This window comes from Periplaneta americana, chromosome 13 (assembly GCF_040183065.1).
Source record: "Periplaneta americana isolate PAMFEO1 chromosome 13, P.americana_PAMFEO1_priV1, whole genome shotgun sequence".
Classification (NCBI taxonomy): Eukaryota; Metazoa; Arthropoda; class Insecta; order Blattodea; family Blattidae; genus Periplaneta; species Periplaneta americana.
This window is the reverse complement of record NC_091129.1, coordinates 13,411,638-13,699,995: the sequence shown is the minus strand read 5'-3', so window position 1 is coordinate 13,699,995 and position 288,358 is coordinate 13,411,638. Positions and strand designations below refer to the sequence as shown.

The 288,358-nt window shown below is 35.2% G+C and overlaps 2 long non-coding RNA genes across 2 annotated transcripts; one reads left to right on the top strand and one right to left on the bottom strand.

The window, feature by feature from the left end:
- Positions 1-136,267: 136,267 nt before the first annotated feature.
- Positions 136,268-279,340, bottom strand: LOC138711758 (uncharacterized). Its single transcript, XR_011335445.1, has 5 exons — positions 279,197-279,340; positions 277,541-277,735; positions 276,294-276,488; positions 275,950-276,150; positions 136,268-138,202 (listed from the first exon to the last, which is right to left on the bottom strand). It is a non-coding gene; the product is annotated as an uncharacterized lncRNA (long non-coding RNA).
- A 2,967-nt stretch (positions 279,341-282,307) lies between these two features.
- On the top strand, positions 282,308-288,002 carry LOC138711757 (uncharacterized). Its single transcript, XR_011335443.1, has 3 exons — positions 282,308-282,681; positions 282,892-283,057; positions 285,571-288,002. It is a non-coding gene; the product is annotated as an uncharacterized lncRNA (long non-coding RNA).
- Positions 288,003-288,358: the final 356 nt, after the last annotated feature.

The window sequence follows — 288,358 nt, the reverse complement described above, 5'->3', positions numbered from 1 at the left end:
ATAGAATAGAATAGATAGAATAGAATAGATAGAATGAAATAGATAGGATAGTTAGCATATAACAGACAGACTACACAGAATTGATAGAATAGAGTAGATACAATAGAATAAAATAGACAGAATAGAATAGATAGAATAGAATACGTAGAAGAGAACATAATAGAAACAAATATGTGGAATAGAATAGAATGGATAGAATGGAATAGAAAGATTAGATAGATTAGATAGATAGATTACAATAGAATAGAATAGATAGAATAAAATAGATAGAATAGACAGAACAGGATAGAAATAAGAGATAGAATAGAATAGACAGAATAGATAGAATAGAAAGAATAAACAGAATAGAATAGAACATATAGAATAGAAAAGATAGAATAGAATAGATAGTATAGATAGAATAGAATAGAACGGAAAAGATAGAATAGATAGAAGAGACTAGTATAGATAGAGCAGAATATAATAGATAGCGTAGAATAGGATAGATCGATTAGGATAGAATAGAACAGAGTAGGATAGAATAGAATAGAGTAGGACAGAATAGAATTCATAGATAGATATAGATAAATAGATAGAATAGACAGAATAATTTAGAATAGATGGAATAGTTAGGATAGAATAGACTATATAGACTAGAGTAGAATAGATAGTATACATAGAACAGAATAAATATAATTGATTGATAGAATGGAATAGACAGAAAAGATAGATTAGAATAGAGTTAATAAAATTGGATAGTATAGATAGAACTTAATAGGTAGAAGAGAAAAAGTAGAGTAGATTAGGTAGAATAGAATAGATAGAATAGAATATAATTAGAATAGAATAGATAGAATAGGATAGTATAGATATAATGGGATAGAATAGATAGAATAGGATAGAATGGATAGAAGAGAATAGAATAGAATATATGCAAAAGAATAGATGAAATAGAATAGATAGAATAGAATAGAATAGAATTAGAATAGAACAGAGAGAATAGAATAGTTAGAATAGGATAGTTTAGATAGAATAGGATAAATTAGATAGATTAGGATAGATTAAATAAATTAGGTAGATAGATTAGCTAGATTGATTAGATAGATAGATAGATAGATAGATAGATAGATAGATAGATAGATAGATAGATAGATAGATAGATAGATAGATAGATAGATAGATACAATGATAGATAGATACATAGATAGATAGATAGATAGATAGATAGATAGATAGATAGATAGATAGATAGATAGATAGATAGATAGATAGATAGATAGATAGATAGTTAGATAGATAGATAGATAGATAGATAGATAGAAAAATAGATTGATAGGAGAGGATTGAATATATAAAATAGGATAGAATAGATAGAATAGGATATAATAGATAGAATAGGAAAGAATAGGACAGAAAAGATTGAATAGTTAGAATAGAAGAAACATAATAGATAGAATAGAATAGACAGAATAGATAGAATATAATAGACAGAATAGAGAGACTAGAATAGACAGAATAGAATAGAATATAACAGATAGAATAGAATAGAACAGAAAGAATAAAAGAGAAAAAATAGATTACAATAGAATACGGAGAATAGAATAGATAGACACAATAGAATAGATAGAAAGCAATAGAATAGATAGAATAGAAAAGATACCATAGAATAGGACAGAATAGATAGATAGGATAGAATAGGTAGATTAGAATAGTTTAGATAGACTAGGTAGATGGATTAGATAGATAGTTTAGATAAATAGATGGATGAATAGATAGATAAATATATAGATAGTCAGACAGTCAGATAGACAGATCGATGGATGGATGGATAGATGGATAAAATAGTAAAGAATAGATAGAATAGAATAGATGGAATAGAATTGTTAGAATAGAATAGATAAATTAGTATAGTATCTATAGAATAGATTAGAATAGACTAGACAGGATAGAATAAATAGAATAGAACAGAATAGATAGAATAGGATCGAAAAAATAGAATAGTATAGAATAAATTGAATAGGATCGAACTTCTAGAATAGAATAGAAAGGTTAGATAGATAGATGGAAAACAATAGAATAGAAAGATAGAATAGAATAGAAAGAATAGAATAGAAAGAATAAAATGGATAGAACAGAACGGATAGAATAGCATAGAATATTTAGAAAAGAATAGATAGAATAGAGTAGATAGAATAGATAGATTAGAAAACAATATATAGAATAGATCAGAATAGACAGAATAGAATAGAGAGAATATAATACATAGAAAAGAATAGAATTGACACAATAGAATAGATAGAAAAAGATAAAGTTTAGATAGATAAATAAAATAGAATAGATTGAATTCAAGAGAATAGATAGAATAGAAATATTACATAGATTAGATAGACAGAGAGATAGATATTTAGGTAGAAAAATAGAATGATAGGATAGGATTGAATATATAAAATAGGATAGAATAGATAGAATAGGGTGGAATAGATAGAATAGAAATATAGAATAGGATTGAATAGAGAGAATAGAATAGGTAGAATAGGAAAGAATAGGACAGAAAAAATTGAATAGGTAGAATAGAATAAACAGAAGAGATAGAATAGAATAGACAGAGTAGATAGAATAGAATAGACAGAATAGATAGAATAAACAGAATAGAATAGAACAGATAGAATAAAAGACAAAAGATAGAATAGAATAGAACAGAGAGAATAGGATAGACAGACAGAATATAATAGATAGCAAGGAATATAATAGATAGAATAGAAAAGATACCATAGAATAAGATAGAATAGATAGAATATAATAGGTAGACAGGATAGAATAGGTAGATTAGAATAGATTAGATAGATTAGATAGACAGGTGGATGGATAGATAGATAAATATATAGATAGACAGACAGACAGATAGACAGATCGATGGATGGATGGATGGATAGATAGATAAAATACTATAGAATGGATAGAATCGAATAGATGGAATAGAATTGTTAGAATAGAATAGATAGAATAGAATAGATAAATAAGAATAGAATATATAGAATAGATTAGAATAGACTAGACAGAATAGAATACATAGAATAGAACAGAATAGATAGAATAGGATCGAATAGATGGAATAGCATGGAATAAATTGAATAGGATCGATCATATAGAATATAATAGAAAGATTAGATAGATAGATGGAATACAATAGAATTGAATAGATAGAATAGAATAGAATGGAAAGAAAAAAGGGATAGAACAGAATGGATATAATATATAGAATAGTATAGAATAGATAGAATAGAATAGATAGATTAGAAAAGAATATATAGAATAGATTAGAATAGACAGAATAGAATAGATAGAATATTATACATAGAAAAGGATGAAATAGAATAGATAGAATAAGATAAAATAGCATAGAAAGTTTAGATAGATAAATAGAATAGATAGAATAGATTAGAATAGATAGAATAGAACAGAATAGATAGAGTAAAAGAGAATAGATGAAGTAGAATATAATAGAAATGGTAGTATAGAATAGATAGATAGATTAGGATACAATAAGATAGAATAGATAGATTAAATAGATTACATAGATAGACAAATAGAGGAGATTACAATAGATAGAAGAGAGTAGAAAAGAATGGATGGAGTAGAATAGAATAGATAGTCTAGAGTGTAATAGAATAGAATAGAGTAGCGCAGCATAGATAGAGTAGGATAGAATAGAATAGAATAGGATAGAATAGATAGAAGAGGTTAAATAGAATAGATAGAATAGAGTAGAATAGATAGAATAGAAATATAGGATAGATAGAACATAACAGACATACTACACAGAATGGAAATGATAGAATAGAATAGATAGAATAGAATAGATAGAATGAAATAGATAGGTTAGAATATAACAGACTACACAGAATAGATAGAATAGAGTAGATAGAATGGAATAGAATAGACAGAGTAGAATAGATAGAATGGAATACGTAGAAGAGAACAGAATAGAATAAAGTAGGTGGAATAGAATAGAATGGATAGAATAGAATAGAAAGATTAGATAGATTAGATAGATAGATTAAAATAGAATAGAATAGATAGAATAAAATAGATAGAATAAATAGAACAGAATAGAAATAAGAGATACAATAGAATAGACGTAATAGATAGAACAGAAAGAATAAACAGAATAGAATAGAACATATAGAATAGAAAAGATAGAATAGAATAGATAGTATAGATAGAATACAATAGATAGAATAGAATAGAACGGAAAAGATAGAATAGATAGAAGAGAATAGAATAGATGGAGCAGAATATAATAGATAGCGTAGAATAGAATAGATAGATTAGGATAGAATAGAACAGAGTAGGTTAGAATAGAATAGAGTAGGACAGAATAGAATTCATAGATATATAGATAGATAGATATAGATAAATAGATAGAATAGGATAGAATAGACAGAATAATTTAGAATAGATGGAATAGTTAGGATAGAATAGAATATATAGACTAGAGTAGAATATAGAGTAGAATAGATAGAATTGATTGATAGAATGGAATAGACAGAAAAGATAGATTAGAATAGAGTTAATAGAATTGGATAGTATAGATAGAATTTAATAGGTAGAAGAGAATAAAATAGAATAGATTAGATAGAATAGAATAGATAGAATAGGATAGAATAGATAGAATGGGATAGAATAGATAGAATAGGATAGAATAGATAGAAGAGAATAGAATAGAATACATGCAATGGAATAGATGAAATAGAATAGATATAATTAGAATAGAAGAGAGAGAATATAATAGTTAGAATAGGATAGTTTAGATAGAATAGGATAAATTAGAAAGATTAGGATAGATTAAATAAATTAGGTAGATAGATTAGCTAGATTGATTAGATAGATAGATAGAATATATAGATTAGAGAGAATAGAGTAGAATAGGTAGGATAGAATAGAATAGAATAAATAGAACAGATATTTAGATGGAATAGAATAGATAGAATGGAATAGACTAAAGAGAACAGAATAGAATAGATGGAATAGAATAGATAGAATAGAATGTATGGAATAGAAGTAATAGAATAGAATAAGTAGAATAGAATAGATAGATTAGAATAGAATTTATAGAATAGATCAGAATAGGCAGAATAGAAAATAGAGAATAGAATACATAGAATAAAATAGAATTGATAGAGTAGAATCAATAGAATAGATAGAATAGAATAAAGTAGATATAATAGGGTAGGGTAGATAGTATAGAATAGATTAGGTAGAATAGGATGGAATAGATAGAATAGAAAGATTACATAGATTAGATAGTTAGATAGAGAGATAGATAGATAGATAGATAGATAGATAGATAGATAGATAGATAGATAGATAGATAGATAGATAGATAGATAGATAGATAGATAGATAGATAGATAGATAGATAGCTAGATAGATAGATAGATAGATAGATAGATAGGTAGATAGATAGGTAGGTAGATAGATAGATAGATAGATAGATAGATAGATAGATAGATAGATAGATAGATAGATAGATAGATAGATAGATAGATAGATAGATAGATAGATAGATAGATAAATAGATAGATATAAAAATAGATCGATAGGATAGAATAGAAATATAGATTATGATTGAATAGATAGAATTGGAAAGAATAGGACAGAAAAGTTTGAATAGATAGAATAGAATAAAGAGAATAGATAGAATAGACAGAATAGATAGAATAGAATAGACAGAATAGATAGACTAGAATAGACAGAAGAGATAGAATAAACAGAATAGAATAGAATATAACAGATAAAATAGAATAGAACAGAAAGAATAAAAGAGACAATATAGATTAGAATAGAACAGAGAATAGAATAGATAGACAGAATAGAATAGATAGAAAGGAATAGAATAGATAGAATAGAAAAGATATCATACAATAGGACAGAATATATAGAATAGAATATATAGATAGGATAGAATAGGTAGATTAGTATAGATTAGATAGATTAGGTAGATCGATTAGATAGATGAATGAATAGATAGGTATATATATATATAGACAGATAGATCGATGAATAGATAGGTAAATATACAGATAGACAGACAGATAGATCGATGGATGGATAGTTTGGATAAAATAGTAAAGAATAGAAAGAATAGAATAGATGGAATAGAATTGTTAGAATAGAATAGCTAGAATTGAATAGATAAATTAGAATAGAATCTATAGAATAGATTAGAAAAGTCTAGACAAAATAGAATAAATAGAATAGAACAGAATAGATAGAATAGAATCGAAAAAATAGAATAGTATAGAATAAATAGAATAGGATCGAACTTATAGAATAGAATAGAAAGGCTAGATAGATAGATGGAAAACAATAGAATAGAATAGGATAGAATAGAATAGAAAGAATAGAATAGAAATATTAAAATGGATAAAACAGAACGGATAGAATAGCATAGAATATGTAGAAAAGAATAGATAGAATAGAGTAGATAGAATAGTTAGATTAGAAAAGAATATATAGAATAGAATAGAGAGAATATAATACATAGAAAAGAATAGAATTGATACAATAGAATAGATAGAAGAAGATAAAATAGAATAAAGTTTAGATAGATAAATAAAATAGAATAGATAGAATTGAAGAGAATAGATAGAATAGAAAGATTACATAGATTAGATAGACAGAGAGATAGATATTCAGGTAGAAAAACAGAATGATAGGATAGGATTGAATATATAAAATAGGATAGAATAGATAGAATAGGATGGAATAGATAGAATAGAAATATAGAATAGGATTGAATAGAATAGGTAGAATAGGAAAGAATAGGACAGAAAAGATTGAATAGGTAGAATAGAATAAACAGAAGAGATAGAATAGAATAGACAGAGTAGATAGAATAGAATAGACAGAATAGATAGACTAGAACAGACAGAAGAGATAAAATAAACAGAATAGAATACAACAGATAGAATAGAACAGATAGAATAAAAGACAAAAGATAGAAATATATAGACAGAATAGAATAGATAGAAAGGAATAAAATAGATAGAATAGAAAAGATACCATAGAATAGGATAGAATAGATAGAATAGAATAAATAGATAGGATAGAATAGATAGATTAGAATAGATTAGATAGATTAGGTAGATGGATTAGATAGATAGATTGATGGATAGATAGATAAATATATAGATATACAGACAGACAGATAGACTGATCGATGGATGGATGGATAGATAGATAAAATACTATAGAATAGATAGAATAGGTGGAATAGAATTGTTAGAATGTAATAGATAGAATAGAATATATAAAATAGAATAGAATCTATAGAATAGATTAGAATAGACTAGACAGAATAGAATACATAGAATAGAACAGAATAGATAGAATAGGATCTAATAGATAGAATAGTATGGATTAAATTGAATAGGATCGATCATATAGAATATAATAGAAAGATTAGATAGATAGATGGAATACAATAGAATAGAATAGATACAATAGAATAGAATAGAAAGAATAAAATGGATAGAACAGAATGGAGAGAATATATAGAGTAGTATAGAATAGATAGAATAGAATAGATAGAATAGAGTAGATAGAATAGATAGAATAGAGTAGATAGAATAGATAGATTAGAAAAGAATATATAGAATAGATTAGAATAGACAGAATAGAATAGATGGAATATAATACATAGAAAAGGATAGAATAGAATAGATGGAATAAGATAAAATAGAATAGAAAGTTAAGATAGATAAATAGAATAGATAGAATAGAACAGAATAGATGGATTAAAAGAGAATAGATGGAGTGGAATATAATAGATATGGTAGTATAGAATAGATAGATAGAATAGGATACAATAAGATAGAATAGATAGATTAAATAGATTAGATAGATAGACAAATAGAGGAGATTAGAATAGATAGAAGAGAGTAGAAAAGAATGGATGGAGTAGAATAGAATAGATAGTCTAGAGTGGGATAGAATAGAATAGAGTAGCACAGCATTGATAGAGTAGGATAGAATAGAATAGATAGAAGAGGATAAAATAGAATAGATAGAATAGAGTAGAATAGATAGAATAGAAATATAGAGTAGATAGAACAGAACAGACAGACTACACAGAATGGAAATGATAGAATAGAATAGATAGAATAGAATAGATAGAATGAAATAGATAGGATAGTTAGCATATAACAGACAGACTACACAGAATAGATAGAATAGAGTAGATAGAATAGAATAAAATAGACAGAATAGAATAGATAGAATAGAATACGTAGAAGAGAACATAATAGAAACAAATAGGTGGAATAGAATAGAATGGATAGAATGGAATAGAAAGATTAGATAGATTAGATAGATAGATTACAATAGAATAGAATAGATAGAATAAAATAGATAGAATAGACAGAACAGGATAGAAATAAGAGATAGAATAGAATAGACAGAATAGATAGAATAGAAAGAATAAACAGAATAGAATAGAACATATAGAATAGAAAAGATAGAATAGAATAGATAGTATAGATAGAATAGAATAGAACGGAAAAGATAGAATAGATAGAAGAGACTAGTATAGATAGAGCAGAATATAATAGATAGCGTAGAATAGAATAGATCGATTAGAATAGAATAGAACAGAGTAGGATAGAATAGAATAGAGTAGGACAGAATAGAATTCATAGATAGATATAGATAAATAGATAGAATAGACAGAATAATTTAGAATAGATGGAATAGTTAGGATAGAATAGAATATATAGACTAGAGTAGAATAGATAGTATACATAGAACAGTTTGATAGAGTTGATTGATAGAATGGAATAGACAGAAAAGATAGATTAGAATAGAGTTAATAGAATTGGATAGTATAGATAGACCTTAATAGGTAGAAGAGAAAAAGTAGAGTAGATTAGGTAGAATAGAATAGATAGAATAGAATATAATTAGAATAGAATAGATAGAATAGGATAGTATAGATATAATGGGATAGAATAGGATAGAATGGATAGAAGAGAATAGAATAGAATATATGCAAAAGAATAGATGAAATAGAATAGATAAAATAGCATAGAATTAGAATAGAACAGAGAGAATAGAATAGTTAGAATAGGATAGTTTAGATAGAATAGGATAAATTAGATAGATTAGGATAGATTAAATAAATTAGGTAGATAGATTAGCTAGATTGATTAGATAGATAGATAGATAGATAGATAGATAGATAGATAGATAGATAGATAGATAGATAGATAGATAGATAGAATATATAGATTAGAGAGAATAGAGTAGAATAGGTAGGATAAAATAGAAAAGAATAAATAGAACAGATATTTAGATGGAATAGAATAGATAGAAAGGAATAGACCAAAGAGAACAGAATAGAATAGATGGAATAGAATAGATAGATAGAATGAATGGAATAGAAGTGATAGAATAGAATAAGTAGAATATAATAGATAGATTAGAATAGAGTTTATAGAATAGATTAGAATAGGCAGAATAGAAAATAGAGATTAGAATACATAGAATAAAATAGAATTGATAGAGTAGAATAAATAGAATAGAATAGATAGAATAGGATAAAGTAGATAGAATAGGATAAAGTAGATAGAATAGGGTAGGGTAGATAGTATAGAATAGATTAGGTAGAATAGAATGGAATAGCTAGTATAGAAAGATTGAATAGATTAGATAGATAGATAGATAGATAGATAGATAGATAGATAGATAGATAGATAGATAGATAGATAGATAGATAGATAGATAGATAGATAGATAGATAGATAGATAGATAGATAGATAGATAGATAGATAGATAGTTATAGATAGATAGATAGATAGATAGATAGATAGATAGATAGATAGATAGATAGATAGATAGATAGATAGATAGATAGATAGATAGATAGATAGATAGATAGGATAGGATTGAATATATAAAATAGGATAGAATAGATAGAATAGAAAAATAGAATAGGATTGAATAGATAGAATAGGAAAGAATAGGACAGAAAAGATTGAATAGATAGAATAGAATAAACAGAATAGATAGAATAGAATAGACAGAATAGAATAGAGAGAATAGATAGACTAGAATAGACAGAAGAGATAGAATAAATAGAATAGAATATAACAGATAGAATAAAATAGAACAGAATGAATAAAAGAGAAAAAATAGATTAGAATAGAACAGAGAATAGAATAGATAGACAGAATAGAATAGATAGAAAGGAATAGAATAGATAGAATAGAAAAGAAAACGTAGAATAAGGCAGAATAGATAGAATAGGATAGAATATATAGATAGGATAGAATAGGTAGATTAGAATAGATTAGATAGATGAGGTAGATCGATTCGATAGGTAGTTTAGATAGATGGATGAATAATAGATAAATATATAGATAGACAGACAGACAGATAGACAGATCGATGAATGGATGGATAGATTGGATAAAATAGTAAAGAATAGATAGAATAGAATAGATGGAATAGAATTGTTAAAATAGAATAGATAGAATAGATTAGATAAATTAGAATAGAATCTATAGAATAGACTAGACAGAATAGAATAAATAGAATCGAACAGAATAGATGGAATAGGATCGAAAAAATAGAATAGTATTAGAATAAATGGAATAGGATCGAACTTATAGAATAGAATAGAAAGGTTAGATAGATAGTTGGATAACAATAGAATAGAATAGATAGAATAGAATAGAAAGAATAGAATAGAAAGAATAAAATGGATAGAACAGAACGGATAGAATAGCATAGAATATATAGAAAAGAATAGATAGAATAGAGTAGATAGAATAGATAGATTAGAAAATAATATATAGAATAGATTAGAATAGACAGAATAGAATAGAGAGAATATAATACATAGAAAAGAATAGAGCTGATACAATAGAATAGATAGAAGAAGACAAAATAGAATAAAGTTTAGATAGATAAATAAAATAGAATAGATAGAATTGAACAGAATAGATAGGATAAAAAGATTACACAGATTAGATAGACAGAGCGATAGATATTTAGGTAGAAAAATAGAACGGTAGGATAGGATTGAATATGTAAAATAGGATAGAATAGATAGAATAGGATGGAGTAGAAAGAATAGAATAGGTAGAATAGGAAAGAATAGGACAGAAAAGATTGAATACGTAGAATAGAATAAACAGAAGAGATAGAATAGAATAGACAGAGTAGATAGAATTGAATAGATAGACTAGAATAGACAGAAGAGATAGAATAGAACAGATAGAATAAAGACAAAAGATAGAATAGAATAGAACAGAGAGAATAGAATAGGTAGACAGAATAGAATAGATAGCAAGGAATAGAATAGATAGTATAGAAAAGATACCATAGAATAGGATAGAATAGATAGAATAGATAGATAGGATAGAATAGGTACATTAGAATAGATTAGGCAGATCGATTAGATAGATAGTTGGATGGATAGGTAGATAATTATATAGATAGACAGATAGACAGATGGATGGATGGATAAATAGATAAAATATTATAGAATAGATAGAATAGAATAGATGGAATAGAATTGTTAGAATAGAATAGATAGAATAGAATAGATAAATTAGAATAGCATCTATAGAATAGACTAGAATAGACTAGACAGAATAGAATACATAGAATAGAACAGAATAGATAGAATAGGATCGAATTGATAGAATAGTATGGAATAAATTGAATAGGATCGATCATATAGAATAGAATAGAAAGATTAGATAGATAGATGGAATACAATAGAATAGAATAGATACAATAGAATGGAATAGAAAGAATAAAATGGATAGAACAGAATGGATAGAATATATAGAATAGTATAGAATAGATAGAATAGAATAGAATAGATAGAATAGATTAGATAGAATAGATTGATTAGAAAAGAATATCTAGAATAGATTAGAATAGACGGAATAGAATAGATAGAATATAATACATAGAAAAGGATAGAATTGATAGAATAGAATAGATAGAATAAGATAAAATATAATAGAACGTTTAGATAGATATATAGAATAGAATAAATAGAATAGAAGAGAATAGATAGAATAGAACAGAATAGATGGAATAGAATATAATAGATATGGTAGTATAGAATAGATAGATAGTATAGGATACAATAAGATAGAATACATAGATTACATAGATTAGATAGATAGGCAAATAGAGTAGATTAGAATAGATAGAAGAGAGTAGAATAGATGGAGTAGAAAAGAATGGATGGAGTAGAATACAATAGATAGTCTAGAGTGGGATAGAATAGAATAGAGTAGCATAGCATAGATAGAGTAGGATAGAATAGAATAGGATAGGATAGAATAGATAGGAGAGGATAAAATACAATAGATAGAATAGAGTAGATAGAATAGAATAGAATAGACAGAATAGAATAGATAGATTAGAATACGTAGAAGAGAACAGAATAGAATAAAATAGGTGGAATAGAATAGAATGTTTAGAATAGAATAGAAAGATTAGATAGATAGATTACAATAGAATAGAATAGATAGAATGAAAGAGATAGAATAGATAGAACAGAATAGAAATAAGAGATAGAATAGAATAGACAGAATAGATAGAAAAGAAGGAATAAACAGAATAGAATAGAAGATATAGAATAGAAAAGATAGAATAGAATAGATAGTATAGATAGAATAGAATAGATAGAATAGAATAGAACGGAAAAGATAGAAGAGAATAGAATAGATGGAGCAGAATATAATAGATAGCGTAGAATAGAATAGATAGATTAGGATAGAATAGAAGAGAGTAGGATAGAATAGAATAGAGTTGGACAGATTAGAATTCATAGATAGATATATAGATAGATAGATATAAATAGGTAGAATAGGATAGAATAGAGAGAATAATTTAGAATAGATGGAATAGTTAGGATAAAATAGAATATATAGACTAGAGTAGAATAGATGGAGTAGAATAGATAGTATACATAGAACAGAATAGATAGAATTGATTGATAGAATGGAATAGACCGAAAAGATAGATTAGAATAGAGTTAATAGAATTGGATAGTATAGATAGAATTTAATAGGTAGAAGAGAATAAAATAGAATAGATTAGATAGAATACAATAGATAGAATAGAATATCATTAGAATAGTATAGATAGAATAGGATAGAATAGATAGAATGGGATAGAATAGAGAGAATAGAGAGAAGAGAATAGAATAGAATACATGCAATAGAAAAGATGAAATAGAACTTATAGAATATAATAGAATAAAATTAGAATAGAACAGAGAGAATTGAATAGTTAGAATAGGATAGTTTAGATAGATTAGGATAAATTAGATAGATTAGGATAGATCAAATAAATTAGGTAGATAGAATTAGCTAGATTGATTAGATAGATAGGTAGAATATATAGAATAGACAGAATAGAGTAGAATAGGTAGGACAGAATAGAATAGAATAGAATGCATGGAATAGAAGTGATAGAATAAAATAAGTAGAATAGAATAGATAGATTAGAATAGAATTTATAGAATAGATCAGAATAGAAAATATAGAATAGAATACATAGAATAAAATAGAATTGATAGAGTAGAATAAATAGAATAGAATAGATAGAATAGGATAAAATAGATAGAATAGGGTAGGGTAGATAGTATAGAATAGATTAGGTAGAATAGGATCGAATAGATATAATAGAAAGATTAGATAGATAGATAGATAGATAGATAGATAGATAGATAGATAGATAGATAGATAGATAGATAGATAGATAGATAGATAGATAGATAGATAGATAGATAGATAGATAGATAGATAGATAGATAGATAGATAGATAGATAGATAGATAGATAGATAGATAGATAGATAGATAGATAGATAGATAGATACATAGATAAATAGATACATAGATAGATAGATAGATAGATAGATAGATAGATAGATAGATAGATAGATAGATAGATAGATAGATAGATAGAAAAATAGATTGATAGGATAGGATTGATAGGATAGGATTGAATATATAAAATAGGATAGAATAGATAGAATAGGATATAATAGATAGAATAGGAAAGAATAGGACAGAAAAGATTGAATAGGTAGAATAGAAGAAACAAAATAGATAGAATAGAATAGACAGAATAGATAGAATAGAATAGACAGAATAGAGAGATTAGAATAGACAGAAAAGTTAGAATAAACAGAATAGAATAGAATATAACAGATAGAATAGAATAGAACAGAAAGAATAAAAGAGAAAAAATAGATTAGAATAGAACAGAGAATAGCATAGATAGACACAATAGAATAGATAGAAAGCAATAGAATAGATAGAATAGAAAAGATACCATAAAATAGGACAGAATAGATAGAATAGGATAGAATATATAGATAGGATAGAATAGATAGATTAGAATAGATTAGATAGATTAGGTAGATGGATTAGATAGATAGTTTAGATAAATAGATGGATGAATAGATAGATAAATATATAGATAGACAGACAGTCAGATAGACAGATCGATGGATGGATGGATAGATGGATAAAATAGTAAAGAATAGATAGAATAGAATAGATGGAATAGAATTGTTAGAATAGAATAGATAAATTAGTATAGAATCTATAGAATAGATTAGAATAGACTAGACAGGATAGAATAAATAGAATAGTACAGAATAGATAGAATAGGATCGAAAAAATAGAATAGTATAGAATAAATGGAATAGGATCGAACTTATAGAATAGAATAGATAGTATAGAATAGAAAGAATAGAATAGAAAGAATAAAATGGATAGAACAGAACGGATAGAATAGCATGGAATATATAGGAAAGAATAGATAGAGTAGATAGAATAGATAGATTAGAAAAGAATATATAGAATAGATTAGAATAGAGAGAATAGAATAGAGAGAATATAATACATAGAAAGGAATAGAATTGATACAATAGAATAGATAGAAGATAAAACAGAATAAAGTTTAGATAGATATATAAAATAGAATTGATAGAATTGAAGAGAATACATAGAATAGAAAGATTACATAGATTAGATAGACAGAGAGATAGATATTCAGGTAGAAAAATAGAATGATAGAATAGGATTGAATATATAAAATAGGATAGAATAGATAGAATAGGATGGAATAGATAGAATAGAAATATAGAATAGGATTGAATAGATAGAATAGAATGGGTAGAATAGGAAAGAATAGGACAGAAAAGATTGAATAGGTAGAATAGAATAAGCAGAAGAGATAGAATAGAATAGACAGACTAGATAGAATAGAATAGACAGAATAGATAGACTAGAATAGACAGAAGAGATAGAATAAACAGAATAGAATAGAACAGATAGAATAAAAGACAAAAGATAGAATAGAATAGAACAGAGAGAATAGAATAGATAGACAGAAATAGAATAAATAGCAAGGAATAGAATAGATAAAATAGAAAAGATACCATAGAATAGGATAGAATAGATAGAATAGAATAGAATAGAATAGAATAGATAGAAAGGATAGAATAGGTAGATTAAAATAGATTAAATAGATTAGGTAGATCGATTAGATAGATGGATGGATAGATAGATAAATATATAGATAGACAGAGAGACAGATAGATCGATAGATGGATAGATAGATAAAATACTAAAGAATAGATAGAATAGAAGAGATGGAATAGAATTGTTAGAATAGAATAGATAGAATTAAATAGATAAATTAGAATAGAATCTATAGAATAGATTAGAATAGACTAGACAGAATAGAATACATAGAATAGAACAGAATAGATAGAATAGGATCGAATAGATAGAATAGTATGGAATAAATTGAATAGGATCGATCATATAGAATAGAATAGAAAGATTAGATAGATAGATAGAAAGATGGAATACAATAGAATTGAATAGATACAATAGAATAGAACAGAAATAATAAAATGGATAGAACAGAATGGATAGAATATATAGAATAGTATAGAAGAGATAGAATAGAATAGATAGAATAGAGTAGATAGAATAGATAGATTAGAAAAGAATATATAGAATAGATTATAACAGACAGAATGGAATAGATGGAATATAATACATAGAAAAGTATAGAATTGATAGAATAGAATAGATAGAATAAGATAAAATAGAATAGAAAGTTTAGATAGATAAATGGAATAGAATAGATAGAATAGAAGAGAATATATAGAATAGAACAGAATAGATGGAGTAAAAGAGAATAGATGGAGTAGAATATAATAGATATGGTAGTATAGAATAAATAGATAGAATATGATACAATAATATAGAATAGATAGGATAGATAGAATAGATTAGATAGATTAAGACAGAGTAGATAGATAGCTTAGATAGATTAGATAGATAGACAAATAGAGGAGATTAAAATAGATAGAAGAGAGTAGAATAGATGGAGTAGAAAAGAATGGATGGAGTAGAATAGAATAGATAGTCTAGAGTAGAATAGAGTGGGATAGAATACAATAGAGTAGCATAGCATAGATAGAGTAGGATAGAATAGAATAGATAGAATAGGATAAAATAGATAGAAGAGGATAAAATCTAATAGATAGAATAGAGTAGAATAGATGGAATAGAAAAATAGAATAGATAGAATAGAACAGACAGACTACACAGAATGGAAATGATAGAATAGAATAGATAGAATGAAATAGATAGGATAGTTAGAATATAACAGACTACACAGAATAGATAGAGTAGAATAGAGTAGATAGGATAGAATAGAATAGACGGAATAGAATAGATAGAATGGGATAGAATAGATAGAAGAGAATAGAAAAGAATACATGCAATAGAATAGATGAAATAGAATAGATAGAATAGAATAGAATTTGAATAGAACAGTGGAAATAGAATAGTTAGAATAGGATAGTTTAGATAGAATAGGATAAATTAGATAGATTAGGATAGATTAAATAAATTAGATATATAGATTAGCTAAATTGATTAGATAGATAGAATATATAGATTAGACAGTATTGAGTAGAATAGGTAGGATAGAATAGAATAGAATATATAGAACAGATATTTAGATGCAATAGAATAGATAGAATGGAATAGACTAAAGAGAACAGAATAGAATAGATGGAATAGGATAGATAGAAGAGAATGCTTGGAATAGAAGTGATAGAATATAATAAGTAGAATAGATAAGTAGAATAGAATAGTAGAATAGAATTTATAGAATAGATCAGAATAGGCAGAATAGAACATATAGGATAGAATACATAGAATAAAATAGAATTGATAGAGTAATATAAATAGAATAGAATAGATAGAATAGGATAAAGTAGATAGAATAGGGTAGGCTAGATCGTATAAAATAGATTACGTAGAATAGGATGGAATAGGTAGAATAGAAAGATTACATAGATAGCTAGATAGATAGATAGAAAAATAGATTGATAGGATAGGATAGAATATATTAAATAGGATAGAATAGATAGAATAGAAATATAGAATAGGATTGAATAGATAGAATAGGAAAGAATTGGACAGAAAAGATTGAATAGGTAGAATAGAATAAACAGAATAGATAGAATAGAATAGACAGAATAGATATGATAGAATAGACAGAATAGATAGACTAGAATAGACAAATGAGATAGAATAAACAGAATAGAATAGAATAGAACAGAAAGAATAAAAGACAAAAATAGATTAGAATAGAACACAGAATAGAATAGACAGAATAGAATAGATAGAAAGGAATAGAATAGATAGAATAGAAAAGAAACCATAGAATAGGACAGAATAGATAGAATAGGATAGAATAGATAGATTAGAATAGATTAGATAGATTAGGTAGATCGGTTAGATAGATAGTTTAGATAGATAGATGGATGAATAGATAGATAAATATATAGATAGAGAGACAGACAGATAGACATATCGATGGATGGATGAATAGATTGATAAAATAGTAAAGAATAGATAGAATAGAATAGATGGAATAGAATTGTTAGAATAGAATAGATAGAATAGAATAGATAAATTAGAATAGACTCTATAGAATAGATTAGAATAGACTAGACAGAATAGAATAAATAGAATAGAACAGAATAGATAGAATAGGATAGAAAAAATAGAATAGTATAGAAAAATTGGAATATGATCGAACTTATAGAATAGAATAGAAAGGTTAGATGGATGGAAAACAATAGAATAGATAGAATAGAATAGAAAGTATAGAATAGAAAGAATAAAATGGATAGAACAGAACGGATAGAATAGCACAGAATATATAGAAAAGAATAGATAGTATGGAGTAGATAGAATAGATAGATTAGAAAAGAATATATAGAATAGATTAGAATAGACAGAATAGAATAGATAGAATATAATACATAGAAAAGAACAGAATTGATACAATAGAATAGACAGAAGAAGATAAAATAGAATAAAGTTTAGATAGATAAAGAAAATAGAATAGATATAATTGAAGAGAATAGATAGAATAGAAAGATTACATAGATTAGATAGACAGAGAGATAGATATTCAGGTAGAAAAATAGAATGATAGGATAGGATTGAATATATAAAATAGGATAGAATAGATAGAATAGGATAGAATAGATAGAATAGAAAGTTAGAATAGGATTGAATAGATAGAATAGAATAGGTAGAATAGGAAAGAATAGGACAGAAAAGATTGAATAGGTAGAATAGAATAAAAAGAAGAGATAGAAGAGAATAAACAGAATAGATAGAATAGAATAGACAGAATAGATAGACTAGAATAGACAGAAGAGATAGAATAAACAGAATAGAATAGAATATAACAGATAGAATAGAATAGAACAGAAAGAATAAAAGAGAAAAAATAGATTAGCATAGAACAGATAGAAAGGAATAGAATAGATAGAATAGAAAAGATACCGTACAATAGGGCAGAATATATAGAATAGGATAGAATATATAGATAGGATGGAATAGGTAGATTAGAATAGAGTAGATAGATTAGGTAGATCGATTACATAGTTTAGATAGATAGATGGATGAATAGATAGATAAATATATAGATAGACTGACAGACAGATAGACAGATCGATGGATGGATGGATAGATTGGATAAAATATTAAAGAATAAATAGAGTAGAATAGATGGAATAGAATTCTTAGAATAGAATAGATAGAATAGAATAGATAAATTAGAATAGCATATATAGAATAGATTAGAATAGACTAGACAGAATAGAATAAATAGATTAGAACAGAATAGATACAATAGGATCGAAAAAATAGAATATTATAGAATAAATGGAATAGGATCGAACTTATAGAATAGAATAGAAAGGTTAGATAGATAGATGGAAAACAATAGAATAGAATAGAATAGATAGAACAGAATAGAAAGAATGGAATAGAAAGAATAAAATGGATAGAACAGAACGGATAGAATAGCATAGAATATTTAGAATAGAATAGATATAATAGAGATAATAGAGTAGATAGAATAGATAGATTAGAAAAGAATATATAGGATAGATTAGAATAGAAAGAATATAATACATAGAAAAGAATAGAATTGATACAATAGAATAGATAGAACAAGATAAAATAGAATAAAGTTTAGATAGATAAATAAAATAGAATAGATAGAATTGAAGAGAATAGATAGAATAGAAAGATTACATAGATTAGATAGACAGAGAGATAGATATTCAGGTAGAAAAACAGATTGATAGGATAGGATTGAATATATAAAATAGGATAGAATAGATAGAATAGGATGAAATAGATAGAATAGAAATATAGAATAGGATTGAATAGATTGAATAATATAGGTAGAATAGGAAAGAATAGGACAGAAAAGATTGAATAGTTAGAATAGAATAAACAGAAGAGTTAGAATAGAATAGACAAAGTAGATAGAATAGAATAGACAGAATAGATAGACTAGAATAGACAGGAGAGAAAGAATAAACAGAATAGAATAGAACAGATAGAATAGAACAGATAGAATAAAAGACAAAAGACAGAATAGAATAGAACAGATAGAATAGATAGACAGAATAGAATACGTAGCAAGGAATAGAATAGATAGAATAGAAAAGATACCATAGAATAGGATAGAATAGAATAGATAGATAGGATAGAATAGTTAGATTAGAATAGATTAAATAGATTAGGTAGATCGATTAGATAGATGGATGGATAGATTAGATAAATCTAAAGATAGACTGACAGACAGATCGATGGATGGATGGATGGATAGATAAAATACTATAGAATAGATAGAATAGATGGAATAGAATTGTTAGAATAGAATAGATAATTTAGAATAAAATCTATAGAATAGATTAGAATAGACTAGACAGAATAGAATACATAGAATAGAACAGAATAGATAGCATAGAACAGAATAGTATGGAATAAATTGAATAGGATCGATCATATAGAATAGAATAGAAAGATTAGATAGATTGATGGAATACAGTAGAATAGAATAGATACAATAGAATAGAATAGAAAGAATAAAATGGATAGAACAGAATGGAGAGAATATATAGAATAGTATAGAGTAGATAGAATAGAATAGATATATTAGAAAAGAATATATATAATAGATTAGAATAGACAGAATAGAATAGATAGAATATAATACATAGAAAAAGATGGAATAGAATAGATAGAATGAGATAAAATAGAATAGAAAGTTTAGATAGATAAATAGAATAGATATTATAGAATAGAATAGATAGAATAGAACAGAATAGATAGAGTAAAAGAGAATAGATGGAGTAGAATATAATAGATATGGTAGTATAGAATAGATAGAATAGGATACAATAAGATAGAATAGATAGATTAAATAAATTAGAGAGATAGACAAATAGAGGAGATTAGAATAGATAGAAGAGAGTAGAAAAGAATGGATGGAGTAGAATAGAATAGATAGTCTAGAGTGGGATAGAATAGAATAGAGTAGCGCAGCATAGAGTAGGATAGAATAGAATAGAATAGGATAGAATAGATAGAAGAGGATAAAATAGAATAGATAGAATAGATAGAATAGAAATATAGAGTAGATAGAACAGAACAGACAGACTACACAGAATGGAAATGATAGAATAGAATAGATAGAATGAAATAGATAGGATAGTTAGAATATAACAGACAGACTACACAAAATAGAAAGAATAGAGTAGATAGAATAGAATAGACAGAATAGAATAGATAGAATAGAATACGTAGAAGAGAACAGAATAGAATAAAATAGGTGGAATAGAATAGAATGAATAGAATAGAATAGATAGATTAGATAGATAGCTTACAATAGAATAGAATAGATAGAATAAAATAGATAGAATAGACAGAACAGAATAGAAATAAGAGGTAGAATAGAATAGACAGAATAGATAGAACAGAAAGAATAAACAGAATAGAACATATAGAATAGAAAAGATAGAATAGAATAGATAGAAGAGAATAGAATAGATGGAGCACAATATAGTAGATAGCGTAGAATAGAATAGATAGATTAGGATGGAATAGAACAGAGTAGGATAGAATAGAATAGAGTAGGACAGAATAGAATTCATAGATAGATAGATATAGATAAATAGATAGAATAGGATAGAATAGACAGAATAATTTAGAATAGTTAGAATAGTTAGGATAGAATAGAATATATAGACTAGAGTAGAATAGATAGTATACATAGAACAGAATAGATAGAATTGATTGATAGAATGGAATAGACAGAAAAGGTAGATTAGAATAGAGTTAATAGAATTGGATAGTATAGATAGAATTTAATAGGTAGAAGAGAATAAAATAGAATAGATTAGATAGAATAGAATGGATAGAATAGAATATAATTAGAATAGAATAGATAGAATAGAATAGAATAGATAGACTGGGATAGAATAGATAGAATAGGATAGAATAGATAGAAGAGAATAGAATAGAATACATGCAATGGAATAGATGAAATAGAATAGGTAGAATAGAATAGAATTAGAATAGAACACAGAGAATAGAATGGTTAGAATAGGATAGTTTAGATAGAATAGGATAAATTAGACAGATTAGGATAGATTAAATACATTAGGTAGATAGATTAGCTAGATTGATTAGATAGATAGAATATATAGATTAGAGAGAATAGAGTAGAATAGGTAGGATAGAATAGAATAAATAGAACAGATATTTAGATGGAATAGAATAGATAGATTGGAATAGACTAAAGAGAACAGAATAGAATAGATGGAATAGAATAGATAGAATAGAATGCATGGAATAGAAGTGATAGTATAGAATAGATAGATTAGAATAGAATTTATAGAATAGATCAGAATAGGCAGAATAGGAAATAGAGAATAGAATACATAGAATAAAATAGAATTGATAGAGTAGAATAAATAGAATAGAATAGATAGATTAGGATAAAGTAGATAGAATAGGGTAAGGTAGATAATATAGAATAGATTAGGTAGAATAGGATGGAATAGATAGAACAGAAAGATTACATAGATTAGATAGATAGATAGATAGATAGATAGATAGATAGATATAAAAATAGATCGATAGGATAGGATTCAATATAAAAAATAGGATAGAATAGATAGAATAGGATAGAATAGATAGAATAGAAATATAGAATAGGATTGAATAGAAATATAGAATAGGATTGAATAGATAGAATAGGAAAGAATAGGACAGAAAAGTTTGAATAGATAGAATAGAATAAACAGAATAGATAGAATAGAATAGACAGAATAGATAGAATAGAATAGACAGAAGAGATAGAATAGAACAGATAGAATAAAGATAAAAGATAGAATAGAATAGAACAGAGAGAACAGAATAGGTAGACAGAATAGAATAGATAGCAAGGAATAGAATAGAAAGAATAGAAAAGATACCATAGAATAGGATAGAATAGATAGAATAGAATAGATAGATAGGATAGAATAGGTAGATTAGAATAGATTAGATAGATTAGGTAGATCGATTAGATAGATAGATGGATGGATAGATAGATAATTATATAGATAGACAGACAGACAGACAGATAGAGAGATAGATGGATGGATGGATAAATATATAAAATATTATAGAATAGATAGAATAGAATAGATGGAATAGAATTGTTAGAATAGAATAGATAGAATAGAATAGATAAATTAGAATAGAATCTATAGAATAGATTAGAATAGACTAGACAGAATAGAATACATAGAATAGAACAGAATAGATAGAATAGGATCGAATAGATAAAATAGTATGGAATAAATTGAATAGGATCGATCATATAGAATAGAATAGAAAAATTAGATAGATAGATGGAATACAGTATAATAGAATAGATACAATAGAATAGAATAGAAAGAATAAAATGGATAGAACAGAATGGATAGAATATATAGAATAGTATAGAATAGATACAATAGAATAGATAGAATAGATTAGATAGTATAGATAGATTAGAAAAGAATATATAGAATAGATTAGAATAGACGGAATAGAATAGATAGAATATAATACATAGAAAAGGATAGAATTGATAGAATAGAATATATAGAATAAGATAAAATATAATAGAACGTTTAGATAGATATATAGAAAAGAATAGATAGAATAGAAGAGAATAGATAGAATAGAATAGAATAGATGGAATAGAATATAATAGATATGGTAGTGTAGAATAGATAGATAGAATAGGATACAATAAGATAGAATACATAGATTACATAGATTAGATAGATAGACAAATATAGTGGATTAGAATAGATAGAAGATAGTAGAATAGATGGAGTAGATGGAGTGGATGGAGTAGAATACAATAGATAGTCTAGAGTGGGATAGAATAGAATAGAGTAGCATACCATAGATAGAGTAGGATAGAATAGAATAGAATAGGATAAAATAGATAGGAGAGGATAAAATAGAATAGATAGAATAGAGTAGAATAGATGGAATAGAAATATAGAATAGATAGAACTGAACAGACAGACTACTCAGAATGGAAATTATAGAATAGAATAGATAGGATAGTTAGAATATAACAGACAGACTACACAGAATTGATAGAATAGAGTAGATAGAATAGAATAGAATAGACAGAATAGAATTGATAGATTAGAATACGTAGAAGAGAACAGAATAGAATAAAATAGGTGGAATAGAATAGAATGTTTAGAATAGTATAGAAAGGTTAGATAGATAGATTACAATAGAATAGATAGAATGAAATAGATAGAATAGATAGAACAGAATAGAAATAAGAGATAGAATAGAAGGAATAAACAGAATAGAATAGAAGATATAGAATAGAAAAGATAGAATAGAATAGATAGTATAGATAGAATAGAATAGATAGAATAGAATAGAACGGAAAAGATAGAATAGATAGAAGAGAATAGAATAGATGGAGCAGAATATAATAGATAGCGTAGAATAGAATAGATAGATTATGATAGAATAGAAGAGAGTAGGATAGAATAGAATAGAGTAGGACAGATTAGAATTCATAGATAGATATATAGATAGATAGATATATAGTAGATAGATATAGATAAATAGGTAGAATAGGATAGAATAGAGAGAATAATTTAGAATAGATGGAATAGTTAGAATAGAATAGAATATATAGACTAGAGTAGAATAGATGGAGCAGAATAGATAGTATACATAGAACAGAATAGATAGAATTGATTGATAGAATGGAATAGACCGAAAAGATAGATTAGAATAGAGTTAATAGAATTGGATAGTATAGATAGAATTTAATAGGTAGAAGAGAATAAAATAGAATACATTAGATAGAATACAATAGATAGAATAGAATATAATTAGAATAGTATAGATAGAATAGGATAGAATAGATAGAATGGGATAGAATAGAGAGAATAGAGAGAAGAGAATAGAATAGAATACATGCAATAGAAAAGATGAAATAGAATTTATAGAATATAATAGAATAAAATTAGAATAGAACAGAGAGAATTGAATAGTTAGAATAGGATAGTTTAGATAGATTAGGATAAATTAGATAGATTAGGATAGATCAAATAAATTAGGTAGATAGAATTAGCTAGATTGATTAGATAGATAGGTAGAATATATAGAATAGACAGAATAGAGTAGAATAGGTAGGATAGAATAGAATAGAATAGAATGCATGGAATAGAAGTGATAGAATAAAATAAGTAGAATAGAATAGATAGATTAGAATTGAATTTATAGAATAGATCAGAATAGAAAATATAGAATAGAATACATGGAATAAAATAGAATTGATAGAGTAGAATAAATAGAATAGAATAGATAGAATAGGATAAAGTAGATAGAATAGGGTAGGGTAGATAGTATAGAATAGATTAGGTAGATTAGGATCGAATAGATATTATAGAAGGATTACATAGATTAGATAGATAGATAGATAGATAGATAGATAGATAGATAGATAGATAGATAGATAGATAGATAGATAGATAGATAGATAGATAGATAGATAGATAGATAGATAGAAAAATAGATTGATAGGAGAGGATTGAATATATAAAATAGGATAGAATAGATAGAATAGGATATAATAGATAGAGTAGGAAAGAATAGGACAGAAAAGATTGAATAGTTAGAATAGAAGAAACATAATAGATAGAATAGAATAGACAGAATAGATAGAATAGAATAGACAGAATAGAGAGACTAGAATAGACAGAATAGAATAGAATATAACAGATAGAATAGAATAGAACAGAAAGAATAAAAGAGAAAAAATAGATTAGAATAGAATACGGAGAATAGAATAGATAGACACAATAGAATAGATAGAAAGCAATAGAATAGATAGAATAGAAAAGATACCATAGAATAGGACAGAATAGATAGATAGGATAGAATAGGTAGATTAGAATAGATTAGATAGATTAGGTAGATGGATTAGATAGATAGTTTAGGTAAATAGATGGATGAATAGATAGATAAATATATAGATAGACAGACAGTCAGATAGACAGATCGATGGATGGATGGATAGATGGATAAAATAGTAAAGAATAGATAGAATAGAATAGATGGAATAGAATTGTTAGAATAGAATAGATAAATTAGTATAGTATCTATAGAATAGATTAGAATAGACTAGACAGGATAGAATAAATAGAATAGAACAGAATAGATAGAATAGGATCGAAAAAATAGAATAGTATAGAATAAATTGAATAGGATCGAACTTCTAGAATAGAATAGAAAGGTTAGATAGATAGATGGAAAACAATAGAATAGAATAGATAGAATAGAATAGAAAGAATAGAATAGAAAGAATAAAATGGATAGAACAGAACGGATAGAATAGCATAGAATATTTAGAAAAGAATAGATAGAATAGAGTAGATAGAATAGATAGATTAGAAAACAATATATAGAATAGATTAGAATAGACAGAATAGAATAGGGAGAATATAATACATAGAAAAGAATAGAATTGACACAATAGAATAGATAGAAAAAGATAAAGTTTAGATAGATAAATAAAATAGAATAGATTGTATTCAAGAGAATAGATAAATAGAAATATTACATAGATTAGATAGACAGAGAGATAGATATTTAGGTAGAAAAATAGAATGATAGGATAGGATTGAATATATAAAATAGGATAGAATAGATAGAATAGGGTGGAATAGATAGAATAGAAATATAGATTAGGATTGAATAGAGAGAATAGAATAGGTAGAATAGGAAAGAATAGGACAGAAAAAATTGAATAGGTAGAATAGAATAAACAGAAGAGATAGAATAGAATAGACAGAATAGATAGAATAGAATAGACAGAATAGATAGAATAAACAGAATAGAATAGAACAGATAGAATAAAAGACAAAAGATAGAATAGAATAGAACAGAGAGAATAGGATAGACAGACAGAATATAATAGATAGCAAGGAATATAATAGATAGAATAGAAAAGATACCATAGAATAGGATAGAATAGATAGAATATAATAGGTAGATAGGATAGATTGGTAGATTAGAATAGATTAGATAGATTAGATAGATAGGTGGATGGATAGATAGATAAATATATAGATAGACAGACAGACAGATAGACAGATCGATGGATGGATGGATGGATAGATAGATAAAATACTATAGAATGGATAGAATCGAATAGATGGAATAGAATTGTTAGAATAGAATAGATAAAATAGAATAGATAAATTAGAATAGAATATATAGAATAGATTAGAATAGACTAGACAGAATAGAATACATAGAATAGAACAGAATAGATAGAATAGGATCGAATAGATGGAATAGTATGGAATAAATTGAATAGGATCGATCATATAGAATATAATAGAAAGATTAGATAGATAGATGGAATACAATAGAATTGAATAGATAGAATAGAATAGAATGGAAAGAAAAAAGGGATAGAACAGAATGGATATAATATATAGAATAGTATAGAATAGATAGAATAGAATAGATAGATTAGAAAAGAATATATAGAATAGATTAGAATAGACAGAATAGAATAGATAGAATATTATACATAGAAAAGGATGGAATAGAATAGATAGAATAAGATAAAATAGAATAGAAAGTTTAGATAGATAAATAGAATAGATAGAATAGAATAGATAGAATAGAACAGAATAGATGGAGTAAAAGAGAATAGATGAAGTAGAATATAATAGAAATGGTAGTATAGAATAGATAGATAGATTAGGATACAATAAGATAGAATAGATAGATTAAATAGATTACATAGATAGACAAATAGAGTAGATTACAATAGATAGAAGAGAGTAGAAAAGAATGGATGGAGTAGAATAGAATAGATAGTCTAGAGTGTAATAGAATAGAATAGAGTAGCGCAGCATAGATAGAGTAGGATAGAATAGAATAGAATAGGATAGAATAGATAGAAGAGGTTAAATAGAATAGATAGAATAGAGTAGAATAGATAGAATAGAAATATAGGATAGATAGAACATAACAGACATACTACACAGAATGGAAATGATAGAATAGAATAGATAGAATAGAATAGATAGAATGAAATAGATAGGATAGAATATAACAGACTACACAGAATAGATAGAATAGAGTAGATAGAATGGAATAGAATAGACAGAGTAGAATAGATAGAATGGAATACGTAGAAGAGAACAGAATAGAATAAAGTAGGTGGAATAGAATAGAATGGATAGAATAGAATAGAAAGATTAGATAGATTAGATAGATAGATTAAAATAGAATAGAATAGATAGAATAAAATAGATAGAATAAATAGAACAGAATAGAAATAAGAGATAGAATAGAATAGACGTAATAGATAGAACAGAAAGAATAAACAGAATAGAATAGAACATATAGAATAGAAAAGATAGAATAGAATAGATAGTATAGATAGAATACAATAGATAGAATAGAATAGAACGGAAAAGATAGAATAGATAGAAGAGAATAGAATAGATGGAGCAGAATATAATAGATAGCGTAGAATAGAATAGATAGATTAGGATAGAATAGAACAGAGTAGGATAGAATAGAATAGAGTAGGACAGAATAGAATTCATAGATAGACATATAGATAGATATATATATAGATAAATACATAGAATAGCATAGAATAGACAGAATAATTTAGAATAGATGGAATAGTTAGGATAGAATAGTATATATAGACTACAGTAGAATAGATAGTATACATAGAACAGAATAGATAGAATTGATTGATAGAATGGAATAGACATAAAAGATAGATTAGAATAGAGTTAATAGAATTGGATAGTATAGATAGAATTTAATAGGTAGAAGAGAATAAAATAGAATAGATTAGATAGAATAGAATGGATAGAATAGAATATAATTAGAATAGAATAGATAGAATAGGATAGAATAGATAGAATGCGGTAGAATAGGTAGATTAGGATAGATTAGGTAGATCGATTAGATAGACAGTTTAGATAGATGGATGGATAGATAGATAAATATATAGATAGAGAGACAGACAGACAGATCGATGGATGGACGGATAGACAGATAAAATAGTATACAATAGATAGAATGGAATAGATGGAATTGAATTGTTAGAATAGAATAAATAGAATAGATAAATTAGAATATAATCTATAGAATAGATTGGAATATACTAGACAGAATAGAATATATAGAATAGAACAGAATAGATAGAATAGGATCGAATAGTTAGAATAGTATAGAATAAATGGAATAGGATCGAACATATAGAATAGACTAGAAAGATTAGATAGATAGATGGAATAGAATAGGATAGAATAGAAAGAATAGAATAGAAAGAATAAAATGGATAGAACAGAATGGATAGAATGGATAGAATAGCATTGGATAGAATGGAATAGATTAGAATAGACAGAATAGAATAGATAAAATATAATACATAGAAAAGAATAGAATTGACACAATAGTATAGATAGAATAAGATAAAGTAGAATATAAACTTTAGATAGGTAAATAGATTAGAATAGATAGAATAGAACAGAATAGATGGAGTAAAAGAGAGTTGAAGGAGTAGAATATAATAGATAGGGTAGTATAGAATAAATAGATAGAATAGGATGCAATATGATAGAATAGAATAGATAGAAAAGATTAGATAGATTAAGATAGAGTAGATAGATTAGATTGATTAAATAGGTTAGATATATATACAAATAGAGGAGATTAGAATAGATAGAAGAGAGTAGAATAGATTGAGTAGAAAAGAATGGATGGAGTAGAATAGAATAGATGGAGTAGAATAGAATAGATAGACTAGAGTAGAATAGAGTGGGATAGAATAGAATAGAGTAACATAGCATAGATAGAGTAGGATTGAATAGAATAGATAGATAGAATATGATAAAATAGATAGAATAGGATAAAATAGAATAGATAGAATAGAGTAGAATAGATAGAATAGAAAAATAGAATAGATAGAATAGAACAGACAGACTACACAGAATGGAAATGATAGAATAGAATAGATAGAATAGAATAGATAGAATGCAATAGATAGGATAGTCAGAATAGAACAGACAGACTACACAGAATAGATAGAATAGAGTACATAGAATAGAATAGAATAGAATAGACAGAATAGAATAGATAGAATAGAATATATAGAAGAGAACAGAATAGAATAAAATAGGTGGAAAAGAATAGAATGGATAGAATAGAATAGAAAGATTAGATAGAATGATTACAATACAATAGAATAAATAGAAGGAAATGGATAGAATAGAATAGACAGAATAGATAGAAAAGAATAGACATAAGAGATAGAATAGAATAGACAGAATAGATAGAATAGAATAGACAGAGTAGATAGAATAAACAGAATAGAATAGAAAATATAGAATAAAATAGAACGGAAAAAATAGAATAGACAGAAGACAATAGAATAGATGGAGCAGAATATAATACATGCAAATTGAATACAATAGATGGAGTAGAATAGAATCAATACAGTGGAATAGGATAGCGTAGAATATAATAGAAAGCGTGGAATAGAATAGATAAATTAGGATAGAATAGAATAGAGTAGGATAGAATAGAATAGAGTACGACAGAATAGAATTGATAGATATATAAATATATATATAGATAGACATAGATAAATAGATAGAATAGGATAGAATAAACAGAATAATTTGGAATAGAGAGAATAGTTAGGATAGAATAGAAAATATAGAATAGAGTAGAATAGATAGTATACATAGAACAGTAGCTAGAATAGAATAAACAGAATAGATAGAATAGAATAGACAGAATAGATAGAATAGAATAGACAGAATAGATAGACTAGAATAGACAGAAGAGATAGAATAAACAGAATAGAATATAACAGATAGAATAGAATAGAACAGAAAGAATAAAAGAGAAAAATAGAAGAATAGAACAGAGAATAGAATAGATAGAATAGAATAGATAGAAAGGAATAGAATAGATAGAATAGAAAAGATACCGTAGAATAGGACAGAATAGATAGAATCGGTTAGAATATATAGATAGGATAGAATAGGTAGATTAGAATATATTAGATAGATTAGGTAGATCGATTAGATAGATAGTTTAGATAGATAGATGGATGAATAGATAGATAAATATATAGACAGGCAGACAGATAGACAGATCGATGGATGGATGGATAAAATAGTAAAGAATAGATATAATAGAAAGGATGGAATAGAATTGTTAGAAAAGAATAGATAGAATAGAATAGAATCTATAGAATAGATTAGAATAGACTAGACAGAATAGAATAAATAGAATAGAACAGAATAGATAGAATAGGATCGAAAAAATAGAATAGTATAGAATAAATGGAATAGGATCGAACTTATAGAATAGAATAGAAAGGTTAGATAGATAGATGGAAAACAATAGAATAGAATAGATAGAATAGGATAGAAAGAATAGAATAGAAAGAATAAAATGGATAGAACAGAACGGATAGAATAGCATGGAATATATAGGAAAGAATAGATAGAGTAGATAGAATAGATTAGAAAAGAATATATAGAATAGATTGGAATAGACAGAATAGAATAGAGAGAATATAATACATAGAAAGGAATACATTTGATACAATAGAATAGATAGAAGATAAAATAGAATAAAGTTTAGATAGATAAATAAAATAGAATAGATAGAATTGAAGAGAATAGATAGAATAGAAAGATTACATAGATTAGATAGACAGAGAGATAGATATTCAGGTAGAAAAATAGAATGATAGGATAGGATTGAATATATAAAATAGGATAGAATAGATAGAATAGGATAGAATAGATAGAATAGAAATATAGAATAGGATTGAATAGATAGAATAGAATGGGTAGAATAGGACAGAAAAGATTGACTAGGTAGAATAGAATAAACAGAAGAGATAGAATAGAATGGACAGAATAGATAGAATAGAATAGACAGAATAGATAGACTAGAATAGACAGAAGAGATAGAATAAACTGAATAGAATAGAACAGATAGAATAAAAGACAAAAGATAGAATAGAATAGAATAGAATAGAAGAGAGAGAATAGAATAGATAGACAGAAATAGAATAAATAGCAAGGAATAGAATAGATAGAATAGAAAAGATACCATAGAATAGGATAGAAGAGATAGAACAGAATAGAATAGATAGAAAGGATAGAATAGGTAGATTAGAATAAATTAAATAGATTAGGTAGATAGATTAGATAGGTAGATGGATGGATAGATAGATAAATATATAGATAGACAGACAGACAGATAGACAGATCGATGGATGGATAGATAGATAAAATACTATAGAATAGATAGAATAGAATAGATGGAATAGAATTGTCAGAATAGAATAGATAGAATAGAATAGATAAATTAGAATAGAATCTATAGAATAGATTAGAATAGACTAGACAGAATAGAATACATAGATTAGAACAGAATAAATATAATAGGATCGAATAGATAGAATAGTATGGAATAAATTGAATAGGATCGATCATATAGAATAGAATAGAAAGATTAGATAGATAGATAGATAGATAGATAGATAGATAGATAGATAGATAGATAGATAGATAGATAGATAGATAGATAGATAGATGGAATACAATAGAATAGAATAGAAAGAATAAAATGGATAGAAGAGAATGGATAGAATATATAGAATAGTATAGAAGAGATAGAATAGAATAGATAGAATAGAGTAGATAGAATAGATAGATTAGAAAAGAATATATAGAATAGATTATAACAGACAGAATAGAATAGATAGAATATAATACATAGAAAAGGATAGAATTGATAGAATAGAATAGATAGAATAAGATAAAATGGAATAGAAAGTTTAGATAGATAAATAGAATAGAATAGATAGAATAGAAGAGAATAGATAGAATAGAACAGAATAGATGGGGTAAAAGAGAATAGATGGAGTAGAATATAATAGATATGGTAGTGTAGAATAGATAGATAGAATATGATACAATAAGATAGAATAGACAGGATAGATAGAATAGATTAGATAGATTAAGACAGAGTAGATAGTTAGCTTAGATTGATTAGATAGATAGAAAAATAGAGGAGATTAAAATAGATAGAAGAGAGTAGAATAGATGGAGTAGAAAAGTATGGATGGAGTAGAATAGAATAGATAGTCTAGAGTAGAATAGAGTGGGATAGAATACAATAGAGTAGCATAGCATAGATAGAGTAGGATAGAATAGAATAGATAGAATAGGATAAAATAGATAGAAGAGGATAAAATCTAATAGATAGAATAGAGTAGAATAGATGGAATAGAAAAATAGAATAGATAGAATAGAACAGACAGACTACACAGAATGGAAATAATAGAATAGAATAGATAGAATGAAATAGATAGGATAGTTAGAATATAACAGACAGACTACACAGAATAGATAGAATAGAATAGAGTAGATAGGATAGAATAGAATAGACAGAATAGAATAGATAGAATGGGATAGAATAGATAGAAGAGAATAGAAAACAATACATGCAATAGAATAGATGAAATAGAATAGTTAGAATAGGATAGTTTAGATAGAATAGGATAAATTAGATAGATTAGGATAGATTAAATAAATTAGGTAGATAGATTAGCTAGATTGATTAGATAGATAGATAGAATATATAGATTAGACAATATAGAGTAGAATAGGTAGGATAGAATAGAATAGAATAAATAGAACAGATATTTAGATGGAATAGAATAGATAGAATGGAATAGACTAAAGAGAACAGAATAGAATAGATGGAATAGGATAGATAGAATAGAATGCTTGGAATAGAAGTGATAGAATAGAATAAGTAGAATAGAATAGATAGATTAGAATAGAATTTATAGAATAGATCAGAATAGGGAGAATAGAACATATAGAATAGAATACATAGAATAAAATAGAATTGATAGAGTAGAATAAATAGATAGAATAGGATAAATTAGATAGAATAGGGTAGGGTAGATCGTATAGAATAGATTAGGTAGAATAGGATGGAATAGATAGAATAGAAAGATTACATAGATACTTAGATAGATAGATAGATAGATCGATAGATAGAAAAATAGATTGATAGGATAGGATTGAATATATTAAATAGGATAGAATAGATAAAATAGAAATATAGAATAGGATTGAATAGATATAATAGGAAAGAATAGGACAGAAAAGATTGAATAGGTAGAATAGAATAAACAGAATAGATAGAATAGAATAGACAGAATAGATATGATAGAATAGACAGTATAGATAGACTAGAAATGACAGATGCGATAGAATAAACAGAATAGAATAGAATATAACAGATAGAATAGAATAGAACAGAAAGAATAAAAGAGAAAAATAGATTAGAATAGAACGGAGAATAGAATAGACAGAATAGAATAGATAGAAAGGAATAGAATAGATAGAATAGAAAAGAAACCATAGAATAGGACAGAATAGATAGAATAGGATAGAATATATAGATAGGATAGAATAGGTAGATTAGAATAGATTAGATAGATTAGGTAGATCGGTTAGATAGATAGTTTAGATAGATAGATGGATGAATAGATAGATAAATATATAGATAGAGAGACAGACAGATAGACATATCGATGGATGGATGAATAGATGGATAAAATAGTAAAGAATAGATAGAATAGAATAGATGGAATAGAATTGTTAGAATAGAATAGGTAGAATAGAATAGATAAATTAGAATAGAATTTATAGAATAGATTAGAATAGAATAGACAGAATAGAATAAATAGAATAGAACAGAATAGATAGAATAGGATCGAAAAAATAGAATAGTATAGAATAAATGGAATATGATCGAACTTATAGAATAGAATAGAAAGGTTAGATAGATGGATGGAAAAGAATAGAATAGAATAGATAGAATAGAATAGAAAGAATAGAATAGAAAGAATAAAATGGATAGAACAGAACGGATAGAATAGCATAGAATATATAGAAAAGAATAGATAGTATAGAGTAGATAGAATAGATAGATTAGAAAAGAATATATAGAATAGATTAGAATAGACAGAATAGAATAGAGAGAATATAATACATAGAAAGGAATAGAATTGATACAATAGAATAGATAGAAGAAGATAAAATAGAATAAAGTTTAGATAGATAAAGAAAATAGAATAGATATAATTGAAGAGAATAGATAGAATAGAAAGATTACATAGATTAGATAGACAGAGAGATAGATATTTAGGTAGAATAATAGAATGATAGGATTGAATATATAAAATAGGATATAATAGATAGAATAGGATGGAATAGATAGAATAGAAATATAGAATACGATTGAATAGATAGAATAGAATAGGTAGAATAGACAAAGAATAGGACAGAAATGATTGAATAGGTAGAATAGAACAAACAGAAGATGTAGAATATAATAGACAGAGTAGATAGAATAGAATAGACAGAATAGATGGACTAGAATAGACAGAAGAGATATAATAAACAGAATATAATAGAACAGATAGAATAGAACAGATAGAATAAAAGACAAAAGATAGAATAGAACAGAGAGAATAGAATACATAGACAGAATAGAATTGATAGCAAGGAATAGAATAGATAGAATACGAAAGATACCATTGAATGGGAGAGAATAGAATAGAATAGATAGGATAGTTTATGTAGATTAGAATAGATTAGATAGATTAGGTAGATCGATTAGATAGATAGATGGATGGATAGATAGAAAAATATATAGACAGACAGACAGACCGATGGATGGATGGCTAGATAGATAAAATGCTATAGAATAGATAGAATAGAATAGTTGGAATTGGATTGTTAGAATAGTATAGATAGAATAGAATAGAATCTATAGAATAGATTAGAATAGACTAGACAGAATAGAAGACATAGAATAGAACAGAATAGATAGAATAGGTTCGAATAGATAGAATAGTATGGGATAAATTGAATAGTATCGATCATATAGAATAGAATAGAAAGATTAGATAGATAGATGGAATAGAATAGAATAGAATAGAAAGAATAAAATGGATAGAACAGAATGGATAGAATATATAGAATAGTATAGAATAGATAGAGTAGAGTAGATTGAATAGATAGAATAGAAAGGAATATATAGAATAGATTAGGATAGACAGAATAGAATAGGTAGAATATAATACATAGGAAAGGATAGAATTGATAGAATAGAATAGATAGAATAAGATAAAATAGAATAGAAAGTTTAGAGAGATAAATAGAATAGAATAGATAGAATAGAACAAAATAGATGGATTAAAAGAGAATAGATGGAGTAGAATATAATAGATATGGTAGTATAGAATAGATAGATAGAATAGGATACAATAAGATAGAATAGATAGATTAAATAGATTAGGTAGACAAATAGAGGAGATTAGGATAGATAGAAGAGTAGATTAGATGGAGTAGAAAAGAATGGATGGAGTAGAATAGAATATACAGCCTAGAGTAGAATAGAGTGGGATAGAATAGAGTAGCATAGCATAGATAGAGTAGGATAGAATAGAATAGGATAGAATAGATAGAAGAGGATGAAATAGAATAGATAGTATAGAGTAGAATAGAAATATAGAATAGATAGAATAGAACAGACAGACTACACAGAATGGAAATGATAGAATAGAATAGATAGAATGAAATAGATAGGATAGTTAGAATATAACAGACTACACATAATAGATAGAATAGAGTAGTTAGAATAGAATAGAATAGACAGAATAGAATAGATAGAAAAGAATACATAGAAGAGACCAGAATAGAATAAAATAGGTGGAATAGAATAGAATGGATAGTTTAGAATAGATAGATTAGATAGATATATTACAATAGAATAGAATAGATAGAATAAAATAGATAGAATAGATAGAACAGAATAGAAATGAGATAGAATAGAATAGACAGAATAGATAGAATAGAAGGAATAAACAGAATAGAATAGAAGATAGAGAATAGAAAAGATAGAATAGAATAGATAGTATAGATAGAATAGAAGAGATAGAATAGAATAGAACGGAAAAGATAGAAGAGAATAGAATAGATGGAGCAGAATATAATAGATAGCGTAGAATAGAATAGATAGATTAGGATAGAATAGAAGAGAGTAGGATAGAATAGAATAGAGTAGGACAGATTAGAATTCATAGATAGATATATAGATAGATAGATATAGATAAATAGGTAGAATAGGATAGAATAGAGAGAATAATTTAGAATAGATGGAATAGTTAGTATAGAATAGAATATATAGACTAGAGTAGAATAGATGGAGTAGAATAGATAGTATACATAGAACAGAATAGATAGAATTGATTGATAGAACGGAATAGACCGAAAAGATAGATTAGAATAGAGTTAATAGAATTGGATAGTATAGATAGAATTTAATAGGTAGAAGAGAATAAAATAGAATACATTAGATAGAATACAATAGATAGAATAGAATATAATTAGAATAGTATAGATAGAATAGGATAGAATAGATAGAATGGGATAGAATAGAGAGAATAGAGAGAAGAGAATAGAATAGAATACATGCAATAGAAAAGATGAAATAGAATTTATAGAATATAATAGAATAAAATTAGAATAGAACAGAGAGAATTGAATAGTTAGAATAGGATAGTTTAGATAGATTAGGATAAATTAGATAGATTAGGATAGATCAAATAAATTAGGTAGATAGAATTAGCTAGATTGATTACATAGATAGGTAGAATATATAGAATAGACAGAATAGAGTAGAATAGGTAGGATAGAATAGAATAGAATAGAATGCATGGAATAGAAGTGATAGAATAAAATAAGTAGAATAGAATAGATAGATTAGAATAGAATTTATAGAATAGATCAGAATAGAAAATATAGAATAGAATACATAGAATAAAATAGAATTGATAGAGTAGAATAAATAGAATAGAATAGATAGAATAGGATAAAATAGATAGAATAGGGTAGGGTAGATAGTATAGAATAGATTAGGTAGAATAGGATCGAATAGATATAATAGAAAGATTAGATAGATAGATAGATACATAGATAGATACATAGATAAATAGATATATAGATAGATAGATAGATAGATAGATAGATAGATAGATAGATAGATAGATAGATAGATAGATAGATAGATAGAAAAATAGATTGATAGGATAGGATTGAATATATATAATAGGATAGAATAGATAGAATAGGATATAATAGATAGAATAGGACAGAAAAGATTGAATAGGTAGAATATAAGAAACATAATAGATAGAATAGAATAGACAGAATAGATAGAATAGAATAGACAGAATAGAGAGACTAGAATAGACAGAAGAGTTAGAATAAACAGAATAGTATAGAATATAACAGATAGAATAGAATAGAACAGAAAGAATAAAAGAGAAAACATAGATTAGAATAGAACAGAGAATAGAATAGATAGACACAATAGAATAGATAGAAAGCAATAGAAAAGATAGAATAGAAAAGATACCATAAAATAGGACAGAATAGGATAGAATATATAGATAGGATAGAATAGGTAGATTAGAATAGATTAGATAGATTAGGTAGATGGATTAGATAGATAGTTTAGATAAATAGATGGATGAATAGATAGATAAATATATAGATAGACAGACAGTCAGATAGACAGATCGATGGATGGATGGATAGATGGATAAAATAGTAAAGAATAGATAGAATAGAATAGATGGAATAGAATTGTTAGAATAGAATAGATAAATTAGTATAGAATCTATAGAATAGATTAGAATAGACTAGACAGGATAGAATAAATAGAATAGAACAGAGTACATAGAATAGGATCGAAAAAATAGAATAGTATAGAATAAATTGAATAGGATCGAACTTATAGTATAGAATAGAAAGGTTAGATAGATAGATGGAAAACAATAGAATAGAATAGATAGAATAGAATAGAAAGAATAGAATAGAAAGAGTAAAATGGATAGAACAGAACGGATAGAATAGCATAGACTATTTAGAAAAGAATAGATAGAATAGAGTAGATAGATTAGAAAACAATATATAGAATAGATTAGAATAGACAGAATAGAATAGAGAGAATATAATACATAGAAAAGAATAGAATTGATACAATAGAATAGATAGAAAAAGATAAAATAGAATAAAGTTTAGATAGATAAATAAAATAGAATAGATTGATTGAAGAGAATAGATAGAAAAGAAATATTACATAGATTAGATAGACAGAGAGATAGATATTTAGGTAGAAAAATAGAATGATAGGATAGGATTGAATATATAAAATAGGATAGAATAGATAGAATAGGATGGAATAGATAGAATAGAAATATAGAATAGGATTGAATAGAGAGAATAGAATGGGTAGAATAGGAAAGAATAGGACAGAAAAAATTGAATAGGTAGAATAGAATAAGCAGAAGAGATAGAATAGAATAGACAGAGTAGATAGAATAGCATAAACAGAATAGATAGAATAAACAGAATAGAATAGAACAGATAGAATAAAAGACAAAAGATAGAATAGAATAGAACAGAGAGAATAGGATAGACAGACAGAATATAATAGATAGCAAGGAATATAATAGATAGAATAGAAAAGATACCATAGAATAGGATAGAATAGATAGAATATAATAGGTAGATAGGATAGAATAGGTAGATTAGAATAGATTAGATAGATTAGGTAGATCGATTAGATAGATAGATGGATGGATAGATAGATAAATATATAGATAGACAGACAGATAGACAGATCGATGGATGGATGGATGGATAGATAGATAAAATACTATAGAATAGATAGAATAGAATAGATGAAATAGAATTGTTAGAATAGAATAGATAGAATAGAATAGATAAATTAGAATAGAATCTATAGAATAGATTAGAATAGACTAGACAGAGTAGAATAGATAGAATAGAACAGAATAGATAGAATAGGATCGAATAGATGGAATAGTATGGAATAAATTGAATAGGTTCGATCATATAGAATATAATAGAAAGATTAGATAGATAGATGGAATACAATAGAATTGAATAGATAGAATAGAATAGAATGGAAAGAAAAAAAGGGATAGAACAGAATGGATATAATATATGGAATAGTATAGAATAGATAGAATAGAGTAGATAGAATAGATAGATTAGAAAAGAATATATAGAATAGATTAGAATAGACAGAATAGAATAGATAGAATATAATACATAGAAAAGGATGGAATAGAATAGATAGAATAAGATAAAATAGAATAGAAAGTTTAGATAGATAAATAGAATAGATAGAATAGAATAGAATAGATAGAATAGAACAGAATAGATGGAGTAAATGAGAATAGATGGAGTAGAATATAATAGATATGGTAGTATAGAATAGATAGATAGAATAGGATACAATAAGATAGAATAGATAGATTAAATAGCTTAGATAGATAGACAAATAGAGGAGATTAGAATAGATAGAAGAGAGTAGAAAAGAATGGATGGAGTAGAATAGAATAGATATTCTAGAGTGTAATAGAATAGAATAGAGTAGCGCAGCATAGATAGAGTAGGATAGGATAGATAGAAGAGGTTAAATAGAATAGATAGAATAGAGTAGAATAGAAATATAGGATAGATAGAACATAACAGACATACTACACAAAATGGAAATGATAGAATAGAATAGATAGAATAGAATAGATAGAATGAAATAGATAGGATAGTTAGAATATAACAGACAGACTACACAGAATAGATAGAATAGAGTAGATAGAATGGAATAGAATAGACAGAATAGAATAGATAGAATGGAATACGTAGAAGAGAACAGAATAGAATAAAGTAGGTGGAATAGAATAGAATGTATAGAATAGAATAGAAAGATTAGATAGATTAGATAGATAGATTACAATAGAATAGAATAGATAGAATAAAATAGATAGAATAAATAGAACAGAATAGAAATAAGAGATAGAATAGAATAGACGTAGTAGATAGAACAGAAAGAATAAACAGAATAGAATAGAACATATAGAATAGAAAAGATAGAATAGAATAGATAGTATAGATAGAATACAATAGATAGAATAGAATAGAACGGAAAGATAGAATAGATAGAAGAGAATAGAATAGATGGAGCAGAATATTATAGATAGCGTAGAATAGAATAGATAGATTAGGATAGAATAGAACAGAGTAGGATAGAATAGAATAGAGTAGGACAGAATAGAATTCATAGATAGATATAGATAGATAGATATAGATAAATAGATAGAATAGACAGAATAATTTAGAATAGATGGAATAGTTAGGATAGAATAGAATATATAAGCTAGAGTAGAATAGATACTATACATAGAACAGAATAGATAGAATTGATTGATAGAATGGAATAGACAGAAAAGATAGATTAGAATAGAGTTAATAGACTTGGATAGTATAGATAGAACTTAATAGGTAGAAGAGAAAAAGTAGAGTAGATTAGATAGAATAGAATAGATAGAATAGAATATAATTAGAATAGAATAGATAGAATAGGATAGTATAGATATAATGGGATAGAATAGATAGAATAGGATAGAATGGATAGAAGAGAATAGAATAGAATACATGCAAAAGAATAGATGAAATAGAATAGATAGAATAGAATAGAATTAGAATAGAACAGAGTGAATAGAATAGTTAGAATAGGATAGTTTAGATAGAATAGGATAAATTAGATAGATTAGGATAGATTAAATAAATTAGGTAGATAGGTTAGCTAGATTGATTAGATAGATAGATAGATAGAATATATAGATTAGAGAGAATAGAGTAGAATAGGTAGGATAAAATAGAATAGAATAAATAGAACAGATATTTAGATGGAATAGAATAGATAGAATGGAATAGACCAAAGAGAACAGAATAGAATAGATGGAATAGAATAGATAGATAGAATGCATGGAATAGAAGTGATAGAATAGAATAAGTAGAATATAATAGATAGATTAGAATAGAGTTTATAGAATAGATTAGAATAGGCAGAATAGAAAATATAGAATAGAATACATAGAATAAAATAGAATTGATAGAGTAGAATAAATAGAATAGAATAGATAGAATAGGATAAAGTAGATAGAATAAAGTAGGGTAGATAGTATAGAATAGATTAGGTAGAATAGAATGGAATAGCTAGTATAGAAAGATTAAATAGATTAGATAGATAGATAGATAGATAGATAGATAGATAGATAGATAGATAGATAGATAGATAGATAGATAGATAGATAGATAGATAGATAGATAGATAGATAGATAGATAGATAGATAGATAGATAGAAAAACAGATCGATAGGATAGGATTGAATATATAAAATAGGATAGAATAGATAGAATAGAAAAATAGAATAGGATTGAATAGATAGAATAGGAAAGAATAGGACAGAAATGATTGAATAGATAGAATAGAATAGACAGAATAGATAGAATAGAATAGACAGAATAGATAGAGTAGAATAGACAGAAGAGAGAGAATAAACAGAATAGAATAGAATATAACAGATAGAATAGAATAGTACAGAAAGAATAAAAGAGAAAAATAGATTAGAATAGAACAGAGAATAGAATAGATAGAAAGGAATAGAATAGATAGAATAGAAAAGAAAACGTAGAATAAGACAGAATAGATAGAATAGGATAGAATATATAGATAGGATAGAATAGGTAGATTAGAATAGATTGCATAGATTAGGTAGATCGATTCGATAGGTAGTTTAGATAGATGGATGAATAGATAGATAAATATATAGATAGACAGACAGATAGACAGATCGATGGATGGATGGATAGATTGGATAAAATAGTAAAAAATAGATTAGGATAGAATAGATGCAATAGAATAGATAGAATAGGATAGATAAATTAGAGTAGAATCTATAGAATAGACTAGACTGAATAGAATAAATAGAATCGAACAGAATAGATAGAATAGGATCGAAAAAATAGAATAGTATAGAATAAATGGAATAGGATCGAACTTATAGAATAGAATAGAAAGGTTAGATAGATAGATGGAAAACAATAGAATAGAATAGATAGAATAGAATATAAAGAATAGAATAGAAAGAATAAAATGGATAGAACAGAACGGATAGAATAGCATAGAATATATAGAAAAGAATAGATAGAATAGAGTAGATAGAATAGATAGATTAGAAAATAATATATAGAATACATTAGAATAGACAGAATAGAATAGAGAGAATATAATACATAGAAAAGAATAGAATTGACACAATAGAATAGATAGAAGAAAATATAGAATAAAGTTTAGATAGATAAATAAAATAGAATAGATAGAATTGAACAGAATAGATAGGATAGAAAGATTACACAGATTAGATAGACAGAGAGATAAATATTTAGGTAGAAAAATAGAATGGTGGGATAGGATTGAATATATAAAATAGGATAGAATAGATAGAATAGGATGGAATAGATAGAATAGAATAGGTATAATAGGAAAGAATAGGACAGAAAATATTAAATACGTAGAATAGAATAAACAGAAGAGATAGAATAGAATAGACAGAGTAGATAGAATTGAATAGACAGAATAGATAGACTAGAATAGACAGAAGAGATAGAATAGAACAGATAGAATAAAGACAAAAGATAGAATAGAATAGAACAGAGAGAATAGAATATGTAGACAATAGAATAGATAGCAAGGAATAGAATAAATAGAATAGAAAGGATACCATAGAATAGGATAGAATAGATAGAATAGAATAGATAGATAGGATAGAATAGGTAGATTAGAATAGATTAGATAGATTAGGTAGATCGATTAGATAGATAGATGGATGGATAGATAGATAATTATATAGATAGACAGACAGACAGATAGACAGATAGATGGATGGATGGATAAATAGATAAAATACTATAGAATATATAGAATAGAATAGATGGAATAGAATTGTTAGAATAGAATAGATAGAATAGAATAGATAAAGTAGAATAGAATCTATAGAATAGATTAAAATAGACTAGACAGAATAGAATACATAGAATAGAACAGAATAGATAGAATAGGATCGAATAGATAGAATAGTATGGAATAAATTGAATAGGATCGATCATATAGAATATAATAGAAAGATTAGATAGATAGATGGAATACAATTGAATAGAAAAGAATAGATACAATAGAATAGAATAGAAAGAATAAAATGGATAGAACAGAATGGATAGAATATATAGAATAGTATAGAATAGATAGAATAGAATAGATAGAATAGATTAGATAGAATAGATAGATTAGAAAAGAATATATAGAATAGATTAGGATAGACGGAATAGAATAGATAGAATATAATACATAGAAAAGGATAGAATTGATAGAATAGAATAGATAGAATAAGTTAAAATATAATAGGACGTTTAGATAGATATATAGAATAGAATAGATAGAATAGAAGAGAATAGATAGAATAGAACAGAATAGATGGAATAGAATATAATAGATATGGTAGTACAGAATAGATAGATAGAATAGGATACAATAAGATAGAATACATAGATTACATAGATTAGATAGATAGACAAATAGAGTATATTAGAATAGATAGAAGAGAGTAGAATAGATTGAATAGAAAAGAATGGATGGAGTAGAATACAATAGATAGTCTAGAGTGGGATAGAATAGAATAGAGTAGCATAGCATAGATAGAGTAGGATAGGATAGAATAGTATAGAATAGGTTAGAATAGATAGGATAGGATAAAATAGAATAGATAGAATAGAGTAGAATAGATGGAATAGAAATATAGAATAAATAGAACTGAACAGACAGACTACTCAGAATGGAAATGATGGAATAGAATAGAAGGATAGTTAGAATATAACAGACAGACTACACACAATAGATAGAATAGAATAGATAGAATAGAATAGAGTAGACAGAATAGAATAGATAGATTAGAATACGTAGAAGAGAACAGAATAGAATAAAATAGGTGGAATAGAATAGAATGTTTAGAATAGAATAGAAAGATTAGATAGATTACAATAGAATAGATTAGATAGAATAAGATAGATAGAACAGAATAGAAATAAGAGATAGAATAGAATAGACAGAATAGATAGAATAGAAGGAATAAACAGAATAGAATAGAAGATATAGAATATAAAAGATAGAATAGAATAGATTGTATAGATAGAATAGAATAGATAGAATAGAATAGAAGGGAAAAGATAGAATAGATAGAAGAGAATAGAATAGATGGAGCAGAATATAATAGATAGCGTAGAATAGAATAGATAGATTAGGATAGAATAGAATAGAGTAGGACAGATTAGAAATCATAGATAGATATATAGATAGATAGATATAGATAAATAGGTAGAATAGGATAGAATAGAGAGAATAATTTAGAATAGATGGAATAGTTAGGATAGAATAGAATATATAGACTAGAGTAGATTAGATGGAGTAGAATAGATAGTATACATAGAACAGAATAGATAGAATTGATTGATAGAATGGAATAGACCGAAAAGATAGATTAGAATAGAGTTAATAGAATTGGATAGTATAGATAGAATTTAATAGGTAGAAGAGAATAAAATAGAATACATTAGATAGAATAGAATGGATAGAATAGAATATAATTAGAATAGTATAGATAGAATAGGATAGAATAGATAGAATGGGATAGAATAGAGAATAGAGAGAAGAGAATTGAATAGAATACATGCAATAGAAAAGATGAAATGGAATTTATAGAATATAATGGAATAAAATTAGAACAGAACACAGAGAATTGAATAGTTAGAATAGGATAGTTTAGATAGATTAGGATAAATTAGATAGATTAGGATAGATCAAATAAATTAGGTAAATAGTTTATCTAGATTGATTAGATAGATAGGTAGAATATATAGAATAGACAGAATAGAGTAGAATAGGTAGGATAGAATAGAATAGATAGATTAGAATAGAATTTATAGAATAGATCAGAATAGCCAGAATAGAAAATATAGAATAGAATACATAGAATAAAATAGAATTGATAGAGTAGAATAAATAGAATAGATAGAATAGGATAAAGTAGATAGAATAGAGTAGGGTAGATAGTATAGAATAGATTAGGTAGAATAGGATGGAATAGATAGAATAGAAAGATTACATAGATTATATAGTTAGATAGAGAGATAGATAGATAGATAGATAGATAGATAGATTGATAGATAGATAGATAGATAGATAGATAGATAGATAGATAGATAGATATAAAAATAGATCGATATGAAATGATTGAATATATAAAATAGGATAGAATAGATAGAATAGAATTATAAAATAGGATTGATTAGACAGAATAGGATTGAATAGATAGAATTGGAAAGAATAGGACAGAAATGTTTGAATAGATAGAATAGAATAAAGAGAATAGATAGAATAGAATAGACAGAATAGATAGAATATAATAGACAGAATAGATAGACTAGAATAGACAGAAGAGATAGAATAATCAGAATAGAATAGAATATAACAGATAGAATAGAATAGAACAGAAAGAATAAAAGAGACAAAATAGATTAGAATAGAACAGAGAATAGAATAGATAGACAGAACAGAATAGATAGAAAGGAATAGAATAGATAGAATAGAAAAGATACCGTACAATAGGACAGAATATATAGAATAGGATAGAATATATAGATAGGATAGAATAGGTAGATTAGAATAGATTAGATAGATTAGGTAGATCGATTAGATAGATAGTTTAGATAGATAGATGGATGAATAGATAAGTAAATATATAGATAGATAGATGGATGAATAGATAGGTAAATATATAGATAGACAGACAGATAGACAGATCGATGGATGGATGGATAGTTTGGATAAAATAGTAAAGAATAGAAAGAATAGGTTAGATGGAATAGAATTGTTAGAATAGAATAGCTAGAATAGAATAGATAAATTAGAATGGAATCTATAGAATAGATTAGAATAGACTAGACAAAATAGAATAAATAGAATAGAACAGAATAAATAGAATAGAATCGAAAAAATAGAATTGTATAGAATAAATGGAATAGGATCGAACTTATAGAATAGAATAGAAAGGCTAGATAGATAGATGGAAAACAATAGAATAGAATAGGATAGATAGAATAGAATAGAATAGAAAGAATAGAATAGAAATAATAAAATGGATAGAACAGAACGGATAGAATAGCATAGAATATGTAGAAAAGAATAGATAGAATAGAGTAGATAGAATAGATTAGAAAAGAATATATAGAATAGACTAGAGAGAATATAATACGTAGAAAAGAATAGAATTGATACAATAGAATAGATAGAAGAAGATAAAACAGAATAAAGTTTAGATAGATAAATAAAATAGAATAGATAGAATTGAAGAGAATACATAGAATAGAAAGATTACATAGATTTGATAGACAGAGAGATAGATATTCAGGTAGAAAAACAGAATGATAGGATAGGATTGAATATATAAAATAGGATAGAATAGTTAGAATAGAATGGAATACATAGAATAGAAATATAGAATAGGATTGAATAGAATAGGTAGAATAGGAAAGAATAGGACAGAAAAGATTGAATAGGTAGCATAGAATAAACAGAAGAAATAGAATAGAATAGACAGAGTAGATAGAATGGAATAGACAGAATAGATAGACTAGAATAGACAGAAGAGATAGAAAAAACAGAATAGAATAGAACAGATAGAATAAAAGACAAAAGATTGAATAGATAGACAGAATAGAATAGATAGCAAAGACTAAAATAGATAGAATAGAAAAGATACCGTAGAATAGGATAGAATAGATAGAATAGAATAAATAGATAGGATAGAATACATAGATAGATTAGAATAGATTAGATAGATTAGGTAGATCGATTAGATAGATAGATGGATGGATAGATAGATAAATATATAGATAGACAGACAGACAGACTGATCGATGGATGGATGGATAGATAGATAAAATACTATAGAATAGATAGAATAGGTGGAATAGAATTGTTAGAATGCAATAGATAGAACAGAATATATAAAATAGAATAGAATCTATAGAATAGATTAGAATAGACTAGACAGAATAGAATACATAGAATAGAACAGAATAGATAGAATAGGATCGAATAGATAGAATAGTATGGAATAAATTGAATAGGATCGATCATATAGAATATAATAGAAAGATTAGATAGATAGATGGAATACAATAGAATTGAATAGAATAGATACAATAGAATAGAATAGAAAGAATAAAATGGATAGAACAGAATGGAGAGAATATATAGAGTATTATAGAATAGATAGAATAGAATAGATAGAATAGAGTAGATAGAATAGATAGATTAGAAAAGAATATATGGAATAGGTTAGAATAGACAGAATAGAATAGATAGAATATAATACATAGAAAAGGATAGAATAGAATAGATAGAATAAGATAAAATAGAATAGAAAGTTTAGATAGATAAATAGAATAGATAGAATAGAACAGAATAGATGGAGTAAAAGAGAATAGATGGAGTAGAATATAATAGATATGGTAGTATAGAATAGATAGATAGAATAGGATACAATAAGATAGAATACATAGATTACATAGATTAGATAGATAGACAAATAGAGTATATTAGAATAGATAGAAGAGAGTAGAATAGATTGAATAGAAAAGAATGGATGGAGTAGAATAGAATAGATAGTCTAGAGTGGAATACAATAGAATAGAGTAGCACAGCATTGATAGAGTAGGATAGAATAGAATAGGATAGAATAGATAGAAGAGAATAAAATAGAATAGATAGAATAGAGTAGAATAGATAGAATAGAAATATAGAGTAGATAGAACAGAACAGACTACACAGAATGGAAATGATAGAATAGAATAGATAGAATAGAATAGATAGAATGTAATAGATAGGATAGTTAGCATATAACAGAGAGACTACACAGAATAGATAGAATAGAGTAGATAGAATAGAATAAAATAGACAGAATAGAAGATAGAATAGAATACGTAGAAGAGAACATAAAAGAATCAAATAGGTGGAATAGAATAGAATGGATAGAATGGAATAGAAAGATTAGATAGATAGATTAAAATAGAATAGAATAGATAGAATAAAATAGATAGAATAGACAGAACAGTATAGAAATAAGAGATAGAATAGAATAGACAGAATAGATAGAATAGAAAGAATAAACAGAATAGAATAGAACATATGGAATAGAAAAGATAGAATAGAATAGATAGTATAGATAGAATAGAATAGAACGGAAAAGATAGAATAGATAGAAGAGACTAGAAGAGATGGAGCAGAATATAATAGATAGCGTAGAATAGAATAGATAGATTAGGATAGAATAGAACAGAGTAGGATAGAATAGAATGGAGTAGGACAGAATAGAATTCATAGATAGATATAGATATATATAGATAAATAGATAGAATAGACAGAATAATTTAGAATAGATGAAATAGTTAGGATAGAATAGAATATATAGACTAGAGTAGAATAGATAGTATACATAGAACAGTTTGATAGAGTTGATTGATAGAATGGAATAGACAGAAAAGATAGATTAGAATAGAGTTAATAGAATTGGATAGTATAGATAGAACTTAATCGGTAGAATAGAATAAAATAGAATAGATTAGATAGAATAGAATAGATAGAATAGAATATAATTAGAATAGAATAGATAGAATAGGATAGTATAGATATAATGGGATAGAATAGATAGAATAGGATAGAATGGATAGAAGAGAATAGAATAGAATACATGCAAAAGAATAGATGAAATAGAATAGATAGAATAGAATAGAATTAGAATAGAACAGAGAGAATAGAATAGTTAGAATAGGATAGTTTAGATAGAATAGGATAAATTAGATAGATTAGGATAGATTAAATAAATTAGGTAGATAGATTAGCTAGATTGATTAGATAGATATATAGATTAGATAGATATATAGATAGATAGAGAGAAAAGAGTACAATAGGTAGGATAAAATAGAATACAATAAATAGAGCAGATATTTAGATGGAATACAATAGATAGAATGGAATAGTCCAAAGAGAACAGAATAGAATAGATGGAATAGAATAGATAGATAGAATGCATGGAATAGAAGTGATAGAATAGAATAACTAGAATATAATAGATAGATTAGAATAGAGTTTATAGAATAGATTAGAATAGGCAGAATAGAAAATAGAGAATAGAATACATAGAATAAAATAGAATTGATAGAGTAGAATAAATAGAATAGAATAGATAGAATAGGATAAAGTAGATAGAATAGGGTAGGGTAGATAGTATAGAATAAATTAGGTAGAATAGAATGGAATAGCTAGTATAGAAAAATTAAATAGATTAGATAGATAGATAGATAGATAGATAGATAGATAGATAGATAGATAGATAGATAGATAGATAGATAGATAGATAGATAGATAGATAGATAAATAGATAGAAAAATAGATCGATAGGATAGGATTGAATATATAAAATAGTATAGAATAGATAGAATAGGATAGAATAGATAGAATAGAAAAATAGAATAGGATTGAATAGATAGAATAGGAAAGAATAGGACAGAAAAGATTGAATAGATAGAATAGAATAAACAGAATAGATAGAATAGAATAGACAGAATAGATAGAATAGAATAGAGAGAATAGATAGACTAGAATAGACAGAAGAGATAGAATAAACAGAATAGAATAGAATATAACAGATAGAATAGAACAGAAAGAAGAAAGGAGAAAAAATAGATTAGAATAGAACAGAGAATAGAATAGATAGACAGAATAGAATAGATAGAAAGGAATAGAATAGATAGAAGAAAAAATAAAACGTAGAATAGGACAGAATAGATAGAATAGGATAGAATATATAGATAGGATAGAATAGGTAGATTAGAATAGATTAGATAGATTAGGTAGATCGATTCGATAGGTAGTTTAGATAGATGGATGAATAGATAGATAAATATATAGACAGACAGACAGATAGATCGATGGATGGATGGATAGATTGGATAAAATAGTAAAGAATAGATAGAATAGAATAGATGGAATAGAATTGTTAGAATAGAATAGATTGAATAGAATAGATAAATTAGAATAGAATCTATAGAATATACTAGACAGAATAGAATAAATAGAATCGAACAGAATAGATAGAATAGGATCGAAAAAATAGAATAGTATAGAATAAATGGAATAGGATCGAACTTATAGAATAGAATAGAAAGGTTAGGTAGATAGATGGAAAACAACAGAATAGAATAGATAGAATAGAATAGAAAGAATAGAATAGAAAAAATAAAATGGATAGAACAGAACGGATAGAATAGCATAGAATATATAGAAAAGAATAGATAGAATAGAGTAGATACAATAGATAGATTAGAAAATAATATATAGAATAGATTAGAATAGACAGAATAGAATAGAGAGAATATAATACATAGAAAAGAATAGAATTGATACAATAGAATAGATAAAAGAAGACAAAATAGAATAAAGTTTAGATAGATAAATAAAATAGAATAGATAGAATTGAACAGAATAGATAGGATAGAAAAATTACACAGATTAGATAGACAGAGAGATAGATATTTAGGTAGAAAAATAGAATGGTAGGATAGGATTGAATATGTAAAATAGGATAGAATAGATAGAATAGGATGGAATAGATAGAATAGAATAGGTAGAATAGGAAAGAATAGGACAGAAAAGATTGAATACGTAGAATAGAATAAACAGAAGAGATAGAATAGAATAGACAGAGTAGATAGAATTGAATAGACAGCATAGATAGACTAGAATAGACAGAAGAGATAGAATAGAACAGATAGAATAAAGACAAAAGATAGAATAGAATAGAACAGAGAGAATAGAATAGGTAGACAGAATAGAATAGATGGCAATGAATAGAATAAATAGAATAGAAAAGATACCACAGAATAGGATATAATAGAATAGATAGATAGGATAGAATAGGTAGATTAGAATAGATTAGGTAGATTAGGTAGAGCGATTAGATAGATAGATGGATGGATGGATAGATAATTATATAGATAGACAGACAGACAGATAGACAGATAGATGGATGGATGGATGGATGGATAAATAGAGAAAATACTATAGAATAGATAGAATAGAATAGATGGAATAGAATTTTTAGAATAGAATAGATAGAATAGAATAGATAAATTAGAATAGAATCTATAGAATAGATTAGAATAGACTAGAGAGAATAGAATACATAGAATAGAACAGAATAGATAGAATAGGATCGAATAGATAGAATAGTATGGAATACAATAGAATAGAATAGAATAGATACAATAGATAAGACTAGAAAGAATAAAATGGATAGAATAGAATGGATAGAATATATAGAATAGTATAGAATAGATAGAATAGAATAGATAGAATAGATTAGATAGAATAGATAGATTAGAAAAGAATATATAGAATAGATTAGAATAGACGGAATAGAATAGATAGAATATAATACATAGAAAAGGATAGAATTAATAGAATAGAATAGATAGAATAAGATAAAATAGAATAGAACGTTTAGATAGATATATAGAATAGAATAGATAGAATAGAAGAGCATAGATATAATAGAACAGAATAGATGGAATAGAATATAATAGATATGGTAGTATAGAATAGATAGATAGAATAGGATACAATAAGATAGAATACATAGATTACATAGATTAGATAGATAGACAAATAAAGTAGATTAGAATAGATAGAAGAGAGTAGAATAGATGGAGTAGAAAAGAATGGATGGAGTAGAATACACTAGATAGTCTAGAATGGGATAGAATAGAATAGAGTAGCATAGCATAGATAGAGTAGGATAGAATAGAATAGAATAGGATAGAATAGATAGGAGAGGATAAAATAGAATAGATAGAATAGAGTAGAATAGATGGAATAGAAATATAGAATAGATAGAACTGAACAGACAGACTACACAGAATGGAAATGATAGAATAGAATAGATAGGATAGTTAGAATATGACAGACTACACAGAATAGATAGAATAGAGTAGATAGAATAGAATAGAATAGACAGAATACAATAGATAGATTAGATTAAGTAGAAGAGAACAGAATAGAATAAAGTAGGTGGAATAGAATAGAATGTTTAGAATAGAATAGAAAGATTAGATAGATAGATTACAATAGAATAGAATAGATAGAATAAATAGAACAGAACAGAAATAAGAGATGGAATAGAATAGACAGAATAGATAGAATAGAAGGAATAAACAGAATAGAATAGAAGATATAGAATAGAAAAGATAGAATAGAATAGATAGTATAGATTGAATAGAATAGATAGAATAGAATAGAACGGAAAAGATAGAATAGATAGAAGAGAATAGAATAGATGGAGCAGAATATAATAGATTGCGTAGAATAGAATAGATAGATTAGGATAGAATAGAACAGAGTAGGATAAAATAGAATAGAGTAGGACAGAATAGAATTCATAGATAGATATATAGATAGATAGATATAGATAATTAGATAGAATAGGATAGAATAGAGGGAATAATTTAGAATAGATGGAATAGTTAGGATAGAATAGAATATATAGACTAGAGTAGAATAGATGGAGTAGAATAGATAGTATACATAGAACAGAATAGACAGTATTGATTGATAGAATGGAATAGACAGAAAAGATAGATTAGAATAGAGTTAATAGAAATGGATAGTATAGATAGAATTTATTAGGTAGAAGAGAATAAAATAGAATAGATTAGATAGAATACAATAGATAGAATAGAATATAATTAGAATAGTATAGAAAGAACAGGATAAAATATATAGAATGGGATAGAATAGATAGAATAGAGAGAAGAGAATAGAATAGAATACATGCAATAGAAAAGATGAAATAGAATTTATAGAATATAATAGAATAAAATTAGAATAGAACAGAGAGAATTGAATAGTTACAATAGGATAGTTTAGATATATTAGGATAAATTAGATAGATTAGGATAGATTAAATAAATAAGGTAGATAGATTAGCTAGATTGATTAGATATATAGGTAGAATATATAGAATAGACAGAATAGTGTAGAATAGGTAGGATAGAATAGAATTGAATAGAATGCATGGAATAGAAGTGATAGAATAAAATAAATAGAATAGATAGATTAGAATAGAAATTATAGAATAGATCAGAATAGGCAGAATAGAAAATATAGAATAGAATACATAGAATAAAATAGAATTGATGGAGTAGAATAAATAGAATAGAATAGATAGAATAGGATAAAGTAGATAGAATAGGGTAGGATAGATAGTATAGAATAGATTAGGTAGAATAGGATCGAATAGATATAATAGAAAGATTACATAGATTAGATAGATAGATAGATAGATAGATAGATAGATAGATAGATAGATAGATAGATAGATAGATAGATAGATAGATAGATAGACAGATAGATAGATAGATAGATAGATAGATAGATAGATAGATAGATAGATAGATAGATAGATAGATAGATAGATAGATAGGTAGATAGATAGATAGATAGATAGATACATAGATAGATAGATAGATAGATAGATAGATAGATAGATAGATAGATAGATAGATAGATAGATAGATAGATAGATAGATAGATAGATAGAAAAATAGTTTGATAGGATAGGATTGAATATATAAAATAGGATAGAATAGATAGAATAGGATATAATAGATAGAATAGGAAAGAATAGGACAGAAAAGATTGAATAGATAGAATAAAGATAATAGATAGAATAGAATAGACAGAATAGATAGAATAGAATAGACAGAATAGAGAGACTAGAATAGACAGAAGAGTTAGAATAAACAGAATAGAATAGAATATAACAGATAGATTAGAATAGAACAGAAAGAATAAAAGAGAAAAAATAGATTAGAATAGAACAGAGAATAGAATAGATAGACACAATAGAATAGATAGAAAGCAATAGAATAGATAGAATAGAAAAGATACCATAGAATAGGACAGAATAGATAGAATAGGATAGAATATATAGATAGGATAGAATAGGTATATTAGAATAGATTAAATAGATTAGGTAGATGGATTAGATAGATAGTTTAGATAAATAGATGGATGAATAGATAGATAAATATATAGATAGAGAGACAGTCAGATAGACAGATCGATGGATGGATGGATAGATGGATAAAATAGTAAAGAATAGATAGAATAGAATAGATGGAATAGAATTGTTAGAATAGAATAGATAAATTAGTATAGAATCTATAGAATATATTAGAATAGACTAGACAGGATGGAATAAATAGAATAGAACAGAGTAGATAGAATAGGATCGAAAAAATAGAATAGTATAGAATAAATTGAATAGGATCGAACTTATAGAGTAGAATAGAAAGGTTAGATAGATAGATGGAAAACAATAGAATAGAATAGATAGAATAGAATAGAAAGAATAGAATAGAAAGAATAAAATGGATAGAACAGAACGGATAGAATAGCATAGAATATTTAGAAAAAATAGATAGAATAGAGTAGATAGAATAGATAGATTAGAAAACAATATATAGAATAGATTAGAATAGACAGAATAGAATAGAGAGAATATAATACATAGAAAAGAATAGAATTGATACAATAGGATAGAAAAAGATAAAATAGAATAAAGTTAAGATAGTTAAATAAAATAGAATAGATTGAATTGAAGAGAAAAGATAGAATAGAAATATTACATAGATTAGATAGACAGAGAGATAGATATTTAGGTAGAAAAATAGAATGATAGGATAGGATTGAATATATAAAATAGGATAGAATAGATAGAATAGGATGGAATAGATAGAATAGAAATATAGAATAGGATTGAATAGAGAGAATAGAATAGGTAGAATAGGAAAGAATAGGACAGAAAAAAATTATAGGTAGAATAGAATAAACAGAAGAGATAGAATATAAGACAGAGTAGATAGAATAGAATTGACAGAATAGATAGAATAAACAGAATAGAATAGAACAGATAGAATAAATGACAAAAGATAGAATAGAATAGAAAAGAGAGAATAGGATAGACAGACAGAATATAATAGATAGCAAGGAATATAATAGATAGAATAGAAAAGATACCATAGAATAGTATAGAATAGATAGAATATAATAGGTAGATAGGATAGAATAGGTAGATCGATTAGATAGATAGATGGATGGATAGATAGATAAATATATAGATAGACAGACAGACAGATAGACAGATCGATGGATGGATGGATGGATAGATAGATAAAATACTATACAATAGATAGAATAGAATAGATGGAATAGAATTGTTAGAATAGAATAGATAGAATAGAATAGAATAGATAAATTAGAATAGAATCTATAGAATAGATTAGAATAGACTAGACAGAATAGAATACATAGAATAGAACAGAATAGATAGAATAGGATCGAATAGATGGAATAGTATGGAATAAATTGAATGGGATCGATCATATAGAATATAATAGAAAGATTAGATAGATAGATGGAAAACAATAGAATTGAATAGATAGAATAGAACAGAATGGAAAAAAAGGGATAGAACAGAATGGATATAATATATAGAATAGTATAGAATAGATAGAATAGAGTAGATAGAATAGATACATTAGAAAAGAATATACAGAATAGATTAGAATAGACAGAATAGAATAGATATAATATAATACATAGAAAAGGATAGAATTGATGGAATAGAATAGATAGAATAAGATAAAATAGAATAGAAAGTTTAGATAGATAAATAGAATAGAATAGATTGAGTAGAAGAGAATAGATAGAATAGAACAGAATAGATGGAGTAAAAGAGAATAGATGGAGTAGAATATAATAGATATGGTAGTATAGAATAGATAGAATAGGATACAATAAGATAGGATTGATAGAATAGATTAGATAGATTAAGATAGAGTAGATAGATAGATTAGATAGATTAAATAGATTAGATAGATAAACAAATAGAGGAGATTAGAATAGATAGAAGAGAGTAGAATAGATGGAGTAGAAAAGAATGGATGGAGTAGAATAGAATAGATAGTCTAGAGTAGAGTAGAGTGGGATAGATTAGCATAGAGTAGCATAGCATAGATAGGGTAGGATAGAATAGAATAGATAGAATAGATAGAAGAGGATAAAACAGAATAGATAGAATAGAGTAAAATAGATAGATACAAAAATAGAATAGATAGAATAGAACAGACAGACTACACAGAATGGAAATGATAGAGTAGAATATATAGAATAGAATAGATAGAATGAAATAGATAGGATAGTTAGAATGTAACAGACAGACTACACAGAATAGATAGAATAGAGTAGATAGAATAGAATAAAATAGAATAGAATAGAACATATAGAATAAAATGATAGAATAGAATAGATAGTATAGATAGAATAGAATAGAACGGAAAAGATAGAATAGATAGAATAGAATAGAATATATGGAGCAGAATATAATAGATAGCGTAGAATAGAATAGACAGATTAGGATAGAATAGAAGAGTAGGATAGAATAGAATAGAGGACAGAATAGAATTCATAGATAGATATATAGATAGATAGATAGATAGATAGATAGATAGATAGATAGATAGATACATAGATAGATAGATAGATATGGATAAATAGATAGAATAGGATAGAATAGACAGAATAATTTAGAATAGATGGAATAGTTAGGATAGAATAGAATATATAGAGTAGAGTAGAATAGATAGAGTAGAATAGATAGTACATAGAATAGAATAGATAGAATTAATTGATAAAATGGAATAGACAGAAAAGATAGAATAGGATAGATATAATAGAATAGGATAGTATAGATAGAATATAATAGATAGAAGAGAATAAAATAGAATAGATAGAATAGAATAGAATATATAGAATAGAATAGAACAGATACTACAGAATAGAATAGGTAGAATAGGATAGAGTAGATAGAATAGGATAGAATAGAATGGAATACATGCAATAGAATAGATAGAATAGAATAGAATTAGAAAATAATAGAGAGAATAGAATAGTTAGAATAGGATAGATTAGATAGAATAGGATAAATTAAATTAAGATAGATTAAATAGATAAGGTAGATAGATTAGCTAGATTAGATAGATTGATTAGATAGATAGAATATATAGATTAGACAGAATAGAGTAGAATAAGTAGAATAAAATCGAATAAATAGAACAGAATAGAATAGATGGAATTGAATAGATAGAATATAATGTAATATATATAGAATAGATTATAATAGACCGAATGGAATAGATAGAATAGAATGCATGGAATAGAATTGATAGAATAGAATAAGTAGAATAGAATAGAGTAGGATCGAATGGATAGAATAGAATAAAAAGGTTAAACACATAGAGAGATAGAATAGATAGAAGAGAAGAGAAAAATATAATAAAACAGAATTAATAGAAGAGAACAGAATAGATGGAGTAGAATAGAATAGGAATAAAATAGAATAGATGGAGTAAAATAGAATAGATAGAATAGAATAGAATAGATAGAGTAGGATAGAATAGACTACGATAGAATATAATAGATAGATAGATATATAGATAGAATAGGATAGAATAGATAGAATAAGATAAAATAGAATAGAACGTTTAGATAGATATATAGAATAGAATAGGTAGAATAGAAGAGAATAGATAGAATAGAACAGAATAGATGGAGTAGAATATAAAAGATATGGTAGAATAGATAGATAGAATAGGATACAATAAGATAGAATACATAGATTACATAGATTAGATAGATAGACAAATAAAGGAGATTAGAATAGATAGAAGAGAGTAGAATAGATGGAGTAGAAAAGAATGGATGGAGTAGAATACAATAGATAGTCTAGAGTGGGATAGAATAGAATAGAGTAGCATAGCATAGATAGAGTAGGATAGAATAGAATAGAATAGAATAGGATACAATAGATAGGAGAGGATAAAATAGAATAGTTAGAATAGAGTGGAATAGATGGAATACAAATATAGAATAGATAGAACTGAACAGACAGACTACACAGAATGGAAATGATAGAATAGAATAGATAGGATAGTTAGAATATAACAGACTACACAGAATAAATATAATAGAGTAGACAGAATAGAATAGAATAGACAGAATAGAATAGATAGATTAGAATACGTAGAAGAGAACAGAATAGAATAAAATAGGTGGAATAGAATAGAATGTTTAGAATAGAATAGAAAGTTTAGATAGATAGATTAAAATAGAATAGAATAGATAGAATAAAATAGATAGAATAGATAGAACAGAATAGAAATAAGAGATAGAATATAATAGACAGAATAGATAGAATAGAAGGAATAAACAGAATAGAATAGAATAGATAGTATAGATAGAATAGAATAGATAGAATAGAATAGAACGGAAAAGATAGAATAGATAGAAGAGAATAGAATAGATGGAGCAGAATATAATAGATAGCGTAGAATAGAATAGATAGATTAGGATAGAATAGAAGAGAGTAGGATAGAATAGAATAGAGTAGTACAGAATAGAATTCATAGATAGATATGTAGATAGGTAGATATAGATAAATAGGTAGAATAGGATAGAATAGGGAGAATAATTTAGAATAGATGGAATAGTTAGGATAGAATAGAATATATAGTCTAGAGTAGAATAGATGGAGTAGAATAGATAGTATACATAGAACAGAATAAATAGAATTAATTGATAGAATGGAATAGACAGAAAAGATAGATTAGAATAGAGTTAATAGAATTGGATAGTATAGATAGAATTTAATAGGTAGAAGAGAATAAAATAGAATAGATTAGATAGAATAGAATGGATAGAATAGAATATAATTAGAATAGAATAGATAGAATAGGATAGAAGAGATAGAATGGGATAGAAGAGATAGAATAGAGAGAATAGAATAGAATAGAATACATGCAATAGAATAGAATAAACAGAAGAGATAGAATAGAATAGACAGAGTAGATAGAATAGAATAGACAGAATAGATAGACTAGAATAGACAGAAGAGATAGAATAAACAGAATAGAATAGAACAGATAGAATAAAAGACAAAAGATAGAATAGAATAGAACAGAGAGAATAGGATAGACAGACAGAATAGAATATATAGCAAGGAATATAATAGATAGAATAGAAAAGATACCATAGAATAGGATAGAATAGGTAGATATGATAGAATAGGTAGATTAGAATAGATTAGATAGATTAGGTAGATCGATTAGATAGATAGATGGATGGATAGATAGATAAATATATAGATAGACAGATAGACACATCGATGGATGGATGGATAGATAGATAAAATACTATAGAATAGATGGAATAGAATAGATGGAATAGAATTGTTAGAATAGAATAGATAAATTAGAATAGAATCTATCGAATAGAATACAATAGACTAGACAGAATAAAATACATAGAATAGTACAGAATAGATAGAATGGGATCGAATAGTATGGAATAAATGGAATAGGATCGATCATATAGAATATAATAGAAAGATTAGATAGATAGATGGAATACAATAGAATTGAATAGATAGAATGGAATAGAATGGAAAGAAAAAAGGGATAGAACAGAATGGATATAATATATAGATAGTATAGAATAGATAGAATAGAGTAGATAGAATAGATAGATTAGAAAAGAATATATAGAATAGATTAGAATAGACAGAATAGAATAGATAGAATATAATACATAGAAAAGGATAGAATTGATGGAATAGAATAGATAGACTAAGATAAAATAGAATAGAAAGTTTAGATAGATAAATAGAATAGAATAGATGGAGTAAAAGAGAATAGATGGAGTAGAATATAATAGATATGGTAGTATAGAATAGATAGATAGAATAGGATACAATAAGATAGAATAGATAGAATAGATTAGATAAAGATAGAGTAGATAGATAGATTAGATATATTAAATAGATTAGATAGATAGACAAATAGAGGAGATTAGAATAGATAGAAGAGAGTAGAATAGATGGAGTAGAAAGGAATGGATGGAGTGGAATAGAATAGATAGTCTAGAGTAGAATAGAGTGGGATAGATTAGAATAGAGTAGCATTGCATAGATAGAGTAGGATAGAATAGAATAGATAGAATAGAATAGATAGAAGAGGATAAAACAGAATAGATAGAATAGAGTAAAATAGATAGAATAGAAAAATAGAATAGATAGAATAGAACAGACAGACTACACAGAATGGAAATGATAGAGTAGAATAGATAGAATTGAATAGATAGAATGAAATAGATAGGATAGTTAGAATATAACAGACACACTACACAGAATAGATAGAATAGAGTAGATAGAATAGAATAGACAGAATAGAATAGAACATATAGAATAGAAAAGATAGAATAGAATAAATAGTATAGATAGAATAGAATAGAACGGAAAAGATAGAATAGATAGAATAGAATAGAATATATGGAGCAGAATATAATAGATAGGGTAGAATAGAATAGACAGATTACGATAGAATAGAAGAGTAGGATAGAATAGAATAGAGTAGGACAGAATAGAATTCATAGATAGATATGGATAAATAGATAGAATAGGATGGAATAGACAGAATAATTTAGAATAGATGGAATAGTTAGGATAGAATAGAATATATAGACTAGAGTAGAATAGATATTACATAGAATAGAATAGATAGAATTAATTGATAAAATGGAATAGACAGAAAAATAGAATAGGATAGATTTAATAGAATAGGATAGAGTAGATAGAATATAATAGATAGAAGAGAATAAAATAGAATAGATAGAATAGAATAGAATATATAGAATAGAATAGAACAGATACTACAGAATAGAATAGGTAGAATAAGATAGAATAGAATGGAATACATGCAATAGAATAGATAGAATAGAATAGAATGAGAAAATAATAGAGAGAATAGAATACCTAGAATAGGATAGATTAGATAGAATAGGATAAATTAGATTAAGATAGATTAAATAGATAAGGTAGATATATTAGCTAGATTAGATAGATTGATTAGATAGATAGAATATATAGATTAGACAGAATAGAGTAGAATAGGTAGAATAAAATCGAATAAATAGAACAGAATAGAATAGATGGAATTGAATAGATAGAATATAATGTAATATATATAGTATAGATTATAATAGACTGAATGGAATAGACAGAATAGAATGCATTGAATAGAATTGATAGAATAGAATAAGTAGAATAGAATAAATAGAGTAGGATCGAATAGATAGAATAGAATAATAAGGTTAAACAGATATATAGATAGAATAGATAGAAGAGAAGAGAATGGATAGAATAAAACAGAATAGATAGAAGAGAACAGAATAGATGGAGTAGAATAGAATAGGAATAGAATAGAATAGATGGAGTAAAATAGAATAGATAGAGTAGAATAGAATAGATAGAGTAGGATAGAATAGACTACGATAGAATATAATAGATAGATAGATATATAGATAGAATAGGATAGAATAGATAGAATAAGATAGAATAAATATGATAATAAAGAATAGAATATATAGACTAGAACAGAATATAATAGATAGAATGGAATAAATAATATAAATAGAATGGAATAGAGTTAATAGAATAGAGTATATAGAATAGAATAGATGGAATATAATAGGTAGAATAAATAGAATATAATAGATCGCATAGATTAGAATGATTAGATAGATAGGTAGATAGAGAGACAGATAAATAGATGAATGGATGGATAGATAGATACATAGATAATTGGGCAAATGGAATAGGATTGATTAGATGAAAAAGTATATAATAGATGGAATAGGACAGAATATACAGAATAGATAGAATAGAATAGGCTGAATAGATAGCAAAGAATAGACAGAATAGATAGAATAAAATAGACAGAGTAGATAGAATAGAATAGACAGAACAGATAGAATAGACAATAGAACAGAATAGACAGAATAGAACAGACAGAATAGAATAGATAGTCTAGAATAGAACAGATAGAATAGAATATGTAGAATAGAATAGATAGAATAGAAAAGATAGAATGGATAGAATAGAATAGGAAATAATAGATAGAATAGGATAGAATAAATAGATTAGGATTGATTAGATGGAAAGATTAGATTAGATATATAGATAGATATATGGATGGTTAGAATAGATTAGATAGAAAAGATTTGAATAGAGAGAATTGAATATACTAGAATAGATGGAATAGAATAGATAGAAAAAATAGACAGAGTAGATAGAAAGGAAAGATAGATTAGAATAGAATATATAGAATAGATTAGAATTGGCAGAATAGAATATATAGAATAGAATACATAGAATAGAATAGAATTGATAGAGTAGAATAAATAGTATAGATAGAATAGGATAAAACAGATAGAATAGGATAAGGTAGATAGAATAGAATAGATTAGGTAGAATAGGATCGAATAGATAGAATAGAAGGATTACATAGATTAGATTGATAGATAGGTAGATAGATAGATAAATAGATAGATAGGTAGATAGATAGGTTGATAGGATAGGATTGAATAGATAAAATAGGATAGGATTAATAGAACAGAAATACAGAATAGGATTGAATAGATAGAATAGAAGAGAAAGAATAGCATAGAATAGGGTAAATTAGATAAAATAGATAGAATAGAATAGACAGAATAGATAGTATAGAATAGACAGAATAAATAGAATAGAATAGACAGATGAGATAGAACAGACGGAATAGAATAGAACAGATACATTAGAATAGAATAGAACAGATAGATTAGAATAGAATAGAAAAGATCAAATAGAATAGACAGAATAAAATAGATAGAATGAATAGAAAGGAATAGAATAGATGTAATAGGATAGAATAGATAGATAGGATAGAATAGATAGATCAGGATAGATTAAATATTTTAGGTAGATCGATTAGATAGATTAGATAGATAGTTTATGTAGATAGATAGATAAATAGATAGACAGACCAGACAGAAAGACAGATCGATGGATGGATAGATGGATGAATAGAGAGATAGATAGATAGGTAGAATAGTATAGAATAGATAGAAGAGAATAGATGGAATAGAATAGGTGGACTAAAATTGTTAGTATAGAATAGATAGAATAGAATATATAGATAAGAATAGAATATACAGAATAGATTAGAATAGACTAGACAGAATAGAATACTTAGCATAGATTGGAATAGAGAGAATTGAATAGAATAGAATAGATGATATAGAATAGATAGAAAAGAATAGAGAGAATACAATAGATAGATTAGAATAGAATTTATAGAATAGATTAGAATAGGCAGAATAGAAAATATAGAATAGAATACATAGAATAAAATAGAATTGATAGAGTAGAATAAATAGAATAGAATAGAAAGAATAGAATAGATAGAATAGGGTAAAGTAGATAGAATAGTGTTGGGTAGATAGTATAGAATAGATTAGGTAGAATAGGATCGAATAGATAGAATAGAAAGATTACATAGATTAAATAGATAGATAGTTAGGTAGAAAAATAGATTGATAGGATATGATTGAATATATAAAATAGGATAGAATAGATAGAATAGGGTAGAATAGATAGAATAGAAATATGGAATAGGATTGAAAAGTTATAATAGAATAGATAGAATAGGACAGAAAAGATTGAATAGGTAGAATTGAATAAACAGAGTAGATAGACTAGAATAGACAGAAGAGATGGAATAAACAGAATAGAATATAACAGATAGAATAGATTAGCACAGATAGAATAGAATAGAACAGATAGAATAAAAGAGAGAAGATAGAATAGAATAGAACAGAGAGAATACAATATATATACAGAATAGAATCGATAGAAAGGAATAGAATAAATAGAATAGAAAAGATACCATAGAATAGGATAGAATAGATAGAATAATATAGAATATATAGATAGGATAGAATAGGTAGATTAGAATAGATTAGATAGATTAGGTAGATCAATTAGATAGATAGTTTAGATAGATAGATGGATGGATAGATAAATATATCGATAGACAGATCGATGGATGGATGGATAGATAGGTAAAATAGTAAAGAATACATAGAATAGAATAGATGGAATAAAATTGTTAGAATAGAATAGATAGAATAGAATAGATAAATTAGAATACAATCTATAGAATAGATTAGAATAGACTAGACAGAATAGAATAAATAGAATAGAATAGAATAGAATAGATAGAATAGGATCGAAAAAATAGTATGGTATAGAATAAATGGAATAGGATCGAACTAATAGAATAGAATAGAAAAGTTAGATAGATAGATAACAATAGAATAGAGTAGATAGAATAGAATAGAAAGAATAGAATAGAAAGAATAGAATAGAAAGAATAAAATGGATAGAACAGAACGGATAGAATAGATAGAATAGCATAGAATAGATAGAATAGAGTAGATAGAATACATAGATTAGAAAATAATATCAAGAATAGATTAGAATAGACAGAGTAGAATAGAGAGAATATAATACATAGAAAAGAATAGAATTGATAGAAAAGAATAGATAGAAGATAAAATAGAATTGAGTTTAGATAGATAAATAGAATAGAATTGATAGAATGGAAGAGAATAGATAGAATAGAAAGATTACACAGATTAGATAGACAGAGAGATAGATAGATATTTAGGTAGAAAAATAGATTGATAGGATATGATTGAATATATAAAATAGGATAGAATAGATAGAATAGGATGGAATAGATAGAATAGAAATATAAAATAGGATTGAATAGATAGAATAGAATAGATCGAATAGGAAAGAATAGGACAGAAATGATTGAATAGGTGGAATAGAATAAACAGAAGAGACAGAATAGAATAGACAGAATAGATAGAATAGAATAGAGAGAAGAGATAGACTAGAATATACAGAAGAGATAGAATAAACAGAATAGAATAGAACAGATAGAGAAGAATAGAACAGATAGAATAAAAGACAAAATATAGAAAAGAATAGAACAGAGAGAATAGAATAGATAGACAGAATAGAATAGATAGCAAGGAATAGAATAGATAGAATATAAAAAAGATACCATAGTATAGGATAGAATAGATAGAATTGAATAGAATAGATAGGATAGAATAGGTAGATTAGAATAAATTAGATAGATTAGGTAGATTAATTAGATAGATAGTTTAGATAGATAGATTGATGGATAGATAGATAAATATATAGATAGACAGACAGACACATAGACAGATCGATGGATGGATGGATAGATAGATAAAATACTATAGAATAGAATAGATAAATTAGAATAGAATCTATAGAATAGATAGGATAAAAAATGACAATAGAATACATAGAATAGAACAGAAAAGATAGAATAGGATCGAATTGATAGAATAGTATAGAATAAATTGAATAGGATCGATCATATAGAATATAATAGTAAGATTAGATAGATAGATGGAATATAATAGGATAGAATAGATTCAATAGAATAGAATAGAAATAAAATGGATAGAACATATAGAATAGTATAGAATAGATAGAATACAGTAGATAGAATAGATAGATTAGAAAAGAATATATAGAATAGATTAGAATAGACAGAATAGAATAGATAGAATATAATACATAGAAAAGGATAGAATTGATAGAATAGAATAGATAGAATAAGATAAAATAGAATAGAAAGTTTAGATAGATAAATAGACTAGAATAGATAGAGTAGAAGAGAATAGATAGAATAGAACAGAAAAGATGGAGCAAAAGAGAATAATTGGAGTAGAATATAATAGATTGGGTAGTATAGAATAGATAGAATAGATTAGCTAGATTAAGATAGAATAGATAGATAGTTTAGATAGATTAAATAGATTAAATAGACAGACAAATAGAGGAGATTAGAATAGATAGAAGAAAGTAGAATAGATGGAGTAGGAAAGAATGGATGGAGTAGAATAGAATAGATGGAGTAGAATGGAATAGACTAGAGTAGAATAGATTGGGATAGAATAGAATAGAGTAGCAAAGCATACAGTAGGATAGAATAGAATAGATTAGAATAGGATAGAATACACAGAATAGGATAAAATAGAATAGATAGAATAGAATAGAATATATAGAATAGAAAAATAGAATAGATAGACTGGAACCGACAGACTACACAGAATGGAAATGACAGAATAGAATAGATAGAATGCAATAGATAGGATAGTTAGAATAGAACAGACAGACTACAGAGAATAGATAGAATAGAGTAGATAGAATAGAAAAATAGAATAGACAGACTAGAACAGACAGACTACACAGAATAGAAAGAATAGAGTAGTTAGAATAAAATAGAATAGACAGAATAGAATAGATAGAATAGAATACATAGAAGAGAACAGAATAGAATAAAATAGGTGGAATAGAATAGAATGGATAGAATAGAATAGAAAGATTAGATAGATTAGATAGAGAGATTACAATAGAATAGAATAAATAGAATAAAATAGATAGAATAGAATAGACAGAATAGATAGAACAGAATAGACATAAGAGATAGAATAGAATAGACAGAATAGATAGACTAGAATAGACAGAGTAAATAGAATAAACAGAATAGAATAGAAAACATATAGAGTAGAAAAGATAGAATAGAATAGATAGTATAGATAGAATAGTATAGATAGAATAGAATAGACAGAATAGAATAGAACGGAAAAGATAGAATAGATAGAAGAGAATAGAATAGATGGAGCAGAATATAATAGATAGCGTAGAATAGAATAGACAGATTAGGATAGAATAGAACAGAGTAGGATAGAATAGAAAAGAGTAGGACAGAATAGAATTCATAGATAGATATATATAGATAAATAGATAGAATAGGATAGAAGACAGAATAATTTAGAATAGATGGAATAGTTAGGATAGAATAGAATGTATAGACTAGAGTAGAACAGATGGAGTAGAATAGATAGTATACATAGAATAGAATAGATAGAATTAATTGATAAAATGGAATAGACAGAAAAGAAAGAATAGGATAGAGTTAATAGAATAGGATAGTATAGATAGAATATAATAGATAGAAGAGGATAAAATAGAATAGATAGAATAGATTAGATAGAATAGAATAGAATATATAGAACAGAATAGACCAGATGCCACAGAATAGAATAGATAGAATAGGATGGAATAGGATAGAATATGATAGAATAGAATACATGCAATAGAATAGATAGAATAGAATAGAATTAGAATATAACAGAGAGAATAGAATAGTTAGAATAGGATAAATTAGATAGAATAGGATAAATTAGATTAAGATAGATTAAATAGATAAGGTAGTTAGATTAGGTTGATTAGATGGATTGATTAGATAGATAGAATGTATAGATTAGACAGAATAGAATAGAATAGGTAGAATAAAATCGAATAAATAGAACAGAATAGAATAGAATGGAATAAATTGAACACAACAGAATAGATAGAATTGAATAGATAGAATATAATGACATATATATAGAATAGAATATAATAGACAGAATGGAATAGTTAGAATAGAATGTATGGAATAGAATTAATAGAATAGAATAAGTAGAATAGATAGAATAGGATCGAATAGATAGAATAGAATAAAAAGGTTAAACAGATAGATAGAATAGAATAGATAGAATAAAACAGAATAGTTAGAAGAGAACAGAATAGATGGAGTGGAATAGAATAGGAGTAGAATAGAATAGATGGAGTAAATTAGAATAGAGTAGAATAGAATAGATAGAGTAGGATAGAATAGACTACGATAGAATAGAATAGATAGATATATAGATAGAATAGGATAGAATAGATAGAATAAGATAGAATAAATATAATAGTATAGAATAGAATAGATAGACTAGAACAAAATATAATAGATAGAATAGAATAAATAATATAAATAGAATAGAATAGAGTATATAGAATAGAATAGACCGAATATAATAGATAGAATAAATAGAATAGAATAGATCGCATAGATTAGAAAGATTAGATAGATAGGTAGATAGAGAGACAGATAATAGATGAATCGTTGGATAGATAGATACATAGATAGATGAGTGGATAAATGGAATAGGATAGATTAGATAAAATAGGATATAATAGATGGAATAGGTCAGAATATACAGAATAGATAGAATAGAATAGGCTCAATAAATAGAAAAGAAGACAGAATAGATAGAATAAAATGGACAGAATAGATAGAATAGAATAGCAGAAATAGATAGAATAGAATAGACTGAACATATGGAATAGACAGTAGAACAGAATAGACAGAATAGAACAGAATAGAATAGAACACGCAGAATAGAACAGATAGAATAGAATAGATAGTGTAGAATAGAACAGATAGAATAGAATACATAGAATAGAACAGATAGAATAGATTAGAATTAGAATAGATAGAATAGAATAGGAAAGAATAGATAGAATAAGATTGACTAAATAGATTAGGATTGATTAGAAAAAATAGAGTAGATAAAATAGAAAGATAGATTAGAATAGAATATAGAGAATTGATTTGAATTGGTAGAATAGAATATATAGAATAGAATAGAATTGATAGAGTAGATGAAATAGAATGGATAGAATAGAATAGATAGAATAGGATAAGAGATAGAATAGGATAGGGTGGATAGAATAGAATAGATTAGGTAGAATAGGATCGAATAGATAGAATAGAAGGATTACATAGATTAGATAGATAGATACATAGATAGATAGATGGGTTGATAGCATAGGATTGAATAGATAAAACAGGATTGAATTGATAGAATAGGATGGAATAGATAGAATAAAAATATAGAATAGGATTGAATAGATAGAATAGAATAGATAGAATAGGAAAGAATAGGACAGAAAAGATTGAATAAGTAGAATAGAATAAACAGAAGAGATAGAATAGAATACACGGAATAGACAGAATAGATAGACTAGAATAGACAGAAGAGATAGAATAAACAGAATAGAATAGAACAGATGGAATAGAACAGATGGAATAGAACAGATAGAATAAAAGTCAAAAGATAGGATAGAATAGAACAGAGAGAAAGAATAGATGGACAGAATAGAATAGATAGCAAGGAATAGAATAGATAGAATAGAAAAGATACCATGAAATAGGATGGAATAGATAGATAGGATAGTATAGGTAGATTAGAATCGATTAGATAGATTAGGTAGAAACATTAGATAGATAGTTTAGATAGATAGATTGATGGATAGATAGATAAATATATAGACAGACAGACAGATAGACAGGTCGATGGATGGATGGATGGATAGATAGATAAAATAGTATAGAATAGATGGAATAGAATTGTTAGAATAGAATAGATAGAATAGAATAGATAAATTAGAATAGAATCTGTAGAATAGATTAGAATAGACTAGACAGAATAGAATACATAGAATAGAAGAGAATAGATAGAATAGGATCGAATAGATAGTAGAGTATGGAATAAATTGAATAGGATCGATCATATAGAATAGAATGGAAAGATTAGATAGATGGAATACAATAGAATAGAATAGATTCAATAGAATAGAATAGAAAGAATAAAATGGATAGAACAGAATGGATAGAATATATAGAATAAATAGAAGAGAATAGATAGAATAGAGTAGATAGAATAGATAGATTAGAAAAGAATACATAGAATAGATTAGAATAGACAGAATAGAATAGATAGAATATAATACATACGAAAGGATAGAATTGATAGAATAGAATAGATAGAATAGAAGAGAATAGATAGAATAGAAGAGAATAGATGGAGTAAAAGAGAATAGATGGAGTAGAATATAATAGATAGGGTAGTGTAGAATAGGTAGATAGAATAGGATACAATAAGATAGAATTGATAGAATAGATTAGATAGATTAAGATAGAGTAGATAGATAGATTAGATAGATTAAATAGATTAGATAGATAGACAAATAGAGGAGATTAGAATAGATAGAAGACAGTAGAATAGATGGAGTAGAAAAGAATGGATGGAGTAGAATAGAATAGATGGAATAGAATAGAATAGATAGAGTGGAGTAGAATAGAGTGGGATAGAATAGAATAGAGTAGCATAGCATAGATAGAGTAGGATAGAATAGAATAGATAGAATAGGATAAAATAGAAAAGATAGAATAGAGTAGAATAGATAGAATAGAAAAATAGAATAGATAGAATAGAACAGACAGACTACACAGAATGGAAATGATAGAATAGAATAGATAGAATAGAATAGAGAGAATGCAATAGATAGGGTAGTTACAATAGAACAGACAGACTACACAGAATAGATAGAATAGAGTAGTTAGAATAGAATAGAATACAGAATAGAATAGATAGAATAGAATACATAGAAGAGAACAGAATAGAATAAAATAGGTGGAATAGAATAGAATGGATAGAATGGAATAGAAAGATTAGATAGATAGATTACAATAGAATAGAATAGATAGATAGAATAAAATAGATAGAATGGAATAGACAGAATAGATAGAAAGGAATAGGCATAAGAGATAGAATAGAATAGAGAGAATAGATAGAATAGAATAGACAGAGTAGATGGAATAAACAGAATAGAATAGAAAACATATAGAATAGAAAAGATAGAATAGAATAGATAGTATAGATAAAATAGAATAGAACGGAAAAGATAGAATTGATATAAGAGAATAGAATAGATGGAGCAGAATATAATGGATAGCGTAGAATAGAATAGACAGATTAGGATAGAATAGAACAGAGTAGGATAGAATAGAATAGAGTACGATAGACTAGAATTCATAGGTAGATATATAGATAGGTAGTATAGATAAATAGATAGAATAGGATAGAATAGACTGAATAATTTAGAATAGATGGAATAGTTAGGATAGAATAGAAAATATAGACTAGAGTAGAACAGATAGAGTAGAATAGATAGTATACATAGAATAGAATAGATAGAATTAATTGATAAAATGGAATAGACAGAAAAGATAGAAAAGGATAGAGTTAATAGAATAGGATAGTATAGATAGAATATAATAGATAGAAGAGAATAAAATAGAATAGATAGAATAGATAGAATAGAATAGAACAGATACAAAAGAATAGAATAGATTAAATAGGATAGAATAGAATAGAATGGATAGAATAGTTTAGAAAGATTAGATAGATAGATTACAATAGAATAGAATAGATAGAATAAAACAGAGAGAATAGAATAGTTAGAATAGGATAGATTACATAGAATAGGATAAATTAGATAGATTAAGATAGATTATATAGATTAGGTAGATAGATTAGCTAGATTAGATAAATTGATTAGATAGATAGATAGATAGATAGATAGATAGATAGATAGATAGATAGATAGATAGATAGATTAGACAGGATAGAGTAGAATAGGTAGAATATAATCGAATAAATAGAACAGAATAGAATAGAATGGAATAAATAGTACAGAATAGAATAGATGGAATTGAATAGATAGAATATAATGCAATATAATAGAATAGATTATAATAGACAGAATGGAATAGATAGAATAGAATGCATGGTATAGAATTAATAGATTAGAATAAATAGAATAGAATAAATAGAATAGGATCGAATAGATAGAATAGAATAGATAGAAGAGAATAGATAGAATAAAACAGAATAGATTGAAGAGAACAGAATAGATGGAGTAGAATAGAATAGGAGTAGAATAGAATAGATGGAGTAAAATAGAATAGAGTAGAATAGATATAGTAGGATAGAATAGACTACGATAGAATAGAATAGATAGATGTATATATAGATAGAATAGGATAGAGTAGATAGAATAAGATAGAATAAATAGAATAGTATAGAACAGAATAGACAGACTAGAACAGAATATAATAAATAGAATAGAATAAATAATATAAATAGAATGGAATAAAGTTAATAGAATAGAGTATATAGAATAGGATAGACGGAATATAATAGATAGAATAAATAGAATAGATCGCATAGATTACAAAGATTAGATAGATAGGTAGATAGACAGATAAATAGATGAATAGATTGATACATAGATACATAGATAAGTGGATAAAAGGAATAGGATAGATTAGATAAAATAGGATATAATAGATGGAATAGGACAGAATATACAGAATAGATAGAATATAATAGGATGAATAGAAAGAAAAGAATAGACAGAATAGATAGAATAAAATGGACAGAGTAGATAGAATAGAATAGCAGGAATGGATAGAATAGACTGAAGAGATATAATAGACAATAGAAGAGAACAGAAAGAATAGAACAGATAGAATAGAATAGATAGTGTGGAATGGAACAGATAGAATAGAATACATAGAATAGGATAGATAGAATAGAATAGAAATAGAATAGATTGAATAGAATAGGAAAGAATAGATAGAATAGGACAGAAGAAATAAATTAGGATTGATTAGATAAATTAGATAGAAAGATTTGATATATAGATAGATGTATATATGAATGGATAGAATAGATTAGATAGAATAGATTTCAAGAGAGAATTGGATATAATAGAATAGATAGAAAAAATAGATAGAGTAGATAGAATAGAAAGATAGTTTAGAATAGAACATATAGTATAGATTAGAATTGGCAGAATAGAAAATATAGAATAGAATACATAGAATAGAATAGAATTGATAGAGTAGAATAAATAGAATGGATAGAATAGAATAGATAGAGTAGTATAAAATAGATAGAATAGGATAGGGTAGATAGAATAGAACAGACTAGGTAGAATAGGATCGAATAGATAGAATAGAAGGATTACATAGATTAGATAGATAGATAGATAGATAGATAGATAGATAGATAGATAGATAGATAGATAGATAGATAGATAGATAGATAGATAGATAGATAGATAGATAGATAGATAGATAGATAGATAGATAGATAGATAAATAGAGAGATACATAGATAGATACATAGATAGATAGATAGATAGATAGATAGATAGATAGATAGATAGATAGATAGATAGATAGATAGATAGATAGATAGATAGATAGATAGATAGATAGATAGGTAGGCAGATAGATAGATAGGATTGAATAGATAAAATACGATAGAATTGATAGAATAGAAATATAGAATAGGATTGAATAGATAGAATAGAAGAGATAGAATAGGATAGAATAGATAAAATAGATAGAACAGAATAGACAGAATAGATAGAATAGAATAGACAGAATAAATGGAATAGAATAGACAGAAGAGATAGAATAGACAGAATAGAATAGAACAGATAGAATAGAATAGATAAAATAGAATAGATAAATATAATAAAATAGATAGAATAGATAGAAAGGAATAGAATAGATGGAATAGAAGAGAATAGATAGGATAGAATAGATAGATTAGGATGGAATAAATATTTTAGGTAGATCGTTTAGATAGATTAGAGAGATAGTATAGATAGATAGATAGATAGATAGATAGATAGATAGATAGATAGATAGATAGATAGATAGATAGATAGATAGATAGATGGATAGATAGATAGACAGATATGTAGATAAATAGATAGACAGACCAGACAGATAGGCAGATCGATGGATGGATAGTTGGATGAATAGATAGACAGATAGACAGATAGATAGATAGGTAGAATAGTATAGATAGATAGAAGAGAATAGATGGAATAAAATTGTTAGTATAGAATAGATAGAATAGAATATATAGATTAGAATAGGATATATAGAATAGATTAGAATAGACTAGACAGAATATAATACATAGAATAGATTGGAATAGAGAGAATTGAATAGAATAGAATAGATGGAATAGAATAGATAGAAAAGAATAGAATTAGAATAGAATTTATAGAATAGATTAGAATAGGCAGAATAGAAAATATAGAATAGAATACATAGAATAACATAGAATTGATAGAGTAGAATAAATAGAATAGAAAGAACAGAATAGATAGAATAGGATAAAATAGATAGAATAGGGTTGGGTAGATAGTATAGAATAGATGAGGTAGAATAGGATCTAATAGATAGAATAGAAAGATTACATAGATTAGATAGATAGATAAATAGATAGATAGATAGATAGGATAGGATTGAATATATAAAATAGGATAGAATAGATAGAATAGGATGGAATAGATAGAATAGAAGTATAGAATAGGATTGAAATGATATAATAGAATAGGAAAGAATAGGACAGAAAAGATTGAATAGGTAGAATAGAATAAACAGAATAGATAGGCTAGAATAGACAGATGAGATGGAATAAACAGAATAGAATAGAATATAACAGATAGAATAGAATAGAACAGATAGAATAGAATAGAACAGATAAAGTAAAAGAGAAAAGATAGAATAGAATAGAACAGAGAGAATAGAATAGATAGACAGAATAGAATAGAGAGAAAGGAATAGAATAGGTAGAATAGAAAAGATACCATAGAATAGGGTAGAATAGATAGAATAATATAGAATATATAGATAGGATAGAATAGGTAGATTAGAATAGATTAGATAGATTAGGTAGATCAATTAGATAGATAGTTTAGATAGATAGATGAAAGAATAGATAGATAAATATATAGATAGACTGACAGATCGATGGATGGATGGATAGATAGATAAAATAGTAAAGAATAGATAGAATAGAATAGATGGCATAGAATTGTTAGAATAGAATAGATAGAACAGAATAGATAAATTAGAATAGAGTCTATAGAATAGATCAGAATAGACTAGACAGAATAGAATAAATAGAATAGAACAGAATAGATAGAATAGGTCGAAAAAATAGAATAGTATAGAATAAATGGAGTAGGATCGAACTTATAGAATAGAAAAGAAAGATTAGATAGATAGATGGAATACAATAGAATAGAATAGATAGAATAGAATAGAAAGAATAGAATGGAAAGAATAAAATGGATAGAACAGAACGGATAGAATAGATAGAATAGCATAGAATAGATAGAATAGAATAGATAGAATAGAGTAGATAGAATAGATAGATTAGACTAGACAGAATAGAATATAGAGAATATAATACATAGAAAAGAATAGAATTGATAGAATAGAATAGATAGAATAAGATAAAATAGAAAAAAGTTTAGATGGATAAATATAAAAGAATAGATAGAATGGAAGAGAATAGATAGAATAAAAAGATAACATAGATTAGATAGACAGATAGATAGATAGCTAGAAAAATAGATTGATAGGATAGGATTGAATATATAAAATAGGGCAGAATAGATAGAATAGATGGAAAAGATAGAATAGAATTATAGAATAGGATTGAATAGATAGAATAGAATAGATAGAATAGGACTGAAAAGAGTCAGTAGGTAGAATAGAATAAACAGAAGAGATAGAATAAAATAGACAGAATAAAATAGACAGAATAAATAGAATAGAATAGACAGAATAGATCGACTAGAATAGACAGAAGAGATAGAAAAGAGAATAGAATAGAATATAACAAATAGAATAGAATAGATCAGATAGAATAGAATAGAACAGATGGAATAAAAGACAAAACATAGAATAGAATAGAACAGAGAGAATAGAAGAGATAGACTGAATAGTATAGATAGAAAGGAATAGAATATATAGAATAGAAAAGATACCATACAATAGGTTAGAATAGATAAAATAGGATAGAATAGATAGATAGGATAGAATAGGTAGATTAGAATAGATTAGACAGATTAGGTAGATCGATTAGATAGATAGATGGATAGATAGATAGATAAATATATAGACAGACAGACAGATAGACAGATCGATGGATGGATGGATAGATAGATAAAATGGTATGGAATAGATAGAATAGAATAAATGGAATAGGGTCTATAGAATAGATTATAATAGACTAGACAGATTAGAATACATAAAATAGAACAGAATAGATATAATAGGATCGAATAGGTAGAATAGTATAGAATAAATGGAATATAATCGATCATATAGAATAGAAAGATTGGATAGATAGATGGACTACAATAGAGTAGAATAAATACCATAGAATAGAATAGAAAGAATAAAATGGATAGAACAGAATGGATAGAATAGATAGAATAGCATAGAATAGATAGAACAGAATAGATAGAATAGAGTAGATAGAATAGATAGATTAGAAAAAAAATAATATATAGAATAAATTAGAATAGACAGAATAGAACAGATAGAATATAATACATAGAAAAGAATAAAATTGGCGGAATAGAATAGAAAGAATAAGATAAAATACAATCGAAAGTTTAGATAGATAAATAGAATAGAATAGATAGAATAGAAGAGAATACATAGAATAGAACAGAATATATGGAGTAAAAGAGAATAGATGGAGTAGAATATAATAGATAGGATATTATAGAATAAATAGATAGAATAGGATACAATAAGATAGAATAGAATAGAAGAGATAGAATAGATGAGATATATTAAGACAAAGTAGATAGATTAGATAGATTAAATAGATTAAATAGATAGATAGACAAATAGAGGAGATTAGAATAGATTTAAGAGAGTAGGATAGATGGAATAGAAAAGAATGGATGGAGTAGAATAGAATAGATGGAGCAAAATAGAATAGATAGACTAGAGTAGAATAGAGTGGGATAGAATAAAATAGAGTAGCATAGCATAGTTAGTGTAGGATAGAATAGAATAGATAGAATAGGATAAAATATGATAGATAGAATAGAGTAGAATAGATAGAATAGAAAAATAGGATAGATAGAATAGAACAGACAGACTACACAGAATAGTAATGATAGAATAGAATAGATAGAATGCAATAGATAGGATAGTTAGAATAGAACTGACAGTCTAAACAGAATAGATAGAATAGAGTAGATATAATAGAATAGAATAGACAGAATAGAATACATAGAAGAGAACAGAATAGAATAAAATAGGTGGAAAAGAATAGAATGGATAGAATAGAATAGAAAGAATTAAATAGTTAGATTAGATAGATAGATAGATTACAATAGAAAAGAATAGATAGAATAAAATAGATAGAATAAGTTAGACAGAATAGATAGAACAGAATAGGTATAAGAGATAGAATAGAATAGACAGAATAGATAGAATATAATGGACGGAGTAGATAGAATAAACAGAATAAAATAGAACATATAGAATAAAAAAGATAGTATAGATGGAATAGAATAGATATAATAGAATAGAACGAAAAAGAGAGAATAGATAGAAGAGAATAGAATAGATGGAGCGGAATATAATAGATGGAATAGAATACAATAAATGGAGTAGAATAGAATCGATACAGTGGAATAGAATAAATAACGTAGAATAGAATAGACAGATTAGGACAAAATAGAATAAAGTAGGAGAGAATAGAATAGAGTACGACAGAATAGAATTGATAGATATATAGATAGGTAGATAGATAGATAGATAGATAGATAGATAGATAGATAGATAGATAGATAGATAGATAGATAGATAGATAGATAGATAGATATAGATAAATAGATTGAATAGGATAGAATAGAGAGAATAATTTAGAATAGATAGAATAGTTGGGATAGAATAGATTATATAGACTAGAGTAGAATAGATAGAGTAGAATAGGTAGTGTACATAGAATAGAATAGATATAATTGATTAATAGAATGGAATAGGTTAGAATAGATAGAATAGGATATAATAGATATTATAGAATAGAATAGGATATAATAGATATTATAGAATAGAATAGGATAGAATAGATACAATAGGATAGAACAGATAGATTAGTATAGACAGAATAGTTTAGAAAGAAGAGAATAGACTGAATTGATAGAATAGAACAGACGAAATAGAGTAGTAGAATAGATGGAATAGAATGGAATAGAAAGAATAGAATAGATAGTATATAATAGAATAGATTAAGATAGAATAAAATAGATAGAATAGAATAGAAAGAATAGAATATAATAGACAGAACGGACTATAGTTCATAGGATAGAATAAATAGAATAGAATAGATAGATTATAATAGATAGAATAGACTAGAATAGATAGAATATAATAGTTTGATTAGATAGATAGATAGATAGATAGATAGATAGATAGATAGATAGATAGATAGATAGATAGATAGATAGATAGATAGATAGATAGAATAGGACAGTTTAGATAAAATGGGATAGCATAGATAGAATAGGATAGAATAGATAATATAGAGTAGACTAGAATATATAGAATAAGATAGAACAGGTACAATAGGATAGAATAGATGGTTTAGAATAGACAGAACAATTTAGAAAGAAGAGATTAGACAGAATTGATAGAATAGATCAGACAGGACAGATAGAATAGCATAGAATTAATAGAATAGAGTAGATAGTATAAAATAAATAAAATGGAATAGATATTATAGATAGAATAGAATGGATAGAATACAATAGAATACAATAGACAGAATGGATAGAATAGAATGGAATAAACAGAATAGATAGATTAGAATAGAATAGAATTAATAGAATAGAATAGAAAGAATATAATAGATATACCAGAATACATAGAACGGAATAGACACAATAGAATAGAAAGTTTAGATTGAGAGATAGGTAGATAGATAGATAGATAGATAGATAGATATGTAAGAGATAGATAGATAGAATAGGATAGAATAGATAAAATAGGATAGAATAATTGAATAGGATAGAATAGATAGAAGAGCTTAGAATAGAAAGAATAGAATAGACAGAGTAGAATATACAGAATGCAATAGACAGAATAGATATATTAGCATAAACAGAATATAATAGATATAAAAGAGAGAATAGAATAGATAGTATAGATAGAATATAATAGTTAGCATAGAATAGAGAGAATAGATAGTATAGATAGAATAGATTAGACAGAATAGATAAAAAAGAATTGATAGAATATAATAGGTAGCACAGAACAGATAGATGGGATAGACGCAATAGAATAGATAGTTTAGATTGATGGATAGGTAGATAGATAGATAGATAGGTAGATATATATAGATAGATAAATAAAATAGGATAGAATAGATAAAATAGGATAGAATAATTAAATAGGATAGAATAGATTGAATAGCTTAGAATAGATAGAATAGAATAGACAGAAAAGAATATAGAGAATAGAATAGACAGAATAGAAAAGAATAGACAATAAAAGAATAGATCAGAATAGAATAGAATACATAGAATAGAATAGACAGAATAGAATACATAGACTAAAATAGAATATATATAATAGAATAGAATAGATAGCATATTATAGGATAGAATAGATATAATAGAAGAGAATAGATAGAATAGAAAAGCATACATGGAGTAGAATAGAATAGACGGAGTAGAATATACTAGATAGTGCAGAATGGAATAGATAGAGTAGGATAGAATAAAGTATAGTATGATAGAATAGAATAGATAGATAGACAAATAGAATAGACTAGATATAATAGGACGGAATAGATAGAATAGACAAGAATAGGTGGAAGAGAGTAGAAAACGTGGAATAGAATAGATGGAGTAGGATACAATAGATGGAATAGAATAGAATAGCTACAGTGGAATAGAATAGATAGCGTAGAATAAAATAGAGTACAATATACAAAATAGATAGAATAGAATAGAAAGATTAGATAGAAAAATATATAATAGGTAGGGATAGATAGATAGATAGATAGATAGATAGATAGATAGATAGATAGAATAGGACAGTTTAGATAAAATGGGATAGCATAGATAGAATAGGATAGAATAGATAATATAGAGTAGACTAGAATATATAGAATAAGATAGAACAGGTACAATAGGATAGAATAGATGGTTTAGAATAGACAGAACAATTTAGAAAGAAGAGATTAGACAGAATTGATAGAATAGATCAGACAGGACAGATAGAATAGCATAGAATTAATAGAATAGAGTAGATAGTATAAAATAAATAAAATGGAATAGATATTATAGATAGAATAGAATGGATAGAATACAATAGAATACAATAGACAGAATGGATAGAATAGAATGGAATAAACAGAATAGATAGATTAGAATAGAATAGAATTAATAGAATAGAATAGAAAGAATATAATAGATATACCAGAATACATAGAACGGAATAGACACAATAGAATAGAAAGTTTAGATTGAGAGATAGGTAGATAGATAGATAGATAGATAGATATGTAAGAGATAGATAGATAGAATAGGATAGAATAGATAAAATAGGATAGAATAATTGAATAGGATAGAATAGATAGAAGAGCTTAGAATAGAAAGAATAGAATAGACAGAGTAGAATATACAGAATGCAATAGACAGAATAGATATATTAGCATAAACAGAATATAATAGATATAAAAGAGAGAATAGAATAGATAGTATAGATAGAATATAATAGTTAGCATAGAATAGAGAGAATAGATAGTATAGATAGAATAGATTAGACAGAATAGATAAAAAAGAATTGATAGAATATAATAGGTAGCACAGAACAGATAGATGGGATAGACGCAATAGAATAGATAGTTTAGATTGATGGATAGGTAGATAGATAGATAGATAGGTAGATATATATAGATAGATAAATAAAATAGGATAGAATAGATAAAATAGGATAGAATAATTAAATAGGATAGAATAGATTGAATAGCTTAGAATAGATAGAATAGAATAGACAGAAAAGAATATAGAGAATAGAATAGACAGAATAGAAAAGAATAGACAATAAAAGAATAGATCAGAATAGAATAGAATACATAGAATAGAATAGACAGAATAGAATACATAGACTAAAATAGAATATATATAATAGAATAGAATAGATAGCATATTATAGGATAGAATAGATATAATAGAAGAGAATAGATAGAATAGAAAAGCATACATGGAGTAGAATAGAATAGACGGAGTAGAATATACTAGATAGTGCAGAATGGAATAGATAGAGTAGGATAGAATAAAGTATAGTATGATAGAATAGAATAGATAGATAGACAAATAGAATAGACTAGATATAATAGGACGGAATAGATAGAATAGACAAGAATAGGTGGAAGAGAGTAGAAAACGTGGAATAGAATAGATGGAGTAGGATACAATAGATGGAATAGAATAGAATAGCTACAGTGGAATAGAATAGATAGCGTAGAATAAAATAGAGTACAATATACAAAATAGATAGAATAGAATAGAAAGATTAGATAGAAAAATATATAATAGGTAGGGATAGATAGATAGATAGATAGATAGATAGATAGATAGATAGATAGATAGATAGAAAGATGGTTAGAAGGAATAGGATAGTACAGATAGAATTGAAAAAAATAGACTAGGATAGAATAGATGGAATAGGATAGAATAGATAGAATAGGATAGAATAGATAGAATAGGATAGAATAGAATAGACCGAATAGAATATAAGAATAGATAGAATAGAATAGACAGATTAGATAGAATAGTATAAACATAATAGATAGAATAGAATAGACAGAATAGATAGAATAGAATAGACGGAATAGGTATAATAGAATAGACTGAATAGATAGAACAGAATATATAGAATAGATAGAATACACAGAATAGACAATAGAACAGAATAAACAGAATAGAACAGTATAGAATATAATAGAACAGATAGAAAGAATATATAGATAGAATAGAATAGATAGAATAGCATGGATAGAAAGGAATATAATAGATAGAGTAGAATAGGATAGAATAGATAGAATAAATAGAATAGATGGATTAATCCACAGAATAAATTAGATAGATAGATAGATAGATAGATAGATAGGTAGGTAGGTAGGTAGGTAGTTAGGTAGGTAGGTAGGTAGGTAGGTAGGTAGATAGATAGATAGATAGATAGATAGATAGATAGATAGATAGATAGAGAGGTAAAAAGATATAGAGAAAGATAGATAGAATAGATACAATAGGATAGAAAAGATACAATAGAATATATAGAATAGAGTAGAATATATACACTAGAATACATAGAATAGATTGGAATAGATGCAGCAGAAAAGAGTAGAATTGATAGAATGGAGTAGAATAGATAGAATAGAATAGATAGACTATAATAGGTAGGATAGAATAGATAGAAGAGTATTGAAGAGAATAGTATAGAATTGATAGATTAGTATAGAAAGATTATGTAGATTAGGTAGATAGAAAGACAGACAGACAGGCAGACAGATTAGATAGATAGATAGATAGATAGATAGATAGATAGATAGATAGATAGATAGATAGATAGATAGATAGATAGATAGATAGATAGATAGATAGATAGATAGATAGATAGATAGATAGATAGATAGATAGATAGATAGATAGATAGATAGATAGATAGATAGATTACAATAGAATACAATAGACTAAATAGAATAGATTAGATAGAAAAGAACGGATACAATAGAATAGAATAGATACAATAGAAAAGAATAAACAGAATAGGATATATATAATGTAATAAAATAGATAGACAGAATTACAATAGATAGACGGAATTAGATAGATAGATAGATAGATAGATAGATAGATAGATAGATAGATAGATAGATAGATAGATAGATAGATAGATAGATAGATAGATAGATAGAATAGGACAGTTTAGATAAAATGGGATAGCATAGATAGAATAGGATAGAATAGATAATATAGAGTAGACTAGAATATATAGAATAAGATAGAACAGGTACAATAGGATAGAATAGATGGTTTAGAATAGACAGAACAATTTAGAAAGAAGAGATTAGACAGAATTGATAGAATAGATCAGACAGGACAGATAGAATAGCATAGAATTAATAGAATAGAATAGATAGTATAAAATAAATAAAATGGAATAGATATTATAGATAGAATAGAATGGATAGAATACAATAGAATACAATAGACAGAATGGATAGAATAGAATGGAATAAACAGAATAGATAGATTAGAATAGAATAGAATTAATAGAATAGAATAGAAAGAATATAATAGATATACCAGAATACATAGAACGGAATAGACACAATAGAATAGAAAGTTTAGATTGAGAGATACGTAGATAGATAGATAGATAGATAGATAGATAGATAGATAGATAGATATGTAAGAGATAGATAGATAGAATAGGATAGAATAGATAAAATAGGATAGAATAATTGAATAGGATAGAATAGATAGAAGAGCTTAGAATAGAAAGAATAGAATAGACAGAGTAGAATATACAGAATGCAATAGACAGAATAGATATATTAGCATAAACAGAATATAATAGATGTAAAAGAGAGAATAGAATAGATAGTATAGATAGAATATAATATATAGCATAGAATAGAGAGAATAGATAGTATAGATAGAATAGATTAGACAGAATAGATAAAAAAGAATTGATAGAATATAATAGGTAGCACAGAACAGATAGACGGGATAGACGCAATAGAATAGATAGTTTAGATTGATGGATAGGTAGATAGATAGATAGGTAGGTAGATATATATAGATAGATAAATAAAATAGGATAGAATAGATAAAATAGGATAGAATAATTAAATAGGATAGAATAGATTGAATAGCTTAGAATAGATAGAATAGAATAGACAGAAAAGAATATAGAGAATAGAATAGACAGAATAGAAAAGAATAGACAATAAAAGAATAGACCAGAATAGAATAGAATACATAGAATAGAATAGACAGAATAGAATACATAGACTAAAATAGAATATATATAATAGAATAGAATAGATAGCATAGTATAGGATAGAATAGATATAATAGAAGAGAATAGATAGAATAGAAAAGCATACGTGGAGTAGAATAGAATAGACGGAGTAGAATATACTAGATAGTGCAGAATGGAATAGATAGAGTAGGATAGAATAAAGTATAGTATGATAGAATAGAATAGATAGATAGACAAATAGAATAGACTAGATATAATAGGACGGAATAGATAGAATAGACAAGAATAGGTGGAAGAGAGTAGAAAACGTGGAATAGAATAGATGGAGTAGGATACAATAGATGGAATAGAATAGAATAGCTACAGTGGAATAGAATAGATAGCGTAGAATAAAATAGAGTACAATATACAAAATAGATAGAATAGAATAGAAAGATTAGATAGAAAAATATATAATAGGTAGGGATAGATAGATAGATAGATAGATAGATAGATAGATAGATAGATAGATAGATAGATAGATAGATAGATAGATAGATAGAAAGATGGTTAGAAGGAATAGGATAGTATAGATAGAATTGAAAAAAATAGACTAGGACAGAATAGATGGAATAGGATAGAATAGATAGAATAGGATAGAATAGATAGAATAGGATAGAATAGAATAGACAGAATAGAATATAAGAATAGATAGAATAGAATAGACAGATTAGATAGAATAGTATAAACATAATAGATAGAATAGAATAGACAGAATAGATAGAATAGAATAGACGGAATAGGTATAATAGAATAGACTGAATAGATAGAACAGAATATACAGAATAGATAGAATACACAGAATAGACAATAGAACAGAATAAACAGAATAGAACAGTATAGAATATAATAGAACAGATAGAAAGAATATATAGATAGAATAGAATAGATAGAATAGCATGGATAGAAAGGAATATAATAGATAGAGTAGAATAGGATAGAATAGATAGAATAAATAGAATAGATGGATTAATCCACAGAATAAATTAGATAGATAGATAGATAGATAGATAGATAGATAGATAGATAGATAGATAGATAGGTAGGTAGGTAGGTAGGTAGGTAGGTAGGTAGGTAGATAGATAGATAGATAGATAGATAGATAGATAGATAGATAGATAGATAGATAGATAGATAGATAGAGAGGTAAAAAGATATAGAGATAGATAGATAGAATAGATACAATAGGATAGAATAGATACAATAGAATATATAGAATAGAGTAGAATATATACACTAGAATACATAGAATAGATTGGAATAGATGCAGCAGAAAAGAGTAGAATTGATAGAATGGAGTAGAATAGATAGAATAGAATAGATAGACTATAATAGGTAGGATAGAATAGATAGAAGAGTATTGAAGAGAATAGTATAGAATTGATAGATTAGTATAGAAAGATTATGTAGATTAGGTAGATAGAAAGACAGACAGACAGGCAGACAGATTAGATAGATAGATAGATAGATAGATAGATAGATAGATAGATAGATAGATAGATAGATAGATAGATAGATAGATAGATAGATAGATAGATAGATAGATAGATAGATAAATAGATAGATAGATAGATAGATTACAATAGAATACAATAGACTAAATAGAATAGATTAGATAGAAAAGAACGGATACAATAGAATAGAATAGATACAATAGAAAAGAATAAACAGAATAGGATATATATAATATAATAAAATAGATAGACAGAATTACAATAGATAGACGGAATTAGATAGATAGATAGATAGATAGATAGATAGATAGATAGATAGATAGATAGATAGATAGATAGATAGATAGATAGATAGATAGATAGATAGAATAGGACAGTTTAGATAAAATGGGATAGCATAGATAGAATAGGATAGAATAGATAATATAGAGTAGACTAGAATATATAGAATAGGATAGAACAGGTACAATAGGATAGAATAGATGGTTTAGAATAGACAGAACAATTTAGAAAGAAGAGATTAGACAGAATTGATAGAATAGATCAGACAGGACAGATAGAATAGCATAGAATTAATAGAATAGAATAGATAGTATAAAATAAATAAAATGGAATAGATATTATAGATAGAATAGAATGGATAGAATACAATAGAATACAATAGACAGAATGGATAGAATAGAATGGAATAAACAGAATAGATAGATTAGAATAGAATAGAATTAATAGAATAGAATAGAAATAATATAATAGATATACCAGAATACATAGAATGGAATAGACACAATAGAATAGAAAGTTTAGATTGAGAGATAGGTAGATAGATAGATAGATAGATAGATAGATAGATAGATAGATAGATAGATAGATAGATAGATAGATAGATAGATAGATAGATAGATAGATAGATAGATAGATAGATAGATAGATAGATATGTAAGAGATAGATAGATAGAATAGGATAGAATAGATAAAATAGGATAGAATAATTGAATAGGATAGAATAGATAGAAGAGCTTAGAATAGAAAGAATAGAATAGACAGAGTAGAATATACAGAATGCAATAGACAGAATAGATATATTAGCATAAACAGAATATAATAGATATAAAAGAGAGAATAGAATAGATAGTATAGATAGAATATAATAGATAGCATAGAATAGAGAGACTAGATAGTATAGATAGAATAGATTAGACAGAATAGATAAAAAAGAATTGATAGAATATAATAGGTAGCACAGAACAGATAGATGGGATAGACGCAATAGAATAGATAGTTTAGATTGATGGATAGGTAGATAGATAGATAGATAGGTAGATATATATAGATAGATAAATAAAATAGGATAGAATAGATAAAATAGGATAGAATAATTAAATAGGATAGAATAGATTGAATAGCTTAGAATAGATAGAATAGAATAGACAGAAAAGAATATAGAGAATAGAATAGACAGAATAGAAAAGAATAGACAATAAAAGAATAGATCAGAATAGAATAGAATACATAGAATAGAATAGACAGAATAGAATACATAGACTAAAATAGAATATATATAATAGAATAGAATAGATAGCATAGTATAGGATAGAATAGATATAATAGAAGAGAATAGATAGAATAGAAAAGCATACATGGAGTAGAATAGAATAGACGGAGTAGAATATACTAGATAGTGCAGAATGGAATAGATAGAGTAGGATAGAATAAAGAATAGTATGATAGAATAGAATAGATAGATAGACAAATAGAATAGACTAGATATAATAGGACGGAATAGATAGAATAGACAAGAATAGGTGGAAGAGAGTAGAAAACGTGGAATAGAATAGATGGAGTAGGATACAATAGATGGAATAGAATAGAATAGCTACAGTGGAATAGAATAGATAGCGTAGAATAAAATAGAGTACAATATACAAAATAGATAGAATAGAATAGAAAGATTAGATAGAAAAATATATAATAGGTAGGGATAGATAGATAGATAGATAGATAGATAGATAGATAGATAGATAGATAGATAGATAGATAGATAGATAGATAGATAGATAGATAGAAAGATGGTTAGAAGGAATAGGATAGTATAGATAGAATTGAAAAAAATAGACTAGGATAGAATAGATGGAATAGGATAGAATAGATAGAATAGGATAGAATAGATAGAATAGGATAGAATAGAATAGACAGAATAGAATATAAGAATAGATAGAATAGAATAGACAGATTAGATAGAATAGTATAAACATAATAGATAGAATAGAATAGACAGAATAGATAGAATAGAATAGACGGAATAGGTATAATAGAATAGACTGAATAGATAGAACAGAATATACAGAATAGATAGAATACACAGAATAGACAATAGAACAGAATAAACAGAATAGAACAGTAGAGAATATAATAGAACAGATAGAAAGAATATATAGATAGAATAGAATAGATAGAATAGCATGGATAGAAAGGAATATAATAGATAGAGTAGAATAGGATAGAATAGATAGAATAAATAGAATAGATGGATTAATCCACAGAATAAATTAGATAGATAGATAGATAGATAGATAGATAGATAGATAGGTAGGTAGGTAGGTAGGTAGGTAGGTAGGTAGATAGATAGATAGATAGATAGATAGATAGATAGATAGATAGATAGATAGATAGATAGATAGATAGATAGATAGATAGATAGAGAGGTAAAAAGATATAGAGATAGATAGATAGAATAGATACAATAGGATAGAATAGATACAATAGAATATATAGAATAGAGTAGAATATATACACTAGAATACATAGAATAGATTGGAATAGATGCAGCAGAAAAGAGTAGAATTGATAGAATGGAGTAGAATAGATAGAATAGAATAGGTAGACTATAATAGGTAGGATAGAATAGATAGAAGAGTATTGAAGAGAATAGTATAGAATTGATAGATTAGTATAGAAAGATTATGTAGATTAGGTAGATAGAAAGACAGACAGACAGGCAGACAGATTAGATAGATAGATAGATAGATAGATAGATAGATAGATAGATAGATAGATAGATAGATAGATAGATAGATAGATAGATAGATAGATAGATAGATAGATAGATTACAATAGAATACAATAGACTAAATAGAATAGATTAGATAGAAAAGAACGGATACAATAGAATAGAATAGATACAATAGAAAAGAATAAACAGAATAGGATATATATAATATAATAAAATAGATAGACAGAATTACAATAGATAGACGGAATTAGATAGATAGATAGATAGATAGATAGATAGATAGATAGATAGATAGATAGATAGATAGATAGATAGATAGATAGATAGATAGATAGATAGATAGATAGATAGAATAGGACAGTTTAGATAAAATGGGATAGCATAGATAGAATAGGATAGAATAGATAATATAGAGTAGACTAGAATATATAGAATAAGATAGAACAGGTACAATAGGATAGAATAGATGGTTTAGAATAGACAGAACAATTTAGAAAGAAGAGATTAGACAGAATTGATAGAATAGATCAGACAGGACAGATAGAATAGCATAGAATTAATAGAATAGAATAGATAGTATAAAATAAATAAAATGGAATAGATATTATAGATAGAATAGAATGGATAGAATACAATAGAATACAATAGACAGAATGGATAGAATAGAATGGAATAAACAGAATAGATAGATTAGAATAGAATAGAATTAATAGAATAGAATAGAATAGAAAGAATATAATAGATATACCAGAATACATAGAACGGAATAGACACAATAGAATAGAAAGTTTAGATTGAGAGATACGTAGATAGATAGATAGATAGATAGATAGATAGATAGATAGATAGATAGATATGTAAGAGATAGATAGATAGATAGAATAGGATAGAATAGATAAAATAGGATAGAATAATTGAATAGGATAGAATAGATAGAAGAGCTTAGAATAGAAAGAATAGAATAGACAGAGTAGAATATACAGAATGCAATAGACAGAATAGATATATTAGCATAAACAGAATATAATAGATGTAAAAGAGAGAATAGAATAGATAGTATAGATAGAATATAATATATAGCATAGAATAGAGAGAATAGATAGTATAGATAGAATAGATTAGACAGAATAGATAAAAAAGAATTGATAGAATATAATAGGTAGCACAGAACAGATAGACGGGATAGACGCAATAGAATAGATAGTTTAGATTGATGGATAGGTAGATAGATAGATAGATAGGTAGATATATATAGATAGATAAATAAAATAGGATAGAATAGATAAAATAGGATAGAATAATTAAATAGGATAGAATAGATTGAATAGCTTAGAATAGATAGAATAGAATAGACAGAAAAGAATATAGAGAATAGAATAGACAGAATAGAAAAGAATAGACAATAAAAGAATAGACCAGAATAGAATAGAATACATAGAATAGAATAGACAGAATAGAATACATAGACTAAAATAGAATATATATAATAGAATAGAATAGATAGCATAGTATAGGATAGAATAGATATAATAGAAGAGAATAGATAGAATAGAAAAGCATACGTGGAGTAGAATAGAATAGACGGAGTAGAATATACTAGATAGTGCAGAATGGAATAGATAGAGTAGGATAGAATAAAGTATAGTATGATAGAATAGAATAGATAGATAGACAAATAGAATAGACTAGATATAATAGGACGGAATAGATAGAATAGACAAGAATAGGTGGAAGAGAGTAGAAAGCGTGGAATAGAAAAAATGGAGTAGGATACAATAGATGGAATAGAATAGAATAGCTACAGTGGAATAGAATAGATAGCGTAGAATAAAATAGAGTACAATATACAAAATAGATAGAATAGAATAGAAAGATTAGATAGAAAAATATATAATAGGTAGGGATAGATAGATAGATAGATAGATAGATAGATAGATAGATAGATAGATAGATAGATAGATAGAAAGATGGTTAGAAGGAATAGGATAGTATAGATAGAATTGAAAAAAATAGACTAGGACAGAATAGATGGAATAGGATAGAATAGATAGAATAGGATAGAATAGATAGAATAGGATAGAATAGAATAGACAGAATAGAATATAAGAATAGATAGAATAGAATAGACAGATTAGATAGAATAGTATAAACATAATAGATAGAATAGAATAGACAGAATAGATAGAATAGAATAGACGGAATAGGTATAATAGAATAGACTGAATAGATAGAACAGAATATACAGAATAGATAGAATACACAGAATAGACAATAGAACAGAATAAACAGAATAGAACAGTATAGAATATAATAGAACAGATAGAAAGAATATATAGATAGAATAGAATAGATAGAATAGCATGGATAGAAAGGAATATAATAGATAGAGTAGAATAGGATAGAATAGATAGAATAAATAGAATAGATGGATTAATCCACAGAATAAATTAGATAGATAGATAGATAGATAGATAGATAGATAGATAGATAGATAGATAGATAGATAGGTAGGTAGGTAGGTAGGTAGGTAGGTAGGTAGATAGATAGATAGATAGATAGATAGATAGATAGATAGAGAGGTAAAAAGATATAGAGATAGATAGATAGAATAGATACAATAGGATAGAATAGATACAATAGAATATATAGAATAGAGTAGAATATATACACTAGAATACATAGAATAGATTGGAATAGATGCAGCAGAAAAGAGTAGAATTGATAGAATGGAGTAGAATAGATAGAATAGAATAGGTAGACTATAATAGGTAGGATAGAATAGATAGAAGAGTATTGAAGAGAATAGTATAGAATTGATAGATTAGTATAGAAAGATTATGTAGATTAGGTAGATAGAAAGACAGACAGACAGGCAGACAGATTAGATAGATAGATAGATAGATAGATAGATAGATAGATAGATAGATAGATAGATAAATAGATAGATAGATAGATAGATTACAATAGAATACAATAGACTAAATAGAATAGATTAGATAGAAAAGAACGGATACAATAGAATAGAATAGATACAATAGAAAAGAATAAACAGAATAGGATATATATAATATAATAAAATAGATAGACAGAATTACAATAGATAGACGGAATTAGATAGATAGATAGATAGATAGATAGATAGATAGATAGATAGATAGATAGATAGATAGATAGATAGATAGATAGATAGAATAGGACAGTTTAGATAAAATGGGATAGCATAGATAGAATAGGATAGAATAGATAATATAGAGTAGACTAGAATATATAGAATAGGATAGAACAGGTACAATAGGATAGAATAGATGGTTTAGAATAGACAGAACAATTTAGAAAGAAGAGATTAGACAGAATTGATAGAATAGATCAGACAGGACAGATAGAATAGCATAGAATTAATAGAATAGAATAGATAGTATAAAATAAATAAAATGGAATAGATATTATAGATAGAATAGAATGGATAGAATACAATAGAATACAATAGACAGAATGGATAGAATAGAATGGAATAAACAGAATAGATAGATTAGAATAGAATAGAATTAATAGAATAGAATAGAAATAATATAATAGATATACCAGAATACATAGAATGGAATAGACACAATAGAATAGAAAGTTTAGATTGAGAGATAGGTAGATAGATAGATAGATAGATAGATAGATAGATAGATAGATAGATAGATAGATAGATAGATAGATAGATAGATAGATAGATAGATAGATAGATAGATAGATAGATAGATAGATATGTAAGAGATAGATAGATAGAATAGGATAGAATAGATAAAATAGGATAGAATAATTGAATAGGATAGAATAGATAGAAGAGCTTAGAATAGAAAGAATAGAATAGACAGAGTAGAATATACAGAATGCAATAGACAGAATAGATATATTAGCATAAACAGAATATAATAGATGTAAAAGAGAGAATAGAATAGATAGTATAGATAGAATATAATATATAGCATAGAATAGAGAGACTAGATAGTATAGATAGAATAGATTAGACAGAATAGATAAAAAAGAATTGATAGAATATAATAGGTAGCACAGAACAGATAGATGGGATAGACGCAATAGAATAGATAGTTTAGATTGATGGATAGGTAGATAGATAGATAGATAGATAGGTAGATATATATAGATAGATAAATAAAATAGGATAGAATAGATAAAATAGGATAGAATAATTAAATAGGATAGAATAGATTGAATAGCTTAGAATAGATAGAATAGAATAGACAGAAAAGAATATAGAGAATAGAATAGACAGAATAGAAAAGAATAGACAATAAAAGAATAGATCAGAATAGAATAGAATACATAGAATAGAATAGACAGAATAGAATACATAGACTAAAATAGAATATATATAATAGAATAGAATAGATAGCATAGTATAGGATAGAATAGATATAATAGAAGAGAATAGATAGAATAGAAAAGCATACATGGAGTAGAATAGAATAGACGGAGTAGAATATACTAGATAGTGCAGAATGGAATAGATAGAGTAGGATAGAATAAAGAATAGTATGATAGAATAGAATAGATAGATAGACAAATAGAATAGACTAGATATAATAGGACGGAATAGATAGAATAGACAAGAATAGGTGGAAGAGAGTAGAAAACGTGGAATAGAATAGATGGAGTAGGATACAATAGATGGAATAGAATAGAATAGCTACAGTGGAATAGAATAGATAGCGTAGAATAAAATAGAGTACAATATACAAAATAGATAGAATAGAATAGAAAGATTAGATAGAAAAATATATAATAGGTAGGGATAGATAGATAGATAGATAGATAGATAGATAGATAGATAGATAGATAGATAGAAAGATGGTTAGAAGGAATAGGATAGTATAGATAGAATTGAAAAAATAGACTAGGATAGAATAGATGGAATAGGATAGAATAGATAGAATAGGATAGAATAGATAGAATAGGATAGAATAGAATAGACAGAATAGAATATAAGAATAGATAGAATAGAATAGACAGATTAGATAGAATAGTATAAACATAATAGATAGAATAGAATAGACAGAATAGATAGAATAGAATAGACGGAATAGGTATAATAGAATAGACTGAATAGATAGAACAGAATATACAGAATAGATAGAATACACAGAATAGACAATAGAACAGAATAAACAGAATAGAACAGTAGAGAATATAATAGAACAAATAGAAAGAATATATAGATAGAATAGAATAGATAGAATAGCATGGATAGAAAGGAATATAATAGATAGAGTAGAATAGGATAGAATAGATAGAATAAATAGAATAGATGGATTAATCCACAGAATAAATTAGATAGATAGATAGATAGATAGATAGATAGATAGATAGATAGATAGATAGGTAGGTAGGTAGGTAGGTAGGTAGGTAGGTAGGTAGATAGATAGATAGATAGATAGATAGATAGATAGATAGATAGATAGATAGATAGATAGATAGATAGATAGATAGATAGATAGATAGAGAGGTAAAAAGATATAGAGATAGATAGATAGAATAGATACAATAGGATAGAATAGATACAATAGAATATATAGAATAGAGTAGAATATATACACTAGAATACATAGAATAGATTGGAATAGATGCAGCAGAAAAGAGTAGAATTGATAGAATGGAGTAGAATAGATAGAATAGAATAGGTAGACTATAATAGGTAGGATAGAATAGATAGAAGAGTATTGAAGAGAATAGTATAGAATTGATAGATTAGTATAGAAAGATTATGTAGATTAGGTAGATAGAAAGACAGACAGACAGGCAGACAGATTAGATAGATAGATAGATAGATAGATAGATAGATAGATAGATAGATAGATAGATAGATAGATAGATAGATAGATTACAATAGAATACAATAGACTAAATAGAATAGATTAGATAGAAAAGAACGGATACAATAGAATAGAATAGATACAATAGAAAAGAATAAACAGAATAGGATATATATAATATAATAAAATAGATAGACAGAATTACAATAGATAGACGGAATTAGATAGATAGATAGATAGATAGATAGATAGATAGATAGATAGATAGATAGATAGATAGATAGATAGATAGATAGATAGATAGATAGATAGAATAGGACAGTTTAGATAAAATGGGATAGCATAGATAGAATAGGATAGAATAGATAATATAGAGTAGACTAGAATATATAGAATAAGATAGAACAGGTACAATAGGATAGAATAGATGGTTTAGAATAGACAGAACAATTTAGAAAGAAGAGATTAGACAGAATTGATAGAATAGATCAGACAGGACAGATAGAATAGCATAGAATTAATAGAATAGAATAGATAGTATAAAATAAATAAAATGGAATAGATATTATAGATAGAATAGAATGGATAGAATACAATAGAATACAATAGACAGAATGGATAGAATAGAATGGAATAAACAGAATAGATAGATTAGAATAGAATAGAATTAATAGAATAGAATAGAATAGAAAGAATATAATAGATATACCAGAATACATAGAACGGAATAGACACAATAGAATAGAAAGTTTAGATTGAGAGATACGTAGATAGATAGATAGATAGATAGATAGATAGATAGATATGTAAGAGATAGATAGAATAGGATAGAATAGATAAAATAGGATAGAATAATTGAATAGGATAGAATAGATAGAAGAGCTTAGAATAGAAAGAATAGAATAGACAGAGTAGAATATACAGAATGCAATAGACAGAATAGATATATTAGCATAAACAGAATATAATAGATGTAAAAGAGAGAATAGAATAGATAGTATAGATAGAATATAATATATAGCATAGAATAGAGAGAATAGATAGTATAGATAGAATAGATTAGACAGAATAGATAAAAAAGAATTGATAGAATATAATAGGTAGCACAGAACAGATAGACGGGATAGACGCAATAGAATAGATAGTTTAGATTGATGGATAGGTAGATAGATAGATAGATAGGTAGATATATATAGATAGATAAATAAAATAGGATAGAATAGATAAAATAGGACAGAATAATTAAATAGGATAGAATAGATTGAATAGCTTAGAATAGATAGAATAGAATAGACAGAAAAGAATATAGAGAATAGAATAGACAGAATAGAAAAGAATAGACAATAAAAGAATAGACCAGAATAGAATAGAATACATAGAATAGAATAGACAGAATAGAATACATAGACTAAAATAGAATATATATAATAGAATAGAATAGATAGCATAGTATAGGATAGAATAGATATAATAGAAGAGAATAGATAGAATAGAAAAGCATACGTGGAGTAGAATAGAATAGACGGAGTAGAATATACTAGATAGTGCAGAATGGAATAGATAGAGTAGGATAGAATAAAGTATAGTATGATAGAATAGAATAGATAGATAGACAAATAGAATAGACTAGATATAATAGGACGGAATAGATAGAATAGACAAGAATAGGTGGAAGAGAGTAGAAAGCGTGGAATAGAAAAAATGGAGTAGGATACAATAGATGGAATAGAATAGAATAGCTACAGTGGAATAGAATAGATAGCGTAGAATAAAATAGAGTACAATATACAAAATAGATAGAATAGAATAGAAAGATTAGATAGAAAAATATATAATAGGTAGGGATAGATAGATAGATAGATAGATAGATAGATAGATAGATAGATAGATAGATAGATAGATAGATAGATAGATAGATAGAAAGATGGTTAGAAGGAATAGGATAGTATAGATAGAATTGAAAAAAATAGACTAGGACAGAATAGATGGAATAGGATAGAATAGATAGAATAGGATAGAATAGATAGAATAGGATAGAATAGAATAGACAGAATAGAATATAAGAATAGATAGAATAGAATAGACAGATTAGATAGAATAGTATAAACATAATAGATAGAATAGAATAGACAGAATAGATAGAATAGAATAGACGGAATAGGTATAATAGAATAGACTGAATAGATAGAACAGAATATACAGAATAGATAGAATACACAGAATAGACAATAGAACAGAATAAACAGAATAGAACAGTATAGAATATAATAGAACAGATAGAAAGAATATATAGATAGAATAGAATAGATAGAATAGCATGGATAGAAAGGAATATAATAGATAGAGTAGAATAGGATAGAATAGATAGAATAAATAGAATAGATGGATTAATCCACAGAATAAATTAGATAGATAGATAGATAGATAGATAGATAGATAGATAGATAGATAGATAGATAGATAGATAGATAGATAGATAGATAGATAGATAGATAGATAGATAGGTAGGTAGGTAGGTAGGTAGGTAGGTAGGTAGGTAGGTAGATAGATAGATAGATAGATAGATAGATAGATAGATAGATAGATAGATAGATAGAGAGGTAAAAAGATATAGAGATAGATAGATAGAATAGATACAATAGGATAGAATAGATACAATAGAATATATAGAATAGAGTAGAATATATACACTAGAATACATAGAATAGATTGGAATAGATGCAGCAGAAAAGAGTAGAATTGATAGAATGGAGTAGAATAGATAGAATAGAATAGATAGACTATAATAGGTAGGATAGAATAGATAGAAGAGTATTGAAGAGAATAGTATAGAATTGATAGATTAGTATAGAAAGATTATGTAGATTAGGTAGATAGAAAGACAGACAGACAGGCAGACAGATTAGATAGATAGATAGATAGATAGATAGATAGATAGATAGATAGATAGATAGATAGATAGATAGATAGATAGATAGATAGATAGATAGATAGATAGATAGATAAATAGATAGATAGATAGATAGATTACAATAGAATACAATAGACTAAATAGAATAGATTAGATAGAAAAGAACGGATACAATAGAATAGAATAGATACAATAGAAAAGAATAAACAGAATAGGATATATATAATATAATAAAATAGATAGACAGAATTACAATAGATAGACGGAATTAGATAGATAGATAGATAGATAGATAGATAGATAGATAGATAGATAGATAGATAGATAGATAGATAGATAGATAGATAGATAGATAGATAGATAGAATAGGACAGTTTAGATAAAATGGGATAGCATAGATAGAATAGGATAGAATAGATAATATAGAGTAGACTAGAATATATAGAATAGGATAGAACAGGTACAATAGGATAGAATAGATGGTTTAGAATAGACAGAACAATTTAGAAAGAAGAGATTAGACAGAATTGATAGAATAGATCAGACAGGACAGATAGAATAGCATAGAATTAATAGAATAGAATAGATAGTATAAAATAAATAAAATGGAATAGATATTATAGATAGAATAGAATGGATAGAATACAATAGAATACAATAGACAGAATGGATAGAATAGAATGGAATAAACAGAATAGATAGATTAGAATAGAATAGAATTAATAGAATAGAATAGAAATAATATAATAGATATACCAGAATACATAGAATGGAATAGACACAATAGAATAGAAAGTTTAGATTGAGAGATAGGTAGATAGATAGATAGATAGATAGATAGATAGATAGATAGATAGATAGATAGATAGATAGATAGATAGATAGATATGTAAGAGATAGATAGATAGAATAGGATAGAATAGATAAAATAGGATAGAATAATTGAATAGGATAGAATAGATAGAAGAGCTTAGAATAGAAAGAATAGAATAGACAGAGTAGAATATACAGAATGCAATAGACAGAATAGATATATTAGCATAAACAGAATATAATAGATATAAAAGAGAGAATAGAATAGATAGTATAGATAGAATATAATAGATAGCATAGAATAGAGAGACTAGATAGTATAGATAGAATAGATTAGACAGAATAGATAAAAAAGAATTGATAGAATATAATAGGTAGCACAGAACAGATAGATGGGATAGACGCAATAGAATAGATAGTTTAGATTGATGGATAGGTAGATAGATAGATAGATAGATAGGTAGATATATATAGATAGATAAATAAAATAGGATAGAATAGATAAAATAGGATAGAATAATTAAATAGGATAGAATAGATTGAATAGCTTAGAATAGATAGAATAGAATAGACAGAAAAGAATATAGAGAATAGAATAGACAGAATAGAAAAGAATAGACAATAAAAGAATAGATCAGAATAGAATAGAATACATAGAATAGAATAGACAGAATAGAATACATAGACTAAAATAGAATATATATAATAGAATAGAATAGATAGCATAGTATAGGATAGAATAGATATAATAGAAGAGAATAGATAGAATAGAAAAGCATACATGGAGTAGAATAGAATAGACGGAGTAGAATATACTAGATAGTGCAGAATGGAATAGATAGAGTAGGATAGAATAAAGAATAGTATGATAGAATAGAATAGATAGATAGACAAATAGAATAGACTAGATATAATAGGACGGAATAGATAGAATAGACAAGAATAGGTGGAAGAGAGTAGAAAACGTGGAATAGAATAGATGGAGTAGGATACAATAGATGGAATAGAATAGAATAGCTACAGTGGAATAGAATAGATAGCGTAGAATAAAATAGAGTACAATATACAAAATAGATAGAATAGAATAGAAAGATTAGATAGAAAAATATATAATAGGTAGGGATAGATAGATAGATAGATAGATAGATAGATAGATAGATAGATAGATAGATAGATAGATAGATAGATAGAAAGATGGTTAGAAGGAATAGGATAGTATAGATAGAATTGAAAAAAATAGACTAGGATAGAATAGATGGAATAGGATAGAATAGATAGAATAGGATAGAATAGATAGAATAGGATAGAATAGAATAGACAGAATAGAATATAAGAATAGATAGAATAGAATAGACAGATTAGATAGAATAGTATAAACATAATAGATAGAATAGAATAGACAGAATAGATAGAATAGAATAGACGGAATAGGTATAATAGAATAGACTGAATAGATAGAACAGAATATACAGAATAGATAGAATACACAGAATAGACAATAGAACAGAATAAACAGAATAGAACAGTAGAGAATATAATAGAACAGATAGAAAGAATATATAGATAGAATAGAATAGATAGAATAGCATGGATAGAAAGGAATATAATAGATAGAGTAGAATAGGATAGAATAGATAGAATAAATAGAATAGATGGATTAATCCACAGAATAAATTAGATAGATAGATAGATAGATAGATAGATAGATAGATAGATAGATAGATAGATAGATAGATAGATAGATAGATAGATAGGTAGGTAGGTAGGTAGGTAGGTAGGTAGGTAGATAGATAGATAGATAGATAGATAGATAGATAGATAGATAGATAGATAGATAGATAGATAGATAGATAGAGAGGTAAAAAGATATAGAGATAGATAGATAGAATAGATACAATAGGATAGAATAGATACAATAGAATATATAGAATAGAGTAGAATATATACACTAGAATACATAGAATAGATTGGAATAGATGCAGCAGAAAAGAGTAGAATTGATAGAATGGAGTAGAATAGATAGAATAGAATAGGTAGACTATAATAGGTAGGATAGAATAGATAGAAGAGTATTGAAGAGAATAGTATAGAATTGATAGATTAGTATAGAAAGATTATGTAGATTAGGTAGATAGAAAGACAGACAGACAGGCAGACAGATTAGATAGATAGATAGATAGATAGATAGATAGATAGATAGATAGATAGATAGATAGATAGATAGATAGATAGATAGATAGATAGATAGATAGATAGATAGATAGATAGATAGATAGATAGATAGATAGATAGATAGATAGATAGATTACAATAGAATACAATAGACTAAATAGAATAGATTAGATAGAAAAGAACGGATACAATAGAATAGAATAGATACAATAGAAAAGAATCAACAGAATAGGATATATATAATATAATAAAATAGATAGACAGAATTACAATAGATAGACGGAATTAGATAGATAGATAGATAGATAGATAGATAGATAGATAGATAGATAGATAGATAGATAGATAGATAGATAGATAGATAGATAGATAGATAGGTAGGTAGGTAGGTAGGTAGGTAGGTAGGTAGGTAGGTAGGTAGACAAACAGACAGACAGACAGACAGACAGACAGACAGACAGACAGACAGACAGACAGATAGATAGATAGATAGATAGATAGATAGATAGATAGAATAGATAGATGTTTGGATGCATGGACGGAAGGACGGACGGACGGACAGATAGATAGATAGGTAGAAATGTAGGTAGATAGTTAGATAGATAGAATAGGATAGAATAGTCAGAATAGGATAGATTAGATAGATAGATAAATGGAATAGGATAGAATAGATAGACTAGGAAAGAATAGAATTTAATAGATGGAATAAAATAAATAAATTGAGTAGAATATACAGCATAGAATACATAGAATAGAATAGATTAGAATAGAATAGATTCAGTAAAATAGAATAAAATTTATAGAATAGAATAGATAGGGTAGAATAGAATAGATAGAATGGAATAGACAGAATAGAATGGAAAGATTAGTTTGATAGATAGATAAAATAGGATAGAATAGACAAAATAGGATAGAATAGATAGAAGAGGAAAGAATATATTGAATAGGATAAATTAGATGGAATAGGATAGAAAGATAGAATAGGATAGAATAGTTAAAATAGCATAGAATTGTTACAATAGGATAGAATAAATAGAATAAGATAGACTAAATAGAATAAAGTAGGCAGAATATAATATTCTGAATAGATAGAATAGGCAGAATAGATACAATAAATAGATTAGAATAGACAGAAATGATAGAATAGAATAGAGAGAATAGAAAGAATAGAACAGACAGAATAGATAGAATAGAATAGACAGAATAGATAGAATAGAATAGACAGAATAGATAGAATAGTATAGCAGGAATAGATAGACTAGAATAGACAGAACAGATAGATTAGAGAGAATAGACAATAGAACAGAATAGAACAGAACAGAATAGAATAGACCAGATAGAATAGAATGGATAGAGTAGAATAGAAGTGAAACAATAGAATACATAGAATAGATAGAATAGAATAGAATTAGAATAGATAGAATAGAATAGGAAAGAATAGATAGAATAGGATAGAATAAATAGATTGGGATTGATTAGGTAGATTAGGTAGATTAGAGAAGATCAGATTAGATATATAGATAGATATATGGATAGATAGAATAGATTAGATAGAATAGACTTGAATAGAGAATTGAATATAATAGAACAGATGGAACACAATAGGTAGAAAAATAGATAGAATGGAGAATAGATAGAATAGAATAGATAGATTAGAATAGGCAGAATAGAATATATAGAATAGAATACATAGAATAGAATAGAATTGATAGAGTAGAATAAATAGGATATAATAGAATAGATAGTATAGGATAAAATACATAGAATAGGATAGGGTAGATAGAATTGAATAGATTAGGTAGAATAGAATCGAATAGATGGAATAGAAGGATTACATAGATTAGATATATAGATAGATACACACATAGATAGATAGATAGATAGATAGATAGATAGATAGATAGATAGATAGATAGATAGATAGGTAGGTAGATAGATAGAATAGGATAGAATAGTAAGAATAGGATAGATTAGATAGATAGATAAATGGAATAGGATAGAATAGACTAGGAAAGAATAGAATAGAATAAATGGAATAAAATAAATAACTTGAGTAGAATATACAGCATAGAATACATAGAATAGAATAGAATATATTATATTAGAATAGAATAGATGCAGTAGAATAGAATAAAATTTATAGAATAGAATAGATAGGGTAGAATAGAATAGATAGAATGGAATAGACAGAATAGAATGGAAAGATTAGTTAGATAGATAGATAAAATAGAATAGAATAGACAAAATACGATAGAATAGATAGAAGAGGATAGAATAGATTGAATAGGATAGATTAGATGGAATAGGATAGAAAGATAGAATAGGATAGAATAGATAAAATAGCATAGAATTGTTAGAATAGGATAGAATAAATAGAATAGGATAGAATAAATAGAATAAATTAGACAGAATATAATGTTCTGAATAGATAGAATAGACAGAATAGATACAATAAATAGAATAGAATAGACAGAAATGATAGAATAGAATAGAGAGAAAAGAAAGAATAGAACAGACAGAATAGATAGAATAGAATAGACAGAATAGATAGAATAGAATAGACAGAATAGATAGAATAGTATAGCAGGAATAGATAGACTAGGATAGACAGAACAGATAGATTAGAGAGAATAGACAATAGAACAGAATAGAACAGAACAGAATAGAATAGACCAGATAGAATAGAATGGATAGAGTAGAATAGAAGTGAAACAATAGAATACATAGAATAGATAGAATAGAATAGAATTAGAATAGATAGAATAGAATAGGAAAGAATAGATAGAATAGGATAGAATAAATAGATTGGGATTGATTAGGTAGATTAGGTAGATTAGAGAAGATCAGATTAGATATATAGATAGATATATGGATAGATAGAATAGATTAGATAGAATAGACTTGAATAGAGAATTGAATATAATAGTACAGATGGAACACAATAGGTAGAAAAATAGATAGAATGGAGAATAGATAGAATAGAATAGATAGATTAGAATAGGCAGAATAGAATATATAGAATAGAATACATAGAATAGAATAGAATTTATAGAGTAGAATAAATAGGATATAATAGAATAGATAGTATAGGATAAAATACATAGAACAGGATAGGGTAGATAGAATTGAATAGATTAGGTAGAATAGAATCGAATAGATGGAATAGAAGGATTACATAGATTAGATATATAGATAGATACACACATAGATAGATAGATAGATAGATAGATAGATAGATAGATAGATAGATAGATAGATAGATAGATAGATAGATAGATTGATAGGATAGGATTGAATAGATAAAATAATATAGAATAGAAATATAGAATAGGATTGAATAGATAGAATAGAAGAGATAGAAGAGGATAGAATAGGACAGAATAGATAAAATAGAAAGAATATAAAATATAGAATAGAATAGACAGAATAAATAGAATAGTATAGACGGAAGAGATAGAATAGACAGAATAGAATAGAACAGATCGAATAGAATAGAACAGATAGAATAGAATAGAACAGATAGTATAGAATAGAACAGATATAATGAATAGATAGATAGAATAGATAGAAAGGAATAGAATTGATAGAATAGAAAAGATACAATAGCATAGGACAGAATTGGATAGAATAGATAGATAGGATAGTCTATTTAGATTAGGATAGATTAGATATTTTAGGTAGATCGTTTAGATAGATTAGCTAGATAGTTTAGATAGATAGATAGATAGATAGATAGATAGATAGATAGATAGATAGATAGATAGATAGATAATAGATAGATGGATAGGTAGATAAATAGATTGACAGACGAGACAGATAAACAGACCGATGGATGGATAAATGGATGAATAGATAGATAGAATAGTATAGAATAGATAGAAGAGAATAGATGGAATAGAATTGTTAGAATAGAATAGATAGATTAGAATAGAGTATATAGAATAGATGAGAATAGACTAGACAGAATAGAATACATAGAATACAATAGAATACATAGAATAGATTGGAATAGAGAGAATAGAATAGGATAGATGGAATGGAATAGATAGAAAAGAATAGGTAGAATAGAATAGATAGATTGGAATATAATTTATATAATAGATTAGAATAGGCAGAATAGAAAATATAGAATAGGATACATAGAATAAAATAGAATTGAGAGAGTGGAATAAATAGAATAGAATAGATAGTATAGAATAAATAGAATAGGATAAAGTAGATAGAATAGGATAGTGTAGATGGAATAGATTAGGTAGAATAGGATCGAATAGATAGAATAGAAAGATTACATAGATTAGATAAATAGATAGATAGATACGTAGAAAAATTGATTGATAGGATAGGATTGAATATATAAAATAGGATAGAATAGATAGAATAGGATCGAATAGATAGAATAGAATTATAGAATAGTATAGAATAGATAGAATAGGAAAGAATAGGACAGTAAAATTGAATAGGTAGAATAGAATAAACAGAATGGATAGAATAGAATAGACAGAATAGATAGAATAGAATAGACAGAATAGATAGAAGAGAATAGGCAGAAGAAATAGAATAGACAGAATAGAATAGAATAAAAAATGGAATAGAATAGAACAGATAAAATAGAGTAGAACAGATAGAATAAAAGAGAAAAGACAGAATAGAAGAGACATAGAGAATAGAATAGACAGAATAGAATAGATAGAAAGGAATAAAATAGATAGAATAGAAAAGATACCATAGAATAGCATAGAATAGATAAAATAGGATAGAGGATATAGATAGGATAGAATAGGTAGATTAGAATAGATTAGGTAGATCGATTACATAGATAGTTTAGATAGATAGATGGATGGATAAATAGATAAATATACAGATATATAGACAGACAGATAGACAGATCGATGGATGGATGGATAGATAGATAAAATAATATAGAATAGATAGAATAGAATAGATGGAATGGAATTGTTAGAATAGAACAGATAGAATAGAATAGATGAATTAGAATAGAATCTATAGTATAGATTAGAATAGACTAGACAGAATAGAAAACATAGAATAGGACAGAATAGATAGAATAGGATCGAATAGACAGATTAGGGTAGGATAAAGTAAATAGAAAAGGATAGAGTAAATAGAATGGGATAGAATAGATAGAATAGTATAGAATAAATGGAATAGGACCGAACATATAAAATAGAATGGAAAGATTACATAGATAGATGGAATACAATAGAATAGAATAGATACAATAGAATAGAATAGAAAGAATGGAATAGAAATAATAAAATGGAAAAAACAGAATGGATAGAATGGATAGAATATGATAGCATAGATAGTATACAATAGATAGAATAGATAGACTAGAAAAGAATATATATAATAGATTAGAATAGACAGAATAGAATAGATAGAATATAATACATAGAAAAGAATAGAATTGATAGAGTAGAATAGAATAGATAGAATAAGATAAAATAGAATAGAAAGCTTAGATAGATAGATAAATAGAACAGAATAGATAGAGTAAAAGAGAATAGATGGAGTAGAATATAATAGATAAGGTATTATAGAATAGATAGATAGAATAGGATACAATAAGATAGAATATATAGAATAGAATAGAATAGATAAAATAGGATCGAAGAGAAAGAATAGAGTAGAAAGATTATATATAGATAGATAGATAGATAGATAGATAGATAGATAGATAGATAGATAGACAGATAGATAGATAGATAGGTAGAAAAATAGATTGATAGGATAGGACTGAATATATAAAATAGGATAGAATAGATAGAATAGGATGGAATAGATAGAATAGAAATATATAATAGGATTGAATAGATAGAATAGGAAAGAATAGGACAGAAAAAATTGAATAGGTAGAATAGAATAAACAGAATAGATAGAATGGAATAGACAGAATAGATAGAACAGAATAGACAGAATAGATAGAATAGAATAGGCAGAAGAGATAAAATACACGGAATAGAATAGATTAAAACAAATAGAATAGAACAGATAGAATAAAAGATAAAAGATAGAATAGAATAGAACAGAGAGAATAGAATAGATAGACAGAATAGAATAGATAGAAAGGAATAGAATAGATAGAATAGATAAGATACCATAGGATAGGATAGAATAGGTAGATTAGAATAGATTAGGTAGATCGATTAGATAGATAGTTTAGATAAATAGATGGATGGATAAATAGATAAATATATAGATAGACAGATAGATAGATAGACAGCTCGATGGATGGATAGATAGATAAAATAGTATAGAATAGATAGAATTGAATAGATGAAATGGAATTGTTAGAATAGAATAGATAAATTAGAATAGAATCTATAGAATAGATTAAAATAGACTAGACAGAATAGAGTACATAGAATAGGACAGAATAGATAGAATAGGATCGAATAGATACATTAGAGTAGGATAAAGTAAATAGAAAAGGATAGAGCAAATAGAATGGGATAGAATAGATAGAATAGTGTAGAATAAATGGAATAGGATCAAACATATAGAATAGAATAGAAAGATTACATATACAGATAGATGGAATACAATAGAATAGAATAGAATAGATACAATAGAATAGAATAGAATAGAAAGAGTAGAATAGAAAGAATTAAATAAATAGAATAAAATGGATAGAACAGAATGGATAGAAGGGATAGAATAGATAGAATACATTAGATAGAATAGATAGACTAGAAAAGAATAAATAGAATAGATTAGAATAGACAGAATAGAAAGATAGAATAGAATAAATAGAAAAGAATAGAATTGATAGAATAGAATAGAATAGATAGAATAAGATAAAATATAATAGAAAGCTTCGATAGATAGATAAATAGAATAGAAGAGAATAAATAGAATAGAACAGAACAGATGGAGTAAAAGAGAATAGATGGAGTAGAATATAATAGATAGGGTAGTATAGAATAGATAGATAGAATAGGATACAATAAAATAGAATATATAGAATAGAATAGATAGAATAGGATCGAATAGAAAGAATAGAGTAGAAAGATTAGATATATATATATATTATATATTATATTTATATATATAATGGATGGATATATAGATAAATAGACAGATAGATAGTTAGAAGGAATAGGATAGTATACTTACAATAGAATAAAATACAGACTAGGACAGAATAGATGGAATAGGATAGAATAGATAGAATAGGGTAGAATATATAGAATAGGATAGAATAGAATAGATAGAATAGTATATAATATATAGAATAGAATAGACAGAATAGATAGAATAGAATAGACGGAATAGTTATAATAGAATAGACTGAATAGATAGAAAAGAATATAGAGAATAGATGGAATACACAGAATAGAGAATAGAACAGAAAAAACAGAATAGAACAGTAAAGAATAGAATAGAAAGATAGAATAGAATAGAACAGATAGAATAGAATAAATAGAATAGAGTAGAATACATAGTATAGAATTGGTAGAAAAGAATAGAATTGAATAGTTAGAATAGAAATAGAAAAGAATAGATAGAATAGGACAGAATAGATAGAATAGGATAGAAAAGACAGAATAGGATGGAATAGATGGATTAGGTAGATTAGATAGATTCGATTAAATAGATGAGATATATAGATAGTTTAGAAAGACTGACAAATAGATAGATACATAGCTAGATAGATGGATAGATAGAATAGGATAGAATAGAAGGAAGAGAATAGTTAGAATAGAATAAATAGAATAGAATAGATGGAATAGATAGTATATTCTAGATAGAATAGAATAGATTGGAATAGATAGACGAGAATAAATAGTATGGAATAGATAGAATAGAATAGAATAAATAGAATAGGATCTAATATATAGAATAGAAAGACTAGACAGATTAGATAGATACATACATACAATAGGAGAGAATAGGTAAAATAGGATAGAATATATAGAATAAAATTGAATAGATAGAATAGATGGAATAGAATAGATTAGATAGAATTTAATAGACAGAATAGAATAGACAGAATAGAATATACACAATAGATAGAATAAAATATACAGAATTGATAGAATGGATTAGACAGAATAGAATAGATAGAATAGAGAGAATATAATGGAGAGAATAGAATAGACAGAATAGAACAGAATAGACAGAATAGAACAGAATAGACAGAATAAAACAGAATAGAATAGAACAGATAGAATAGAACAGATAGAATAGCATGGATAGAAAGGAATAGAATAGAGTAGAATAGGATAGAATAAATAGAATAGGATAGAATAGATGGATTAGGATAGATTACACAGATTAGATTAGATAGATAGACAGATAGATAGATAAATAGATAGATAGATGGAGGATAGATAGATAGATAGATAGATAGATAGATAGATAGATAGATAGATAGATAGATAGATAGATAGATAGATAGATAGATAGATAGATAGATAGATAGATAGATAGATAGAGAGAGATAGATAGATAGATAGATAGATAGATAGATAGATAGATAGATAGATAGATAGATAGATAGATAGATAGATAGATAGATAGATAGACGGAGAGATAGACAGAGAGATAGGTAGGTAAAAAGATATATAGATAGATAGATAGATAGATAGATAGATAGATAGATAGATAGATAGATAGATAGATAGATAGATAGATAGATAGATAGATAGATAGAATAAATAGAATATGATAGAATAAATGTAATAGAATATATAATAGAGTAGTATTAATAGAATGGAGCAGAACAGATAGAATAGAAAAGATAGAATATAATAGATAGAATAGAATAGACAGACTAGATAGAATAGATAGAATATAATAGATAGAATAGAATAGACAGACTAGATAGAATAGAATAGACAGAATAGAAAAATTGACTAGGGTAGATAGAATGGAATAGATTGTAGAGTATTCCACAGAATAGATTAGAATTGATAGATTAGTATAGAAAGATTAGATAGATTAGCTAGATAAAAAGATAGACAGACAGGCAGATAGATAGATAGATAGATAGATAGACAGATAGATAGATAGAATACAATAGAATAAAATAGTTTGAATACAATAAATTAGATAGAATAGAAAGAATATAATAGAATAGAATAGAATAGAATAGATACAATAAATTAGAATAAACAGAATAGGATAGATATAATATAATAAAACAAACAGATGGAATTAGAATAGATAGACAGAATTAGATAGATAGGTAGATAGATAGATAGATAGATAGAATAGAATAGGAAGATAGATAGATAGATAGATAGATAGATAGAATAGAATAGAAGGAAGAGAATAGATAGATTAGATAGTATATTGTAGATAGAATTGAATAGATTAGAATAGAATATATAGAATAGATTAGAATAGATAGATGAGAATAAATAGTATGGACTAGATAGAATAGAATAGCATAGAATAGATAGAAAGGATAGAATAGGATCTAATATATAGAATAGAAAGGTTAGATAGATAGATAGATAGATAGATAGATAGATAGATAGATAGATAGATAGATAGATAGATAGATAGATACAATAGGTTAGAATAGGTAAAATAGGATAAAATAGATAGAATAAGATTGCATAGATAGTATGGTTAGAATAGGATAGAATAGATAGAATAGGGTAGAATAGATAGAATTGAATAGACAGAATTAAATAGACAGAAAATTATAGACAAAATAGATAGACTAGAATATACAGAATAGATAGAATAGAAATGACAGAATAGATAGAATTGAATAGAGAGACTAGATAGAATAAAATAGGACAGATGAAATAGGATAGAGCAGATAGGATAGAAAAGATAAAATAGAATAGGAAAGAATAGATAGAATAGAATAGAAATGACATTACAGAATAGAATTAGAATAGAATAGAAAAAGGATAGAATAGATGGAATAGGATAGAATAGAAAGAATTGGATAGAACAGATAGAATAAAATAGATTAGGATAGATTTGAAAGATTAGGTAGATAGATTAGATAGTTTAGATAGACAGATTGATAGATAGACAGATAGAATAGGATAGATAGAATAGAAGAGATTAGAATAAATAGAAGAGACTAGAATAGATGGAGTAGAAAAGAATGGATGGAGTAGAATAGAATAGATGGAGTAGAATTTAATGGGAGTAGACTGGAATAGATATAGTAGGGTTGAATAGAATAGATGGAATAGAATTTAATAGGAGTAGAATGGAATAGATATATTAGGGTAGAATAGAATAGAGTAGGATAGAATAGGTTAGATAAAGACAGCATAGATAGAGTATGGTAGAATAGAATAGAATTGATATATAGATAGAGAGATAGATAGAAAGATACAATAGGATAGAATAGGGTAGATTAGAATAGATAGATAGATTAGGATAGGATAGATAAAATAGGATAGAATAGAAAGAATAGATTATATATAATAGAGTACAATTTATAGAGTAGAATACATAGAAAAGAATAGAATAGAATGGATAGAATAGAATAAAGTAGACAGAATAGATAGAACAGAATAGATAGAATATAATAGATAGAATAGTATAGATAGAATGTAATATATAGAATAGAATAGATACAATAGAATTGATAGAATAGAATGAATAGAATAGAATAGATAGAATATAATAGATAAATAAATTAGAATAGATAGAATAGAATAAATAGAATAGGATAGATACAATAGAATAGAATATATATACTGAATTAGAATATATATATATATATATATATATATATATATATATATATATATATATATAGATAGTTAGAATTGCATAGAATAAATAAAATAAAATAGAATAGTTAGAACAGCATAGAATATATAGAATAGGATTAGAATAGGTAGAATAGTATAGAATAGATAGAATAGAATAGACAGAATAGAATATACTGAATAGATAGAATAGAATAGACAGAATAGATAGAACAGAATAGACAGAATAGATAGAATAGAATAGACAGAATAGAACAAAATAGTCAATAGAACAGGATAGAATACAACAGAATAGAATGGACAAGATACAATAGAGTAAAACAGATAGAACAGAATAGAACAGAGATTTGAATAGATAGAATAGAATAGATTGGAATGACATAGATGGAATAGGATAGAATAGATAGAATAGGATAGAATAGATATATTCGAATAGATTAGAAAGTTTAGGTAGATTAGATAGATATATACATAGAGTAGAGGAGATTAGAATAGATAGAAGAGAATAGAATAGGTGGAGTAGAAAAGAATGTATGGAGTAGAATAGAAAAGATGGAGTAGTATAGAATAGATAGAGTAGGTTAGAATAGAATAGTATGATAGCATAGATAGAGTAGGATAGAATAGAATAGGTAGATAGAATTGGATAGAATAGATATAGTTGGAAAGAATAGATACATAAATAGAATAGATAGAATAGATAGAATAGGATAGAATAGATACAATAGATACAATAGAATATATAGAATAGAGTAGAATATATACACTAGAATACATAGAATAGAATAGATTAGATTAGATGCAGCAGAATAGAATAGAATTGATAGAATAGAATAAATAGAATAGATAGAATAGAATGGAAAGATTAGATAGATAGATAGATAGATAGATAGATAGATAGATAGATAGATAGATAGATAGATAGATAGATAGATAGATAGATAGATAGATAGATAGATAGATAGATAGATAGATAGATAGATAAATAGACTGATAGATGGACGGATGTATGGATAGATAGATACATAGATAAATAGATGGATGAATAGAATAGAATAGATATAATAGAACAGAATAGATACAATAAATAGAATTGAATAGACAGAAAAGATAGAATAGAATAGAGAGAATAGATAGAATAGAAGAGACAGAATAGATAGAATAGAATAGACAGAAAAAACAGAATAGACATTAGACAGAATTGAGCAGAATAGACAATGGAACAGAATAGACAAAATAGAATAGAATAGAGCAGATAGAATAGATCAGAACATAGAATAGAATAGATAGAATAGAACACATAGAAGGAATACATAGATAGAATAAAATAGATAGAATAGAATAGAATAAATAGACTAGAATAGAATAGGTTGCGTAGAATAGGATAGAATAGATACTTTAGGATAGATTAGATGGATAGATGGATAGAATAATAGATAGATAAATTGAATGGGACAGAATAGATAGAATAGAATAGTATAGAATAGCGAGAATAGAATAGAAAAGATAGAACAGAATAGAATAGATAGAATGGAATAGATAGAATAGAATAGATAGAATAGAATGGAAACTTTAGGTAGATAGATAGATAGATAGATAGATAGATAGATAGATAGATAGATAGATAGATAGATAGATAGATAGATAGATAGATAGATAGATAGATAGATAGATAGATACGTAGAGAGATAGATAAATAGATAGATAGATGGATGGATAGATGGATAGAATGGGATAGAATATATAACATAGGGTAGAATAGATAGAATAGGAAAGAAGAGAAAGTATAGGACACAATAGATAGAATAGGAGAGAATAGATAGAATTGAATAGACAGAATAGATAGAATAGACAGAATAGAACAGAATAGACAATAGAACAGACTAACGCAGAATAGAATAGATTAGAACAGGTAGAATAGAATTAGAGTAGAATAGACACAATAGAATAGGAAAGAATAGAGAGAATATGATAGAATATATAGATTAGGTAAATTAAGTAGATAGCTGGTTACATAGATTAGATAGAATAGGAAAGAATAGATAGAATAGGATAGACAAGACAGATTAGGACGGAATAGATAGATTAGGTAGATTAGATAGATTCGATTAGGTAGATTAGATAGATAGATTAGAAAGACTGACAGATAGATAGATAGATAGATAGATAGATAGATAGATAGATAGATAGATAGATAGAATAGGATAGAATAGAAGGAAGAGAATAGTTAGAATAGAATAGAATAAAAAGAATAGAATAGATGGAATAGAATAGATAGAATAGATAGTATATTATAGATAGAATAGAAAAGATTAGAATAGAATATATAGAATAGATTAGACTAGATAGAAGAGAAGAAATAGTATGGAATACACAGAATAGAATAGATAGAATAGGATAGAATAGGTTCTAATATATAGAATAGAAAGATTAGACAGATTAGGTAGATACATAGATACAATAGGAGAGAATAGGTATATAGGATAGAATAGATAGAATAAGATTGAATAGATAGAATAGATTGAATAGGATAGAATAGATAGAATAGGATAGAATAGATAGAATTGAATAGACAGAATAGAATAGACAGAATGGAATAGACACAATAGATAGAATAGAATAGATAGAATAGACAGAATAGATAGAATATAATGGAGAGAATGAATAGAATAGACCGAATAGAACAGAATAGACAGAATAGAACAGAACAGAATAGAAGAGATAAAATGGAATAGATAGAAAAGAATAGATAGATAGAATAGCATGGATAGAAAGGAATAGAATAGATAGAATAGAATAGGATAGGATAGATAAAATAGGATAGAATAGAAAGAATAGATTATATATAATAGAGTACAATTTATAGAATAGAATACATAGAAAAGAATAGAATAGAATTGATAGAATAGAATAAAGTAGACAGAATAGATAGAACAGAATAGATAGAATATAATAGATAGAATAGTATAGATAGAATATAATATATAGAATAGAATAGATACAATAGAATTGATAGAATAGAATGAATAGAATAGAATAGAATAGATAGAATATAATAGATAAATAAATTAGAATAGATAGAATAGAATAAATAGAATAGGATAGATACAATAGAATAGAATAGAATAGATATACTGAATTAGAATATATATAGATAGTTAGAATTGGATAGAATAGATCAAATAAAATAGAATAGTTAGAACAGCATAGAATATATAGAATAGGATAGAATAGGTAGAATAGTATAGAATAGATAGAATAGAATAGACAGAATAGAATATACTGAATAGATAGAATAGAATAGACAGAATAGATAGAACAGAATAGATAGAATAGAATAGACAGAATAGAACAAAATAGTCAATAGAACAGAATAGATAGAATACAACAGAATAGAATGGACAAGATACAATAGAGTAAAACAGATAGAACAGAATAGAACAGAGATTTGAATAGATAGAATAGAATAGATTAGAATGACATAGATGGAATAGGATAGAATAGATAGAATAGGATAGAATAGATATATTCGAATAGATTAGAAAGTTTAGGTAGATTAGATAGATATATACATAGAGTAGAGGAGATTAGAATAGATAGAAGAGAATAGAATAGGTGGAGTAGAAAAGAATGTATGGAGTAGAATAGAAAATATGGAGTAGTATAGAATAGATAGAGTAGGTTAGAATAGAATAGTATGATAGCATAGATAGAGTAGGATAGAATAGAATAGGTAGATAGAATTGGATAGAATAGATATAGTTGGAAAGAATAGATACATAAATAGAATAGATAGAATAGATAGAATAGGATAGAATAGATACAATAGATACAATAGAATATATAGAATAGAGTAGAATATATACACTAGAATACATAGAATAGAATAGATTAGAGTAGATGCAGCAGAATAGAATAGAATTGATAGAATAGAATAGATAGAATAGAATGGAAAGATTAGATAGATAGATAGATAGATAGATAGATAGATAGATAGATAGATAGATAGATAGATAGATAGATAGATAGATAGATAGATAGATAGATAGATAGATAGATAGATAGATAGATAGATAGATAGATAGATAGACTGATAGATGGACGGATGTATGGATAGATAGATACATAGATAAATAGATAGATGGATGAATAGAATAGAACAGATATAATAGAACAGAATAGATACAATAAATAGAATTGAATAGACAGAAAAGATAGAATAGAATAGAGAGAATAGATAGAATAGAAGAGACAGAATAGATAGAATAGAATAGACAGAAAAAACAGAATAGACATTAGACAGAATTGAGCAGAATAGACAATGGAACAGAATAGACAAAATAGAATAGAATAGAGCAGATAGAATAGATCAGAACATAGAATAGAATAGATAGAATAGAACACATAGAAGGAATAGATAGATAGAATAAAATAGATAGAATAGAATAGAATAAATAGACTAGAATAGAATAGGTTGCGTAGAATAGGATAGAATAGATACTTTAGGATAGATTAGATGGATAGATGGATAGAATAATAGATAGATAAATTGAATGGGATAGAATAGATAGAATAGAATAGTATAGAATAGCGAGAATAGAATAGAAAAGATAGAACAGAATAGAATAGATAGAATGGAATAGATAGAATAGAATAGATAGAATAGAATGGAAACTTTAGGTAGATAGATAGATAGATAGATAGATAGATAGATAGATAGATAGATACGTAGAGAGATAGATAAATAGATAGATAGATGGATGGATAGATGGATAGAATGGGATAGAATATATAACATAGGGTAGAATAGATAGAATAGGAAAGAAGAGAAAGTATAGGACACAATAGATAGAATAGGAGAGAATAGATAGAATTGAATAGACAGAATAGATAGAATAGACAGAATAGAACAGAATAGACAATAGAACAGACTAACGCAGAATAGAATAGATTAGAACAGATAGAATAGAATTAGAGTAGAATAGACACAATAGAATAGGAAAGAATAGAGAGAATATGATAGAATATATAGATTAGGTAAATTAAGTAGATAGCTGGTTACATAGATTAGATAGAATAGGAAAGAATAGATAGAATAGGATAGACAAGACAGATTAGGACGGAATAGATAGATTAGGTAGATTAGATAGATTCGATTAGGTAGATTAGATAGATAGATTAGAAAGACTGACAGATAGATATATAGATAGATAGATAGATAGATAGATAGAATAGGATAGATTAGATATATTCGAATAGATTAGAAAGTTTAGGTAGATTAGATAGATATATACATAGAGTAGAGGAGATTAGAATAGATAGAAGAGAATAGAATAGGTGGAGTAGAAAAGAATGTATGGAGTAGAATAGAAAATATGGAGTAGTATAGAATAGATAGAGTAGGTTAGAATAGAATAGTATGATAGCATAGATAGAGTAGGATAGAATAGAATAGGTAGATAGAATTGGATAGAATAGATATAGTTGGAAAGAATAGATACATAAATAGAATAGATAGAATAGATAGAATAGGATAGAATAGATACAATAGATACAATAGAATATATAGAATAGAGTAGAATATATACACTAGAATACATAGAATAGAATAGATTAGAGTAGATGCAGCAGAATAGAATAGAATTGATAGAATAGAATAGATAGAATAGAATGGAAAGATTAGATAGATAGATAGATAGATAGATAGATAGATAGATAGATAGATAGATAGATAGATAGATAGATAGATAGATAGATAGATAGATAGATAGATAGATAGATAGATAGACTGATAGATGGACGGATGTATGGATAGATAGATACATAGATAAATAGATAGATGGATGAATAGAATAGAACAGATATAATAGAACAGAATAGATACAATAAATAGAATTGAATAGACAGAAAAGATAGAATAGAATAGAGAGAATAGATAGAATAGAAGAGACATAATAGATAGAATAGAATAGACAGAAAAAACAGAATAGACATTAGACAGAATTGAGCAGAATAGACAATGGAACAAAATAGACAAAATAGAATAGAATAGAGCAGATAGAATAGATCAGAACATAGAATAGAATAGATAGAATAGAACACATAGAAGGAATAGATAGATAGAATAAAATAGATAGAATAGAATAGAATAAATAGACTAGAATAGAATAGGTTGCGTAGAATAGGATAGAATAGATACTTTAGGATAGATTAGATGGATAGATGGATAGAATAATAGATAGATAAATTGAATGGGATAGAATAGATAGAATAGAATAGTATAGAATAGCGAGAATAGAATAGAAAAGATAGAACAGAATAGAATAGATAGAATGGAATAGATAGAATAGAATAGATAGAATAGAATGGAAACTTTAGGTAGATAGATAGATAGATAGATAGATAGATAGATAGATAGATAGATAGATAGATAGATAGATAGATAGATAGATAGATAGATAGATAGATACGTAGAGAGATAGATAAATAGATAGATAGATGGATGGATAGATGGATAGAATGGGATAGAATATATAACATAGGGTAGAATAGATAGAATAGGAAAGAAGAGAAAGTATAGGACACAATAGATAGAATAGGAGAGAATAGATAGAATTGAATAGACAGAATAGATAGAATAGACAGAATAGAACAGAATAGACAATAGAACAGACTAACGCAGAATAGAATAGATTAGAACAGATAGAATAGAATTAGAGTAGAATAGACACAATAGAATAGGAAAGAATAGAGAGAATATGATAGAATATATAGATTAGGTAAATTAAGTAGATAGCTGGTTACATAGATTAGATAGAATAGGAAAGAATAGATAGAATAGGATAGACAAGACAGATTAGGACGGAATAGATAGATTAGGTAGATTAGATAGATTCGATTAGGTAGATTAGATAGATAGATTAGAAAGACTGACAGATAGATATATAGATAGATAGATAGATAGATAGAATAGGATAGAATAGAAGGAAGAGAATAGTTAGAATAGAATAGAATAAAAAGAATAGAATAGATGGAATAGAATAGATAGAATAGATAGTATATTATAGATAGAATAGAAAAGATTAGAATAGAATATATAGAATAGATTAGACTAGATAGAAGAGAAGAAATAGTATGGAATAGACAGAATAGAATAGATAGAATAGGATAGAATAGGTTCTAATATATAGAATAGAAAGATTAGACAGATTAGGTAGATACATAGATACAATAGGAGAGAATAGGTATATAGGATAGAATAGATAGAATAAGATTGAATAGATAGAATAGATTGAATAGGATAGAATAGATAGAATAGGATAGAATAGATAGAATTGAATAGACAGAATAGAATAGACAGAATGGAATAGACACAATAGATAGAATAGAATAGATAGAATAGACAGAATAGATAGAATATAATGGAGAGAATGAATAGAATAGACCGAATAGAACAGAATAGACAGAATAGAACAGAACAGATAGAAGAGATAAAATGGAATAGATAGAAAAGAATAGATAGATAGAATAGCATGGATAGAAAGGAATAGAATAGATAGAATAGAATAGGATAGGATAGATAAAATAGGATAGAATAGAAAGAATAGATTATATATAATAGAGTACAATTTATAGAATAGAATACATAGAAAAGAATAGAATAGAATTGATAGAATAGAATAAAGTAGACAGAATAGATAGAACAGAATAGATAGAATATAATAGATAGAATAGTATAGATAGAATATAATATATAGAATAGAATAGATACAATAGAATTGATAGAATAGAATGAATAGAATAGAATAGAATAGATAGAATATAATAGATAAATAAATTAGAATAGATAGAATAGAATAAATAGAATAGGATAGATACAATAGAATAGAATAGAATAGATATACTGAATTAGAATATATATATAGATAGTTAGAATTGGATAGAATAGATCAAATAAAATAGAATAGTTAGAACAGCATAGAATATATAGAATAGGATAGAATAGGTAGAATAGTATAGAATAGATAGAATAGAATAGACAGAATAGAATATACTGAATAGATAGAATAGAATAGACAGAATAGATAGAACAGAATAGATAGAATAGAATAGACAGAATAGAACAAAATAGTCAATAGAACAGAATAGATAGAATACAACAGAATAGAATGGACAAGATACAATAGAGTAAAACAGATAGAACAGAATAGAACAGAGATTTGAATAGATAGAATAGAATAGATTAGAATGACATAGATGGAATAGGATAGAATAGATAGAATAGGATAGAATAGATATATTCGAATAGATTAGAAAGTTTAGGTAGATTAGATAGATATATACATAGAGTAGAGGAGATTAGAATAGATAGAAGAGAATAGAATAGGTGGAGTAGAAAAGAATGTATGGAGTAGAATAGAAAATATGGAGTAGTATAGAATAGATAGAGTAGGTTAGAATAGAATAGTATGATAGCATAGATAGAGTAGGATAGAATAGAATAGGTAGATAGAATTGGATAGAATAGATATAGTTGGAAAGAATAGATACATAAATAGAATAGATAGAATAGATAGAATAGGATAGAATAGATACAATAAATACAATAGAATATATAGAATAGAGTAGAATATATACACTAGAATACATAGAATAGAATAGATTAGAGTAGATGCAGCAGAATAGAATAGAATTGATAGAATAGAATAGATAGAATAGAATGGAAAGATTAGATAGATAGATAGATAGATAGATAGATAGATAGATAGATAGATAGATAGATAGATAGATAGATAGATAGATAGATAGATAGATAGATAGACTGATAGATGGACGGATGTATGGATAGATAGATACATAGATAAATAGATAGATGGATGAATAGAATAGAATAGATATAATAGAACAGAATAGATACAATAAATAGAATTGAATAGACAGAAAAGATAGAATAGAATAGAGAGAATAGATAGAATAGAAGAGACAGAATAGATAGAATAGAATAGACAGAAAAAACAGAATAGACATTAGACAGAATTGAGCAGAATAGACAATGGAACAGAATGGACAAAATAGAATAGAATAGAGCAGATAGAATAGATCAGAACATAGAATAGAATATATAGAATAGAACACATAGAAGGAATAGATAGATAGAATAAAATAGATAGAATAGAATAGAATAAATAGACTAGAATAGAATAGGTTGCGTAGAATAGGATAGAATAGATACTTTAGGATAGATTAGATGGATAGATGGATAGAATAATAGATAGATAAATTGAATGGGATAGAATAGATAGAATAGAATAGTATAGAATAGCGAGAATAGAATAGAAAAGATAGAACAGAATAGAATAGATAGAATGGAATAGATAGAATAGAATAGATAGAATAGAATGGAAACTTTAGGTAGATAGATAGATAGATAGATAGATAGATAGATAGATAGATAGATAGATAGATAGATAGATAGATAGATAGATAGATAGATAGATAGATAGATAGATAGATAGATACGTAGAGAGATAGATAAATAGATAGATAGATGGATGGATAGATGGATAGAATGGGATAGAATATATAACATAGGGTAGAATAGATAGAATAGGAAAGAAGAGAAAGTATAGGACACAATAGATAGAATAGGAGAGAATAGATAGAATTGAATAGACAGAATAGATAGAATAGACAGAATAGAACAGAATAGACAATAGAACAGACTAACGCAGAATAGAATAGATTAGAACAGATAGAATAGAATTAGAGTAGAATAGACACAATAGAATAGGAAAGAATAGAGAGAATATGATAGAATATATAGATTAGGTAAATTAAGTAGATAGCTGGTTACATAGATTAGATAGAATAGGAAAGAATAGATAGAATAGGATAGACAAGACAGATTAGGACGGAATAGATAGATTAGGTAGATTAGATAGATTCGATTAGGTAGATTAGATAGATAGATTAGAAAGACTGACAGATAGATATATAGATAGATAGATAGATAGATAGATAGAATAGGATAGAATAGATATATTCGAATAGATTAGAAAGTTTAGGTAGATTAGATAGATATATACATAGAGTAGAGGAGATTAGAATAGATAGAAGAGAATAGAATAGGTGGAGTAGAAAAGAATGTATGGAGTAGAATAGAAAATATGGAGTAGTATAGAATAGATAGAGTAGGTTAGAATAGAATAGTATGATAGCATAGATAGAGTAGGATAGAATAGAATAGGTAGATAGAATTGGATAGAATAGATATAGTTGGAAAGAATAGATACATAAATAGAATAGATAGAATAGATAGAATAGGATAGAATAGATACAATAGATACAATAGAATATATAGAATAGAGTAGAATATATACACTAGAATACATAGAATAGAATAGATTAGAGTAGATGCAGCAGAATAGAATAGAATTGATAGAATAGAATAGATAGAATAGAATGGAAAGATTAGATAGATAGATAGATAGATAGATAGATAGATAGATAGATAGATAGATAGATAGATAGATAGATAGATAGATAGATAGATAGATAGATAGATAGACTGATAGATGGACGGATGTATGGATAGATAGATACATAGATAAATAGATAGATGGATGAATAGAATAGAACAGATATAATAGAACAGAATAGATACAATAAATAGAATTGAATAGACAGAAAAGATAGAATAGAATAGAGAGAATAGATAGAATAGAAGAGACATAATAGATAGAATAGAATAGACAGAAAAAACAGAATAGACATTAGACAGAATTGAGCAGAATAGACAATGGAACAAAATAGACAAAATAGAATAGAATAGAGCAGATAGAATAGATCAGAACATAGAATAGAATAGATAGAATAGAACACATAGAAGGAATAGATAGATAGAATAAAATAGATAGAATAGAATAGAATAAATAGACTAGAATAGAATAGGTTGCGTAGAATAGGATAGAATAGATACTTTAGGATAGATTAGATGGATAGATGGATAGAATAATAGATAGATAAATTGAATGGGATAGAATAGATAGAATAGAATAGTATAGAATAGCGAGAATAGAATAGAAAAGATAGAACAGAATAGAATAGATAGAATGGAATAGATAGAATAGAATAGATAGAATAGAATGGAAACTTTAGGTAGATAGATAGATAGATAGATAGATAGATAGATAGATAGATAGATAGATAGATAGATAGATAGATACGTAGAGAGATAGATAAATAGATAGATAGATGGATGGATAGATGGATAGAATGGGATAGAATATATAACATAGGGTAGAATAGATAGAATAGGAAAGAAGAGAAAGTATAGGACACAATAGATAGAATAGGAGAGAATAGATAGAATTGAATAGACAGAATAGATAGAATAGACAGAATAGAACAGAATAGACAATAGAACAGACTAACGCAGAATAGAATAGATTAGAACAGATAGAATAGAATTAGAGTAGAATAGACACAATAGAATAGGAAAGAATAGAGAGAATATGATAGAATATATAGATTAGGTAAATTAAGTAGATAGCTGGTTACATAGATTAGATAGAATAGGAAAGAATAGATAGAATAGGATAGACAAGACAGATTAGGACGGAATAGATAGATTAGGTAGATTAGATAGATTCGATTAGGTAGATTAGATAGATAGATTAGAAAGACTGACAGATAGATATATAGATAGATAGATAGATAGATAGATAGAATAGGATAGAATAGAAGGAAGAGAATAGTTAGAATAGAATAGAATAAAAAGAATAGAATAGATGGAATAGAATAGATAGAATAGATAGTATATTATAGATAGAATAGAAAAGATTAGAATAGAATATATAGAATAGATTAGACTAGATAGAAGAGAAGAAATAGTATGGAATAGACAGAATAGAATAGATAGAATAGGATAGAATAGGTTCTAATATATAGAATAGAAAGATTAGACAGATTAGGTAGATACATAGATACAATAGGAGAGAATAGGTATATAGGATAGAATAGATAGAATAAGATTGAATAGATAGAATAGATTGAATAGGATAGAATAGATAGAATAGGATAGAATAGATAGAATTGAATAGACAGAATAGAATAGACAGAATGGAATAGACACAATAGATAGAATAGAATAGATAGAATAGACAGAATAGATAGAATATAATGGAGAGAATGAATAGAATAGACCGAATAGAACAGAATAGACAGAATAGAACAGAACAGATAGAAGAGATAAAATGGAATAGATAGAAAAGAATAGATAGATAGAATAGCATGGATAGAAAGGAATAGAATAGATAGAATAGAATAGGATAGGATAGATAAAATAGGATAGAATAGAAAGAATAGATTATATATAATAGAGTACAATTTATAGAATAGAATACATAGAAAAGAATAGAATAGAATTGATAGAATAGAATAAAGTAGACAGAATAGATAGAACAGAATAGATAGAATATAATAGATAGAATAGTATAGATAGAATATAATATATAGAATAGAATAGATACAATAGAATTGATAGAATAGAATGAATAGAATAGAATAGAATAGATAGAATATAATAGATAAATAAATTAGAATAGATAGAATAGAATAAATAGAATAGGATAGATACAATAGAATAGAATAGAATAGATATACTGAATTAGAATATATATATAGATAGTTAGAATTGGATAGAATAGATCAAATAAAATAGAATAGTTAGAACAGCATAGAATATATAGAATAGGATAGAATAGGTAGAATAGTATAGAATAGATAGAATAGAATAGACAGAATAGAATATACTGAATAGATAGAATAGAATAGACAGAATAGATAGAACAGAATAGATAGAATAGAATAGACAGAATAGAACAAAATAGTCAATAGAACAGAATAGATAGAATACAACAGAATAGAATGGACAAGATACAATAGAGTAAAACAGATAGAACAGAATAGAACAGAGATTTGAATAGATAGAATAGAATAGATTAGAATGACATAGATGGAATAGGATAGAATAGATAGAATAGGATAGAATAGATATATTCGAATAGATTAGAAAGTTTAGGTAGATTAGATAGATATATACATAGAGTAGAGGAGATTAGAATAGATAGAAGAGAATAGAATAGGTGGAGTAGAAAAGAATGTATGGAGTAGAATAGAAAATATGGAGTAGTATAGAATAGATAGAGTAGGTTAGAATAGAATAGTATGATAGCATAGATAGAGTAGGATAGAATAGAATAGGTAGATAGAATTGGATAGAATAGATATAGTTGGAAAGAATAGATACATAAATAGAATAGATAGAATAGATAGAATAGGATAGAATAGATACAATAAATACAATAGAATATATAGAATAGAGTAGAATATATACACTAGAATACATAGAATAGAATAGATTAGAGTAGATGCAGCAGAATAGAATAGAATTGATAGAATAGAATAGATAGAATAGAATGGAAAGATTAGATAGATAGATAGATAGATAGATAGATAGATAGATAGATAGATAGACTGATAGATGGACGGATGTATGGATAGATAGATACATAGATAAATAGATAGATGGATGAATAGAATAGAATAGATATAATAGAACAGAATAGATACAATAAATAGAATTGAATAGACAGAAAAGATAGAATAGAATAGAGAGAATAGATAGAATAGAAGAGACAGAATAGATAGAATAGAATAGACAGAAAAAACAGAATAGACATTAGACAGAATTGAGCAGAATAGACAATGGAACAGAATAGACAAAATAGAATAGAATAGAGCAGATAGAATAGATCAGAACATAGAATAGAATATATAGAATAGAACACATAGAAGGAATAGATAGATAGAATAAAATAGATAGAATAGAATAGAATAAATAGACTAGAATAGAATAGGTTGCGTAGAATAGGATAGAATAGATACTTTAGGATAGATTAGATGGATAGATGGATAGAATAATAGATAGATAAATTGAATGGGATAGAATAGATAGAATAGAATAGTATAGAATAGCGAGAATAGAATAGAAAAGATAGAACAGAATAGAATAGATAGAATGGAATAGATAGAATAGAATAGATAGAATAGAATGGAAACTTTAGGTAGATAGATAGATAGATAGATAGATAGATAGATAGATAGATAGATAGATAGATAGATAGATAGATAGATAGATAGATAGATAGATAGATACGTAGAGAGATAGATAAATAGATAGATAGATGGATGGATAGATGGATAGAATGGGATAGAATATATAACATAGGGTAGAATAGATAGAATAGGAAAGAAGAGAAAGTATAGGACACAATAGATAGAATAGGAGAGAATAGATAGAATTGAATAGACAGAATAGATAGAATAGACAGAATAGAACAGAATAGACAATAGAACAGACTAACGCAGAATAGAATAGATTAGAACAGATAGAATAGAATTAGAGTAGAATAGACACAATAGAATAGGAAAGAATAGAGAGAATATGATAGAATATATAGATTAGGTAAATTAAGTAGATAGCTGGTTACATAGATTAGATAGAATAGGAAAGAATAGATAGAATAGGATAGACAAGACAGATTAGGACGGAATAGATAGATTAGGTAGATTAGATAGATTCGATTAGGTAGATTAGATAGATAGATTAGAAAGACTGACAGATAGATAGATAGATAGATAGATAGATAGATAGATAGAATAGGATAGAATAGAAGGAAGAGAATAGTTAGAATAGAATAGAATAAAAAGAATAGAATAGATGGAATAGAATAGATAGAATAGATAGTATATTATAGATAGAATAGAAAAGATTAGAATAGAATATATAGAATAGATTAGACTAGATAGAAGAGAAGAAATAGTATGGAATAGACAGAATAGAATAGATAGAATAGGATAGAATAGGTTCTAATATATAGAATAGAAAGATTAGACAGATTAGGTAGATACATAGATACAATAGGAGAGAATAGGTATATAGGATAGAATAGATAGAATAAGATTGAATAGATAGAATAGATTGAATAGGATAGAATAGATAGAATAGGATAGAATAGATAGAATTGAATAGACAGAATAGAATAGACAGAATGGAATAGACACAATAGATAGAATAGAATAGATAGAATAGACAGAATAGATAGAATATAATGGAGAGAATGAATAGAATAGACCGAATAGAACAGAACAGAATAGAAGAGATAAAATGGAATAGATAGAAAAGAATAGATAGATAGAATAGCATGGATAGAAAGGAATAGAATAGATAGAATAGAATAGGATAGGATAGATAAAATAGGATAGAATAGAAAGAATAGATTATATATAATAGAGTACAATTTATAGAATAGAATACATAGAAAAGAATAGAATAGAATTGATAGAATAGAATAAAGTAGACAGAATAGATAGAACAGAATAGATAGAATATAATAGATAGAATATAATATATAGAATAGAATAGATACAATAGAATTGATAGAATAGAATGAATAGAATAGAATAGATAGAATATAATAGATAAATAAATTAGAATAGATAGAATAGAATAAATAGAATAGGATAGATACAATAGAATAGAATAGAATAGATATACTGAATTAGAATATATATATAGATAGAATTGGATAGAATAGATCAAATAAAATAGAATAGTTAGAACAGCATAGAATATATAGAATAGGATAGAATAGGTAGAATAGTATAGAATAGATAGAATAGAATAGACAGAATAGAATATACTGAATAGATAGAATAGAATAGACAGAATAGATAGAACAGAATAGATAGAATAGAATAGACAGAATAGAACAAAATAGTCAATAGAACAGAATAGATAGAATACAACAGAATAGAATGGACAAGATACAATAGAGTAAAACAGATAGAACAGAATAGAACAGAGATTTGAATAGATAGAATAGAATAGATTAGAATGACATAGATGGAATAGGATAGAATAGATAGAATAGGATAGAATAGATATATTCGAATAGATTAGAAAGTTTAGGTAGATTAGATAGATATATACATAGAGTAGAGGAGATTAGAATAGATAGAAGAGAATAGAATAGGTGGAGTAGAAAAGAATGTATGGAGTAGAATAGAAAATATGGAGTAGTATAGAATAGATAGAGTAGGTTAGAATAGAATAGTATGATAGCATAGATAGAGTAGGATAGAATAGAATAGGTAGATAGAATTGGATAGAATAGATATAGTTGGAAAGAATAGATACATAAATAGAATAGATAGAATAGAGTAGAATATATACACTAGAATACATAGAATAGAATAGATTAGAGTAGATGCAGCAGAATAGAATAGAATTGATAGAATAGAATAGATAGAATAGAATGGAAAGATTAGATAGATAGATAGATAGATAGATAGATAGATAGATAGATAGATAGATAGATAGATAGATAGATAGATAGATAGATAGATAGATAGATAGATAGACTGATAGATGGTCGGATGTATGGATAGATAGATACATAGATAAATAGATAGATGGATGAATAGAATAGAATAGATATAATAGAACAGAATAGATACAATAAATAGAATTGAATAGACAGAAAAGATAGAATAGAATAGAGAGAATAGATAGAATAGAAGAGACAGAATAGATAGAATAGAATAGACAGAAAAAACAGAATAGACATTAGACAGAATTGAGCAGAATAGACAATGGAACAGAATAGACAAAATAGAATAGAATAGAGCAGATAGAATAGATCAGAACATAGAATAGAATAGATAGAATAGAACACATAGAAGGAATAGATAGATAGAATAAAATAGATAGAATAGAATAGAATAAATAGACTAGAATAGAATAGGTTGCGTAGAATAGGATAGAATAGATACTTTAGGATAGATTAGATGGATAGATGGATAGAATAATAGATAGATAAATTGAATGGGATAGAATAGATAGAATAGAATAGTATAGAATAGCGAGAATAGAATAGAAAAGATAGAACAGAATAGAATAGATAGAATGGAATAGATAGAATAGAATAGATAGATAGATAGATACGTAGAGAGATAGATAAATAGATAGATAGATGGATGGATAGATGGATAGAATGGGATAGAATATATAACATAGGGTAGAATAGATAGAATAGGAAAGAAGAGAAAGTATAGGACACAATAGATAGAATAGGAGAGAATAGATAGAATTGAATAGACAGAATAGATAGAATAGACAGAATAGAACAGAAGAGACAATAGAACAGACTAACGCAGAATAGAATAGATTAGAACAGATAGAATAGAATTAGAGTAGAATAGACACAATAGAATAGGACAGAATAGAGAGAATATGATAGAATATATAGATTAGGTAAATTAAGTAGATAGCCGGTTACATAGATTAGATAGAATAGGAAAGAATAGATAGAATAGGATAGACAAGACAGATTAGGACGGAATAGATAGATTAGGTAGATTAGATAGATTCGATTAGGTAGATTAGATAGATAGATTAGAAAGACTGACAGATAGATAGATAGAATAGGATAGAATAGAAGGAAGAGAATAGTTAGAATAGAATAGAATAAAAAAATAGAATAGATGGAATAGAATAGATAGAATAGATAGTATATTATAGATAGAATAGAAAAGATTAGAATAGAATATATAGAATAGATTAGACTAGATAGAAGAGAACAAATAGTATGGAATAGACAGAATAGAATAGATAGAATAGGATAGAATAGGTTCTAATATATAGAATAGAAAGATTAGACAGATTAGATAGATACATAGATACAATAGGAGAGAATAGGTAAATAGGATAGAATAGATAGAATAAGATTGAATAGATAGAATAGATTGAATAGGATAGAATAGATAGAATTGAATAGACAGAATAGAATAGACAGAATGGAATAGACACAATAGATAGAATAGAATAGATAGAATAGACAGAATAGATTGAATATAATGGAGAGAATGAATAGAATAGACCGAATAGAACAGAATAGACAGAATAGAACAGAACAGAATAGAAGAGATAAAATGGAATAGATAGAAAAGAATAGATAGATAGAATAGCATTGATAGAAAGGAATAGAATAGATAGAATAGAATAGGATATAATGAATAGAATAGGATAGAATAGATGGATTAGGATAGTTTACACAGATTAGATAGATAGATAGATAGATAGATAGATAGATAGATAGATAGATAGATAGATAGATAGATAGATAGATAGATAGATAGATGGATGGATGGATGGATGGATGGATGGATGGATGGATGGATGGATGGATGGATGGATGGATGGATGGATGGAAGGATGGAAGGAAGGATGGATGGATGGATGGATGGATGGATGGATGGATGGATAGATAGATAGATAGATAGATAGATAGATAGATAGATAGATAGATAGATAGATAGATAGATAGATAGATAGATAGATAGATAGATAGATAGATAGATAGATAGATAGATAGATAGATACATAGATAGATAGATAGATAGATAGATAGATAGATAGATAGATAGATAGATAGATAGATAGATAGATAGATAGATAGATAGATAGATAGATAGATAGATAGATGTCATTCAGCGATTTACGGCCATAAACAACGTCAGAGTAGAAATATATAATACATGGCTACTACAATATGAATAATGAAAAAATAACATCAAAAATAAATGTACAATCACCATATGATCACAAAAAAAGGTTAAATGTTTTAAAAGAATAATTATAAAATCAGGTTAAAATGTACAGATTTATCAAATATATGAGTTTAAAACAAATAGTATCTAAAACGTAATATTGCTAAAATCATTGACACTGTAGAGTGGATTTGCCATCAATGTTGTTCTCACCATCCTTCGGAAAGTATAATATGATTTGTTTCTTATATGCAATGGTAAAAAGTTATACAATTTATATGAAAATAAAACTATTGCTTGTAGTAATATATTTGTATTCGGTGAGATATATGTCAAGTCTGGAACGGTTAGAATAATTATAAATAGGAAGATTATGCACATTACGCTTAACATACAGAAGGCAATCGAGAATAAACATTGACGGCAACGTAAGTATTCCAAGTTGAACATAAAGTGGTTTACAATGAGTTCTAGAAGAGACACCACAAATAATTCTCACTGCTCTCTTTTGAAGGATACACAACTTAGAAACCGAAGTATGGTTACCCCACAAAAACGTCCCTTAACTTAAGTGACTGTAAATATGGGCGTAACAAACCGTAAGTAAAGAATTATAACATAATGTTTGTCTGAGGATTCGTAACATGAAAATTCCTTTATTAATTTTATTAACAAGATATTGTATGTGTGTACTCCAGCCCAGACCGGCTTCGAGGTGAATGCATAGTAATTTAACTGAGGAAGACAGGTCAGTAATATTTCTATTAAAAGAAAATTTAATATCTACAGTCTTATTAGAGTTCATGCTAAGTTTATTGGCATCACACCAGTCTTTTATCCTGAATAATGTGTTGTCAAGCTGTCTTTTCATCGAAACATCATTATCCTGAGAAATTCCAAGTGCCAAATCATCAGCAAACATGAAAGTGTCAAGGCAGTCATCCTCAAAGCTGGCTGGGAGGTCGTTAATATAATTATATAATGAAGAGCACGGGACCAAGAACGGAACACTGTGGGACACCAAACTTGGCAGGTTTAAATTGAGACATTGCATCATTACAGTAAACAGATTGGTGTCTGCCTGATAAATAATAATTTAAAAACATAGCGCTAGAATTATAAAAACCATAAAATTTCAGTTTTTGTATGAGGATATCGTGAGAAATGGTATCGAAAGCTTTGGTAAAATCGTAAAAACGGCCTAACATTAACCTGGAGTTTTCTAAAACACTAAAGCACTTCTCCACAAATTTAACTATGGCTTCAATTGTATTGTGGGAGGATCTAAAACCATACTGATTAACAAATAGACGATTGTATTCAAAGTAATCTGTAATTTGATTATGTAATAAGATTTCAAATACCTTTTAAAGTGTCGGTATTATACTAATTGGCCTATAATTTGACTAATCTAACTGATTACCTTTTTATGGATCGGAATAACGTTGGAATATTTAAAGATGTCTGGAAAGGTGCATTTAGTTATTTTACTGTAATTTATTTCACTTTCAATTATTTTATTTTTATTTACTTCATTTTAGATTAATTTATTTTTTAAATTTAATTTATATTAATTTTAATTAAGTTATTTTATGTTATATTAATTTAATTAATTTTATTTTAATTTATTTTAATATATTTCAATTCATTTTTATTTAATTTATTTTTATTTCAATTTATTTTGTTTTAATTTATTATATTTTAATTCATTCTATTTTAATTTTTATTAATATTTCAGTTCATATTATTTTAATTCATGTTATTTTACTTTAATTTAACATATTTAATTCTAACTTATTTTATTTATCTTTAATTTATATGGAAAGAACAAAAAATGTACGGTATTGCCTCGAATAAGTTACGAGATTTTTGTTGGTAATGGGCCATAAGGAACAATTCATCAAAAGGAATCTGTGCTCAGAAACCATTATAACGATTAATAAACCTATCCGTGCATCCTGCACAAGGACAATCTCCTGGTACATCTGTTTGTTGGGTTGCTTGCCGTTTAGGCGCTAGGCGGCGACAGTTCACATACGTTTATATTACCTACGGGGATACTTTAATTATCAAGGTAGTCTTGATCCACGACGATGCAGTTCAGTTTACGTTTGTTGTTGTTAGTGTGACAATCAGAACTTGCTGACATACACTTTGTAAACGCAGCACCGGAAATATTTTTGAAACTTTTGCTTGCCTGCGATAGTCACACCTAGGATCTTTCAGAAGATGCAGCCGTCAATGCTACTGCGTTGTACTCTTCGTGTCGAGATCAAGGAGCGCAATATTGAACAGTCCTATAATGCTAGAAATTTAAAATATTCTTATAAAATTAATTTATTAATTTATAATTTTGTTATTTAAATTTACATTATTTTCTTATTTTTCCATTTAATTTAATTTATTTTATTTACATTTATCTTAATTCAATTTATTTTATTTTAATTTATTCCAATTTATTTTGTTTTTATTTAATTTTATATCAATTTATTTTCATTTATTTTATCTTAATTTACTTTAATACATTTTGATGTTTAATATATTTTGATTCCCATTATTTCATTCAATTTTTTAATTTAATTTATATTATTTTTCTATTTTAATGTAATTTATTATAATTGAATTTATTCTAAATTAATTTCAATTTAACTCATTTTAATTTGATTTCACTTTAATTCGATTCACCCTATTCTATTTTAATTTGTTTCTAATTTATTTTAATTAATGTTATTTCAATTTCTTTTAGTTTCATTAGTCTAATTTATTATATGTTATTTTAACGTAGTTTGATTTAATTTAATTTAAATTATTTTAGTTTAATTTAATATTATTTATTATATTTTAGCTAAAATATTTTAAATTAATTTATTTCAATTTAATATATTTCGTTTTAATTTAATCTAATAAGTTATTTTAATTTAATTGATTTCAATTTATTTTATTTAAAAGTAATGCATTTTAATTCAATTTAGTTTAATCTATTTTAATTGTATTTACTTATTTTACTTTAATTTATTTCACTTTAAATTATTTTATTTTTATTTACTTCATTTTAATTTGATTTATTTCTTTAATGTAAGTTAATTCAATTTTAATTACGTTATTTTATTTTATATTAATTTAATTGATTTTATGTTCATTTATTTGAATTTAATTTATTTCAATCTACACTACTTTTTCTTAATTTACATTATTTCATTTTAATTTATTTTATTTTCATTAATTTTATTCCAATTTAATTTTTATCAATTTATTTATATTTTACTTGATTTTAATTTATATTAATCTATTTCATTTTTGTATAAGTTTATTTACTTTAAGTTATTTTAAATTTAATCTGTTTTAATTTATTACATTTTATTTTAATTTATTTCATTTCATTTGAACTTAATTTCTTTAGATTTATTTTATCTTATTTAAAACAATTTATTATATTTTAATTTAATTTATAATATATTCATTTAACTTAATTTTATTCAATTTCTTAAATTTACTTTAGTTTATTGTGTTTTATTTTAATTTAGTTCAATTCATTTTAATTGTATTTACTTATCTTACTTTAATTTATTTCAATTTAAATTAATTAATTTTTATTTACTTGTTTCTAATTAGATTTATTTTAATTTAATTTATTTGAATGTAATAAATTTAATATACATTAGTTTTCTTAATTCATATTATTTCATTTGAGTTTAATTTATTTTCATTAATTTTATTTCAATTTATCTTATTTTAAATTAATTTATTTCAATTTATTTGATTTTAATTTACTTGATTTTAATTTACATGAATTTATTTTATTACATTTTGTTTTAATATAACTTTATTTATTTCAATTTATTTTAAATTTAATTTATTTCATTTTATTTTAATTTATTTCATTTCATTTCAATTTAATTTACGTTCATTTATTTTATTGTATTTAATAAAATGTATTATATTTTAATTTAATTGATTTTATTTTATATTACTTCATTTTATTTTAACTTAATTCATTTCAATTCATTTTATTTTAATGAATTTAATTTAATTCATTTCAAAATAATACATTTTATATAAGTTTTTTAAAATTTATTTTAATTTATTTTCTTTTACGTTATTTTAATTCAGTTTAATTTATTTTAATTTTATTTACTTCCTTTACGTTAATTTATTTCACTTTAAATTGTTTTATTTTTATTTACTTGATTTTAATTTAATTCATTTTTTAAATTTAATTTATTTTTTATATTAATGTATTTGAATTTAATTTACTTTAACTTACACTACTTTTTCTTAATTTATATTATTTCATTTTAATTTAATTTTTCAATTTTTAATTTATTTTGAATTTATTTTATTTTAACATATTTAATTTTGACTTCTTTCATTTCTTTTTATATTACTTTATTATTTAGTTTATTTTATTTTAATCTCTATTAATTTAATTTAGTTTAATTTAATTTAACTTCAAATAATTTGTTTTTAATTTTGTTCATTTTAACTTATATAATTTAAATTTATATTATTTTATTACATTTCCCTTTATTTTAAATCAATTTATTTCATTTAAATTAATCTTAATTTAATGTATTTTTATTTATTCTAAATTACTTTATTTTGATTCATTTTCTACCATTTCTATTTGTTTTAATTTGTTGCATTTTAATTTACTTTAATACATTTTGATGTTTAATGTATTTTAATTTCTATTATTTCATTCAAATTTTTGTATTTATTTTATATTTTTATTACATTTTATTTTAGTAAATTAATTTTAATTTAATGTAATTAATATGATCATTTATTTGAATTTAATTAGTTTATCTTATTATATTTCATTTTAATTTGTTTTAATTTAATTTATTTGAGATTATTTTACTGGAATTTAATTTAACTTGGTTTATTTATTTTATTTTAACTTAATTCACTTTAGTCAATTTATTTATTTGAATTCAACTGATTTTAATTTATATTAATTTATTTTATTTTAATGCAGTTTATTTTATTTTACTTTAATATATTTAATTTGTTTTATTTTAGTTTAATTTAATTTAATTTAATTCAAGTACTTAATTTAATTTATCTAAAAATATTTTATATGAAATATTTTAAATGTAATTAATTTTAATTTCATTTCATTTAATTTACTTTATTTTAGTTTATTTTAATTCAATTTATTTCAATTTATTCTATTTAATTTTAATTTGTTTTTAATTTAATTCAATTAAAACAACTTTTCAACTTTGCGATACAGAGAATACAGACCTCCTGGTAAAATAATATAGAGCCAGCTATAACTTACCTTTGCAGGGATGGCTGCTTGAACTGATGCAATGAGGATACGTCTCTCAAGCCAAGTAGTGCTGTAAAATTGGTACTTAATCTACTTCACCTGAATGCTGCCCCTAGTCTGTATCTCTATTCAGGCTATCTATTCTATAATATTTATTCTATTCTGTCGAAATATGGTAAAAAAAGAGCCGTTTGGATGAGATATTACTTTTTCTAAAAGGAGAACGTAGGGGCTGAGTGCTCATATTAGAAGGTATGCTGTTGTCACAATACCAATTTCAGAGTCCTTGTTTCTTCAACTATATTAATTTTAGAATCAAAGTTTATTGATTATAAGTGAAGCTATTTTAAAATAAAAGCTTATCAATTCTATCATGATAGCATCTTACTACTTTACTTCCATTAAAATAATTTATTATGCTGCACAGGAATCGTCTAAAAATTATCTTTTCTACATGACGTAAATTACGTGTAACTTACTTAAAATAGGCCTATGTATCTTTTAATTTATGCGGCCAATACTCCTACCTGACATTGGAGGTGGGTAAAAATAAAAGGATATGAAATAATACTGACTTATTATATTTCATATGTCTTTATTGGTATAGAGCAGTGATGTCAAAGCAAGCGCATTTTTCTGACCTTGACGTCGTGCGCGGGCAGCTAGCGCTAAGTATGGAAAGAGGAAGGGTTGTGAATATGAATAAGCAACCTGTTGCATTAAGAAAACAGTGGTGCACTAACTTCAAACGGAACGTGAAATTTTATGTCGTTATTTTTATATGGCTTCTTTTTGTTTAATATTATCTATATTGTATGTAAAACAAAAGTACTAACACTGATTTCTTAATATTGCAGTTGTGTTTTAAATCTTAATAACATAATAGAGAGTTAAGCAGGAATATTCACTTAAATTCCATAGTAGTATAATATTATACTGTATTAAGTGGATGAAACACATCATTCATAAACAAAGTGATATTCCAAAGAAAGAGATTGGGTATGACATGATAAGTTGGATTTTATATTAATGGTATCTTTAGCCTTACAAAAGTAATCGATAAACTAATCAAAACAATATTACAGTACAAAGCAAAGTTACGTAGGTACTGTATCTGTTTTAAGTGTAACTAATATTACATAACAAAACTCTTATCGCATTATGCTTTTAAGGTGATATTTGTGAGCAACTTCCTATCATCAGAATATTAAATTATTTTCTCGAAATCTGCTGAGGGTATAGAGCTGACATTTTTACAACACATGGGCACGTATCTTTTGCTTATGATGTAACAGTAGTTGCTTTGTTAATTCATTTCCTTACAAACAATTTCCATGCGAATATTTTCAAAATTGTCAATACACTATCTTCAGTAACACGTATATACCTACGTATATTACATTTACGAAAACATTCTGTATGGCTACTAAATAAATAGGCCTATACCTGAAAATTTCACTTTGCTCTATGAAAAGTTGAGAAAATATTTCTTTTGAATAAAAAAATCAAACTTGTGAAAAAAGAGCATTAAAATTAAAACTTACATTCTTATAATGCACTTATACTTCTCAGGCAAATCTAAAAATTACCATGGATACAGTTTTAATAAGTTCTCTTCCCTTTATCTATTGAATCAGTGCTGGCCATCCCTGAATATAGCTCGACCAAGCGGCATATACCACCACTTTCGTCTTTCTCTTTCCTTTCCGCTGTAAAGCGTTTAGGGTCTCCTGGGCTCTAAAGCCCGCGATTGCTTCTGTAGGCATCAGTTGACATGCCTGGTATAGTTTCAGTGGTCTTCATTAAGACCACGAAGTATTATGTAGTGAAAGGGAAGGAAGGAAGAAAGTTTTTGAACACAATCTCCTATTCGAATAGGCAAGAAATAACATATTTGTCCAGTCACATAACTCAGTAACTATTTAAAACTCCTACAACAGTATAGAAAAAGACAGTTCTTACTCATAAGACACAGTCTTAAAACACAGGATAAGTTTCTCAAGACTCAACCAACCCACACACACTACTATTAACAACCTTTCACATTTACATCGTATCAAATTGTATCAACAGGAATTTAAATACTAATGAAAAAAACACATTTGTCTTAAATGTTTTCACTGATTCACTGGTCACACAGTCAATGCTCACCTTGAGAGCATAAGCCAATTTTCTACTCTGAGGGCAGGTAGAATAGGCAATACCGTCATTTCCCACAGCTATGGACAATTCAAATGTTGTACTCCATAATGGTACCTCGTTAATATTTTCGCTGTGCTGTAGTTTAAAGTCAAGCCACTGCAGCTATCTACGAACGATATATGTTACTATTACAATGTTCATTGAATAGCTGTATCATGGATTATAGTTGTGTTCCGGGACAATATTTATGCGAAACGACAATACTCAAGGTTCACTATTGGTAGCGATCGCTCTTCTGTTGCTGGGTGAGGTCTCTGAAGAATGAGACATTGCATATTTAGCCGATGATGTCAGTTCTGGATTGCACACCAACAGGAGCTGCAAAGAAACCAAAATTTAGTATTAATAGTACTAGCAGTAACAGTGGTAGAGGGCAGAGCCAGCAGTAGCGATGAGTAAACCACTATTCCGCCGACATTCTAGCCGCCATAACTCCGCAGTACGTGTAGTTAGAAGAAAGCCGATGAGTGCGTTTAATACAGCTCGTCGAACTCTATCTTCAGTATAAAGGACAACTCTATATCCCCGTGCATTTGAACGGGAGACGCCGGCAAAATTAAAAAAAAAGGTCATTTTGACTTTCGAACAGACTTTTTCTACACAAGGAGAACGAAGCGGCTCAGAGGCCCACCCTTTTAACTGTACCATCCCCGCATGTTCCCTAGTAATCACCGCTAACATCCACCAAATCCGTCACACTTTTTTCTAGCCTTAATTTTTGGGTACCTAATATATTTGTGTCTCTTATTCCGGAAATAATGGTCATACCGATGAACGGGGTGCGGCCATGTCTTCCCCCTTGACTTACTTCTTACACGATAGCATCAAAATGGCAATCGCGAACACTTTCTGATTTTCGAGAAAAAAAGAGGAGGGGTTCAAACCCCCATTCCGCCGACATTCTAGCCGCCATACCTCTGGAGTACGTGTAGATAGAAGAAAGCCGATGAGTGCGTTTAATACAGCTCGTCGAACTCTATCTTCAGTATAAAGGACAACTCTCTATCCCAGCGCGTTTGGACGGGAGAGGCCGGCAAAATTTCAAAAAATGGTCATTATGACCTTCGAACAGACTTTTTCTACACAAGGAGAACAAAGCGGCTCAGAGGCCCGCCCTTTTAACTGTAGCATCCCCGCATGTTCCCAAGTAATCACCGCTAAAAACCAGCAAATTCATCACACTTTTTTCTAGCCTTAATTTTTGGGTACTTAAAATATTTGAGTCTCTAATTCCGAAAATAATGATCATAACGAGGAACGGGGTGCGGCCCTGTCTTCCCCCTTGACTTACTTCTTACACGATAGCATCAAAATGACAATCGCGAACACTTTCCGATTTTGGAGAAAAAAAGGGGAAGGGTTCAAACACCCATTCCGCCGACATTCTAGCCGCCATAACTCTGCAGTAAGTGTAGTTAGAAGAAAGCCGATGAGTGCGTTTAATACAGCTCGTCGAATTCTATCCTCAATATAAAGGACAACTCTCTATCCCCGCGCGTTTGGACGGGAGAGGCCGGAAAATTAAAAAAAAATGGTTATTTTTACCTTCCAAAACAGACTTTTTTCCACACAACGAGAACGAAGCGGCTCAGAGGCCCGCTCATTTAACTGTACCATCCCTCATGTTCCCTAGTAATCACAGCTAAAATCCAGCAAATCCGTCACACTTTTTTCTAGCGTTAATTTTTGGGTACCTAAAATATTTGAGTCTCTAATTGCGGAAATAATGGTCATACCGAGGAACGGGGTGCGGCCCTGTCTTCCCCCTTGACTTACTTCTTACACGATAGCATCAAAATGGCAATCGCGAACACTTTGATTTTCGAGAAAAAAAGAGGACGGGTTCAAACCCCCATTCCGCCGACATTCTAGCCGCCATACCTCTGCAGTACGTGTAGATAGAAGAAAGCCGATGAGTGCGTTTAATACATCTCGTCAAACTCTATCTTCAATAAAAAGCACAAATCTCTACCCCACGCGTTTGGACGGGAGAGGCCGGAAAATTTCCAAAAATGGTCATTTTCACCTTCTAAAACGACTTTTTTCCACACAAGGAGAACAAAGCGGCTCAGAGGCCCGCCCTTTTAACTGTAGCATCCCCGCATGTTCCCTAGTAATCACCGCTAAAATCCACCAAATCTGTCACACTTTTTTCTAACGTTAATTTTTGGGTACCTACAACATTTGAGTCTGTAATTCCGGAAATAATGGTCATACCGAGGAACGGGGTGCGGCCCTGTCTTCCCCCTTGACTTACTTCTTACACGATAGCATCACAATGGCAATCGCGAACACTTTCTGATTTTCGAGAAAAAAAGAGGAGGGGATCAAACCCCCATTCCGCCGACATTCTAGCCGCCATACCTCTGCAGTACGTGTAGATAGAAGAAAGCCGATGAGTGCGTTTAATACAGCTCGTCGAACTCTATCTTCAGTATAAAGGACAACTCTCTATCCCCGCGCGTTTGGACGGGAGAGGCCGGCTAAATTTCAAAAAATTGTCATTATGACCTTCGAACAGACTTTTTCTACACAAGGAGAACAAAGCGGCTCAGAGGCCCGCCTTTTTAACTGTAGCATCCCCGCATGTTCCCAAGTAATCACCGCTAAAAACCAGCAAATTCATCACACTTTTTTCTAGCCTTAATTTTTGGGTACTTAAAATATTTGAGTCTCTAATTCCGAAAATAATGATCATACCGAGGAACGGGGTGCGGCCCTGTCTTCCCCCTTGAATTACTTCTTACACGATAGCATCAAAATGACAATCGCGAACACTTTCCGATTTTCGAGAAAAAAAGGGGAAGGGTTCAAACCCCCATTCCGCCGACATTCTAGCCGCCATAACTCTGCAGTAAGTGCAGTTAGAAGAAAGCCGATGAGTGCGTTTAATACAGCTCGTCGAATTCTATCCTCAGTATAAAGGACAACTCTCTATCCCCGCGCGTTTGGACGGGAGAGGCCGGCAAATTAAAAAAAATGGTTATTTTTACCTTCCAAAACAGACTTTTTTTCCACACAAGGAGAACGAAGCGGCTCAGAGGCCCGCCCTTTTAACTGTACCATCCCCTCATGTTCCCTAGTAATCACAGCTAAAATCCAGCAAATCCGTCACACTTTTTTCTAGCGTTAATTTTTGGGTACCTAAAATATTTGAGTCTCTAATTCCGGAAATAATGGTCATACGGAGGAACGGGTGCGGACCTGACTTCCCCCTTGACTTACATCTTACACGATAGCATCAAATTGGCAATCGCGAACACTTTCTGATTTTCGAGAAAAAAAGGGGAAGGGTTCAAACCCCCATTCCGCCGACATTCTAGCCGCCATGACTCTGCAGTACGTGTAGTTAGAAGAAAGCCGATGACTGCCTTTAATACAGCTCGTCGAACTCTATCTTCAGTATAAAGGACAACACTCTATCCCCTCGCGTTTGGACGGGAGAGGCCGGCAAAATTAAAAAAAAAATGGTCATTTAGACCTTCCAAAACAGACTTATTTCCACACAAGGAGAACGAAGCGGCTTAGAGGCCCGCCGTTTTAACTGTAGCATCCCCGCATGTTCCCTAGTAATCACCGCTAAAATCCAGCAAATCCGTCACACTTTTTTCTAACGTTAATTTTTGGGTACCTACAACATTTGAGTCTCTAATTGCGGAAATAATGGTCATACCGAGGAACGGGGTGCGGCCCTGTCTTCCCCCTTGACTTACTTCTTACACGATAGCATCAAAATGGCAATCGCGAACACTTTCTGATTTTCGAGAAAAAAAGAGGACGGGTTCAAACCCCCATTCCGCCGACATTCTAGCCGCCATACCTCTGTAGTACGTGTAGATAGAAGAAAGCCGGTGAGTGCGTTTAATACATCTCGTCAAACTCTATCTTCAATAAAAAGCACAAATCTCTACCCCGCGCGTTTGGACGGGAGAGGCCGGAAAATTTCCAAAAATGATCATTTTCACCTTCTAAAACGACTTTTTTCCACCTAAGGAGAACAAAGCGGCTCAGAGGCCCGCCCTTTTAACTGTAGCATCCCCGCATGTTCACTAGTAATCACCGCTAAAATCCACCAAATCTGTCACACTTTTTTCTAACGTTAATTTTTGGGTACCTACAACATTTGAGTCTGTAATTCCGGAAATAATGGTCATACCGAGGAACGGGGTGCGGCCCTGTCTTCAGCCTTGACTTACTTTTTACACGATAGCTTCAAAATGGCATTCGCGAACAATTTGTGATTTTCGAGAAAAAAAAGGGGAAGGGTTCAAACCCCCATTCCGCCGACATTCTAGCCGCCATAACTCTGCAGTACGTGTAGTTAGAAGAAAGCCGATGAGTGCGTTGAATACAGCTAGACGAACTCTATCTTCAGTATAAAGGACAATTACCTATCCCCGCGCGTTTGGACGGGAGAAGGGGGCAAATTTTCAAATAATGGTCATTTTTACCTTCCAAAAGAGACTTCTCCACACAAGGAGAACGAAGCGGTTCAGAGGCCCGCCCTTTTTACTGTACCATCCCCGCATGTTCCCTAGTAATCGCCGCTAAAATCCAGCAAATCCGTCACACATTTTTCTAGCCTTAATTTTTGGGTACCTAAAATATTTGAGTCTCTAAATCCGGAAATAATGGTCATACCGAGGAACGGGTGCGGCCCTGTCTTCCCCCTTGACTTACTTCTTACACGATAGCATCAAAATGGCAATCGCGAACACTTTCTGATTTTCGAGAAAAAAAAGGAAAGGGTTCAAACCCTCATTCCGCAGACATTCTAGCCGCCATAACTCTGCAGTACGTGTAGTTAGAAGAAAGCCGATGAGTGCGTTGAATACAACTCGTCGAACTCTATCCTCTGTATAAAGGACAACTATCTATCCCCGAGCGTTTGGACGGGAGAGGCCGGCAAAATTTCAAAAAATGGTCATTTAGACTTTCCAAAACACACTTTTTTCCACACAAGGAGAACGAAGCGGCTCAGAGGCCCGCCCTTTTAACTGTACCATCCCCGCATGTTCCCTAGTAATCACCGCTACAATACAGCAAATCCGTCACACTTTTTTCTAACGTTAATTTTTGGGTACCTACAATATTTGAGTCTCTAATTCCGGAAATAATGGTCAAACCGAGGAACGGGGAGCGGCCCTGTCTTCCCCCTTGACTTCCTTCTTACACGATAGCATCAAAATGGCAATCGCGAACACTTTCTGATTTTCGAGAAAAAAAGAGGAGGTGTTCAAACCCCCATTCCGCCGACATTCTAGCCGCCATACCTCTGCAGTACGTGTAGATAGAAGAAAGCTGATGAGTGCGTTTCATACAGCTCGTCGAACTCTATCCTCTGTATAAAGGACAACTATCTATCCCCGAGCGTTTGGACGGGAGAGGCCGGCAAAATTTCAAAAAACGGTCATTTAGACTTTCCAAAACACACTTTTTTCCACACAAGGAGAACGAAGCGGCTTAGAGGCCCGCCGTTTTAACTGTAGCATCCCCGCATGTTCCCTAGTAATCACCGCTAAAATCCACCAAATCCGTCACACTTTTTTCTAACGTTAATTTTTGGGTACCTACAATATTTAAGTCTCTAATTCCGGAAATAATGGTCAAACCGAGGAACGGGGTGCGGCCCTGTCTTCCCCCTTGACTTCCTTCTTACACGATAGCATCAAAATGGCAATCGCGAACACTTTCTGATTTTCGAGAAAAAAAGAGGAGGTGTTCAAACCCCCATTCCGCCGACATTCTAGCCGCCATACCTCTGCAGTACGTATAGATAGAAGAAAGCCGATGAGTGCGTTTAAAACAGCTCGTCGAACTCAATCCTCAGTATAAAGGACAACTCTCTATCCCCGAGCGTTTGGACGGGAGAGGCCGGCAAAATTTGAAAAAATGGTCTTTTTGACCTTCAAAAACAGACTTTTTTCCACACAAGGAGAACGAAGCGGCTCAGAGGCCCGCCATTTTAACTGTACCATCCCCGCATGTTCTCTAGTAATCACCGCTAAAATCCAGGAAATCCGTCACATTTTTCTAGCCTTAATTTTTGGGTACCTAAAATATTTGAGTCTCTAATTGCGGAAATAATGGTCATACCGAGGAACGGGGTGCGGCCCTGTCTTTCCCCTTGACTTACTTCTTACACGATAGCATCAAAATGGCAATCGCGAACACTTTCTGATTTTCGAGAAAAAAAGAGGAGGTGTTCAAACCCCCATTCCGCCGACATTCTAGCCACCATACCTCTGCAGTACGTGTAGATAGAAGAAAGCCGATGAGTGCGTTTAATACAGCTCGTCGAACTCTATCTTCAGTATAAAGGACAACTCTCTATCCCAGCGCGTTTGGACGGGAGAGGCCGGCTAAATTTCAAAAAATGGTCATTATGACCTTCGAACAGACTTTTTCTACACAAGGAGAACAAAGCGGCTCAGAGGCCCGCCCTTTTAACTGTAGCATCCCCGCATGTTCCCAAGTAATCACCGCTAAAAACCAGCAAATTCATCACACTTTTTTCTAGCCTTAATTTTTGGGTACTTAAAATATTTGAGTCTCTAATTCCGAAAATAATGCTCATACCGAGGAACGGGGTGCGGCCCTGTCTTCCCCCTTGACTTACTTCTTACACGATAGCATCAAAATGACAATCGCGAACACTTTCCGATTTTCGAGAAAAAAAGGGGAAGGGTTCAAACCCCCATTCCGCCGACATTCTAGCCGCCATAACTCTGCAGTAAGTGCAGTTAGAAGAAAGCCGATGAGTGCGTTTAATACAGCTCGTCGAATTCTATCCTCAGTATAAAGGACAACTCTGTATCCCCGCGCGTTTGGACGGGAGAGGCCGGCAAATTAAAAAAAAAATGGTTATTTTTACCTTCCAAAACAGACTTTTTTCCACACAAGGAGAACGAAGCGGCTCAGAGGCCCGCCCTTTTAACTGTACCATCCCCTCATGTTCCCTAGTAATCACAGCTAAAATCCAGCAAATCCGTCACACTTTTTTCTAGCGTTAATTTTTGGGTACCTAAAATATTTGAGTCTCTAATTCCGGAAATAATGGTCATACGGAGGAACGGGTGCGGACCTGACTTCCCCCTTGACTTACATCTTACACGATAGCATCAAAATGGCAATCGCGAACACTTTCTGATTTTCGAGAAAAAAAGAGGACGGGTTCAAACCCCCATTCCGCCGACATTCTAGCCGCCATACCTCTGCAGTACGTGTAGATAGAAGAAAGCCGGAGAGTGCGTTTAATACATCTCGTCAAACTCTATCTTCAATAAAAAGCACAAATCTCTACCCCGCGCGTTTGGACGGGAGAGGCCGGAAAATTTCCAAAAATGGTCATTTTCACCTTCTAAAACGACTTTTTTCCACACAAGGAGAACAAAGCGGCTCAGAGGCCCGCCCTTTTAACTGTAGCATCCCCGAATGTTCCCTAGTAATCACCGCTAAAATCCACCAAATCTGTCACACTTTTTTCTAACGTTAATTTTTGGGTACCTACAACATTTGAGTCTGTAATTCCGGAAATAATGGTCATACCGAGGAACGGGGTGCGGCCCTGTCTTCAGCCTTGACTTACTTTTTACACGATAGCTTCAAAATGGCATTCGCGAACACTTTGTGATTTTCGAGAAAAAAAAAGGGGAAGGGTTCAAACCCCCATTCCGCCGACATTCTAGCCGCCATAACTCTGCAGTACGTGTAGTTAGAAGAAAGACGATGAGTGCGTTGAATACAGCTAGACGAACTCTATCTTCAGTATAAAGGACAATTATCTATCCCCGCGCGTTTGGACGGGAGAAGGGGGCAAATTTTCAAAAAATGGTCATTTTTACCTTCCAAAAGAGACTTTTCTCCACACAAGGAGAACGAAGCGGTTCAGAGGCCCTCCCTTTTTACTGTACCATCCCCGCATGTTCCCTAGTAATCGCCGCTAAAATCCAGCAAATCCGTCACACATTTTTCTAGCCTTAATTTTTGGGTACCTAAAATATTTGAGTCTCTAATTCCGGAAATAATGGTCATACCGAGGAACGGGTGCGGCCCTGTCTTCCCCCTTGACTTACTTCTTACACGATAGCATCAAAATGGCAATCGCGAACACTTTCTGATTTTCGAGAAAAAAAAGGAAAGGGATCAAACCCCCATTCCGCCGACATTCTAGCCGCCATAACTCTGCAGTACGTGTAGTTAGAAGAAAGCCGATGAGTGCGTTGAATACAACTCGTCGAACTCTATCCTCTGTATAAAGGACAACTATCTATCCCCGAGCGTTTGGACGGGAGAGGCCGGCAAAATTTCAAAAAATGGTCATATAGACTTTCCAAAACACACTTTTTTCCACACAAGGAGAACGAAGCGGCTAAGAGGCCCGCCGTTTTAACTGTAGCATCCCCGCATGTACCCAAGTAATCACCGCTAAAATCCACCAAATCCGTCACACTTTTTTCTAACGTTAATTTTTGGGTACCTACAATATTTGAGTCTCTAATTCCGGAAATAATGGTCAAACCGAGGAACGGGGTGCGGCCCTGTCTTCCCCCTTGACTTCCTTCTTACACGATAGCATCAAAATGGCAATCGCGAACACTTTATGATTTTCGAGAAAAAAAGAGGAGAGGTTCAAACCCCCATTCCGCCGAAATTCTAGCCGCCATACCTCTGCAGTACGTGTAGATAGAAGAAAGCCGATGAGTGCGTTTAATACAGCTCGTCGAACTCAATCCTCAGCATAAAGGACAACTCTCAATCCCAGCGCGTTTGGACGGGAGAGGCCGGCAAAATTTGAAAAAATGGTCTTTTTGACCTTCAAAAACAGACTTTTTTCCACACAAGGAGAACGAAGCGACTCAGAGGCCCGCCATTTTAACTGTACCATCCCCGCATGTTCCCTAGTAATCACCGCTAAAATCCAGGAAATCCGTCACACATTTTTCTAGCCTTAATTCTTGGGTACCTAAAATATTTGAGTCTCTAATTCCGAAAATAATGATCATACCGAGGAACGGGGTGCGGCCCTGTCTTCCCCCTTGACTTACTTCTTACACGATAGCATCAAAATGACAATCGCGAACACTTTCCGATTTTCGAGAAAAAAAGGGGAAGGGTTCAAACCCCCATTCCGCAGACATTCTAGCCGCCATAACTCTGCAGTAAGTGTAGTTAGAAGAAAGCCGATGAGTGCCTTTAATACAGCTCGTCGAATTCTATCCTCAGTTTAAAGGACAACTCTCTATCCCAGCGCGTTTGGACGGGAGAGGCCGGCAAATTAAAAAAAAATGGTTATTTTTACCTTCCAAAACAGACTTTTTTTTACACAAGGAGAACGAAGCGGCTCAGAGGCCCGCCCTTTTAACTGTACCATCCCCTCATGTTCCCTAGTAATCACAGCTAAAATCCAGCAAATCCGTCACACTTTTTTCTAGCGTTAATTTTTGGGTACCTAAAATATTTGAGTCTCTAATTCCGGAAATAATGGTCAAACGGAGGAACGGGTGCGGACCTGACTTCCCCCTTGACTTACAACTTACACGATAGCATCAAAATGGCAATCGCGAACACTTTCTGATTTTCGAGAAAAAAAGGGAAAGGGTTCAAACCCCCATTCCGCCGACATTCTAGCCGCCATGACTCTGCAGTACGTGTAGTTAGAAGAAAGCCGATGAGTGCCTTTAATACAGCTCGTCGAACTCTATCTTCAGTATAAAGGACAACACCCTATCCCCTCGCGTTTGGACGGGAGAGGCCGGCACAATTTAAAAAAATGGTCATTTAGACCTTCCAAAACAGACTTTTTTTCCACACAAGGAGAACGAAGCGGCTTAGAGGCCCGCCGTTTTAACTGTAGCATCCCCGCATGTTCCCTAGTAATCACCGTTAAATCCAGCAAATCCGTCACACTTTTTTCTAACGTTAATTTTTGGGTACCTAGAACATTTGAGTCTCTAATTCCGGAAATAATGGTCATACCGAGGAACGGGGTGCGGCCCTGTCTTCCCCCTTGACTTACTTCTTACACGATAGCATCAAAATGACAATCGCGAACACTTTCTGATTTTCGAGAAAAAAAGGGGAAGGGTTCAAACCCCCATTCCGCCGACATTCTAGCCGCCATAACTCTGCAGTAAGTGTAGTTAGAAGAAAGCCGATGAGTGCGTTTAATACAGCTCGTCGAACTCTATCCTCTGTATAAAGGACAACTATCTATCCCCGAGCGTGTGGACGGGAGAGGCCGGCAAAATTAAAAAAAAATGCTCATTTAGACTTTCCAAAACACACTTTTTTCCACACAAGGAGAACGAAGCGGCTCAGAGGCCCGCCGTTTTAACTGCAGCATCCCCGCATGTTCCCTAGTAATCACCGCTAAAATCCACCAAATCCGTCACACTTTTTTCTAACGTTAATTTTTGGGCACCTAAAATATTTGAGTCTCTAATTGCGGAAATAATGGTCATACCGAGGAACGGGGTGCGGCCCTGTCTTCCCCCTTGACTTACTTCTTACACGATAGCATCAAAATGGCAATCGCGAACACTTTCTGATTTTCGAGAAAAAAAGAGGAGGGGATCAAACCCCCATTCCGCCGACATTCTAGCCGCCATACCTCTGCAGTACGTGTAGTTAGAAGAAAGCCGATGAGTGCGTTGAATACAACTCGTCGAACTCTATCCTCTGTATAAAGGACAACTATCTATCCCCGAGCGTTTGGACGGGAGAGGCCGGCAAAATTTCAAAAAATGGCCATTATGAACTTCGAACAGACTTTTTCTACACAAGGAGAACAAAGCGGCTCAGAGGCCCGCCCTTTTAACTGCAGCATCCACGCATGTTCCCAAGTAATCACCGGTAAAAACCAGGAAATCCGTCACACATTTTTCTAGCCTTAATTTTTGGGTACCTAAAATATTTGAGTCTCTAATTCCGAAAATAATGATCATACCGAGGAACGGGGTGCGGCCCTGTCTTCCCCTTGAGTTACTTCTTACACGATAGCATCAAAATGACAATCGCGAACACTTTCCGATTTTCGAGAAAAAAGGGGAAGGGTTCAAACCCCCATTCCGCCGACATTCTAGCCGCTATAACTCTGCAGTAAGTGTAGTTAGAAGAAAGACGATGAGTGCGTTTAATACAGCTTGTCGAATTCTATCCTCAGTATCAAGGACAACTCTCTATCCCCGCGCGTTTGGACGGGAGAGGCCGGCAAATTATAAAAAAATGGTTATTTTTACCTTCCAAAACAGACTTTTTTCCACACAAAGAGAACGAAGCGGCTCAGAGGCCCGCCCTTTTAACTGTACCACCCCCTCATGTTCCCTAGTAATCACAGCTAAAATCCAGCAAATCCGTCACACTTTTTTCTAGCGTTAATTTTTGGGTACCTAAAATATTTGAGTCTCTAATTCCGGAAATAATGGTCATACGGAGGAACGGGTGCGGACCTGACTTCCCCCTTGACTTACAACTTACACGATAGCATCAAAATGGCAATCGCGAACACTTTCTGATTTTCGAGAAAAAAAGGGGAAGGGTTCAAACCCCCATTCCGCCGACATTCTAGCCGCCATGACTCTGCAGTACGTGTAGTTAGAAGAAAGCGGATGAGTGCCTTTAATACAGCTCGTCGAACTCTATCTTCAGTATAAAGGACAACACCCTATCCCCTCGCGTTTGGACGGGAGAGGCCGGCAAAATTTAAAAAAATGGTCATTTAGACTTTCCAAAACAGACTTTTTTTCCACACAAGGAGAACGAAGCGGCTTAGAGGCCCGCCGTTTTAACTGTAGCATCCCCGCATGTTCCCTAGTAATCACCGCTAAAATCTAGCAAATCCGTCACACTTTTTTCTAACGTTAATTTTTGGGTACCTACAACATTTGAGTCTTTAATTCCGGAAATAATGGTCATACCGAGGAACGGGGTGCGGCCCTGTCTTCCCCCTTGACTTACTTCTTACACGATAGCATCAAAATGACAATCGAGAACACTTTCTGATTTTCGAGAAAAAAAGGGGGAGGGTTCAAACCCCCATTCAGCCGACATTCTAGCCGCCATAACTCTGCAGTAAGTGTAGTTAGAAGAACGCCGATGAGTGCGTTTAATACAGCTCGTCGAATTCTATCCTCAGTATAAAGGACAACTCTCTATCCCCGAGCGTTTGGACGGGAGAGGCCGGGAAAATTTCAAAAAATGGTCTTTTTGGCCTTCAAAAACAGACTTTTTTCCACACAAGGAGAACGAAGCGGCTCAGAGGCCCGCCCTTTTAAGTGTACCATCCCCGCATGTTCCCTAGTAATCACCGCTACAATCCACCAAATCCGTCACACTTTTTTCTAGCCTTAATTTTTGGGTACCTAAAATAATTGAGTCTCTAATTCCGGAAATAATGGTCAAACCGAGGAACGGGGTGCGGCCCTGTCTTCCCCCTTGACTTCCTTCTTACACGATAGCATCAAAATGGCAATCGCGAACACTTTCTGATTTTCGAGAAAAAAAGAGGACGGGTTCAAACCCCCATTCCGCCGACATTCTAGCCGCCATACCTCTGCAGTACGTGTAGATAGAAGAAAGCCGGTGAGTGCGTTTAATACATCTCGTCAAACTCTATCTTCAATAAAAAGCACAAATCTCTACCCCGCGCGTTTGGACGGGAGAGGCCGGAAAATTTCAAAAAATGGTCATTTTCACCTTCTAAAACAACTTTTTTCCACACAAGGAGAACAAAGCGGCTCAGAGGCCCGCCCTTTTAACTGTAGCATCCCCGCATGTTCCCTAGTAATCACCGCTAAAATCCACCAAATATGTCACACCATTTTCTAACGTTAATTTTTGGGTACCTACAACATTTGAGTCTGTAATTCCGGAAATAATGGTCATACCGAGGAACGGGTTGCGGCCCTGTCTTCCCCCTTGACTTACTTTTTACTCGATAGCTTCAAAATGGCATTCGCGAACACTTTGTGATTTTCGAGAAAAAAAAGGGGAAGGGTTCAAACCCCCATTCCACCGACATTCTAGCCGCCATAACTCTGCAGTACGTGTAGTTAGAAGAAAGCCGATGAGTGCGTTGAATACAGCTAGACGAACTCTATCTTCAGCATAAAGGACAATTATCTATCCCCGCGCGTTTGGACGGGAGAAGGGGGCAAATTTTCAAAAAATGGTCATTTTTACCTCCCAAAAGAGACTTTTCTCCACACAAGGAGAACGAAGCGGTTCAGAGGCCCGCCCTTTTTACTGTACCATCCCCGCATGTTCCCTAGTAATCGCCGCTAAAATCCAGGATATCCGTCACAGATTTTTCTAGCCTTAATTTTTGGGTACCTAAAATATTTGAGTCTCTAATTCCGGAAATAATGGTCATACCGAGGAACGGGTGCGGCCCTGTCTTCCCCCTTGACTTACTTCTTACACGATAGCATCAAAATGGCAATCGCGAACACTTTCTGATTTTCGAGAAAAAAAAGGAAAGGGTTCAAACCCCCATTCCGCCGACATTCTAGCCGCCATAACTCTGCAGTACGTGTAGTTAGAAGAAAGGCGATGAGTGCGTTGAATACAACTCGTCGAACTCTATCCTCTGTATAAAGGACAACTATCTATCCCCGAGCGTTTGGACGGGAGAGGCCGGCAAAATTTCAAAAAATGGTCATTTAGACTTTCCAAAACACACTTTTTTCCACACAAGGAGAACGAAGCGGCTCAGAGGCCCGCCGTTTTAACTGTAGCATCCCCGCATGTTCCCTAGTAATCACCGCTAAAATCCACCAAATCCGTCACACTTTTTTCTAACGTTAATTTTTGGGTACCTACAATATTTGAGTCTCTAATTTCGGAAATAATGGTCAAACCGAGGAACGGGGTGCGGCCCTGTCTTCCCCCTTGACTTCCTTCTTACACGATAGCATCAAAATAGCAATCGCGAACACTTTCTGATTTTCGAGAAAAAAAGAGGAGGTGTTCAAACCCCCATTCCGCCGACATTCTAGCCGCCATACCTCTGCAGTACGTGTAGATAGAAGAAAGCCGATGAGTGCGTTTAATACAGCTCGTCGAACTCAATCCTCAGTATAAAGGACAACTCTCTATCCCCGAGCGTTTGGAGGGAGAGGCCGGCAAAATTTGAAAAAATGGTCTTTTTGACCTTCAAAAACAGACTTTTTTCCACACAAGGAGAACGAAGCGGCTCAGAGGACCGCCCTTTTAACTGTACCATCCCCGCATGTTCCCTAGTAATCACCGCTAAAATCCAGCAAATCCGTCACACATTTTTCTACCTTTAATTTTTGGGTACCTAAAATATTTGAGTCTCTAATTGCGGAAATAATGGTCATACCGAGGAACGGGGTGCGGCCCTGTCTTCCCCCTTGACTTACTTCTTACACGATAGCATCAAAATGGCAATCGCGAACACTTTCTGATTTTCGAGAAAAAAAGAGGAGGGGATCAAACCCCCATTCCGCCGACATTCTAGCCGCCATACCTCTGCAGTACGTGTAGTTAGAAGAAAGCCGATGAGTGCGTTTAATACAGCTCGTCGAACTCTATCCTCAGTATAAAGGACAACTCTCTAATCCCGGGCGTTTCGACGGGAGAGGCCGGCAAAATTAAAAAAATGGTCTTTTTGGCCTTCAAAAACAGACTTTTTTCCACACAAGGAGAACGAAGCGGCTCAGAGGCCCGCCCTTTTAACTGTACCATCCCCGCATGTTCCCTAGTAATCACCGCTACAATCCACCAAATCCGTCACACTTTTTTCTAGCCTTAAATTTTGGGTACCAAAAATAATTGAGTCTCTAATTCCGGAAATAATGGTCAAACCGAGGAACGGGGTGCGGCCCTGTCTTCCCCCTTGACTTACTTCTTACACGATAGCATCAAAATGGCAATCGCGAACACTTTCTGATTTTCGAGAAAAAAAGAGGACGGGTTCAAACCCCCTCTCCGCCTACATTCTAGCCGCCATACCTCTGCAGTACGTGTAGATAGAAGAAAGCCGATGAGTGCGTTTAATACATCTCGTCAAACTCTATCTTCAATAAAAAAGCACAAATCTCTACCCAGCGCGTTTGGACGGGAGAGGCCGCAAAATTTCCAAAAATGGTCATTTTCACCTTCTAAAACGACTTTTTTCCACACAAGGAGAACAAAGCGGCTCAGAGGCCCGCCCTTTTAACTGTAGCATCCCCGCATGTTCCCTAGTAATCACCGCTAAAATCCACCAAATCTGTCACACTTTTTTCTAACGTTAATTTTTGGGTACCTACAACATTTGAGTCTGTAATTCCGGAAATAATGGTCATACCGAGGAACGGGGTGCGGCCCTGTCTTCCCCCTTGACTTACTTTTTACACGATAGCTTCAAAATGGCATTCGCGAACACTTTGTGATTTTCGAGAAAAAAAAGGGGAAGGGTTCAAACCCCCATTCCGCCGACATTCTAGCCGCCATAACTCTGCAGTACGTGTAGTTAGAAGAAAGGCGATGAGTGCGTTGAATACAGCTAGACGAACTCTATCTTCAGTATAAAGGACAATTATCTATCCCCGCGCGTTTGGACGGGAGAAGGGGGCAAATTTTCAAAAAATGGTCATTTTTATCTTCCAAAGAGACTTTTCTCCACACAAGGAGAACGAAGCGGTTCAGAGGCCCGCCATTTTTACTGTACCATCCCCGCATGTTCCCTAGTAATCGCCACTAAAATCCAGCAAATCCGTCACACATTTTTCTAGCCTTAATTTTTGGGTACCTAAAATATTTGAGTCTCTAAATCCGGAAATAATGGTCATACCGAGGAACGGGTGCGGCCCTGTCTTCCCCCTTGACTTACTTCTTACACGATAGCATCAAAATGGCAATCGCGAACACTTTCTGATTTTCGAGAAAAAAAAGGAAAGGGTTCAAACCCCCACTCCGCCGACATTCTAGCCACCATAACTCTGCAGTACTTGTAGTTAGAAGAAAGCCGATGAGTGCGTTGAATACAACTCGTCGAACTCTATCCTGTGTATAAAGGACAACTATGTATCCCCGAGCGTTTGGACGGGAGAGGCCGGCAAAATTTCAAAAAGTGGTCATTTAGACTTTCCAAAAACACACTTTTTTCCACACAAGGAGAACGAAGCGGCTCAGAGGCCCGCCGTTTTAACTGTAGCATCCCCGTATGTTCCCTAGTAATCACCGCTAAAATCCACCAAATCCGTCACTCTTTTTTCTAACGTTAATTTTTGGGTACCTACTATATTTGAGTCTCTAATTCCGGAAATAATGGTCAAACCGAGGAACGGGGTGCGGCCCTGTCTTCCCCCTTGACTTACTTCTTACACGATAGCATCACAATGACAATCGCGAACACTTTCTGATTTTCGAGAAAAAAAGGGGAAGGGTTCAAAACCCCCATTCCGCCGACATTCTAGCCGCCATAACTCTGCAGTAAGTGTAGTTAGAAGAAAGCCGGTGAGTGCGTTTAATACATCTCGTCAAACTCTATCTTCAATAAAAAGCACAAATCTCTACCCCGCGCGTTTGGACGGGAGAGGCCGGAAAATTTCCAAAAATGGTCATTTTCACCTTCTAAAACGACTTTTTTCCACACAAGGAGAACAAAGCGGCTCAGAGGCCCGTCCTTTTAACTGTAGCATCCCCAAATGTTCCCTAGTAATCACCGCTAAAATCCACCAAATCTGTCACACTTTTTTCTAACGTTAATTTTTGGGTACCTACAACATTTGAGTCTGTAATTCCGGAAATAATGGTCATACCGAGGAACGGGGTGCGGCCCTGTCTTCAGCCTTGACTTACTTTTTACACGATAGCTTCAAAATGGCATTCGCGAACACTTTGTGATTTTCGAGAAAAAAAAGGGGAAGGGTTCAAACCCCCATTCCGCCGACATTCTAGCCGCCATAACTCTGCAGTACGTGTAGTTAGAAGAAAGCCAATGAGTGCGTTGAATACAGCTAGACGAACTCTATCTTCAGTATAAAGGACAATTATCTATCCCCGCGCGTTTGGACGGGAGAAGGGGGCAAATTTTCAAAAAATGGTCATTTTTACCTTCCAAAAGAGACTTTTCTCCACACAAGTAGAACGAAGCGGTTCAGAGGCCCGCCCTTTTTACTGTACCATCCCCGCATGTTCCCTAGTAATCGCCGCTAAAATCCAGCAAATCCGTCACACATTTTTCTAGCCTTAATTTTTGGGTACCTAAACTATTTGAGTCTCTAATTCCGGAAATAATGGTCATACCGAGGAACGGGTGCGGCCCTGTCTTCCCCCTTGACTTACTTCTTACACGATAGCATCAAAATGGCAATCGGGAACACTTTCTGATTTTCGAGAAAAAAAGAGGAGGGGATCAAACCCCCATTCCGCCGACATTCTAGCCGCCATACCTCTGCAGTACGTGTAGATAGAAGAAAGCCGATGAGTGCGTTTAATACAGCTCGTCGAACTCTATCTTCAGTATAAAGGACAACTCTCTATCCCAGCGCGTTTGGACGGGAGAGGCCGGCAAAATTTCAAAAAATGGTCATTTTGACCTTCGAACAGACTTTTTCTACACAAGGAGAACAAAGCGGCTCAGAGGCCCGCCCTTTTAACTGTAGCATCGCCGCATGTTCCCAAGTAATCACCGCTAGAAACCAGCAAATTCATCACACTTTTTTCTAGCCTCAATTTTTGGATACTTAAAATATTTGAGTCTCTAATTCCGAAAATAATGATCATACCGAGGAACGGGGTGCGGCCCTGTCTTCCCCCTTGACTTACTTCTTACACGATAGCATCAAAATGACAATCGCGAACACTTTCCGATTTTCGAGAAAAAAAGGGGAAGGGTTCAAACCCCCATACCGCCGACATTCTAGCCGCCATAACTATGCACTAAGTGTAGTTAGAAGAAAGCCGATGAGTGCGTTTAATAGAGCTCGTCGAATTCTATCCTCAGTATAAAGGACAACTCTCTATCCCCGCGCGTTTGGACGGGAGAGTCCGGCAAATTAAAAAAAAAATGGTTATTTTTACCTTCCTAAACAGACTCTTTTCCACACAAGGAGAACGAAGCGGCTCAGAGGCCCGCCCTTTTAACTGTACCATCCCCTCATGTTCCCTAGTAATCACAGCTAAAATCCAACAAATCCGTCACACTTTTTTCTAGCGTTAATTTTTGGGTACCTAAAATATTTGAGTCTCTAATTCCGGAAATAATGGTCATACTGAGGAACGGGTGCGGACCTCACTTCCCCCTTGACTTACAACTTACACGATAGCATCAAAATGGCAATCGCGAACACTTTCTGATTTGCGAGAAAAAAAGGGGAAGGGTTCAAACCCCCATTCCGCCGACATTCTAGCCGCCATGACTCTGCAGTACGTGTAGTTAGAAGAAAGCCGATGAGTGCCTTTAATACAGCTCGTCGAACTCTATCTTCAGTATAAAGGACAACACCCTATCCCCTCGCGTTTGGACGGGAGAGGCCGGCAAAATTTAGAAAAATGGTCATTTAGACCTTCCAAAACAGACTTTTTTTCCACACAAGGAGAACGAAGCGGCTTAGAGGCCCGCCGTTTTAACTGTAGCATCCCCGCATGTTCCCTAGTAATCACCGCTAAAATCCACCAAATCCGTCACACTTTTTTCTAACGTTAATTTTTGGGTACCTACAATATTTGAGTCTCTAATTCCGGAAATAATGGTCAAACCGAGGAACGGTTTGCGGCCCTGTCTTCCCCTTTGACTTCCTTCTTACACGATAGCATCAAAATGGCAATCGCGAACACATTCTGATTTTCGAGAAAAAAAGAGGAGGTGTTCAAACCCACATTCCGCCGACATTCTAGCCGCCATACCTCTGCAGTACGTGTAGATAGAAGAAAGGCGATGAGTGCGTTTAATACAGCTCGTCGAACTCAATCCTCAGTATAAAGGACAACTCTCTATCCCCGAGCGTTTGGACGGGAGAGGCCGGCAAAATTTGAAAAAATGGTCTTTTTGACCTTCAAAAACAGACTTTTTTCCACACAATGAGAACGAAGCGGCTCAGAGGCCCGCCATTTTAACTGTACCATCCCCGCATGTTCCCTAGTAATCACCGCTAAAATCCAGGAAATCCGTCACACATTTTTCTAGCCTTAATTTTTGGGTACCTAAAATATTTGAGTCTCTAATTGCGGAAATAATGGTCATACCGAGGAACGGGGTACGGCCCTGTCTTCCACCTTGACTTACTTCTTACACGATAGCATCAAAATGGCAATCGCGAACACTTTCTGATTTTCGAGAAAAAAAGAGGAAGGGATCAAACCCCCATTCCGCCGACATTCTAGCCGCCATACCTCTGCAGTACGTGTAGATAGAAGAAAGCCGATGAGTGCGTTTAATACAGCTCGTCGAACTCTATCTTCAGTATAAAGGACAACTCTCTATCCCAGCGGGATTGGACGGGAGAGGCCGTCAAAATTTCAAAAAATGGTAATTATGACTTTCGAACAGACATTTTCTACACAAGGAGAACAAAGCGGCTCAGAGGCCCGCCCTTTTAACTGTAGCATCCCCGCATGTTCCCAAGTAATCACCGCTAAAAACCAGCAAATTCATCACACTTTTTTCTAGCCTTAATTTTTGGGTACTTAAAATATTTGAGTCTCTAATTCCGAAAATAATGAACATACCGAGGAACGGGGTGCGGCCCTGTCTTCCCCCTTGACTTACTTCTTACACGATAGCATCAAAATGACAATCGCGAACACTTTCCGATTTTCGAGAAAAAAAGGGGAAGGGTTCAAACCCCCGTTCCGCCGACATTCTAGCCGCCATAACTCTGCAGTAAGTGTAGTTAGAAGAAAGCCGATGAGTGCGTTGAATACAGCTCGTCGAATTCTATCCTCAGTATAAAAGACAACTCTCTATCCCCGCGCGTTTGGACGGGAGAGGCCGGCAAATTAAAAAAAAAATGGTTATTTTTACTTTCCAAAACAGACTTTTTTCCACACAAGGAGAACGAAGCGGCTCAGAGGCCCGCCCTTTTAACTGTACCATCCCCTCATGTTCCCTAGTAATCACCGCTAAAATCCACCAAATCCGTCACACTTTTTTCTAACGTCAATTTTTGGGTACCTACAATATTTGAGTCTCTAATTCCGGAAATAATGGTCAAACCGAGGAACGGTTTGCGGCCCTGTCTTTCCCCTTGACTTCCTTCTTACACGATAGCATCAAAATGGCAATCGCGAACACTTTCTGATTTTCGAGAAAAAAAGAGGAGGTGTTCAAACCCCCATTCCGCCGACATTCTAGCCACCATACCTCTGCAGTACGTGTAGATAGAAGAAAGCCGATGAGTGCGTTTAATACAGCTCGTCGAACTCAATCCTCAGTATAAAGGACAACTCTCTATCCCAGCGCGTTTGGACGGGAAAGGCCGGCAAAATTTCAAAAAATGGTCATTTTGACCTTCGAACAGACATTTTCTACACAAGGAGAACAAAGCGGCTCAGAGGCCCGCCCTTTTAACTGTAGCTTCCCCGCATGTTCCCAATTAATCACCGCTAAACACCAGCAAATTCATCACACTTTTTTCTAGCCTTAATTTTTGGGTACTTAAAATATTTGAGTCTCTAATTCCGAAAATAATGATCATACCGAGGAACGGGGTGCGGCCCTGTCTTCCCCCTTGACTTACTTCTTACACGATAGCATCAAAATGACAATCGCGAACACTTTCCGATTTTCGAGAAAAAAAGGGGAAGGGTTCAAACCCCCATTCCGCCGACATTCTAGCCGCCATAACTATGCACTAAGTGTAGTTAGAAGAAAGCCGATGAGTGCGTTTAATACAGCTCGTGGAATTCTATCCTCAGTATAAAGGACAACTCTCTATCCCCGAGCGTTTGGACGGGAGAGGCCGGCAAAATTTCAAAAAATGGTCATTTTGACCTTCGAACAGACTTTTTCTACACAAGGAGAACAAAGCGGCTCAGAGGCCCGCCCTTTTAACTGTACCATCCCCTCATGTTCCCTAGTAATCACAGCTAAAATCCAACAAATCCGTCACACTTTTTCTAGCGTTAATTTTTGGGTACCTAAAATATTTGAGTCTCTAATTCCGGAAATAATGGTCATACGGAGGAACGGGTGCGGACCTCACTTCCCCCTTGACTTACAACTTACACGATAGCATCAAAATGGCAATCGCGAACACTTTCTGATTTTCGAGAAAAAAAGGGGAAGGGTTCAAACCCCCATTCCGCCGACATTCTAGCCGCCATGACTCTGCAGTACGTGTAGTTAGAAGAAAGCCGATGAGTGCCTTTAATACAGCTCGTCGAACTCTATCTTCAGTATAAAGGACAACACCCTATCCCCTCGCGTTTGGACGGGAGAGGCCGGCAAAATTTAGAAAAATGGTCATTTAGACCTTCCAAAACAGACTTTTTTTCCACACAAGGAGAACGAAGCGGCTTAGAGGCCCGCCGTTTTAACTGTAGCATCCCCGCATGTTCCCTAGTAATCACCGCTAAAATCCAGCAAATCCGTCACACTTTTTTCTAACGTTAATTTTTGGGTACCTACAACATTTGAGTCTCTAATTCCGGAAATAATGGTCATACCGAGGAACGGGGTGCGGCCCTGTCTTCCCCCTTGACTTACTTCTTACACGATAGCATCAAAATGAGAATCGCGAACACTTTCTGATTTTCGAGAAAAAAAGGGGAAGGGTTCAAACCCCCATTCCGCCGACATTCTAGCCGCCATAACTCTGCAGTAAGTGTAGTTAGAAGAAAGCCGATGAGTGCGTTTAATACAGCTCGTCGATTTCTATCCTCAGTATAAAGGACAACTCTCTATCCCCGAGCGTTTGGACGGCAGAGGCCGGCAAATTTAAAAAAATGGTCTTTTTGGCCTTCAAAAACAGACTTTTTTCCACACAAGGAGAACGAAGCGGCTCAGAGGCCCGCCCTTTTAACTGTACCATCCCCGCATGTTCCCTAGTAATCACCGCTAAAATCCACCAAATCCGTCACTTTTTTTCTAGCCTTAATTTTTGGGTACCTAAAATAATTGAGTCTCTAATTCCGGAAATAATGGTCAAACCGAGGAACGGGGTGCGGCCCTGTCTTCCCCCTTGACTTACTTCTTACACGATAGCATCAAAATGGCAATCGCGAACACTTTCTGATTTTCGAGAAAAAAAGAGGACGGGTTCAAACCCCCATTCCGCCGACATTCTAGCCGCCATACCTCTGCAGTACGTGTAGATAGAAGAAAGCCGGTGAGTGCGTTTAATACATCTCGTCAAACTCTATCTTCAATAAAAAGCACAAATCTCTACCCCGCGCGTTTGGACGGGAGAGGCCGGAAAATTTCAAAAAATGGTCATTTTCACCTTCTAAAACAACTTTTTTCCACACAAGGAGAACAAAGCGGCTCAGAGGCCCGCCCTTTTAACTGTAGCATCCCCGCATGTTCCCTAGTAATCACCGCTAAAATCCACCAAATATGTCACACCATTTTCTAACGTTAATTTTTGGGTACCTACAACATTTGAGTCTGTAATTCCGGAAATAATGGTCATACCGAGGAACGGGTTGCGGCCCTGTCTTCCCCCTTGACTTACTTTTTACTCGATAGCTTCAAAATGGCATTCGCGAACACTTTGTGATTTTCGAGAAAACAAAGGGGAAGGGTTCAAACCCCCATTCAACCGACATTCTAGCCGCCATAACTCTGCAGTACGTGTAGTTAGAAGAAAGCCGATGAGTGCGTTGAATACAGCTAGACGAACTCTATCTTCAGCATAAAGGACAATTATCTATCCCCGCGCGTTTGGACGGGAGAAGGGGGCAAATTTTCAAAAAATGGTCATTTTTACCTCCCAAAAGAGACTTTTCTCCACACAAGGAGAACGAAGCGGTTCAGAGGCCCGCCCTTTTTACTGTACCATCCCCGCATGTTCCCTAGTAATCGCCGCTAAAATCCAGGAAATCCGTCACACATTTTTCTAGCCTTAATTTTTGGGTACCTAAAATATTTGAGTCTCTAATTCCGGAAATAATGGTCATAACGAGGAACGGGTGCGGCCCTGTCTTCCCCCTTGACTTACTTCTTACACGATAGCATCAAAATGGCAATCGCGAACACTTTCTGATTTTCGAGAAAAAAAAGGAAAGGGTTCAAACCCCCATTCCGCCGACATTCTAGCCGCCATAACTCTGCAGTACGTGTAGTTAGAAGAAAGGCGATGAGTGCGTTGAATACAACTCGTCGAACTCTATCCTCTGTATAAAGGACAACTATCTATCCCCGAGCGTTTGGACGGGAGAGGCCGGCAAAATTTCAAAAAATGGTCATTTAGACTTTCCAAAACACACTTTTTTCCACACAAGGAGAACGAAGCGGCTCAGAGGCCCGCCGTTTTAACTGTAGCATCCCCGCATGTTCCCTAGTAATCACCGCTAAAATCCACCAAATCCGTCACACTTTTTTCTAACGTTAATTTTTGGGTACCTACAATATTTGAGTCTCTAATTTCGGAAATAATGGTGAAACCGAGGAACGGGGTGCGGCCCTGTCTTCCCCCTTGACTTCCTTCTTACACGATAGCATCAAAATAGCAATCGCGAACACTTTCTGATTTTCGAGAAAAAAAGAGGAGGTGTTCAAACCCCCATTCCGCCGACATTCTAGCCGCCATACCTCTGCAGTACGTGTAGATAGAAGAAAGCCGATGAGTGCGTTTAATACAGCTCGTCGAACTCAATCCTCAGTATAAAGGACAACTCTCTATCCCCGAGCGTTTGGAGGGAGAGGCCGGCAAAATTTGAAAAAATGGTCTTTTTGACCTTCAAAAACAGACTTTTTTCCACACAAGGAGAACGAAGCGGCTCAGAGGACCGCCCTTTTAACTGTACCATCCCCGCATGTTCCCTAGTAATCACCGCTAAAATCCAGCAAATCCGTCACACATTTTTCTACCTTTAATTTTTGGGTACCTAAAATATTTGAGTCTCTAATTGCGGAAATAATGGTCATACCGAGGAACGGGGTGCGGCCCTGTCTTCCCCCTTGACTTACTTCTTACACGATAGCATCAAAATGGCAATCGCGAACACTTTCTGATTTTCGAGAAAAAAAGAGGACGGGTTCAAACCCCCTCTCCGCCTACATTCTAGCCGCCATACCTCTGCAGTACGTGTAGATAGAAGAAAGCCGATGAGTGCGTTTAATACATCTCGTCAAACTCTATCTTCAATAAAAAGCACAAATCTCTACCCCGCGCGTTTGGACGGGAGAGGCCGCAAAATTTCCAAAAATGGTCATTTTCACCTTCTAAAACGACTTTTTTCCACACAAGGAGAACAAAGCGGCTCAGAGGCCCGCCCTTTTAACTGTAGCATCCCCGCATGTTCCCTAGTAATCACCGCTAAAATCCACCAAATCTGTCACACTTTTTTCTAACGTTAATTTTTGGGTACCTACAACATTTGAGTCTGTAATTCCGGAAATAATGGTCATACCGAGGAACGGGGTGCGGCACTGTCTTCCCCCTTGACTTACTTTTTACACGATAGCTTCAAAATGGCATTCGCGAACACTTTGTGATTTTCGAGAAAAAAAAGGGGAAGGGTTCAAACCCCCATTCCGCCGACATTCTAGCCGCCATAACTCTGCAGTACGTGTAGTTAGAAGAAAGGCGATGAGTGCGTTGAATACAGCTAGACGAACTCTATCTTCAGTATAAAGGACAATTATCTATCCCCGCGCGTTTGGACGGGAGAAGGGGGCAAATTTTCAAAAAATGGTCATTTTTATCTTCCAAAGAGACTTTTCTCCACACAAGGAGAACGAAGCGGTTCAGAGGCCCGCCATTTTTATTGTACCATCCCCGCATGTTCCCTAGTAATCGCCACTAAAATCCAGCAAATCCGTCACACATTTTTCTAGCCTTAATTTTTGGGTACCTAAAATATTTGAGTCTCTAATTCCGGAAATAATGGTCATACCGAGGAACGGGTGCGGCCCTGTCTTCCCCCTTGACTTACTTCTTACACGATAGCATCAAAATGGCAATCGCGAACACTTTCTGATTTTCGAGAAAAAAAAGGAAAGGGTTCAAACCCCCACTCCGCCGACATTCTAGCCACCATAACTCTGCAGTACTTGTAGTTAGAAGAAAGCCGATGAGTGCGTTGAATACAACTCGTCGAACTCTATCCTCTGTATAAAGGACAACTATGTATCCCCGAGCGTTTGGACGGGAGAGGCCGGCAAAATTTCAAAAAATGGTCATTTAGACTTTCCAAAAACACACTTTTTTCCACACAAGGAGAACGAAGCGGCTCAGAGGCCCGCCGTTTTAACTGTAGCATCCCCGTATGTTCCCTAGTAATCACCGCTAAAATCCACCAAATCCGTCACTCTTTTTTCTAACGTTAATTTTTGGGTACCTACTATATTTGAGTCTCTAATTCCGGAAATAATGGTCAAACCGAGGAACGGGGTGCGGCCCTGTCTTCCCCCTTGACTTACTTCTTACACGATAGCATCACAATGACAATCGCGAACACTTTCTGATTTTCGAGAAAAAAAGGGGAAGGGTTCAAAACCCCCATTCCGCCGACATTCTAGCCGCCATAACTCTGCAGTAAGTGTAGTTAGAAGAAAGCCGGTGAGTGCGTTTAATACATCTCGTCAAACTCTATCTTCAATAAAAAGCACAAATCTCTACCCCGCGCGTTTGGACGGGAGAGGCCGGAAAATTTCCAAAAATGGTCATTTTCACCTTCTAAAACGACTTTTTTCCACACAAGGAGAACAAAGCGGCTCAGAGGCCCGTCCTTTTAACTGTAGCATCCCCGCATGTTCCCTAGTAATCACCGCTAAAATCCACCAAATCTGTCACACTTTTTTCTAACGTTAATTTTTGGGTACCTACAACATTTGAGTCTGTAATTCCGGAAATAATGGTCATACCGAGGAACGGGGTGCGGCCCTGTCTTCACCCTTGACTTACTTTTTACACGATAGCTTCAAAATGGCATTCGCGAACACTTTGTGATTTTCGAGAAAAAAAAGGGGAAGGGTTCAAACCCCCATTCCGCCGACATTCTAGCCGCCATAACTCTGCAGTACGTGTAGTTAGAAGAAAGCCAATGAGTGCGTTGAATACAGCTAGACGAACTCTATCTTCAGTATAAAGGACAATTATCTATCCCCGCGCGTTTGGACGGGAGAAGGGGGCAAATTTTCAAAAAATGGTCATTTTTACCTTCCAAAAGAGACTTTTCTCCACACAAGTAGAACGAAGCGGTTCAGAGGCCCGCCCTTTTTACTGTACCATCCCCGCATGTTCCCTAGTAATCGCCGCTAAAATCCAGCAAATCCGTCACACATTTTTCTAGCCTTAATTTTTGGGTACCTAAACTATTTGAGTCTCTAATTCCGGAAATAATGGTCATACCGAGGAACGGGTGCGGCCCTGTCTTCCCCCTTGACTTACTTCTTACACGATAGCATCAAAATGGCAATCGGGAACACTTTCTGATTTTCGAGAAAAAAAGAGGAGGGGATCAAACCCCCATTCCGCCGACATTCTAGCCGCCATACCTCTGCAGTACGTGTAGATAGAAGAAAGCCGATGAGTGCGTTTAATACAGCTCGTCGAACTCTATCTTCAGTATAAAGGACAACTCTCTATCCCAGCGCGTTTGGACGGGAGAGGCCGGCAAAATTTCAAAAAATGGTCATTTTGACCTTCGAACAGACTTTTTCTACACAAGGAGAACAAAGCGGCTCAGAGGCCCGCCCTTTTAACTGTAGCATCGCCGCATGTTCCCAAGTAAACACCGCTAAAAACCAGCAAATTCATCACACTTTTTTCTAGCCTTAATTTTTGGATACTTAAAATATTTGAGTCTCTAATTCCGAAAATAATGATCATACCGAGGAACGGGGTGCGGCCCTGTCTTCCCCCTTGACTTACTTCTTACACGATAGCATCAAAATGACAATCGCGAACACTTTCCGACTTTCGAGAAAAAAAGAGGAAGGGATCAAACCCCCATACCGCCGACATTCTAGCCGCCATAACTCTGCACTAAGTGTAGTTAGAAGAAAGCCGATGAGTGCGTTTAATAGAGCTCGTCGAATTCTATCCTCAGTATAAAGGACAACTCTCTATCCCCGCGCGTTTGGACGGGAGAGGCCGGCAAATTAAAAAAAAAATGGTTATTTTTACCTTCCTAAACAGACTCTTTTCCACACAAGGAGAACGAAGCGGCTCAGAGGCCCGCCCTTTTAACTGTACCATCCCCTCATGTTCCCTAGTAATCACAGCTAAAATCCAACAAATCCGTCACACTTTTTTCTAGCGTTAATTTTTGGGTACCTAAAATATTTGAGTCTCTAATTCCGGAAATAATGGTCATACTGAGGAACGGGTGCGGACCTCACTTCCCCCTTGACTTACAACTTACACGATAGCATCAAAATGGCAATCGCGAACACTCTCTGATTTGCGAGAAAAAAAGGGGAAGGGTTCAAACCCCCATTCCGCCGACATTCTAGCCGCCATGACTCTGCAGTACGTGTAGTTAGAAGAAAGCCGATGAGTGCCTTTAATACAGCTCGTCGAACTCTATCTTCAGTATAAAGGACAACACCCTATCCCCTCGCGTTTGGACGGGAGAGGCCGGCAAAATTTAGAAAAATGGTCATTTAGACCTTCCAAAACAGACTTTTTTTCCACACAAGGAGAACGAAGCGGCTTAGAGGCCCACCGTTTTAACTGTAGCATCCCCGCATGTTCCCTAGTAATCACCGCTAAAATCCAGCAAATCCGTCACACTTTTTTCTAACGTTAATTTTTGGGTACCTACAACATTTGAGTCTCTAATTCCGGAAATAATGGTCATACCGAGGAACGGGGTGCGGCCCTGTCTTCCCCCTTGACTTACTTCTTACACGATAGCATCAAAATGACAATCGCGAACACTTTCTGATTTTCGAGAAAAAAAGGGGAAGGGTTCAAACCCCCATTCCGCCGACATTCTAGCCGCCATAACTCTGCAGTAAGTGTAGTTAGAAGAAAGCCGATGAGTGCGTTTAATACAGCTCGTCGAATTCTATCCTCAGTATAAAGGACAACTCTCTATCCCCGAGCGTTTGGACGGCAGAGGCCGGCAAAATTAAAAAAATGGTCTTTTTGGCCTTCAAAAACAGATTTTTTCCACACAAGGAGAACGAAGCGGCTCAGAGGCCCGCCCTTTTAACTGTACCATCCCCGCATGTTCCCTAGTAATCACCGCTAAAATCCACCAAATCCGTCACACTTTTTTCTAGCCTTAATTTTTGGGTACCTAAAATAATTGAGTCTCTAATTCCGGAAACAATGGTCAAACCGAGGAACGGGGTGCGGCCCTGTCTTCCCCCTTGAGTTACTTCTTACACGATAGCATCAAAATGGCAATCGCGAACACTTTCTGATTTTCGAGAAAAAAAGAGGACGGGTTCAAACCCCCATTCCGCCGACATTCTAGCCGCCATACCTCTGCAGTACGTGTAGATAGAAGAAAGCCGGTGAGTGCGTTTAATACATCTCGTCAAACTCTATCTTCAATAAAAAGCACAAATCTCTACCCCGCGCGTTTGGACGGGAGAGGCCGGAAAATTTAAAAAAATGGTCATTTTCACCTTCTAAAACAACTTTTTTCCACACAAGGAGAACAAAGCGGTTCAGAGGCCCGCCCTTTTAACTGTAGCATCCCCGCATGTTCCCTAGTAATCACCGCTAAAATCCACCAAATCTGTATCACCTTTTTCTAACGTTAATTTTTGGGTACCTACAACGTTTGAGTCTGTAATTCCGGAAATAATGGTCATACCGAGGAACGGGGTGCGGCCCTGTCTTCCCCCTTGACTTACTTTTTACACGATAGCTTCAAAATGGCATTCGCGAACACTTTGTGATTTTCGAGAAAAAAAAGGGGAAGGGTTCAAACCCCCATTCCGCCGACATTCTAGCCGCCATAACTCTGCAGTACGTGTAGTTAGAAGAAAGCCGATGAGTGCGTTGAATACAGCTAGACGAACTCTATCTTCAGCATAAATGACAATTATCTATCCCCGCGCGTTTGGACGGGAGAAGGGGGCAAATTTAAAAAAAATGGTCATTTTTACCTTCCAAAAGAGACTTTCTCCACACAAGGAGAACGAAGCGGTTCAGACGCCCGCCATTTTTACTGTACCATCCCCGCATGTTCCCTAGTAATCGCCGCTAAAATCCAGCAAATCCGTCACATATTTTTCTAGCCTTAATTTTTGGGTACCTAAAATATTTGAGTCTCTAATTCCGGAAATAATGGTCATACCGAGGAACGTGTGCGGCCCTGTCTTCCCCCTTGACTTACTTCTTACACGACAGCATCAAAATGGCAATCGCGAACACTTTCTGATTTTCGAGAAAAAAAAGGAAAGGGTTCAAACCCCCATTCCGCCGACATTCTAGCCGCCATAACTCTGCAGTACGTGTAGTTAGAAGAAAGGCGATGAGTGCGTTGAATACAACTCGTCGAACTCTATCCTCTGTATAAAGCACAACTATCTATCCCCGAGCGTTAGGACGGGACAGGCCGGCAAAATTTCAAAATATGGTCATTTAGACTTTCCAAAACACACTTTTTTCCACACAAGGAGAACGAAGCGGCTCAGAGGCCCGCCGTTTTAACTGTAGCATCCCCGCATGTTCCATAGTAATCACCGCTAAAATCCACCAAATCCGTCACACTTTTGTCTAACGTTAATTTTTGGGTACCTACAATATTTGAGTCTATAATTCCGGAAATAATGGTCAAACCGAGGAACGGGGTGCGGCCCTGTCTTCCCCCTTGACTTCCTTCTTACACGATAGCATCAAAATGGCAATCGCGAACACTTTCTGATTTTCGAGAAAAAAAGAGGAGGTGTTCAAACCCCCATTCCGCCGACATTCTAGCCGCCATACCTCTGCAGTACGTGTAGATAGAAGAAAGCCGATGAGTGCGTTTAATACAGCTCGTCCAACTCAATCCTCAGTATAAAGGACAACTCTCTATCTCCGAGCGTTTGGACGGGAGAGGCCGGCAAAATTTGAAAAAATGGTCTTTTTGACCTTCAAAAACAGACTTTTTTCCAAACAAGGAGAACGAAGCGGCTCAGAGGACCGCCCTTTTAACTGTACCATCCCCGCATGTTCCCTAGTAATCACCGCTAAAATCCAGAAAATCCGTCACACATTTTTCTAGCTTTAATTTTTGGGTACCTAAAATATTTGAGTTTCTAATTGCGGAAATAATGGTCATACCGAGGAACGGGGTGCGGCCCTGTCTTCCCCCTTGACTTACTTCATACACGATAGGATCAAAATGGCAATCGCGAACACTTTCTGATTTTCGAGAAAAAAAGAGGAGGGGATCAAACCCCCATTCCGCCGACATTCTAGCCGCCATACCTCTGCAGTACGTGTAGTTAGAAGAAAGCCGATGAGTGCGTTTAATACAGCTCGTCGAACTCTATCTTCAGTATAAAGGACAACTCTATATCCCAGCGCGTTTGGACGGGAGAGGCCGGCAAAATTTCAAGAAATGGTCATTATGACCTTCGAACAGACTTGTTCTACACAAGGAGAACAAAGCGGCTCAGAGGCCCGCCCTTTTAAATGTAGCATCCCAGCATGTTCCCAAGTAATCACCGCTAAAAACCAGCAAATTCATCACACTTTTTTCTAGCCTTAATTTTTGGGTAGTTAAAATATTTGAGTCTCTAATTCCGAAAATAATGATCATACCGAGGAACGGGGTGCGGCCCTGTCTTCCCCCTTGACTTACTTCTTACACGATAGCATCAAAATGACAATCGCGAACAATTTCCGATTTTCGAGAAAAAAAGGGGAAGGGATCAAACCCCCATACCGCCGACATTCTAGCCGCCATAACTCTGCACTAAGTGTAGTTAGAAGAAAGCCGATGAGTGCGTTTAATAGAGCTCGTCGAATTCTATCCTCAGTATAAAGGACAACTCTCTATCCCCGCGCGTTTGGACGGGAGAGGCCGGCAAATTAAAAAAAAAATGGTTATTTTTACCTTCCTAAACAGACTCTTTTCCACACAAGGAGAACGAAGCGGCTCAGAGGCCCGCCCTTTTAACTGTACCATCCCCTCATGTTCCCTAGTAATCACAGCTAAAATCCAACAAATCCGTCACACTTTTTTCTAGCGTTAATTTTTGGGTACCTAAAATATTTGAGTCTCTAATTCCGGAAATAATGGTCATACTGAGGAACGGGTGCGGACCTCACTTCCCCCTTGACTTACAACTTACACGATAGCATCAAAATGGCAATCGCGAACACTCTCTGATTTGCGAGAAAAAAAGGGGAAGGGTTCAAACCCCCATTCCGCCGACATTCTAGCCGCCATGACTCTGCAGTACATGTAGTTAGAAGAAAGCCGATGAGTGCCTTTAATACAGCTCGTCGAACTCTATCTTCAGTATAAAGGACAACACCCTATCCCCTCGCGTTTGGACGGGAGAGGCCGGCAAAATTTAGAAAAATGGTCATTTAGACCTTCCAAAACAGACTTTTTTTCCACACAAGGAGAACGAAGCGGCTTAGAGGCCCGCCGTTTTAACTGTAGCATCCCCGCATGTTCCCTAGTAATCACCGCTAAAATCCAGCAAATCCGTCACACTTTTTTCTAACGTTAATTTTTGGGTACCTACAACATTTGAGTCTCTAATTCCGGAAATAATGGTCATACCGAGGAACGGGGTGCGGCCCTGTCTTCCCCCTTGACTTACTTCTTACACGATAGCATCAAAATGACAATCGCGAACACTTTCTGATTTTCGAGAAAAAAAGGGGAAGGGTTCAAACCCCCATTCCGCCGACATTCTAGCCGCCATAACTCTGCAGTAAGTGTAGTTAGAAGAAAGCCGATGAGTGCGTTTAATACAGCTCGTCGAATTCTATCCTCAGTATAAAGGACAACTCTCTATCCCCGAGCGTTTGGACGGCAGAGGCCGGCAAAATTAAAAAAATGGTCTTTTTGGCCTTCAAAAACAGACTTTTTTCCACACAAGGAGAACGAAGCGGCTCAGAGGCCCGCCCTTTTAACTGTACCATCCCCGCATGTTCCCTAGTAATCACCGCTAAAATCCACCAAATCCGTCACACTTGTTTCTAGCCTTAATTTTTGGGTACCTAAAATAATTGAGTCTCTAATTCCGGAAATAATGGTCAAACCGAGGAACGGGGTGCGGCCCTGTCTTCCCCCTTGAGTTACTTCTTACACGATAGCATCAAAATGGCAATCGCGAACACTTTCTGATTTTCGAGAAAAAAAGAGGACGGGTTCAAACCCCCATTCCGCCGACATTCTAGCCGCCATACCTCTGCAGTACGTGTAGATAGAAGAAAGCCGGTGAGTGCGTTTAATACATCTCGTCAAACTCTATCTTCAATAAAAAGCACAAATCTCTACCCCGCGCGTTTGGACGGGAGAGGCCGGAAAATTTCAAAAAATGGTCATTTTCACCTTCTAAAACAACTTTTTTCCACACAAGGAGAACAAAGCGGTTCAGAGGCCCGCCCTTTTAACTGTAGCATCCCCGCATGTTCCCTAGTAATCACCGCTAAAATCCACCAAATCTGTATCACCTTTTTCTAACGTTAATTTTTGGGTACCTACAACATTTGAGTCTGTAATTCCGGAAATAATGGTCATACCGAGGAACGGGGTGCGGCCCTGTCTTCCCCCTTGACTTACTTTTTACACGATAGCTTCAAAATGGCATTCGCGAACACTTTGTGATTTTCGAGAAAAAAAAGGGGAAGGGTTCAAACCCCCATTCCGCCGACATTCTAGCCGCCATAACTCTGCAGTACGTGTAGTTAGAAGAAAGCCGATGAGTGCGTTGAATACAGCTAGACGAACTCTATCTTCAGCATAAATGACAATTATCTATCCCCGCGCGTTTGGACGGGAGAAGGGGGCAAATTTAAAAAAAATAGTCATTTTTACCTTCCAAAAGAGACTTTCTCCACACAAGGAGAACGAAGCGGTTCAGACGCCCGCCATTTTTACTGTACCATCCCCGCATGTTCCCTAGTAATCGCCGCTAAAATCCAGCAAATCCGTCACATATTTTTCTAGCCTTAATTTTTGGGTACCTAAAATATTTGAGTCTCTAATTCCGGAAATAATGGTCATACCGAGGAACGTGTGCGGCCCTGTCTTCCCCCTTGACTTACTTCTTACACGACAGCATCAAAATGGCAATCGCGAACACTTTCTGATTTTCGAGAAAAAAAAGGAAAGGGTTCAAACCCCCATTCCGCCGACATTCTAGCCGCCATAACTCTGCAGTACGTGTAGTTAGAAGAAAGGCGATGAGTGCGTTGAATACAACTCGTCGAACTCTATCCTCTGTATAAAGCACAACTATCTATCCCCGAGCGTTAGGACGGGACAGGCCGGCAAAATTTCAAAATATGGTCATTTAGACTTTCCAAAACACACTTTTTTCCACACAAGGAGAACGAAGCGGCTCAGAGGCCCGCCGTTTTAACTGTAGCATCCCCGCATGTTCCATAGTAATCACCGCTAAAATCCACCAAATCCGTCACACTTTTTTCTAACGTTAATTTTTGGGTACCTACAATATTTGAGTCTATAATTCCGGAAATAATGGTCAAACCGAGGAACGGGGTGCGGCCCTGTCTTCCCCCTTGACTTCCTTCTTACACGATAGCATCAAAATGGCAATCGCGAACACTTTCTGATTTTCGAGAAAAAAAGAGGAGGTGTTCAAACCCCCATTCCGCCGACATTCTAGCCGCCATACCTCTGCAGTACGTGTAGATAGAAGAAAGCCGATGAGTGCGTTTAATACAGCTCGTCCAACTCAATCCTCAGTATAAAGGACAACTCTCTATCTCCGAGCGTTTGGACGGGAGAGGCCGGCAAAATTTGAAAAAATGGTCTTTTTGACCTTCAAAAACAGACTTTTTTCCAAACAAGGAGAACGAAGCGGCTCAGAGGACCGCCCTTTTAACTGTACCATCCCCGCATGTTCCCTAGTAATCACCGCTAAAATCCAGAAAATCCGTCACACATTTTTCTAGCTTTAATTTTTGGGTACCTAAAATATTTGAGTTTCTAATTGCGGAAATAATGGTCATACCGAGGAACGGGGTGCGGCCCTGTCTTCCCCCTTGACTTACTTCTTACACGATAGGATCAAAATGGCAATCGCGAACACTTTCTGATTTTCGAGAAAAAAAGAGGAGGGGATCAAACCCCCATTCCGCCGACATTCTAGCCGCCATACCTCTGCAGTACGTGTAGTTAGAAGAAAGCCGATGAGTGCGTTTAATACAGCTCGTCGAACTCTATCTTCAGTATAAAGGACAACTCTATATCCCAGTGCGTTTGGACGGGAGAGGCCGGCAAAATATCAAGAAATGGTCATTATGACCTTCGAACAGACTTGTTCTACACAAGGAGAACAAAGCGGCTCAGAGGCCCGCCCTTTTAAATGTAGCATCCCAGCATGTTCCCAAGTAATCACCGCTAAAAACCAGCAAATTCATCACACTTTTTTCTAGCCTTAATTTTTGGGTAGTTAAAATATTTGAGTCTCTAATTCCGAAAATAATGATCATACCGAGGAACGGGGTGCGGCCCTGTCTTCCCCCTTGACTTACTTCTTACACGATAGCATCAAAATGACAATCGCGAACACTTTCCGATTTTCGAGAAAAAAAGGGGAAGGGTTCAAACCCCCATTCCGCCGACATTCTAGCCGCCATAACTCTGCAGTAAGTGTAGTTAGAAGAAAGCCGATGAGTGCGTTTAATACAGCTCGTCGAATTCTATCCTCAGTATAAAGGACAACTCTCTATCCCTGCGCGTTTGGACGGGAGAGGCCGGCAAATTAAAAAAAATGGTTATTTTTACCTTCCAAAACATACTTTTTTCCACACAAGGAGAAGCGGCTCAGAGTCCCGCCCTTTTAACTGTACCATCCCCTCATGTTCCCTAGTAATCACAGCTAAAATCCAGCAAATCCGTCACACTTTTTTCTAGCGTTAATTTTTGGGTACCTAAAATATTTGAGTCTCTAATTCCGGAAATAATGGTCATACGGAGGAACGGGTGTGGACCTGACTTCCCCCTTGACTTACAACTTACACGATAGCATCAAAATGGCAATCGCGAACACTTTCTGATTTTCGAGAAAAAAAGGGGAAGGGTTCAAACCCCCATTCCGCCGACATTCTAGCCGCCATGACTCTGCAGTACGTGTAGTTAGAAGAAAGCCGATGAGTGCCTTTAATACAGCTCGTCGAACTCTATCTTCAGTATTGTGACAGCGACGTGAGAATCGAACTCACGACCAGCGTCCCGCATGAAAGCAGATCGCACAGGCTCCACGTAACATTGAGTGACGTCGCGCGGTGGAGAGAAGAGAGAGGGTGTATTACGCGACGAGTTTGCGCGCGCATCTGGTGCTGGTAGAGAGGAGAGGGCCCTGGATTTCTCTGGAACGCCATCTCTAGAGACGGGTCGAACTTTCCAGGCTACGTCGCTGTAGTTATAAATTACGGTCGCGAAGGAACGACAGCAGTTTTCAGTTGTAGAGTTTTCAGTTATTCAGTCAGTGAGAAAGCCAGAGCAAGCAAGCCAGCCGGAGTTCGACTCGAGTGTGCGTCCGCATCTGCGTCAGCATCCGAAGGCCTGAGTTCGAGTGCAGTGGACCGCAGTTGGAGGGACCTGAGTTCGAGTGCAGTGGACCGCAGTTGGAGGGACCCGAGTTCGAGTACAGTGAACTGTCTCTGAAGGTCTGTGGTTCGAGATACTGTGAACTCGAGTGACTGAGATAGAAGAACTGTGAACTGAGAACTGGTAGTTCTGATTTGTAAATAGTGCTTTGTAAATAGTAGTTAAGATTAACAGTTCATTGTTGTGCGTAATAGTCCAAGTAAATAGTCATTGTCGTCGGTGGAGTGCTATATCGAATACTGTGTGAGTGAAGATCCAATTGTTGACGAGAGCCTTTAAGGTGAATTGTAGAAAGGAATTATTGTTGTGACGAATAAATTACATTGTTGTAACTAATAAAATTCACAGTGGTGTCAGAATCGGGACATTATCGACAATGGAGAACCTACAGCAGATCCTGCAAGCCATCGCGGAAATGAAAGCTGAAATGAAAAAAGACATAAGTGACGTAAAAGCAGAAATGAAAGACGACATGAACAGGCACATCAGTGAGGTTAAGAACGACATAAGTGATGTGAAAACGGAGATGAAAAGTGACATAAGTGATGTGAAAACAGAGATGAAAAGTGACATAAGTGAAGTGAAAGGCGACATAAGTGGAGTGAAAGGCGACATAAGCGGAGTGAAAGGCGACATCAGCGGAGTAAAAGATGACGTCACTACGCAAATTGAAAGCGTTTCAGCCCACGTAGATGGAATTGTCGCCATCGTGAAAGACGAACTCAAAGCCGATCTTGACAACCTAAACAAGAATTTTACAACTATAAACGAGACAGTAACCGAATTGAGACAGGAGGTAGACAATTTCGACGGCAAAATCCGCGATCTCGAGCGTCGTCAAGAGCAGACGAGCGAGTTGCTGGATAAGACGAGTGAGATGATGGACAAACACGCTGAGGAAAACAAGCACATCCTCGCGTTGGTGGATCGCCAGGCTAGAGAACAGAAACAGATAATTGCCGAGGAAGTTCAACGGGCCGTGGAAAGATCGACGTCAGAATTGAGGACCTCATGTAGTGGCCATGTGGAACCATCGCCCTCAGCCAGACATCACAACGTCAAGACGCCAAAGTTCGACGGTACGACGTCTTGGGCGATATTCCGTCGCCAGTTCGAGGCCACCGCAGCACATAATGGGTGGACCCCAGCGGAGAAGACTACTCAGCTGCTGACCGCGCTTCAAGGACAGGCGTCGGAGATTCTTCACAGCGTTCCAGAAGATGGGACAGCCGCTGAGATAATGGCGGCCTTGGAGGGACGTTATGGTGACCATCAACTTGCGGCAGCGTTCAGGACCCAACTAAAAACGAGGGTCCAACAGTCAGGCGAGTCCCTGCAAGAATTCGCGATGGCGGTGGAACAACTGGCCCATAAGGCGCTCAGGGGCCTACCTAATGACTTCATCGCTGGAGAGGCGGCCTACACCTTCGGCAGCGGAGTTCGAGACCCGGAAATAAAGCAACAGCTACTCCTGGCAGAGCATCGCACCATCAACGCAGCTCTGGCGGCGGCCCTCAGGATGGAGGCGGCCAAGTCGGCGGCGGGAGTCTCAGCACCGCACTGGATCAGGAGCGTCACGGCGACGGATGCTGGGGGGCGCCAACCGAAACCACCCGAGCGGCAGTCAACGGAGCGGCGGAGACGACGGGCGCCCACCTGCTGGTCCTGTGGCAAACCGGGACACTTGAGAAGGGACTGTGACCAATCCGGTCACAGGCAGGAGAGAGAGGTGGCCGACGTCGAGGAGCGCCAACAGTCAACGGAGCGGCGGAGACGACGGGCGCCCATCTGCTGGTCCTGCGGGAGGCCGGGACACCTAAGGAGGGACTGCGACCGCTCTGGCCACCGGCCGGAGAGAGAGGTGGCTGACACCGAGAGAACCCAACAGTCACCTGAGCAACGGAGACGACGGGTGCCCACCTGCTGGTCCTGCGGTGAACCTGGGCACCTGCGGAGGAGTTGCGACCGACCTGGCAACAGTCGGGAGAGAGAGGGAGCCGATGCTAAGAGGAGCACGTCGGCGCCATCATCACCGTCCCCTCGGCTCGTCCTGAAACCGGTCGACAGAAGATGCGACGATGGGCTGATTGCTGAAGGACGGATAAAAGGCCGTCCATGCAGAGTACTGGTGGACACCGGGGCGATGCTCACTATCGCCAGACCAGACGTCGTGCGGGGCCTACCTGGGAGGACGCCGCTGCGCCAATACGAGCTACGGACTGCTTCAGGCGAGAGCTTGCCCATCCAGAGAGAGGTCTTCCTGGACCTGACCTTGGGGAAGAGGAAACTGGAGATGTGGGTGTTCGTCGCCAACATCACCGAGGACGTCGTCCTGGGACTCGACGCAATGCGGTTACTCGATGCGACGGTGGACGTCCGGCGCCGTATACTCCGTCTTGGTCGGGATGAAGTGTTCCTGATGGACGCCGAGGACCAACCCGTGGCCAGCGAGCTCTCCTTGGAGGGCCAAGGGGAAAAGCAAGATGGCGCCCACGCAGTACGAGTATTGCTGCCCAGCCAAGCCAAGGATGGGGTGGCACCACCATAAGGAGGGAGCAGCTGGAGGACCCAAACATTGGACAGCTACTACGTGATGTGGAGTCCGGCCAGAGACCAGTATGGGCCGATATCGCCAACCGTAGCACCACTTACAAGAGCTACTGGGCCCAGTGGGAATCCTTCACTGTCAAGGACGGTATCCTGAAGAGGATTTGTGAGTCGGCCGATGGAAGGACCCACATAGAACAACTTGTCCTGCCCAGGAGCAAGGTGAAGGAAGTGCTGGAGGAGACTCATGCTGGAGTGACTGGAGGCCACCTGGGAGCCAACAGGACGCTGGACAAGTTAAGGCAGAGGTTCTATTGGTTGCATCAGAGAACCGACACGGAACAATGGTGCCGAAGATGCGACACCTGTGCAGCCAGTCGCGGACCAAGGACCCGCAGCAGGGGAGCCATGCAGCAGTACAACGTGGGAGCTCCTTTTGAGAGGATCGCCATCGACGTTGCTGGACCGTTCCCGGTCACGGATCGCGGGAACCGCTACCTGCTAGTAGCCATGGATTACTTCACAAAATGGCCAGAGGTGTACGCGATTCCCAACCAAGAGGCTTCGACGGTGGCCGACGCGCTGCTTGACAACTTCATCTGCCGATTCGGGGTGCCCCGGGAATTGCATAGCGATCAGGGGCGCAACTTCGAATCCAACCTGATGGGAGAATTGTTCGAGCGTCTGGGGGTGCATAAAACCAGGACCACTCCCCTCCACCCACAGTCCGACGGCATGGTGGAACGATACATCAAAACCGTGGAGGAGCACCTGCGGAAGGTGGTGTCCAACCATCAACGAGACTGGGATGCCAGAGTTCCACTGTTCCTCTTGGCCTACAGAGCTTCGGTCCACGATACAACAGGGATGACACCGGCAAACATGGTCTTCGGGAGAGAGCTGCGCCTGCCCTGTGATCTGCTGTTTGGCACGCCACCCAGCGCCGACCAGCCAGCGACTGACTATGTGGCAGAACTCACCGAGAAGTTGAATGGAGTTCACCAACTGGCCAGAGAGCACCTCAAGATGGCCAGCGACAGGATGAAGGTGCGCTACGACAGATTAGCCAACTCTGCAGGATTCCAGGAGGGCGACCGGGTGTGGCTGTATCGACCTACCAGGACCAAAGGGAAATCACCAAAGCTGCAGCGTGCCTGGGATGGACCATACCGCGTGGTGACCCGGATCAACGACGTGGTGTACCGCATCCAGCGACAACCTCGAGGGAAGATGATGGTGGTGCATCTGGACCGATTAGCATCCTACCAAGGGACTGCCCGGGACGAGCAGCCCTAAGGAGGGGGCAATGTGACAGCGACGTGAGAATCGAACTCACGACCAGCGTCCCGCATGAAAGCAGATCGCACAGGCTCCACGTAACATTGAGTGACGTCGCGCGGTGGAGAGAAGAGAGAGGGTGTATTACGCGACGAGTTTGCGCGCGCATCTGGTGCTGGTAGAGAGGAGAGGGCCCTGGATTTCTCTGGAACGCCATCTCTAGAGACGGGTCGAACTTTCCAGGCTACGTCGCTGTAGTTATAAATTACGGTCGCGAAGGAACGACAGCAGTTTTCAGTTGTAGAGTTTTCAGTTATTCAGTCAGTGAGAAAGCCAGAGCAAGCAAGCCAGCCGGAGTTCGACTCGAGTGTGCGTCCGCATCTGCGTCAGCATCCGAAGGCCTGAGTTCGAGTGCAGTGGACCGCAGTTGGAGGGACCTGAGTTCGAGTGCAGTGGACCGCAGTTGGAGGGACCCGAGTTCGAGTACAGTGAACTGTCTCTGAAGGTCTGTGGTTCGAGATACTGTGAACTCGAGTGACTGAGATAGAAGAACTGTGAACTGAGAACTGGTAGTTCTGATTTGTAAATAGTGCTTTGTAAATAGTAGTTAAGATTAACAGTTCATTGTTGTGCGTAATAGTCAAAGTAAATTGTCATTGTCGTCGGTGGAGTGCTATATCGAATACTGTGTGAGTGAAGATCCAATTGTTGACGAGAGCCTTTAAGGTGAATTGTAGAAAGGAATTATTGTTGTGACGAATAAATTACATTGTTGTTACAAATAAGATTCACAGTATAAAGGACAACACCCTATCCCCTCGCGTTTGGACGGGAGAGGCCGGCAAAATTAAAAAAAATGGTCATTTAGACCTTCCAAAACAGACTTTTTTTTCACACAAGGAGAACGAAGCGGCTTAGAGGCCCGCCGTTTTAACTGTACCATCCCCGCATGTTCCCTAGTAATCACCGCTACAATCCACCAAATCCGTCACACTTTTTTCTAGCCTTAAATTTTGGGTACCTAAAATAATTGAGTCTCTAATTCCGGAAATAATGGTCAAACCGAGGAACGGGGTGCGGCCCTGTCTTCCCCCTTGACTTACTTCTTACACGATAGCATCAAAATGGCAATCGCGAACACTTTCTGATTTTCGAGAAAAAAAGAGGACGGGTTCAAACCCCCATTCCGCCGACATTCTAGCCGCCATACCTCTGCAGTACGTGTAGATAGAAGAAAGCCAATGAGTGCGTTTAATACATCTCGTCAAACTCTATCTTCAATAAAAAGCACAAATCTCTACCCCGCGCGTTTGGACGGGAGAGGCCGCAAAATTTCCAAAAATGGTCATTTTCACCTTCTAAAACGACTTTTTTCCACACAAGGAGAACAAAGCGGCTCAGAGGCCCGCCCTTTTAACTGTAGCATCCCCGCATGTTCCCTAGTAATCACCGCTAAAATCCACCAAATCTGTCACACTTTTTTCTAACGTTAATTTTTGGGTACCTACAACATTTGAGTCTGTAATTCCGGAAATAATGGTCATACCGAGGAACGGGGTGCGGCCCTGTCTTCCCCCTTGACTTACTTTTTACACGATAGCTTCAAAATGGCATTCGCGAACACTTTGTGATTTTCGAGAAAAAAAAGGGGAAGGGTTCAAACCCCCATTCCGCCGACATTCTAGCCGCCATAACTCTGCAGTACGTGTAGTTAGAAGAAAGGCGATGAGTGCGTTGAATACAGCTAGACGAACTCTATCTTCAGTATAAAGGACAATTATCTATCCCCGCGCGTTTGGACGGGAGAAGGGGGCAAATTTTCAAAAAATGGTCATTTTTATCTTCCAAAAGAGACTTTTCTCCACACTAAAAGAACGAAGCGGTTCAGAGGCCCGCCCTTTTTTACTGTACCATCCCCGCATGTTCCCTAGTAATCGCCACTAAAATCCAGCAAATCCGTCACACATTTTTCTAGCCTTAATTTTTGGGTACCTAAAATATTTGAGTCTCTAATTCCGGAAACAATGGTCATACCGAGGAACGGGTGCTGCCCTGTCTTCCCCCTTGACTTCCTTCTTACACGATAGCATCAAAATGGCAATCGCGAACACTTTCTGATTTTCGAGAAAAAAAGAGGAGGTGTTCAAACCCCCATTCCGCCGACATTCTAGCCGCCATACCTCCGCAGTACGTGTAGATAGAAGAAAGCCGATGAGTGCGTTTAATACAGCTCGTCGAACTCAATCCTCACTATAAAGGACAACTATCTATCCCCGAGCGTTTGGACGGCAGAGGCCGGCAACATTAAAAAAATGGTCTTTTTGGCCTTCAAAAACAGACTTTTTTCCACACAAGGAGAACGAAGAGGCTCAGAGGCCCGCCCTTTTAACTGTACCATCCCCGCATGTTCCCTAGTATTCACCGCTACAATCCACCAAATCCGTCACACTTTTTTCTAGCCTTAATTTTTGGGTACCTAAAATAATTGAGTCTCTAATTCCGGAAATAATGGTCAAACCGAGGAACAGGGTGCGGCCCTGTCTTCCCCCTTGACTTACTTCTTACACGATAGCATTAAAAATGGCAATCGCGAACACTTTCTGATTTTCGAGAAAAAAAGAGGACGGGTTCAAACCCCCATTCCGAAGACATTCTAGCCGCCATACCTCTGCAGTACGTGTAGATAGAAGAAAGCCGGTGAGTGCGTTTAATACATCTCGTCAAACTCTATCTTCAATAAAAAGCACAAATCTCTACCCCGCGCGTTTGGACGGGAGAGGCCGGAAAATTTCCAAAAATGGTCATTTTCACCTTCTAAAAACACTTTTTTTCACACAAGGAGAACAAAGCGGCTCAGAGGCCCGCCCTTTTAACTGTAGCATCCCCGCATGTTCCCTAGTAATCACCGCTAAAATCCACCAAATCTGTCACACTTTTTTCTAACGTTAATTTTTGGGTACCTACAACATTTGAGTCTGTAATACCGGAAATAATGGTCATACCGAGGAACGGGGTGCGGCCCTGTCTTCCCCCTTGACTTACTTCTTACACGATAGCATCAAAATGGCAATCGCGAACACTTTCTGATTTTCGAGAAAAAAAAGGAAAGGGTTCAAACCCCCATTCCGCCGACATTCTAGCCGCCATACCTCTGGAGTACGTGTAGTTAGAAGAAAGCCGAAGAGTGCGTTGAATACAACTCGTCGAACTCTATCCTCTGTATAAAGGACAACTATCTATCCCCGAGCGTTTGGACGGGAGAGGCCGGCAAAATTTCAAAAAATGGTCATTTAGACTTTCCAAAACACACTTTTTTCCACACAAGGAGAGCGAAGCGGCTCAGAGGCCCGCCGTTTTAACTGTAGCATCCCCGCATGTTCCCTAGTAATCACCGCTAAAATCCACCAAATCCGTCACACTTTTTTCTAACGTTAATTTTTGGGTACCTACAATATTTGAGTCTCTAATTCCGGGAATAATGGTCAAACCGAGGAACGGGGTGCGGCCCTGTCTTCCCCCTTGACTTCCTTCTTACACGATAGCATCAAAATGGCAATCGCGAACACTTTCTGATTTTCGAGAAAAAAAAGAGGTGTTCAAACCCCCATTCCGCCGACATTCTAGCCGCCATACCTCTGCAGTACGTGTAGATAGAAGAAAGCCGATGAGTGCGTTTAATACAGCTCGCCGAACTCAATCCTCAGTATAAAGGACAACTCTCTATCCCCGAGCGTTTGGACGGGAGAGGCCGGCAAAATTTGAAAAAAATGGTCTTTTTGACCTTCAAAAACAGACTTTTTTCCACACAAGGAGAACGAAGCGGCTCAGAGGCCCCCCCTTTTAACTGTACCATCCCCGCATGTTCCCTAGTAATCACCGCTAAAATCCAGGAAATCCGTCACACATTTTTCTAGCTTTAATTTTTGGGTACCTAAAATATTTGAGTCTCTAATTGCGGAATTAATGGTCATACCGAGGAACGGGGTGCGCCCCTGTCTTCCCCATTGACTTACTTCTTACACGATAGCATCAAAATGGCAATCGCAAAATTAAAAAAAAATGGTCATTTAGACTTTCCAAAACACACTTTTTTCCACACAAGGAGAACGAAGCGGCTCAGAGGTCCGCCGTTGTAACTGTAGCATCCCCGTATGTTCCCTAGTAATCACCGCTAAAATCCACCAAATCCGTCACACTTTTTTCTAACGTTAATTTTTGGGTACCTACAATATTTGAGTCTCTAATTCTGGAAATAATGGTCAAACCGAGGAACGGGGTGCGGCCCTGTCTTCCCCCTTGACTTCCTTCTTACACGATAGCATCAAAATGGCAATCGCGAACACTTTCTGATTTTCGAGAAAAAAAGAGGTGTTCAAACCCCCATTCCGCCGACATTCTAGCCGCCATAACTCTGCAGTACGTGTAGATAGAAGAAAGCCGATGAGTGCGTTTAATACAGCTCGTCGAACTCAATCCTCAGTATAAAGGACAACTCTCTATCCCCGAGCGTTTCGACGGGAGAGGCCGGCAAAATTTGAAAAAATGGTCTTTTTCACCTTCAAAAACAGACTTTTTTCCACACAAGGAGAACGAAGCGGCTCAGAGGCCCGCCCTTTTAACTGTACCATCCCCGCATGTTCCCTAGTAATCACCGCTAAAATCCAGGAAATCCGTCACACATTTTTCTAGCCTTAATTTTTGGGTACCTAAAATATTTGAGTCTCTAATTGCGGAAATAATGGTCATACCGAGGAACGGGGTGCGGCCCTGTCTTCCCCCTTGACATACTTCTTACACGATAGCATCAAAATGGCAATCGCGAACACTTTCTGATTTTCGAGAAAAAAGGAGGAGGGGATCAAACCCCCATTCCGCCGACATTCTAGCCGCCATACCACTGCAGTACGTGTAGATAGAAGAAAGCCGAAGAGTGCGTTTAATACAGCTCGTCGAACTCTATCTTCAGTATAAAGGACAACTCTCAATCCCAGCGCGTTTGGACGGGAGATGCCGGCAAAATTTCAAAAAATGGTCATTATGACCTTCGAACAGACTTTTTCTACACAAGGAGAACAAAGCGGCTCAGAGGCCCGCCCTTTTAACTGTAGCATCCCCGCATGTTCCCTAGTAATCACAGCTAAAAACCAGCAAATTCATCACACTTTTTTCTAGCCTTAATTTTTGGGTACTTAAAATATTTGAGTCTCTAAATCCGAAAATAATGATCATACCGAGGAACGGGGTGCGGCCCTGTCTTCCACCTTGACTTACTTCTTACACGATAGCATCAAAATGACAATCGCGAACACTTTCCGATTTTCGAGAAAAAAAGGGGAAGGGTTCAAACCCCCATTCCGCCGACATTCTAGCCGCCATAACTCTGCAGTAATGTAGTTAGAAGAAAGCCGATGAGTGCGTTTAATACAGCTCGTCGAATTCTATCCTCTGTATAAAGGACAACTCTCTATCCCCGCGCGTTTGGACGGGAGAGGCCGGCAAATTAAAAAAAAAATAGTTATTTTATCTTCCAAAACAGACTTTTTTCCACACAAGGAGAACGAAGCGGCTCAGAGGCCCGCCCTTTTAACTGTACCATCCCCTCATGTTCCCTAGTAATCACAGCTAAAATCCAGCAAATCCGTCACACTTTTTTCTAGCGTTAATTTTTGGGTACCTAAATTATTTGAGTCTCTAATTGCGGAAATAATGGTCATACCGAGGAACGGGGTGCGGCCCTGTCTTCCCCCTTGACTTACTTCTTACACGATAGCATCAAAATGGCATCGAGAACACTTTCTGATTTTCGAGAAACAAAGAGGAGGGGATCAAACCCCCATTCCGCCGACATTCTAGCCGCCATACCTCTGCAGTACGTGTAGATAGAAGAAAGCCGATGAGTGCGTTTAAAACAGCTCGTCGAACTCTATCTTCAGTATAAAGGACAACTCTCTATCCCAGCGCGTTTGGACGGGAGAGGCCGGCAAAATTTCAAAAAATGGTCATTATGACCTTCGAACAGACTTTTTCTACACAAGGAGAACAAAGTGGCTCAGAGTCCCGCCCTTTTAACTGTAGCATCCCCGCATGTTCCCTAGTAATCACCGCTAAAAACCAGCAAATTCATCACACTTTTTTCTAGCCTTAATTTTTGGGTACTTAAAATAATTGAGTCTCTAATTCCGAAAATAATGATCACACCGAGGAATGGGGTGCGGCCCTGTCTTCCCCCTTGACTTACTTCTTACACGATAGCATCAAAATGACAATCGCGAACACTTTCCGATTTTCGAGAAAAAAAGGGGAAGGGTTCAAACCCCCATTCCGCCGACATTCTAGCCGCCATAACTCTGCAGTAAGTGTAGTTAGAAGAAAGCCGATGAGTGCGTTTAATACAGCTCGTCGAATTCTATCCTCAGTATAAAGGACAACTCTCTATCCCCGCGCGTTTGGACGGGAGAGGCCGGCAAATTAAAAAAAATGGATATTTTTACCTTCCAAAACAGACTTTTTTCCACACAAGGAGAACGAAGCGGCTCCGAGTCCCGCCCTTTTAACTGTACCATCCCCTCATGTTCCCAGGTAATCACAGCTAAAATCCAGCAAATCCGTCACACTTTTTTCTAGCGTTAATTTTTGGGTACCTAAAATATTTGAGTCTCTAATTCCGGAAATAATGGTCATACGGAGGAACGGGTGCGGACCTGACTTCCCCCTTGACTTACAACTTACACGATAGCATCAAAATGGCAATCGCGAACACTTTCTGATTTTCGAGAAAAAAAGGGGAAGGGTTCAAACCCCCATTCCGCCGACATTCTAGCCGCCATGACTCTGCAGTACGTGTAGTTAGAAGAAAGCCGATGAGTGCCTTTAATACAGCTCGTCGAACTCTATCTTCAGTATAATGGAGAACACCCTATCCCATCGCGTTTGGACGGGAGAGGCCGGCAAAATTAAAAAAAATGGTCATTTAGACCTTCCAAAACAGACTTTTTTTCCACACAAGGTGAACGAAGCGGCTTAGAGGCCCGCCGTTTTAACTGTAGCATCCCCGCATGTTCCCTAGTAATCACCGCTAAAATCCACCAAATCTGTCACACTTTTTTCTAACGTTAATTTTTGGGTACCTACAACATTTGAGTCTGTAATTCCGGAAATAATGGTCATACCGAGGAACGGGGTGCGGCCCTGTCTTCCCCCTTGACTTACTTTTTACACGATAGCTTCAAAATGGCATTCGCGAACACTTTGTGATTTTCGAGAAAAAAAAAGGGGAAGGGTTCAAACCCCCATTCCGCCGACATTCTAGCCGCCATAACTCTGCAGTACGTGTAGTTAGAAGAAAGGCGATGAGTGCGTTGAATACAGCTAGACGAACTCTATCTTCATTATAAAGGACAATTATCTATCCCCGCGCGTTTGGACGGGAGAAGGGGGCAAATTTTCAAAAAATGGTCATTTTTATCTTCCAAAAGAGACTTTTCTCCACACTAAAAGAACGAAGCGGTTCAGAGGCCCGCCCTTTTTTACTGTACCATCCCCGCATGTTCCCTAGTAATCGCCACTAAAATCCAGCAAATCCGTCACACATTTTTCTAGCCTTAATTTTTGGGTACCTAAAATATTTGAGTCTCTAATTCCGGAAACAATGGTCATACCGAGGAACGGGTGCGGCCCTGTCTTCCCCCTTGACTTCCTTCTTACACGATAGCATCAAAATGGCAATCGCGAACACTTTCTGATTTTCGAGAAAAAAAGAGGAGGTGTTCAAACCCCCATTCCGCCGACATTCTAGCCGCCATACCTCTGCAGTACGTGTAGATAGAAGAAAGCCGATGAGTGCGTTTAATACAGCTCGTCGAACTCAATCCTCACTATAAAGGACAACTATCTATCCCCGAGCGTTTGGACGGCAGAGGCCGGCAAAATTAAAAAAATGGTCTTTTTGGCCTTCAAAAACAGACTTTTTTTCCACACAAGGAGAACGAAGCGGCTCAGAGGCCCGCCCTTTTAACTGTACCATCCCCGCATGTTCCCTAGTATTCACCGCTACAATCCACCAAATCCGTCACACTTTTTTCTAGCCTTAATTTTTGGGTACCTAAAATAATTGAGTCTCTAATTCCGGAAATAATGGTCAAACCGAGGAACAGGGTGCGGCCCTGTCTTCCCCCTTGACTTACTTCTTACACGATAGCATTAAAAATGGCAATCGCGAACACTTTCTGATTTTCGAGAAAAAAAGAGGACGGGTTCAAACCCCCATTCCGAAGACATTCTAGCCGCCATACCTCTGCAGTACGTGTAGATAGAAGAAAGCCGGTGAGTGCGTTTAATACATCTCGTCAAACTCTATCTTCAATAAAAAGCACAAATCTCTACCCCGCGCGTTTGGACGGGAGAGGCCGGAAAATTTCCAAAAATGGTCATTTTCACCTTCTAAAAACACTTTTTTTCACACAAGGAGAACAAAGCGGCTCAGAGGCCCGCCCTTTTAACTGTAGCATCCCCGCATGTTCCCTAGTAATCACCGCTAAAATCCACCAAATCTGTCACACTTTTTTCTAACGTTAATTTTTGGGTACCTACAACATTTGAGTCTGTAATACCGGAAATAATGGTCATACCGAGGAACGGGGTGCGGCCCTGTCTTCCCCCTTGACTTACTTCTTACACGATAGCATCAAAATGGCAATCGCGAACACTTTCTGATTTTCGAGAAAAAAAAGGAAAGGGTTCAAACCCCCATTCCGCCGACATTCTAGCCGCCATACCTCTGGAGTACGTGTAGTTAGAAGAAAGCCGAAGAGTGCGTTGAATACAGCTAGACGAACTCTATCCTCTGTATAAAGGACAACTATCTATCCCCGAGCGTTTGGACGGGAGAGGCCGGCAAAATTTCAAAAAATGGTCATTTAGACTTTCCAAAACACACTTTTTTCCACACAAGGAGAGCGAAGCGGCTCAGAGGCCCGCCGTTTTAACTGTAGCATCCCCGCATGTTCCCTAGTAATCACCGCTAAAATCCACCAAATCCGTCACACTTTTTTCTAACGTTAATTTTTGGGTACCTACAATATTTGAGTCTCTAATTCCGGGAATAATGGTCAAACCGAGGAACGGGGTGCGGCCCTGTCTTCCCCCTTGACTTCCTTCTTACACGATAGCATCAAAATGGCAATCGCGAACACTTTCTGATTTTCGAGAAAAAAAGAGGTGTTCAAACCCCCATTCCGCCGAGATTCTAGCCGCCATACCTCTGCAGTACGTGTAGATAGAAGAAAGCCGATGAGTGCGTTTAATACAGCTCGCCGAACTCAATCCTCAGTATAAAGGACAACTCTCTATCCCCGAGCGTTTCGACGGGAGAGGCCGGCAAAATTTGAAAAAAATGGTCTTTTTGACCTTCAAAAACAGACTTTTTTCCACACAAGGAGAACGAAGCGGCTCAGAGGCCCCCCCCTTTTAACTGTACCATCCCCGCATGTTCCCTAGTAATCACCGCTAAAATCCAGGAAATCCGTCACACATTTTTCTAGCTTTAATTTTTGGGTACCTAAAATATTTGAGTCTCTAATTGCGGAAATAATGGTCATACCGAGGAACGGGGTGCGGCCCTGTCTTCCCCATTGACTTACTTCTTACACGATAGCATCAAAATGGCAATCGCGAACACTTTCTGATTTTCGAGAAAAAAAGAGGAGGGGATCAAACCCCCATTCCGCCGACATTCTAGCCGCCATACCTCTGCAGTACGTGTAGATAGAAGAAAGCCGATGAGTGCGTTTAATACAGCTCGTCGAACTCTATCTTCAGTATAAAGGACAACTCACTATCCCAGCGCGTTTGGACGGGAGAGGCCGGCAAAATTTCAAAAATTGGTCATTATGACCTTCGAACAGACTTTTTCTACACAAGGAGAACAAAGCGGCTCAGAGGCCCGCCCTTTTAACTGTAGCATCCCCGCATGTTCCGAAGTAATCACCGCTAAAAACCAGCAAATTCATCACACTTTTTTCTAGCCTTAATTTTTGGGTACTTAAAATATTTGAGTCTCTAATTCCGAAAATAATGATCATACCGAGGAACGGGGTGCGGCCCTGTCTTCCCCCTTGACTTACTTCTTACACGATAGCATCAAAATGACAATCGCGAACACTTTCCGATTTTCGAGAAAAAAAGGGGAAGGGTTCAAACCCCCATTCCGCCGACATTCTAGCCGCCATAACTCTGCAGTAATGTAGTTAGAAGAAAGCCGATGAGTGCGTTTAATACAGCTCGTCGAATTCTATCCTCTGTATAAAGGACAACTCTCTATCCCCGCGCGTTTGGACGGGAGAGGCCGGCAAATTAAAAAAAAATAGTTATTTTATCTTCCAAAACAGACTTTTTTCCACACAAGGAGAACGAAGCGGCTCAGAGGCCCGCCCTTTTAACTGTACCATCCCCTCATGTTCCCTAGTAATCACAGCTAAAATCCAGCAAATCCGTCACACTTTTTTCTAGCGTTAATTTTTGGGTACCTAAATTATTTGAGTCTCTAATTGCGGAAATAATGGTCATACCGAGGAACGGGGTGCGGCCCTGTCTTCCCCCTTGACTTACTTCTTACACGATAGCATCAAAATGGCATCGAGAACACTTTCTGATTTTCGAGAAACAAAGAGGAGGGGATCAAACCCCCATTCCGCCGACATTCTAGCCGCCATACCTCTGCAGTACGTGTAGATAGAAGAAAGCCGATGAGTGCGTTTAAAACAGCTCGTCGAACTCTATCTTCAGTATAAAGGACAACTCTCTATCCCAGCGCGTTTGGACGGGAGAGGCCGGCAAAATTTAAAAAAATGGTCATTATGACCTTTGAACAGACTTTTTCTACACAAGGAGAACAAAGTGGCTCAGAGTCCCGCCCTTTTAACTGTAGCATCCCCGCATGTTCCCTAGTAATCACCGCTAAAAACCAGCAAATTCATCACACTTTTTTCTAGCCTTAATTTTTGGGTACTTAAAATAATTGAGTCTCTAATTCCGAAAATAATGATCACACCGAGGAACGGGGTGCGGCCCTGTCTTCCCCCTTGACTTACTTCTTACACGATAGCATCAAAATGACAATCGCGAACACTTTCCGATTTTCGAGAAAAAAAGGGGAAGGGTTCAAACCCCCATTCCGCCGACATTCTAGCCGCCATAACTCTGCAGTAAGTGTAGTTAGAAGAAAGCCGATGAGTGCGTTTAATACAGCTCGTCGAATTCTATCCTCAGTATAAAGGACAACACCCTATCCCCTCGCGTTTGGACGGGAGAGGCCGGCAAAATTTAAAAAAATGGTCATTAAACCTTCCAAAACAGACTTTTTTTCCACACAAGGTGAACGAAGCGGCTTAGAGGCCCGCCGTTTTAACTGTAGCATCCCCGCATGTTCCCTAGTAATCACCGCTAAAATCCACCAAATCTGTCACACTTTTTTCTAACGTTAATTTTTGGGTACCTACAACATTTGAGACTGTAATTCCGGAAATAATGGTCATACCGAGGAACGGGGTGCGGCCCTGTCTTCCCCCTTGACTTACTTTTTACATGATAGCTTCAAAATGGCATTCGCGAACACTTTGTGATTTTCGAGAAAAAAAAGGAGATGGGTTCAAACCCCCATTCCGCCGACATTCTAGCCGCCATACCTCTGAAGTACGTGTAGATAGAAGAAAGCCGATGAGTGCGTTTAATACATCTCGTCAAACTCTATCTTCAATAAAAAGCACAAATCTCTACCCCGCGCGTTTGGACGGGAGAGGCCGGAAAATTTCCAAAAATGGTCATTTTCACCTTCTAAAACGACTTTTTTCCACACAAGGAGAACAAAGCGGCTCAGAGTCCCGCCCTTTTAACTGTAGCATCCCCGCATGATCCCTAGTAATCACCGCTAAAATCCACCAAATCTGTCACACTTTTTTCTAACGTTAATTTTTGGGTACCTACAACATTTGAGTCTGTAATTCCGGAAATAATGGTCATACCGAGGAACGGGGTGCGGCCCTGTCTTCCCCCTTGACTTACTTTTTACACGATAGCTTCAAAATGGCAATCGCGAACACGTTGTGATTTTCGAGAAAAAAAAGGGAAGGGTTCAAACCCCCATTCCGCCGACATTCTAGCCGCCATGACTCTGCAGTACGTGTAGTTAGAAGAAAGCCGATGAGTGCCTTTAATACAGCTCGTCGAACTCTATCTTCAGTATAAAGGACAACACCCTATCCCCTCGCGTTTGGACGGGAGAGGCCGGCAAAATTTAAAAAAATGGTCATTTAGACATTCCAAAACAGACTTTTTTTCCACACAAGGAGAACGAAGCGGCTCAGAGGCCCGCCCTTTTAACTGTAGCATCCCCGCGTGTTCCCTAGTAATCACCGCTAAAATCCACCAAATCTGTCACACTTTTTTCTAACGTTAATTTTTGGGTACCTACAACATTTGAGTCTGTAATTCCGGAAATAATGGTCATACCGAGGAACGGGGTGCGGCCCTGTCTTCCCCCTTGACTTACTTTTTACACGATAGCTTCAAAATGGCATTCGCGAACACTTTGTGATTTTCGAGAAAAAAAGGGGAAGAGTTCAAACCCCCATTCCGCCGACATTCTAGCCGCCATAACTCTGCAGTACGTGTAGTTAGAAGAAAGGCGATGAGTGCGTTGAATACAGTTAGACGAACTCTATCTTCAGTATAAAGGAAAATTATCTATCCCAGCGCGTTTGGACGGGAGAAGGGGGCAAATTTTCAAAAAATGGTCATTTTTATCTTCCAAAAGAGACTTTTCTCCACACAAGGAGAACGAAGCGGTTCAGAGGCCCGCACTTTTTACTGTACCATCCCCGCATGTTCCCTAGTAATCGCCACTAAAATCCAGCTAATCCGTCACACATTTTTCTAGCCTTAATTTTTGGGTACCTAAAATATTTGAGTCTCTAATTCCGGAAATAATGGTCATACCGAGGAACGGGTGCGGCCCTGTCTTCCCCCTTGACTTACTTCTTACACGATAGCATCAAAATGGCAATCGCGAACACTTTCTGATTTTCGAGAAAAAAAAGGAAAGGGTTCAAACCCCCACTCCGCCGACATTCTAGCCGCCAAAACTCTGCAGTACTTGTAGTTAGAAGAAAGCCGATGAGTGCGTTGAATACAACTCGTCGAACTCTATCCTCTGTATAAAGGACAACTATGTATCCCCGAGCGTTTGGACGGGAGAGGCCGGCAAAATTTCAAAAAAATGGTCATTTAGACTTTCCAAAACACACTTTTTTCCACACAAGGAGAACGTAGCGGCTCAGAGGCCCGCCGTTTTAACTGTAGCATCCCCGTATGTTCCCTAGTAATCACCGCTAAAATCCACCAAATCCGTCACACTTTTTTCTAACGTTAATTTTTGGGTACCTACAATATTTGAGTCTCTAATTCCGGAAATAATGGTCAAACCGAGGAACGGGGTGCGGCCCTGTCTTCCCCCTTGACTTCCTTCTTACACGATAGCATCAAAATGGCAATCGCGAACACTTTCTGATTTTCGAGAAAAAAAGAGGTGTTCAAACCCCCATTCCGCCGGCATTCTAGCCGCCATAACTCTGCAGTACGTGTAGATAGAAGAAAGCCGATGAGTGCGTTTAATACAGCTCGTCGAACCCAATCCTCAGTATAAAGGACAACTCTCTATCCCCGAGCATTTGGACGGGAGAGGCCGGCAAAATTTGAAAAAATGGTCTTTTTGACCTTCAAAAACAGACTTTTTTCCACACAAGGAGGACGAAGCGGCTCAGATGCCCGAACTTTTAACTGTACCATCCCCGCATGTTCCCTAGTAATCACCGCTAAAATCCAGGAAATCCGTCACACATTTTTCTAGCCTTAATTTTTGGGTACCTAAAATATTTGAGTCTCTAATTGCGGAAATAATGGTCATACCGAGGAACGGGGTGCGGCCCTGTCTTCCCCCTTGATTTACTTCTTACACGATAGCATCAAAATGGCAATCGCGAACACTTTCTGAATTTCGAGAAAAAAAGAGGAGGGGATCAAACCCCCATTCCGCCGACATTCTAGCCGCCATACCTCTGCAGTACGTGTAGATAGAAGAAAGCCGAAGAGTGCGTTTAATACAGCTCGTCGAACTCTATCTTCAGTATAAAGGACAACTCTCTATCCCAGCGCGTTTGGACGGGAGAGGCCGGCAAAATTTCAAAAAATGGTCATTATGACCTTCGAACAGACTTTTTCTACACAAGGAGAACAAAGCGGCTCAGAGGCCCGCCCTTTTAACTGTAGCATCCCCGCATGTTCCCTAGTAATCACAGCTAAAAACCAGCAAATTCATCACACTTTTTTCTAGCCTTAATTTTTGGGTACTTAAAATATTTGAGTCTCTAATTCCGGAAATAATGGTCATACCGAGGAACGGGGTGCGGCCCTGTCTTCCCCCTTGACTTACTTCTTACACGATAGCATCAAAATGACAATCGCGAACACTTTCTGATTTTCGAGAAAAAAAGAGGACGGGTTCAAACCCTCATTCCGCCGACATTCTAGCCGCCATAACTCTGCAGTAAGTGTAGTTAGAAGAAAGCCGATTAGTGCGTTTAATACAGCTCATCGAATTCTATCCTCAGTATAAAGGACAACTCTCTATCCCCGAGCGTTTGGACGGGAGAGGCCGGCAAAATTTCAAAAAATGGTCTTTTTGGCCTTCAAAAACAGACTTTTTTCCACACAAGGAGAACGAAGCGGCTCAGAGGCCCGCCCTTTTAACTGTACCATCCCCTCATGTTCCCTAGTAATCTCCGCTACAATCCACCAAATCCGTCACACTTTTTTCTAGCCTTAATTTTTGGGTACCTAAAATAATTGAGTCTCTAATTCCGGAAATAATGGTCAAACCGAGGAACGGGGTGCGGCCCTGTCTTCCCCCTTGACTTACTTCTTACACGATATCATCAAAATGGCAATCGCGAACACTTTCTGATTTTCGAGAAAAAAAGAGGACGGGTTCAAACCCCCATTCCGCCGACATTCTAGCCGCCATACCTCTGCAGTACGTGTAGATAGAAGAAAGCCGGTGAGTGCGTTTAATACATCTCGTCAAACTCTATCTTCAATAAAAAGCACAAATCTCTACCCCGCGCGTTTGGACGGGAGAGGCCGGAAAATTTCCAAAATTGGTCATTTTCACCTTCTAAAACAACTTTTTTCCACACAAGGAGAACAAAGCGGCTCAGAGGCCCGCCCTTTTAACTGTAGCATCCCCGCATGTTCCCTAGTAATCACCGCTAAAATCCACCAAATCTGTCACACTTTTTTCTAACGTTAATTTTTGGGTACCTACAACATTTGAGTCTGTAATTCCGGAAATAATGGTCATACCGAGGAACGGGGTGCGGCCCTGTCTTCCCCCTTGACTTACTTCTTAAACGATAGCATCAAAATGGCAATCGCGAACACTTTCTGATTTTCGAGAAAAAAAAGGAAAGGGTTCAAACCCCCATTCCGCCGACATTCTAGCCGCCATACCTCTGCAGTACGTGTAGTTAGAAGAAAGCCGATGAGTGCGTTGAATACAACTCGTCGAACTCTATCCTCTGCATAAAGGACAACTATCTATCCCCGAGCGTTTGGACGGGAGAGGCCGGCAAAATTTCAAAAAATGATCATTTAGACTTTCCAAAACACACTTTTTTCCACACAAGGAGAACGAAGCGGCTCAGTGGCCCGCCGTTTTAACTGTAGCATCCCCGCATGTTCCCTAGTAATCACCGCTAAAATCCACCAAATCCGTCACACTTTTTTCTAACGTTAATTTTTGGGTACCTACAATATTTGAGTCTCTAATTCCGGAAATAATGGTCAAACCGAGGAACGGGGTGCGGCCCTGTCTTCCCCCTTGACTTACTTCTTACACGATAGCATCAAAATGGCAATCGCGAACACTTTCTGATTTTCGAGAAAAAAAAGGAAAGGGTTCAAACCCCCATTCCGCCGACATTCTAGCCGTCATACCTCTGCAGTACGTGTAGTTAGAAGAAAGCCGATGAGTGCCTTTAATACAGCTCGTCGAACTCTATCTTCAGTATAAAGGACAACACCCTATCCCCTTGCGTTTGGACGGGAGAGGCCGGCAAATTAAAAAAAAATGGTCATTTAGACCTTCCAAAACAGACTTTTTTTCCACACAAGGAGAACGAAGCGGCTCAGAGGCCCGCCCTTTTAACTGTAGCATCCCCACATGTTCCCTAGTAATCACCGCTAAAATCCACCAAATCTGTCACACTTTTTTCTAACGTTAATTTTTGGGTACCTATAACATTTGAGTCTGTAATTCCGGAAATAATGGTCATACCGAGGAACGGGGTGCGGCCCTGTCTTCCCCCTTGACTTACTTTTTACACGATAGCTTCAAAATGGCATTCGCGAACACTTTGTGATTTTCGAGAAAAAAAGGGGAAGGGTTCAAACCCCCATTCCGCCGACACTCTAGCCGCCATAACTCTGCAGTACGTGTAGTTAGAAGAAAGGCGATGAGTGCGTTGAATACAGCTAGACGAACTCTACCTTCAGTATAAAGGACAATTATCTATCCCAGCGCGTTTGGACGGGAGAAGGGGGCAAATTTTAAAAAAATGGTCATTTTTATATTCCAAAAGAGAATTTTCTCCACTCAAGGAGAACGAAGCGGTTCAGATGCCCGCACTTTTTACTGTACCATCCCCGCATGTTCCCTAGTAATCGCCACTAAAATCCAGCTAATCCGTCACACATTTTTCTAGCCTTAATTTTTGGGTACCTAAAATATTTGAGTCTCTAATTCCGGAAATAATGGTCATACCGAGGAACGGGTGCGGCCCTGTCTTCCCCCTTGACTTACTTCTTACACGATAGCATCAAAATGGCAATCGCGAACACTTTCTGAATTTCGAGAAAAAAAAGGAAAGGGTTCAAACCCCCACTCCGCCGACATTCTAGCCGCCAAAACTCTGCAGTACTTGTAGTTAGAAGAAAGCCGATGAGTGCGTTGAATACAACTCGTCGAACTCTATCCTCTGTATAAAGGACAACTATGTATCCCCGAGCGTTTGGACGGGAGAGGCCGGCAAAATTAAAAAAAAATGGTCATTTAGACTTTCCAAAACACACTTTTTTCCACACAAGGAGAACGAAGCGGCTCAGAGGTCCGCCGTTTTAACTGTAGCATCCCCGTATGTTCCCTAGTAATCACCGCTAAGATCCACCAAATCCGTCACACTTTTTTCTAACGTTAATTTTTGGGTACCTACAATATTTGAGTCTCTAATTCTGGAAATAATGGTCAAACCGAGGAACGGGGTGCGGCCCTGTCTTCCCCCTTGACTTCCTTCTTACACGATAGCATCAAAATGGCAATCGCGAACACTTTCTGATTTTCGAGAAAAAAAGAGGTGTTCAAACCCCCATTCCGCCGACATTCTAGCCGCCATAACTCTGCAGTACGTGTAGATAGAAGAAAGCCGATGAGTGCGTTTAATACAGCTCGTCGAACTCAATCCTCAGTATAAAGGACAACTCTCTATCCCCGAGCGTTTGGACGGGAGAGGCCGGCAAAATTTGAAAAAATGGTCTTTTTCACCTTCAAAAACAGACTTTTTTCCACACAAGGAGAACGAAGCGGCTCAGAAGCCCGCCCTTTTAACTGTACCATCCCCGCATGTTCCCTAGTAATCACCGCTAAAATCCAGGAAATCCGTCACACATTTTTCTAGCCTTAATTTTTGGGTACCTAAAATATTTGAGTCTCTAATTGCGGAAATAATGGTCATACCGAGGAACGGGGTGCGGCCCTGTCTTCCCCCTTGACATACTTCTTACACGATAGCATCAAAATGGCAATCGCGAACACTTTCTGATTTTCGAGAAAAAAGGAGGAGGGGATCAAACCCCCATTCCGCCGACATTCTAGCCGCCATACCTCTGCAGTACGTGTAGATAGAAGAAAGCCGAAGAGTGCGTTTAATACAGCTCGTCGAACTCTATCTTCAGTATAAAGGACAACTCTCAATCCCAGCGCGTTTGGACGGGAGATGCCGGCAAAATTTCAAAAAATGGTCATTATGACCTTCGAACAGACTTTTTCTACACAAGGAGAACAAAGCGGCTCAGAGGCCCGCCCTTTTAACTGTAGCATCCCCGCATGTTCCCTAGTAATCACAGCTAAAAACCAGCAAATTCATCACACTTTTTTCTAGCCTTAATTTTTGGGTACTTAAAATATTTGAGTCTCTAAATCCGAAAATAATGATCATACCGAGGAACGGGGTGCGGCCCTGTCTTCCCCCTTGACTTACTTCTTACACGATAGCATCAAAATGACAATCGCGAACACTTTCCGATTTTCGAGAAAAAAAGGGGAAGGGTTCAAACCCCCATTCCGCCGACATTCTAGCCGCCATAACTCTGCAGTAATGTAGTTAGAAGAAAGCCGATGAGTGCGTTTAATACAGCTCGTCGAATTCTATCCTCTGTATAAAGGACAACTCTCTATCCCCGCGCGTTTGGACGGGAGAGGCCGGCAAATTAAAAAAAAATAGTTATTTTATCTTCCAAAACAGACTTTTTTCCACACAAGGAGAACGAAGCGGCTCAGAGGCCCGCCCTTTTAACTGTACCATCCCCTCATGTTCCCTAGTAATCACAGCTAAAATCCAGCAAATCCGTCACACTTTTTTCTAGCGTTAATTTTTGGGTACCTAAATTATTTGAGTCTCTAATTGCGGAAATAATGGTCATACCGAGGAACGGGGTGCGGCCCTGTCTTCCCCCTTGACTTACTTCTTACACGATAGCATCAAAATGGCATCGAGAACACTTTCTGATTTTCGAGAAACAAAGAGGAGGGGATCAAACCCCCATTCCGCCGACATTCTAGCCGCCATACCTCTGCAGTACGTGTAGATAGAAGAAAGCCGATGAGTGCGTTTAAAACAGCTCGTCGAACTCTATCTTCAGTATAAAGGACAACTCTCTATCCCAGCGCGTTTGGACGGGAGAGGCCGGCAAAATTTCAAAAAATGGTCATTATGACCTTCGAACAGACTTTTTCTACACAAGGAGAACAAAGTGGCTCAGAGTCCCGCCCTTTTAACTGTAGCATCCCCGCATGTTCCCTAGTAATCACCGCTAAAAACCAGCAAATTCATCACACTTTTTTCTAGCCTTAATTTTTGGGTACTTAAAATAATTGAGTCTCTAATTCCGAAAATAATGATCACACCGAGGAACGGGGTGCGGCCCTGTCTTCCCCCTTGACTTACTTCTTACACGATAGCATCAAAATGACAATCGCGAACACTTTCCGATTTTCGAGAAAAAAAGGGGAAGGGTTCAAACCCCCATTCCGCCGACATTCTAGCCGCCATAACTCTGCAGTAAGTGTAGTTAGAAGAAAGCCGATGAGTGCGTTTAATACAGCTCGTCGAATTCTATCCTCAGTATAAAGGACAACACCCTATCCCCTCGCGTTTGGACGGGAGAGGCCGGCAAAATTAAAAAAAATGGTCATTTAGACCTTCCAAAACAGACTTTTTTTCCACACAAGGTGAACGAAGCGGCTTAGAGGCCCGCCGTTTTAACTGTAGCATCCCCGCATGTTCCCTAGTAATCACCGCTAAAATCCACCAAATCTGTCACACTTTTTTCTAACGTTAATTTTTGGGTACCTACAACATTTGAGACTGTAATTCCGGAAATAATGGTCATACCGAGGAACGGGGTGCGGCCCTGTCTTCCCCCTTGACTTACTTTTTACATGATAGCTTCAAAATGGCATTCGCGAACACTTTGTGATTTTCGAGAAAAAAAAGGAGATGGGTTCAAACCCCCATTCCGCCGACATTCTAGCCGCCATACCTCTGAAGTACGTGTAGATAGAAGAAAGCCGATGAGTGCGTTTAATACATCTCGTCAAACTCTATCTTCAATAAAAAGCACAAATCTCTACCCCGCGCGTTTGGACGGGAGAGGCCGGAAAATTTCCAAAAATGGTCATTTTCACCTTCTAAAACGACTTTTTTCCACACAAGGAGAACAAAGCGGCTCAGAGTCCCGCCCTTTTAACTGTAGCATCCCCGCATGATCCCTAGTAATCACCGCTAAAATCCACCAAATCTGTCACACTTTTTTCTAACGTTAATTTTTGGGTACCTACAACATTTGAGTCTGTAATTCCGGAAATAATGGTCATACCGAGGAACGGGGTGGGGCCCTGTCTTCCCCCTTGACTTACTTTTTACACGATAGCTTCAAAATGGCAATCGCGAACACGTTGTGATTTTCGAGAAAAAAAAGGGAAGGGTTCAAACCCCCATTCCGCCGACATTCTAGCCGCCATGACTCTGCAGTACGTGTAGTTAGAAGAAAGCCGATGAGTGCCTTTAATACAGCTCGTCGAACTCTATCTTCAGTATAAAGGACAACACCCTATCCCCTCGCGTTTGGACGGGAGAGGCCGGCAAAATTTAAAAAAATGGTCATTTAGACCTTCCAAAACAGACTTTTTTTCCACACAAGGAGAACGAAGCGGCTCAGAGGCCCGCCCTTTTAACTGTAGCATCCCCGCGTGTTCCCTAGTAATCACCGCTAAAATCCACCAAATCTGTCACACTTTTTTCTAACGTTAATTTTTGGGTACCTACAACATTTGAGTCTGTAATTCCGGAAATAATGCTCATACCGAGGAACGGGGTGCGGCCCTGTCTTCCCCCTTGACTTACTTTTTACACGATAGCTTCAAAATGGCATTCGCGAACACTTTGTGATTTTCGAGAAAAAAAGGGGAAGAGTTCAAACCCCCATTCCGCCGACATTCTAGCCGCCATAACTCTGCAGTACGTGTAGTTAGAAGAAAGGCGATGAGTGCGTTGAATACAGTTAGACGAACTCTATCTTCAGTATAAAGGAAAATTATCTATCCCAGCGCGTTTGGACGGGAGAAGGGGGCAAATTTTCAAAAAATGGTCATTTTTATCTTCCAAAAGAGACTTTTCTCCACACAAGGAGAACGAAGCGGTTCAGAGGCCCGCACTTTTTACTGTACCATCCCCGCATGTTCCCTAGTAATCGCCACTAAAATCCAGCTAATCCGTCACACATTTTTCTAGCCTTAATTTTTGGGTACCTAAAATATTTGAGTCTCTAATTCCGGAAATAATGGTCATACCGAGGAACGGGTGCGGCCCTGTCTTCCCCCTTGACTTACTTCTTACACGATAGCATCAAAATGGCAATCGCGAACACTTTCTGATTTTCGAGAAAAAAAAGGAAAGGGTTCAAACCCCCACTCCGCCGACATTCTAGCCGCCAAAACTCTGCATTACTTGTAGTTAGAAGAAAGCCGATGAGTGCGTTGAATACAACTCGTCGAACTCTATCCTCTGTATAAAGGACAACTATGTATCCCCGAGCGTTTGGACGGGAGAGGCCGGCAAAATTTCAAAAAAATGGTCATTTAGACTTTCCAAAACACACTTTTTTCCACACAAGGAGAACGTAGCGGCTCAGAGGCCCGCCGTTTTAACTGTAGCATCCCCGTATGTTCCCTAGTAATCACCGCTAAAATCCACCAAATCCGTCACACTTTTATCTAACGTTAATTTTTGGGTACCTACAATATTTGAGTCTCTAATTCCGGAAATAATGGTCAAACCGAGGAACGGGGTGCGGCCCTGTCTTCCCCCTTGACTTCCTTCTTACACGATAGCATCAAAATGGCAATCGCGAACACTTTCTGATTTTCGAGAAAAAAAGAGGTGTTCAAACCCCCATTCCGCCGGCATTCTAGCCGCCATAACTCTGCAGTACGTGTAGATAGAAGAAAGCCGATGAGTGCGTTTAATACAGCTCGTCGAACCCAATCCTCAGTATAAAGGACAACTCTCTATCCCCGAGCATTTGGACGGGAGAGGCCGGCAAAATTTGAAAAAATGGTCTTTTTGACCTTCAAAAACAGACTTTTTTCCACACAAGGAGGACGAAGCGGCTCAGATGCCCGAACTTTTAACTGTACCATCCCCGCATGTTCCCTAGTAATCACCGCTAAAATCCAGGAAATCCGTCACACATTTTTCTAGCCTTAATTTTTGGGTACCTAAAATATTTGAGTCTCTAATTGCGGAAATAATGGTCATACCGAGGAACGGGGTGCGGCCCTGTCTTCCCCCTTGATTTACTTCTTACACGATAGCATCAAAATGGCAATCGCGAACACTTTCTGAATTTCGAGAAAAAAAGAGGAGGGGATCAAACCCCCATTCCGCCGACATTCTAGCCGCCATACCTCTGCAGTACGTGTAGATAGAAGAAAGCCGAAGAGTGCGTTTAATACAGCTCGTCGAACTCTATCTTCAGTATAAAGGACAACTCTCTATCCCAGCGCGTTTGGACGGGAGAGGCCGGCAAAATTTCAAAAAATGGTCATTATGACCTTCGAACAGACTTTTTCTACACAAGGAGAACAAAGCGGCTCAGAGGCCCGCCCTTTTAACTGTAGCATCCCCGCATGTTCCCTAGTAATCACAGCTAAAAACCAGCAAATTCATCACACTTTTTTCTAGCCTTAATTTTTGGGTACTTAAAATATTTGAGTCTCTAATTCCGGAAATAATGGTCATACCGAGGAACGGGTTGCGGCCCTGTCTTCCCCCTTGACTTACTTCTTACACGATAGCATCAAAATGACAATCGCGAACACTTTCTGATTTTCGAGAAAAAAAGAGGACGGGTTCAAACCCTCATTCCGCCGACATTCTAGCCGCCATAACTCTGCAGTAAGTGTAGTTAGAAGAAAGCCGATTAGTGCGTTTAATACAGCTCGTCGAATTCTATCCTCAGTATAAAGGACAACTCTCTATCCCCGAGCGTTTGGACGGGAGAGGCCGGCAAAATTTCAAAAAATGGTCTTTTTGGCCTTCAAAAACAGACTTTTTTCCACACAAGGAGAACGAAGCGGCTCAGAGGCCCGCCCTTTTAACTGTACCATCCCCTCATGTTCCCTAGTAATCTCCGCTACAATCCACCAAATCCGTCACACTTTTTTCTAGCCTTAATTTTTGGGTACCTAAAATAATTGAGTCTCTAATTCCGGAAATAATGGTCAAACCGAGGAACGGGGTGCGGCCCTGTCTTCCCCCTTGACTTACTTCTTACACGATATCATCAAAATGGCAATCGCGAACACTTTCTGATTTTCGAGAAAAAAAGAGGACGGGTTCAAACCCCCATTCCGCCGACATTCTAGCCGCCATACCTCTGCAGTACGTGTAGATAGAAGAAAGCCGGTGAGTGCGTTTAATACATCTCGTCAAACTCTATCTTCAATAAAAAGCACAAATCTCTACCCCGCGCGTTTGGACGGGAGAGGCCGGAAAATTTCCAAAATTGGTCATTTTCACCTTCTAAAACAACTTTTTTCCACACAAGGAGAACAAAGCGGCTCAGAGGCCCGCCCTTTTAACTGTAGCATCCCCGCATGTTCCCTAGTAATCACCGCTAAAATCCACCAAATCTGTCACACTTTTTTCTAACGTTAATTTTTGGGTACCTACAACATTTGAGTCTGTAATTCCGGAAATAATGGTCATACCGAGGAACGGGGTGCGGCCCTGTCTTCCCCCTTGACTTACTTCTTAAACGATAGCATCAAAATGGCAATCGCGAACACTTTCTGATTTTCGAGAAAAAAAAGGAAAGGGTTCAAACCCCCATTCCGCCGACATTCTAGCCGCCATACCTCTGCAGTACGTGTAGTTAGAAGAAAGCCGATGAGTGCGTTGAATACAACTCGTCGAACTCTATCCTCTGCATAAAGGACAACTATCTATCCCCGAGCGTTTGGACGGGAGAGGCCGGCAAAATTTCAAAAAATGATCATTTAGACTTTCCAAAACACACTTTTTTCCACACAAGGAGAACGAAGCGGCTCAGTGGCCCGCCGTTTTAACTGTAGCATCCCCGCATGTTCCCTAGTAATCACCGCTAAAATCCACCAAATCCGTCACACTTTTTTCTAACGTTAATTTTTGGGTACCTACAATATTTGAGTCTCTAATTCCGGAAATAATGGTCAAACCGAGGAACGGGGTGCGGCCCTGTCTTCCCCCTTGACTTACTTCTTACACGATAGCATCAAAATGGCAATCGCGAACACTTTCTGATTTTCGAGAAAAAAAGAGGAGGTGTTCAAACCCCCATTCCGCCGACATTCTAGCCGCCATACCTCTGCAGTACGTGTAGATAGAAGACAGCCGATGAGTGCGTTTAATACAGCTCGTCGAATTCTATCCTCAGTATAAAGGACAACTCTCTATCCCCGAGCGTTTGGACGGGAGATGCCGGAAAATTTCAAAAAATGGTCTTTTTGGCCTTCAAAAACAGACTTTTTTCCACACAAGGAGAACGAAGCAGCTCAGAGGCCTGCCCTTTTAACTGTACCATCCCCGCATATTCCCTAGTAATCACCGCTACAATCCACCAAATCCGTCACACTTTTTTCTAGCCTTAATTTTTGGGTACCTATAATAATTGAGTCTCTAATTCCGGAAATAATGGTCAAACCGAGGAACGGGGTGCGGCCCTGTCTTCCCCCTTGACTTACTTCTTACACGATAGCATCAAAATGACAATCGCGAACACTTTCTGATTTTCGAGAAAAAAAGAGAACGGGTTCAAAACCCCATTCCGCCGACATTCTAGCCGCCATACCTCTGCAGTACGTGTAGATAGAAGAAAGCCGGTGAGTGCGTTTAATACATCTCGTCAAACTCTATCTTCAATAAAAAGCACAAATCTCTACCCCGCGCGTTTGGACGGGAGAGGCCGGAAAATTTCAAAAAATGGTCATTTTCACCTTCTAAAACGACTTTTTTCCACACAAGGAGAACAAAGCGGCTCAGAGGGCCGCCCTTTTAACTGTAGCATCCCCGAATGTTCCCTAGTAATCACCGCTAAAATCCACCAAATCTGTCACACTTTTTTCTAACGTTAATTTTTGGGTACCTACAACATTTGAGTCTGTAATTCCGGAAATAATGGTCATACCGAGGAACGGGGTGCGGCCCTGTCTTCCCCCTTGACTTACTTTTTACACGATAGCTTCAAAATGGCATTCGCGAACATTTTGTGATTTTCGAGAAAAAAAAGGGGAAGGGTTCAAACCCCCATTCCGCCGAAATTCTAGCCGCCATAACTCTGCAGTACGTGTAGTTAGAAGAAAGCCGATGAGTGCGTTGAATACAGCTAGACGAACTCTATCTTCAGTATAAAGGACAATTATCTATCCCCGCGCGTTTGGACGGGAGAAGGGGGCAAATTTTCAAAAAATGGTCATTTTTACCTTCCAAAAGAGACTTTTCTCCACACAAGGAGAACGAAGCGGTTCAGAGGCCCGCCCTTTTTACTGTACCATCCACGCATGTTCCCTAGTAATCGCCGCTAAAATCCAGCAAATCCGTCACACATTTTTCTAGCCTTAATTTTTGGGTACCTAAACTATTTAAGTCTCTATTTCCGGAAATAATGGTCATACCGAGGAACGGGTGCGGCCCTGTCTTCCCCCTTGACTTACTTCTTACACGATAGCATCAAAATGGCAATCGCGAACACTTTCTGATTTTCGAGAAAAAAAAGGAAAGGGTTCAAACCCCCATTCCGCCGACATTCTAGCCGCCATAACTCTGCAGTACGTGTAGTTAGAAGAAAGCCGATGAGTGCGTTGAATACAACTCGTCGAACTCTATCCTCTGTATAAAGGACAACTATCTATCCCCGAGCGTTTGGACGGGAGAGGCCGGCAAATTTTCAAAAAATGGTCATTTAGACTTTCCAAAACACACTTTTTTCCACACAAGGAGAACGAAGCGGCTCAGAGGCCCGCCGTTTTAACTGTAGCATCCCCGCATGTACCCTAGTAATCACCGCTAAAATCCACCAAATCCGTCACACTTTTTTCTAACGTTAATTTTTGGGTACCTACAATATTTGAGTCTCTAATTCCGGAAATAATGGTCAAACCGAGGAACGGGGTGCGGCCCTGTCTTCCCCCTTGACTTCCTTCTTACACGATAGCATCAAAATGGCAATCGCGAACACTTTCTGATTTTCGAGAAAAAAAGAGAGGTTCAAACCCCCATTCCGCCGACATTCTAGCCGCCATAACTCTGCAGTACGTGTAGTTAGAAGAAAGCCGATGAGTGCGTTTAATACAGCTCGTCGAACTCAATCCTCAGTATAAAGGACAACTCTCAATCCCAGCGCGTTTGGACGGGAGAGGCCGGCAAAATTTGAAAAAATGGTCTTTTTGACCTTCAAAAACAGACTTTTTTCCACACAAGGAGAACGAAGCGGCTCAGAGGCCCGCCATTTTAACTGTACCATCCCCGCATGTTCCCTAGTAATCACCGCTAAAATCCAGGAAATCCGTCACACATTTTTCTAGCCTTAATTCTTGGGTACCTAAAATATTTGAGTCTCTAATTCCGAAAATAATGATCATACCGAGGAACAGGGTGCGGCCCTGTCTTCCCCCTTGACTTACTTCTTACACGATAGCATCAAAATGACAATCGCGAACACTTTCCGATTTTCGAGAAAAAAAGGGGAAGGGTTCAAACCCCCATTCCGCCGACATTCTAGCCGCCATAACTCTGCAGTAAGTGTAGTTAGAAGAAAGCCGATGAGTGCCTTTAATACAGCTCGTCGAATTCTATCCTCAGTTTAAAGGACAACTCTCTATCCCCGCGCGTTTGGACGGGAGAGGCCGGCAAATTAAAAAAAAATGGTTATTTTTACCAACCAAAACAGACTTTTTTCCACACAAGGAGAACGAAGCGGCTCAGAGGCCCGCCCTTTTAACTGTACCATCCCCTCATGTTCGCTAGTAATCACAGCTAAAATCCAGCAAATCCGTCACACTTTTTTCTAACGTTAATTTTTGGGTACCTACAACATTTGAGTCTCTAATTCCGGAAATAATGGTCATACCGAGGAACGGGGTGCGGCCCTGTCTTCCCCCTTGACTTACTTCTTACACGATAGCATCAAAATGACAATCGCGAACACTTTCTGATTTTCGAGAAAAAAAGGGGAAGGGTTCAAACCCCCATTCCGCCGACATTCTAGCCGCCATACCTCTGCAGTACGTGGAGATAGAAGAAAGCCGGTGAGTGCGTTTAATACATCTCGTCAAACTCTATCTTCAATAAAAAGCACAATTCTCTACTCCGCGCGTTTGGACAGGAGAGGACGGAAAATTTCAAAAAATGGTCATTTTCACCTTCTAAAACAACTTTTTTCCACACAAGGAGAACAAAGCGGCTCAGAGGCCCGCCCTTTTAACTGTAGCATCCCCGCATGTTCCCTAGTAATCACCGCTAAAATCCACCAAATCCGTCACACTTTTTTCTAACGTTAATTTTTGGGTACCTACAATATTTGAGTCTCTAATTCCGGAAATAATGGTCAAACCGAGGAACGGGGTGCGGCCCTGTCTTCCCCCTTGACTTCCTTCTTACACGATAGCATCAAAATGGCAATCGCGAACACTTTCTGATTTTCGAGAAAAAAAGAGGAGGGGATCAAACCCCCATTCCGCCGACATTCTAGCCGCCATACCTCTGCAGTACGTGTAGATAGAAGAAAGCCGATGAGTGCGTTTAATACAGCTCGTCGAACTCTATCTTCAGTATAAAGGACAACTCTCTATCCCTGCGCGTTTGGACGGGAGAGGCCGGCAAAATTTCAAAAAATGGTAATTATGACTTTCGAACAGACTTTTTCTACACAAGGAGAACAAAGCGGCTCAGAGGCCCGCCCTTTTAACTGTAGCATCCCCGCATGTTCCCAAGTAATCACCGCTAAAAACCAGCAAATTCATCACACTTTTTTCTAGCCTTAATTTTTGGGTACTTAAAATATTTGAGTCTCTAATTCCGAAAATAATGATCATACCGAGGAACGGGGTGCGGCCCTGTCTTCCCCCTTGCCTTACTTCTTACACGATAGCATCAAAGTGACAATCGCGAACACTTTCCGATTTTCGAGAAAAAAAGGGGAAGGGTTCAAACCCCCATTCCGCCGACATTCTAGCCGCCATAACACTGCAGTAAGTGTAGTTAGAAGAAAGCCGATGAGTGCGTTTAATATAGCTCGTCGAATTCTATCCTCAGTATAAAGGACAACTCTCTATCCCCGCGCGTTTGGACGGGAGAGGCCGGCAAATTAAAAAAAAATGGTTATTTTTACCTTCCAAAACAGACTTTTTTCCACACAAGGAGAACGAAGCGGCTCAGAGGCCCGCCCTTTTAACTGTACCATCCCCTCATGTTCCCTAGTAATCACAGCTAAAATCCAGCAAATCCGTCACACTTTTTTCTAGCGTTAATTTTTGGGTACCTAAAATATTTGAGTCTCTAATTCCGGAAATAATGGTCATACGGAGGAACGGGTGCGGACCTGACTTCCCCCTTGACTTACAACTTACACGACAGCATCAAAATGGCAATCGCGAACACTTTCTGATTTTCGAGAAAAAAAGGGGAAGGGTTCAAACCCCCATTCCGCCGACATTCTAGCCGCCATGACTCTGCAGTACGTGTAGTTAGAAGAAAGCCGATGAGTGCCTTTAATACAGCTCGTCGAACTCTATCTTCAGTATAAAGGACAACACCCTATCCCCTCGCGTTTGGACGGGAGAGGCCGGCAAATTTAAAAAAAATGGTCATTTAGACCTTCCAAAACAGACTTTTTTTCCACACAAGGAGAACGAAGCGGCTTAGAGGCCCGCCGTTTTAACTGTAGCATCCCCGCATGTTCCCTAGTAATCACCGCTAAAATCCAGCAAATCCGTCACACTTTTTTCTAACGTTAATTTTTGGGTACCTACAACATTTGAGTCTCTAATTCCGGAAATAATGGTCATACCGAGGAACGGGGTGCGGCCCTGTCTTCCCCCTTGACTTACTTCTTACACGATAGCATCAAAATGACAATCGCGAACACTTTCTGATTTTCGAGAAAAAAAGGGGAAGGGTTCAAAACCTCCATTCCGCCGACATTCTAGCCGCCATAACTCTGCAGTAAGTGTAGTTAGAAGAAAGCCGGAGAGTGCGTTTAATACATCTCGTCAAACTCTATCTTCAATAAAAAGCACAAATCTCTACCCCGCGCGTTTGGACGGGAGAGGCCGCAAAATTTCCAAAAATGGTCATTTTCACCTTCTAAAACGACTTTTTTCCACACATGGAGAACAAAGCGGCTCAGAGGCCCGCCCATTTAACTGTAGCATCCCCGCATGTTCCCTAGTAATCACCGCGAAAATCCACCAAATCTGTCACACTTTTTTCTAACGTTAATTTTTGGGTACCTACAACATTTGAGTCTTAATTCCGGAAATAATGGTCATACCGAGGAACGGGGTGCGGCCCTGTCTTCCCCCTTGACTTACTTTTTACACGATAGCTTCAAAATGGCATTCGCGAACACTTTGTGATTTTCGAGAAAAAAAAGGGGAAGGGTTCAAACCCCCATTCCGCCGACATTCTAGCCGCCATAACTCTGCAGTACGTGTAGTTAGAAGAAAGGCCATGAGTGCGTTGAATACAGCTAGACGAACTCTATCTTCAGTATAAAGGACAATTATCTATCCCCGCGCGTTTGGACGGGAGAAGGGGGCAAATTTTCAAAAAATGGTCATTTTTATCTTCCAAAATAGACTTTTCTCCACACAAGGAGAACGAAGCGGTTCAGAGGCCCGCCATTTTTACTGTACCATCCCCGCATGTTCCCTAGTAATCGCCACTAAAATCCAGCAAATCCGTCACACATTTTTCTAGCCTTAATTTTTGGGTACCTAAAATATTTGAGTCTCTAATTCCGGAAATAATGGTCATACCGAGGAACGGGTGCGGCCCTGTCTTCCCCCTTGACTTACTTCTTACACGATAGCATCAAAATGGCAATCGCGAACACTTTCTGATTTTCGAGAAAAAAAAGGAAAGGGTTCAAACCCCCACCCCGCCGACATTCTAGCCGCCATAACTCTACAGTACTTGTAGTTAGAAGAAAGCCGAAGAGTGCGTTGAATACAACTCGTCGAACTCTATCCTCTGTATAAAGGACAACTATGTATCCCCGAGCGTTTGGACGGGAGAGGCCGGCAAAATTTCAAAAAATGGTCATTTAGACTTTCCAAAAACACACTTTTTTCCACACATGGAGAACGAAGCGGCTCAGAGGCCCGCCGTTTTAACTGTAGCATCCCCGTATGTTCCCTAGTAATCACCGCTAAAATCCACCAAATCCGTCACTCTTTTTTCTAACGTTAATTTTTGGGTACCTACTATATTTGAGTCTCTAATTCCGGAAATAATGGTCAAACCGAGGAACGGGGTGCGGCCCTGTCTTCCCCCTTGACTTACTTCTTACACGATAGCATCACAATGACAATCGCGAACACTTTCTGATTTTCGAGAAAAAAAGGGGAAGGGTTCAAAACCCCCATTCCGCCGACATTCTAGCCGCCATAACTCTGCAGTAAGTGTAGTTAGAAGAAAGCCGGTGAGTGCGTTTAATACATCTCGTCAAACTCTATCTTCAATAAAAAGCACAAATCTCTACCCCGCGCGTTTGGACGGGAGAGGCCGGAAAATTTCCAAAAATGGTCATTTTCACCTTCTAAAACGACTTTTTTCCACACAAGGAGAACAAAGCGGCTCAGAGGCCCGCCCTTTTAACTGTAGCATCCCCGCATGTTCCCTAGTAATCACCGCTAAAATCCACCAAATCTGTCACACTTTTTTCTAACGTTAATTTTTGGGTACCTACAACATTTGAGTCTGTAATTCCGGAAATAATGGTCATACCGAGGAACGGGGTGCGGCCCTGTCTTCAGCCTTGACTTACTTTTTACACGATAGCTTCAAAATGGCATTCGCGAACACTTTGTGATTTTCGAAGAAAAAAAGGGGAAGGGTTCAAACCACCATTCCGCCGACATTCTAGCCGCCATAACTCTGCAGTACGTGTAGTTAGAAGAAAGCCGATGAGTGCGTTGAATACAGCTAGACGAACTCTATCTTCAGTATAAAGGACAATTATCTATCCCCGCGCGTTTGGACGGGAGAAGGGGGCAAATTTTCAAAAAATGGTCATTTTTACCTTCCAAAAGAGACTTTTCTCCACACAAGTAGAACGAAGCGGTTCAGAGGCCCGCCCTTTTTACTGTACCATCCCCGCATGTTCCCTAGTAATCGCCGCTAAAATCCAGCAAATCCGTCACACATTTTTCTAGCCTTAATTTTTGGGTACCTAAAATATTTGAGTCTCTAATTCCGGAAATAATGGTCATACCGAGGAACGTGTGCGGCCCTGTCTTCCCCCTTGACTTACTTCTTACACGACAGCATCAAAATGGCAATCGCGAACACTTTCTGATTTTCGAGAAAAAAAAGGAAAGGGTTCAAACCCCCATTCCGCCGACATTCTAGCCGCCATAACTCTGCAGTATGTGTAGTTAGAAGAAAGGCGATGAGTGCGTTGAATACAACTCGTCGAACTCTATCCTCTGTATAAAGCACAACTATCTATCCCCGAGCGTTTGGACGGGAGAGGCCGGCAAAATTTCAAAAAATGGTCATTTAGACTTTCCAAAACACACTTTTTTCCACACAAGGAGAACGAAGTGGCTCAGAGGCCCGCCGTTTTAACTGTAGCATCCCCGCAAGTTCCCTAGTAATCACCGCTAAAATCCACCAAATCCGTCACACTTTTTTCTAACGTTAATTTTTGGGTACCTACAATATTTGAGTCTATAATTCCGGAAATAATGGTCAAACCGAGGAACGGGGTGCGGCCCTGTCTTCCCCCTTGACTTCCTTCTTACACGATAGCATCAAAATGGCAATCGCGAACACTTTCTGATTTTCGAAAAAAAAAGAGGAGGTGTTCAAACCCCCATTCCGCCGACATTCTAGCCGCCATACCTCTGCAGTACCTGTAGATAGAAGAAAGCCGATGAGTGCGTTTAATACAGCTCGTCGAACTCAATCCTCAGTATAAAGGACAACTCTCTATCTCCGAGCGTTTGGACGGGAGAGGCCGGCAAAATTTCAAAAAATGGTCTTTTTGACCTTCAAAAACAGACTTTTTTCCACACAAGGAGAACGAAGCGGCTCAGAGGACCGCCCTTTTAACTGTACCATCCCCGCATGTTCCCTAGTAATCACCGCTAAAATCCAGAAAATCCGTCACACATTTTTCTAGCTTTAATTTTTGGGTACCTAAAATATTTGAGTTTGTAATTGCGGAAATAATGGTCATACCGAGGAACGGGGTGCGGCCCTGTCTTCCCCCTTGACTTACTTCTTACACGATAGCATCAAAATGGCAATCGCGAACACTTTCTGATTTTCGAGAAAAAAAGAGGAGGGGATCAACCCCCCATTCCGCCGACATTCTAGCCGCCATACCTCTGCAGTACGTGTAGTTAGAAGAAAGCCGATGAGTGCGTTTAATACAGCTCGTCGAACTCTATCTTCAGTATAAAGGACAACTCTCTATCCCAGCGCGTTTGGACGGGAGAGGCAGGCAAAATTTCAAGAAATGGTCATTATGACCTTCGAACAGACTTTTTCTACACAAGGAGAACAAAGCGGCTCAGAGGCCCGCCCTTTTAAATGTAGCATCCCAGCATGTTCCCAAGTAATCACCGCTAAAAACCAGCAAATTCATCACACTTTTTTCTAGCCTTAATTTTTGGGTACTTAAAATATTTGAGTCTCTAATTCCGAAAATAATGATCATACCGAGGAACGGGGTGCGGCCCTGTCTTCCCCCTTGACTTACTTCTTACACGATAGCATCAAAATGACAATCGCGAACCCTTTCCGATTTTCGAGAAAAAAAGGGGAAGGGTTCAAACCCCCATTCCGCCGACATTCTAGCCGCCATAACTCTGCAGTAAGTGTAGTTAGAAGAAAGCCGATGAGTGCGTTTAATACAGCTCGTCGAATTCTATCCTCAGTATAAAGGACAACTCTCTATCCCTGCGCGTTTGGACGGGAGAGGCCGGCAAATTAAAAAAAATGGTTATATTTACCTTCCAAAACATACTTTTTTCCACACAAGGAGAACGAAGCGGCTCAGAGGCCCGCCCTTTTAACTGTACCATCCCCTCATGTTCCCTAGTAATCACAGCTAAAATCCAGCAAATCCGTCACACATTTTTCTAGCGTTAATTTTTGGGTACCTAAAATATTTGAGTCTCTAATTCCGGAAATAATGGTCATACGGAGGAACGGGTGTGGACCTGACTTCCCCCTTGACTTACAACTTACACGATAGCATCAAAATGGCAATCGCGAACACTTTCTGATTTTCGAGAAAAAAAGGGGAAGGGTTCAAACCCCCATTCCGCCGACATTCTAGCCGCCATGACTCTGCAGTACGTGTAGTTAGAAGAAAGCCGATGAGTGCCTTTAATACAGCTCGTCGAACTCTATCTTCAGTATAAAGGACAACACCCTATCCCCTCGCGTTTGGACGGGAGAGGCCGGCAAAATTAAAAAAAATGGTCATTTAGACCTTCCAAAACAGACTTTTTTTCCACACAAGGAGAACGAAGCGGCTTAGAGGCCCGCCGTTTTAACTGTACCATCCCCGCATGTTCCCTAGTAATCACCGCTACGATCCACCAAATCCGTCACACTTTTTTCTAGCCTTAAATTTTGGGTACCTAAAATAATTGAGTCTCTAATTCCGGAAATAATGGTCAAACCGAGGAACGGGGTGCGGCCCTGTCTTCCCCCTTGACTTACTTCTTACACGATAGCATCAAAATGGCAATCGCGAACACTTTCTGATTTTCGAGAAAAAAAGAGGACGGGTTCAAACCCCCATTCCGCCGACATTCTAGCCGCCATACCAATGCAGTACGTGTAGATAGAAGAAAGCCGATGAGTGCGTTTAATACATCTCGTCAAACTCTATCTTCAATAAAAAGCACAAATCTCTACCCCGCGCGTTTGGACGGGAGAGGCCGCAAAATTTCCAAAAATGGTCATTTTCACCTTCTAAAACGACTTTTTTCCACACAAGGAGAACAAAGCGGCTCAGAGGCCCGCCCTTTTAACTGTAGCATCCCCGCATGTTCCCTAGTAATCACCGCTAAAATCCACCAAATCTGTCACACTTTTTTCTAACGTTAATTTTTGGGTACCTACAACATTTGAGTCTGTAATTCCTGAAATAATGGTCATACCGAGGAACGGGGTGCGGCCTTGTCTTCCCCCTTGACTTACTTTTTACACGATAGCTTCAAAATGGCATTCGCGAACACTTTGTGATTTTCGAGAAAAAAAAAGGGGAAGGGTTCAAACCCCCATTCCGCCGACATTCTAGCCGCCATAACTCTGCAGTACGTGTAGTTAGAATAAAGGCGATGAGTGCGTTGAATACAGCTAGACGAACTCTATCTTCAGTATAAAGGACAATTATCTATCCCCGCGCGTTTGGACGGGAGAAGGGGGCAAATTTTCAAAAAATGGTCATTTTTATCTTCCAAAAGAGACTTTTCTCCACACAAGAAGAACGAAGCGGTTCCGAGGCCCGCCCTTTTTTACTGTACCATCCCCGCATGATCCCTAGTAATCGCCACTAAAATCCAGCAAATCCGTCACACATTTTTCTAGCCTTAATTTTTGGGTACCTAAAATATTTGAGTCTCTAATTCCGGAAATAATGGTCATACCGAGGAACGGGTGCGGCCCTGTCTTCCCCCTTGACTTACTTCTTACACGATAGCATCAAAATGGCAATCGCGAACACTTTCTGATTTTCGAGAAAAAAAAGGAAAGGGTTCAAACCCCCACTGCGCCGACATTCTAGCCGCCATAACTCTGCAGTACTTGTAGTTAGAAGAAAGCCGATGACTGCGTTGAATACAACTCGTCGAACTGTATCCTCTGTATAAAGGACAACTATGTATCCCCGAGCGTTTGGACGGGAGAGGCCGGCAAAATTTCAAAAAATGGTCATTTAGACTTTCCAAAACACACTTTTTTCCACACAAGGAGAACGAAGCGGCTCAGAGGCCCGCCGTTTTAACTGTAGCATCCCCGTATGTTCCCTAGTAATCACCGCTAAAATCCACCAAATCCGTCACACTTTTTTCTAACGTTAGTTTTTGGGTACCTACAATATTTGAGTCTCTAATTCCGGAAATAATGGTCAAACCGAGGAACGGGGTGCGGCCCTGTCTTCCCCCTTGACTTCCTTCTTACACGATAGCATCAAAATGGCAATCGCGAACACTTTCTGATTTTCGAGAAAAAAAGAGGAGGTGTTCAAACCCCCATTCCGCCGACATTCTAGCCGCCATACCTCTGCAGTACGTGTAGATAGAAGAAAGCCGATGAGTGCGTTTAATACAGCTCGTCGAACTCTATCTTCAGTATAAAGGACAACTCTCTATCCCAGCGCGTTTGGACGGGAGAGGCCGGCAAAATTTCAAAAAATGGTCATTATGACCTTCGAACAGACTTTTTCTACACAAGGAGAACAAAGCGGCTCAGAGGCCCGCCCTTTTAACTGTAGCATCCCCGCATGTTCCCAAGTAATCACCGTTAAAACCAGGAAATCCGTCACACATTTTTCTAGCCCTAATTTTTGGGTACCTAAAATATTTGAGTCTCTAATTCCGAAAATAATTATCATACCGAGGAACGGGGTGCGGCCCTGTCTTCCCCCTTGACTTACTTCTTACACGATAGCATCAAAATGACAATCGCGAACACTTTCCGATTTTCGAGAAAAAAAGGGGAAGGGTTCAAACCCCCATTCCGCCGACATTCTAGCCGCCATAACTCTGCAGTAAGTGTAGTTAGAAGAAAGCCGATGAGTGCGTTTAATACAGCTCGTCGAATTCTATCCTCAGTATAAAGGACAACTATCTATCCCCGAGCGTTTGGACGGCAGAGGCCGGCAAAATTAAAAAAATGGTCTTTTTAGCCTTCAAAAACAGACTTTTTTCCACACAAGGAGAACGAAGCGGCTCAGAGGACCGCCCTTTTAACTGTACCATCCCCGCATGTTCCCTAGTAATCACCGCTACAATCCACCATATCCGTCACACTTTTTTTTATCCTTAATTTTTGGGTACCTAAAATAATTGAGTCTCTAATTCCGGAAATAATGGTCAAACCGAGGAACGGGGTGCGGCCCTGTCTTCCCCCTTGACTTACTTCTTACACGATAGCATTAAAAATGGCAATCGCGAACACTTTCTGATTTTCGAGAAAAAAAGAGGACGGGTTCAAGCCCCCATTCCGCCGACATTCTAGCCGCCATACCTCTGCAGTACGTGTAGATAGAAGAAAGCCGGTGAGTGCGTTTAATACATCTCGTCAAACTCTATCTTCAATAAAAAGCACAAATCTCTACCCCGCGCGTTTGGACGGGAGAGGCCGGAAAATTTCCAAAAATGGTCATTTTCACTTTCTAAAACCACTTTTTTCCACACAAGGAGAACAAAGCGGCTCAGAGGCCCGCCCTTTTAACTGTAGCATCCCCGCATGTTCCCTAGTAATCACCGCTAAAATCCAGGAAATCCGTCACACATTTTTCTAGCTTTAATTTTTGGGTACCTAAAATATTTGAGTCTCTAATTGCGGAATTAATGGTCATACCGAGGAACGGGGTGCGCCCCTGTCTTCCCCCTTGACTTACTTCTTACACGATAGCATCAAAATGGCAATCGCGAACACTTTCTGATTTTCGAGAAAAAAAGAGGAGGGGATCAAACCCCCATTCCGCCGACATTCTAGCCGCCATGACTCTGCAGTACGTGTAGTTAGAAGAAAGCCGATGAGTGCCTTTAATACAGCTCGTCGAACTCTATCTGCAGTATAAAGGACAACACCCTATCCCCTTGCGTTTGGACGGGAGAGGCCGGCAAAATTTAAAAAAATGGTCATTTAGACCTTCCAAAACAGACTTTTTTTCCACACAAGGAGAACGAAGCGGCTCAGAGGCCCGCCCATTTAACTGTAGCATCCCCACATGTTCCCTAGTAATCACCGCTAAAATCCACCAAATCTGTCACACTTTTTTCTAACGTTAATTTTTGGGTACCTATAACATTTGAGTCTGTAATTCCGGAAATAATGGTCATACCGAGGAACGGGGTGCGGCCCTGTCTTCCCCCTTGACTTACTTTTTACACGATAGCTTCAAAATGGCATTCGCGAACACTTTGTGATTTTCGAGAAAAAAAGGGGAAGGGTTCAAACCCCCATTCCGCCGACATTCTAGCCGCCATAACTCTGCAGTACGTGTAGTTAGAAGAAAGGCGATGAGTGCGTTGAATACAGCTAGACGAACTCTATCTTCAGTATAAAGGACAATTATCTATCCCAGCGCGTTTGGACGGGAGAAGGGGGCAAATTTAAAAAAAATGGTCATTTTTATCTTCCAAAAGACACTTTTCTCCACACAAGGAGAACGAAGCGGTTCAGAGGCCCGCACTTTTTACTGTACCCTCCCCGCATGTTCCCTAGTAATCGCCACTAAAATCCAGCTAATCCGTCACACATTTTTCTAGCCTTAATTTTTGGGTACCTAAAATATTTGAGTCTCTAATTCCGGAAATAATGGTCATACCGAGGAACGGGTGCGGCCCTGTCTTCCCCCTTGACTTACTTCTTACACGATAGCATCAAAATGGCAATCGCGAACACTTTCTGATTTTCGAGAAAAAAAAGGAAAGGGTTCAAACCCCCACTCCGCCGACATTCTAGCCGCCAAAACTCTGCAGTACTTGTAGTTAGAAGAAAGCCGATGAGTGCGTTGAATACAACTCGTCGAACTCTATCCTCTGTATAAAGGACAACTATGTATCCCCGAGCGTTTGGACGGGAGAGGCCGGCAAAATTAAAAAAAAATGGTCATTTAGACTTTCCAAAACACACTTTTTTCCACACAAGGAGAACGAAGCGGCTCAGAGGCCCGAAGTTTTAACTGTAGCATCCCCGTATGTTCCCTAGTAATCACCGCTAAAATCCACCAAATCCGTCACACTTTTTCCTAACGTTAATTTTTGGGTACCTACAATATTTGAGTCTCTAATTCCGGAAATAATGGTCAAACCGAGGAACGGGGTGCGGCCCTGTCTTCCCCCTTGACTTCCTTCTTACACGATAGCATCAAAATGGCAATCGCGAACACTTTCTGATTTTCGAGAAAAAAGGAGGTGTTCAAACCCCCATTCCGCCGACATTCTAGCCGCCATAACTCTGCAGTACGTGTAGATAGAAGAAAGCCGATGAGTGCGTTTAATACAGCTCGTCGAACTCAATCCTCAGTATAAAGGACAACTCTCTATCCCCGAGCGTTTGGACGGGAGAGGCCGGCAAAATTTGAAAAAATGGTCTTTTTCACCTTCAAAAACAGACTTTTTTCCACACAAGGAGAACGAAGCGGCTCAGAGGCCCGCCCTTTTAACTGTACCATCCCCTCATGTTCCCTAGTAATCACAGCTAAAATCCAGCAAATCCGTCACACTTTTTTCTAGCGTTAATTTTTGGGTACCTAAATTATTTGAGTCTCTAATTGCGGAAATAATGGTCATACCGAGGAACGGGGTGCGGCCCTGTCTTCCCCCTTGACTTACTTCTTACACGATAGCATCAAAATGGCATCGAGAACACTTTCTGATTTTCGAGAAACAAAGAGGAGGGGATCAAACCCCCATTCCGCCGACATTCTAGCCGCCATACCTCTGCAGTACGTGTAGATAGAAGAAAGCCGATGAGTGCGTTTAAAACAGCTCGTCGAACTCTATCTTCAGTATAAAGGACAACTCTCTATCCCAGCGCGTTTGGACGGGAGAGGCCGGCAAAATTTCAAAAAATGGTCATTATGACCTTCGAACAGACTTTTTCTACACAAGGAGAACAAAGGGGCTCAGAGTCCCGCCCTTTTAACTGTAGCATCCCCGCATGTTCCCTAGTAATCACCGCTAAAAACCAGCAAATTCATCACACTTTTTTCTAGCCTTAATTTTTGGGTACTTAAAATAATAGAGTCTCTAATTCCGAAAATAATGATCACACCGAGGAACGGGGTGCGGCCCTGTCTTCCCCCTTGACTTACTTCTTACACGATAGCATCAAAATGACAATCGCGAACACTTTCCGATTTTCGAGAAAAAAAGGGGAAGGGTTCAAACCCCCATTCCGCCGACATTCTAGCCGCCATAACTCTGCAGTAAGTGTAGTTAGAAGAAAGCCGATGAGTGCGTTTAATACAGCTCGTCGAATTCTATCCTCAGTATAAAGGACAACTCTCTATCCCCGCGCGTTTGGACGGGAGAGGCCGGCAAATTAAAAAAAAATGGATATTTTTACCTTCCAAAACAGACTTTTTTCCACACAAGGAGAACGAAGCGGCTCAGAGTCCCGCCCTTTTAACTGTACCATCCCCTCATGTTCCCTAGTAATCACAGCTAAAATCCAGCAAATCCGTCACACTTTTTTCTAGCGTTAATTTTTGGGTACCTAAAATATTTGAGTCTCTAATTCCGGAAATAATGGTCATACGGAGGTACGGGTGCGGACCTGACTTCCCCCTTGACTTACAACTTACACGATAGCATCAAAATGGCAATCGCGAACACTTTCTGATTTTCGAGAAAAAAAGGGGAAGGGTTCAAACCCCCATTCCGCCGACATTCTAGCCGCCATGACTCTGCAGTACGTGTAGTTAGAAGAAAGCCGATGAGTGCCTTTAATACAGCTCGTCGAACTCTATCTTCAGTATAATGGACAACACCCTATCCCATCGCGTTTGGACGGGAGAGGCCGGCAAAATTAAAAAAAATGGTCATTTAGACCTTCCAAAACAGACTTTTTTTCCACACAAGGTCAACGAAGCGGCTTAGAGGCCCGCCGTTTTAACTGTAGCATCCCCGCATGTTCCCTAGTAATCACCGCTAAAATCCACCAAATCTGTCACACTTTTTTCTAACGTTAATTTTTGGGTACCTACAACATTTGAGACTGTAATTCCGGAAATAATGGTCATACCGAGGAACGGGGTGCGGCCCTGTCTTCCCCCTTGACTTACTTTTTACACGATAGCTTCAAAATGGCATTCGCGAACACTTTGTGATTTTCGAGAAAAAAAAGGGGATGGGTTCAAACCCCCATTCCGCCGACATTCTAGCCGCCATACCTCTGCAGTACGTGTAGATAGAAGAAAGCCGATGAGTGCGTTTAATACATCTCGTCAGACTCTATCTTCAATAAAAAGCACAAATATTTACCCCGCGCGTTTGGACGGGAGAGGCCGGAAAATTTCCAAAAATGGTCATTTTCACCTTCTAAAACGACTTTTTTCCACACAAGGAGAACAAAGCGGCTCAGAGTCCCGCCCTTTTAACTGTAGCATCCCCGCATGTTCCCTAGTAATCACCGCTAAAATCCACCAAATCTGTCACACTTTTTTCTAACGTTAATTTTTGGGTACCTACAACATTTGAGTCTGTAATTCCGGAAATAATGGTCATACCGAGGAACGGGGTGCGGCCCTGTCTTCCCCCTTGACTTACTTTTTACACGATAGCTTCAAAATGGCAATCGCGAACACTTTGTGATTTTCGAGAAAAAAAAGGGAAGGGTTCAAACCCCCATTCCGCCGACATTCTAGCCGCCATGACTCTGCAGTACGTGTAGTTAGAAGAAAGCCGATGAGTGCCTTTAATACAGCTCGTCGAACTCTATCTTCAGTATAAAGGACAACACCCTATCCCCTCGCGTTTGGACGGGAGAGGCCGGCAAAATTTCAAAAAATGGTCATTATGACCTTCGAACAGACTTTTTCTACACAAGGAGAACAAAGGGGCTCAGAGTCCCGCCCTTTTAACTGTAGCATCCCCGCATGTTCCCTAGTAATCACCGCTAAAAACCAGCAAATTCATCACACTTTTTTCTAGCCTTAATTTTTGGGTACTTAAAATAATAGAGTCTCTAATTCCGAAAATAATGATCACACCGAGGAACGGGGTGCGGCCCTGTCTTCCCCCTTGACTTACTTCTTACACGATAGCATCAAAATGACAATCGCGAACACTTTCCGATTTTCGAGAAAAAAAGGGGAAGGGTTCAAACCCCCATTCCGCCGACATTCTAGCCGCCATAACTCTGCAGTAAGTGTAGTTAGAAGAAAGCCGATGAGTGCGTTTAATACAGCTCGTCGAATTCTATCCTCAGTATAAAGGACAACTCTCTATCCCCGCGCGTTTGGACGGGAGAGGCCGGCAAATTAAAAAAAATGGATATTTTTACCTTCCAAAACAGACTTTTTTCCACACAAGGAGAACGAAGCGGCTCAGAGTCCCGCCCTTTTAACTGTACCATCCCCTCATGTTCCCTAGTAATCACAGCTAAAATCCAGCAAATCCGTCACACTTTTTTCTAGCGTTAATTTTTGGGTACCTAAAATATTTGAGTCTCTAATTCCGGAAATAATGGTCATACGGAGGTACGGGTGCGGACCTGACTTCCCCCTTGACTTACAACTTACACGATAGCATCAAAATGGCAATCGCGAACACTTTCTGATTTTCGAGAAAAAAAGGGGAAGGGTTCAAACCCCCATCCCGCCGACATTCTAGCCGCCATGACTCTGCAGTACGTGTAGTTAGAAGAAAGCCGATGAGTGCCTTTAATACAGCTCGTCGAACTCTATCTTCAGTATAATGGACAACACCCTATCCCATCGCGTTTGGACGGGAGAGGCCGGCAAAATTAAAAAAAATGGTCATTTAGACCTTCCAAAACAGACTTTTTTTCCACACAAGGTCAACGAAGCGGCTTAGAGGCCCGCCGTTTTAACTGTAGCATCCCCGCATGTTCCCTAGTAATCACCGCTAAAATCCACCAAATCTGTCACACTTTTTTCTAACGTTAATTTTTGGGTACCTACAACATTTGAGACTGTAATTCCGGAAATAATGGTCATACCGAGGAACGGGGTGCGGCCCTGTCTTCCCCCTTGACTTACTTTTTACACGATAGCTTCAAAATGGCATTCGCGAACACTTTGTGATTTTCGAGAAAAAAAAGGGGATGGGTTCAAACCCCCATTCCGCCGACATTCTAGCCGCGATACCTCTGCAGTACGTGTAGATAGAAGAAAGCCGATGAGTGCGTTTAATACATCTCGTCAGACTCTATCTTCAATAAAAAGCACAAATATCTACCCCGCGCGTTTGGACGGGAGAGGCCGGAAAATTTCCAAAAATGGTCATTTTCACCTTCTAAAACGACTTTTTTCCACACAAGGAGAACAAAGCGGCTCAGAGTCCCGCCCTTTTAACTGTAGCATCCCCGCATGTTCCCTACTAATCACCGCTAAAATCCACCAAATCTGTCACACTTTTTTCTAACGTTAATTTTTGGGTACCTACAACATTTGAGTCTGTAATTCCGGAAATAATGGTCATACCGAGGAACGGGGTGCGGCCCTGTCTTCCCCCTTGACTTACTTTTTACACGATAGCTTCAAAATGGCAATCGCGAACACTTTGTGATTTTCGAGAAAAAAAAGGGAAGGGTTCAAACCCCCATTCCGCCGACATTCTAGCCGCCATGACTCTGCAGTACGTGTAGTTAGAAGAAAGCCGATGAGTGCCTTTAATACAGCTCGTCGAACTCTATCTTCAGTATAAAGGACAACACCCTATCCCCTCGCGTTTGGACGGGAGAGGCCGGCAAAATTTAAAAAAATGGTCATTTAGACCTTCCAAAACAGACTTTTTTTCCACACAAGGAGAACGAAGCGGCTCAGAGGCCCGCCCTTTTAACTGTAGCATCCCCGCATGTTCCCTAGTAATCACCGCTAAAATCCACCAAATCTGTCACACTTTTTTCTAACGTTAATTTTTGGGTACCTACAACATTTGAGTCTGTAATTCCGGAAATAATGGTCATACCGAGGAACGGGGTGCGGCCCTGTCTTCCCCCTTGACTTACTTTTTACACGATAGCTTCAAAATGGCATTCGCGAACACTTTGTGATTTTCGAGAAAAAAAGGGGAAGAGTTCAAACCCCCATTCCGCCGACATTCTAGCCGCCATAACTCTGCAGTACGTGTAGTTAGAAGAAAGGCGATGAGTGCGTTGAATACAGCTAGACGAACTCTATCTTCAGTATAAAGGACAATTATCTATCCCAGCGCGTTTGGACGGGAGAAGGGGGCAAATTTTCAAAAAATGGTCATTTTTATCTTCCAAAAGAGACTTTTCTCCACACAAGGAGAACGAAGCGGTTCAGAGGCCCGCACTTTTTACTGTACTATCCCCGCATGTTCCCTAGTAATCGCCACTAAAATCCAGCTAATCCGTCACACATTTTTCTAGCCTTAATTTTTGGGTACCTAAAATATTTGAGTCTCTAATTCCGGAAATAATGGTCATACCGAGGAACGGGTGCGGCCCTGTCTTCCCCCTTGACTTACTTCTTACACGATAGCATCAAAATGGCAATCGCGAACACTTTCTGATTTTCGAGAAAAAAAAGGAAAGGGTTCAAACCCCCACTCCGCCGACATTCTAGCCGCCAAAACTCTGCAGTACTTGTAGTTAGAAGAAAGCCGATGAGTGCGTTGAATACAACTCGTCGAACTCTATCCTCTGTATAAAGGACAACTATGAATCCCCGAGCGTTTGGACGGGAGAGGCCGGCAAAATTAAAAAAAAATGGTCATTTAGACTTTCCAAAACACACTTTTTTCCACACAAGGAGAACGAAGCGGCTCAGAGGCCCGCCGTTGTAACTGTAGCATCCCCGTATGTTTCCTAGTAATCACCGCTAAAATCCACCAAATCCGTCACACTTTTTTCTAACGTTAATTTTTGGGTACCTACAATATTTGAGTCTCTAATTCCGGAAATAATGGTCAAACCGAGGAACGGGGTGCGGCCCTGTCTTCCCCCTTGACTTCCTTCTTACACGATAGCATCAAAATGGCAATCGCGAACACTTTCTGATTTTCGAGAAAAAAAAGAGGTGTTCAAACCCCCATTCCGCCGACATTCTAGCCGCCATAACTCTGCAGTACGTGTAGATAGAAGAAAGCCGATGTGTGCGTTTAATACAGCTCGTCGAACTCAATCCTCAGTATAAAGGACAACTCTCTATCCCCGAGCATTTGGACGGGAGAGGCCGGCAAAATTTGAAAAAATGGTCTTTTTGACCTTCAAAAACAGACTTTTTTCCACACAAGGAGAACGAAGCGGCTCAGAGGCCCGCCCTTTTAACTGTACCATCCCCGCATGTTCCCTAGTAATCACCGCTAAAATCCAGGAAATCCGTCACACATTTTTCTAGCCTTAATTTTTGGGTACCTAAAATATTTGAGTCTCTAATTGCGGAAATAATGGTCATACCGAGGAACGGGGTGCGGCCCTGTCTTCCCCCTTGACTTACTTCTTACACGATAGCATCAAAATGGCAATCGCGAACACTTTCTGATTTTCGAGAAAAAAAGAGGAGGGGATCAAACCCCCATTCCGCCGACATTCTAGCCGCCATACCTCTGCAGTACGTGTAGATAGAAGAAAGCCGAAGAGTGCGTTTAATACAGCTCGTCGAACTCTATCTTCAGTATAAAGGACAACTCTCTATCCCAGCGCGTTTGGACGGAAGAGGCCGCCAAAATTTCAAAAAATGGTCATTATGACCTTCGAACAGACTTTTTCTACACAAGGAGAACAAAGCGGCTCAGAGGCCCGCCCTTTTAACTGTAGCATCCCCGCATGTTCCCTAGTAATCACAGCTAAAAACCAGCAAATTCATCACACTTTTTTCTAGCCTTAATTTTTGGGTACTTAAAATATTTGAGTCTATAATTCCGAAAATAATGATCATACCGAGGAATGGGGTGCGGCCCTGTCTTCCCCCTTGACTTACTTCTTACACGATAGCATCAAAATGACAATCGCGAACACTTTCCGATTTTCGAGAAAAAAAGGGGAAGGGTTCAAACCCCCATTCCGCCGACATTCTAGCCGCCATAACTCTGCAGTAAGTGTAGTTAGAAGAAAGCCGATGAGTGCGTTTAATACAGCTCGTCGAATTCTATCCTCAGTATAAAGGACAACTCTCTATCCCCGCGCGTTTGGACGGGAGAGGCCGGCAAATTAAAAAAAATAGTTATTTTTATCTTCCAAAACAGACTTTTTTCCACACAAGGAGAACGAAGCGGCTCAGAGGCCCGCCCTTTTAACTGTACCATCCCCTCATGTTCCCTAGTAATCACAGCTAAAATCCAGCAAATCCGTCACACTTTTTTCTAGCGTTAATTTTTGGGTACCTAAAATATTTGAGTCTCTAATTGCGGAAATAATGGTCATACCGAGGAACGGGGTGCGGCCCTGTCTTCCCCCTTGACTTACTTCTTACACGATAGCATCAAAATGGCATCGCGAACACTTTCTGATTTTCGAGAAACAAAGAGGAGGGGATCAAACCCCCATTCCGCCGACATTCTAGCCGCCATACCTCTGCAGTACGTGTAGATAGAAGAAAGCCGATGAGTGCGTTTAAAACAGCTCGTCGAACTCTATCTTCAGTATAAAGGACAACTCTCTATCCCAGCGCGTTTGGACGGGAGAGGCCGGCAAAATTTCAAAAAATGGTCATTATGACCTTCGAACAGACTTTTTCTACACAAGGAGAACAAAGGGGCTCAGAGTCCCGCCCTTTTAACTGTAGCATCCCCGCATGTTCCCTAGTAATCACCGCTAAAAACCAGCAAATTCATCATACTTTTTTCTAGCCTTAATTTTTGGGTACTTAAAATAATTGAGTCTCTAATTCCGAAAATAATGATCATACCGAGGAACGGGGTGCGGCCCTGTCTTCCCACTTGACTTACTTCTTACACGATAGCATCAAAATGACAATCGCGAACACTTTCCGATTTTCGAGAAAAAAAGGGGAAGGGTTCAAACCCCCATTCCGCCGACATTCTAGCCGCCATAACTCAGCAGTAAGTGTAGTTAGAAGAAAGCCGATGAGTGCGGTTAAATACAGCTCGTCGAATTCTATCCTCAGTATAAAGGACAACTCTCTATCCCCGCGCGTTTGGACGGGAGAGGCCGGCAAATTAAAAAAAATGGATATTTTTACCTTCCAAAACAGACTTTTTTCCACACAAGGAGAACGAAGCGGCTCAGAGTCCCGCCCTTTTAACTGTACCATCCCCTCATGTTCCCTAGTAATCACAGCTAAAATCCAGCAAATCCGTCACACTTTTTTCTAGCGTTAATTTTTGGGTACCTAAAATATTTGAGTCTCTAATTCCAGAAATAATGGTCATACGGAGGAACGGGTGCGGACCTGACTTCCCCCTTGACTTACAACTTACACGATAGCATCAAAATGGCAATCGCGAACACTTTCTGATTTTCGAGAAAAAAAGGGGAAGGGTTCAAACCCCCATTCCGCCGACATTCTAGCCGCCATGACTCTGCAGTACGTGTAGTTAGAAGAAAGCCGATGAGTGCCTTTAATACAGCTCGTCGAACTCTATCTTCAGTATAAAGGACAACACCCTATCCCATCGCGTTTGGACGGGAGAGGCCGGCAAAATTAAAAAAAATGGTCATTTAGACCTTCCAAAACATACTTTTTTTCCACACAAGGTGAACGAAGCGGCTTAGAGGCCCGCCGTTTTAACTGTAGCATCCCCGCATGTTCCCTAGTAATCACCGCTAAAATCCACCAAATCTGTGACACTTTTTTCTAACGTTAATTTTTGGGTACCTACAACATTTGAGACTGTAATTCGGGAAATAATGGTCATACCGAGGAACGGGGTGCGGCCCTGTCTTCCCCCTTGACTTACTTTTTACACGATAGCTTCAAAATGGCATTCGCGAACACTTTGTGATTTTCGAGAAAAAAAAGGGGATGGGTTCAAACCCCCATTCCGCCGACATTCTAGCCGCCATACCTCTGCAGTACGTGTAGATAGAAGAAAGCCGATGAGTGCGTTTAATACATCTCGTCAAACTCTACCTTCAATAAAAAGCACAAATCTCTACCCCGCGCGTTTGGACGGGAGAGGCCGGAAAATTTCCAAAAATGGTCATTTTCACCTTCTAAAACGACTTTTTTCCACACAAGGAGAACGAAGCGGCTCAGAGGCCCGCCGTTTTAACTGTACCATCCCCGCATGTTCCCTAGTAATCACCGCTAAAATCCAGGAAATCCGTCACACATTTTTCTAGCCTTAATTTTTGGGTACCTAAAATATTTGAATCTCTAATTGCGGAAATAATGGTCATACCAAGGAACGGGGTGCGGCCCTGTGTTCCCCCTTGACTTACTTCTTACACGATAGCATCAAAACGGCACTCGCGAACACTTTCTGATTTTCGAGAAAAAAAGAGGAGGGGATCAAACCCCCATTCCGCCGACATTCTAGCCGCCATACCTCTGCAGTACGTGTAGATAGAAGAAAGCCGATGAGTGCGTTTAATACAGCTCGTCGAACTCTATCTTCAGTATAAAGGACAACTCTCTATCCCAGCGCGTTTGGACGGGAGAGGCCGGCAAAATTTCAAAAAATGGTCATTATGACCTTCGAACAGACTTTTTCTACACAAGGAGAACAAAGCGGCTGAGAGGCCCGCCCTTTTAACTGTAGCATCCCCGCATGTTCCCAAGTAATCACCGCTAAAAACCAGCAAATTCATCACATTTTTTCTAGCCTTAATTTTTGGGTACTTAAAATATTTGAGTCTCTAATTCCGAAAATAATGATCATACCGAGGAACGGGGTGCGGCCCTGTCTTCCCCCTTGACTTACTTCTTACACGATAGCATCAAAATGACAATCGCGAACACTTTCCGATTTTCGAGAAAAAAAAGGGAAGGGTTCAAACCCCCATTCCGCCGACATTCTAGCCGCCATAACTCTGCAGTAAGTGTAGTTAGAAGAAAGCCGATGAGTGCGTTGAATACAGCTCGTCGAATTCTATCCTCTGTATAAAGGACAACTATCTATCCCCGAGCGTTTGGACGGGAGAGGCCGGCAAAATTTCAAAAAATGGTCATTTAGACTTTCCAAAACACACTTTTTTCCACACAAGGAGAACGAAGCGGCTCAGAGGCCCTCCGTTTTAACTGTAGCATCCCCGCATGTTCCCTAGTAATCACCGCTAAAATCCACCAAATCCGTCACACTTTTTTCTAACATTAATTTTTGGGTACCTACAATATTTGAGTCTCTAATTCCGGAAATAATGGTCAAACCGAGGAACGGGGTGCGGCCCTGTCTTCCCCCTTGACTTCCTTCTTACACGATAGCATCAAAATGGCAATCGCGAACACTTTCTGATTTTCGAGAAAAAAAGAGGAGGTGTTCAAACCCCCATTCCGCCGACATTCTAGCCGCCATACCTCTGCAGTACGTGTAGATAGAAGAAAGCCGATGAGTGCGTTTAATACAGCTCGTCGAACTCAATCCTCAGTATAAAGAACAACTCTCTATCCCCGAGCGTTTGGACGGGAGAGGCCGGCAAAATTTGAAAAAATGGTCTTTTTGACCTTCAAAAACAGACTTTTTTCCAAACAAGGAGAACGAAGCGGCTCAGAGGCCCGCCCTTTTAACTGTACCATCCCCGCATGTTCCCTAGTAATCACCGCTAAAATCCAGGAAATCCGTCACACATTTTTCTAGCCTTAATTTTTGGGTACCTAAAATATTTGAGTCTCTAATTGCGGAAATAATGGTCATACCGAGGAACGGGGTGCGGCCCTGTCTTCCCCCTTGACTTACTTCTTACACGATAGCATCAAAATGGCAATCGCGAACACTTTCTGATTTTCGAGAAAAAAAGAGGAGGGGATCAAACCCCCATTCCGCCGACATTCTAGCCGCCATACCTCTGCAGTACGTGTAGATAGAAGAAAGCCGATGAGTGCGTTTAATACAGCTCGTCGAACTCTATCTTCAGTATAAAGGACAACTCTCTATCCCAGCGCGTTTGTACGTGAGAGGCCGGCAAAATTTCAAAAAATGGTCATTATGACCTTCGAACAGACTTTTTCTACACAAGGAGAACAAAGCGGCTCAGAGGCCCGCCCTTTTAACTGTAGCATCCCCGCATGTTCCCAAGTAATCACCGCTAAAAACCAGCAAATTCATCACATTTTTTCTAGCCTTAATTTTTGGGTACTTAAAATATTTGAGTCTCTAATTCCGAAAATAATGATCATACCGAGGAACGGGGTGCGGCCCTGTCTTCCCCCTTGACTTACTTCTTACACGATAGCATCAAAATGACAATCGCGAACACTTTCCGATTTTCGAGAAAAAAAGGGGAAGGGTTCAAACCCCCATTCCGCCGACATTCTAGCCGCCATAACTCTGCAGTAGGTGTAGTTAGAAGAAAGCCGATGAGTGCGTTTAATACAGCTCGTCGAATTCTACCCTCAGTATAAAGGACAACTCTCTATCCCCGCGCGTTTGGACGGGAGAGGCCGGCAAATTAAAAAAAAATGGTTATTTTTACCTTCCAAAACAGACTTTTTTCCACACAAGGAGAACGAAGCGGCTCAGAGGCCCGCCCTTTTAACTGTACCATCCCCTCATGTTCCCTAGTAATCACAGCTAAAATCCAACAAATCCGTCACACTTTTTTCTAGCGTTAATTTTTGAGTACCTAAAATATTTGAGTCTCTAATTGCGGAAATAATGGTCATACCGAGGAACGGGGTGCGGCCCTGTCTTCCCCCTTGACTTACTTCTTACACGATAGCATCAAAATGGCAATCGCGAACACTTTCTGATTTTCGAGAAAAAAAGAGGAGGGGATCAAACCCCCATTCCGCCGACATTCTAGCCGCCATACGTCTGCAGTACGAGTAGATAGAAGAAAGCCGATGAGTGCGTTTAATACAGCTCGTCGAACTCTATCTTCAGTATAGTTAGTGGGGTTTAAAAAGGGCGCGTCAGCATCTATGGCTATTTGCGCCCTTGTCTAAAATTCTTTAAACAGAAACTATACAATAATCAGAATGCTTAAAGAACTAAAAAACGATGTCACGATTAAAACGAGGTACACAAATGCAGTTTGAACAGGGTGATGCATAAAACATTATAAAAATCTGACCTTAACTAATATGTAAAAAGAGATAAAATAACAATACAAATGCTACCATAAATAAATTATCTGGCGTATTTCTAAAATACTCGGATGTAAAAGGTCCGAATGTCAAGTTTGTTAAAAAACTTATATATTAAATAACAAGTGTAACCTCCGGATGTAAAGGGTCCGGAGGATAATTAAAACGGGTCATAAACTAAATCACCCTGTCAAGTACAGTACTCGATAAAAATCTCAGGACTGCATTTGTACAATTAAAATCATTTCCAAGAGCGTCACGAAGAGTCGGCCGAATTCCATATTGCCGACGGACACGGTCATATTTTCTATAATGTAATAAAAAGTGTTCCACTGTAAGTGGAACATGGCATAGATCACACTCCGGCTGAAGCTCGCCACGTAGCAGATGGCCATGTGTCAGATAACAGTGGCCAATCCTCAACCGGGTGAGTAAAACTTCTTCGTGTCGTGAAGCTCTTGTGGACGAATCCCAAACTCGAACAGTATTCTTTATTCTACGTAATTTGTTTTCCTCTTGTGCAGACCATTCTCCTTCCCATTGCCACCATATTCTACATTTCAAATAATTTTGTAAGTCTTGCCACCTCTCGCGCCAATATACCAGAGTGCCATTCGTGGCACCATCTTTGGCTGCAGCATCTGCGGCCTCATTCCCACCAATTCCGACATGGCCAGGAATCCACACTACTCCAATCTCGCAATCAGAGCTTAAGAGTGTGTGGAACAGCTGCTGAGTTCTTAACACAAGGGGATCCTCTGAATAGAGACACTGCAAAGACTGAATGGCACTTAAAGAGTCGGAGCAGATTAGGTATCTGCCCCGAGGTTCTCGAATTAAAAACAATAAAACTCTGTAAAAAGCATATAATTCTGCAGTAAAAACACTGGTATATTCGCTCAGTTTATATTTAAATATCTGTCCATTTGCAACGAAGGAGCAACCAACACAATCATTTACTCGGGATCCGTCAGTCTAAACTAAAGAATAATTTGGATATCGCGATAAAAGTTCACTAAAACGAAGTCTATAAACAAAAGCTGGTGTAAAATTCTTAAAACTTTGGCTCAGGCTTACATCAAACATGGGGCGTCGCATAATCCACAGTGGAGTGGTGGTGTATTCTAGTGTGCGAACGGATGGTAGATCGACGTCGAGCTCAGAGAGCAGTTCACGGAATCGCACACCTGCTGGACGAGGTCTCCGTGGATTGTCACTGTATCGGCCGTAAAGAGACGAATGATGGAAAGAGTCGAAAGAATTGTGCTCAGGCTGCGAGCGGAGTTTAACCGCATATGAGCACAACAGGACATTACGTCGCCGATACAGTGATGGTTCCCCCGCTTCACAATACAGGCTCGCTATCCGACTCGTTCGGAAGGCACCTGTAGCGAGTCGTATCCCATGATGATGGATAGTGTCTAAGAAACGTAGCTTAGATTTATTTGCTGAGCCATAGATAAAACAGCCATAATCTAGCTTTGAACGGATAAGAGAACGATATAGACGTAAAAGCACTATGCGGTCTGCACCCCAGCGAACCCCTGACAAAAGGCGTAAAATGTTTAAAGATTTTTCACAACGCCTTCTCAAATCACGGATATGCGCCTCCCACGTTAATTTATAATCAAAGATAAGGCCCAAAAACCTCGCAGTGTCTGTATATTGCAATTCCACTCCATTAAGACGCAGGTCAGGATGTGGATGGAGTCCACGTTGGTTGTAGAAGTGGACACACTGCGTCTTTTGAGTGGAGAATTTAAAGCCATTGCGAAGAGACCACTCCGATACCACATTGATGACCTGTTGCAACTGTCGACCGATAGATGGGAGGTATCGGGAACTGTAATATAGACTGAAGTCATCAACGTACAAGAGAGAAGATACTCGGTTACCTACACAGTGGGCAATGCCATTGATCGCAATGCAGAAAAGAAGAACACTTAATACAGACCCCTGCGGAACGCCATTTTCTTGGAGATGTTCGTTAGAAAGTGTGGTGCCTACTCGAACTCGGAAATACCGCTCTGCCATGAACTTCTCAATAAACGTTGGCAGACTGCCACGAAGTCCCCAGTCATACAGGGTTTGCAGAATTCCGAAACGCCACGTGGTATCGTAAGCCTTTTCTAGATCAAAAAAGACCGCCACAAGATGTTCCTTCTTGAGGAAAGCATCTCTAATGGCGGTCTCCAGCCGAACAAGATGGTCTGCGGCGGATCTGCGCTTGCGAAAACCACATTGGATGTTAGATAATCGGTTTCCCGATTGGAGTACCCACATCAGGCGTTTGCTTATCATCTTTTCCATAACCTTGCACACACAGCTGGTGAGACATATTGGCCTGTAATTGCCAGGTAAAGAAGGGTCCTTTTCCGGTTTCTGGACTGGAATTACAATGGCAGAACGCCAAGCAGATGGAAATACACCCTCAGTCCAGATTCTATTGTACATAGACAGAAGAAAGGATTTTCCAGCTGGTGGAAGATGACGAAGCATGCGGTTATGGATGTTATCAGGGCCAGGGGAGGTGTCAGGGGATGTGTCTAGTGCCTCCTCCAGCTCCTCGGATGTGAACGGTGCATTGTAGTCTTCAGTGTTGTCAGATTGAAAATTTAGGTTTCGTTTTTCTGCAGTATCTTTGATTTTCAGAAATTCCGGGTCGTAATTATTTGAGCTGCTTATTTGTGAAAATGTGGTAGCAAATATTTCAGCAATGTCTATTGGACTGGTGGTCGTTACTCCATTGTTTAGAAGGCCCGGAATTACAGAACTACGTTTCCCCATTATTCGACGGACTTTGTCCCATATGGTGTTAGCTGGGACGTTGTGTTTCAATGAACTGACGTAATTTGTCCAGGACGTCTTCTTAGCATCGCACACAATGCGACGAGCTTTGGCTCGAAGACGTTTAAACTGGACAAAATATTCTTGGGTCGGATGGCGCTCAAATTGGCGTAAAGCACGTTTGCGGTCACGTATTGCATCTATGCAGGCATCCGTCCACCAGGGGACAGAGAAGCGTTTTGGCCTGCAGGACGACCGGGGGATAGATAGTTCCGCTGACTTTATAACCACATTTGAGAAATGGTCTACTACGGAGTCCACATTTTCATGTCCGTTATCATCCAATGATATGGACTCCGAAAATCCGACCCAGTCCGCCTTTTTATGAACCCAGTTTGGAGATCGAGATTCCGCCGGACGTAAAGCGGACATACGCATTCGAATGGGATAGTGGTCACTACCATGTAGGTCGTGAATCACAGACCACTCGAAATGCGTGGACAAAACTGGGCTACAAATGGAGATATCTATCATGGAGTATGTACCATAAGCTAAGGAGAGATGTGTTGCTTCCCCTGAATTCAGGGTAACAAGATTTAGACGGGTACATACCTCTGCTATTTTATTTCCTCTGTCATCATCGGAATTTGAGCCCCATGAGTGGTGGGATGCATTAAAATCCCCCACTACCAGATATGGAGCAGGTACCTGCGAGAAAATGTCTTCAATGTCATGCACTGTGAAAGTTGTGTCTGGGGGTATATATACAGAGACTATTGAGAACTGGATGGAAGGTAGAGTGACTCGAGCGGCTATGCATTGATGTGGACTGTTGATGTTGATAACAGAGGAAAAGATACTTTGGCGGAATAGGAGAGCACAACCTCCGTTGGCACGAATACCGGCAAGGTGATCGTACCGGTGAACGTAGTATCCCGAGATACTTAGGGAGTTTTCGGGCCGAAGGTGTGTCTCCTGGAGACATAATATAGCAGGGTTTTCATGATAGATCAATTGCTGTAGTTCTGTATATCTGCTGTGTACACCGTTCACATTCCACTGTACAATATCAGTCATCAAGAGGAGCTATATCATGTTGGTGGCTTAACAGGGGATCTTCTCTTCTTTTCCTTTCTATGGGAAGATGCTTTTGCCTGCGACTGCTTTGTCTTCGACTCCGGCGACTCACTTGCAGTTCGTCGCACTCCTGATCGCGATCTTGATCGAGGACGTGATCGAGACCGTGATCTCGACCTGCCACCCGAACTAGGAGTGCGACGTTCTGGTGTTCTACTAGGCCTACAATCCTTCTCTGCTGTCATAGCAATAATTTTCTTAGGGACGTAAGGCCTGATGTCAAGTCCACAAGTGTCGTCTGACTCAGCAGTCTGAGTAGCAGCGTCTACATATGTCTGGGTTGCGATCTCAATTCGCTTCCCAGGTATGTTCGTAAGAGGTGGCGTTTGTGTGGTGGCATCAATTCCCTCTGTTGCTCTCTGCAGTACAGACGCATAGGACTTTTCAGTTGCCTTCTTTTCTTTATCTAAAATACGCTTACGTGCCTCAAAGAAGCTAATATTTTCCCGGACTCGAAGCTCTTGAATCGTCTTTTCCAGCATATACTTTGGGCAGTTTTTAGAATTTGAAGCATGGTCCCCAGAACAATTCACACAGTGCTCGGCGCCAGTACATGGGGAATCCCCATGGTCTGCACCGCCGCACTTTGCACAGATGATATTGTTCGTGCAACGTTTTTGCGTATGTCCGAACCGTTGGCACCTAAATCACCGCATTGGGTTCGGCACATACGCACGCACAGGGACACGCTCATACCCAACAAAGATATATTCTGGCAAGAGAGACGTTTCAAAGGTCAGAAAGACTGTGCTCAGGGGTTCAGTCCGTCCGTCCCGCTTCCGTATTAAACGGTAAGCCTTGGACACGGACTGTTCCGCCAGCTCTAATTGGATCTCTTCATCTGATAGACCATCTAGAGAATCTGTATGCACAACTCCTCGCGTTGTGTTAAGCGAGGAGTGTCGTTCAACTCTGATGGGGTATGACCCCAGCAACTTTGCTTTCAACAGCGTCTCACTCTGTTTTGCAGATGCAGTCTCAACGAGGAGACTACCGTTGCGGAGTCGACTTGCATTTCTGACCTTTCCAACGAGTCCATCGAGCGCACGTCTCACGTAGAATGGACTAATGTCTTTCATAGTTTTTTCCGTTCCGTCCAATGTGATACTGATAAACTTTGGAGGAGGCACTTTTACAGTAACTTTCTCAGGGTCCAATTCCATAGCAATTTTCGTCATATGACCACCAGTCGTACTTTCTCCTGTCTTATGTTTCTTATTAGCTTTTACTGAAGGAGGAGAAGAAGAGCGCGTAGAAGCCATTTTGAAACCGGCCCCCACTACGGAACCGTCGGCGTCAGCCTGCCACCGGGGGGGCGGAAGAAAAAGACACCAAAAAAGTCTTCTCGGTCTGTGCCGGCCGTGGGGACCCCCCCACAGCCCGATCCCAAGCAACCCACTTCACGCAAGTTACCCTTCAAACTGGTCATTACACACCTAATGGCAAGTCTTACACCAGAGGCGTGTCGCAGTTTTATGCCCCTACCACGGGAATAACCGCCCGTGGCTCCCCACTCTACACTGAATACAAGTGCCAGACTACTGCGGCTAACTCCGACCGACCCTCCCAAAGCCGGAGCAATCCGAGACCGCACGCAGCTTCAGGGGACTTGTGGTTGATTACACTGCGACACCCATACGTCAGCGGTAACACGTCGGAGCGACATATCCGCCCCAGCGAGGAGAATCGGTCACCGGGACGTTAAAGTCGCTCCGGGCCCCCATTGGGGCTCCACGTGAGTGTACATGACTACTGGTCCGGGCTCCGCACCTAGACTTGCATATAGGGGCAGTATGAAGGGTCCACTATTGCTTCGTTGCTGGGCGCCCTGTCGGGCCACACAAGTTGGAAGTCGCGCTCGAAACCGTGGGACAGGACCACGGAGATAGGAAAGATCCCCGCTGGTGAGACGGGAGTTATAAACCTAAGAAACGTAACCTAATAATAGATATAAGAATTAGAAGGGGAAGAAGAATAAAGCCTCATCAGGCATTGTTAACAAATCCCGTCATAGTGGCGGACGTGGCAAGAACAAAAAACAGCGGGGATGGAGAGGTGAAAATGGCTGTGATGATGTGGTGGGCGTTCCGCATGCAATGGCGGCCGGCAGAGAGAAATAGTGATGAAAAAGAAGAGAGAACGAAGAGGAGTGGTTGGTGATAGGACGAAAAATGGCCGAAAAGAGGAGCACGAGAGCCACCATTGCACCCCCCGGTCACCACTTGGAGGAACCCACCTCGACCGGATCTTCAGTATAAAGGACAACTCTCTATCCCAGCGCGTTTGGACGGGAGAGGCCGGCAAAATTTCAAAAAATGGTCATTATGACCTTCGAACAGACTTTTTCTACACAAGGAGAACAAAGCGGCTCAGAGGCCCGCCCTTTTAACTGTAGCATCCCCGCATGTTCCCAAGTAATCACCGCTAAAAACCAGCAAATTCATCACACTTTTTTCTAGCCTTAATTTTTGGGTACTTAAAATATTTGAGTCTCTAATTCCGAAAATAATGATTATACCGAGGAACGGGGTGCGGCCCTGTCTTCCCCCTTGACTTACTTCTTACACGATAGCATCAAAATGACAATCGCGAACACTTTCCGATTTTCGAGAAAAAAAGGGGAAGAGTTCAAACCCCCATTCCGCCGACATTCTAGCCGCCATAACTCTGCAGTAAGTGTAGTGAGAAGAAAGCCGATGAGTGCGTTTAATATAGCTCGTCGAATTCTATCCTCAGTATAAAGGACAACTCTCTATCCCCGCGCGTTAGGACGGGAGAGGCCGGCAAATAAAAAAAATAATGGTTATTTTTACCTTCCAAAACAGACTTTTTTCCACACAAGGAGAACGAAGCGGCTCAGAGGCCCGCCCTTTTAACTGTACCATCCCCTCATGTTCCCTAGTAATCACAGCTAAAATCCAGCAAATCCGTCACACTTTTTTCTAGCGTTAATTTTTGGGTACCTAAAATATTTGAGTCTCTAATTCCGGAAATAATGGTCATACGGAGGAACGGGTGCGGACCTGACTTCCCCCTTGACTTACAACTTACACGATAGCATCAAAATGGCAATCGCGAACACTTTCTGATTTTCGAGAAAAAAAGGGGAAGGGTTCAAACCCCCATTCCGCCGACATTCTAGCCGCCATGACTCTGCAGTACGTGTGGTTAGAAGAAAGACGATGAGTGCCTTTAATACAGCTCGTTGAACTCTATCTTCAGTATAAAGGACAACACCCTATCCCCTCGCGTTTGGACGGGAGATGCCGGCAAAATTAAAAAAAATGGTCATTATGACCTTCCAAAAGAGACTTTTTTTCCACACAAGGACAACGAAGCGGCTTAGAGGCCCGCCGTTTTAACTGTAGCATCCCCGCATGTTCCCTAGTAATCACCGCTAAAATCCAGCAAATCCGTCACACTTTTTTCTAACGTTAATTTTTGGGTACCTACAACATTTGAGTCTCTAATTCCGGAAATAATGGTAATACCGAGGAACGGTGTGCGGCCCTGTCTTCCCCCTTGACTTACTTCTTACACGATAGCATCAAAATGACAATCGCGACAACTTTCTGATTTTCGAGAAAAAAAGGGGAAGGGTTCAAACCCCCATTCCGCCGACATTCTAGCCGCCATAACTCTGCAGTAAGTGTAGTTAGAAGAAAGCCGATGAGTGCGTTTAATACAGCTCGTCGAATTCTATCCTCATATAAAGGACAACTCTCTATCCCCGAGCGTTTGGACGGGAGAGGCCGGCAAAATTTCAAAAAATGGTCTTTTTGACCTTCAAAAACAGACTTTTTTCCACACAAGGAGAACGAAGCGGCTCAGAGGCCCGCCCTTTTAACTGTACCATCCCCGCATGTTCCCTAGTAATCACCGCTAAAATCCACCAAATCCGTGACACTTTTTTCTAGCCTTAATTTTTGGGTACCTAAAATAATTGAGTCTCTAATTCCGGAAATAATGGTCAAACCGAGTAACGGGGTGCGGCCCTGTCTTCCCCCTTGACTTACTTCTTACACGATAGCATCAAAATGGCAATCGCAAACACTTTCTGATTTTCGAGAAAAAAAGAGGACGGGTTCAAACCCCCATTCCGCCGACATTCTAGCCGCCATACCTCTGCAGTACGTGTAGATAGAAGAAAGCCGATGAGTGCGTTTAATACATCTCGTCAAACTCTATCTTCAATAATAAGCAAAAATCTCTACCCCGCGCGTTTGGACGGGAGAGGCAGGAAAATTTCCAAAAATGGTCATTTTCACCTTCTAAAACGACTTTTTTCCACACAAGGAGAACAAAGCGGTTCAGAGGCCCGCCCTTTTAACTGTAGCTTCCCCGCATGTTCCCTAGTAATCACCGCTAAAATCCACCAAATCTGTCACACTTTTTTCTAACGTTAATTTTTGGGTAGCTACAACATTTGAGTCTGTAATTCCGGAAATAATGGTCATACCGAGGAACGGGGTGCGGCCCTGTCTTCCCCCTTGACTTACTTTTTACACGATAGCTTCAAAATGGCATTCGCGAACACTTTATGATTTTCGAGAAAAAAAAGGGGATGGGTTCAAACCCCCATTCCGCCGACATTCTAGCCGCCATAACTCTGCAGTACGTGTAGTTAGAAGAAAGCCGATGAGTGCGTTGAATAAGCTAGACGAACTCTATCTTCAGTATAAAGGACAATTATCTATCCCCGCGCGTTTGGACGGGAGAAGGGGGCAAATTTTCAAAAAATGGTCATTTTTACCTTCCAAAAGAGACTTTTCTCCACACAAGGAGAACGAAGCGGTTCAGAGGCCCGCCATTTTACTGTACCATCCCCGCATGTTCCCTAGTAATCGCCGCTAAAATCCAGCAAATCCGTCACACATTTTTCTAGAGTTAATTTTTGGGTACCTAAACTATTTGAGTCTCTAATTCCGGAAATAATGGTCATACCGAGGAACGGGTGCGGCCCTGTCTTCCCCCTTGACTTACTTTTTACACGATAGCTTCAAAATGGCATTCGCGAACACTTTATGATTTTCGAGAAAAAAAAGGGGATGGGTTCAAACCCCCATTCCGCCGACATTCTAGCCGCCATAACTCTGCAGTACGTGTAGTTAGAAGAAAGCCGATGAGTGCGTTGAATAAGCTAGACGAACTCTATCTTCAGTATAAAGGACAATTATCTATCCCCGCGCGTTTGGACGGGAGAAGGGGGCAAATTTTCAAAAAATGGTCATTTTTACCTTCCAAAAGAGACTTTTCTCCACACAAGGAGAACGAAGCGGTTCAGAGGCCCGCCATTTTACTGTACCATCCCCGCATGTTCCCTAGTAATCGCCGCTAAAATCCAGCAAATCCGTCACACATTTTTCTAGAGTTAATTTTTGGGTACCTAAACTATTTGAGTCTCTAATTCCGGAAATAATGGCCATACCGAGGAACGGGTGCGGCCCTGTCTTCCCCCTTGACTTACTTCTTACACGATAGCATCAAAATGGCGATCGCGAACACTTTCTGATTTTCGAGAAAAAAAGGAAAGGGTTCAAACCCCCATTCCTCCGACATTCTAGCCGCCATAACTCTGCAGTACGTGTAGTTAGAAGAAAGCCGATGAGTGCGTTGAATACAACTCGTCGAACTCTATCCTCTGTATAAAGGACAACTATCTATCCCCGAGCGTTTGGACGGGAGAGGCCGGCAATATTTCAAAAAATGGTCATTATGACCTTCGAACAGACTTTTTCTACACAAGGAGAACAAAGCGGCTCAGAGGCCCGCCCTTTTACCTGTAGCATCCGGGCATGTTCCCAAGTAATCACCGCTAAAAACCAGCAAATTCATCACACTTTTTTCTAGCCTTAATTTTTGGGTACTTAAAATATTTGAGTCTCTAATTCCGAAAATAATGATCATACCGAGGAACGGGGTGCGGCCCTGTCTTGCCCCTTGACTTACTTCTTACACGATAGCATCAAAATTACAATGGCGAACACTTTCCGATTTTCGAGAAATAAAGGGGAAGGGTTCAAACCCCCATTCCGCCGACATTCTAGCCGCCATAACTCTGCAGTAAGTGCAGTTAGAAGAAAGCCGATGAGTGCGTTTAATACAGATCGTCGAATTCTATCCTCAGTATAAATGACAACTCTCTATCCGCGAGCGTTTGGACGGGAGAGGCCGGCAAAATTTCAAAAAATGGTCTTTTTGACCTTCAAAAACGGACTTTTTTCCACACAAGGAGAACGAAGCGGCTCAGAGGCCCGCCCTTTTAACTGTACCATCCCTCATGTACCCTAGTAATCTCGGCTAAAATCCAGCAAATCCGTCACACTTTGTTCTAGCGTTAATTTTTGGGTACCTAAAATATTTGAGTCTCTAATTCCGGAAATAATGGTCAAACGGAGGAACGGGTGCGGACCTGACTTCCCCCTTGACTTACAACTTACACGATAGCATGAAAATGGCAATCGCGAACACTTTCTGATTTTCGAGAAAAAAAGGGGAAGGGTTCAAACCCCCATTCCGCCGACATTCTAGCCGCCATGACTCTGCAGTACGTGTAGTTAGAAGAAAGCCGATGAGTGCCTTTAATACAGCTCATCGAACTCTATCTTCAGTATAAAGAACAACACCCTATCCCCGCGCGTTTGGACGGGAGAGGCCGGCAAAATTTAATAAAATGTTCATTTAGACTTTCCAAAACAAACTTTTTTCCACACAAGGAGAACGAAGCGGCTTAGAGGCCCACCGTTTTAACTGTAGCATCCTCGCATGTTCCCTAGTAATCACCGCTAAATTCCACCAAATCCGTCACACTTTTTTCTAACGTTAAATTTTCGGTGACTACAACATTTGAGTCTCTAATTCCGGAAATAATGGTCTTACCGAGGAACGCGGTGCGGCCCTGTCTTCCCCCTTGACTTACTTCTTACACGATAGCATCGAAATGACAATCGCGAACACTTTCTGATTTTCGAGAAAAAAAGGGGAATGGTTCAAACCCCCATTCCGCCGACATTCTAGCCGCCATAACTTAGCAGTAAGTGTAGTTAGAAAAAGCCGATGAGTGCGTTGAATACAGCTAGACGAACTCTATCTTCAGTATAAAGGACAATTCTCTATCCCCGCGCATTTGGACGGGAGAGGCCGGCAAATTTTCAAAAAATGGTCATTTTGAACTTCCAAAACAGACTTTTTTCCACACAAGGAGAACGAAGCGGTTCAGAGGCCCGCCCTTTTAACTGTACCATCCCCGCATGTTCCCTAGTAATCACCGCTAAAATCCAGCAAATCCGTCACACTTTTTTCTAGCGTTAAATTTTGGGTACCTAAAATATTTGAGTCTCTAATTCCGGAAATAATGGTCATACGGAGGAACGGGTGCGGACCTGACTTCCCACTTGACTTACAACTTACACGATAGCATCAAAATGGCAATCGCGAACACTTTCTGATTTTCGAGAAAAAAAGGGGAAGGGTACAAACCCCCATTCCGCCGACATTCTAGCCGCCATGACTCTGCAGTACGTGTAGTCAGAAGAAAGCCGATGAGTGCCTTTAAGACAGCTCGTCGAACTCTATCTTCAGTATAAAGGACAACACCCTATCTCCGCGGGTTTGAACGGGAGAGGCCGGCAAAATTTAAAAAAATTGTCATTTAGACCTTCCGAAACAGACCTTTTTCCACACAAGGAGAACGAAGCGGCTTAGAGGCCCGCCGTTTTAACTGTAGCATCCCCGCATGTTCCCTAGTAATCACCGCTAAAATCCACCAAATCCGTCAGACTTTTTTCTAACGTTAATTTTTGGGTACTTACAACATTTGAGTCTCTAATTCCGGAAATAATGATCATACCGAGGAACAGGGTGAGGCCCTGTCTTCCCCCTTGACTTACTTCTTACACGATAGCATCAAAATGACAATCGCGAACACTTTCTGATTTTCGAGAAAAAAAGGGGAAGAGTTCAAACCCCCATTCCGCCGACATTCTAGCCGCCATAACTCTGCAGTACGTGTAGATAGAAGAAAGCCGATGAGTGCGTTGAATACAGCTAGACGAACTCTATCTTCAGTATAAAGGACAATTCTCTATCCCCGCGCGTTTGGACGGGAGAAGGCGGCATAATTTCCAAAAATGGTCATTTTGACCTTCTAAAACGACTTTTTTCCACATCAAGGAGAACAAAGCGGCTCAGAGGCCCGCCCTTTTAACTGTACCATCCCCGCATGTTCCATAGTAATCACCGCTAAAATCCACCAAATCCGTCACACTTTTTTCTAACGTTAATTTTTGGGTACTTACAACATTTGAGTCTGTAATTCCGGAAATAATGATCATACCGAGGAACGGGGTGAGGCCCTGTCTTCCCCCTTGACTTACTTTTTACACGATAGCTTCAAAATGGGATTCGCGAACACTTTGTGATTTTCGAGAAAAAAAGGGGATGGGTTCAACCCCCATTCCTCCGACATTCTAGCCGCCATAACTCTGCAGTAAGTGTAGATAGAAGAACGCCGATGAGTGCGTTGAATACAGCTAGACGAACTCTATCTTCAGTATAAAGGACAATTCTCTATCCCCGCGCGTTTGGACGGGAGAAGGCGGCATATTTTCAAAAAATGGTCATTTTTACCTTCCAAAAGAGACTTTTCTCCACACAAGGAGAACGAAGCGGTTCAGAGGCCCGCCCTTTTAACTGTACCATCCCCGCATGTTCCCTAGTAATCGCCGCTAAAATCCAGCAAATCCGTCACACATTTTTCTAGCCTTAATTTTTGGGTACCTAAAATATTTGAGTCTCTAATTCCGGAAATAATGGTCATACCGAGGAACGGGTGCCGCCCTGTCTTCAACCTTGACTTACTTCTTACACGATAGCATCAAAATGGCAATCGCGAACACTTTCTGATTTTCGAAAAAAAAGAGAAGGTGTTCAAATCCCCATTCCGCCGACATTCTAGCCGCCATACCTCTGCAGTACGAGTAGATAGAAGAAAGCCGATGAGTGCCTTTAATACAGCTCGTCGAACTCTATCCTCAGTATAAAGGACAACTCTCTATCCCCGAGCGTTTGGACGGGAGAGGCCGGCAAAATTTAAAAAATGGTCTTTTTGACCTTCAGAAACAGACCTTTTTCCACACAAGGAGAACGAAGCGGCTCAGAGACCCGCCCTTTTAACTGTACCAACCCCGCATGTTCCCTAGTAAACACCGCTAAAATCCTCCAAATCCGTCACACTTTTTTCTAGCCTTAATTTTTGGGTACCTAAAATATTTGAGTCTCTAATTCCGGAAATAATGGTCAAACCGAGGAACGGGTTGCGGACCTGTACTCCCCCTTAACTTACTTCTTACACGATAGCATCAAAATGGCAATCGCGAACACTTTCTGGTTTTCGAGAAAAAAAGAGGAGGGGTTCAAACCCCCATTCCGCCGACATTCTAGACGCCATACCTCTGCAGTACGTGTAGATAGAAGAAAGCCGATGAGTGCGTTTAATACATCTCGTCGAACTCTATCTTCAGTATAAAGGACAACTCTCTACCCAGCGCGTTTGGACGGGAGAGGCCGGCAAAGTTTCAAAAAAATGGTCTTTTTCACCTTCTAAAACGACTTTTTTCCACACAAGGAGAACGAAACGGCTCAGAGGCCCGCCCTTTTAACTGTACCATTCCCACATGTTCCCTAGTAATCACCGCTAAAATCCTCCAAATCCGTCACACTTTTTTCTAACGTTAATTTTTGTGTACCTACAACATCTGAGTCTCTAATTCCGGAAATAATGGTCATACCGAGGCACGGGGTGCGGGCCTGTCTTCCCCCTTGTCTTACTTCTTACACGATAGCATCAAAATGGCAATCGCGAACACTTTCTGATTTTCGAGAAAAAAAGGGGAAGGGTTCAAACCCCCATTCCGCCGACATTCTAGCCGCCATAACTCTGCAGTACGTGTAGTTAGAAGAAAGCCGATGACTGCGTTGAATACAGCTCGTCGAACTCTATCCTCAGTATAAAGGACAACTCTCTATCCCCGAGCGTTTGGACGGGAGAGGCCGGCAAAATTAAAAAAAATGGTCTTTTTTACCTTCAAAAACAGACTTTTTTTCACACAAGGAGAACGAAGCGGGTCAGAGGCCCGCACTTTTAACTGTACCATCCCCGCATGTTCCCTAGTAATCACAGCTAAAATCCCCCAAATCTGTCACACATTTTTCTAGCCTTAATTTTTGGGTACCTAAAACATTTGAGTCTCTAATTACTGAAATAATGGTCAAACCGAGGAACTGGGTGCGGCCCTGTCTTCCCCCTTCACTTACTTCTTACACAATTGCATCAAAATGGCAATGGCGAACACTTTCTGATTTTCGAGAAAAAAAGAGGTGGTGTTCAAACCGCCATTCCGCCGACATTCTAGCCGCCATACCTCTGCAGTACGTGTAGATAGAAGAAAGCCGTTAAGTGCCTTTAATATAGCTCGTCGAATTCTAACTTCAGTACAAAGCACAACTCTCTACCCCGCGCGTTTGGACGGGAGAGGCCGGAAAATTAAAAACAAATGGTCATTTTCTACTTCTAAAACAACTTTTTTTTTCACAAGGAGAACGAAGCGGCTCAGAGGCCCGCATTTTTAACTGTACCATCCCCGCATGTTCCCAAGTAATCACCGCTAAAATCCACCAAATCCGTCACACTTTTTTCTAGCCTTAATTTTTGCGTACCTAACATATTTGAGTTTCTAATTCCGGAAATAATGGTCAAACCGAGGAACGGGCTGTGGCCCTGTCGTCCCCCTTGACTTACTTCTTACACGATAGCATCAAAATGGCAATCGCGAACACTTTCTTATTTTCGAGAAAAAAAGAGGAGGGGTTCAAACCCCCATACCGGCGACATTGTAGCCGCCATATCTCTGCAGTACGTGTAGATAGAAGAAACCTGATGAGTGCGTTTAATACAGCTCGCCGAACTCTATCTTCAGTATAAAGCACAAATCTCTACCCAGCGCGTTTGGACGGGAGAGGCCGGCAAAGTTTCAAAAAATGGTCTATTTCACCTTCTAAAACGACTTTTTTCCACACAAGGAGAACAAAGCGGCTCAGACGCCCGCCCTTTTAACTGTAGCATCCCCGCATGTTCCCAAGTAATCACCGCTAAAATCCAGCAAATTCGTCACACTTTTTTCTAGCCTTAATTTGTGGGTACTTGAAATATTTGAGTCTCTAATTCCGGAAATAATGGTCTTACCGAGGAACGGGGTGCGGCCCTGTCTTCCCCCTTGACTTACTTCTTACACGATAGCATCAAAATGGCAATAGCGAACACTTTCTGATTTTCGAGAAAAAAAAAGGCGAAGGATTCAAACCCCCATTCCGTCGACATTCTAGCCGCCAGTCGACCTGGTTGGCAAGTTGGTATAGCGCTGGCCATCTATGCCCAAGGTTGCGGGTTCGATCCCGGGCCAGGTCGATGGCATTTAAGTGTGCTTAAATGTGACAGGCTCATGTCAGTAGATTTACTGGCATGTAAAAGAACTCCTGCGGGACAAAATTCCGGCACATCCGGCGACGCTGATATAACCTCTGCAGTTGCCTGCGTCGTTAAATAAAACATAACATTTTTTTTTCTAGCCGCCATGACTCTGAAGTACGTGTAGTTAGAAGAAAGCCGATGGGTGCCTTTAATACAGCTCGTCGAACTCTATCTTCAGTATAAAGGACAACTCCCTATCCCTGCGCGTTTGGACGGGACAGACCGGCAAAATTTAAAAAAATGGTCATTTAGACCTTCCAAAACACACTTTTTTTCACACAAGGACATCGAAGCGGCTCAGGGGACCGCCGTTTTAACTGTAGCATCCCCGCATGTTCCCTAGTAATCACCGCTAAAATCCACCAATTCCGTCACACTATTTTCTAGCCTTAATTTTTGGGTACCTAAAATATTTGAGTCTCTAATTCCGGAAATAATGGTCATACCGAGGAATGGGGTGCGCCCCTGTCTTCCCCCTTGACTTACATCTTACACGATAGCATCAAAATGGCAATCGCGAACACTTTCTGATTTTCGAGATTCCGCCGACGTTCTTGCCGCCATAACTCTGCAGTACGTGTAGTTAGAAGAAAGCCGATGAGTGCGTTTAATACAGCTCGTCGAACTCTATCCTCAGTATAAAGGGCAACTCGCTATCCCCGCGCGTTTGGACGGGAGAGGCCGGCAAATTTGCAAAAAAATGGTCATTTTGACCTTCCAAAACTGACTTTTTTCCATACAAGGAGAACGAAGCTCCTTAGAGGCCCGCCCTTTTAACTGTAGCATCGCCGCATGTTCCCTAGTAATCAACGCGAAAATCCAGCAAATCCATCACCCTTTTTTCTAGCCTTAATTTTTGGGTACCTAAAATATTTGAGTCTCTAATTCCGCAAATAATGGTCATACCGAGGAACGGGGTGCGGCCCTGTCTTCCCCCTTGACATTCTTCTTACAGGATAGCATCAAAATGGCAATAGGGAACACTTTCTGATTTTCGAAAAAAAAAAAAAAAAAAAAAAGGGGGAAGGGTTCAAACCCCATTCCGCCGACATTCTAGCCGCCATGACTCTGCAGTACGTGTAGTTAGAAGAAAGCCGATGAGTGCGTTTAATATAGCTCGTCGAACTCTATCTTCAGTATAAAGGACAACTCTCTACCCAGCGCGTTTAGACGGGAGAGGCCGGAAAATTTTCAAAAAATATTCATTTAGACTTTCCAAAACACACTTTTTTTCCACACAAGGAGAACGAAGCGGCTCAGAGGCCCGCCGTTTTAACTGTAGCATCCCCGCATGTTCCCTAGTAATCACCGCTAAAATCCACCAAATCCGTCACACTTTTTTGTAACGTTAATTTTTGGGTACCTACAACATTTGAGTCTCTAATACCGGAAATAATGGTCATACCGAGGAACGGGGTGCGGCCCTGTCTTCCCCATTCACTTACTTCTTACACGATAGCATCAAAATGGCAATCGCGAACACTTTCTGATTTTCGAGAAAACAAGGGGTAGCGTTCAAACCCCCATTCCGCCGACATTCTAGCCGCCATAACTCTGCAGTACGTGTAGTTAAAAGAAAGCCGATGAGTGCGTTTAATACAGCTCGTCGAACTCTATCCTCTGTATAAAGGACGACTCTCAATCCCCGAGCGTTTGGACGGGAGAGGCCGGCAAAGTCTCAAAAAATGGTCTTTTTCACCTTCTAAAACGACTTTTTTCCACACAAGGAGAACAAAGCGGCTCAGAGGCCCGCCCTTTTAACTGTACCATCCCCGCATGTTCCCAAGTAATCACCGCTAAAATCCAGTAAATTCGTCACACTTTTTTCTAGCCTTAATTTTTGGGTACTTAAAATATTTGAGTCTCTAATTCCGGAAATAATGGTATACCGAGGAACGGGGTGCGGCCCTGTCTTCCCCCCTGACTTACTTCTTACACGATAGCATCAAAATGGCAATCGCGAACACATTCTGATTTTCGAGAAAAAAAGAGGAGGGGTTCAAACCCCCATACCGTCGATATTCTAGCCGCCAAACCTCTGCAGTACGTGTAGATAGAAGAAAGCCGATGAGTGCGTTTAATACAGCTCGTCGAACTCTATCCTCAGTATAAAGGTCAAATCTCTATCCCCGAGCGTTTGGACGGTGGGGTCGGCAAAATTTCAAAAAATGGTCTTTTTGACATTGAAAAACAGACTTTTTATCCACACAAGGAGAACGAAGCGGCTCAGAGGCCAGCCCTTTTAACTGTACCATCCCCGCATGTTCCCTAGTAATCACTGCTAAAATCCACCAAATCCGCCACACTATTTTCTAGCCTTAATTTTTGGGTACCTAAAATATTTGAGTCTCTAATTCCGGATATAATGGTCATACCGAGGTACGGGGTGCGCCCCTGTCTTCCCCCCTGACTTACTTCTTACACGATAGCATCAAAATGGCAATCGCGAACACTTTCAGATTTTCGAGAAAAAAAGGGGAAGGGTTCAAACCCCCATTCCGCCGACATTCTTGCCGCCTTAACTCTGCAGTACGTGTAGTTAGAAGAAAGCCGATGAGAGCCTTTAATACAGCTCGTCGAACTCTATCTTCAGTATAAAGGACAACTCCCTATCCCTGCGCGTTTGGACGGGAGACGCCGGCAAAATTAAAAAAAACGGTCATTTAGACCTTCCAAAACACACTTTTTTCCACACAAGGAGAACGAAGCGGCTTAGAGGCCCGCCGTTTTAACTGTAGCATCCCCGCGTGTTCCCTAGTAATCACCGCTAAAATCCTTCAAATCCGTCACACTTTTTTCTAACGTTAATTTTTGGGTAACTACAATATTTTAGTCTCTAATTCCGGAAATAATGATCATACCGAGGAACGGGGTGCGGCCCTGTCTTCCTCCTTGACTTATTTCTTACACGATAGCATCAAAATGGCAATCGCGAACACTTTCTGGTTTTCAAGAAAAAAAGGGGAAATGATCAAACCCCCATTCCGCCGACATTCTAGCCGCCATTACTCTGCAGTACGTGTAGTTTCTAGAAAGCCGATGAGTGCGTTTATTACAGCTCGCCGGACTCTATCCTCAGTATAAAGGACAACTCTCTACCCAGCGCGTTTGGACGGGAGAGGCCGGAAAATTTCAAAAAATGGTCATTTTCGCCTTCTAAAACGACTTTTTTCCACACAAGGAGAACAAAGCGGCTCAGAGGCCCGCCCTTTTAACTGTAGCATCCCCGCATGTTCCCTAGTAATCACCGCTAAAATCCAGCAAATTCGTGACACTTTTTTCTAGCCTTAATTTCTGGGTACTTAAAATATTTGAGTCTCTAATTCCGGAAATAATGGTCATAACGAGGAACGGGGTGCGGCCCTGTCTTCCCCATTCCCTTACTTCTTACACGATAGAATCAAAATGGAAATCGCGAACACTTTCTGATTTTCGAGAAAAAAAGGGGAACCCCCATTCCTCCGGCATTCTAGCCGCCATACCACTGCAGTACGTGTAGATAGAAGAAAGCCGATGAGTGCGTTTAATACAGCTCGTCGAACTCTATCTTCAGACTAAAGGACAACTCCCTATCCCTGCGCGTTTGGACGGGAGAGGCCGGCAAAATTTCAAAAAATGGTCATTTAGACCTTCCAAAACACACTTTTTTTCACACAAGGACAACGAAGCGGCTCAGGGGCCCGCCGTTTTAACTGTAGCATCCCCGCATGTTCCCAAGTAATCTCCGCTAAAATCCAGAAAATTCGTCACACATTTTTCTAGCCTTAATTTTTGGGTACTTAAAATATTTGAGTGTCTAACTCCGGAAATAATGGTCATACCGAGGAACGGGGTGCGGCCCTGTCTTCCCCCTTGACTTACTTCTTACACGATAGCATCAAAATGGCAATCGCGAACATTTTCTGATTTTCGAGAAAAAAAAAAAAGGAGGGGTTCATACCCCCATTCCGCAGACATTCTAGCCGCCATACCTCTGCAGCACGTGTAGATAGAAGAAAGTCGATGAGTGCGTTTAATACAGCTCGTCGAACTCTATCTTCAGTGTAAAGGACAACTCACTATCTTTGCGCGTTTGGACGGGAGAGGGCGGCAAAAATTCAAAAAATGGTCATTTATACCTTCCAAAAACGCACTTTTTTTCCACACAAGGAGAACGAAGCGGCTCAGAGGCCCGCCGTTTTAACTGTAGCATCCCCGCACGTTCCCTAGTAATCACCGCTAAAATCCACCAAATCCGTCACACTTTTTTCTAACGTTAATTTTTGGGTACCTACAACATTTGAGTCTCTAAATCCGGAAATAATGGTCATACCGAGGAACGGGGTGCGGCCCTGTCTTCCCCATTCACTTACTTCTTACACGATAGCATCAAAATGGCAATCGCGAACACTTTCTGATTTTCGAGAAATAAAGGGGAATGGTTCAAACCCCCATTCCGCCGACATTCTAGCCGCCATACCTCTGCAGTACGTGTAGATAGAAGAAAGCCGATGAGTGCGTTTAATACAGCTCGTCGAACTCTATCCTCAGTATAAAGGACAACTCCCAATCTTTGCGCGTTTGGTAGGGAGAGGCCGGCAAAATTAAAAAAAATGGTCATTTAGACCTTCCAAAACACACTTTTTTTCCACACAAGGAGAACGAAGCGGCTCAGAGGCCCGCCGTTTTGACTGTAGCATCCCCGCATGTTCCCTAGTAATCACCGCTAAAATCCTCCAAATCCGTCACACTTTTTTCTAACGTTAATTTTTGTGTACCTACAACATCTGAGTCTCTAATTCCGGAAATAATGGTCATACCGAGGCACGGGGTGCGGGCCTGTCTTCCCCCTTGTCTTACTTCTTACACGATAGCATCAAAATGGCAATCGCGAACACTTTCTGATTTTCGAGAAAAAAAGGGGAAGGGTTCAAACCCCCATTCCGCCGACATTCTAGCCGCCATAACTCTGCAGTACGTGTAGTTAGAAGAAAGCCGATGACTGCGTTGAATACAGCTCGTCGAACTCTATCCTCAGTATAAAGGACAACTCTCTATCCCCGAGCGTTTGGACGGGAGAGGCCGGCAAAATTAAAAAAAATGGTCTTTTTTACCTTCAAAAACAGACTTTTTTTCACACAAGGAGAACGAAGCGGGTCAGAGGCCCGCACTTTTAACTGTACCATCCCCGCATGTTCCCTAGTAATCACAGCTAAAATCCCCCAAATCTGTCACACATTTTTCTAGCCTTAATTTTTGGGTACCTAAAACATTTGAGTCTCTAATTACTGAAATAATGGTCAAACCGAGGAACTGGGTGCGGCCCTGTCTTCCCCCTTCACTTACTTCTTACACAATTGCATCAAAATGGCAATGGCGAACACTTTCTGATTTTCGAGAAAAAAAGAGGTGGTGTTCAAACCGCCATTCCGCCGACATTCTAGCCGCCATACCTCTGCAGTACGTGTAGATAGAAGAAAGCCGTTAAGTGCCTTTAATATAGCTCGTCGAATTCTAACTTCAGTACAAAGCACAACTCTCTACCCCGCGCGTTTGGACGGGAGAGGCCGGAAAATTAAAAACAAATGGTCATTTTCTACTTCTAAAACAACTTTTTTTTTCACAAGGAGAACGAAGCGGCTCAGAGGCCCGCATTTTTAACTGTACCATCCCCGCATGTTCCCAAGTAATCACCGCTAAAATCCACCAAATCCGTCACACTTTTTTCTAGCCTTAATTTTTGCGTACCTAACATATTTGAGTTTCTAATTCCGGAAATAATGGTCAAACCGAGGAACGGGCTGTGGCCCTGTCGTCCCCCTTGACTTACTTCTTACACGATAGCATCAAAATGGCAATCGCGAACACTTTCTTATTTTCGAGAAAAAAAGAGGAGGGGTTCAAACCCCCATACCGGCGACATTGTAGCCGCCATATCTCTGCAGTACGTGTAGATAGAAGAAACCTGATGAGTGCGTTTAATACAGCTCGCCGAACTCTATCTTCAGTATAAAGCACAAATCTCTACCCAGCGCGTTTGGACGGGAGAGGCCGGCAAAGTTTCAAAAAATGGTCTATTTCACCTTCTAAAACGACTTTTTTCCACACAAGGAGAACAAAGCGGCTCAGACGCCCGCCCTTTTAACTGTAGCATCCCCGCATGTTCCCAAGTAATCACCGCTAAAATCCAGCAAATTCGTCACACTTTTTTCTAGCCTTAATTTGTGGGTACTTGAAATATTTGAGTCTCTAATTCCGGAAATAATGGTCTTACCGAGGAACGGGGTGCGGCCCTGTCTTCCCCCTTGACTTACTTCTTACACGATAGCATCAAAATGGCAATAGCGAACACTTTCTGATTTTCGAGAAAAAAAAAGGCGAAGGATTCAAACCCCCATTCCGTCGACATTCTAGCCGCCAGTCGACCTGGTTGGCAAGTTGGTATAGCGCTGGCCATCTATGCCCAAGGTTGCGGGTTCGATCCCGGGCCAGGTCGATGGCATTTAAGTGTGCTTAAATGTGACAGGCTCATGTCAGTAGATTTACTGGCATGTAAAAGAACTCCTGCGGGACAAAATTCCGGCACATCCGGCGACGCTGATATAACCTCTGCAGTTGCCTGCGTCGTTAAATAAAACATAACATTTTTTTTTCTAGCCGCCATGACTCTGAAGTACGTGTAGTTAGAAGAAAGCCGATGGGTGCCTTTAATACAGCTCGTCGAACTCTATCTTCAGTATAAAGGACAACTCCCTATCCCTGCGCGTTTGGACGGGACAGACCGGCAAAATTTAAAAAAATGGTCATTTAGACCTTCCAAAACACACTTTTTTTCACACAAGGACATCGAAGCGGCTCAGGGGACCGCCGTTTTAACTGTAGCATCCCCGCATGTTCCCTAGTAATCACCGCTAAAATCCACCAATTCCGTCACACTATTTTCTAGCCTTAATTTTTGGGTACCTAAAATATTTGAGTCTCTAATTCCGGAAATAATGGTCATACCGAGGAATGGGGTGCGCCCCTGTCTTCCCCCTTGACTTACATCTTACACGATAGCATCAAAATGGCAATCGCGAACACTTTCTGATTTTCGAGATTCCGCCGACGTTCTTGCCGCCATAACTCTGCAGTACGTGTAGTTAGAAGAAAGCCGATGAGTGCGTTTAATACAGCTCGTCGACCTCTATCCTCAGTATAAAGGGCAACTCGCTATCCCCGCGCGTTTGGACGGGAGAGGCCGGCAAATTTGCAAAAAATGGTCATTTTGACCTTCCAAAACTGACTTTTTTCCATACAAGGAGAACGAAGCTCCTTAGAGGCCCGCCCTTTTAACTGTAGCATCGCCGCATGTTCCCTAGTAATCAACGCGAAAATCCAGCAAATCCATCACCCTTTTTTCTAGCCTTAATTTTTGGGTACCTAAAATATTTGAGTCTCTAATTCCGCAAATAATGGTCATACCGAGGAACGGGGTGCGGCCCTGTCTTCCCCCTTGACATTCTTCTTACAGGATAGCATCAAAATGGCAATAGGGAACACTTTCTGATTTTCGAAAAAAAAAAAAAAAAAAAAAAAGGGGGAAGGGTTCAAACCCCATTCCGCCGACATTCTAGCCGCCATGACTCTGCAGTACGTGTAGTTAGAAGAAAGCCGATGAGTGCGTTTAATATAGCTCGTCGAACTCTATCTTCAGTATAAAGGACAACTCTCTACCCAGCGCGTTTAGACGGGAGAGGCCGGAAAATTTTCAAAAAATATTCATTTAGACTTTCCAAAACACACTTTTTTTCCACACAAGGAGAACGAAGCGGCTCAGAGGCCCGCCGTTTTAACTGTAGCATCCCCGCATGTTCCCTAGTAATCACCGCTAAAATCCACCAAATCCGTCACACTTTTTTGTAACGTTAATTTTTGGGTACCTACAACATTTGAGTCTCTAATACCGGAAATAATGGTCATACCGAGGAACGGGGTGCGGCCCTGTCTTCCCCATTCACTTACTTCTTACACGATAGCATCAAAATGGCAATCGCGAACACTTTCTGATTTTCGAGAAAACAAGGGGTAGCGTTCAAACCCCCATTCCGCCGACATTCTAGCCGCCATAACTCTGCAGTACGTGTAGTTAAAAGAAAGCCGATGAGTGCGTTTAATACAGCTCGTCGAACTCTATCCTCTGTATAAAGGACGACTCTCAATCCCCGAGCGTTTGGACGGGAGAGGCCGGCAAAGTCTCAAAAAATGGTCTTTTTCACCTTCTAAAACGACTTTTTTCCACACAAGGAGAACAAAGCGGCTCAGAGGCCCGCCCTTTTAACTGTACCATCCCCGCATGTTCCCAAGTAATCACCGCTAAAATCCAGTAAATTCGTCACACTTTTTTCTAGCCTTAATTTTTGGGTACTTAAAATATTTGAGTCTCTAATTCCGGAAATAATGGTATACCGAGGAACGGGGTGCGGCCCTGTCTTCCCCCCTGACTTACTTCTTACACGATAGCATCAAAATGGCAATCGCGAACACATTCTGATTTTCGAGAAAAAAAGAGGAGGGGTTCAAACCCCCATACCGTCGATATTCTAGCCGCCAAACCTCTGCAGTACGTGTAGATAGAAGAAAGCCGATGAGTGCGTTTAATACAGCTCGTCGAACTCTATCCTCAGTATAAAGGTCAAATCTCTATCCCCGAGCGTTTGGACGGTGGGGTCGGCAAAATTTCAAAAAATGGTCTTTTTGACATTGAAAAACAGACTTTTTATCCACACAAGGAGAACGAAGCGGCTCAGAGGCCAGCCCTTTTAACTGTACCATCCCCGCATGTTCCCTAGTAATCACTGCTAAAATCCACCAAATCCGCCACACTATTTTCTAGCCTTAATTTTTGGGTACCTAAAATATTTGAGTCTCTAATTCCGGATATAATGGTCAATCCGAGGTACGGGGTGCGCCCCTGTCTTCCCCCCTGACTTACTTCTTACACGATAGCATCAAAATGGCAATCGCGAACACTTTCAGATTTTCGAGAAAAAAAGGGGAAGGGTTCAAACCCCCATTCCGCCGACATTCTTGCCGCCTTAACTCTGCAGTACGTGTAGTTAGAAGAAAGCCGATGAGAGCCTTTAATACAGCTCGTCGAACTCTATCTTCAGTATAAAGGACAACTCCCTATCCCTGCGCGTTTGGACGGGAGACGCCGGCAAAATTAAAAAAAACGGTCATTTAGACCTTCCAAAACACACTTTTTTCCACACAAGGAGAACGAAGCGGCTTAGAGGCCCGCCGTTTTAACTGTAGCATCCCCGCGTGTTCCCTAGTAATCACCGCTAAAATCCTTCAAATCCGTCACACTTTTTTCTAACGTTAATTTTTGGGTAACTACAATATTTTAGTCTCTAATTCCGGAAATAATGATCATACCGAGGAACGGGGTGCGGCCCTGTCTTCCTCCTTGACTTATTTCTTACACGATAGCATCAAAATGGCAATCGCGAACACTTTCTGGTTTTCAAGAAAAAAAGGGGAAATGATCAAACCCCCATTCCGCCGACATTCTAGCCGCCATTACTCTGCAGTACGTGTAGTTTCTAGAAAGCCGATGAGTGCGTTTATTACAGCTCGCCGGACTCTATCCTCAGTATAAAGGACAACTCTCTACCCAGCGCGTTTGGACGGGAGAGGCCGGAAAATTTCAAAAAATGGTCATTTTCGCCTTCTAAAACGACTTTTTTCCACACAAGGAGAACAAAGCGGCTCAGAGGCCCGCCCTTTTAACTGTAGCATCCCCGCATGTTCCCTAGTAATCACCGCTAAAATCCAGCAAATTCGTGACACTTTTTTCTAGCCTTAATTTCTGGGTACTTAAAATATTTGAGTCTCTAATTCCGGAAATAATGGTCATAACGAGGAACGGGGTGCGGCCCTGTCTTCCCCATTCCCTTACTTCTTACACGATAGAATCAAAATGGAAATCGCGAACACTTTCTGATTTTCGAGAAAAAAAGGGGAACCCCCATTCCTCCGGCATTCTAGCCGCCATACCACTGCAGTACGTGTAGATAGAAGAAAGCCGATGAGTGCGTTTAATACAGCTCGTCGAACTCTATCTTCAGACTAAAGGACAACTCCCTATCCCTGCGCGTTTGGACGGGAGAGGCCGGCAAAATTTCAAAAAATGGTCATTTAGACCTTCCAAAACACACTTTTTTTCACACAAGGACAACGAAGCGGCTCAGGGGCCCGCCGTTTTAACTGTAGCATCCCCGCATGTTCCCAAGTAATCTCCGCTAAAATCCAGAAAATTCGTCACACATTTTTCTAGCCTTAATTTTTGGGTACTTAAAATATTTGAGTGTCTAACTCCGGAAATAATGGTCATACCGAGGAACGGGGTGCGGCCCTGTCTTCCCCCTTGACTTACTTCTTACACGATAGCATCAAAATGGCAATCGCGAACATTTTCTGATTTTCGAGAAAAAAAAAAAAGGAGGGGTTCATACCCCCATTCCGCAGACATTCTAGCCGCCATACCTCTGCAGCACGTGTAGATAGAAGAAAGTCGATGAGTGCGTTTAATACAGCTCGTCGAACTCTATCTTCAGTGTAAAGGACAACTCACTATCTTTGCGCGTTTGGACGGGAGAGGGCGGCAAAAATTCAAAAAATGGTCATTTATACCTTCCAAAAACGCACTTTTTTTCCACACAAGGAGAACGAAGCGGCTCAGAGGCCCGCCGTTTTAACTGTAGCATCCCCGCACGTTCCCTAGTAATCACCGCTAAAATCCACCAAATCCGTCACACTTTTTTCTAACGTTAATTTTTGGGTACCTACAACATTTGAGTCTCTAAATCCGGAAATAATGGTCATACCGAGGAACGGGGTGCGGCCCTGTCTTCCCCATTCACTTACTTCTTACACGATAGCATCAAAATGGCAATCGCGAACACTTTCTGATTTTCGAGAAATAAAGGGGAATGGTTCAAACCCCCATTCCGCCGACATTCTAGCCGCCATACCTCTGCAGTACGTGTAGATAGAAGAAAGCCGATGAGTGCGTTTAATACAGCTCGTCGAACTCTATCCTCAGTATAAAGGACAACTCCCAATCTTTGCGCGTTTGGTAGGGAGAGGCCGGCAAAATTTAAAAAAATGGTCATTTAGACCTTCCAAAACACACTTTTTTTCCACACAAGGAGAACGAAGCGGCTCAGAGGCCCGCCGTTTTGACTGTAGCATCCCCGCATGTTCCCTAGTAATCACCGCTAAAATCCACCAAATCCGTCACACTTTTTTGTAACGTTAATTTTTGGGTACCTACAACATTTGAGTCTCTAACTCCGGAAATAATGGTCATACCGAGGACCGGGGTGCGGCCCTGTCTTCCCCATTCACTTACTTCTTACACGATAGCATCAAAATTGCAATCGCGAACACTTTCTGATTTCGAGAAATAAAGGGGAATGGTTCAAACCCCCATTCCGCCGACATTCTAGCCGCCATAACTCTGTAGTACGTGTAGTTAGAAGAAAGCCGATGAGTGCGTTTAATACAGCTCGTCGAACTCTATCCTCAGTATAAGGGAAGACTCTCTATCCCCGAGCGTTTGGACGGGAGAGGACGGCAAAATTAAAAAAAATGGTCTTTTTGACCATCAAAAACAGACTTTTTCCACACTAGGAGAACGAAGCGGCTCAGAGGCCCGTCCTTTTAACTGTACCATCCCCGCATGTTTCCTAGTAATCACTGCTAAAATCCACCAAATCCGTCACACTATTTTCTAGCCTTAATTTTTGGGTACCTAAAATATTTGAGTCTCTAATTCCGGAAATAATGGTCATACCGAGGAATGGGGTGCGCCCCTGTCTTCCCCCTTGACTTATTCTTACACGATAGCATCAAAATAGCAATAGCGAACACTTTCCGATTTTCGAGAAAAAAAGGGGCAGGGTTCAAACCCCCATTCCGCCGACATTCTTGCCGCCATAACTCTGCAGTACGTGTAGTTAGAAGAAAGCCGATGAGTGCGTTTAATACTGCTCGTCGAACTCTATCCTCAGTATAAAGGGCAACTCGCTATCCCCGCGCGTTTGGACGGGAGAGGCCGGCAAATTTGCAAAAAATGGTCATTTTGACCTTCCAAAACAGACTTTTTTCCACACATGGAGAATGAAGCTCCTTAGAGGCCCGCCCTTTTAACTGTAGCACCGCCGCATGTTCCCTAGTAATCAACGCGAAAATCCAGCGAATCCATCACCCTTTTTTCTAGCCTTAATTTTTGGGTACCTAAAATATTTGAGTCTCTAATTCCGCAAATAATGGTCATACCGAGGAACGGGGTGCGGCCCTGTCTTCCCCCTTGACATACTTCTTACAGGATAGCATCAAAATGGCAATAGCGAACACTTTCTGATATTCGAAAAAAAAAAAAAAAAAAAAAAAAGGGGGAAGGGTTCAAACCCCATTCCGCCGACATTCTAGCCGCCATGACTCTGCAGTACGTGTAGTTAGAAGAAAGCCGATGAGTGCCTTTAATACAGCTCGTCGAACTCTATCTTCAGTATAAAGGACAACTCCCTATCCCTGCGCGTTTGGACGGGAGAGGCCGGCAAAATTTCAAAAAATGGTCATTTAGACCTTCCAAAACACACTTTTTTCCACACATGGAGAATGAAGCGGCTTAGAGGCCCGCCGTTTTAACTGTAGCATCCCCGCATGTTCCCTAGTAATCACCGCTAAAATCCACCAAATCCGTCACACTTTTTTCTAACGTTAATTTTTGGGTACCTACAATATTTTAGTCTCTAATTCCGGAAATAATTGTCATATCGAGGAACGGGGTGCGGCCCTGTCTTCCTCCTTGTCTTATTTCTTACACGATAGCATCAAAATGGCAATCGCGAACACTTTCTGGTTTTCGAGAAAAAAAGGGGAAGGGTTCAAACCCCCATTCCGCCGACATTCTAGCCGCCATAACTCTGCAGTACGTGTAGTTAGAAGAAAGCCGATGAGTGCGTTTAATATAGCTCGTCGAACTCTATCTTCAGTATAAAGGACAACTCTCTATCCAGCGCGTTTAGACGGGAGAGGCCGGAAAATTTTCAAAAAATGATCATTTAGACTTTACAAAACACATTTTTTTCCACACAAGGAGAACGTAGCGGCTCAGAGGCCCGCCGTTTTAACTGTAGCATCCCCGCATGTTCCCTAGTAATCACCGCTAAAATCCACCAAATCCGTCACACTTTTTTCTAACGTTAATTTCTGGGTACCTACAATATTTTAGTCTCTAATTCCGGAAATAATGGTCATATCGAGGAACGGGGTGCGGCCCTGTCTTCCCCCTTGACTTTCTTCTTACACGATAGCATCAAAATGGCAATCGCGAACACTTTCTGACTTTCGAAAAAAAAAGGGAAGCGGTTCAAACCCCCATTCCGCCGACATTCTAGCCGCCATACCTCTGCAGTACATGTAGATAGAAGAAAGCCGATGAGTGCGTTTAATAAAGTTCGTCGAACTCTATCTTCAGAATAAAGGACAACTCCCTATCCCTGCGCGTTTGGACGGGACAGGCCGGCAAATTAAAAAATATGGTCATTTAGACCTTCCAAAACACACATTTTTCCACACAAGGAGAACAAAGCGGCACAGAGGCCCGCCGTTTTAACTGTAGCATCCCCGCATGTTCCCTAAAACCACCGCTAAAATCCACCAAATCCGTCACACTTTTTTCTAACGTTAATTTTTGGGTACCTACAACATTTGAGTTTCTAATTCCGGAAATAATGGTCATACCGAGGAACGGGGTGCGGCCCTGTCTTCCCCATTGTCTTACTTCTTACACGATAGCATCAAAATGGCAATCGCGAACACTTTCTGATTTTCGAGAAAAAAAGGGGAAGGGTTCAAACCCCCATTCCGCCGACATTCTAGGCGCCATAACTCTGCAGTACGTGTAGTTAGAAGAAAGCCGATGAGTGCGTTTAATACAGCTCGTCGAACTCTATCCTCAGTATAAAGGACAACTCTGTATCCCCGAGCGTTTGGACGGTGGGGCCGGGAAAATTTCAAAAAATGGTCTTTTTGACCTTCAAAAACAGACTTTTTTCCACACAAGGAGAACGAAGCGGCTCAGAGGCCCGCCCTTTTAACTGTACCATCCCCGCATGTTCCCAAGTAATCACCGCTAAAATCTGCAAATTCGTCACACTTTTTTCTAGCCTTAATTTTTGGGTACTTAAAATATTTGAGTCTCTAATTCCGGAAATAATGGTCATACCGAGGAACGGGGTGCGGCCCTGTCTTCCCCCTTGACTTACTTCTTACACGATAGCATCAAAATAGCAATCGCGAACACTTTCTGATTTTCGAGAAAAAAAAGGCGAAGGATTCAAACCCCCATCCGTCGACATTCTAGCCGCCATGACTCTGAAGTACGTGTAGTTAGAAGAAAAGCCGATGAGTGCCTTTAATACAGCTCGTCAAACTCTATCTTCAGCATCAAGGACAACTCCAATCCCCGCGCCTTTGGACTTGAGAGGTCTTCAAAAAAAAAAAAAAAATGTTCATTTTGTCGTTCCAAAACAGTCTTTTTTCCACACAAGGAGAACGAAGCGGCTCAGAGGCCCGCCCTTTTGACTGTAGCATCCCAGCATGGTCGCTAATAATCACCGGTAAAATCCAGCATATCCGATGCACTTTTTTCTAGCCTTAATTTTATGGTACCTAAAATATTTGAGTCTCTAATTCCGGAAATAATGGTCATACCGAGGAACGGGGTGCGGCCCTGTCTTTCTCCTTGACTTTACTCTTACACCATAGCATCAAAATAGCAATCGCGAACACTTTCGGATTTTCGAGAAAAAAAGAGGAGGAGTTCAATCCCCCATTCCGCCGACATTCTAGCCGCCATAACTCTGCAGTACGTGTAGTTAGAAGGAAGCCGATGAGTGCGTTTAATACAGCTCGTCGAACTCTATCCTCAGTATAAAGGACAACTCTGTATCCCCGAGCGTTTGGACGGTGGGGCCGGGAAAATTTCAAAAAATGGTCTTTTTGACCTTCCCAAACAGACTTTTTTCCACACAAGGAGAACGAAGCGGCTCAGAGGCCCGCCCTTTTAACTGTACCATCCCCGTATGTTCCCTTGTAATCACCGCTAAAATCCACCAAATCCGTCACACTTTTATCTAGCCTTAATTTAGGGTACCTAAAATATTTGAGTCTCTAATTCCGGAAATAATAGTAATACCGAGGAACGGGGTGCGGCCCTGTCTTCCCCCTTGACTTACTTCTTACACGATAGCATCAAAATGGCAATCGCGAACACTTTCTGATTTTCGAGAAAAAAAAAAAGGAGGGGTTCAAACCCCTATTCCGCCGACATTCTAGCCGCCATACCTCTGCAGTACGTGTAGATAGAAGAAAGACGATGAGTGCGTTTAATACAGCTCGTCGAACTCTATCTTCAGTATAATGGACAACTCCCTATCTTTGCGCGTTTGGACGGGAGATGCCGGCAAAATTTCAAAAAATGGTCATTTAGACCTTCCAAAACACACTTTTTTTCCACACAAGGAGAACGAAGCGGCTCAGAGGCCCGCGATTTTAACTGTAGCATCCCCGCATGTTCCCTTGTAATCACCGCTAAAATCCACCAAATCCGTCACACTTTTCTGTAACGTTAATTTTTGTGTACCTACAACATTTGAGTCTCTAATTCCGGAAATAATGGTCATACCGAGGAACGGGGTGCGGCGGTGTCTTCCCTCTTGACTTACTCCTTACACGATAGCATCAAAATGGGAATCGCGAACACTTTCTGATTTTCGAGAAAACAAGGGGAAGGGTTCAAACCCCCATTCCGCCGACATTCTAGCCGCCATAACTCTGCAGTACGTGTAGTTAGAAGAAAGCCGATGAGTGCGTTGAATACAGCTCGTCGAACTCTATCCTCAGTATAAAGGACAACTCTCTACCCCCGAGCTTTTGGACTGGAGAGGCGGGCAAAATTAAAAAAAACTGTGTTTTTGACCTTCAAAAACAGACTTTTTTCCACACAAGGAGAACGAAGCGGGTCAGAGGCCCGTCCTTTTAACTGTAGCATCCCTGCATGTTCCGTAGTATTCACCGCCAAATTCCAGCAAATCCGTCACACTTTTTTCTAGCCTTAATTTTTGGGTACCTAAAATATTAGAGTCTCTAATTCCGGAAATAATGGTCATACCAAGGAACGGGATGCGGCCATGTATTCCACTTTACTTACTTTTTACACAATAGAATCGAAGTGGCAATCGCGAACACTTTGTGATTTTCGTGAAAAAAAAAGGGGAAGGGTTCAAACCCCCATTCCGCCGACATTCTAGCCGCCATGACTCTGCAGTACGTGTAGTTAGAAGAAAGCCAATGAGTGCCTTTAATACAGCTCGTCGCACTCTATCTTCAGTATAAAGGACAACTCCCTATCCCTGCGCGTTTGGACGGGAGAGGCAGGCAAAATTTCAAAAAATGGTCATTTAGACCTTCCAAAACACACATTTTTCCACACAAGGAGAACAAAGCGGCACAGAGGCCCGCCGTTTTAACTGTAGCATCCCCGCATGTTCCCTAAAACCACCGCTAAAATCCACCAAATCCGTCACACTTTTTTCTAACGTTAATTTTTGGGTACCTACAACATTTGAGTTTCTAATTCCGGAAATAATGGTCATACCGAGGAACGGGGTGCGGCCCCTTCTTCCCCATTGTCTTACATCTTACACGATAGCATCAAAATGGCAATCGCGAACACTTTCTGATTTTCGAGAAAAAAAGGGGAAGGGTTCAAACCCCCATTCCGCCGACATTCTAGGCGCCATAACTCTGCAGTACGTGTAGTTAGAAGAAAGCCGATGAGTGCGTTTAATACAGCTCGTCGAACTCTATCCTCAGTATAAAGGACAACTCTCTATCCCCGAGCGTTTGGACGGGAGTTGCCGGCAAAATTTCAAAATATGGTCTTTTTGACCTTCAAAAACAGACTTTTTTCCACACAAGGAGAACGAAGCGGGTCAGAGGCCCGTCCTTTTAACTGTAGCATCCCTGCATGTTCCGTAGTATTCACCGCCAAATTCCAGCAAATCCGTCACACTTTTTTCTAGCCTTAATTTTTGGGTACCTAAAATATTAGAGTCTCTAATTCCGGAAATAATGGTCATACCAAGGAACGGGATGCGGCCATGTATTCCACTTTACTTACTTTTTACACAATAGAATCGAAGTGGCAATCGCGAACACTTTGTGATTTTCGTGAAAAAAAGGGGAAGGGTTCAAACCCCCATTCCGCCGACATTCTAGCCGCCATGACTCTGCAGTACGTGTAGTTAGAAGAAAGCCAATGAGTGCCTTTAATACAGCTCGTCGCACTCTATCTTCAGTATAAAGGACAACTCACTATCCCTGCGCGTTTGGACGGGAGAGGCAGGCAAAATTTCAAAAAATGGTCATTTAGACCTTCCAAAACACACTTTTTTTCCACACAAGGAGAACGAAGCGGCTCAGAGGCCCGCCGTTTTGACTGTAGCATCCCCGCATGTTCCCTAGTAATCACCGCTAAAATCCACCAAATCCGTCACACTTTTTTGTAACGTTAATTTTTGGGTACCTACAACATTTGAGTCTCTAATTCCGGAAATAATGGTCATACCGAGGACCGGGGTGCGGCCCTGTCTTCCCCATTCACTTACTTCTTACACGATAGCATCAAAATTGCAATCGCGAACACTTTCTGATTTTCGAGAAAAAAAGGGGAAGGGTTCAAAACCCCCATTCCGCCGACATTCTAGCCGCCATAACTCTGTAGTACGTGTAGATAGAAGAAAGCCGATGAGTGCGTTTAATACAGCTCGTCGAACTCTTTCCTCAGTATAAGGGACGACTCTCTATCCCCGAGCGTTTGGACGGGAGAGGACGGCAAAATTTTAAAAAATGGTCTTTTTGACCATCAAAAACAGACTTTTTCCACACAAGGAGAACGAAGCGGCTCAGAGGCCCGCCCTTTTAACTGTACCATCCCCGCATGTTCCCAAGTAATCACCGCTAAAATCCAGCAAATTCGTCACACTTTTTTCTAGCCTTAATTTTTGGGTACTTAAAATATTTGAGTCTCTAATTCCGGAAATAATGGTCATACCGAGGAACGGGGTGCGGCCCTGTCTTCCCCCTTGACTTACTTCTTACACGATAGCTTCAAAATGGCAATCGCGAACACTTTCTGATTTTCGAGAAAAAAAAAGGCGAATGATTCAAACCCCCCATCCGTCGACATTCTAGCCGCCATGACTCTGAAGTACGTGTAGTTAGAAGAAAGCCGATGAGTGCCTTTAATACAGCTCGTCAAACTATCTTCAGCATCAAGGACAACTCCAATCCCCGCGCCTATGGACTTGAGAGGTCTTCAAAATAAAAAAAAAATGTTCATTTTGTCGTTCCAAAACAGTCTTTTTTCCACACAAGGAGAACGAAGCGGCTCAGAGGCCCGCCCTTTTGACTGTAGCATCCCAGCATGGTCCCTAATAATCACCGGTAAAATCCAGCATATCCGATGCACTTTTTTCTAGCCTTAATTTTAGGGTACCTAAAATATTTGAGTCTCTAATTCCGGAAATAATGGTCATACCGAGGAACGGGGTGCGGCCCTGTCTTTCTCCTTGACTGTACACTTACACCATAGCATCAAAATAGCAATCGCGAACACTTTCTGATTTTTGAGAAAAAAAAAGGGGAAGAGTTCAAACCCCCATTCCGAAGACATTCTAGCCGCCATAACTCTGCAGTGCGTGTAGTTAGAAGGAAGCCGATGAGTGCCTTTAATACAGCTCGTCGAACTCTATCTTCAGTATGAAAGACAACTCCCTATCCCTGAGCGTTTGGACGGGAGAGGCCGGCAAAATTTCAAAAAATGGTCATTTAGACCTTCCAAAACACACTTTTTTTCACACAAGGAGAACGAAGCGGCTCAGGGGCCCGCCGTTTTAACTGTAGCATCCCCGCATGTTCCCTAGTAATCACCGCTAAAATCCACCAAATTCGTCACACTTTTTTCTAACGTTAATTTTTGGGTACCTACAATATTTGAGTCTCTAATTCCGGAAATAATGGTCATACCGAGGAACGGGTTGCGGCCCTGTCTTCCCCCTTGACTTACTTCTTACACGATAGCATCAAAATGGCAATCGCGAACACTTTCTGATTTTCGAGAAAAAAAGGGGAAGGGTTCAAACCCCATTCCGCCGACATTCTAGCCGCCATAACTCTGCAGTACGTGTAGTTAGAAGAAAGCCGATGAGTGCGTTGAATACAGCTCGTCGAACTCTATCCTCAGTATAAAGGACAACTCTCTACCCCCGAGCGATTGGACTGGAGAGGCGGGCAAAATTTCAAAAAACGGTGTTTTTGACCTTCAAAAACAGACTTTTTTCCACACAAGGAGAACGAAGCGGCTCAGAGGCCCGTCCTTTTAACTGTAGCATCCCTGCATGTTCCGTAGTATTCACCGCCAAATTCCAGCAAATCCGTCACACTTTTTTCTAGCCTTAATTTTTGGGTACCTAAAATATTAGAGTCTCTAATTCCGGAAATAATGGTCATACCAAGGAACGGGATGCGGCCATGTATTCCACTTTACTTACTTTTTACACAATAGAATCGAAGTGGCAATCGCGAACACTTTGTGATTTTCGTGAAAAAAAGGGGAAGGGTTCAAACCCCCATTCCGCCGACATTCTAGCCGCCATGACTCTGCAGTACGTGTAGATAGAAGAAAGCCGATGAGTGCCTTTAATACAGCTCGTCGAACTCTATCTTCAGTATAAAGGACAACTCCCTATCCCAGCGCGTTTGGACGGGAGAGGCCGGCAAAATTTCAAAAAATGGTCATTTAGACCTTCCAAAACACACTTTTTTCCAACCAAGGAGCACGAAGCGGCTTAGAGGCCCGCCGTTTTAACTGTAGCATCCCCGCATGTTCCCTAGTAATCACCGCTAAAATCCACCAAATCCGTCACACTTTTTTCTAACGTTAATTTTTGGGTACCTACAATATTTTAGTCTCTAATTCCGGAAATAATGGTCATACCGAGGAACGGGGTGCGGCCCTGTCTTCCCCCTTGACTTACTTCTTACACGATAGCATCAAAATGGCAATCGCGAACACTTTCTGGTTTTCGAGAAAAAAAGGGGAAGGGTTCAAACCCCCATTCGGCCGACATTCTAGCCGCCATAATTCTGCAGTAGGTGTAGTTAGAAGAAAGCCAATGACTGCTTTTAATACAGCTCGTCAAACTCTATCTTCAGCATCAAGGACAACTCCAATCCCCGCGCCTTTGGACTTGAGAGGTCTTCAAAATAAAAAAAAAATGTTCATTTTGTCCTTCCAAAACAGTCTTTTTTCCACACAAGGAGAAGGAAGCGGCTCAGAGGCCCGCCCTTTTGACTGTAGCATCCCAGCATGGTCCCTAGTAATCACCGCTAAAATCCAGCATATCCGATGCACTTTTTTCTAGCCTTAATTTTAGGGTACCTAAAATATTTGAGTCTCTATTTCCTGAAATAATGGTCATACCGAGGAACGGGGTGCGGTCCTGTCTTCCCCCTTGACTTTACTCTTACACGATAGCATCCAAATGGCAAACGGGAACACTTTCTGATTTTCGAGAAAAAAAAAGGGGAAGAGTTCAAACCCCCATTCCGAAGACATTCTAGCCGCCATAACTCTGCAGTACGTGTAGTTAGAAGAAAGCCGATGAGTGCGTTTAATACAGCTCGTCGAACTCTATCTTCAGTATATAGAACAACTCTCTATGCTGCTCGTTTGGACGGGAGAGGCCGGCAAAATTTCAAAAAATGGTCTTTTTGACCTTCCCAAACAGACTTTTTTCCACACAAGGAGAACGAAGCGGCTCAGAGGCCCGCCCTTTTGCTTGTAGCATCCCCGCAAGTTCCCTAGTAATCAACGCTAAAATCCAGCAAATCCGTTGCACTTTTATCTAGCCTTAATTTTTGGGTACCTAAAATATTTGGGTCTCTCATTCCGGAAATAATGGTCATACCGAGGATCGGGGGTGCGGCCCTGTCTTCCCCCTTGACTTACTTCTTACACGATAGCATCAAATGGCAATCGCGAACACTTCCTGATTTTCGAGAAAAAAAGGGGAAGCGTTCAAACCCCCATTCCGCCGACATTCTAGCCGCCATAACTCCGCAGTACGTGTAGTTAGAAGAAAACCGGTGAGTGCGTTTAATACAGCTCGTCGACCTCTATCTTGAGTATAAAGGACAACTCTCTATCCCTGCACGTTTGGACGGGAAGGCCGACAAAATAAAAAAAAATGGTCATTTTGACTTTCAAAACAAACTTTTTTCCACACAAGGAGAACGAAGCGGCTCAGAGGCCCGCCCTTTTAACTGTACCATCCCCGCATGTTCCCTAGTAATCACCGCTAAAATCCAGCAAATCGGTCAGACTTTTTTCTAGACAATTTTTGGGTACATAAATTATTTGAGTCTCTAATTCCGGAAATAATGGTCACACCGAGGAACGGGGTGCGGCCTTGACTTCCTCATTGACTTACTTCTTACACGATAGCATCAAAATGACAATCGCGAACACTATCTGATTTTCGAGGAAAATAGGGGAACGGTTCAAAACCCCATTCTGCCGACATTCTAGCCGCCATAACTCTGCAGTACGTGTCGTTAGAAGAAAGCCAATGAGTATGTTTAATACAGCTCTTCGTATTCCATCTTCAGTATAAAGGACAACTCTCTATCCCTGCGCGTTTGGACAGGAGAGGCCGGCAAAATATCACAAAATGGTCATTTTGACCTTCCATAACACTTTTTTCCACACAAGGAGAACGAAGCGGCTGAGAGGCCCGCCCTTTTAACTGTGGTATCCCCGCATGTTCACTAGTAATGACCGCTAAAATCCAGCAAATCTGTTGCACTTGTTTCTAGCCTTAATTTTTGGGTACCTAAAATATTTGAGTCCCTAATTCCGGAAATAATTGTGATACCGAGGAACGGGGTGTTGCCCTGTCTTCCCCATTGACTTACTTCTTACCCGATAGCATGAAAATGGCAATCGCGAACACTATCTGATTTTCGAGGAAAATAGGGAAGGGTTCAAACCCCCATTCCGCCGACATTCTAGCCGCGATAACTCTGCAGTACGTGTCGTTCGTAGAAAGCCGATGAGTGCGTTTAATACAGCTCGTCGAATTCCATCTTCAGTATAAAGGACAACTCTCTATCCCTGCGCGTTTGGACGGGAGAGGCCGGCAAAGGTTCACTTAATGATCATTTTGACATTCCAAAACAGACTTTTTTCACACAAGGAGAACGAAACGGCTCAGAGGCCCGCCCTTTTGACTGTAGCATAACCGCATGTTCCCTAGTAATCACCGCTACAATTCAGCAAATCCGATGCACTTTTTCTAGCCTTAATTTTAGGGTACCTAAAATATTTGAGTCTCTAATTCCGGAAATAATGGTCATACCGAGGAACGGGGTGCGGCACTGTCTTCCCCATGAACTTACTTGTTACACGATAGCATCAAAATGGCAATCGCGAACACTTTCTGATATTCGAGAAAAAAAGGGGAAGGGTTCAAACCCCCATTCCGCCGACATTCCAGCCGCCATAACTTTGCAGTACGTGTAGATAGAAGAAAGACGATTAGTGCGTTTAATACAGCTCGTCGAACTCTATCCTCAGTATATAGGACAACTCTCTATCCCCGAGCGTTTGGACGGGAGAGGCCGGCAAAATATCACAAAATGGTCATTTTGACCCTCCATAACACTTTTTTCCACACAAGGAGAACGAAGCGGCTCAGAGGCCTGCCTTTTAACTGTAGTATCACCGCATGTTCCCTAGTAATCACCGCTAAAATCCAGCAAATCCGTCACACTTTTTATCTAGCCTTAATTTTTGGGTAGGGCTACTTAAAATATTTGAGTCTCTAATTTCGGAAATATCACAAATAGGAGATTACTTGTTGTATTATGGGGAAGGAAACAATAATCACCAATTAGGAACAGGATTCTTTGTTCATAAAAGAATAAAATCAGCAGTAAAAAAGGTCGAATTTATCAGTGACAGGTTATCATATTTAGTATTTAAGGGTAGATGGTGCGACATCATAGTTATAAATGCTCACGCCCCTAGAGAAGAGAAAGACGACCATATAAAGAATAGCTTCTATGAGGAATTGGAACATACTTTTGATCAGTTCCCTAGATATCACATGAAAATTTTATTGGGGGATTTCAATGCTAAAGTAGGACGGGAGGATATTTTTAGACCAACTATTGGAAAAGAGAGCCTACACGCAATTAGTAGTGACAATGGAGTTAGATTAGTCAACTTTGCCACATCGAAAAATTTAATTGTCAAAAGTACAACATTCCCCCATAAGGATATACATAAATATACTTGGACTTCTCCAGATGGATTGACACACAACCAAATAGATCACATCTTGATAGATAAACGGAGACATACTAGTATAGTAGATATTCGAACTTTCAGGGGTGCAGACTGTAATTCTGACCATTATTTGGTGATTGGAGAATTAAGAGAAAGATTATCAGTAGCCAAGCGAGTAGAGCAACAAGTTAATATTACTAAATTCAATATTTTGAAATTAAAGGACGAGGAAACTAAGCAAAATTATCAGGTCGAAATTTCAAATAGGTTTGCCGTATTAGCAAGTTCCGACGAAGTTGACAAAGAGTTAGATGTTAATAGCATGTGGGAAAATATCCGAGACAATATCAAAATTGCAGCTGAACAGAGCATAGGTTATTATGAAACTAAGAAAAAGAAACCGTGGTTTGAAAAAGATTGTTGCATGGTAGTAGAAAGAAGGAAACAGGCAAAATTGAAATTCTTACAGGATCCAGTTGAGTAGAAGAGAGATAATTATTTCAATGAAAGACGGGAAGCAAGTCGTACAATTAGGATTAAAAAGAGAGGTTACTTGAAGGAAAAACTGAATGAGGTAGAAACAAATAGTAAGAATAAAAACATTCGAGATTTATATAAGGGTATAAAGGAATTTAAGAACGGATATCAGCCAAGGGTAAACGTGATCAAGGATGAGAATGGTGACTTGCTTGCAGACTCTCCATCAATCTTAAACAGATGGAAAAACTATTTTGCGCAACTACTAAATGTACATAGGCCAAATAGAAATGATCGGGACGAAATTGAAATACAAACTGCTGAGCCATTTATACCCGAACCCACGCTTTCAGAAGTCGAAATTGCGATAGAAAATCTGAAAAAGTACAAGTCTCCAGGTATCGATCAAATTCCAGCAGAATTAATACAAGAGGGTGGGAGTGCATTATATAGCGAAATTTATAAACTTCTACTTGCTATTTGGGAAAAGGAAATTGTACCAGAACAATGGAAGGAGTCCATAATTGTACCTATTTTTAAAAAGGGGGACAAAACCAACTGTGGTAACTTTCGAGGAATATCACTTTTGTTGACGTCGTACAAAGTTTTGTCCAATATTCTTTTGAGAAGATTAACTCCGTACGTAGATGAAATTATTGGGGATCATCAGTGCGGTTTTCGGTGTAATAGATCGACTATTGATCAGATTTTTTGTATTCGACAGATAATGGAGAAAAAATGGGAGTATAAGGGTACAGTACATCAGTTATTCATAGATTTCAAAAAGGATTATGACTCGGTTAAGAGGGAAGTATTATATGATATTCTTATTGAATTTGGTATTCCCAAGAAACTAGTTCGATTAATTAAAATGTGTCTCAGTGAAACATACAGCAGAGTCCGTATAGGTCAGTTTCTATCTGATGCTTTTCCAATTCACTGCGGGCTAAAGCAGGGAGATGCACTATCACCTTTACTTTTTAACTTCGCTCTAGAATATGCCATTAGGAAAGTTCAGGATAACAGGCAGGGTTTGGAATTGAACGGGTTACATCAGCTTCTTGTCTATGCGGATGACGTGAATATGTTAGGAGAAAATACACAAACGATTAGGGAAAACACGGAAATTTTACTTGAAGCAAGTAGAGCGATCGGTTTGGAAGTAAATCCCGAAAAGACAAAGTATATGATTATGTCTCGTGACCAGAATATTGTACGAAATGGAAATATAAAAATTGGAGATTTATCCTTCGAAGAGGTGGAAAAATTCAAATATCTTGGAGCAACAGTAACAAATATAAATGACACTCGGGAGGAAATTAAACGCAGAATAAATATGGGAAATGCGTGTTATAATTCGGTTGAGAAGCTCTTATCATCCAGTCTGCTGTCGAAAAATCTTAAAGTTAGAATTTATAAAACAGTTATATTACCGGTTCTTCTGTATGGTTGTGAAACTTGGACTCTCACTCTGAGAGAGGAACATAGGTTCAGGGTGTTTGAGAATAAGGTGCTAAGGAAAATATTTGGGGCTAAGCGGGATGAAGTTACAGGAGAATGGAGAAAGTTACACAACACAGAACTGCACGCATTGTATTCTTCACCTGACATAATTAGGAACATAAAATCGAGACGTTTGAGATGGGCAGGGCATGTGGCACGTATGGGCGAATCCAGAAATGCATATAGAGTGTTAGTTAGGAGACCGGAGGGAAAAAGACATTTAGGGAGGCCGAGACGTAGATGGGAGGATAATATTAAAATGGATTTGAGGGAGGTGGGGTATGATGATAGAGACTGGATTAATCTTGCACAGGATAGGGACCGCTGGCGGGCTTATGTGAGGGCGGCAATGAACCTTCGGGTTCCTTAAAAGCCACTTGTAAGTAAGTAAGTAATTCCGGAAATAATGGTCATATCGAGGAACGGGGTGCGGCCCTGTCTTCCCCCTTGACTTACTTCTTACACGATAGCTTGAAAATGGCAATCGCGAACACTTTCTGGTTTTCGAGAAAAAAAGGGGAAGAGATCAAACCCCCATTCCGCCGACATTCTAGCCGCCATAACTCTGCAGTACGTGTCGTTAGAAGAAAGCCGATGAGTGCGTTTAATACAGCTCGTCGAATTCCATCTTCAGTATAAAGGACAACTCTCTATCCCTGCGCGTTTGGACGGGAGAGGCCGGCAAAATATCACAAAATGGTCATATTGACCTTCCATAACACTTTTTTCCACACAAGGAGAACGAAGCGGCTCAGAGGCCTGCCCTTTTAACTGTAGCATCCCCGGATTTTCCCTAGTAATCACCGCTAAAATCCACCAAATCCGTCACACTTTTTTTTTAGCCTTAATTTGGGGTAGGGCTACTTAAAGATTTGAGTCTCTAATTCCGGAAATAATGGTCATACCGAGGAACGGGGTGCGGCCCTGTCTTCCCCCTTGACTTACTTCTTACACGATACCATCAAAATGGCAATCGCGAACACTTTCTGATTTTCGAGAAAAAAAGCGAAAGAGTTCGAACCCCCATTCTGCCGACATTCTAGCCGCCATGACTCTGCAGTACGTGTAGTTAGAAGAAAACGGATGAGTGCGTTTAATACAGCTCGTCGAACTCTATCTTCAGTATAAAGGACAACTCTCTATCCCCGAGCGTTTGGACGGGATAGGCCGGCAAATTTTCAAATATTGGTCATTTTGACCTTCCAAAACAGACTTTTTTCCACCCAAGGAGAACGAAGCGGCTCAAAGGCCCGCCCGTTTAACTATAGCATCCCCGCATGTTCCCTACTAATCACCGCTAAAATCCAGGATATCCGTCACACTTTCTTCTAGCCTTAATTTTTGGATACCTAAAATATTTGGGTCTCTAATTCCGGAAATAATGGTCATATCGAGGAACGGGGTGCGGCCATGTCTTCCCCCTTGACTTACTTCTTACACGATAGCATCAAAATGGCAATCGCGAACACTTTTTGATTTTCGAGCAAAAAAGGGGAAGGGTTCAAACCCCCATTCCGCCGACATTCTAGCCGCCATAACTCTGCAGTACGTGTAGATAGAAGAAAGCCGATGAGTGCGTTTATTACAGCTCGTCGAACTCTATCTTCAGTACAAAGGACAAATCTCTATCCCCGCGCGTTTGGACGGCAGAGGCCGGCAATATTTAAAAAAATGGTCATTTTGACATTCCAAAATAGACTTTTTTCCACACAAGGAGAACGAAGCGGCTGAGAGGCCCGCCCTTTTAACTGCAGCATCCCCGCATGTTCCCTAGCAATCACCGCTAAAATCCAGCAAATCTGTCACACTTTTTTCTCGCCTTAATTTTTGGGTACCTAAAATATTTGAGTCTCTAATGCCGGAAATAATGGTCATACCGAGGAACGGGGTGCGGCCCTGTCTTCCCCCTTGACTTACTTCTTACACGATAGCATCAAAATGGCAATCGCGAACACTTTCTGATTTTCGACATTCTAGCTGCCATAACTCTGCAGTACGTGTAGTTAGAAGAAAGCCGATGAGTGCGTTTAATACAGCTCGTCGAACTCTATCTTCAGTATAAAGGACAACTCTCTATCCCCGCATGTTAGGATGGGAGAGGCCTGCAATATTTCAAAAAACGGTCATTTTGACCTTCCAAAACAGACCTTTTTCTACAGAAGGGTAACGAAGCGGCTCAGAGGCCCGCTCTTTTAACTGTAGCATCCCCGTATGTTCCGTAGTAATCACCGCTTAATTCCAGCAAATCCGTCGCACTTTTTTCTAGCATTAATTTTATGATATCTAAAATATTTGAGTCTCTAATTCCGGAAATAATGACCTAACCTAGGAACGGGATGCTGTATTCCCCCATGACTTACTTTGGATACAATAGCATCAAAATGGCTAGCCCGAACACAATCTCTATTCTGCTAACATTCTTGCCGCCATAACTCCCCCATATGTGTAGTGAGAACAAAGTGTATTAGTGCTGCAAATAGAGGTCCTCGAACTCTGTAAACGACAACCATCTGCCCCCGTGCATATCGACGGTAGAGGCTGCCTAATGTAGAAAGTAACGTAAATTTGACTTCCCGAAACAGGTGTTCTCCTGACTTGGCCCCTTCTGATTACCATCTATTCGGAGCTTTGAAGAAATCTCTGCATAGACTTCATTTCGCCGACTTCCAGGAACTGAATGCAGCTGTCCTGACGTGGTTGCGACAACCTCCAAAAACAGAACAGGGCCTACAGAACTTGCTACATTGGTGCTACATTGAAAATATTAATTACAGAACCGATAGCGCTAAAACATATACATTTCTGAAGAATATTTCCAATACACGGGAAAATATTTGCCAACCTATTATTCAGAATAACAAAACACTAACAGATAGTAGAGTTATAGCAAACGCATTTAATAAACACTACTCAAACTCTCACAGATTACATCCCAATATCAAAAAAACTGTCAAATTTATCCAAAGAGAATTACGTAAATATAATAACAACAATATCACAAAACCTGAAATATTCCATCAAAATTTTACTTCCAAAGAATTAAGGAAAGCTATACAAAATTTAAAAACCAGGAAATCTCCTGGCCCCCACAACATTCATTCAGAATTTTTGAAACATCTGGGGGAAAAAGCCAAGTCTGTGCTTTTATCCATTTTCAATTTATCATGGAACACTTCAATTCCTGCAGCTTGGAAAAAAGCAATCATTGTACCAAATCACAAAAAAAGAGAAACCTGCTCATGATGTTAATAGTTATCGACCAATAGCACTATTAAGCATGATAGCAAAAACCATGGACTCCATGATCTCCAACAGATTAACTTGGTATTTAGAATCTCAAAATCTTTTATCACCAAGACAAGCCGGCTTTCGACAACTACACTCTACTAATGAACAAGTCATACGCCTCGGCCAAGAAATAAAAGACAGTTTTAAAAAAAAGAAGACACCTTGGCAATATTTATTGACTTTCAGTTAGCATATGACTCTGTTTGGAGAAATAAATTATTACTAAAACTCCAGAAATTAGGTATCTCCAGCAATATGTTCAGATGGATATCAGAATCCCTTAGTCAAAGATTCATTGCTACAAAATTCAATAACTCACTTTCTAGTTACAAACAAACATATCGAGGTCTACCTCAGGGTGCTGTCCTCAGCACAACTCTATTCAATATTTATATAAATGACTTACCCTCCCTATTAGAGGAATCAAACATGAAAACAGCACTATTTGCAGATGATATAGTTTTGTGGACTTCCTGATCTCACAGACATAGAGACAAAATTCAAAATTCTGCTCTTAAAGCTCTAAATCAACTACCTGAATAGAATACATCAAATTTGATGACATTCAATTTAGGCAAAAGTAACTACCAAATATTTTCACTTGGTAAAAAAGAAAGAGAATTCAATATCCAATACAATGGCCAACACCTTCCTAGGACTTATGAATCCAAATATCTTGGAGTTATTTTCGGCAGTAAGTTAACATGGAACAACTATTTGAAATATATTTCTGAAAAAGCTCGTAAAAGATTCTCTCTTCTGAAAAAACTAGCAGGAAAGAAATGGGGATGCTCTAGGAATACTTTGAACACTACATACAAAATGTTTATACAGCCAGTGCTGACATACTGCGGAGAAATTTTAATTACTTCACCTTTCATAAACGACATAGAATATGTTCAAAACCAAGCTCTCAGACTCATTACTGGTGGAATCAAAACAACTTCAATAGATTCTATGAGGTTCCTCACTAATATTAACAGCATCAAAATGATAATAGAAGAAAAAGCACTGATTCAATATGAAAAACTTATCAGATTACCAGGAAATAATTGGCATTCATACAGTCCTCTCTGTAGATTGAAAACTCAAAAAAGTTTAATATCCATTGTTCAAGAATTAAAACAGAAAATCAATATCCCGAATTTAAAAGAAAACTTACAAATTAAACCAAACCCTTTAACTCTATTAAATATAGAATATAATCTAAATTTAACAGAAGAAATACTGAAATCAGTAGTAAACACTGAAATAATGAAACAATTGTCTTTAGAGACAATTAATATTAGGTACCCTCCACAAAACTGGCTTCATTTATACACCGACGGATCCTTGATCTCCAGAGAACAAGGTGCCGGTGCAGGTGTTACGTGCTGTCTCTTCTCACTGTCCAAATTCAACCTCGCAAATTTCTTGCGCAGTAATTAACAATAGATCCCTATTAGAAACAACAACAACAACAACCAAATTTCTTGGCTTAAAATCGATAATGTGTTAAACTGGAAAAATCATATTAAAGAAATTACCCCCAAACTAAATTCAGCTTGTTTTGCTATTAGATCTATGCAAAAGATAATAAATATCAATACCTTAAAAACAACATAGGCTACTTTGCATACTTCCACTCGATAATGAGTTTTGGAATAATATTCTGGGGAAATTCCACAGATAGTAACAGTATATTTCTATTACAAAAAAGAGTAATTAGAATAACAGTAGATGCCAAATCTACGGACTATTAAAAAAAACTACAAATAATGCCCATGGCTTCTCAGTATATCTTCTCATTAATAATCTTCCTCGTATGTAATCGTGAAAACTTTGTAACTAATTCAACAGTTCATAGCATAAGTACACGTCAAAAAAATAACTTTCATACTCCATCGGCAAGTCTATCGTGCTATCAAAAAGGAGTGCGTTATATGGCAGTAAAAATTTTTAATAGCCTCCCTGTCGATATAAAAAGTGAAACTCAAAACATAAAATTATTTAGGGCCAAATTAAAGAAGTACCTAATTTCTCACGCCTTCTATTCTGTAGGTGAATTCATGACATTCAATAACGCTTCATGAAATTGATACTAAAACTATGTGTTGTACTAGTAGACTATATTGTAAATCTCTTCTGTATGTATTTCAACTAGACTGTGACTATAAATTAAGACTTTATAATAGTATTAAGTTTTTTGACTTGTTCCATATTCTATCTGTAAGCAATGTATGAATACCATGGAATGTTAATAAATACAATACAATACAATACAATACAATACAACAATACCCATGCAGCATCTGAGCCTTGTGCATATAGACACTGGTTACCTAACTTGTGTGAAATGTGATCAAACACTGGGCTTTATTTATTAGTTCCTGACTTTCTCGTGGTATGGTACTTGCAGTAGAGTAATTTCCAGTGGCATATGCTGAACCTGGAGTTTGGGTGTTCTGTTAAAAATATATAATTGATCTATCTCGCACAATTATTATAGGCCTAAGTGAAATATCGGGTCAACATTAACTTCCATTTTTAATATATAATTTAGTAAAAAAAAAAGGTAAAGGTATCCCTGTAACATGCCATGAAGGCTCTTGGGGGGCATGGAGGTAGAGCCCCATGCTTTCCATGACCTCAGCACTAGAATGAGGTGGTGTGGTCGGCACCACGCTCTGACCGCCTTTTACCCCCGGGGAAGACCCGGTACTCAATTTTATAGGAGGCTGAGTGAACCTCGGGGCCATTCTGAAAGTTTGGCAACGAGAAAAAATCCTGTCACCACCTGGGATCGAACCCCGGACCTTCCAGTCCGTAGCCAGCTGATATAATTTAGTATTATTTATAAATAATAACTATGGAGCGGATGTTGATGACCTAAAAATCTACTTAAAATGATCATTAAAATGCCCTTAAACTAATGGAAAAATGGAATTAAATTAAAAGAAAGTGACATTTAAATATTATTCAAAGTACTCGCACCACAACTTCTTAAAAATTAATCACCTTGTTTCAATGGCTGCCCTGCAAATGCCGGAGAAAGGAGGCAACTACAAATAACGTTATTCAAAATTGCATTATTTATGATCAAACAATAACCATGGCCAGCAAAATAACCTGTTTGAAGTTCCACAACCCGCTAACTATTCTACAATTTCATATTGTGAAATAGAAAAATGTCTAGTGTATTGTTCGCTTTTTGTTTTATATTGTTACACTAAATTCGGAAGTGGCGGGGTAGGTCTACCCTTATTCACTATATGTAATTTCTCTCCTAGTGGGCGAGAAGAGAATGGCTTTTGCAAAAGATCTTTTACAGTGTACATTTCCAAGTGCTATTATCATTAAATAAGTAATTTAAATTGTTCACCTGCGCTGGCACACAACTATGAACCCTAGTAAAACCTAAACACAGTAAATTCACGTAAACACACACGTCAAACACAATACTTTGTATCGCTATTGACAAGTTGAGCTGCCTGTATACAGGACGACCTGCGAGCTTGAGAGAAGCGAGTATCCCCACCATGCCACCTTGCGCGCGCAGAGAATTATAGCAGTAACTCTCAGCAGGGGATGTTCTTTTGTACGGACAGGACAACCAGACCAGAACTCATCCCACTTTGTCAGGCAGAGCGTACGTTATAAAACGAAAGCCGTTCTGGGGATGGAGTGCACATTCAACCAGCAGGCATTTAAAATATTTAAATGGTAATAAATTAAAATTAGTCTTGAACTATATACGTCAACTGCCAATGAGATTAACACGCATTTAAATTGTGATAAATTAAAATTATTGTTGCATTATACAAAACAACTTAAAATAAAAAAATGAGATTACCGAATTTACAGGGTGTCCAGTGCATACTTTGAACACCCGCAATATACGCCCCTGGTAATTTCCCCTATTTCACCGGGTACTTGGACGTAGCACAGCCATCTTTCTTAATCCCCTCACATCAGTAATTTCAAGTAGTGATAAAAATGCCTTCCTACCTGAGGTCTGTTGTTATCCAGCATACAAGAAGAAGAGTTCTTCTAATCCTCTTTCATAATCACCCTTGCACGATGCTGCACGCCCGATGAACGCTGAATAAACAATCTTGCTTATTCTTTTATGAGAGATCATGCAGTCAATTAAGAATATCCAGCTGGTCATCATCAGTGATGCTTTCAGATAACTCACGACTCTGACAGCTGGAAAAAAGCATAAATCATAAATTAAAAACCTTTCCTCTTTATTGGAGCAACAGAGCAATCATGGAATCATGGTGATATTTAATATTAATTTATCCCCTCACATCAGTAATTTCAAGTAGTGATTAAAAATGCCTTCCTACCTGAGCTGTGTTGTTATCCAGCTTACAAAAAGACTTCTTCTAACCCTCTTTGATCATCACCCATGTCGCTGGACGCCTGATGAACGCTGAACAAACAAATCTTGCTTATTCTTTTATGAGAGATCGTGCAGACAATTAAGAATATCCAGCTGGTCATCATCAGTGATGCTTTCAGATAACTCACGACTCTGACAGCTGGAAAAAAGCAACAGAGCAATCTTGGAATCATGATGATAATATTTAATATCAATTTATCCCCTCACATTAGTAATTTCAATCAGTCTTCTTAATATATCCAGCTGTTTGCTGACAACATAAAGTCCACTATAGTCCACTGTAGTCTATTCAGTTGTTGTTTTTCACGAGAAATGAGGGGTATTTTGATCGGTGTTCATTATAGATGCCTGTTGCTAGTAGCCAGAGTTGGGGTGTAGTCAATATATACTGCAGGGCTGTGTCTTCTGCAACTGGTACTGATGATTTTAATTTACTTCTTTTGTGGTTTATGGATGGACAGTATAGAAGAATGTGTTCCAGATCTTCATCATGATTATTACACCACAGACAAGTAGGATTATCAGAAATGTGAAATCGGTGTAGGTACAATTGAGTGACAATGTGACCTGTTCTGGCTCTTGATAAAAATGTCTGAACATGTCTGGGCAAGTTTTTGTACATTTCCAGGTCATTTGGGTTCTTTTGTATCGACTAAAATTTTTCCTTTGTTAGAAGAGAGCCAATTGTTGATCCATAGGTTTGTAAAATGAGACTTTATTGAAACAAAAGCATTGGATAGAGATATCACTTGAAGAGGTCTTGGTTGCAAATATGTTGCCTGTTTTGCAATATTATCGACTTTCTCGTTTCCAGGTATGCCACAATAACTAGGTATCCATTGAAATGTTATTTCCTTTTGGAGTTCTTTTAGTTTACTCAGTTGTTTCTGAATTGGAATAATTCTATGTGCATATAGATTTGGTACATATTTGATTGTATTAAATATAGCCCCCTTGGAGTCGGTAAGTATGCAAATAGATTTTTCAGAAATTTGAGTAGCACACTGAAGAGCAGCATCAATAGCCAGCAATTCAGTGTCAAGACTGGAGAAGGATGAACATGGTATGAAGTAACTTTCTTGATATTTTGGAATGTAATACCCTGCTCCTGATGTCCCATTATTAGGATTTAGAAATCCATCTGTATAAATATCATTAATTTCAAGTAATGATAAAAAAATGCCTTCCTACCTGAACTGTGTTGTTATCCAGCATACAAGAAGACTTCTTCTAACCCTCTTGGATCATCACCCATGTCTCTGGATGCCTGATGAACGCTGAACAAACAAATCCTGCTTATTCTTTTATGTGAGATCATGCAGACAATTAAGAATATCCAGCTGGTCATCATCAGTGATGCTTTCAGATAATTCACGACTCTGACAGCTGGAAAAAAGCATAAATCATACATAAAAAACATTTCTTTTTATTGGAATGAGCAACAGAGCAATCTTGGAATCATGGTGATAATATTTAATATTAATTTATCCCCTCACATCAGTAATTTCAAGTAGTGATAAAAAAATGCCTTGCTACCTGAGCTGTGTTGTTATCCAGCATGCAACACGCTTTATATAAACGACATAACAAAGATCTTAAAATATTCTAAACACCACCTTTACGCTGACGACTTACAACTTTACATTCATTCCCGAACTTGTACAATCAATGACTCTGTGACCAGAATTAATGAATATCTAGCATCTGTAGCTCAATGGGCGCAAAAATTTGGACTCAGACTAAATCCAGACAAATCACAAGCTATAATAATGGGCCACCAAAGAGGATTAAACAAAATAGATCTAGCCACTGTATCAAATAGAAAAATAAATAATACAATTACATATAGTAAGACAGTAAAAAATTTAGGGGTATATTTAGATTCAAATTTAAATTTTCAAAGTCAAGTGACCTACATATGTAAGAAAACTTTTTCCATAATTCATTCCCTCAGACACTTAACCAACGTTTTACCTCTCAGCCTTAAAAAGAACCTGATTCAAACTTTAGTGATGCCCCACTTCGATTATTGTGTTTCTCTATTCACGAATCTAAATACTGATCTTGCCCATAGACTGCAGCGTGTTCACAATATCTGCGTTCGTTTCGTTTGTAACATTAGAAAATTCGATCATGTAACACCGTCACTAGAATTGTTGTCTTGGAGTCCACTTAAAAAAAGGAAGATTCTTCAACTCTCTCTTACTACTATTTAAAATCATCCACACCTCCACACCCTCTTACCTAGCATCTCGTTTTGTTTACCTTTCACTACCTCGAACCCGGAACATGTACCTTCTCTCTATTCCTCTGCACAGAACATCCTTCTACCCATCATCTTTCAGCATATCTATTCCACGCTTCTGAAACTCTCTCCCTGACCACGTCAGAGACTGTCGGACAATATCAAAATTCAAATTTAAATTAAAAAATCACAATCTAGTTCGTGGAATTGCTTGTTGAACACCTGTCAGGTTGCGCAACTTCGCCTTAACCCATGACGTATAGTAAATATTGTAACTATGCTGTTGTAAAATTGACAATATGTATGTATTTATTATTATTATTATTATTATTATTATTATTATTATTATTATTATTATTATCATCATTGCTATCTCTGTTTTCTTTCTTTTTTCTTGTATTACCTCGAAGAGAGCTCTATAGTGTTCTTTTGACCCTGTTGACCCTCTATAGGGCTTTAATTTAATTTGTATTATTTTCATCAGTGTTTGTATTTCTTTTTTTTTTATATATGCTATCTGGTAGGATGGAAGAGAAGGCCTTATGGCCTTAATCCTGTCAGATTAAATAAATAAATACATAAATAAGAAGACTTCTTCTAACCTTCTTGGATCATCACCCATGTCGCTGGACGCCTGATGATCGCTGAACAGACAAATCTTGCTTATTCTTTTAGGAGAGATCATGCAGACAATAAAAATATCCATCTGGTCATCACCAGTGATGCTCTCGGATAACTCACGACTCTGACAGCTGGAAAAAAACATAAATCATAAATAAAAAACATTTCTTTTTATTGGAATGAACAATGGAGCAGTCTTGGAATTATGGTGATAATATTTAATATTAATTTATCTGAAAAAGATCCAGTTATTTCGCAGGACAGCATAATCGGTCCATTCTTGTCCTTTACTAATGTTTCTCTTACATTCAAATAAATTACATTTTCCCCTTATTCTCATGGGCTGTTCATCTTGATTTGTTCTCTCAAGTGAATCAATACTGATAATAATAACAGCTTCACAAACTGCTTTTTCTGACTATATAATAAAGCTGAATGATTTGATCAAAGTGGGAGGTTTTAGGGTATCTGCACCGTGTCCTGCATATAGGTTATATAGTACATCCAATGTTCCAGCTTCATTAATTTTAATTTATTTCATGCATTCTCGTAGGTATTTACTTCTGTTGCTGTATTGTATTCTATTTTTATGTAGCCTAATTCATGTAACTGTATATGTTTCAAACCTGGTTCAATGAAAAAGAAGGTCTTAACTCTGCCAGTCATAATAAAGCTACTACTACTAAATTATCCACACTTAATTGCAAATAAGCATAGTTAAATGAAGTTCACAGAACATTTTACTGTCTACAAATGATGCAATAAATCTTCTATAATTCGTAGTGAGTAATGTTGTTAAAGTACATGTACACCCACAAAACGCAAAAAATGATGAAAAATTCGAATTTTCAAAATATAACTATTTTAATAGAGAATTTTCTCCCCTTTAATTTGATATAATAATTTTCGATTTATGCCTTATGGTTTTCCAGATAAGTCCCATTTTCCAAAATTCTGCGTCATCAGACACGGTCACTTCTACGAAGATCACTCCAAAAGTAATGCACAGCATTTTTTTTAATTAATTTTTTTATTCTAAACTTTTACAATTTATGGAGGTAATTTGAAAGGTGCGGGGATTATGTGGAAAAGTGACGTATTGTTCCTGAAGGATGTATCTACATTCTATGAAAATAGCAAAGCTGTAGGCTAAAAATGTAATTTTTAAATAAATATTGTGGATTACTTTTGGAGTGATCCTCGTAGCAGTCAATCCTCTCGTCCAGCATTGCTTGTAAAATAAACTTCTTTCTAGTCCCAAAATAGATGCACAGATATCAGGGCATGATCATTAGATTGAAAGCACATTTTTACATAATGAAGTTATTTATAATCTTTTACTGTTAGTCATAAAACTGTAAATTTGTGTGTCAGTGATGTTGTACGTCATTTTAATAAGAGTCCAAAAGTAGAAATTAAAATTCTGAGGACGATGGGCATAAACTCTGGGACAAACACCATTGCAGGATTTGTTGCATCAATGGAAAATAAGGACAATAATGCCAAAAAAAACATTCAACACTTGAAGTTAAAACAAAGAGGAGGTATTTGAGAGGCAGAAAGAAGCTGAAACTGGACCGACATGAAGCTGCTTAAGGGGTGACATATGATGATGCAGTCTTCTAGGCTCTGAAAGTTTGTGGCTCATTTCCTGTAAATAGTAATTTTAGAATATTTAATTCTTTTAAACATGATATCTCAGCCAAATATGGTGATACCAAGAAGATATTGGTGTCATTTTGAAGCTTGAAATGTCCCCTAGTGCCTGACGAGTAAAATAACATTAATATAGTTAATAATTATCTATGGATTTTTTACATGATTTATGCAACATAAAATATTAGTATAAGTATTATGGTAATATTTAATTGATGTAAATGAAAATAAAAATAGCTATATATCAGGCACTAAAGAATAGTTTTAGCTGTAAAACAGTGAAGAAACTGTGGCTCTATCTTAAAAACTACATGAGCTATCATGTTTCAAATTGTATGTCAAAATTATGAACAAAATAATTTTTATAAACAATTTAGACATAATTTCAAGGGATCTGTTCACCTCATCCTCTTTCTGGTACCATTCTCAATTGTATAAAAATTTTACAGAGCAAAATTATGCAAAACAAATTTTTTGTATGTAAAGGTGTACATATACCTTAAGTCCGAAGACAGGTCTGTACCTACCAAGTGATACGAAAAAGGCACCACTTATAAGGCAACTAAGCCAGGAGATAATGGGGTACGGTGACCAGTTCATTTCCCCCTCCACTGCATACATTGCCGACTAGCTACATATTACACCAGTCAGACTTCAGATGTGACACATACTATCGTCAAGTGAGATGTACTGCCTGATAAAAGATGTACATATCAGCCAGAACCTCAATCAGAGAATAGTGGGTCCTTCTATACTCTGTTTAATGAAACTTTCAAATCAGCACAAACCCGTAGATGTTCAGAATTTTTTGTACATAAACTAGGGTGTGTTTTTCTATACCACGAGACACTAAAACTTGTAAGTTCAATTTTTCGAAGTTCTACTGTGAGGGAATCTGTGTTAGGTTACAAGAAACAGCACATTCTTAGACAATTATGAGCACTTATACATCAAGTATACCAAAACCCTAACCTAACGCATCATTCATTCGTAACTTATATGCAAGACACACCAACCAAAAGCCTAACCTGTACAAATTCGTGTATATGCAAGGCATACGAAAAGCCTAAACTAACCTAACCTGTCAAAGATTCCCGCACCTCTCCGCCGGCCCCCACTTTCAGAGCAACATTCGACCTTTATTTTCGGTGCGAAACTGGCATCGACATTGTTCTTTTTACGATACGTATGACTAGACTAGACGACAAAGATGGAAATACATAGTTTGTACCTTAACGTGGTAACGCAATATTACAGAAATATGACAATTATTAACCTCACACTAACCTTATCATAGTCCTCACAATTGTGGCAGCTGAAGACAATGATAATCTTTATTTTATTTATACGACTAACAAATATATAAACAAAATAAAGAATTTATGACTTATCGGGAAAATATCCTAAAAACGAAGGTACTGTACCAGTTAAGGCGGCTTCACAATTGCCCGGGAATGGCAACTAGAACGAGAACGGAATCGAGAAAAATCTTGGAAGCTTTATTTTTTAATGTATGGATACACAATTGCTTTCTGGGAACGGTAGGCCCTGGAATGAGAAACAAAACTTCACGAAGTTTTAACATTTCCATTCCCGGGATTCTTCTGCGCATGTCAAATCAGTCATTTATTCAATTCCGATTGTCGATTGTTCGTCGAGATTATCATGGCAGCTACGGAGTTTGAAGAACTATTAATTCTGTATGTGCAAGAAAAAGAATTCTTATGTGACAAGACAAATGTTCAATTAAAAAATGTAAGAATAAAAGAAAATGCTTGGTGTACAATCGCAGAGATCCTGAATAGTGATGGTAAGTTGGCAATATTACAACATTTTTCTTCTGATTTTGTGAAACTGTACATTTCCTTTCATTTCATTTTATATGTTGATATTATTTATCTATGTTCATATAAAATGCATACACTCAACGTTTAATGTTAATTTGATGATAAATTAATTCTAGTTATATATTTTACTTTCGGAAAGGCGAGAAAATATTAATATATTGCATTATTTTTAGCCGAAACTGTTAAGAAGAAGTGAGACAGCCTCAGGGACAGATTTGTGAGAGCCTTGAGGGATTCTACAGCTATCCCCCCTTCTGGTTCTGGGGCTCAACAGAAGAAAAATAATTTCTCCCTTTATAATTCTATGTTGTAGTTGGCACCTTACATTAGGAAGAGGAAGTAAGTATGAATATTTTTGGCACCCACTATTCTAGCTGAAAGCGAATCAAATTTAAGATTCTCGTATATATATATATATATATATATATATATATATATATATATATATATATATATATATATATATATCAGTACCCTATGTACTGTATTTCAAACTATAGTTCCAACTAAAATTCTGTTTGATGGCATTAATATTGATACCATGACCAATAAAACCTAACCTAAAACTTACGTTATCAAAGGATCATGTAAATAGTCTTCTTTTCCACATGGCCTACTAAATTATTAGGCCTACACATTGCATTAAATTCCACTTTAAATTTTTTATACATGCATTTCTTATGGCATTGTTAATTTCCTATGTAGTATAGTTTGTGAACCGTAAGTAATGTCATTAATTCTAGTGGATGATTTCTTTAGTAAAGAGCAACAAAAAAGTCAAATACCATTTTGCTGTGTTGTGAATAGTTTTCAAAATACATGGTTTACGATTTTACGAGATTGTGCAACGCTGTGTAATCAGTGGGGAGTGCACAAAAGTCTCTGTTGTTCTGAACAACCCCCTCACCTGGCTTGTTCTGAAGTTGAAGGTCACTGTCACGTACCTTGGTTTTAACTCATAAAAAATACAGCTGATGTTATACCTACTGTATTAGAGAACGGAGAATGAACACTGCTCACTTCATGTTAAACAAAACTTGAAAAATTGGAAATAAATTCTATAACCTAATTTTAACGAAATATTCAGAGAATATAGTCAATAAGATACGCTTATTTCAAAATAAATTTAAAACATTAAGAAATATTTCTACACTCTCATTTCAATTAAATAAGCTAAAGAACTAAAACAATAATGATGCTTAGTTCACATTGTAAAAACAAGATTCTGAAACATTTAAAACTCCACAGGCAAAGATAAAAATGCGATATTATGCTATTTTACATTAAACGAAAATAAATTTAAAATAATATTCATTTGTAAACTCTTTCAATTTAATTTTAACTATACTATCGGTGAACACAGGCAATACGAAAAGCTTATTTTTAAGTTACACAAATCAACTTATTAAAAAAAAAAACTCAATTTGTTATACGCAAACATTTTCTTCCAGCAATTAGAAATTATAGTTCCCTCCCACTTTCATTTTAAAGTAATAACTGGTGAACTTATACAACAAATCAAATTTCCCGAGACGTCTTTAAAATCAATCGTATGTGATATGTTTATATTTTTCGCTTCTCAACCGTCGTCTCGAACACGCCAGCTGTTCAGGTACCTGGCCTACGACAACATATATTTGCCTCTCTGCAGGCAGTACTAACCTTCACAACGTTCTCACACTGCACTACGTATTAAAATTACTTCTCAGAACGAAAACATACATTTGTTCGGATCAAATTTCTGCACATTCAGAGGACAAACTAAAATTATTTCAGTCATTTATGACCATAATACATTGCTCTCTTAAATTGACTGAGCATATAGGGAATTAATTCAGTAGCTTTCACAAAATATGCTATGAAATGATTCATATAAAATAATTTTTTTCTCGAAAAGGAAGCTAGAAAAGGAGCAAAAATGTATTAAACGTTTTTGTTTGAAATATCTCAAAGAATAACCCCTTGAAAGTAATGACATTACTTACTGTTCATTCTGTATATAACTATAGTTTGTAATAGATTGTGTGTGTTTGTACACTCATACATACAGAGTGAACCGTCAGTAATCTCAAGTGTTAGTTATTGATTTGATTTGATTTTGAGGGTACAGACATACCCTGTAGTAACATCTATAATGTACATCTTGCACTTTGGGAGGTATTTCAGATTCTGGCATTTGTTCATTTCCAGATAGATTTGATAGATCAGAGAGGGTGTAACCAATTGCCCAACAACAACAAGGAAGGACTGTAATTTAAAAGTATCAAGATACTTAAAAGAGAATCACAATAAAGGAGAAAAAATGTTCAATGCACAAAATAAATAAAAAAGAATGCTATTTCTCCACATTTTTAGAGTTCTGACTTCTGAGCTGCATTTAGGCCTATATGATCTAAACAATGTTGGAAATATTATTGACAGTATCTTTACAATCTATAGGTCAATTCCAATTTGAAGCAGATAATATTTTATTACTATCTGAAAAGATAAGTTGGATTAAACATGTGTTCATTCTAATTTTGCTTTTAAAAATGTTTTCCTAATATACAATCTGGTTTCTATTCATTATTAATTGCTGAATTCATTAGAAATTACAATGAGCAATTAACAATCTGTTTTAAGTGTCTGTTAAACAATTTACAATTTATTACAATTGAAAATCTAAATTATTAAATGCCACTCAAATTAAAATTAATTAATCTTCATTGTTAACTGATAATTCTATTAAACTTTCCCCAACACATGTTGGATTACATTATTATTGTACTCAAGAAATTCGCTGAAATTTTTATAATCTTGTGTATATTTTACTGATAATGTGTCTGTAACTTATGACGTTGTTGTTTGCTTAGAATGACTTCAACTGTAAGCTCAGTAGAAGTCACCCCGAGTACAAGTGTTGAGGCTACATCAGAAGCAATACACCTTTCCGATGATGCCAGTACGAGTACAGAATCACCAGCTCCCATGCAGGAAAGTTCCTTAGGTGGAAGTTTCCAAGAGAAATTTCGCCCTAAGAGAGCCAACCTGCACGATACCCTCTCTAAAGTTGTTGATTCCTTTACGTCTTTTGTGGCAACGAGAGAATATTCAGGACCAAGTGACCTCAATTTCATGAAATCTGTACTTGAAGACATGAAAATGATCCCACACAAAGATAAATTTAAATTTAAGAAGGAGGTGTTGGACCTGTTAGAAAAATATATTCCATAAACTGAGACAAGTTATTTTAGATGTTGGTATAAAAGTATTCTCAAATTAAAAAAAATAACAATTTTCTGTAATATTTTATTGGATACTTATAAATAATCAAATACTCTGTGTTCCTATTTTTGTGTTCAATAAATACTTTCCATAATGCAATTGAAATATAGTAACATTGACATACTTTAAATGACCTCAGTTTCATGAAATCTGTACTTGAAGACTTGAAAATGATCCCACAGAAAGATAAATTTAAATTTAAGAAGGAGGTGTTGGACCTGTTACAAAAATATATTTCATAAACTGAGATAAGTTATTTTAGATGTTGGTATGAAAGTATTCACAAATTTAAAAAAATAACAATTTTCTATAATGTTTTATTGGATACTTATAAATAATCAAATACTCTGTGTTGCTATTTTTGTGTTCAATAAATACTTTCCATAATGCAATTGAAATATAGTAACATTGACATACTTCTATCTCCCATTGTTTACATATCTATGTTGGTAGGATATTGCTCCAGCATCTGAAACCAAATAATCCGCGAAATTATCCCGTAATATATAAATTGCCTGAGTAGCAATATTAGATCCCATTCGACCAACTGATCTGAAATTTGTGTCATTTCTTGTGATTTCTCTCCAGTCTCCGAAATTTTGAGATGGGTGCTGGCTGCAAGTTTCTGTTCTCAAATAGTTATGTAAACATAATGTGGCTTTAATTATTGATTCTGCAGTCTTCACTGAACATAGCAATGGTTGTCTGTAAACTCTCCATCTACTTGCGAGTATACCGAAACTGTTTTCGATATTTTTCCTAGCCCTAGATAGTCTAAAATTAAAAATATTTTTTTTTCTCTCCTAAATATTTACCAGGATAAGGTCGCATAATATACTGCTTTAGAGGAAAAGCCTCATCTGCTACAAAGAAATATGGCATTAAAATATTACTGCCTGGTAGAGTGCGAGGTTCGGGTAGTTCTGCAGATCCATTCTCCAATTTTTTTCCAATTTTACTTCTTCTAAATACACCACCATCGCTTTCAGCGCCATATGCTCCAATGTCAGCCCAGATAAACTTATAGTCTGCATCGCAGCATGCCATTAATATTAAACTGAAAGTGTGCTTATAATTGTAATATATACTACCGGATCTTAAAGGGCACTGGATTTGGACATGTTTTCCATCAATGGCATCTAGAGTATTGGGAAAGTCCCACCTCTCTAGGAAACGTTCGCTTATATTATACCACTCTTCTTTGGTGGGAAACGGAAAATATAAAGGATAAAGTACTTCCCATAACACATCACAGGTTTCAGCGATCACTTTCGAAACGGTAGAGTGCCCAACCCTGAATTCCCAACTCAGATTTAAAAATGAACCACCATGAGCCAGATACTTTAGAGTCATCGCCAATCGAAATTCTGGGCTCAAGCATTCTCGCCTACTCCTCTTGAGTAGCTTGTGTTTCACTAATGATAATATTTTTTCGAAATGCTGGGGTTCCATTCTTGTATATTTGTAAAACGTCTCATGATCATGTACCTTTATATATTTGAATATATTCACAAATGCTTCACGCTCATTTCTTTGTTGGTTCATTGGTCGAACCCACCATCTGAAAATAAGGAATACAATGTAACGAACATCATGATGTCAACTAGATAGTAGCATATAACCTTATTAAGAAACGCAGTGCAATGAACTTCTCATTTTCCACTTTCATACGTATTAAATTTGTGTAAGACATTAAATGTCTTTTTATTTTATTATAGGGAGTAATATTTACCTTCTTTTAGTGCTCTGAGCGACTAAAACACACATTAAAATAAGTACACAATATGTGACTAACTCGTCGTCGTCCATCTTGAAGCATTAGAATAACGCAGACGCTTCAGCTTTCCGTTCAGTTGTGAATATTAGTATTCCCGTTCTCATTCCTCGGCTTTCCCTTCTCGTTCTAGTTGCCATTCCCGGGCAATTGTGAAGCCGCCTTTACAGTCCATCAAGCGAACATGTGCTGTGTCTAATAATCCCATACGTTACGAATGTCAGTAGTATTATCAAGTTACCTGGGTGGAAGGCATAATATTACAGATTGGTCATTATTGCATCCGGGCCATAACAATTCTATAATTAATATATATTAATTCGTATTCATTTCAATGTTTTCAACATAGCGACATTTGAACATGACGACAACTCTGATCATCAGTGTCGCCAACTCGATTCTTAAAAATCCGCTATGAAACCGTGCAGAAACCGCTAAATTGCTACACTGTCAATGTAAAAATAGATTACTTTGCCACTGTGAATGCTAAAAATATCCACTAAATCCCTATATCAGCAATACAAATTTCATAAAATAATTTTACCAGCTAAACTAACACTGAAAAACCCCTGAATTGGCAACACTGCTGATCACATATTTAT